This window comes from Lathamus discolor, chromosome 12 (assembly GCF_037157495.1).
Source record: "Lathamus discolor isolate bLatDis1 chromosome 12, bLatDis1.hap1, whole genome shotgun sequence".
NCBI lineage: Eukaryota > Metazoa > Chordata > Aves > Psittaciformes > Psittacidae > Lathamus > Lathamus discolor.
The window spans coordinates 5,242,441-5,523,261 of record NC_088895.1 but is presented as its reverse complement, the minus strand read 5'-3'; the positions used below and the strand labels follow the sequence as shown (position 1 = coordinate 5,523,261).

Below are 280,821 nucleotides of genomic sequence, written 5' to 3'. Positions count from 1 at the left end.
ATCTCAAGGGACTGGGGGTTTGAGAAGTCATGTGCCTCTTAATCATCTGAGGGAGAGGTGAAACTTGTCTTCTAGCTGATGAAAGCCAGGGCAGTTCTTTCAGCTGCCTGCTCTGTGCAAAACAAGGAGAGCCTGCAAGCCCAGTGTAAGGGGCAGGAATGGAAGTAGACAGGTAACTGGTGGTTGTGGAATTTTCAGGGGGGATAGCAAGATGTGATGATTCCTGCCTCTGTACTGAGTGTTTCTAGTGGCAGCACACAGCAGCTCATAGCCAGAGTTTTGCCTGAAAGACCCGAGTGGTGGCACAGGTTCTCTCATACACCAACCGATGTATACGGGGAGGCACCTTTTCCAAAAGAAGGCGTACCTGTGGATACTACTGCCAGGGACCTGGACACCTGCAGAGAGAGTGTCTTGTTCTACTGCGAATCCTGCAGCACTTCAGTCTTTCTGCCAGCACCATCATCCTCTTAATCAGAAAATAACAGGGGAGGAAGAGCTGCCTTTCTTTGGAGGCTGGGAGATGGGGAGGAGTTTTTCAGTTTATCTCTGATTCTTTGCTAAGGAAATGTGGTATCTGAGCTGGCTTGCAGTTATGTGCATGAGGCCAGCTTTCCTACCCCCACTTAATTCTAGTGGGTGTTCAGTGTTAAGCACAGTAAATGAGGTTGAGACCATGCCATCAAGTCAGAAAAGCCAGTTAGGGTCTAGCATTTAGCCTGGAATGTGTAGCAGTCTGGAGCCGAGATGAAATTCCTGGGTTTGAGTGTTGCTTAGTGGACATAAGCAGTACTGGAAGTGGATTTGACTTGAGCTTCCTCCCAGGATCAGATACCAAAGGCTCTGGATTAATTTTTCATTGTAGCACTGCTTTGAAGAGTTGTTATTCCAGATGAATAGCTTTGATGCAGAGGCTGATGTTCCCATGACGATTAGCATTTGAGTCCCTTCCTGGGGGAAGGAAAGGGCTGCTCATGAGTACTGAAACCCTGTGCAGGGGGGCAGGTCCCTGGGGAGGGGTCTGGATGTGTGCACACACCTGCGGAGTGCTCCTCTCACACACACACTTTGCTGCTCAGGCTGAGCTGCTTTCTAGAATTCAAAGCAAACATTTACATTCTGAGGCTCTTCTATATTTATGCTGGGCTTCTGGCCCCACTGTCAATGTTTGGGAAGCTACTCCTGGTCAGTTCCTGTTGACTTTTACTGAAAAGCCACTGGTGAGGCAGTAAATATTTTTGTGCATGTGATAATGCAGCTGGTCAGGGCACAGATCTGTCTGAGGACAGATCTTGTGATCTGGGACAAAGCCTGGTGTTTCATTCCATGCACAGGGAGTAGCCACAGCATCTGGTTGCAACAGCAGGTCCTGAAACACTACCCTCTCCATGGCAATTGGGAGAACAGTGTGTGTTCCACTATCAGGCTCCCAGAAAGCCAGACTTGTGTCAGGGAAGAGCTGTCAGAGGTGTGCTAGGCAGACTGCAGCTAGGAAGCCAGAGTTGAAGAGCAGCAAAGCTAGACAAAGAGTGAGCCCTGCTACCAGTCTCTGCTCAGCTGCTGTTCTAGGTGCAGTGCCTCCAGCACTAATAAACTGGTATGAACTTTGCCTGTTAGGTTTGAACACCGTCAGCCATTTATAGCATCGCCTTTGTAGGAGAGAACTGCATCAGCTGTGGCTGTTTGACAGACTCATCTATGGTGGTGAAAGGAGATGGTTATAGTTGGTCTTTCAGAAGCTTTGGGCTCCACAAGATCACAACCATCAGTCCCTGGTGTACTCCAGCAACTGGACTGTCCTAAGAACAGCTAAGAATGAAACACTGTAAATGATGCTCTGTTGTCGTTGTGTCTTGCCTCTGGGCTCATAACCCAGAGGAGTGCGCTGGGACCACTGACAAATGTTGCTTTGCTGCCTTCTTTACTGCCATGTAGTGAGAACCCTTTGCCGACTGTGGAAATTGCTATTCGCAACACGGGGGATGCTGACCAGTGGTGCCCTCTCCTGGAAACCCTCACAGATGCCGAGATGGAGAAGAAGATCAGAGACCAGGACAGAAATACAAGGTGCTGCCACTCGCTCAGACAGTTCTCCCTCTGCCTTTCTCTGAGACAGAAATTAAGCTTTGATGTTTGTCTTTCTCTACTGAGAGCCAGTTGGCAGGATTTCAAACTTGCACACCACAGAAACTCATATCCCTTTAGCTTCAGGATATTAAAACTCTTATCACCTTGCTTCACAAATATTTAAATCTCTACTTTAACCATCTCCTGCTTGAAGCTAAATTTCATTTTGTCTTTTTTTTTACCTTTCCCTGGGCTCTCTGCTCATGCAGGGGGATTTGTTTCTATAGGAAGGCATTCATAAAGAATATTGGATTCTCATGCGCTGTTATGCTACCTAGAATCCTTCCACAAGGCTTCCTTTTATGTAGGGTAGAGTGCTGTTTGATGCAGGAATGGCAGATTCCAGCTCCAGCACTATTGTGATTCTAGGAGGGGCTCTGCCCACCAGAGACCTAAGCAATATTTGACAAGCAGTCGAGAGCACTTGCTCCTACTTGGTGAAACTGCTCCTGACAGATATAAGTAAGTGAATTGCTAGAATCTCTCCAAAAGATACAGTGTGGGAACAGTAAATATGCTGGCTCAGCAGTTTACCAGGAATTTGGTTTTTGTGTTGTTTTTTATTTTACTGCTGATTAACAGTGTCATTATTATTTTGCTACTTAGCTATGGTTGCTGAATAGTTTTTAATAGCAATCAGTTCAAGCAAAGTGCCCTAAAAGCTGTTACTGAACATAGTGTCTTAGCCCTGTTAACAGGTACAGCCTCAGGTGGCCAAGAAAGGTGCTTGTGCAGGGAATAAACTTGGCTACAGAGCTCAGAAAGTTGTGGCAGCCTCCCCAAAAGTGTTGGTGTTTGTAAGACTTCCCATGCCTGTAAACAGCACTCACTCTATCTCTTTCTCTCTCTTGTAGGCGCATGAGACGTCTGGCAAATACTGCCCCAGCCTGGTAATCTTCCTATTGTGACACTGGTGCTCTTCCTACAGACTTTATCCCTACTCCTCTCCCCAAATGGATCTAGGATTGGCAGGGGTCTTTGTCCCTGAAGGGGACACACATTCCACTTGCCAAGAGTTCCCAGTACTGCTGACTTCTGCCCCCACCCCCTCCACCTAAATGCCACGTACCAAGAACGCTGTGTTAGCACATGATCTAGTTGAGACCTGTGGCAGCTCTTGGAGCCCTTACATACCTGTGTGTGGACAGTGTAAAGATTCTTTTGTATAGGTGCAACACGCACTATTAGGACAACTTTTTAAATAAAAGGAATGCAAACTACTTTGAGTTCAGTAAGTCTGAATGATTGAAATCTCACCATGGTTTTGTGCTGTTCTGGTAACTGAGCAGGCTTGGGGCCTAATATTAATGCTTTTGGGTATAACACTGAACACTTGAATGCATTCAGTTTTCTCAGAGATTGGCGGAAACTGAGTACTTCCAACAGATAAAACCAGGGAAAGGTGAGAATGAGACTTAAAACCAGAAGGAGCAAACAACTCAAGGACTGGTCTGTTGCTACACTTTGTACAGTCTGTGATGAAGTGAGATGTTCAGGTGGCTTACTTGACCAGGGTAGAACAGGTTAACTGAAGTTATAAACTTAACACTGCTTTCTAGCAGATGTCAGCCTGGAGTGTGATGAATCGTTTTTTTCTGTGGAGGCCACATATGGAAGACAGCAGTCTCTGAACTGGTACAAAAGTTAAAGCATGCAATTAATGAGCCTGCAACTTCAGCAGGTGGCTCTGCTGTGGTCATTGTCAGCACCTACAGCTGCCAGTTACAGAGCACCCAAAGCAAAAGTATTTGTCTAAGTACCCTTAGCACTGCAGTGGAAAGATTTTGCAATCCTAGAAACAACCCATCTTTCCTTGGGGAGTTTAAAAACAGAAACCCATTGAAGTGAGATTAGAAAAGTCAAGCTTACTTAAGAACCTAATTAGAATGTACCCTGCTGTTGAGGTACGCCAGCTCTTTGATAAGAGTTCCTACCCTTCACTGCCAGTACTGATGAGTGTTGCAAGCAGGGCAGATTTTGCTGACAGCCCAAGAGTTACTACATTCAGGCCTTTATGATAAAGCCAATAGGGTTTACAATCCTTGCTGATCCACCCACACTGCTAACACAGTCAAAAAACACTCTCCAGTCTTAACTTATCATATTTAGACTTGAGGAATAGCAGAGCCAGTTCTGATTCCTGGGTGGGAGGGAACTGTTTCCAGATGTTAAGTCTGCAGAAACCAAAAATTTGGCAATAATATTGCAGCGTTATCCTGGGTTCCTGTGCCAGAGTGGTACTCCATTTTTCCTTACTAGAAAGGTTGAAAAGTTGTTTCAGCAAGTTAAACAAAACTTGGGGCTTGTGCTATGTATGTCAGCCTCCCATGTAGAACACCTATTTTGCCTTACGGATATAACACTTCCTAAGGACACTTCAGCCTCTCTTTGTTATAATCCAGTACTTCTGGGAGCAGCCTCTTCAGGAAATTTGATCAAAACAAGCACAAACCTTCTATACCCTTAAACTAGCACATGCAGTGCAATTTCTGAATTGCTGTGAACCTTGTGGGTACCCATCCTGAAGCTCACAACCAGGTACAGACACACAGGGACTGCAGCTTCTGTAGTGGGCTTACAAGTACTTTGCTCTCCTGAAGCCCTAGAGAAGCTGCAGGGATTGTCCCTCCAGGCAGCCGGGGGCAAAGCAGGACAGTCCAGAGGGGCAAGTCCCAGGAAGATGAGAATTTAAACCAGCTTTTTCTATGTATTGGGACTACTAGGGAACAGCTGTGAGTGGCTTTCCTGCTCTGCAAATAAATCCTGAGATTAATGTAGTACCCTAGCTGAAAGTTTAGCCTGGCTTCTGCATTCCAAAAATCCCATCCCAGAAACATTTAAAACAGAATGCCTGCAGACTTTAAAGGCAAACTTTTACCAGGATTGAAACAGCTGTGCTACTAGGTCATGAGCAAAGCACACAGCAAGTACCTGTCAAGTCTGAGGCTGCTTAGCCCTTAGTACCACCATGTGTTTTAGAACAAGACTGCTATCTGTACAGATCTCTCATCCTGCAGAGATAAGTGTGAGTGCACCTTGGTCAAATGAAGTCTGATTCTTTCATTAAAAAGATGTTTCATGGGAAACTCGCAGGGGGAGGGGGGGGGGCTTTGGTTCTTTCTTGCAGAAGACTCCTGTATCATTCTATTTAATTGGATTACAGCTGCTCACAGTTGAGTAGCTTTAGTGGTGGTTTCAAGTGTGTCTAGCTGAGCAGACAGCAACATTACCAAAGAAGCTATCCTAGGAAACAACCTTTACAAATCTACTCCAAAGGTTTTAAGGTTTGGTACAAGCAGAGAGGCGCACTGCATTAGCATGAATGATCAAATCCATTTCATACAGCTGTTCATGGTAGGGACTAACTTTTGCCTTCTCTTAAATTTCAGATGTTGAGGTTTTTTTGTTCTGAAACTTAAACGAGAGTGGAATTAAACTGCACGTGCAGACAGTCTTTATTACCAGTGTCAAATGCTACTTCCAGTCACTGCATGGATAAAGCATCCAGCTCTGTCCCCTGTCCTTTCCCCAAGCATCCCTTTATCTAAAATACACCTCCACAGACACCCCTCATGCTCTGTAGTCCTGATGACAAAGGAGGGTAAGGACATCTTCCAGCTAGCCTGAACTTTGCTTCCACCAAAAAAAGAAAAGCCCAAGCAAGCAACTTGGCAGCTGTGATCCAAGTCCTGATGAGAACTGGTGAATTGCTGCCTCTGCCCCTGGCAGAAATGGACACACTACTGAAAAATAAAGACTTTAATGTAAAGACTCTTTGGAAACAAAAACCAAAAAGGAGTGGGGGACTGAGAGGCAAGGAAGAGGCTGAGCTGCATTCTACCATGATCGAGTTGGGAATACCACCTCATTGAAAGCCCACAACCAGGAGAGCCAGGAGCATTCTACAGAGGGCAACAGTGACCTGGCATGCATCAAATCAAACAGCAAGAGAAGGAGCAACTGGTTTAACACCCCCCATTTGATACTTACTCCCCAGTAACTGAGGAGCCATCACAGCTTCCAGTCCCTGTCCCTAGAACACCTCCATGAGCATTTATCAGTTCTTACGTGCAAAGCTCTTTGGAACCACTTAGTACAAGGGGAAAATGGGTTACCCATACAAACAGTGAGACATGACACATCAGAATGTCAACTGGTGTTATTCCAGTAGGATCTCTGGGCCACAGCATCGGTCCATCCAGAAAAGAGGAATCTGGCCACATAGAAGAGTCCCACGTGTTACTGTGGATGCTGGTTCTGGTCCTGGTCTCCAGGCTGGTCTTCTGGATGGTCTTCAGGGAGAGGGTTATAGTTGGGATCCTCCTCCGGTGTGTCAAATACCATCTTCCTGGCAAGGGACATGCCATCCCACCAAGCAGGCAGGTTAGGAGAATGAGCTGAGGACGCAGCTCCCAGCCCTCCAAGGAACATCCCAGCCTTTCCCAGGGCTTGGCTGTCTGCCTCAGCCACCTGCCCTCTGCACCAGCACTACCTGTTCCGTAGCACAGATCAGTATCTAACAATGACAGTACCTGCTTCCTTGATCTCTAGGTCAGTTTTGATCCTCAGCATGAAGCAGAAAGTATTCCGCTTTCTTAAAGTACAGAAAGATACCAGAAAACAATCCTACTTGCATCTAGCATTTCCACAAGCAGCAAGAGCGCTCCAGTTCAACTAGCAAAGTTTAAGGTACCAGCAGCTGCTTTACAGACCTTGTGTACATACACAGATAACGTGCAACGTGCCAGTGCTTTCTGCAGCAGAGGCACAAACTGTTGAGCTGAGGTGCTAACAGCATGCAATTGCATCCTACACTCACCCCACACTGTGACAGTCTGCTGAAGGTTGAGAAACAACACAAAGCCCAGAATTAGCTTTACTTACAGGAAGCCAGGAGTTAACAGCAACTTCTTTCCTCCAGGCTGGTTGGGAAAAACATCTTCCAAGAAATAATAGATGTGACCCACAGCAATCCCTGTGGAAGAGATGTGACCAAGGTCAGCCCCAGCTGCGACTCCGTTGCCAGCTGAACCAGAGCCCCTGGGAGCTTAAGCAGGATGAATCTACAAGAATCGCTCAGCTGTGTACCCATGTCCCAGCTCCCACCAGTGCTGCAGTTCCACAGGGCCAGGCTGTTTGCAGCAATGAGCACACAAGCCTGTCAGACTCTGCCAGCAGAGCTCACTGTATCCAACTTCAGCCCCTGGGGAAGACACAGCAAGAGCTGAGGCACAAGGCTAGCCACCCAGCAACCTCAGCCAGCTCACTTTAGGAAACCCACCATCTTAAATAAGATGAAAGTAAGAGACAGTGCTAGTGCCCCAGGAGCATCTGAGATTTGAGCATGATGTGGCTGCAAAATGCCCTTGTCCCCAGCACCCACCAGCTTTGACTTACCCAGTAAGTCAATGATGATGGAGTTGCCCAGGAGCAGAGAGAATCCCATCAGGACCCAGGGCAAAAAGGGGGCCTGGAAGTTAAGAAGGCCGAAGAAGTTCATGCGGATATAAGGGTTCCTGCGACTCCACACATACACCAGCATGATGGTGAAAGCCTGGCCCAGGAAAAACAGGCTGGCAAAGAGTCCAAATAGCTAGGAACTACCGAGTCAAGGAAAGGCCTACCCACCCTGTGCACCTTCTCCAGGCAGCACAGGGTGCCTTGTGACTAGGAAACCCAGAACTACAGGCAGCTAATCAGCTAATATAGGCATCTCCACAAAGTTACCATCAAAAGTCACCTTTAAAGAAGGGCCTTCACATTCTTACAGCCCTTGGGACATTCAGCACGTATTAGCAACTAGCTCACATCCATCATTTGCCTTCTACAGGTGAAGTTCAGCAGTGAGATGCTCTTGACATTCACAACCCTCTTCTCCAGAGCACAAGCAGATGGACAAAGGCAAAATATTCCCTTGCCCTTATTGCAGTTGGACTCCAAATCCACCTATGGCCATGAGTGTGGCTGCTGTGGGCTCCTGGACACTGACAAACACCCAGCAATGGCCAACACCCATGAGAGCAAATAAAGCTTCATGCAGAGCTCTGTGGGGAGAGCAGTGCTGAGCCATTTGCATAAGACAGCAGCAAAACATTCAGAAAAGGTTTTATGGTTGGGAAGGAGTTATTTCTTCCTAGACTATTTTGTCCTACAATAAGAGAAGTTGAGATGTAGGACAGTATCTCCTGGCAGGTTGCAGGGATAGAGTGCTGAGCTCATGCTGCCTGACATGCTGACAGCAGACACCTCCCTCCTTGTCCTTACAGCTGTGTTCTTCCCCTCAGCTGCAGCTTTGAGCAGCCTCATGCCAATGGTAGCAGTGCTCCAGAGTGCTCCTCACCAGAGCTCAGACACAGCTGCCTGGCCACAGCTGGATGGTTCCTCACACAGTGTAACAAGAGGCTTCCTGCAAGGCTGAGATTCCCCTGCACACTGCCACATGTCCTCTTCTGGGATCAGGCAGCCCATCGCCTTGCCAGGTGCATCAGCACTTCTGCAGGCAGCAACACAAGTACAGGCAGCTTTTCCAGTATGTGCTTCTGCTCTAAGGACTGGGAGGCGGCACAGGTCAGGAGACAAGGGTGGGCAAGGCAAGGAACATGAGCTGTGCCGTACAGGCAGAGTACTCTCCACTGTATGCTCTCCCAAGCCTCAGGGCACAAGCCTGGCAAGCCTGGGGCACAAGAATAAGGTTCATAAGTCAGCTGTCCTGCTCGACAGGCAGGTACATGCTACTAACCACACAACGCAGCTGCAATTCGAAAAGTTAGCAGTTAAGACCCATGCTATCCACAGCTCAGAACACCAAAGAGGCTCAGCCAACTCAAAAGGATACTGTCATGAGAAACCCTCCAAAGAGGAACATGAAAACAAAGTCAGCTGTCCTTCCACGGAAGGAGCCTTCTTCTAGCATGCGGCAGTACCTGTACCTGAGAGCAGGAGAGAAAGGAGGGGTTGCAGTATAGGAAATTAACAGCTGGCCACCCTGTGTCCCCACAGCACAAACCACTGCAAGCTATTTCATCACAGGAGCTGTCAGCCCCAGAGCAGAACAGTGCAAACATCACTTCATACCACTGACCCCAGGGAAACAAAGAGGCAACTGCTGTGCTCCAGCCAGAGCTCAGCCCAGGAATGGGCACTGCTCTCCAGCATGAGCCACAGCAGTGCTGATGGCTTCTCCAGCCTTTTGGCAGGGGCTGCCCTGCAGCAAGCAGAGATGGAGCTGCAGGAGGTGGTCACAGTTGTTGGGGGACTGGCTTCAATTTAGACCAAAAGAGCCATAGCCCTAGACCATTACCAAGACAAGTTAGCCTAGGGAGGAAGGTGGATGGGGTGAAATCACATCTAAGCCAAAATGAAGCAGAGAGTTTCACTGAGACCAAAGGATACAGAAATATCATGTTGAAAAAGAAACTGAATCCCAGTGGCCCAAAAAAGAGGAAGTTGGTGATCAGCCTCCATATCTGAAAGAGAAGAGAGAGCAAAGGAGACGGACAGACAGGTCTCGCACCATTACACGTACACCGGCTATCACTCACCCCCTGGGGATGCCCAATCACACCCCTGTACACTCAGAAGTACCCCAGGACAACAGACAGCTCCACCACCTTCACATGGGACTCCCCTTCATCGCCCATGTCAGAGTATCCTGCCCCTCCAGGTGTGGGAAAGGTTTCTCAGCTTTTCAGGAAGGGACAAACAGCCACAGTTCAGCACCCAGAGCCAAAGTAAATCAGTGCTCACGCTCCTCTACAATAACCCCTTCCCCACCCAGCCTGACATCAGCAGGTCAAACACCTCGGTGTCACAGGAAAAGAAGAGACGGGTTTTACACAGAATAATAAAGGAAATGACAAGATGATGCACGGCAGGGAAGGGCTGTGTGTCTGTGACAGGAGGGGACACCATGTTGGCAACACAGCTCCTGCCAATCTGAGCGGGTTGGAGCGATGGGGAAGAAGCCCGTTTGGCTCATACAGCATTCCCCGAGCACCCTACCAAGCGGAACACGCAGGGCCCAGCCTGTCACACCCACCCCTCGCCGAGAAAGGGGCAAGAGGGGCCCCCAAGCCCGGTCAAGGCCTCACCTGGAACTTCCTGAAGATGAGGTCAGGGTTGAAGTACAGCTGGAAGGGGGTGATGAACTCCAGCTGCTGTGGGAGACAGGCAGAGCACTGCCATCCGCTGCCGGGCACCCCCTGCCCGCAGCCAGCCCCCTGGCTGCCCCACCACAGCACCCCCTCCGGGACCCTGACCGCCCCACCACAGCCTCCCCCCGCGAGGACCGCTCTCGGCCTCACCACGGCGGCGGTGGTGAGCACGCAGGCGGTGGTGTAGGCCCGCGTGACGGCCGGCATGCCCAGGTACTCCTGCGCGAAGCCCTGGTAGGCCATGGCGCACAGCGACAGCGCCCGCCCGCGCCGCGGGCCCTTTAACACCCCCCCCCCGCACGCCGCGCACGGCCAATCCCGACGCGACAGGCGGCACGAGCTGGCCAATCGGAGCGCGCTTCATGCCCTCGGCCTCCACCCGCCGCCAACCCAGCGCGGACCCGCCGCGGCAGGTAACGGGCTGGGAGGGGCAGAGCCGCTGGCGGGGGCCTCCTCCCGGGGGCGGGGCGAGCCGCCACAGCCAATGGCAAAGGAGTATCCCCGTGACAGGCGGCGGAGGGCGGGACACGTTACGTGCCTCCCAGGAGTCGGCCAATCAGCAAGAGAGAAGGGTGATGCGTGGAGGGCGGGGCGGGGCGGGGTCAGGGCCGCGGTGCCGTTGCCGTTGCCGTTGCCGTTGCCGTTGCCGTTGCCGTTGCCGTTGCCGTTGCCGTTGCCGTTGCCGTTGCCGTTGCCGTTGCCGTTGCCGCTGCCGCTGCCGGTGCCGGTGCCGCAGCATTTGCGGTTAACTCTGGAGGAGAGAGCGGAACATTTGTTCTCCCCACGTAACTGTGTCCAGCATCCTGCAAAGCACTCTGGAGGGATGCTCTGATAAAGATCTGCCTAAACCTCACCCTCTGTGCTGATCCTGCTTCCGGAGCTGCCCGTGTGCTCAGGGGTCGCATCATCACGACAGCCGCACCAGCCTGGTGCTGGGTTTATGCAGGAGATGGTGAAGCTGTCAACAGAGCCTTAAATGAGCCTTGAGATCTCCCTTTAAACCTCCAGTTAATGGGAAATTAGATCACCAGTGGGGAGGGAGTCAGTGTTCCATCACCTCTGCCCTGGCTGCCCTCTGATGAAGAACAAAACCTAGCTGGAAGATGAAAGGGGTGTTAAAGCACATCGGGGGGACAATGGGCTGCAGGCACTGTGGTGCTGAGAAATGGCTGCTCCTGGGGGAGCACAGACAGCTCAGGGGCAGAGCCGCACTGAGGCACAGTGCAGAGCTTACAGCCGAGCAGGAGGGGCAGCTGAGTCCAAGAACTGAGAGCAAATAAATGAATAATGGATGAAATAAATGGGTAATTATCCTGCTCCTCTGGATGTGGGATTAGAGGTTTCCTATCTGCTTTTGCTGCCTGTGGGTAATGCCAGCCCGAAGCTGGATTCAAGTCCTGTGATTCTTTCCTTCCTTCCTTGTTTGAACCAAGTATGGAGATGAACACTGGGAGTATCTCTGCTGGAAGGAGGTCATTGTTCCGGAGCTCAGCCTCACTTAGCTCCACAGAGACGGGAATCCAAATGATCAATCCCACAAACTCTGTGTGGAGGCCTATGTGCTGATCAGACATTGCATGGAACCTAATAAAAGCCATTAGTTTCTCATTTTTCTTCTTTTCCTTTGTTTGCCAGCCAAAACTGGAGAACTCTACTTGCTTCTACTTAAGGCCTTCTTTTGTAAGATTCATGGGGGGAAGGGGCAGAAGCTATGGAACGCATCGGGAAGTTCACTGTCTCACACTGGAATAGGCCAAACAAACCTCACTGACACCCCCAGTTCCCAGGCTGCTTCCTGCCCATGATCTCACTGCCTTCGGAGCTCAGCCAAGCTGACTTCATGCACTAAAGAACACCCAGGGGCAGCTTGAGTCTTTGCTACAATCCCTGTCACATTTTATGGGTTTGGGGAGTTATGTCTTTCCACAACATCACAACAGTCAGCCGCCTAGCTGAGCTCACATGATGCACCTTTGTGAGGATGCCAACATGCTCCCTTCTATAAAATCACGGAATCTAATTAAAAGCCCCCCCAAAACCAAACCCAGATTCTTTGTCTCAGCTGCGAGGAGGAATGAGGGACTGCCAGAAGAAAAACACGCAGAAATCTTTGCTGATTTCCTCCTTGTGCTGTTCTCCTGCCCAGGGCCCCAGGGCAGATGTGAGCGCAGGTCTGAGCAGGGCTGATGTACAGCTGCTGCCTGCCGTCTCCTGGGTTCCCCTTCCTTTTGGAAGCAGTTGAATTCATGTCAATGTGCAGCATCGCTTTCAAAACCCAAGACAACAGAAACTCAGTTTCCATAAAACAGGCCTGATGCCCAGACTTCACTCCATTTTGGGTGGCCTTTAGAAAAGGTGTCTATCTGTAGGCACTTGGAGCTGACCAAGGGACTAACTGGAAGAACTTTCATCTTTACCCTTAGCTCAGGTCTCTCACAGGAAGAACTGAAACACAATGGCACAGGAGGCAACTCTCTTTTCCAGACAGTATTTACCCATTCTGCATCTGCAGGCTCAGTCATAGTAACCTGTTGTACTGTAAACATTTACAATCCACAAACCACCTCACAAGAAAATATGCCTGGAGAAGAAGAACTAGAGTGTGTTGCACACTCACCACTGTGCATTCATTTAGCTTTGATTTAAGAACATATTTATTTCCTGAAAAGGAATGGCTTTGCACATAGACAGTGACTGCTACTAGACTATCCTATTGCCTCTGTTCTGTTTTCTCTATTTCTGGAGTGATTTTAAGGAACATGCAAGCGTTTGCCTGGAGTTGCAGGTAAACTTAACAGAAACTCAACATCTTCCTGTCTCAGTTTCTGCAAACCAAAATAGCAAAGAGTTAGAAAACAAAGAAAAAAGCTATTAATTCTCCCCACAAGTTAACCAGCACATAAACCTCAAGAAGGCACATAAGCAAAGATAAATGGGCTGTTGCAGCATTCATCTCTTTTGTTTGTAGTGAATTATTGTGTGTAATTCATGTTTCCTGTCCATAAAAGCCAGAGGAACTTGAAGACATGGAATCCATTCTGATTTAGTAAAGACAAAAACAACTCCTTTTGAGCCCATCTGGAACTTGTTTTTATCGTAACTGTTTTGGGCTCGGTAACGAGTTCAAGATCTAACTGCTGTCACTGATTGTTTCAAGAACAAACAGATGCTTGCTTTGAAGGCAGCAGCTCTCATTTTGCCCATCGCAGCACTCTCCGGAGTCACAGGATGAAAGGAGCGGAGCCCTGGCAGCACAGACCTTAAAAAGCACTGGTGTCCTCTCCAGGGGTGCTCACTCAGTCCCAGCCACATGCTCGATGAGTGTCCGGCCAGTGACACGTGCCCTCTGCTCTTTAACACCGTTGGCTTCTTGTTTTATGACCTTTTGCAAACGTGTCCTGCCTGCTGTGACACGTCACACCTGGTCTAAAGACACAGGCACCTCCTCCAGCTGGGCTATAGGACACTCCATGGAAAGCGTTTATTCCCGGGCCACCTTGGCTGGAGCAATACTCCATACCTGTGCAGTAGAGCCCCAGTCCTTCTATTCATTTGAAAACAAAAACATCCTCTGCCCCCTGCCAACTCTCAGACTCCCTGCACCAAGATACGAGACTATACAAGTTCTGTATGAGGTCTCATCCACCCTAGTGCTCCCCACACCATGCCACTTCTGACATCTCAGTTAGCTCTGGTGTAGAAGATGTCGCTGCATGCCTGGCACACTGGCACTAGGAACAGATTCAGAAAGAGCATCATTGAGCTTCCCTACAAATGAGCCCAACAGCCAGAGGGACCTTTCTGGAAGGTTCTTTCAGCTCTTGGACTCAGTCCTCGGTGGTATGGGCAGCAGGTGCCAAAAGCTCCAGATCCACCTCAGAGTAGTTGCTAAGTGTTTCTGCTCCAGCTTTGGAAACAGGGCTCCATGAGCCTGCTGTGCATAGATAAGCTGTGTAATCATAACCTGAAATGTTTACTTTGCGATGTTTAATGGCCATATATAAGTTCTTTCTCCTTCATTGAAGAATTTCCTGTCCCAGATCAGCTACCTCTACACTGTGATGGCTAAAGTCAGGAGAAAGTGAATCACAGAGAATTGGATGGGGGGGGGGAAGTGTTGTTTGTTTGTTCACAAGAAACTAAAGATAGCACTTAGAGTTCATTCCTTCAAGGACATGTGGTTTGCGCAGGGTTTGCTGTAAATCAAAGTTTATGTTATTTTTACTTCCTATGTTTTTTAGTTCAAAAATACCGTTTGGCATCTGGCATATCCTAAGAAGATCTTGCCTAAATTTTCTTGAGCAGAGCCTGATCACATATCCAAATAAAGCACCTCTTCCAAAACAGCTTCTGATCATGAGTTGAGGACATCAAGCAAGAAAATGTCTGTCTCTGCACAGATTTTGGTTTTTTTTCCAGTGCTTAATCATTCTTGTTAAATTCTTCTGCCTTGTGATCTGTCATTTGCACCATAGGTCACCTCCCACAGCTGCCAGCAGGGAATATCCTTCAAGGACCTTCATTTTGTAACATCCATTTCATAAGTGCTGTGGCCAAATCAACGGAAGAACCAGGAAACAATGCTTGTTCATTATAAAAAGAGGTCTATGTTCAGCTCACAACAGCAGCACATACAACTGAGCATGCTGTCAGCCCTTGAAGGCCCCTACAAGGAGTCAGAAATGATATTTGTACTTTGGCTTTCATCAGAGGCAGGACTCAGGTGCCTCTCAATAGGCCAGGGGACAGGTCTAATTGAAAGCTCTATTTGAAGTAAGCATTAAATAAGAAATCAGGATGAGTTTGACACTCTGACACTGCTGCACTTATTTTCCTCTTCTCTGACAGGAACATTCAGTGACATTTACTGCCATTTGGCAGAGTGTAAACACTCTTCTCTTGCATGCAAGAACAGAGATTTTGTTCAGCTAAGCAGTTTGTGCTCTCTGGCCTTCAGGTCACCCAGTTTCAACCAACTGCTTGCATCAGCGTCTGATAGAAAGAAGGGAGGAAAGGGAATAGTTCAGCCACACATGACCTACAGCTCACAATGGACTGAGAAAATGGAGAGAAGTGTATTTCAATTATCTTTAGTATTCAGTTTTCCCAGAGAAGCTCTACTGCTTATCAGGAGGATGTAAATGCACACTACTGATCCAATGCACAGAACATTGAGCTGTTCTTCTGACACCCAAAAATCCTGGCAAGGAAAAGCAGCTAGTTCCCTAGGCTGTATCTGTCCTTGTGTCCTCAGAGGACTCAGCTCCCATGTATCTCCTCTGGTCTGGAAGGCATCCAGTGAGTCTGTGTGGTAGCAGAAGCTCTGTCAGCATTGGGTCCCTGCCCTGAGAAACTTCTGCAATGAAGCCCATTTCCTGAAGTTCTTATACGGTGTCTTGAACTTAGATAAATCATGGGTTTTTTTCTAAGGACTGTTAGTGAACTGCTGGAACTGAGAATAATGGTGTCACAGCCGGGCATTCCTTTCCTACAAAGAAAATCCCTTTTAACAGCTAAGTTCCATAAACACTGCTTTCACCATAAAAACAGCAGACCTGCAGGATGTTTCTTGAGAAAGCTGCTTGTTTGTTTGTGCTATTTGTCTTCCATATTTGAGTGAATCCTGCAAGAGTCAGGACAAGCAGACAGGTATTTTGTATTTCACTGTGATGGTCCTTACAGGAAAGAGATAAGGATTTACAGGAATAGCCAGACTAGAGCCTGGGAGATAGCCTACAACCAGCCAGGGAGCAGCTCCAGATCTCTTCTGTGATTGACAGTGTAGCATTTGTAGGGAGAATTCATCCTGTAGATTCAAGCCTCTTCTCCTCTTGCAGTACAATTACAGTTGGTCCAGACAATCCTGGGATAAAGACACTCTAAAACATAGGCACCTCTCAGTGCATGGCACATCAAAAACCATGCATTGATGGTCCTTCCTAATGGTAGGATTATTATTTATTAGTGCAGACAGATAATTACAGGCAGAGACTGCCATCACATTCTCCAAATAACTACTCTCCATGCTCATGGCATCATATTCCACCTTGATTATAACAGACTTGAGTTCAGTGAAAAAGTATTTCAGGGAAGAGGATGGTCAGTCCCCACAGTGGTGCTGGAAACCTGCTGTGTTCATGTGACTGTTTCCAAAGCCAGGAGTTTGAGTAACTGCAGTGCAATGGTTATACCCTGGTGACAGACCTCGAGACTGAAGACTTCTCATCCACACCAACTCACCCTAAGGCTGAACACCGGGAATGCTGGTTTTTTAAGTTGCAGAGGAAGTCAGTTAGAAACACAACCACAGTGAACACCTGTCAGCACAAAACCTCAAGTCATACAGATGTTACGTAGGAGAAAAAAATCCATCCATCCATCCACTCCTCATCAAGGCAGCTGTTACTAGAAAAGACAGAGGACAACTCCGGGAGCTCCCACCTCAGCTGCAGACACAGCTGTAGTCACAGCAACAGCCAATTTATGCCCCTTCTGGAAGAGAGAGCCTTGTGAGCAGCGTGTGCCACAGTCCAAGGCGCCTCACTGCCTCCCTGCGGTACTTCACCCATCGCTCGTTGCTGCCGTAAGCTCACCTGCTATTTCCCTTCTCTGACCTGAGACTGCCACAGGCAGTTGCTTTACTTCATTGCACAGATTGCAAGCTCTCTGGTTTAACCCCCACATACAAGCACTGGGAATGGGTTTTGAAAAGAGAGAATGTATCTCTGCACAGTTGAGGGAAGGTAGAGGTGAAACAAGGAGAAGCTTGAGGCAAGCCAAGTGAGAGGCCCAAAGGGAGATACAAACACATCCCCTGACCGCACCTGCCCTTGTGCATTGGTGTCCAGAGCCTCTAGGATTACCTTTGGGCTGTGATGAACACTGCTTTCACCTGTTAAATAGAAGAGTGTGCACATATTTACCTGGGAAAAATAAGACAATGCAATGGTCTAAGCAGGCAGTTCTTGCCCAGGTCATTGCACACAGATACATTTTTATGTTTGGCTGCAACAGAAATGAGACAGATGGAGCAGATTCATGGTACTCAGGCCCAGGTGTGAGCCGCATTCCCTAGCCTCTTACCCAACTAGATACATGCTTTGACGTGTTGGCCTCTGCCTAAGGAGCTAGAAATGGAATAATCCCCATCTATCTCAAAGGCTCCCATGACACAGCTCAGTGACTAGCACAACCAGGGACATTCCATCTGGTAGCCACAGGCTGAAACTCCTGTACGCCATCACCTGAGGGGACAAAGATTCGCGCTAGGCAGTGCCTACTTATAAGATGCTAGGGAAGAGGAGAAAGCTCTTGCCTAATTCAGAAGATGTGGTTTTATTCCTGGAAGACATCTATCCAAACCTGATCTCATTCAGAATAGGCAGCAGGAAGAAACTAGAGTTGTCCTTTTCCAATGTATTACTGTTGTTGATACATGCTTCCCAAACAGTGCGTCAGCAGCTGTTAACTTGTACAAGTTACATACAGTCATCATTTGGAAAGCTGCTAAAAGGAATCCTCTGATCCCTGCCAGATACCACAGGCAGCAAACTGCTGGCACGTTGGTCAGAGCCTAACGCAGGAAATGTTGTACTTCTCCTGCCACCTAGTGGCTGCAGCTGATGCAGCACCGCATCCCTGCCGATACCTGTAAGATTCGGCGATGCAGAATGGGTTCCTATTTCTGTTCAAGTGTAGTAAAACCTGAGTAGGGACAAAGAGACATTTAGAAAAAAAAATAATCTCTTTTGAAAAGTTGGAAATCTGTCCGGCCCCTCACAAACTGCACTCTGCAGGATGAAAGAATGTTAAAGTACCAGGATGAGTCCTAAAGGCCAGATACTTTGTGAAGCAGCAGCTTTGCTGTTGTTGCTGGCAATGCAATACGCCTCTGTCTCCAGTAGATCCCATCTCTAGGATTCACGAGGATACACCATTTCCCACTGCCAGGGTGTGCCTTTCTGTTCTACAGAAAGAGGCAAACCTATCATTGCCATTTGTGCTGCCTTGCTGTCTTCTCTAGCTTACATGGAAAAGGGAACCATTTCACAGGCATTGGTTTGACTAGTAGTTTCTTTCTTTCTGTTTCTTCTCAAAGTCCTAATCAAGCCATCTCCTTTCTTTTGGCTTTGTTTGTATGATAATCACAGCAGTGCTGACGGCTGCAGCAGAGAAGCCCACGTATGTTTCCAAAATAAGTAGTTAAAGTTTCTTTCAGTATATTTTTAAACTACGTGTTTTAAAAATACAGCATTTTTGAATGACAGGACTGTAAACGCTTCTGGAGTGTGTGACTGTCGTGCTGGGCATTAGTGGAGCGGCACAGCTACTTCCCAGAAAAGGATCTGTGCAAGAACTATTTTTTGCCACCTAAGGCTTATAATAGAGGAAAAATTAAACTTTGGTTCATTTGTGGTTGCTGCTGTTTTAGAAGTAATTCATATACAGACACGGCCAAGAGCAGGTATCTCTGCTGTCGGACAACACTGAGATTTTGAAATAGCAGGATTTTGAGACAAGACAAACAATAGCAGGACTCCATGGAGCTGCGAACTGCAGAGGTACTTCTCATTTCTATAGTTTGGAGAGAGCAGTGAGGGGCAGATGGAAAGAGCAGAACACCCAGTCAAAGCAAAAAAGTGCTGCTGCCATCACGATGGTATCAAAATAGTGTGTCATTCCTTTGGTGAAGATTAGAAAAAATACAGGAAAGGGAAGTGAAGCGAAGAAAACAAGGCAGTAGAGAAGACATAGGTCAGAAAGCAGGGGATGAACTGAAGAGACTGCCTGGGCAGAGGGAGAGGCCTGGGAAACACTGCTGGGAGCCACAGGGCAGGGAAGAACTGGTTAAAACTGGGAGAAGTCCTCCAGTGTCCAGAGGTCCTCACCTTGGCCACCTTTGTGCCTACTCCCATGAGTCAGAACTGTGCCTTTCCCAGAGCCCTGGCAGGACAGGGGCTGCATGTGGCAGTATGAAGCACGCCTCACTTTCAGAAATGATACACATTCACTCGGCTGCCTGAGTTTCAGAGCCAGTCCTGCAAGTGCATGTGTCAGGAAACACTAATTCCAACTTCAAGCATTTTTTCTGACTATGGCCCAAAGTCAGGTGTCTTTACACTGGGGAAGCAAAGACAGCCAGTGGTTACATTTTAACTGAAGCGTTTAACAAGTTGGTTAACTTTTACTGAATTAAAACACTTTCAACTGAAAAAAGATGACACTTTGGTCGGGTCAATTTTCTTACCATGTGAAGTGTTAGGCAAAAACATAACTTGAAATATAGTCCTCAGGGGCTCATAGTTCACACTAGTGTTTACAGATTAAAGAACCATGCACTGTTGTATTGATTAAAAACCATCAGCATCTGAGAAAAATAGTTACTACTGTTACCACAGACAATGCTCCTCTGCACAAGCCACCTCTCACTTCTAATCCAGCTGGGGTTGGGGTTCTTTCGGACACCAAAGACAAGAAGCACCCCAGCCTGGGGAACCATCTAATGCAGCCTCTCACTAGGAGAGGGAATTTCCCCCTAAGCTGTTTGAATAACCTGAAAAAAAACCCTTTTACCAGAGCCATCGTGGAGACTGCCAGATAAAGATGCCCTTTGAGAATTATGGATAAAAGTAGAGATGCAGTTTATTTATTTTACAGTCAGGATTTAAAACTGAGATTCAACTTTCCTAGCATCTGCCATATATTATAGGGATACAGACTTGAACTTTAGGCAATGACCATTACTCTTGAAGTGTTACCTGACCCCATAATTCAAGAGTTGAACAGACAGTCTTAGTCAGCCTTGCCCAAGTCAGGCTTCAGAAGGCTTTGCTGCATTGAAGTTCAATGTAGCAGTCAGGAACTTTTCCTTTAAATGAGATAACTGATTACCCAACCCATGACTTGGGCAGTCCAAGCCAGTCCACTCTAGTTTAAGCCAGTCCCTGGACTTTGGCTTCCATCAGTGCCTTTTTTATGGTCCTTTACTCATCTCCTGCAGCTCTAGTTGCCTGTTAGTTGCTGCTGGAGCTTCTCTTCCCTAGTGACCTGGAGTGAATCCCCAGCATGCCGAAACCATCTGCAGTTTCATCAGTAACCAATTCAACAATGACAAATCAAATAGCAAGAACTTCATGACAAGCTAAATGGAGTGTAAACACCAAAAAAGAATGAAATGACATGTTGAAATATTATCTCAGGCTCCTCTTTCTCTGTGTACAGAGTGACTTTTTCCAAAGTAACCAAAGAAAGTGTTAGGAAAGACCTAGGCTGTAAGCAGAAAAGACTACCTTTGCATGCAAATTGGTGTATGGTTATCTTCTGTTTCTTTTGCCAAATAGTATGTATTTTTTTCCTTGCTGCTATTCTAAAAGACCTGTTGCATAAATTGAGTACAGAAAGAAAAATAAATCTGAATCAGATGTGGTTCAAATAATAGCACAAGGTCATATCTGAAAGATACCAAATGTCTTGCAAGGAATTGTTTTTTTTAAAGCAAAGAAAACTGGATTTAAAAGCACATTCCTACTTAATGCTCGATACATAACAGGGAGTTCAAACAAACCAAGGTTGTTCAGAGCACAGCAGCCAAAAAAAAAAAAAATACATGATTTGGTAGATGGAGGAGGGTTGAAAGACTGAAAAAGTCCTCCATAATGAAAGAGTTATGAGTGGGAGGGATGGGGTATGCATGTATCACAGAACTGTATTGTATTCTATGCATTTTGTATACAATTCTATTGTATTGTATTCTAAGCCTCCTATCAGATATAGTTCTAAGAAAGGTTGAATAAACTATTAAACCAGGAATGCCCTTCAATCCCCAAATCTTTGTCTAGTCTCAGCCAAGTCACTGAACAAAATATTCATTTGGGTGAGACAACAATTGGAGAAGGAGGAAGGACAAGTAGATAGAAATCATGCACATTGCACCATCTCCCACTAGAAGTTACTCTATGATAGTGCAGATTAAGGCAGCCAAAACTGGAGACAGAAGCACTGAAGTGTGTAACTGGATTCTGGGAGGCAGCTACAAGCTTTGTCTCTCCTCAGAATCTCACTGTCCTGTGCTTTAATAGCTCTGGTCTTCTATTTCACTCTGCACTGGCTCCTTGGTGTCAGAGGACACAGGTGTGTGGCATTGCTCAGGCTGTTGGAGTTGTGGAGGTGAACAGGACAGTGAGGACATGCCTGAATAGCTGTGCCAGCTTTGTTTGCTGCTTTTATTTTCTGCCAGAAAATGAGCTCCAATCTCTTCCTCCTGGCTTTTGTCCTGGGTATTGGTGGAGGTTTCCAATATGGGTTGCAGATCTCCATTATCAATTCTCCCACTGAGGTAAGCATGGACAGCTCATGGATTAGAGTTACCAGCATGGATTTCAATGTTCTTATGTGTTCCTGCCTCTATATGCAAGCACTAACAACTTCTTCATTTCTGCTCTCAAAACTAACTGTGGTTTCTTGGTTCTAAGACTGGCTGCTATTGCTCTTGTGTTTCATGGGGTTTTAACATCTGTCTGGTGTGACAGAACTGAGAAAGAGAAGGATTAGTGATATTTATAGTCAGCCATTTTCCCCTTACTGAACTGGGCTGCTCACAGGACATTCTCCTCTTTCCAGTGCTCAGGTTGTCCTTTGTACCATTTGCTTGGCCACACAAAGTTTATGTGACTGTCTGCAAGGTGAAAAAGGACAGGGATGGACTGTAGCTCTAGAACTGAGGTCAGCTCTAATATCTGCAGCTGGAAAAGCAAAATTAGGGGAGGTATTTTTCATCCTGAATGGTGCCAAGAGCACTATCTTAGTGACACTCACAGTTGATATATTTATATATTTATTCATTGCACCCTGTTGCTAAAACATTAACACATGGGATGTTAGTGGCAGAATTCCCTTAGATTTCATTTGGGCTAAAATTACAACTAAGCTGTTGTAAGAAATGGATCAAGAAGACCAGTAAGTAGGTAAGAGAAGTAAAAAAAGTGGTGCAGTTATGCAAAAGTGACTGAGTCCATTGTTTTCTGTTCTTATATTAAAGTACATCAAAAGTTTCATTCGTGAGACCTGTCTGAGGAGATACGGCTCTTCTCCCAGTGAAGAGATGATTACTTTGATGTGGTCCTTCATTGTGTCCATTTACAGCATTGGTGGGCTTCTGGGGTCCTTGTCTGCCGGATATTTGTCTGTTAGATTTGGAAGGTAGGAATAATGATTACATTAGTCTTTCTGTTTGCAGCCACAACTGTCATGGGAGAAACATTGCTTGTGAAGTGCTACAAGCGTGAGCAGCCCAGAGCTGCTTCAGATGAAGAAACAGAATGGCAAAATCTGCCAATGACCACAAAGAAAATTGTACCCTCTCCCTTATAAATTCCAAAGCAAATCCATTCCAGAGAAGTCACATGAGGAGTAAATGCATTTTAAAGTGAATTTCACAGACAACCTCTCACAAAGCTTGCTCCTCAGTGCAGATACCGGCTCCACTAGAGGCATCAAACTAGCTTATTGGTCCACAACAAAGTTTTCCCATTCCCATTTCCCATTTCATTGCAGCTAATGTCAAAAGCCAGTACAGAGTCTTCAACTTGGTACACTTTATACAACTTCTGTAAGGCTGCATATGACACAGGGACACTATTTATGCTCATATGAATTTAAATGAATTCCAGGAAGAAGGCCATGCTTTTTGCGGATATCCCTTCCCTGCTGAGTGCAGCTCTGATGGGATTCAGCCAGCTGTGTGGATCCTTTGAGATGATCATCGCTGGAAGATTATTTGCTGGAGTGTGTGGAGGTAAATCAGCATTCCTATCTATGGCATTAAACAGTTGGGAGAGCAGTGACTGAGGGACACAAGGATTTACCAGTCTGAGTATACACATCACAGATTTTCACTAACTCTGCAGAGGGTCTGCTTTCTGAATGCATTTTTAACGAAATAATAAAACACCAATGTCATTAAATTAATCAGGTGTGACACCTCCATTCCTCATTCTTTTATCTTTATATCCAAACCAGACAGAAAGTACGGCCAACCTGTGAAAAACCCAAAGCATGCAACATTTCAGGGGAGCATGCTCAGTCAGTAGAAAGCTGACCTCTTGTTTCTGTGGCTGCTTGTTGTGGCTGATACTGTCTTCCATATTACAAACACAGAGATGATTTTCAGTCTGGGCAATTCTAATTTCCAGATGCCTCAGAAGGTTACATTGTGTCTGCGTTTTCAATTCCTGAGCAGCTGGATATAGATAATACTAACCAGCAAAAATAATAGAGAAATGATAATTCATTCACTGAGCAAATGGAATATAGAGCATTTCTTCACTTGCTGGTTTGAAGCACAAATTAAGACACATAGCATCCTGAGTAGGCACTGAAATACACAATTTCAGACTAAAGGGAGCAACAGCAATGCTCTCCATGTGGCTGTAGGAGACGACCAGCCTGCTGAAGAACAGATTTCCCCAAGGGAACATACTTGCTTAGTGAAAGATTTAGGAAAGGCACAAAGGCCACTGTATCAGGAACATGCTTCATGTCATGCAGAATGCTCAGCGCGGCAGAAAGTTATCCTGGAGCCTCACCCTATACGCTTTAGCCATAATGGTCCACTCCAGAACACCAGACCTTTGGGAGTTCGAATTGCCCTGACAAACACTTGTGATTGCAGGTTTAGCTCTCAACATCCATCTCATGTATGCCGGGGAATGTGCCCCACGGAAGCTCCGTGGGCTGGTTGCTGTAACTGCTTCTACTGCCATCGCCACTGGAAAATTTGTAGGATTTGCTCTGGGTCTCAGGTAAGGCGGTCTGAGACCTATTTCATTTCTTTTGTTATTAAAATACATGCATATGTTAATGCAAGCCTATGGATAGGCTAATTAGCAACTATTTTTCGACATGTTTTCAGGGTACCCTGTGCAGCCAGACTGAATTAGCTCAGTCTGAATTTCTGACCTAAGTCAGTAAGAAACAGAAGTCATACAAAACATTTAATCCTGAACAATGATGTTTCTTCCTAGCAAAGAGAGATAAAAATACTGGTAATAAAACCTTTCCCAGATTCAAATGGGTTTTGAAAGAAATCCATCTTTTGTAAGAAATGACATCTACTTTTAATTTTTTTTAGAAGGAGCAGGGAATATCAGATCCATCCCAACTTAATTGAAAATACATACAAGCCAGCACACCCATGAAACCAGGAAACTGTTGTGGATTCATTCCCCCTTGCACAGGCTCCTCTGCCTGTCCTGTGCCAAAGATGGTCTGTCCTGTTCCCCTGGCATGTGTCTTTCTGGCCACAGCATTCTCAACAAAACCAGGAAACCCAGCAGCTGCTACACGGGGCAGTCAGTAGCAGGCTGATAACCCGTGGATCCTGTCTTGTAACTTGAGGCTCTTGGGATCAGTAGCAGGCGGATAACCCAGGGCAGGTTCCTTCAGTGCTTGTGCTAGGACACGGTACACCGTCGTGGGCTCCAGCTGTGCAGGAGGGTGCAGCCAGCGGTGCTGCCCTCACCACTGTGCAACAGGGGGCAACACTGTGTAACTGGTGTGCTGGGGGCAGCAGCACCCTGCTCTCCCGTTCCACCTCCCACTGAGGTTTTCATGGGCTGATAAATGCTGGAGACTGCTGGCTGAGGGCTGCCCGGACACCCGCAGCAGCGCCAAGGGACCGTGCTGTGTCCGTGTTCTCATGTGGTTGCTGAGCTCCTCTCATTCTGCTGGCTCTGTTTCAGAGAAGTTCTTGGAGTAGATGCTCTCTGGCCAATTCTCATGGCAGTCAATGCGCTTCCTGCCCTCGTTCACCTTCTTACCCTCCCCTTCTTCCCAGACTCACCCCGCTACCTTCTCATTGACAAAAAGGACAAGGAGGGGTGCATCAAAGGTAAGGAAATGGGGCACAAAGCATTCATTTCAACAAAAAGTGGAGAACACAGTAAAGCCCCACATGAGCCTGGAAAAGAGTACAGTCGGGAAAAAGACTCTTGGTCTTTTGGCCCTGAAACCACCTTCAGCTTTAATGAAAGACGGCCTCCTCTGGTTTGGTATTAGTACTCTCTTGTCATTAGTATTTCCCTTACTTTCTGCCAGGATCCTCTGAGGGATGTGATCACACAGAGCTTGTATTTCCATCAATACAGATTCTGCCCTGAACTGTTAGGCTGCAGATATGGTACCTTCTGGCTCTGTGTAAGAAAGTGATGCTCTTTACTGAAATGCCTTATCTGTAAGCATTTCAGTTCTTCAATAACCTTAACACCAACTACTGACCTAAACAGAGGAACAACCACTGGGGGTATTTAAGTGTTGAAAGAGAGAACTCTTGGATGTAGACTTATATTTTAATGTAGGAGTCACTTTTCTGTGTTTTGGTGTATACCCTAGAATTGCACCTTTAGCAGGTTTATTCAGGGGAGGATTGGTATGTGATTTATGCTGAAACACAGTAAGCAGCTATTGGCCAAAGGTGAGGTTGTGATTAAGACTTATGGGTAAAAATAGACAGAAATGAACTGGAGCTGTGTCTAATCTGAACTCAGATCTCTAGAAAGGTCATACAAGCAAAGAGCCTGCAGCTCAACTACGACACTCTGCAAGGCAGGAAGTAACCCTCTGAATTAATGTCTGCATTGGTGAGCTTGGTCCAGGAGTCATCTCTCTTCCTCTCCTTGTAGCTGTGAAGTGGCTCTGGGGAGATGGTGACCATATGGCTGAAATAGATGACATGATGGCAGAGCAAGAAGCCATCCGTGAGGAGCAAGCTAAGAGCATGTGTGATCTTTTTCGTGACAGACCTGTCCGCTGGCAGTTCATCACTCTTTTCCTTGTCTCTTCATGCATGCAGCTAATTGGCAACAATGTGGTATGTGTGCTACTTTTCTCTGCTTTTACTGCTTATTATAGTATTTTGCCATGAAAGTCTGGGATAAGTTGAGAACTTTCTTTTAGCAACTGTCATCTGAAGACATCTCTATGAATTACCCTGTTATGATAAGAGAATGGAAGGGGATAAAATAAAATCTCAAATACCAAACAAGTAAAGAACAGCATAAGCCTCTCTGTATCTCTCAACTCCAGAAGGCACTGCCCAAAATTGTTCAGCCATCTCAGTACAAACTGAGTCAGGCTGACAGAGCATTTCCATGTTCCTAAATCTTTGGGTTTCTTTCTAAATCCTTTAACTTTGAACTTATTTTTGAGTATAGACAATTACAACATCCCAGTAACATGTTTAACAGTTACTAATATATATTCTGTTATACCTTTTTTTTTCTGGAAATATATCTAGCTATGTTTCGTATCTCTGAGCATGGGAATAGTTATTGTATAAAATGAGCTTATAGTGAAAGCATAAAAGTTTCAAAATCCAGGTGAATTTTGCAAATTCAGAAAAACTTCAAGATTAGTAAGACTTCTTTCTACCCTCACTAGTGATGCAGTAACTATACCATAGAGGACCAGTAGAAGCTGAGTACATTAACAGTGGAATTTAATACGCTTTATGAGTACTTATGTCTATCAAAATCTTCAAGATTATGTAGAAAGAGAATTAAACCATTTGCTTATGTATTGCCCACATTTCTGTATGCTCCTCATCCAAAGTACACAAAACAGTACAACATGTGAAAGATGTCAGATAGATAGAATTATAACCTGTAAGATAAGACAAAGGTAGTGCTAAAAGCAAAAAGAGAAGAAGAAGGTTGCATTTGTTACTGAGTTCAAGACAGAGGTGCTTGTGAAAGCTGTTCTGCACAAGTAAGCTTCATGGAAACACTGAGGATTAGTTACTGAAATGAAGATTTTCTCTTTTGTTCGCATCTGATTAGTTATTTTCTGTCAAAAAAGACAGAAGCTACTGTAAACATGAGCACATGAGTACAGCCTTCACATCTTTCTGTTCTTTCCAGGTTTACTTTTATGCATACAGTGTCTTTATAAATGCTGGAATCCCCCTTGCTCAAACCCACTATGTCTCCCTTGGAGTTGGGATCACGGAGATCCTCACCACACTGATGTGTGTAAGTGGCCCTTCAGCTGAATTTAATTCTGCTATAAAGCATGGTTCACTTCAATCTTTATAACTATTGTAAACGGAGATTCAAGGATCAAATGTTCTGCAACAAATCAACTGTAGTATTTGCACTGATCACATAAATCCTCTCCACACACCCTGCAAACATGGGCATATGCAATTTATGGGAGGAAAGGATATTCTCTCAAAATCATGACCCAGCCTGAGCCATCTTTGGGAGTTCCAGTTCCCCCCTATAGGAAAGGCAGATGACAGTCCCTGTGTCTACTTGCTGGTAGGACACTGTGTCTGCTTGCTGGGAGGCTGCAGGATTTGTGGTAATTAACACTGCAAGCATTTCCACTTTGCTGAGCTCCCCAGCTGTCCTTTGCCACCAGAATGCCACCTCAGATCTCTTCTTCCCAGGCAATGCTCCCTACAGCTCTGCACCTCTCCACCTTCCCCACTCCCGTGCCTGCAGTTCCTGGTCCTGCTCAATCCCCCCAGACACCTTCACTCACCCTCCCAGACGAGGTACTACGTAGCAGTTTCTTCAGAGATTCTGTGCCTGCCTGGTGAAAACAGCTCACAAGTGCTGTGTCCTGTGGAGCTGATAGCATGTCCTTCTGGTTGCAGATTTTCCTAATTGAGCGTGCAGGAAGGAAGACACTGCTGTGGAAAAGCTACACTGTTATGGCCTTAGCTTTAGGGTTGCTCACAGTCACGCTTTCACTACAGGTAAGACCCCACTTACTCATTACAGAGCTGTGTCAGGTCTTGATGTTTTATTTTACGGCAGATATCATCACCATTTCCATCCACCCAAGTAACTTTTTAGTCAGAGTAGAAGTATTTTTGAGGCTAATCATCATTCTAAAAGGGCTGTTCCCATTCATGTACATGCAGATTAAAGCCAATGGCTTTATACTACCATGATCACTGCCAAGATTATCTCTTTGTGAAGCTTCTGGAAGTAGAGGAAAGAGATGTATATGTAACATAGACATAGTTAGCAGTGATGAATGTTTCTAATGGAGCTGAATAAATACAATGTTAATTTCTGATATTATTTGCTTTTCATTTCCTACCATAGGATGCCTTTTCCTGGGTACCATACTGCTCTGTTGCGCTCATCTTTATTTTCATCATGAGCTTTGGCATTGGGCCAGGTTGGTATTTTCTACTGGAATGGTTTCATATACTCATTCCTTCCTCACTTCAGCCTTTAGGAGAGGTTCCAGGTGTAGCTGTTCCACAGTTAGTGTGAATCCCTACTACTGGTTCAGCGCAGGGGTAGATATTCCCCTCCACACTGTGGTAGGAGGTAACACTTCATTTCATATTGCATTCGTACATGCCTTCCTCCTGAAGAGCCAAGCAGCACCTCAAACACCTCCAGGTCAGTTAAAACCATTAACTTATGTGGCAATACATGAAGTGTGAGTTGCAGAAGCGTCTTCCAAAATTTCTAAACTTCCTTTTTTCTCCAATATGGTTATTTATTTTTCAGCTGGAGTATTATGCTCCTTGCCCACAGAAATATTCATTCAGTCATACAGACCAGCCGCTTATGTTTTTAATGGCACTATAAACTGGATCCAACTTTTCATCCTTGGACTTTTGTTCCCTTTCATTGTGGTAAGTGAAGTAGCGTGTTTTGTCCCAGTTCAGAGGAGATTAAACCTTTCTTGAATCCAGAGCATACTTCTCTTTTTCAACACTTCACACACAGGACAGCTCAAACTAATTGCAGTTCTGATGCCCCTTTCTTCTTACCCAGATATATAGTGAAAGTGCTAGATAAACTCTAGATGCTATTAACACTATCTACACAGTTAGAGTGTGACACTGACAAACACTGAAGCAATGACAGAGGCACTAACAACTATCCAAGTCATTTGAATGTCATGAGGGGTTCCCTTCTTTCCCCCCCCTCCCCCCCCCCCCCCCCCCCCGTGTGTTCCTCTCCTTTGGGGTTAATTTGGAAAATGGGCAGTTTCAGAGATCTCTCACTGCACTTGTACATAGCAGGAAACAAAAGCCTTTGCAGTTTTGGGCTGTGCAAGGAGGGACAGAACTAACATGCTAGCTACCTTATCCAGTCTAGCACAGACTAAGAGCCTTATCCAGTCTAGCACAGACAGAGCAGGCAGAAGAGTAACTGAAGCTCAGCACTTCTCTAGATTGTCAAGCAATTACATTCAATTTCTGCTGAGCATAGAGCTTTCCTCCTTAAAACAGGAAAGGAGAATTAGTTCATTTTACCACTCCATGCCATTTCCCAGGTGGCAGCAAGCAGGATTAACATTGAGTCCCTGAACAAGTTTTTTAATAAACAGAAAACCAGAAACTCCGTATCATAAGAGAAAGAGATCTAGTTCAATGTATGTGAACACATTTTGTGTCTTTCTTTTCCTATAGGAAGGTCTTGGTAGTTTCTGTTTCATCATTTTCTTGACATACTGTCTGTCCATGGCTATCTTTGTCTTCCTGGTGATGCCAGAGACCAAAGGAAAGACCATACTGCAGGTCATGGAGGAGTTCAACCGCCTGAACTACCGTGGAAAGAAGAAACAGACAATCCTAGAGCAGAGTAACTGCTCAGTGGTGACTGTTACTAGACTTTAATAACAAGCTCTCCACTCTTATTACTGTAGTGCCCAGAAGCCACACTAAACAAGACAGAATCCATCTCTCCACAAACACCAAAAAAGTGTATTTTAAAAATAATCATTTGCAGTGCAGGATGAATTTGGTGTCTCTCTCCAACTGCCGGAATATGAGCTGAATTCAATCCTCTGCAGAAAAAAATTACACACAGTCTAGAAAGAAATAAGATCTCTGTCAGTTCCTGCATGTTAGCAGCTGTGTAACTGAGAACACAGGATCTCCTACTTTCCTTACCAAAACCAGGACTCCACAGCTACTGGAGGAACTGGGTGTGGAAGGTTCAGATGTACAGCATGCTTGTGAAACAGAGAAAAAGAAGACAGCTTTCACATTGAAATTATCTGCTCCTAAGAACAAGCCAGTGCTGCTGAGCTCTCCCAGAGAAGGAGCTTCAGTCCACATGAAAAGAAGTGTTTAGCTCTTTAATCCAGTGGAATAAGAGTACCCTGCCTGTCAGTAGGCAGAACTGGTATGCAATGTTTCCCCTTCTTACAGTTAGACTTGAGAGCAAGTACAAGGTATGAGGGCAACTATGACTTTCTTGAGGAGCTTATGAGCACACTTCTGTGACTTGCAGCATGGTCTTCATCCCTTTTGATTTTATTTATTTTGAGGAGGGGGAAAGTCATTGCTATGTCTGAAAAAGAAGGTGTGAAGGAGATAAAAGGTCCTGGTGTAAAGGAGACACTATGCTAGAGCAGTATCCAAGCATAACCTGCTGCCTCAAGTCAAACCTCTTGCTTGGTAATCAGGTACATTGCCTAAATTTTGGAGATTCTCCTATTGGGACAAACAGCAATTTGACAGCACTGGAAGAAAGCAAGACATAAAGACAGTATTGCTGCAGAAAATCATGTGTGGGCTAATCCAGACTGGGCAAGTTCTCCTTCATTCTCAATAACTATGTAGCACGTCTTCAGCCTGGAGCTATTTCACGTCAGAGAGGAGGAACACTGGGTTTCAATGGAATTGCAAGAGTACCTGGTACTAATGAGACAAAAAAGAGTAGTGCTCCTCCAGTAGAACCCAGACTGCATGTCTGAGTGTTTGCTTCCCTCTCCAGTCCTCTGAATACTCCACATTTTAATGACAAACATGGTAACAAGGGCTTCACTTTTTGTATTCATTGCTATAGGATGTGACACATTCTTGCTCTTCATGCTTTACAGTTTACGGGTAAGGAAATAAAAAAGCAATGGGTAAGAAAACACATCATACTGATCATACCTGGATTTGGTTTTCCTTGACTGAAGAGTCAGGGACACAGAGCCCATCCTCTGGGACTGTATTGTTGGGTTCAAGGAATACTGTGTCTTTCTTGTTCTGGAAATGAGATTTCCACTACTGAATGTTGCAGATACTGCACAATAAAATTTGCAAAAGGACCTGACTATTGAGTGGTAGTTTCTTTCACAGCCCTAAGTCTGTGCAGATAAAACTGCTATTTTATCTTCACATCAGTATTGTAGCAGTGCCAAGAGGTAATGCCAAGAGCAGTAGACATCACCAACACAGCTATCCTTCCTATGACAATCATCGTATTACAGAAGAAAGCTAGACAAAGCTTATAGTTTCAAGGTCAGAGAACATGGATTGAACAACACCATGGCAGAGCTGACCCACATTCCTGCTTCTGGGCAAAAATGCTGAGGGAAAGAAGGAAAAAAAAAAAAAGGAGAGAGAGAAGGAAAGGATTAGGTAAGACCTTGATTTTTTTAAAGTCTTTATATGCTCTGGTCTTTCTCAACCATACTGGTTGCCAGCGAGGAAGTTTTTAGTGTCTTACAAGACACTAAAGGGGTCAGAAGCAGGAAAGTGCAGTAAATCATTAACACTGCCATCAACTAGCACGGATTGGGAATAAAGGTTAGAGAGGTACTTGTGAATCTGCAGCATATCTGTCTGATTTCCAGGATCACACAAATGCAACGCATGACATCTTTGAAACCAAAAGCCCTCCAAGCTAAGGGTATTGGGTGAGTTAAGCACTGGATCTGGAATAAGTACATTTCCTGTAAAGTTCAAATCCTAGGCAAAAAGACTCTTCTGTCCTCTTCTGTAGGAAAATAAATAAGAACTGTATTATGCACTTAAGTCTTGTTTTTCCCGTAGTACAGCACTGAATAAAGGGTGAAGCCAGACAGAAATGAGACAGCAGTGTGAATATTCTGGAAGAAATACAGGCAGGAGGAACAGCACTCTGCAGGGACTGTTTGATCAACCAGATCCTAAAATCTGGCCACACAGTGGTTCAAAACTCCTTCAGAAAGAACAAGAGCTGCCATATGTGTCTTTCCCTCCAGCAGCCATGCTTCCCATCCTCAGCTCAAAGAACAATCCTCCTTTCCTCTCTAGCTCATTCAGGCTCCCTGTTCATGACCCCACTCTAAGGTGCTTGAGCCAGGCTATCTGAGTCTAGCAAAGTGGTTTGCTGTTAGATTGGCAGAGCCCCTCTAAAAAGGGAAAAGAAAAATAAAGACAGACTTGCATGAGACAGTGCAGCATGAAAAGATCTGGAAACAGAGATCTGACACTCAATTTTGATACAGGAAACAGAAGTTAAAAGGAAAAAATACAGAGAAATGGCGAAAGAGACAGTTAACTATTTCAAAAGTAGCTTTTAGTGTGTGCTGACAGAAAGCAAAAAGTAACACTGGATTGTTCAAGTATCTCATTTCATCTTTCTGCCCTGGGAGTTGGAACAACAGAAGTTTACAAGAGTTCAAAGAGGATCTCAGTAACTGGGTGTAGGGAGCAAATATAAAGAAATCATCCTGACCAGCAAAGTCCTTGTGTTGCTCGTCACTGGGGCCTGCTGCTCTTTTGCTTTTGCCTAACACTATTATTTGCAAGTGACAGCTCTGGGATATTCTGCTGGACACAGTTCTGGTCTGACCCCTGAGGATAAAGTGAGTGGTGGTGGTAAGAGAGGACAGGGGATAGCTGTACAATCTGGCTGCAGTCTTCCCTTTGACAGTGAAACCTTTAGCTGTGGAGGGGGCAGTGGCCAGTGTTGAAGTGACTGGAAACTGAGAGGAGGAATTTGTAAGAAACAAGAAAAAAGGTAAATAAAGACAGGGATTTTTGCAGTAGTAATTAAAGAGGAAGATAGATCCTGGGGTGTTTTAGAAGAGGAAGTGATAGCATTTGAGAAGTCTGTGCCAAGAAGTGAAGGAATGAAATACATGACCACACCTGATGCAGAGGTAATGAGGATTTCAGGAATGATGAAAATGGAATAGGTGAAAAGATGAATTCCACTTGAATTATTTCACTGTACTGATGTGCGGCGAGACACCCAAGCAGAGGGTTTGGAGAGAGCATTACTGGGACATGCAGCAGGAGAAAGGTCAAGGCATGACTCAGCAAGCTTGCCCTGTGCTGCAGGGCACACGGCCCAGAGGACAGCATGAGGCTGTTGTCAGTCACTGTAATGTGACAAGCAAACTGTAGGAGGAATGTCAGTGCTTCCACTGTGCTCCTTGAGCAAAGCTTCTGTGGCTTTCAGAGCCACATCCCCACCTTCCCACTGCCCCTTTCAGCACTAACCACAGTTAAATCTTTGTAGTGCAGAGTGAGCTACATTGTATTCAGTGTAGTACAAAATCTTACATGTAATACATAGAAGTCTGAAGGAAGCAAGAAGTGGCTTACACACTGCGAATAGTCAAGTCTTTGGCTGATTAAAAATAATTTTCTTAAGGTGGAAAGAACTTCTAAATATCAGTTCTCCAGCCAGACCAGAATGAGCATCCCAGTCTGGCACACAGTAGCCACCTCTGTTGTTACAGAGGCAAGAGCGAGGCTTCTGAGTGGTTCTGGAAACAGTAACCCTGACTAAAGAACGGGGTATTCACAAAGACCCAATATGCCAATATTCAGAGATTCATCAGTCCTGCAACTGGAAAATCATTCAAATCATTTCAAGCAATTGAAAATGTTACAGCATGCGAGAAGAAGCCTTGCAGCTCAGCTACTAATACTCGTGGCTCATCTCTGTAGTAGACTCCAGAAACAGAAAAACACTGAGCCTAAGCTGTATGTCAGAGAGGTGAAGAGGAACTCTGCTATCCTGAAGGAAAGATAGGAACACCATCTGACTCCTCAGAGGAACATGCAGTTGCTTTGGCAGTACAAGTGAGGGGGAGCACTCCCAAAAGAAGGATAAACATTTACCAGTGTTGCAACCAGCCTGGCATATCTGGGTCTTGGAATAATTAAACCAGCAAAAAGGGGCCTTGGTCACTGCTGGAGGAGGACACAATTCACTAAAAGCCACAGGGTTAGAATTTAACTTCTGTGACATGATCCCCACTTCTTAGAATCTACGCATAGAAAACATACCTCTCATCTGACAGACTTGACAAGGGCTCTCAGAGCAGGCAGGTTTCAACGCAAATGGCTGTTTTCTTCTCAGACCTGGTGAGTATCTAACTTCTTGTCTTCTAGCCCTACTCACTGACAAGCAGTATGATTGAAAAATTCAAAATGGGTGTTTGCATTTTACAGTAAATCATAGAAATGTGAAGACAGAACACCTCAGCAACTGTCTCCTGGTATAAAGCCAGGAGGTATCAGGAACTTATGGTGTGTTTCCTCACCTTTGGCAGGTTCAATACCGAAAGCTACTGCTAATGATTATGGTGCTAGGGATTGGGGGAACCCACCTATCTGGTTTTCAAATGTCTGTCATCAACTACACATCTCCGGTAAGCAAAGCCTTCGCAAGATCACATCTGTAACTGTTCGTCATCGCCTTACTCTTTGAAGGTGCTCTAAAAAATCTGACAGGTGTTGCTACGTGGGTTTATTCCCAGCTCTTTCCAATGCCATACTGTCCACTGTCAAAGGACAAAAGGACTTTGCATGATTTTTAGGAGCTGTCTCCAAAGACAACTTCCCACAGAACTGTGTGGGAACAACATATTGAAACACTGTCCTCAAAGATTATGCCATGGAGGAAAAAGATTAACAACTAGCTGATTGACTCTCAACCTTCAGTTCAGCCCTTTTCTCTTTATAACCGCTACCTGCAATAGGAGCAATTGCCCTTCACTAGAGTCAATAAAAGGTCCCACTATTTTGGTGTAGGAGTGCCAGGGTTCAACAGACCAAAACGTATAATTGCGTTTTGAAAGATTATCTCACACTATTAGTCTGTATGGGAGGAAATGTCAATTCTAATTTGCAAACAAATGTCTCATAGTCATGCTTTCAAGAATGATTATTATTCACCTGTTTTACAGTTATAAACATTATGAAGAACTATTGCTTGTGAAAGTCTCTTTTTCTGTCCCAGTACATTCAGAAGTTTATCAACGAAACTTGGCTGGAGCGATACGGGTCTGTGCTGCAACAGGAGACACTCACATTATTGTGGTCCTTCATCGTGTCTATGTATTGTGTAGGTGGAATGATAGGCTGTCTGTGCAGTGGGTTCCTAACAGCAAAATATGGAAAGTAAGTATATTTCCCAATAGCTAACAGAGGCTGCAACAAGGGAAGCAATTAAATGTCACTCACCTGATATAATGGATGTCAGAATTCTCACTGCCCCCTTCTGATGCAGAATTTGCTCCACTCTCTGTGTATAACTGCCCCTAGGTACATTAGAGAGACAGGAATATGCAACCATTTCTGATTCCCTCGTCACAGTTTTGGTGCCATACAATTCCTGTATTTTCACTGACATTCAGTAAAAAAATAAATCTCTGAAAGGTCTTTATTGGGCAATAATGCCCTCTGGAGCCCAACACCACTGCAGTAACTCAATAGAGGATACATATTCTGTAGGCAAAAGTTTTTCTTTCCTTTTTATGGATCACAGCCTTTTAAAAAAATGTGCAGGTTCATTCCTCTGTAAGAATAATAAGAGTTTCAGCAAAGATAAGCAGAAGTCCCTCAGGCCCCATTCAGAACCCTCTCTTTGAGGGTGGCCATAAAGCACAAAGCCAGAACTCTCTACCTTGAGGTGGATGGAGAGTGAAGCATGTTCTCCATGAAGCTGACTTTGCCCTGTTCTCGGGTCAGGCGCAGTGTTAGACATGGGAACTTTATCCACACTAAGGAAGAGAGAAAGACCATTCCTTATCAATATTTATCCTGCAGGAATTTTCTTCATCCTCATGGTGTGCTCACATAGTGTTAGCATGGAAAAGAGGAACCTGTTTTCTCCCTTTTCATTTCCCTGAAAAGATATTACGACTTTCCTAATTGGAAAACTTGGTTTAAACTTGGTCTGTAAATCCAGAGGAGAACAGGCAGACATTAGTCAAAGATGAGAAAGTAAAACATGGATCACACCCACATGTTGTTTGCTGTTGCAGGAAGAAATGTCTGCTGTTCAATGATGTGGTCCTCATAATAGCCACACTGAATACTGGCTTCAGTAGGAGAGCCAAATCTTTTGAGATGATCCTGATTGGGCGCTTCCTTGAGGGCATCGGTGCTGGTAGGACTCCCCACTACTCCATGTTAATGTGACTACTTTGGGGTAGATACAGAAATCTTCCTGCTGGGAGTATGCAGGCATGCACAGTAACCCCAGTGGAACAAGGAACAGATTGGTAAAAGCTATGATGAACTGTCCTTTGCCTTCAAGAGGTCTTGAGAGAGAGATCTGGTGCATTAGCTAACCGTCTTGCTTAAAGGAAAAGGTACATTTTTAGCCTATTATTGTGGAGGATATAGAGCAAACAGTTCAGAAGAGAAAGGAGAGAGCTACCGTTAGATGAAGGAAAAAATGAAATGGGATCCTCTCTCTTGCTTTCTATAGCTTTAGCTCTTTTGTGTCTTCTTCATTTCAGGAATACACTTGAGTGCCCACATTCAATATGCTGGAGAGATCTCACCGAAGAGGTTGCGTGGGTTTGTAAATGTGAGCTCCTCTGTGTTTCTTGCATTAGGAAAAGCTGTAGCAAGAATTCTTGGATTAAGGTACTTGTGCTACTCATTCTCATCCTGTTTTCTATTTATTTGTCTTCTGTACGGTAGGGAAGTGTTGTTCTCCCAGTCTTAGAAATGGATATGCACTAAAGGTGGGCTTTTACTTTGCTTAAATACAGCTGTAATAAAGGATGCGTTTACCTCATACCAGTCACTGAGGTTTCTGTGTCACTGGGGAGAGAAAGGCCTTTCTCTTGAGAAAGAATGAATCCATCTCTGGAGGTGCGGTCTCTCTGCTGAAGTTAATAAGAAAAGATTGTATGTAAACACTCTCAGTTTTGGGATCTAAAATCCTGCTGATTACTTGATGCCCTCACTCAGAATTGCAGTATTGCTTCAGAAGGCTGTTGTAGGATATTCACACTCCACTGCTCTTTACAAAATAGATTACAACAAAAATCTCAGTCCTGCAGTAGAAAGTATGAGTCTGTTTTCCTTTCCCAGCCTAAGCATCTTCTATTTCAATTGATCTTCCCAAGATACGTATGTACATTGTGTCTCTTCAACTAATACAGGATCTAGGAAAATACCAAACTAGTTATGGATTGTAATTTTACTGGACTATAAATACACTCTAACATGCTTTCATAGAGATCTTTTAGGAACTGAAGACATGTGGAATGTGCTATTGTCCTTCTCTGGGTTAGTGGCATTGATTCAACTGGTCTTTTTGCCATTCTTTCCTGAGTCCCCTCCGTATCTCTTGCTGCAAAAAGGAGACAAACCTGGTTGCTTGAAAGGTAACATAAAACTTTAGATCCTTAATTTGCTAAAGCATAACTCTCAGTAAAGTGAAACTAACAGAGGGGGTCAGCTTTTCTAATAGCCAACTACAGATTTATTAATGATTATATTATTAAATTCCTCCAGACTAAGTGCAGTCATCAGAAATATTTAAGATCTACCCCTAAATACTACAGTGAGTTAAAAGCCATTTCCAGGGAAGTCTCAGCATGTTCCAGCAAGCACTATTCTAGTCCTTTGCTCAGGGACTGATGAAGCAAAACCCAGACTGAACTGCAAATGTTTAATGTTATTAAAGGTTGAAAAATACAGAACTCTGAGTGTTTCAGATGATGGAGAGTTTACTTCATTCTGTCTCTTCTTTAGCCATGAAGCAACTCTGGGGAGAAGGGAATTATCTCACCGAATTTGATGACATGATGAAGGAAAAGGCTATAACAAAAGGCACCAAAATCATGAATGTCCTAGAGATGCTGAAAGAACCATCTGTGTATCCACAGCTGGGCACCATGCTCCTCATTTTACTGAGTCTGCAGCTCTGTGGCTTGAGTGCAGTTGAGTATACACTATTTCCATGCTTAGATCTACTACTAAGTAACTGAAGCAGCACAATTCTAGCTTCTCATTTTCTTCCGAATCTACTTTATTCCCCCTCACACAGAACCCACTGTCTGTGAAGATCTGTGGTATCATCACTAGTATTCTTCACATTTCCAGGGAGCTTCTCAGGTGGGAGTACAAGAGATCCAACTCAGCATAAATTCCTGCAAGGGCACTGTTGTGCTCATTCCCTTGGTGATATTACCAAAGGTTCTGTAGAAGGGATTATAAATACCCTAAGGCTTGCTACAACCCAGAGATCTGTTTATCTATACTTCCAGCTCCACTTTCTGACCTCTGCTGTAGTAGATGGTCAGCTATTGCTATTCGGTTGTCATTCCATTTGATAAAGGAGATTTATCCTTTAAGTAATTTCCTTTCAGTTGTTTCCACATAAAGGTGGCTGTGCCCAGTACAGCCCAAGCTAAGAGTCGTTCCCCTGCCTGTCATTTTTATCACTCACCTATGGGTCTTTCTCCAGAAACACTGCACTCTGCTGGAGCTTGTTCATTACAGTTGCCAGCACTGTGGGCAGAGGAGGCACCTCTGGGTTGGTTGGGTTTTTTTCCCCCCTGACCTTTCAAATACCTTTTCTTCACCTCCATTACCTTTTTGATTTCTCACATCTCAGGCAAGTATGCTCCCTCCACTAAGCCCCAACAATGTATTGTTGCTTTTGCAGTGATGACAAGTCTTGTACTAAATGATGCTGGGTAAGCACATATATCTATTGACTATGCTTCATTTTGGAATTGTTTCTTATTTCCCAGATCACATTTTACACCTCAGAAATTTTTCAGACAGCCAACCTGCAGGACAGCATAATCCCATATGTATCTCTAGGAGTTTCAGCTTCTGAGCTCATCTCTCTCATCTTCTGTGTAAGTCAGACCTCTAGGGGGTTTAAGAGTTAAAGTACATGTGAGTTGACTCTATTCTTCCTTAGAGAAAATGAATCTTCTTATGAACTAAAGAATTTTTCTGTGATACTGCATAAACCAGTGATTGTTACCATTCACTCCAAATTTCGTCCTACCTTTTACATATTTCTTTCCGTCTTCATTCTCCATCATCTCTTTTTCATTCAGATATAAATGAAATACAATTCAAACATAAATATGTGTACTTGTTTCCATATATTTGTGTATATCTATCTATTTGAACGGAGTCATGCTTCCACTGAATACAGTATTTATGAAGATGTAACTGCAGTGCTGGGCAGCAATGGTAATTCATAGCATTAGAGAGGCTGGAAGGAATTCAATAAAATAACAAACATTGTATCAATAAGATTTGTGTTCTCTAAAGTAAAAAGGAACTCAGGAAGAATGCTTGAGTTGTTGGATGCCTGACAGCTGGATTTTGCCATACTGCCAGTGAGATGCAAGTTTTTTCTACTCCTCAGAGCTCCATTATCGATCGCTTTGGACGCCGGATACTCCTCTGGGGTGGTTATTTGCTGATGGCACTGATACTCACACTGCTTGAAATAAGCCTTTTACTGAGCGTAAGTAAACGTCTCTCTGGGAGTGGAGCTGTGTCAGAACTCTTTGTGCAGGGTGGCAGCCTTAGCTTTCACGAAAAAAATAGTAGGTCAGGATATCTTCTGAATACAAACTCAGCCTCTCTGCAAGGGTTTCGTGGACCTGCATTGTAGTTCATCTTTTTTAATCAGGCTTTCAGTCAGTGAGAAACATTTTGTAAAGCCATTGGCCTGGCAGAGCTTTCCTCCAGCTCTGATCTCTCCAAATCTCTCATGTCTTGTTCTGCTGTCTTTTAAATTCCTAGGGGAGCATCCATGCTACCACCTTTCCCATTTGCTATCCCATGCCTCCTGCAGCAGAAGCAACATGCACTGACACTTCCAAAACCCCCCAATTTCCACCCTTGATACAAGTGATCCTGCTACATATTGCAGCTTACTAGCTACTTCTAGTTGGAATGGTGGAAAGTAATGAGGAACCCAGTGTCATGGCTCCAGTAGTGCCAGTGCTCACACAGCACTGCAGTTGTGGTCTCAGCCCATATACTTCCAGCTTCTTTCTGCTTCACAGATATCTTATGGTTCACAAGAGACTTAAACATTTCTCTGAGGTTGTCTAATTCAGTAAGAAAATCAGGTTAAATCAGTAACAATTCTCCCCATATTATAATTAGCTTGGAATTTGTTACTTGTTTTTCAGACCAGGGTGCAGTGCAGCTCACCTCTGTAGGTAGGACACTGCAGGCTACTTCCGGCCTTCCACTGCATTCAGTACAGAAAGATAAGTAGTTCTAGTGAGCACCTACTACAGAGCTCAATGTCATGGGCTCTTACATAAATAATTGCTTCTCCTGTACATTTGGATCAGCCATGCTACAGCTATAATATTAATTTTCATTCACTTCCATCTTTTTGCCTTTGTCTAGGATCAGTTCCTCTGGATGCGGTACTGCAGTGTTATTCTTATCTTTTTATTCATCATTGCCTATGGGTTAGGACCAGGTGAGTACAACAATAAAAGCAACAACCTTGGACCACATGGATAAGCACAAGCCATGAATGCATGGAAGCAGAACTAGACTGTGTGAATATACCTTTGAAAATCAACAGCTTAGTTTGCACTGCAATGGTGGGAGTCCCCATTTTTGATGAATTTATAACCCAAGAAACAATTTTCTTAACAAATTATTTTAAATTATTCAGACCCTGATGGATCAGAACCCTGTTTCCTCTCATTGAATTACAGGTTCAAGCCAAAATAACCCCTTGTTGATCAATTCACTAAGACTTGTGTTGGAGGGTGTCAATGCTGTTCAGTGCACACAGGCTCAACTGCTCCATCCTCTGTCTTTGCCTGTGGCAGAGATAGCCCCTTCTAAAGAATCAGAGTTTTCTCAACTTACCTGTAAAATTCTACTTTATTAAAGAATGACACCTGATAGCACACAAAGTCTCTCTGTTAGCATTGCTCAGTCCTTTCTCATTCCCTCTTAATGCCACTCTGAACCACATACATCAGTATGGGCCAGATTCAAACTTACAGCTTTCTACTAGGACCTCACTCACATAAAACCAGTACCTGCTCTGAAACGGCCCTGAATAAACACAACTTTAAGTTATTTCAGTCTCCAAATTCAAACAGCAGCCTTTATTATTAAAAAAATAACCTTTTAATTAAGCCTTTATTATTATTAAGACTTTATTATTATTGTATTATTATCTATGAGGACCATGAACATCTTGAAAACCTAGCAGAATTCCCATGGTGGCAGAACCCAGGTGTTTCTTACAGGCAGTGGAGAGAATAGGCCATTCAGGCTATTCATCTCTATATTTTAGACACGTTAGGTGGATAGAAACTGCACTTGAGGGGTACCTGTCTCTCTCCATGGACCACCAGAGAAGTCTGTAGGTGAATTCAGATAGAGATGGCTGTACTGCCCAAATGTAGACGATCTCACAGTAGTCTGACTTACTGGGGCTGTGTTTGACCAGTGACACCAGCTCATTCACTTTGAGGAAAATGGTTAAATGCAACAATGTTTCTACTGCTTTTTTATGTTTTTTCCTCAGCTGGAGCCATCACATCTGTCATGAATGAAATCTTCACCCTTTCGACAAGGTCCTCTGCTTTTGTAATTGGTGGAATCATCATCTGGCTAGGCCTCGCTTTCACAGGAATGATTTTCCCCTTTGCTGTCGTATGTAATTTAATTCAAATATTCTCATTGACTCTATCAATTTAAACTGTTTTTCTAGGCTGCTCTGGACAGGGAGTAGGATGAAATGCCTTGTAGATGATCAAAGTTGTGAATCTCTTATTCCTACTGGTATAAGGAGGCCATCTATGTAAAACAATTCCCTCAACTTCAGACATCATCTGCTGCCTCAAGACTAGATTAAAAAGATAAATAGATACTCCTTTTGTAAAACCAACTTATTCCTCATTTCACAAGGGCAAATCAACAGTGTTTGAGAATCTTTAGAGGCAAAGTGTTGTCAGGGAAATCACTCATCTTGTTCTATTTTTATCTCTAGATGTTCCTTGGTCATTTTTGCTTCCTCATCTTTATTGCTGTCCTCGTCATTTCAGCGGCTCTCATCTACCTGTTCCTCCCAGAAACAAAAGGGAAATCAACCTCTGAAATCACAGAGGAATTCAAAACGTGCCAGGTTAAGAAAAAATGTCATCAGATTGTGGAGAAGAATGCTACTGAAGAGAAGACATTCTGCACCAAGCTCTGATAGGTCACCAAGCAACTCCCACTGACAAAAAGCCCTGTCTCAAAATCAAACTGAAAACTAAACCTTAACATGGACTTTTCTCAATAAAATGTAATGCAAAATGTAATCCAGAGATAGCTTGTCATTTATCCAAGTAGTCCTATTTTACATTTATCTTTATCTTTGCTTTTCATGGTTAGAGACAATGGCTCCTTCCTAGAACAGCTACGAATGGGCAGGAAGACATTAATAACTACAGACACTTCTCAGAACTGGCACGTGGAAAACATTTTCAAGTGTAACACATCACTTTTATTTCAAGTCTTTCTCCTATGCTGTCATTTTAAAAGAGAGGATTTGTCTCTGTCTTATTTTGTAAGAAAGCCCTGCTCAGGATTAGGAGTGGCATGAAAAAAAGATGAAACATAAACATAGTTCTTGAAAATTATTTTCATGTGATCTCCTTATGATATCACACTGTAAAGGACCTTGATCATGAACACTGCACATGAACAAATACCAGGTAGAATAACAAAGAAAACTCAATTTTGTTCTATTTTCTTGAGCTGACATCAAGTAACTGTATGTCCTGATTGTCTCTATAATGACTGGCAGACATCAGCCCTGATCCCTGGGTTGGTACCAAAGAACTCTCACCTGCATCCTCTGGAGCAAATTGACTGCACTTTCCATGCATATCAGTTGTAGCAAAATCTGGAGGAAGTTTTTGTAGTGTAAGCAGTGCTCTCAGCCTTATTCTGGGTACCTGACAAACGGCACAAGTTTAACAAACATACAGGCAGTGCTGAGAGCTAGAGCCCTGGAGTGAAACAGGAAGTGAGACACTTTCAGAGAGTAGACACTTTGGAAATTCAGTCCATCTTATAAATAATTAACTGCTAAAACAAATAAATAAAGCAGAAGCTCTGACAAGCAATGTGTTCTGGCTGTGTAATGGCCTAGGACACATTGCACTCCACCAGTGTCACATCAGCTTACAATACTACACTTTTACCATTGCTATGCTCCACAGCACCCATGTACTGATGCTTTTCAAGAGCTGTCAACCCTGCTGACCACTGCGCCATTTAGTCACTTCCCTCCCAAAACTCTTCTACCTTTGTATATGTGTGCCTGCCAGGGCACAACATCTCTTTGTTGTTTTTCCATTTCCCAACACAGTTACAAATGCTATATCATGCCTCCTGTTTAGTAGGACTGTAAGTTCTATCTTTCTGCAGTTTAACCATTCATATTGATTAACTTTGTGGTGGAGCACTGAAACAGGATAAGGTTTTAGGGATTTTTCTATTTAAAAAAGTTAAATAATGTGCTTGCTTCTTCTAAAGAAATAGCCACAGAAGAAGCTCTGATATTAAAATGCCAGTGTGTGTCCAGCAGCCGGAACCTGGGTTCATTTTATATTCGATCTAGTTTCACTCTCTATCAAAATATGGAGCACTCATACTACCCAGTGTTTCCATTCAGAGACCTCTCCCGTTGAGTCATTGAAATATTTAATCCATCCATTCTAAGCACTGACCAATTGCTGCAAAAACCATAAATCAATAGAAATCATACGAAGTAAACATTAACCTCAGAGCCAGATGGTTACTTAAGCAGAAGGTGCAGGAAAGTCATGAGATTTTCTCCTGGCCATCAACTGGCTGCTGATTTCTCTTTGGATTTTTTTGCCTGCCCATCTACCACTCTTTATTTGGAAAACTGATGCTCACTATCTATCTACCTAACAGAGAAAGAGAGAGCTTCCTGAGCTGACAAAGTGCTGTGTAAATGCATCATGTTATTAAAGAAGTTCTGAATTATGGACATCTATTCTGCAATAACACAATGCTGGAACAGACTGGCTTGTATATCTTGTTGACCTGCCTACAACAGCTCCTGTGCCTCCCCCATATATTTGATTCCAAAATGACTACCAAGGTGCTGCCTCTATATAGGATGAAATCTTATGCTTTTTGTTGCCAACATGCCCTCTTCCCCCATCCCCTCTGTAGCAGTGCTGCCATGCAGCTTGCAGCTTCCCTGACAATGTTGTGAAAGGGAATTTCTAATGCCTGAGTTGCCTGTTTGAAAATAAGACCAGCATGAGACCGAACAGAACGCAAATAAAACATTTCTCTTCTTCCATGTTGTTCTTTCCCAGTTGGCACAAATTTCACAAGATGGTGCACTTGCAAGTGGTAGTACTTCTCAACTGTGCTGAACAGACATTAAAGCCATGGAGCTTTAGCTAAGTAAATAGACATATGGAAAAACAGGATCAGTGTTCACTATCGGTACTGTACCAGATCAATAGTGTGTTCTGTTGTGGTAACGTCCACTTTCACTTGTCAGTTCCTTCTCTCTGATTTTACTTTCCTCTTTCTCTTTTTCATATCTTCTTATCAGGAGTCCCAGCCTTTCTGCACATACAGAAGAGAGAACTTTCTCTTGTAACGTTGGTCAGTGTTCCTTTGCTGGTGCTTTTGAAGGAACTGATCTCAGCAGAAGCACAGATGGAACTTTGCAGAGGGACTATTCATCCCTGCCACCCAGCACCATGTCAGGTTTAAAAGCACAAGCCTTGGATCCCTCTGTCTCTCTCTTAGGAAGTCCAGCCATGCTGCCTCTGATACAGCTCCAGTGTCTCCTGGAAGAAGTCAGTCCTTCGCAGGTAGTCTTGCTGGGCACCTTCACTCCTTCATGGCTTTAACAAACCTTTCCATCTCAAGCATTCATCTTCCTAGGCTGCACAAATCCAATAAGCCAAACAACAAAAGGCCTGTTCTCCCAAATGCTGCATCTCTTACAGGTACTGATAAACCAGAGAGTATAAGATTAACCTGACACTATTAAGGTTTGCACATTGTTTTAACCCCATGCCAAGGCCTCTCTCATACTTCTCCAAGCAAGATTTCAAATTTCTTTGGCTACTCACCCTCCCTATCTTTTACTCAAAAGGAGAGATAAAACAACTAAACGAAGCTTTTTTCTTTCAGCTTTCTCATCTTTGTACTACTACTTCAGTGTCATTGCTGTGACTGACATCTTTAAAAAGAAGTTGGAAATTCAGGTGCCATGCGGCCTCACTTATTTCAGTACAGGCCAAACTCACTGCAGGATGAGGCTGCAATAGAACTGAATATAAACAGTGGCATTACCATTAGTGTGTCAGAGTTATGCTTGTACCTGCCTAAAGGAGGTTATGTTCTGTAAATATTATGGCTTTGGTAGCTGCTGTCAGGCGAGCTAATAAAATTGGCTAGAAGGCATCTCATCCCATACTTTTGTCTCTTTTCTTGGGCCTGCCTGGACACAGTGAGGATAAAATAGCTCTAGAAATAGTGAAAGAGAAAGGAAAAAGCTTCATGTGAAGTCCCTCATCTCCCTCAGGAAATTCACCAGCATGAACACCTCTATTTTCACTTCTATAGGTCCAATACTAAATGATGATGAAAGGTGTACCTCTTCTTTTTCTGGACCAAAGATAACTTGCATGAGATGATATCCAGGATGGAAATTAAAATGATAGCAGCTTCTTGCTGTTAAAAGCATGTGAAAAGCTTTTAAAAGGACAGTTTCTATTTCAAACCCATTCTTAAAAAGAAGCATTTTCTCAGCAATCACTAAACAGGACAAGTCACTCGTAAAAATGTACCCCAGCTGCTTGCTAACCAGTGCTTCTATTAGAGGTGGTATCACACATGCAGTCCATTGTTTCCAATGCAAGTTTTTTGTCCCATTGTGTTTTCTGACATAACCCTCATAATCTGAGAAAAAATATATAGTAAAAAGGGATCATTAACATTTTGAAACAGTAAATGGTTGATAATTATGCTATTGACTAATTTTTGTGCAATCCAACTGTTAATCACTGGCGTTAAAGAGAAAATACAAAAATGCCAAATCATTCTAAATGCTATTGCGAGCCAGGATAAACAGCAGTTGCTATGCAGTTATATAGGCAATAGTTGGAATTACACAAGCCACCAAGGTTTTATTATTAACACGATTTTTTCCTCATTTCTTTAGACTCATAGTATTTGCAGTAAACCCTCTGTAAATAATTGCATTCTGTGTTACAAGAACTGAAGGTACAAGAACTGAAGATACAAGTCCTGAGGATGAGCTTGAGCATTTACTGATGGCTTCAGTACAACCCCATTGCCCCATCTGCTCTGCCTCCAAGCCTCGGGGGCAGACGAAAGTCCTCTGGCATGAGTAAGAGCAAGCAGAAGCCTCTGAAAGCAAGAACAGCTCAGAGCATCAACCACACATGAGAGCTCTGGGCAAATCTCTTTCTTTCAAGTGCTGTCTCTCGCAGAAGCCATGTAGAGCTACAGTTAGAGCTTCACTTCACAAGAGAGGAACCACTGGGAACCAAATGTGACTTTTTCAGACACTGATTTTGGAGTTATTCTCTCTTATTAGTGTGAAAGCTGAAACCTGAGGGATTAAGATCCCAGCTGTCCCATCCTAACTCATTAAGGAATTTTTACCTTCTTTGATTACTGTCAAGAGTACATAGGTCTGAGTTACTGCCTGATCCAAGCAGAGCCTTCAGGACCAGGTGTTTATTCCAAAAGCCCCTGCCAGGGCACAATATCTCTTACTGCCTTTTCACCACACCTGCCTGACAAACATCCACATACACACCAGAGAAGAAACACCCTTCCTTAATTCAGTCTATCTGGTACAGAAAGCCATAACAGCAGAATTAGGCTATGAAATTTGCCTCATTTTCATCTAATAAATTACATTTACTATACTAATTAATCTGAAATGGAACATCACATATTTTACTTAATAAGAAATAGCAATACCTAAACCTTGTGCTGTTGCTTTTTGCATTGTGCAGGTTATAGCAGATACACTCATTGGTCTGCATCATAGAAGTAGAGCCTTTTACTGTTCCTGGAAAACAGTTTCAATTTTTTTGCCTGAAGTGTTCTCCTTTCCCTTTCCAAAAACCTCACTACTCCCCAGCTGCAAACTTCCTGCCTTTCGAAACTTTACCCCTAGTTGGACTAGATACAGCTATGTCCCAGAATGTTTAATCCATCAGTGTTAACTTTGGCCAGTTGAAGTAAAAGTAAGTGACTGAAGAGGAAATAGTAAAAATTTAACTCTGGTCCCTGAAGCCAAATGCCCACTGCCACACCAGCAGGCAGGAGGCAGACGAAGCTTGCGATGACAAAGACACATCACACACTGGACAACCAGCCCCTAGACAGAGATGACCGGCTTCCTATCAGACCTGGTAAGTGCTTGATGGGGTATTTACAAATACACAAAAATGTGGGACATTTTTGTACGCTATGGGTGTCTCAAAGAAAACAAAATCAGTATTTCAGTAAAAACAACATGGCTCCTATTCACTAAAATCATCTTGGAAGAGGTTCTGACCACTGTTTTGAGGTATTAATGCATTCCATATGCTCTGCCATCCATCTTTGCCACATTTCATCAACATGTTAATGTTTCTTAAATGTTTTCATTCACTGGAAAATCTTTGCTTACCTTCAAACATATTTTGCTTTGCTTACCTGCTGAAAAAAGAATTTTGTAAGATACAGCATGAATTTAGCCCAGGAGATGGCAGGCAGAGGTTTTGAAAAGCAGGAAACTGGACAGGATATCAGCAGTTGGGACATCTTAACAGGGATGTCTGTGGGAGTCTGCAACATTTATACCCTGGCTGTGGCTGAGTCTTGAACTAGTTGCTGCCTCATACATCAGTGAGGCACTTTCAAGTAGGACAAAGTCTCTCTGAGAAATAGCTCTCAGCTCTTGCTGGGGCACACTTAACCTCTCATGCAGGAAAGAGGAATATAGCACCTCTGAAAGGCAGACCATTTTTCATTCATTCACAGCATATTCACTCTGTGCTGCTGTAAAGGCTGCTGTAGGATAAACCTAAGAGCAGTACTGGTTGTGTATTCTCAGATCCGTAATCAACCAGAAAAAGAAAACTAAAGTGGGACGCCTGTTCTTAAAGCTTCCAAAAGATTAACATGACCATGTGGCTTGAGACAGGCAGGTGGGGCAAGAGTTCAGAACTGAGGACAGCTTTAACACAAAACTTGAATAGAGGAAACACTGCCCACAATTCAAGGGCCTGAAAAGTATCTGGCACAGCAGCTACTGTCTCAGGTAAGGCAGAAAGGGTCTGGGTACAGATGGCTCGGTCACTGCTGTGGGCACAGGTAGCCTGGCCACTATTCAGATAGCATAGAGGAAATAAGACTTCACTCCCCAAAAGCACTCTCATGTGTATTAGCCCTGAAGTGTGGAATGACCTTGCTACTCTGTTGACTAATGATAGAGGAGGGGAGGGAAATGTAATGGTTTCCACAGCTAAAGGCTGTGTTTCCTTGAATTGGATGTTGGGAAATCACAGAGGGATGTATGCCTCACACCAGGACAAGCAGAGGGAACTTTCTTACCTGCAAGCCCCTTGAGCAAATGAGATACTGCTGGAGAGTGAAAGACACATTGCAAGAACAGTCTGACATAGCTACAAGCTTAAAATTGTGTTCTACCTCTGCAGGTACAGTACCAGGGATTCTTTCAGATGCTCACCATCCTCGGGATTGGGGGGACATTCCAAATTGGCTTTCAAATTTCTACAATCACCTATGTGTCTCAGGTAGGCAAAAAAGCATATGGCACACTGGTTAACAGCAGCTCTGAGTCTACATTTCTGTTTGAGGATGCTTCTCTCTGGCACTCAGCAAGGGTTTAATCATAGTATTCTCCTCTCATGCTTCATTCCCATTGCTATGCTATTGTGTAAAGCAGAATATATCAAACTGCTGAAGACAGGAAAAAAGAGAGACAACTGCAAGTTGCTGTTAATACAACTATTCCTCAGAAGACACACACTGACTGAGGTGGCATCTGTCTTCCCTACAAACCTATAGCACATCTGTATTTTACATGTAGGTATAAACCTACTTCAGTGGTTCCACTTGATAATGTTTCAGTCACCCATCTTCACAGACAAATAGAACAGATTAAGTGAACCATGTTCTAGAAAAGTGTCTGCTTCTCTCCACTGAACACAGGTAGAACTTCCATTTGAGATACCCAGGTCTAGAGGGAAGACATTATTATGTTGTAGAGATCACCTTATGGGAAAAGTGCCATATTCAGGCTTCAGAACACTAAATTCAGACTGAGAAAGTATTTAGAAACTGCACTGAACAGTCACTGTGTAACCTGGTACTATTGGCACATATGTGAGAGCAAGCCCATTATACATCTGCAGAATTTACAGGGCTGTTCACACTGTTCTTCAGTACAAGTCTGTGCCTCAGCTTGTCAGATTTCAAGGACAAAAACACCCAAAGAATTAACTTCTTTTCATGGCAAAATTAACACAGCCTACTCCATTACGCTATGTCTATTAGCTATGCTTTTAGAGTCTATATGAAAAGTTACTTAAGATGAAGCAACAAATTTGTGTTCTAAATATAATCCATGAACTGGAGTCACAGGTATTGTTAATGAAAATTCTTTTTTGTGCCTCAGCATGTTAAGGCTTTCATTAATGAAACTTGGCTGGAGCGATACGGCTACCCCATCCATCAGGATAATCTCTTGTTCCTGTGGTCTATCACCGTGTCCATCTACGGTATAGGAGGTCTCTTGGGCTCTTCAGGAACTAGATACCTGATGGTCAAATATGGCAAGTATGTATGTTTAAAGACAATTTGTCAGTTGAATCTTGCTTAAGGAAATTACAGTTGAGGTTTTAAACATGAGGCAGACTGTTGGGCTTAGACATGCCTGTAGACATGCAGCAGCTTTAGCAGTGGTGTCAACAGACTTTGATGTTTCTTGCCCTTGTCCTGTGGCACAGGCTAATCAACTGTGCTGCCAGCCTGTCACACCAGACACAGTTACTCAGGTTGGGTTAGTCTCTGCACAGAGGAAAGGCAGCCCTCTGGCTGAAGATAGAACATAGAGCAGCATTGAGATGCTCCTAAGTGCTATATAAATGTGTTCCATGACAGATTTTCATGTGCAGAAAAGCTTTAAGACTTTTCTCAGTTACGAAACCTAGAAGCATTCACAAACTCCTAGGTCTAGCCATGTGCCAAGGCACACAGTGAGTCCACAGTATCTAGTGCCAACAGTGAGTCCACAGTATCTAGTGCCAATAGTGTGGATGGGATTATTTTGTCCTGGACCACACATGCCACAAAACTAGCAAGCCAAATTCACCCAAGACATCCTATATGCCAGGACCTTAAGTGCCATTTCCCTTCTGATTTATGAAAACTCTTTTTTCTTTCTTGCACTTACAGAAAGAAATGTCTCCTGTGCACCAATGTACTCATGATAACGTCAGCATCTATCATGGGCTGCAGTAAAACAGCCCAGTCCTTTGAGATGATTCTGATTGGACGCTTCCTGTGTGGAGTAAGTGCAGGTAAGTGATTTCTCCCACAGGTCAGCAGGATCTCACCACATTTTACATCTTTATTGAGAGTAAATAATAACCCTGCACTAAGAAAATAAAATATTAAAAGCAGTGACCCCTTGGCAGAAGATCTTCTATAATACACAGCAATGAATAGCATGATTAACTTCACTAATACTAAATGAAATTCAGCTTTGCCAAGTGTATAAATATTCAGAGCTACCTGGAATGTTTTCGTACAACATGAAACAAAGGGTTTTTTTACTGATGGAGAAATATGTATAATATTATCTGAAGTTTAATTAACAGTCCTGAATTACATGGTATATGGTTTAAATCTGGTATTCCCATAAGACTCCAGAGAATCAGCCTGTTCAAGGCTACAGCCATTCAGTTTTGAGTCTAACATATATCAGGAATGCTCTGCAAGGGTATTCAACCTGCTTCAAAGCAGTAATTCCTTGGGGTTAGTACAAAAAGCTGAGCATAATCAGGCAAAATAACTCCTGCCAAGAATTAACTCCACGTACAGCAAAACCACCCTGTGCTGGTGTCAGTATGCCTTGTATTTGTCTCCTACACAAAAAGATACTTTCCCATTCAGTTTGGATATTAACAGCGGTGCCTATTTTAACCTATTTCAGTAGAAATTGATGTCTGTTTTCCAAATAACCACATTTTGTGTATTGTTTCTCTGACATACAGTTGTATTGAAGGACTACAGTTGTATTTTGAGAGCTACTCACCCACAGGGGCCCTGCTATGGTCTAGAACATGTATGATGCCTTGTGCAAAAACCTTATTTTTGTTAAAGAGATTGGAGATCTGCATTGCTTTACTATGAGATAAAGCCAAGAGTACATGCTGCTTTCAAAATAGATAAAAGGGGCTGTGGCCACCATATCAGGAAAAAGCTCTTGTTCCGAGACTAGTTTTCAGCATGTCTGAGTTATTAAGTACTTCACATATAGCTGGAAACACCAACTCTGTCTGAAATCATCAAAATTATTGCTGGACAGTAGGAAAGGAATACTTGAGTTTCCCCTAAATCATGTACAAATCAATGTAGAGTATAGCACTGTGTATTTTAATCTGCTATGGATCTACCTTACAACTATTCTACAGCATTATGTCAGAAAAGGTTGAGATGATGTGGGTTAACAACAAGCATATTAAATATTACTACAGGGTGTTTAGCTATTTAGCACTTGCATACTCTGCCCTCCTTAAAATACACTGAGTGTTACAAGAGATACTATGCTGATAGTTTACCCTAAAAGGAAAACTGTCTATTTCTTCAGATCAGAAATCTACTCTATGCAAAGAGGACCAAATACTTCTGCAGAAAGGGTTAGAAAATCTAGTACTGAAAATCTCCTATGTGGGTTGAGGTATGAGAAACACCTCAGTGCATGCGGCAGCTGTATTCTGTCCTGCTTCATTATTTATATGCAATTTTGTTTCCAGTGGTTGTGAACGTCTTCTTTCTTCTCTCCCACAATTCTCTCCTCACCCCAAGGTCTTTGTGTTCCTCTACATCATCAATATGTTGGAGAAATTTCCCCTAAGAAGCTACGTGGATTTGCAAACTCTACTTCCTCTTTCTTTTGGTCTCTGGGAAAAGCCATAGGGCAGATTTCAGGACAAAGGTAGAATACAATTGATTTTGTACCCACTTAATTTCTGGATCCCCTCTACCTTTTGCTTCTTTGTCTGCTTTTCCATCCATTCCTTTCCTCAAAACCAATGCAATGAACTTACATTCCCACCAGGGAGCTACTAGGCAGCCAGTACCTATGGCCTTTGCTGATGGCCTCCTGTGGATTTCCAGCACTGGTCCAGTTGGTCACTCTGCCGTTCTTCCCTGAGTCCCCAGCATATCTCCTCATGCATAAAGGAGACCAGGAAGGCTGCAAAAAAGGTAAACAAGGGCTCCAGTTCACCACTTGACTTTCAGTTGTTTCGTGATGCTTGCTCTCCCCATACGGAAAAAAATATACAGGACAAAGTTTCTCCCTGCTCATTTCCAAGACAACTCTGTGGACACCTACTAAGTGTATTTTTGTTATAGTCCCCACACAGAACATGAAACTACTTCCTTCTACAGTTCTGTATTACAAAACCTTTGGCATTCAGCTGACACCACCTGTGCTTCAGCCTGATGACAAATTATGATAAATGATACATGGCTGTTTGCACTGAAGGCCTCCGCAGAGCACCCCTTAGCTCTGGTTGTTTGCTGTGTACCCTGTTCATACCCTGAGAGAAAGAGGAAGGGAGAAAACTGGACCCCTGGCCAGGGAGGGAGTCATTGTGCACCTCACTAGGCCCCTCTGTCACAACAGGTCCCTCTGTGCAGGAGGGGATCAGGGCTCTGGAAGACCCTATAGGACATTTCTGCTTCGCACCACAGCCACAGCCCATGCATTCTGTGCTGCCAGACACTTGAATCACCTCCTCAGCAAACAGAGACGAATTAACATGGCAGATCTCGCTCTCCTTCTCCTCCACAGCCATAAGGCAGCTTTGGGGTGAAGGCCATCACCATGCAGAGATTGATGACTTCATGAAAGAGAAGGCAACAATGAAAAACACCAAGATCTTGAGTGTCCTGGAGCTAATGAAAGAACCAGCTTTCCGTTGGCAGCTGTACATGATAGTTGTTCTGACCGCCACAGTTCAGCTATGTGGCATCAATGCAGTTGAGTGTATTTCCCCCTTAAAGTCTCAAAACACCTATTGACCTAAAGGAAACATCAGGCTCCTCACGACTCCATAACCCACACTCCTCTTCTTGAGAATATCCTACAGTTATGGTTTTGGATGGGCTCCAGAAGAGATGATATACCTGGCTGCTTCTGAAAGCTCCTAAAGGAAGACTCTGCAAACCTAAGTACTTTGCAGCAGCTGCAGGTCCTTCTAGCCCAGCATTTCATCTTTATTAAATGAATTAATGAATTTAATTTTGAATGGCTTTATCCACCAATAAAGTGAATACTATCAAAAAGACTGCAGAACTCTACATCCAGAGTGCAGAGATTTAGATGCCAAAGTGGAGCTGCATGCTGCTTGGTTAGCAGTTCCTGTCCATGCAGTGTCACACAGGTATGGGTAAGAAATCAATTAATTTCTTCTCTTACTGTTTTATGGGGTTTTCTTCCAGATTTATTTTTATACTTTTGAAGTCCTCCAGGCAGCTGGCTTTGATGAAAGAATGATTTCCTATATGACCCTCTCTGTTGGACTCTCTGAACTCGTAGCTACTGCAGTCTGTGTAAGTCACATTACTCTGGGAATGGGTCTCAAGTTGCTCTTCTGGTACTGATGCCAGTGTGATTCTGTCCTTCAGAGCTCCATCATTGAGCGACTGGGCAGGAAAGTGCTTTTAAGAGGAGGTTATTTTATCATGGGCTCATTGCTAGCTGTTATCACCGTGACTCTCTCACTACAGGTAAGGAAACTCTTCTCATGGCAGATTATTCTATTTCTAACTTCTGCTCACAGGCAGACTGTGCTACTGAGAAAGCAAAGCGAGGCTTAGAAGTGCCAAAATAACTTCCGTGTTAACAGCTTACCCTCTGAGAGGGGAATATCCTAAAAATCAAGCTTGTCTATAAGATCAAACCATCTTTCAGCAAGTACTCTCTTGTACTCCTGCCTTCCAGTGTGATCTCACAAGTGCAGCGAAGAGCACATAAAACACTGGGAAACTAGCACGGATTACTGAATTCATTGGCCTGCAAGTGTCAAACACTGGCCAGCACAGAGCAAAAGACAGTCCTAGGAAAATGGCCCTTTCTAGTAACACAGTTTCTAATGAGTAACAACAAAATCCCAAGCTCTTTGCACCAGTTAATCTGAAATTTAACTTTGCTGCAGAATATATGAGGATGCACATATCTGTTCACAGACTTGAAACTGGTTCACCTCTGTAACACTGTCATTGCTGTATCTTCTTTGTAAGAAAATCTCCTGGGTTACCAAGTATTCATCCAAGAGCTACTCTATAGCTAGTACTGTAAAACTAGCCTTGAAGCAAGGTGGCAGCAGACTTCCATTTTTGTTTCGTTCATAACGGATCTCAAACACAGGAGAGCGAAATATTTTTTCCTGAAGCACTGAGGTTTCACATATTGAAGCCTAAGATCCAGTAAAGTTCCTTTTCAGTACTAGTTACTGGACCTATCATTAACAAAAGTGAAGAAAGATATGATTTGGCCTTCCCATATCTCAAAGGCTTGGGAAAAGCACTGTGGGGTCAAGAAGAAAGGAAGACAGGGTGGAAAAGTACTATTCAGACTTAGATGAAAGCTTCCAAGCTTAACAGCTGCTCTGCACTAGCAAACCTGATTCTCTGCTCACCTAACAAAAACCTCACTGCTCCATCCACAGGAAAAAGCACTCACATTTCTCTGCCAATTCCCACACATTGTATGTTTTCTCTTGTGGTTACAGTGTTGGAAAACAAGCAGCATTTCTCACCTATTAACAGATTTCACTCAGAACTTTGTTATGTATTGGATTTTTTCCCCAGGACTGGTATTTCTGGATGCCATACTGCAGCCTTTGTCTGATTATCTTGTTCGCAGTTGTCTTTGGAGTTGGGCCAGGTAAGTGCTCATTCAGAAGAAATAAAGGAATACGAGTCATGGGAGTTATTAATATGGCTAGGAAAATCTTGCATAATATTGCATAATGTTTAGCATAAGTAAATTAATTTAACCTCATCTTATAGTCATTTAAACACTATGGGTCCAATTATTGGCCATAAATTTCAATGCCATCAGTTCTGGGTTTTGCTAACAAAAGGAAAAGAACACAGCAGAAAGTACTCACTGGAAAAATACAGTGAAAACAGAGCAAAAGCAGATGTGCTTGCTTGGGGTTTTCTAATACTCAGAAAAAAGAAAGAGAAAAAGAAAAGCAAGAGTTCTTTAAAATCCAGTGTCCCATAATATCGCAACTTGTCCCACATATTCAGCAGTGCAGTACCTGCTCCTCTTTAAAAATACTATTAAAAGCCTATTCATTTTCAAAATATTTGCCTTCCCGTATGGCAGGATTGAATTCTTTTCTTAACTGAAAGCTGCCAATGTCCTGTGACTGCAAAACATGACTGAAATAACCAGGAAGTGAATCCGGGAAGATCACTCATTGGTGATCTAGCAGTATTATCCTAGGAATTCTTGTTAGAAATAATAGTAATTCCACCCTTACACAGCTTCTTTCACAAGAATGTGTCAGACTTTCTCAAGTGTTAACTACTTCATTCTTGAATCTCCACAAGAAATGTATTTGAATATTGGACCACTTTACAAACCTGATGTGTAGCAGCTTATAAGATGACACAAACATTTTCTTTTCTAAAACAGAGCAATATACATCATTCTTATTGTGCTTTGTCTTTCAGCTGGTGCCACAGTTTCTGTTAGGGTTGAAATTTTCAAGTTCTCATGCAGACCATCTGCCTTTGTGATCGGCGCCATTCTCAACTGGTTGGGTGTCTTTGTGATTGGAACAACCTTCCCCTTCATTGTGGTGAGTCACCTTCCCTGGGACACTTCCAATGGGCACTAAGTTTGAGTTGGCCCCAGGCATGAGAAGAGCAGTATGAAATGCCAGTGCCATGTCAGTCTAGAGTGGTCTTGGCATCTGCTCTCCCACATCCACTTCTTCAATGGAAGTGCTCTGATTTGCCCAAGATACTTATTCAGACTGAAATATTTGTCAAAGGTCAAAGGGCAAAGAGCTCCTTGTCCAATTAAAAGTACTTTGGGACCCACATACAAACACTGTGCAAAGAAAGTGCAATAGAAAAGACATGCTGATATTGCTTTCTTTCTTACTTTGCTTTTCCTTGCAGGAAAAACTCAAGCACTTCTGCTTCCTCATCTTTATGGTAGTAATTTTCACTTCAGGGACAATTGTTCACCTGTTCCTTCCAGAAACAAAAGGGAAATCAATTGTGGAAATCACAGAAGAATTCGATAAGTTAAACTTTGGAAAGAAGTATATTCCAACAACTCCGAACCATGCCACAGAGGACTACACCTTCTGCACCAGGCTCTAACCAGCTGTTATAGGCAGTCAGGTTATCTTAAAAGGAAGGGGAAAACCAGACAATTGTTTTCTGACTAGAAGCTGGTTTAAGTGGACTGTCACCTTTTGCATCTGTCACTTATAAGGCTCCCATTTTGCCCAACCAGCACCTTTCTCAAGCACTCCATCCTGGGCAGCTTAGAAAAATGATGATGGCTGATATTAACAGGATAGACTCACATGGATCACAAGCATTTTGGCTTAACATGCTGATGTGTAAATCTCTTCTTAAGACAGCAACTCATACACACTGAAAGTACATGTAGAATTGATAAACACTCTGTTGACCACAGAGAAAGGGAATACCTGTGATCCCCAGTCTCTCCCTCTGATTTCTGTGGGTTTATCACCCTGAAATCAGAATAGTGATATTCTTGGCTTGTCATCTCTAACTAAGGTACAGATTCAAGAAAAAGCTCAGTGAAATAGGAAAGAAATCCTTTGTTTCTCTGCACTCAACTGGGCAATCAAACTGTGCCAGGTTTCCATGCATAATGCCATGTTGTCTTTGATTTGCACATAGCCTGACAAACTTCAGCCCTTTGGACTGAAGTTTTCCATATCAACAGCCACCCCTTCTTCAACTTAAATTTAGGTTTTCTGCACAGATACTCTGTGTTATTTTGCCCATCACCACCATCATCTTGAATCTGTAGCTCCTCTTCCAGGATAAGAGTTCCCACAGATACCTCATGAGCTGAGAATCCCAGAGTAATTATACACTACTTTGCTTTGTGTGACTTCCAGCTAGCTGAGCCCAAATTCTCCCAGAACTGCCTCAGGCTGAACGTCCTGATGTAACGGAATACCTGCTGCTTTACAGTTTTTCCTAAAAACATCTGTACAATTGCTGCAACGTACGTATAGCACACTGTCAGCAAAAGCTCAGTGATGTCCTCCAGCTCCTGGATCCATGCAGGGCTCCTGTTAAGGGTGTATTTCTCTATCATAATTAAGAAATGATTACACATAATCCTGTTTCAGGGATGTGCAATCAGGACAGACTCTTCAGTTATTCTCACTGCAAGTGTAGGTGCTGACTGGCAGCTGTAGAGATGACTCTAATCATTTTATGCCTTGAATATTTTGTTGTACTCATGGCTTTACAAGATTTACAGTAAAAGTGGAAAAAGTTGTTCTAATGTATGAACTTCTAAGGCGCTCACTTAAGCATTTCCAACAATTTATGGTCCAATTTACAGTCTCTCATAGGAGTTTTGGCAATTTTTAGAAGCACATAGTGTGCACAAAGATAAGGAAACAAAGTGAGAAAATATTACAACATACCATATGCAAGTTTTCTAACTTCACAGTTTAGTGTGATATACCATTCCTGGTGATCTCTGTTGTAGGAATGGATGCAATACAATTTTCTACACTGATCTATAACCAACATCTGTGCTTGAGTTCACATACTGCAGGCTTTCAAACTGAATAATCTGCAACGCTATCTGATAGCGAGCTCCTAATTCTTCTTCTTGCTATACATAGTTCAAGGCAAAAGAGTTTGTAGGCCTTACAGGATAGTGTGACCTTCTAAAGTACCACACGGATTCATTTCACATGATTTATTTTTTTACGTATTCAAACTCATGGGACTTTTCTTTATAAAGTGTCTAATACTGCACGCATTTCCTTCACACAGTCCCAGCAGCAAAGCAATACTATTAGGAAGAACATGAACAAAACAAAGGCTCACAGTGGAGCACACTAAACAATTTAAAATCTATGGTATTGCTTTGACTGGCACATTTACTTCAACTCCAATAAAGTAATTCAAAATGTGAATTCAATTATTCATCATAACTGCTGCTTATTTTTAACTGGAAATGTTAAACACAATAAAGATGGCACATTGCCTTGTGATAAAACTTCCGGCCTCCATAAATATTTAATTCCTAACATCAGGATCTCCCTTAGGGACATCCAACTACTAAAAAGTTATTGGTGTGCTTACTCTCCCATGATCAGGGTTTTTCATTATTCCTTTGTCTTTAGGATTGAGGGGCACTTACGACTTCTCACTACAAGATAACCTATGAAACATAAAGTGTCCTTAAAGTCAGAAAAGCTCAATAATTTTGTAGTGTTCCATATACATATAACATGATAAAGACATGAGAGTCATTTGGAGACAATTGATAATAACAAAAGGAAATCTCAACAATTGCAGAATAGAATTCTCTTTTCCTAACCAGTCATGCTGAAAACAGCCTTCATTTCATTACAACAGCACCTGAATTCTTTGGAAATGTAAGCAGAGTGCTATTGTATAGCATTGCTGGAGTGACTCTAGTGAGCTACTTCTCTGATCTCAGTTATTCATTAGATGTTATTAAGAAAGCCTTTCCCATAAGATCTTCACAAGAAGCGAGCAGATGCCCTATGGAACATTAATGTGACAACAAAGCGGAACAGCTATTTGGAGCACAGGTCAGCCTTCGTCTGTGCTCAGTGGAGCAAGAACTGTATTCTGGTAACTGCCTGATCAAGGAATGAAACAGCAAAAAGGTAGAGTTCAACTATACATGGGAGGTGATAGAGTACAGCCATACAGGAGCTTTGGGAACACTACATGGACATTTTCTTCCAGAGATATTAGCTGATAAGTAAGATATGTCTCAAATACTGGCTCTAACTGGGGCAAATATAAACACTTACAAACTGGATCTGCTGTCAGCTACACACAAAAACCATACACCTGGTCTAGCCAGCCTGTATTAAGGAAGGATTAGCACAGCTTTGCACGTGTGTTACATGTGACCGTAAAACTGCAAGGTAAATTACCTGACGTTGTGAGATTTCCTAACCTTATCACAATTATAACTAAAAGGTATCTATAAGATATCTGCTAATAACTTGTTAGCACTGACTATGAAATTGCATATCTAACGAAGGTGGCCTCAGCACAGTGCAAGTAATAAGAGCACAGAAGCAGCACAGTAACCAATCAACACAAATGTAAAAGACATTAGGCATGAAGAGCATTACAGGAGGAAGACTCTTAACCTACCAAAATAGGAATCCTAAGTTAAGGTACAAGAACAAAGAATAGAAGTAACTATATGCATAAAGTATACTGAATAGAAGTGGGTGAAGTAGAACTTAAGAAAATATGTATAAGAGGTAGCATTTTTTGAAGGAATGACCCACACTTGTACCTACATATTATTGCTTGCTTCCGTCTTTCCCCAATATCATCCAAGCAAGGCAGATACTAGCAGCTAACATGGCATTTCCTTCCTTTGTCAGATGCACATTTGGTTGTTTCAATTTTGTATGACTTTACAGAAAAGGAAATTAATTCTTAGCATCAAAGGGACAGTCTACAGTCTTGTTTGTTGAAGAAGAAGAACCAAATCTGCTGAAGAACCAAATCTGGAAAAAGAAAATGCTATGAACTCTCAGCACACACTAACAAAGTCAGCTTCATGGTAAAGACCACATAATGATGGGACAAGTGGTCAGATGGTGCTACCTGCTACACTCCAGACATTAGCTACAGAATACTTTGCATGTCATGTATTTTCTCTCAACTACAATTGCTGGCATCCAATAAGCTCTTTATGATTTCTTTATCCTTTTCTTCAAGTGAAGCGCAAATGGCAAATGATCAATAAGCCATTTACCAACTTAATACATACACCCCCCCCCCTAATTCTGCAATAAATGAAATTAAAGCTTGGGAATTTTCTGTCTGAAGGGAGAGACATCAATCCAGCTACATAGGTTAAAGGACAGTTTCAATGCATTTCTTTTTTTTCTTCACAGACACTGGCTAACAGAAATGCCAGACAAAACCCCATGAGGTTGAATCTTTCTCTCCTAGCAAACGAAAATCAGCTACTATTAAATATGTAGCTGCTCAAGCCTGGTGTGCCACTGTGTAATTTTTCATATTGCATCTCACTCCAAAATGATGGAGCATTTCAATTCCTTTAAGTAATGATTAAGTTACCATGTGCTCCAGTTGCCGTCACATGAAGGGAGAATAGCTCTTTCCTATTATATGTCAAAGTCCTATAGTTCACTGTTCAAGCCCCATCTAAATTCCCAACAGATAACTTTGCCTTTATGCTTCTCAGCTTATACTGAAAACTAAGAAAGTTATGATCATGATCATTGGAATTCTGTTTAGAATTGGTGTTTCAGTTCCCTGGCCCCTAGCACGTGACAGAGTTCATAAAATATATGGGTTCCCCACAAGGGAAACCATCATGTTTACTGGGCTGAACACAACCATTGGTTGAAATATTTAATCCAACAATTCTAAACTTTGTACAACAGCTGAAATATGTATCATTAACTCAAAAACCTCTGAAGTAAAATTTAACTTCAATAACATGGGACTAGTTCACTGACACTGCTATTGCATAATGTGAACATTCAGTTCTTTTAGCAGGTCGTAGTAAGCAGCAGGAATCAGCTTTTTCATAGGAGATGGCCACCTTTTTCTCTGAGCTGGTGAGTATCTGCTCACTTTTTCTCAGTGCTCTGACTTACAAAAGACAAAACTAACATCATACTAAAAATCCAGATTACTGAAAGATTGTAAGCTCTTTTGGTACAGAGAACATCTTTCTCTTCTCAGGGTTTAAACATCAACAAGAACAATGCGGCTTGGGGCCATGAAAATCATGTTGCATGGTCTGTTTCATGCAACAACATAAAATAAAATAAAATAAAATAAAATAAAATAAAATAAAATAAAATAAAATAAAATAAAATAAAATAAAATAAAATAAAATAAAATAAAACAAAACGAAACAAAAGCTGGCAGTTGCAGCACTCACAATGCTATTTTACTGTTGTCTTGTGAATTACTGAAAACAATACTAATTATTAAGTGCTCTGATAACTTCCCAATGTAAGGACTGCAAAAGACTAAGAAATCATGACATACGCATTAACATAATTGACTTCCCTCATTTCGTACAAAGATACTTAATATCATTCATGAAGTCTTAAAAAGGGAAGAAGTGACAAGTATTTCTTGCTCTATTTCACAACTGCCAGCAAGAAACTAGTTTACTTTCCTTTTTAAATATCAAAATTGTTAATCTGTAAGTCTACTATAAAAAATAGAAAATGAAGAGTAAGAGGGTGAGTTCTTAATTTGTTTGATGCTTTTGCCAATTAGGAAATCCATTGCATTTGGGACAGCACCTGTAAGGAAATTCAGAGTCTTCTGGCCACAGCTTCTTGATTCTTGTCATGTGATAACTTTTGGAATCCAGATGTGGACTAATTAAGTCACAGGCTCTTGAAATATGGACCTAAGAACAACTTAAGGAGTGTTCTCCTAGTATCTCCCAGTCCAGCACTATTCACATTTGCATTACTTTATTCTTGATTGATTGCATTTTTTACCAGCTCCTCTTCATCCAGGCACTGATCTCCAAAAAGCCGTGAGCTCATGAAGTTAGTATGTGACATGAAAAGAACGCAGAACACACTCTCCTCTCTACAGAGATGATGTTATTGACCTGGCCTGTGATGTGCTGAATAAAAAGGAAGAGACAGTTAAACCCTGAAGAACCCTGCACAGATCCTGATGGGGCTAAAATCACAATTGTCCTGGGTTTGGTTTGCTAGGTACAGTCTTAACTGCTCAAGGATAACTACACCTAGCCTTGCAGGCACTTGGAAACAGGATGGATGACCAGTGGTATCAGATACCTCAAGAAAACTAATGAGAAGCTGATGAAGCATTTCATTTTTGCTTCGCAGGTTCAGTTCCAGGGACTAGTTCAAATGGTCTTGGTGTTGGGAATTGGTGGTAGTTTCCCATATGGATTTCACATTTCTGTCATCAATTATCCTTCTGTGGTAAGTAGCCATCTCCCTACATTTGAAAACACAAAACGAAAAGCCTGAGCTCTTCAGGCTCCCACAAATCCCAAATTTACTGAGCATTCAGCAGATGCATTGATATCAATGCCTTTTCATTGGCTAACAGTAACACCAAATGTGTAGAGAACTTTTTCTTCTTAAAGCATTTTCTGTTTTAAATACCTTCTTACCATGTAGCATAGAAGCCTCCAAAGGAAGGCAGCAAATGTGCTTTTAGCACACTTCCCAGGAAGCTTCCTTACTGATACAAACTTGAGGTTTTGCACTGTGATCTCAGCTAACTTGTTTTACTAAGAAAGTTAGTCTCAAAATAAGCTCAATATGAGAAGCACAGGCTAACCTGAAGTACAACAGCCAAATAAGACTAACAATGGGATTTTATACCCATAATCTGGTCATATTTCATTTTCTTTTTCAGCACATCAGGAAGTTTATTAATGAAACCTGGATAGACCGACATGGCTCTCCCCTCCATCCTGAGACAATCATGCTGTTGTGGTCCTTCATTGTGTCTGTTTATGGGATTGGAGGACTCCTGGGGAGCCTCTGCTGTGGCTACCTGACTACAAGATACAGGAAGTAAGTGCTTCCTGTACAGCCCAATAGCCAGCAGGTACAGGGAAATACGAAGGCAAACATATAAAACTGTTCTTTTTGGTTGAAGCAGCCTGACGGAAGGCAACCGATTGGGCTTGTTAGCACACCCACCTCTTTCAAGTAGCAAGCAGTCTTGCTTCTGCATCTGCCTCCCCAGTGAACTGTGTTTCTGTAAAGGCTGCATTCATCATCACATCACTGGATCAGTGCTTCTGGGAGTAGCAGAATAGTGTACCTGCCTCATGTTCTCTTTAAGATCCCCTATGACTCAACATCTCTCAAGCTTTACAAACCCCCAAAAAAGAGCTGTGTGTCTTGTTTTGCAACACATAATGCACAGTTACTCTAGCCACCTGGAAATCACTGTGTGGAAGATATCCTTAAGTGTTGAAGAAAAGCCAGATTTCCATTTAAATACACTCATTTTGGGGTGATGGAATTATATTAATTATTCAGATCTAATCTGATGAAAATGCGAAGAGAATAGGAAAAAATAAATTGCCTGGAACTATGCTGTAAAGATACAATTGGCGCCAACATACATTCTCCAAGAGAATTTCTCTCTGTTCTTGGCAGTCCATTTTGTTGAAAGTCAGTTCCAAACTATCTTTCCCACTGGATGGAGAAAGGATTCCTACCAGTCTACTCTGTTCTCAGTGCTTTGTGTGTAACACCACTAATTTCATTTGCAGAGAAATTGGCAAACATATCTACTTGGTGTGACCCACTTAAAGATGTGCTCCACAACCCACTGATCCAGAGGCCCCTCATGGGTCTCAACAAACCATCTTAGCCTGCCTGCAATTGTGTTCTTTCCTATCAGGTAAGTGCCCCCAAGAAATTTCTTGTGGGACACTGCCTCATCCCACACTCAGAGGGTCTCCCAAGACTGGAAACAAAATCATGCACTTCTACCACAGGTTATTTAACACCTGGTAACCTAATTGCTTAATCACAGTCTTCCAAACACAGGATCTCTGTGAATCCTTAATGTGTGAAAGAGGACTCTTGCCTAGAAAGCATCATGGCAAAACAAGTGAGTGCAAAAGACTTTGAGTCTGATACATCAGTGCTGTGAACATCCCAGCCCACGATTCACACAGAGTGCCTTTTGAAATATGTCTCTAAAAATACCTTCTATCACTTCCATTTAGACAAGAGTGTCTTTAATATGAGCCATTCCAGAATGGGAGCCACTGACTCAGGCTATTTCTGGGGAACAACTTGGCATTTTATAAGGAGTTCCAGCCATTTAATAATCTTGGTGACAGGCCAGGCCAATTCTTTGATCTCTTTCCCCACTCATACTGTGGAAATGCTGATGAAGTGTTCCAAATGTTTAAATTCTAAGCTAAAAAAATATGAATGAATTCAAATCTAAAGGACCCAGAAATTTTAAAGAACCATTTTGACTACTCAAAGTCAAAATTATTTCAGCCATTGCTCAAACCAGCAACAGCTGTACTATGCTTCCTCTCACAGCAACATCAGTCAAAAGAGAACAAGGGGTTCTCATTTCAAACTAATTTCTCATGGGCTTCTTTTGTTTTTTTTCCCCAGAAAAAAGTGCCAAATGTGCACCAACCTGATCATGCTGATAGCTGCACTTTTCATGGCCTTCAGTAAAACAGCCAAATCATTTGAGATGATTCTGGTTGGACGTTTTCTTTATGGCATTGGTACAGGTATGTGCTCGTGCCACTGTGGACTGCAAGCATCCTTGCTGTCCCAGGATTGTCTCTACAGATGTTACCATTGTTGGAGAATGATCTTTAAAGCAAATACACTAGACACTTAATAGAAACTAACGGCACAATTCTTTTTGCAAGAAATTGTAATCCAAATGTTAGAGTGAATGGGAACAGTGTAAGAGAGGATGGAGTCAGAAAGTTAAGCTTTTCTAAATCTTTTAACAGTCATTTATCTTCTTCTGTGCTTAAGGTTTTTCTCTCAATATACATCCTCAGTATGTAGGAGAGATTTCACCCAAGAAGCTGCGTGGATTTACCAACTCCACAGTTGCTGTTTTTCTGACACTGGGAAAATTCATGGGACAGGTTATTGGACTACGGTAAATTCTCCAATCTTTCTCTCAGGTTGAACTAAAAGTAATAGAAGTTTTTCTGTAACTCCACCCTCTAACTAACTTAATCTGTGCCTAAGAAACGCTCTCACCTTCCCCAAAACAGGCCTTAGCTTATGTCAGAGGAAAGGTTTTGATCATATTTGATGCAAACATGAAGTTTTACATACAGGAGACAGAAAATTAATTACTCAGAATCTGATTTCTTCTTATCTCCACATCTTTTCAACTAGGGGACTTTTCCTTCAAAATGTACTACATTTACATTAAAAGTCTTAGCAAGATGTTCTGGTCTTGTGCTTAAACAGGGGTCAAATATGTCTCAGAAGCTCTCTAGATGTTCCATTGGATCTTAATGATATTGAGCAAGTTTTTTTAAATGCCAGATAATTCCTTTAAGATTGTCAGAAATAAAAAATAGCCACATTTGTGAAATTTGCCAAATTATCAATTTCTAGTTTTGCTCCGCTGCACCCTCAAATGGAATCTAAGCAGCAATCTTCATCACTCGGAAAAACTTCCTGAACATTTATTCCATTATATCTGCATAATTTTGTCTCACATACACTTTTCAGGGAGATTTTAGGAAGTGAAGCTTTGTGGCCGTGGTTGTTAGCATCTAGTGGAATTTCAGCATTGGTTCAACTGGCTACCCTCCCATTTTTCCCTGATTCACCATCCTACCTCCTGATACAGAAGGGTAATGAGGAAGCCTGCAGGAAAGGTAGAGTGTCTGCTTTCCACACTTAGTTCACTTCATTTGATATGTTAGAATGACAGCCTCTGCAGAAGACAAGAAAGAAGGGCAGAGATGTACAGCACAGTGCAGTGCAATGGAGTAATAGCAGAGGCAACTCTAAATAAAACAGCTGACATACCTATGGCAATACACTGTATTAACCTGCGGCCTCATTCAGGCTGATTGAATCAGTTAAGACAGGAAAAATAGGAATGTACTGGCATGTTTAACATGTCACACTTTAGCGGGCACTACTTTGGGTTTTTTTAAAGGAAAAGGTTTAGACAGCTCTTTTAAATAAAACGTACTTAAATGTTTACTTAGTTTATAATTATGTCTCCTGATTTTGGCTGGGATAGATTTAATTGTTTTTAGTAGCTGGTATAATGGTATTTTTCATGTAGTCTGAGAATAATGTTGATAACACTGATGTTTTAGCTTGCTGAGCAGTGTTTACTCCAAATCAAAAACTTTTCAGTTTCCCATGCTCTGCCAGTGAGCAGATGTACAAGAAGCTGGGAGGGAGCACAGCCAGGACAGCTGACCCAAGTTAGCCAAAGGGATATTCTATATCACACTTAGTATATAAACTGAGGGGAGCTGCCTGGGAGCCACAGATCACGGCTTGAGGATGGGCTGGGCATCACACAGTGGGTGGTGAGCAATTGTATTGTGTGTCACTTGTGTTTCTTGTGGTTTATTCCTCTTATTCAAAACCCCCCCCCCCTTATTATCCTCATCATTATATTTTACTATATTTCAAATATTAATCTGTTCTTTTCTCAGCCCATGGGTTTTACCTTTCTCTGATTCTCCTTCCCATCCAACTGGGGAGCAGGGAGTAAGTGAGCAGATAGATGGTACTTTGTTGCAGCTGGGGTTAAACCACACATGAAGTCAACTCAAATTAGAAAGATATGTTACACCAAAACCCAGTGAAACAAAATTCTTCCTTCTGCCTACTTCCCCAGGAGCAGACAGTACCAACCCACCACCTATGCCAACAGACAGGCAGATTAAAGTGTTTAATGTAACCACTTGCGATGGAGCTATACTGGTAGAATAATTCACTCCCCTTTTTCTCCTCAACAGCCATAAGGAAGCTCTGGGGGGAAGGAGACCATCAAGCAGAAATTGATGACATTATGAAGGAGAAGGTTGCAATGACAAGCACAAAAACCTTGCGTGTCCTCGAATTAATAAAAGAGCAGTCTTTGCGCTGGCAACTCTACGTTTTGATTATTGTCATGACGACCTTGCAGCTCTGTGGAATCAATGCAGTTGAGTGCTCTTTTTATCCCCAGAGCAAGCGACAACACTAGGCAGTGTTACAAACCCCTCCAAATCCATGTTATTATGCCAGCTTAGAACTGCATCACAATTGCAACACTTTTTTCACAGGTGCATTTCTTCTCTGCATTTTTCAGATATACTTCTATTCTTTCGAAGTATTTCACACAGCCAAATTTGAAGAATACCTTATCCCATACGTGTCCCTGGGAGTTGGATTGTGTGAATGCTTATCCTCTATACTGTGTGTAAGTCTTTTCAGACTTGAGTTTGATGGAAAAATTTCACTTAGTCAACAATTGTACTTTCCTTACTTATAACTGTGCTCAGGGCAGATTTGCATAACCTAACACACATCTTCCTGCTTCTGTAAAACCACATGCAGGATAAGAGGGAGCTCTTTCCCCAGGTTATTGCATGACTGCATGTCTTTAGACTCATTTTTATTCTGGAAATAATTTTCTGATACTCTGGACTAGATCTGTGCAGGAACGACTTCATTTGAGAACTGGGATTTATGACCTGTGTTTTCTGCTTTTCAGAGCACCCTCATTGACCGATTTGGCAGGAAAGTGCTGCTATGGGGAGGATACACACTGATGTGCTCTGTGCTAGCACTCCTCACCATGACCCTGTCACTGCAGGTAAAGAAGCAACAGCCTTCTGCCTACTTACTCAGCATCAGCCCACCTTTCTGGTCTTGCCTCACAGGATACGTAGAAAAACTTGAGTGAATGGCAGAAAATACAGAGCTCTGGTTTTCCGACATTTATCTAATGGTTTGATATCACTGGTTTCTCACTTTTAGCACCAGTTTTTCTGGATGCATTACTTCAGTGTTATCTTGATCTTCCTATTCGTTACCTTCTATGGAATTGGACCATGTGAGTATATCAACAGCAACACTGGGAGGAAATTTTCTATCCTATTGGTTAGTGACACAACTGGCAGAGGAAGAACAGATTAGTCCCACAGTAAAAAATTCTGGAAATTAAGGAAGAAAGGGCAGACCTGTAAAAGTGGGGGACAGGAAATGGATACAGACACCTCAAATGTTATTGCTGATCATAGGATTAAATAACTCAAAATACAGTATCATCTTCTCCAGAGGGTTTGAGAAATTTCTGACCCTTTTTTAAAATACTCATCTAAACCCAGGATTCTAGGCATTGCCATGTGTATTATAGTAATCATCCTCATTAACTTAGTAAGTTCAGCTTTATGCCTACCAACATGCTTAAGGTGGAACTGACCACAGGAGCCAAAAGGGAAGCTCATTTTACAAATTACTGTACCAATAATTGCTACCAGTGCAATACAGAACTGCACAGATCCACTGGCACCAGAAAAAGGATTCCAGTATGTACAAGAGAAAATTGAATAAGTAGCTGTAGTCCCTTTCCAGAATCAAGGTCTTTCACCCTCATAGCAAAGGCCACTTGCCACCAGGCCACCTATTCTGCCTGTCTGTCATTTTCTACCACTGCCATTGTGAGGGGCTTTGGCAGCAACAAAGAAACAAGTATACCTGTTTTGTGTTTTGCTTTTCCTTTTCAGCTGGAGCTACTGTATCTGTCATGGTTGAAATCTTCAGCCAGTCCTTCAGACCATCAGCCTTCCTGATTGTTGGCTGCATCAACTGGATGGGACTGTTTGTACTTGGGATGATTTTTCCACTGATTGTTGTAAGTAGCTCTAACTGGATCCCTCCCTCCCAGCTAATCCACTCCTGAGTGCTGACAGAGAGCAAATTAATAGCAATAAATTGCAATGACATGCAAAGCTTAGAGCTCTGTCCAAATACCAAACCTGCTGAGGAATCCCCCAGGCCTGTCAGAGGAGCAGAAATTGGACTCAGGTCAGATGTGGCCTGTGGAAACTCCTGCTTTGACACCCACCACGGACTCTGTATTAAGCACACCTTTGAATTTTAATTAGTTGGACACAGACTTGCACTCAAGGGCAGGGAAACAGAAATGAGATTCTTATTTTCCTTACAGTGTCTCCCATTTCTGCTTGCAGGATAACCTTGGACCCTTCTGCTTCCTTATCTTTTTGGGAATCCTTGCTTTCTCAGCAATTTTCATCTACCTGTATCTCCCTGAGACCAAGGGGAAATCCATCATGGAAATAAAAGCAGAGTTCAACAAGCTGAACTTTGGAAAAAAAGAAATCTCAGTCATTGATAATAACTTTCCTAAGGAACAGTGGTCCAGCACCAAGCTCTGAATGTGCAGCTGAGAAATGTGTGTCTCCTAGAAAAGACAGGAAACACTGTTGCAATAGAACTAAAAAAGAAACATTAAACCCAGTCTGCAGCTCTTCTGTGTTTTACTCCTTTTTTCTCTGTTTCTTTTTATGAAATTTATTTTGCTAGAGTTTTATTTCTTGATAATATCTAAACATTTTCACAGGAAATTTCACCACTTGGTTTTAAGACCTGCAAGATATAAGAAAATTTTTTCTAAAAAAAAAAAAAAACAAAAAAAAACCAACCCCAAAAACAAACCCAAAAAAACAAAACAAAACAAAAAACCCAAAGCCCAAGCAAACATCCCCTCCAAAAACAAACCAAAACAAACCAAAACAAACCAAACCAAACCAAAACAAAACAAAAAAACCCCAATAAAACCAAACTTTTCTGATAGTCTACCTTGCAAAGTTTAAAAACACTTTGCTAACAGTCCATAGGGCCCAAATCCTGCCAGAAGAACATACATACAGGCTCTCCTCACAGCCCTGCACCCACGTTGGTCTCATACATGAGTACTGCCCAATGCCACAGACAGAACAGTTTGTTATTGAGCTTTTCTGAATGAGACTTCTCTGGCTCTAATCACCTCGCAATCAGGAAACGGATGAAAAATAGCTCAGAGGAGAATATCAGAAATACAAGGATCGAGTAAAACAATTTAAGAAGACAAATGAGGGGAAAGCAGGATTAAGAAGGTTACATGATTATCAGCCGTGAGGCTGGGGAAACATGGAGTCGCAGACTGATAGAGGAAAAGTTAAGATATGTGGTTTCTGCTGACCTGAGCGGATATGGATTCAAAACTTAGCACAGTAAATTAGGAAAAACGGTTCCAGCCATAACAAAAGAAAAAAAAATACTGAAAGTGAAATTGTGTAGTGCAACAGTCCTTCTGGAGATGTAATGGAAATCTCGGTGGAGAACATCCTAGTAACTCTAGGCAGGGAAAAGGACCTTCCAAATAGAGATATTATTCTATGCAAAAGAAGCAAAATGGCTGCCATAAAATAAAGCACACTCATAAGAGCATCTGTGGTGTCTCAGGATCTGATTTCCAACGTGGTACATCAGCTTCTGGGAATTACATCAGATGTTTTGAGAGAAGAAAGAGTTTGGTTTGGAAATGTTTTTCTTGTTATGTAAGCAAGCTGCGAATAACCAGTGATTATTTGTACCCAGCAGAAAAAATAGGTTGTGAAGTTCATTGGAAATACAGTCTAAGTTTTTCCTAGTTACCACTAACAAGTATAGTAAGATCTGTGACTAAATGCTTTGGATCATGCCACCTGCTTTCAACTGATCACTAAAGAAAAGGTTCATCAATATTACAAAAAAGAGTTCCCCTCCTTACAGATGGAGCTATCCCTTGAGTTTGTTTTTAATGCTTTGACATAGGAAACATGCCCTGGAAAGGCTGTTTGTACAGATTTTATTTCAGGATTTTTTTCAGGATTTTCATTATTTTCAGAATGCTTTGGGTACAGGAGATGCAATCCACTAACTTGGGCTATAGCTGAACGCTGGCACATAGTAACTCATCTCCTGACTTTTTATTTCCTGGCTTTTTACAGCAAGGGTTCTACAGTGAAGAAACTGACTTAAAATCAACATAAACCACACAATCAACTTAAACACGTCCATGCAAAGGTTTTCACCATTTAAAAGTATTTGTTTAAATTATACCATTGCAGTACAAGCATTTAGCACAAGCTATAGAAAGCTCTCCCTCTTTTCCTCAGTCTGGGGAATGGAGTGAATAGAAAAGCCCTTAAATCACAGCAACCTTCATGGTGGAGAGATTAACAAACCATTCATTTTATCCCCATCAGCATTTTCAACCTGCTTCCCCACACATATCTCACTGCAAACACCCCTCCACCAAACACCATATGACCCCCCTAAATCACTTCTCTCATGTAAGACTCTACCCAGCTCTGCCACATCTTCTGAATAAAAACTGCTTATTTTAGAAAGCCTGTGGATTTCCTATCTCCCAGGAGATCCTGTTGACTGTTATGGGACTATTTGCACAACAAAGGAGCAAGTTGAAAACAAGCCTCCTCTGACTTTTTAGAATCCAGTGCTCAACACAGTGGAAAATCAAGATGCTAATTTTAAGACATCTTTGTCATGACTTAGTCACAGTTCAGGAAAGATCTCCACAACATGTGCTCCTGGGGTTATGGTTTATTCCACAGAAAAAATTCCAGACCTCACAATTGAGGCATCCATCTAAATTTTTTAAATAAGACTTGCATAAGGAGGTACATTATAACTCTCAGTCTCTGAAACACTTGCAATAGCTGATTAGTAAGTCAAACTGCACAAAAGACAAAGAATATTTCATTAAAGAGCAAACAATTTGAGGAGCTGTTAGGGGCTACAACACAAGTTAAGAGTTAAGACAATGCTTGGGAGTAGGGTAATTTCACTTGTGTTGTGTACAAGAAAGAAGTAAGCCTCAGCAGGAGTACTCTGTCCAGCCTCAGAACCTCTACTTTGAGAAAGAGGCAGATTAGAGATGCACCAAACAAAAAAGGCTAAAGAAATAACAGACTATAAGAACTAACAGCATTCTGGCCCTCCTAGAAGAGAAGGCTGAAGAGGGAGGCTGGTATGGAAGAGATGGGATTTTTATTTCTTTCCTTCCTCAGTGGCATAAGGCAGGAAGCAACATCTTAACCTGCAGCAAGATTACATCTAGTTCTTGAAGGAAAATGTTAGAAGTTCTTGGAGCTTCCAATCAGGTTCTGCATTGTACTTGTACCAGAGATCCCACCAGTGGTGCGAGGTTAATAGTACTGACATTTCTTCAACCAATTAGAAATTCTTGGTTCAGCACTAATAATTAGAATATTTATAGTTGTTGTATGGCTACAGACTTTAAAAGACAGCTGTACATGGTTAGATGTTCTAATCAAATTGATTTGATATCAAGTTAAAAATCCCATTGACCTGGAGAAGCCTGGTTCTACTGTGTCTCTTACAGGCAGATTGGAGGTCCCTCTTTCTCCCCAGGAACAGCAATGGAGCTCCATGCAATCACTAGTCTCTTGAAACAGGAAATCAATCTCTGCCACATTTGATCAAAATTAGCTATCTTGGGAACAGTCAGAAGCATGTTTCAGGTATGTATAAGCCTTGTCGCACAGAAAGCAGGCTTAAGTGTAAATGGGAGTAAGGTGCTTTTTTTCCAACACATCCAGTAATATAATTAAATTCCATGTAAAACTGATGTGTTCTATTCCCCTTCAAAAACAAACATCCCACTTTTTACCAGTCTAGCAAGTACTTGCTGTTGGGAGGGGGGGGTGTGTGTGTCAGCTGGTGGTTCTTGCATAACAGCTCCTGAATATAAAGCTAGAGACCAGGGCTGGGATGCAGCTGGAACAGGCTTGTGCAGCTGTGTGGAAGGAATATGTAATGTGACTGAGAAATATACAGGGAACAACAAAGAGATTTTTTTGAAAAGGACATTCAACCTCTTCGTGACAAAGGAGGTAATAGGAAAGGGACAGTCTCTTAGTTATAACACAGAAAGATGGAAAAGATTAGGATGGGCTGGAATGCAGAGCTTTCCTCTTGCAGGAAATGGTACCATTTGAAAAAAAATACTGAATTTTGATCAAATAGGTTTTCTTCTACTGGAAAAAAACCCGTTTCAAACACTTTCAAATGATTCTAAGAAAATAATGCCAATTAACACTTCAACTTGTTCGTTTTTTTTTAAATAACAATCTGCTTCTGGGATAGATGTAGGTACACATATGTCTCCAACACTTGACATAAAGTTGAGAGCACAGGGTGTCCAGGCAAGGAAGAACAGGGCCAAGCAACTGATATCTCATCAGGATCTCCTTAGCTTATCCTGTACTGCTGTGGTCTGACACATCTTGCACCCAAACAAGGTGCAAATAATGGCCAAGACCCATTACCCAGACAACTCCTGGTACTCAGGCTTGCTTGTTTTACCAAGAGCGTTACTTGCTGCTGAGTTCCAATGATGCGCTGCTAATAAACGTGGGTAAGATCAGAACAGAAGCCAAATGGATGCCAAAGGAACTGATCCCTGGATTCCCCAGTGTGTGAATCTGACACTGTGCATTAGCAGCAAGGAAAATTGCAGGCTGGTCATTAATATTAACATAGATACTTTCTTCTGTTTTTCTTGCTATCAAGAACAATAGTAGGATTAGGCTGTATTTTGTTTAATGAGAGGGATGTTGATCTAGACCTCCACTGTGTCAGTTCACATTTACCTCAGCAGGCAAGACTGCAGCATGAGCCAGTGAGGTGCAAAATCCCCCTGGAACGTAGGGCGGCAGCAATACAGTTGCACACCCCTCACTCACCCTGACCTCCCTGCACAGGCAGGGAGAGCCCAGTGGCTCAGAGGAAGCTCTGGAGGTGTTGCAGATCCTTGAGCTCTTGGAGCACCTGAACTTTCTATCTAAAATTCGAAGTTGGTAAAGATGTTACTGCAGGATTCACCTTCCAACAGTGTACCTGGGCTGAGCATTCAGGGCTCATCTTTCAGTAGGTAATTGGGCACACTGGAGTTGAAGGTTGCAGTTCTCTAGTGCATGGCATTCTCTGCAAGACCAACATTTCAGACACTGAGCATTTCTGTGGTTCCTTCCTTTAGAGCAACACCCATGCATGCCTCTTGGCCTGTTCTGAATGTTTCACCAGAGTCTGTCCACACAGTGGACTCCAGACTGCCATCTGCTCTTGCCTTAGGCTTCGTGCACATTTGGGTACAAAAGAAGAGTATTACTGCTGTCTAGTCAGAGGCAGCTTCTCAAGCCTGGAAGTGAGCAGCCCAGCACACACGATGCAGCTGTGTTTATCACTGAAGAAACTGCCCTTGGCCAGCCAGAGCAATTATCAAGAACTACGACTACCAAGCCTAAATAGTATTATGACTGTACTGCCCTTGACACAGCTTTAAATGTCTTGGAGTAAAACACAAATCTATAGTAAGATGTCAACACATGAAAGCCTTGCATGTGGCAAGCAATGTGTGGAGGAAAGTCTTTAAGAAGACAGCAGGCAAGGAAGAATCTGTGCTGTGGGGTAACTTAACAAGAGTGAAACTATCTGTGTGTTAGTGAAAAGTATCCCTGAGTGCCTGGGACTGCTTTTCTTATTTTGTGCTGCTACTGCTATTAGTTAAGAATACAGCCATTCTGCAGTAGATGAAAGCATTGTGATGGCACTGCCTGCTCCCAAATGGTGTGTCATGAGAACAGCGGTTGTATTTCATACCTTCTCATTTTTGTGACCTGCAGGAAAATATTTAGGAAGCCTGGAAGTGAAATGAAGAACATGCAGGAGAATTTCAAAAGCATAACTGATTGGCATGCACCCAATTTCACTGCAGTTTAGGTACACAAATACCATCCTGGCTTTTCAAAACTTTTCTTAATATGGTAAAGGAAAATAATATTCCTTTTCTTCTTCCAACACTATCTAGCAATACAGATATCTCCTGATCAGGTGATGTCCTTTGGTGGTTCCACAGACCCCTGTGCTATGTACTTTCTCAACATCATTGGCAGGATACGGGAGCAAGAGAACAAGGTCTACTCCAAATTGCTTTGTGACCTGCTGAACAAACAGCTGAAAATACCATCTGACAGGTGAGCTCGTGCAGCAACTTGTCTGCCATGACTTTCCACAAACTGTTAAAACTATTAATCCCAAACTTGTCCTTTGGTGTTCTTATACACTGCTTGAAGAGGATAAATGTGAAGTCAGTAAACCAACTCTCTGATTAAAAAGAGGAAAGGAGCAATTGCATGAGCTGCAGTGCCAGTGCCCAGAAGCTGTAGAATTTTAGTTAAAACAGTGGAGGCTCAGGCACATAAGATTCCTTCTTATTTAAAAGGGATGGGTTGCAGGCAAGATCCTCCCTAGCTCTCTTACTCCATGGACATCTAACTGCTCAGCAGATAAACTTGTGCTGTGAGTCTCCCAGGGCTCAGCATAGGCAGAGGGAGTAAGTGGAAAAACCCACTGCTCACTGTTCTGCCCTCCCCTTTTCATCCACTGAACAATTTCCAGTGACAGTGAAGATCAGAGCACAGCACAAAAAGGAGCAGAGGCACAGTTAGCCATTCCCAGAGGCCAAAGTGATAAATTAATTATGAAAGGAAGATTTAGATATAAATTATTTATTATTCAAACTCTGGATCATATATGATCATTTGCTTCCAAAGTTGGGATAACAAGCATTTTGAAAGCTGCCTTGGTGAATCAAAGCAGCACAGCCAATATAGCAATGTGCTACTTAGCATCTAAACACAATATATCTTATTATATCTCTGCCTTGCAGCACTGCTTATTGAGGGAGGAAGACATGACATGAGGTAGGTATTCTTTCAGCAGAAAACCTATGAAGCCCCTAAGCAGCAGGACTTTCTGTGGGGAGCAGTTTCCTTCTCCAAAAATCAATCTGCCTTCTTCATAGAGACACTCATTCTGCCTGATCTTGGAGTCACAGCACCAGTATTCCTGATGTTCTCCTGCTGCCTCCTCCCTGGTCCAATTGCTCTGTGCTCGGATGCAGCTGGGTATGTGTCGTGGTTTAAAACCGATCCACACAGCTCGTCCACTCACCACCCCCACCCACCCCCCCCCCGAAAACGTAAGCACATTGTCAGCACAGAGTAAGTGTCTCTCTGTTACTAAGAAGGAGCAAAACGGCTCCTGGTAAACCCAGGACAGTATGTACAACTGCCACCCACGAATGCCCCAGCCTGGCTATTTGCAGCCAGCCTGCCCCGTGTATCTTCTGAAGCCTTTCTCTGCTACATGTTTTCAGAGTTATTCTTGGAGCATTCAGACACTGAAACATGTGTTCCTAAGGTACCTCACCGCACAAGTATAATTAAGACCATCTCCACTTGCTAACAATTTTCATATTCTGTAATAGAGACCATAAGAGCTACCTTTGCCTGTGTCTCTGGCACATTATTAGAATGCTCTTTGGTATATTTCTGTGCAACATTTTACGTTTAAGGTTGTTTTTTTTTTTTTTTTGTTTTAGATGCATTTATTCACAATTCTTATCTTAATCACAGGCAATTGTGTTTTAAAACAGATGCTGTGCATCTGAAAATGTATTATGAATGCATGAGTGGAGCAATCGTTTGAGGAAGGGGTGTGCGCCAAGTAAAATAGTATTTGGTTAACTTCTAAAAATGCATCTTTAGAAGCTATGAAAATAGCTTCTTCCTTAGTCAAGGAGGCAAAGGAGAATGAAACTGTGGGTTTCTCTCCATTTTGTGCCAGCATGACCAGGGTCTGCCACTTTGAGCCTGGCTGTCCACAGAGTAAGTACACTGTTGGTGATGATGCTCTCAAGTTTTTCTCCCTGCACTGACAGAATTCCCACTGCACCTCCATGCAACAAATCTGGGAGGAATAAGTGGCACTACGCAATGGCAGGGAACTGAGGCATCAAAGGGAAGAAGCGTATCTTCAGCTCTTAGTAGCACTGTTAAACACGAAAAAAAAGTTCTCCAGTACCCAGCATTATAGCCTGCGCCACTCCAAAGCACTCACATCTAATACCCAGGCTAATTGTCCAGGGCTATGTGTGTTCACATGTGTAACATGTATGCATGGTCAAATTTTCTGGCAGCAGCAGTGCAGGGACTGTTTCACAAATTAACACGTGCTCTATTCCTCTGTGTAAATGCCTTTGTGGAGAGGGCTCTGGGCCTAGATCCTCTTTAGCCTTCCTATGAGTCATTTCAAGCAGTACAGCGGAGCTGCGCTGCAGTGTAAGAGGCTGGGTGGGGAGTCGGGTCCTCCGCAGCCTACGTGCATCACATCACACAGCCCAGGCAGGACTCATTTCTCAGGCTGCCTCTCACCTCCGAATAGACACGCACCCTTTCTAAGCAGAAATAAGTCACTTCTGCCTTTTTCCAGTACAAATAATATGATGGGAAAGTGGGGATACCGAGGAGTAATAGATCACTTCGAATTTGACTGGAAAAAGTTAGAAAATAATTAACGTGCCAACAAAGTCAGGCGTTTCTGCTTACATCGTGTTAAAGCTATACACACAGTTAAAACAAAAAAAGTACAGATGTGCCTTTATTTTGCAAAAGAAAAATATTAAATCCCATCGGAGCCAGGGCAAGTATCCCCTTTGCAACTGCCAGGCTAAAGCCTCTGGCCCTTTTTGGCCCTGATCCTGCAGGAGCCCGCGGGCGTGCTACAGCAGGAGTACCACATGCGCCGATACCAGGTTATGTATGAACTCCCGAGCGCGGCGGGACTCGGTGCTAGGGAAGGAGCCTAGAACATAGCCTCCAAAACCGCTGCATGGTAGTAACCGAGGGAACGAATAACGGCGGAAAACGGGGAGAATTCTGGCCGGGACGCTGCCGCGGGCGGGAAGCCGTAAGCCGCATCGAGGGCAGCAGACTGGGGAGACAGTTGTTCGTCGTGTCGTCCCCCCCCAATTTCCTCCTCTCCCCACCGGGCGTGGCCCCTTTAAGGCCGGCTCGGCCCCTTTAAGGCCGGCGCAGCCCCGTGCACGCTAAAAGCTCCGCCGCCTTCGCCTCCCGCTACTCTGCTGCCGCCGGTCTTGCCGTACCGCTCCGCTACCGGCCTCGCCGCCCACCACCTCCGCCACCATGCCGATGTTCGCCATCCAGACCAATGTCTGCAAGGACGCCGTCCCCGAGAGCCTGTTGGGTGACCTCACTCAGCAGCTGGCCAAGGCCACCGGCAAGCCCGCGCAGGTGAGGGCGGGCGGTGGGGCCGATGACTGCCGGAGGCAGAGAGCTGCGGGGCTGCACCCGCTCCCTCGCTCACTGAGGCGGAGGGGCTGCGGCCGCCGCGGGTGCGTCTACGGGCAGGACGTGGTTCTGGTCCCCGCTGCTCAGGGGAGAGGGCTTGTACCGGCCCCGGCGGCCTTCCGCGGGGCCGAGGCAGCCGCGCTGCAGCAGTGGACTTAGCGCTGCGCTGGTTGCCTGTGCCTAGGCCCAGCGGCTCCTGAAGGCCAGCGGCCTGGCCACCCGGAGCCGAGGGAATTCGGTGCTCGCATGGCTACAGCGCTGGAGGCTTGGCTGCGCCGTGATGGGAGTCGGGATTTCAGCCACATGTCTGGGGGAAGGCGCTAGACCCGCCAGGCCGGCGAGACTCGGGCAAAACGAAGTAATCGATACCAAGCTCTGGTGTGTTTTCTCCCGGTTACCCCGGGATCTGACATGGCCCCTCTTGGGCCAGAGCACTGCACCCTGAGAAATCAAAGCGGAGCTGAATGCAGCGCGGTGGCTCAGGCTGTGATTGAGGGTGTGAGTTCTGGCACGCACACACAGTTTTAAAGCCTTGATCTCCGGCCGTATGTTCTTTGCCCCGTGTAGCGGCAGGCGGGAGGACCCCTCTCGTCTGCGGGTTTCTCCAAACACAACCTTCACTCCTAAAGCGGAGAGCCAGGCCGAGGGGATCCCCGCAGCCTGGGGGCCACTACCGTGCCACCCTAGTGGGCTGCGGCGCCTGAGCCCTTACTGCTTCCTGCAAGGCCAGGAAGGGCCCAGAGGGCAGCGCTGGTGAGCTGCCCGGGCTGTAACACAGCACATCACTGTGGTGCCTAACGTGGGTACACAAAGCAAGTTTGCATCGCGATAGGGAACGTCAGACCGGCTGTAACCGTTTGTTCCGTTCCCGCAGTACATAGCTGTGCACATCATACCTGATCAGATGATGTCCTTCGGGGGCTCCACTGATCCCTGCGCGCTCTGCAGCCTTTACAGCATCGGCAAGATAGGAGGGCAGCAGAACAAGACTTACACCAAGCTCCTGTGTGATCTGATCTCCAAGCACTTGCATGTATCTGCAGACAGGTAAGGCTGGGACATGGTTTTAGCCTTGTTTATCTGGCTTTCTGAAATTGCTTTGACGATTTTATTTCAAAATACAGAAAGCCAAGAATTAAGTCCATGTGGTTGAGAAAATACCAAATTATCATTTACAGTGTTTTCATGTCCAGTGAGTTTGATGCCTTTCCCTTTAGAGTCCCCTGTTAAACAGCATCTTTTTCTTGGAGCAGGGAAAAATACCAGAGGACTGACAAGTTGTACAGCGTGTCTTTTGCCTCTGAGGTGTTGTGTCTTGTCCTCTGGTGATGGATGGCTGAAAGCACAAAGCAGGAGCAGTAACAGGCTGGGTCTGAAAGACACAGTAGAAACCAGAAGGCTGTGACAGCCCCCTCACAGGCTGTGGAGCCTTCGGACAGTGTCTGTGTGCTGTGCAAAGGATGGGAAGTGGGGTTAGAAGGGAGAAGCCCGGAGCTGGCCCTGAGGGCCTGCTTGGCTTTTGTAAGGCTGCCTCTTTGACATGTATGAAGGACTGCAGCGTTTGAGGCCAGAAGGTTTTGATCTCTGGAAATCCTTGACAGGCTGCTAGCCAAAAGCTGGGGGTGTCTGGACAGTTGTTGACTGAAGAATTTGTATTTTAGAAGAAGTAATGCAGTTCCAGGGACTGTGAGGAACATTTCGAGTTTGGAGGCTTTACCTAGATTTTGGTAAAAACAAAGCCTTGGCATTTTTCTGAGGAATAGGAAGCTTTGCTCCTGTCCCGTTGCCCTGTCTCCCTTATTTAGATAAATGAGGTAATAAGGTTGTTTGTGTCTTCCTGTGCCTCTTCTGCAGGGTGTACATCAACTACTTTGACATGAACGCTGCCAACGTAGGCTGGAATGGCTCCACCTTTGCATAGAGCACTCCCGACACCTGAAGAGGCTGCTCCTGGACCTGCTCTCACCCTGCCCCTTTAGCAGAGACCACCGCACAAATGGCCCTCTGTTGCGTTTTGTGCACTCTGAGATCGACGGCTCCTTGTTAGTGTGTTCAAGTATTGCTGCTTCAACATTCCTGTTTTTTCTGTGTAGAAAACAAATAAAGATTTAGAAGTAAGCTGTCTGGTGTTGGCTGTGGCAGGTTGGGGATGGACTCGGGCAGTTGGCAACATCTGCTTCACCCTGCTAAAGCAAAGGAATGCTTTAGGTTCGACTGTTTCTCAGACATGGCATTTCACAGCATGGTTTGACAGAGGGGCAGGTGCCTGGCGGCACTCCAGAGTGACTTCACCTTGCTGGGCTCCAGGGCCCCTTCAGTGCTTCTTGTCGCTCTTGAGGCTTTTCGCTGTGGCCTCCATTGCCACAGCAGCAGCAGTCTTTGGGCCAGCCCTTTACCTGCTGCTGCAGGAAGATTCCCCCGGTGCCGGCGCAAGGCAGGAGCGCTGCGGCGCGGCTCGGTGCCGGCAGGCTGTCCCCACAGTGCTGCCGTGCTACCGGCCGGGGCCCCGCCATGCTGCGGCCCGCTCCCCCTCGCCGCCTTCCCGCCTTTTCTCCTCAGCCGCGCTACCCCGTCCTCGCCCCCGCCTTCCGCAGCTTCCCGTCGCCGCCATGCGCGCTCCGCTGACGTCATTTCCGCGCGCCCGCGCCGCTCGGCCATGGCGCTGTTCTGCATCAGGAGGTAAGGCTGGGCCCGGCCTGCCCGCGGGCCGTGCGCCGGGCCTGGAGGGGGCGGTGGGGCTGTGCCGGGGGCTGAGGGGCTGTGTCTGGGCTCTTCCAGGTACGGCGGGGAAGAGGAGCGGGAGGAGGGGCCTGAAGCACAGGGCCGGGCTCGGGTCCTGCTGGAGCGGCTGCAGCAGCAGGCACGGGCCCGGCAGCTGAGGAAGCAGAAGGAAGCGCAGCCCGAGTTGTGCCCGGGGGGAGCGGGGCTGAGCCCCGCGGGTGACCCCGGGCGAGGGAGAAGGAAAAGCGAGAGCGAAGAGCAGCCCCGTGCGCCGGGGCAGAAGCGGCTGAAGAAGAAACGGGCTCGCAGCCCGTCCGAGGACCGGTGGGGCGCTGAGGGGTCAGCAGATGGCAGCACTCCCTCGAAGAAGAAGAAAGAAAATAGGCGAAAATCGAAAGTGCCGCAAGAGAGGCCTGGAGCGGGTAAGGATAAACTGGGGCTGTAGGGTCTGGGTTCATCGCGGTTGACAGCGCTCAGCAGAAGAGTAGACATCATTTGCCTTTTGAGCAGTTTACCTGAGGGTGAATTTTGCTTCTCTCTGCGTAATGTGTTCCCCAAGTAATTCCTTTTTTAGGGGAAAGACCCATATTGCAGCCTTTGAGGGTGAGTTGAGCATAAGGAAAGGAGGGGAGCATGTCACCTCAGTCTTCAATCGCCTCCAGGCTAAGAAAGAAGTGTTTGGCTTTTGCGCTTAGATTTAGGAAGAAAGAGGAGCTTGCAAGTTGTTGCTTAAGTCGTGCATTGGAAAACGTTTTCCTTTTTCTGTAGCATGTTCTAACCTGTAGCTGTGCATTCCTGTTACCCAAATTCCAGATTCTGAAGCAGACATCAAACAACATGAAAACAGAAGCAACTTTAAAAGTAAGTCTTCTAGAAAGAAGAAGAGGGATGAGGAAACAGAGGGAGCTGAAACAAGGGAGGAGGAGAACAATGAAGGAGCTGAAGGAAATCAAAGCGCAAAGGAGGAGCTGGCCTTAGCAGCCTCAGAGGAAGAGGCAAAACCTCCACCCTCCAGTTTGATGGTTCTTGGAGACTATGACAAAAAGCCAGTGCAGAAGGTAAGTAGCCTGACTGAATTTTGAGGATGGTCAGGAAGGAACATGCATCTTAACCCCTTATTTAACATATGGTATTGCAGGTTTATGATAAAAATGCTTTTTAATTCTCCTTTACCCCACCTTAGGTTCAGCCCTTCTTACCACACTGGCTTGCTCAACCCAAGTTAGTGCAAAAGTGTATCAAAGATAATCAGTTTCCCATTGGAGATGTCCCAGGACTTCATCCTCGACTATTGAAAAAGCTGCAAGTGAATGGGATAGAGTCCTTCTTTCCAGGTACCTTGATACTGCTTTTGTTTCTTTCTAAACTGAGTTATGTTGTTTATGCAGTCTGTTGCTGTCTATTTTGTGCAGTCAGTGAAGTAAAATACAAAACAAATTCAAGTTTAGTGCATCAAGTGATTGCACTAGTTTTAACCCTTCATGTTCAAAGCTTGTATAGGCTGAGTGATTGAAGTCTGTTATCAAGTCATAAGTGCAGCTCCACAAAATATGGTGGTTTGAAGTAATGGCTCACAGCTGCCAAAAGAGGGGAGGTGTTACTTGTGTCTTCCCATTTTTATCTCCTTTTTTTTCAGGCATGTGCTTTTAGTTCCTTACCTTCCACCATCTCTGCTGCTAGTGGTCCTCTCTGGGACCCCAAACAACTTATTAAAGCAGCAGAAAACAACTCAAGAAAAATAAAAAATACATTTTCCATTATTTTGCCAGTTTTGCAAGTCCATTTAAGTGTCAGCTCCTAAGTAGAAAGCATGGCTGGAAGCAGGGCCAAGGAGAGGAGGCAGTGAGAGAGGAGAGAAGGTGGGATCTCTGACTTTCAGTCAGTTACTGTGTCTGTCTGAGCCTGGAGGCTTAGAGTCTATCAGAGACCCATTAGTGTTATATTGGAAAGCCAGCATGTATCTTCTCTTTTAGGGTATGCTGTCATATAATGTTTTAATGTAAATGCTATTGCTTATTTTGTCCTGGGAGATCTTAACAGGTTGCTGATAGCAGCAGCTTGTGTTTTCTCATAACTCTAGTCCAGCTTCTGTCACTTCATAGTAGATGAATCAAGCAGTGTCATGCTGTCTGGTAAAGATGGTGTTCACTGAAGTTGTATGCATTGTGGAGTATGCTCTTGTCACCGACCTAGATCCCCTGCTAAATCTCATGGATAAACCAAAGTTGGCCAATTTGTCAGGGCTTGTCATGGGGCAGGGAAGGGAATGAATTCATGCATGACAGCCAAAGCTGTTTGCTTCAGTCCTTGTATATTTTGCAGCAGACTTACTCCAAAGGCTACAGCAGTTGTGCATTTTGCTGCTTGGCGGATGAGGCTGCATTGCCTTGTTGCATATTTTGTGTTTATATGAAGAGTAGTTTGTACTTCAGTGAAAGAATGCTTACACACATATGTTCACAAGTTTTAAATCTGCCCAGTGCCATCCTAACATGAGAACAAGATGACATATGAGTTGAAAACAATATTTAACACAGTAGCATCCTAGATGAGCACTAGAAATAGTTGAATCCTTGGAGGGATATCTCTGTATTCAGTACTGAGCTGCCATGAGTGAAAAAGGTCTAGGTAACAGCATCTGTGGTAAGAGGTGGTTTTGATTTCTTCGTCTGTTATCTCTGTAGCAACAACAGCATGTGGAAATGGATTAATTGTATCTAATTGCTTTTCTGGATACCTTAACTCTGTAGTTTGCTTGTTTCCATTTTTGTTCAGTTCAGGCAGAGGTGATTCCTGCTATTCTACAGAGTGCATCCAATGGGTACTTGCTGGGGCAGGGAGGATACCGCCCCAGAGACATCTGTGTCTCTGCACCTACTGGCAGTGGTAAAACCCTGGCCTTCGTCATACCCATAGTCCAGGTGAGTTTACCCCTAGCAAAATGTCTGCAGGGAAAAATAGTGGGGTTGCTTTTGTTCAAGTGAAATCTGAACTTGGGAGTAGGTCAAAAAGCCAAGGAATTTGGGGTTGCAAAGCAGCAGATACTTAGCTCAGAGCTGTTTGAGGGAACTGTATAAGTTTGCTTTGTCCTAGTAACTCACTCCTTTTCTCAGCAGACAAAGAATGAGGAGTTGGGAGGGTGAGAGTAAAATGGAAATACAAAACTCCGTGTGGATGTGTCAAGCCCATCTCTTCCCACTAGGTTAGATACGAAACTCCCCATTGCTTTCACAGACTTAATTTGGCCTTTGTTCTGGCAGGTTCTGCTAGATCGGGTAGTTTGTCAAGTACGAGCTTTGGTGGTTCTGCCCACCAAAGAACTGGCACAACAGGTATGTGTCACTCTTCACCTTCTCTCTGAGCAGAACTGGGTGAGGGAAAGGCTGGTACAGTCGATACTTTGCTGTTCTGTGAAGCAGGTTGAAGTCCTGTCAGTGGGTTTAGTGTTGTTAGTATAATGGGAAGTATTACTTTGATTTTGTTGTGGCTGACAAAGCTCATCTCTTTGCAGGTGAGTAAAGTGTTCAACATTTACACTGATGGAACAGGTCTGAAGGTTGTTTTGATTACTGGCCAGAAATCGTTTGCAAAGGAGCAAGAGATGCTTGTCCAGAAAAAGTAGGTTAAAAGGTTTTTGATAAGGTTTATAGAGACTGTAAACTGCTTAATAAGCAGAGGTCAAAATACAGGCTATTACATCACACCATCTGATTTTGGATAGTGGGTTTATAAGGTAAACTGGTTGTTCTGTCTTTGTCAAAGTGCCTGATACTGCCCCTTTTCTGCAATGATACTTTACTAGATTTGTGAAGTTCTGCCAGCTGAGTAGAATGAAGACATTAACCTTGTACCCACAGGTACAAATGATTGTTATGGGATTTTGTTGCAATTAAGTTTTTTAAAGAGCAGTGCTTTCTGTTGGAAATGAGGCAGTACAATGGAGATCAGAGTTTAGTGTCCAGCGCAGCCTGTGTGTACTCTCTGAAGTAAAGTGCATATTGGAGTGTTATTATTTCTCTGCTAATTAAATAGTTGGAAAATCTTGTAGCCTGCTGACCAGGGATCTCTATTACATATTCTGTAGTGTAGGGAGAAACTTACTAATGACTGCTTGTTCTTTCAGAGTGACAGGCTACTGCAGCCTGGCTGATATTATTGTGGCTACACCAGGGCGGCTCACAGATCACATCAGCCAGACCCCAGGGTTCAACCTGACACAGCTTCGCTTCCTGGTGAGTCAGCTCCACAGGTCTCCCATCTTAGTGCAGTGTCTTGTTACATAGAATCATAGAATCAAAGAATAGTTAGGGTTGGAAAGGACCTCAAGATTATCTAGTCCCAACCCCCCTGCCATGGGCAGGGACACCTCACACTAAACCATCCCACCCAAGGCTTCATCCAACCTGGCCTTGAACACTGCCAGGGATGGAGCACTCACAACCTCTCTGGGCAACCCATTCCAGTGCCTCACCACCCTAACAGGAAAGAATTTCCTCCTTATATCCAATCTAAACTTCCCCTGTTTGAGTTTGAACCTGTTACCCCTTGTCCTGTCACTACAGTCCCTGATGAAGAGTCCCTCCCCAGCATCCCTATAGGCCCCCTTCAGGTACTGGAAGGCTGCTATGAGGTCTCCATGCAGCCTTCTCTTCTCCAGGCTGAACAGCCCCAACTTTCTCAGCCTATCTTCATTCAGCCTATCTTCATTACATCTGTAATTCCTGCTTTGTTCTTGCATGATACATAAATACTTCTCTGTTGGAGCTGTTGAGTGGGTCTGGTCTGCGCTTGATTGCTTAGGAAGCAGTCTTAAGATAAAATGTTTTATTCCAACTCGTGAGACTGAAGTGTCTGCCCGCTTCCCTTTCTCTCTTAGCCTCTTGCAAACACAAACTCAGAGTAAAGACTTACTGGTGGTCGAAGTCGAGGTAAACTATAAGCCTGTTGTAGCGTCCACCATATGGGAGTCTGTGCAGAAACATAGGTACGATATTGTTTAGGAGATGGAGATTTTTCTCTCTTACTCAGAGACATGGATTTATGCACAAATGAACTTGTGTTTATTTTTGAGTGTCAGGCTAGCTAGGAGCTTCCATTATCTTACATTCTGGCTCACTTGTTATAGATACAAAAGGAAAGTAAAAGCTCCCTAGTGCTAGACAGTCTTAACAAGTAGTGCTTTTCATCCTCGTGAATTCAGATCATAGATGAAGCTGACCGTATGATCGATGATATGCACCAGAACTGTCTGAACCAAATTGTCAAAGCTGCATTCCGAGTAGAAAATGACTCTGGCTCCAACATGCTTTTTCAGAGGACCAGACCAGGGCCTGTAACAGCAGCCAGGTGAGTTGCAGAATGCATTTCTTTGAACTGCTAGCATGGACACCAGCACTTGTTACTGTGTGCTTCACACTACTTTCTCACAGACATTCCCAAAGCTTCCTTACTCTGAGAAACGCCTGCCAAAGTAAGGCAGCTGCTTTTTCAAAGCAGCTTTGGAAAAGCAGGCATTGAACAGCTGATGTTAGAGGATGTTTTAGACTGACGCCTAAGTATTGTATTCTCCAAGCTTTCCGTAACTAGACTAAAGGAACATCAAAAGAATGCGCGAATACTGCAAGTGTGTGATCCATTTGCACAGTAACTATAATGATGCCCTCTGGCAAGCTGAGTAATGGCTTTGGAAGAAAATTCTTTATCTGCAGCTGCTGTTTTCATACAGCATGGTAGAAGTGTGTCAGAAACTGCGATCAGTGACCAAGGAAGGAGGCAACTAGAACAAGGACATGGATAGCTAGAACGCAAGGATGTGTCCAGGGGCAACAAGTTGTGCAGTTGGTTGACAGTGCAGATCAGTTCTGTCTGTGAACTCCACCATAAAACAAGGGTGCAAAAGATCTACAGGAAAGGCCCAGGTCAGGAAAACAGTTAGTTGCTTTCTTCAGAGCACCACATGAAGGCAATTGTGGAGGAACTCCTTTGTCCCATCCTTAAAGCTCAGTTTCCATGTGCTGTTTATTTCAGCTCCTGCTATCCTCAGATACCCTTACAGAAACTGCTGTTTTCAGCCACACTGACCCAGGACCCAGAGAAACTGCAGCAGTTGGACTTATTCCAGCCTCGCCTCTTCACATCTGTCTATTCTGAGAAAAAAACACTTGGAGATGGAGCAGAGACTGATCAAGATACTAATAAGAAATACACACTCCCTGAAGGGCTCTCGGTATGACATTAATTCTCATGAATAAATTATACTCCCAGATTTGTTTAGCTCTGGAGTATATAGTTATTTTTTTACCCTATGGTTCCTTCCCTTACAGAGGTGCTGGCTGAAATATTTTGGGAATATGTATGACCCAGAGAGCTCTGCCTTTGCACATTTGTTTTCTCATTAGTTTGTGTTAATTTAGTGAAGACTGGATTGATTGGTGTGGTTTTTTTTGGGGGGGGTTTAAACTCTTATCATGCAGAATTAAATTTACCAGCAACAGGGAGTGGAGAGATGAAGTAGTAATAATGTAGTAGCACTTAGCAGCAGTCCATAAGTATAACACATATTTCAAAGCATGTAGGTCACCTTGTAGGCAGGATGGCAGTGAATGTTGTTACTTCCTGTGAGAGGTCAGAATATTAGAGCAGCACAGATCTCCCATCTCCACCTTGTGTTGTATCCTGTAACTATGACTTACTCTAAAGGGGTTGGTACTGTGGGGGCTGTTTTGCTGCTGCTAGTCAGTTGTAAAACATCCAGGCCTACATAGGTCACAGACAGATAGTGGGTTTCAGAGAAGATTGCCTTGACAAGAAGTAATTTAACTTCTTCCTTCTTGACTGCAGCAATGTTATGTGCCGTGTGACCTGAATTCCAAGCCTTTGCTCCTCTTGCATTTCATGCTGACAATGAAATTTACCCGTGTGTTGTGCTTTACCAACTCCAGGGAAGCTTCTCACAGGTGAATATATTGAGATCACTATAGTGGGTATCTGCCAAGTAGTGTTACAGTGGTAAAGAAGTGACTGTTTGATCCCATTTACCTACAGATTATTCCTGCTGGTTCGAGCCTTTGGTGGAGTCCCTGTAGCTGAATTTTCTTCTCTGCTACCTCCAAATGAGAGACAGAGAACCATAAAGGAGTTTGAACAAGGAAAAATACAACTGTGAGCATCTTAAATGAGGGGGGGTTTGCACATCTTATGACATAGGCTACTTCTGGTATGGAAAGCTAGGTAGAACCAAGAGCACAATTAAATGGGGTTCTCTGTATTCAAAGTCTGCAGGAACCAATTTATGGCATGGGTGTGAGACTTGAACTTGTGACTTCTAAATTGCTTGCCCTGCATGTAACTTGGCCTGTTCTAATCTGGCCTCAATCTGAATTTCTCTGTGTTATTTTGTAACAAGCAGTAAATGCAACTGCTTATTCATGTAGTTGCCCAGAACACACACAATGCTGAAAATCTCAAGTTATTGTGTGCTTGGCATCTGGCACTTGTTGGAAAAATATGAATGTTGTTGGTACTCCCTACCAAAGAAATGCCTGATAAGACTGGCGTACAGATTTACTTCTCTCCATGTGTTTGACTTGCTTTGTGACTTCGGTAGCTATATGGGATTGAATCTGTGGAATGTCTCTGAGAAGAAGAGTAAATATTTATTTTCTTGATTTTTCTGTTTATCAAAGCCTGGTGTTTAAATTCCTCCTTGGCGGCTGGAATTTAGCACCTCGCTGTCTGAGTTCAGTGCCTTTATGGAATGTTCAGATAGCTTGCAGGTTTGTGACTTCTAATGTGGTGGGAGCCACCTGGCTTAGTGTGACATGCTTGGAAAACCTGGAAACACCCAGTAACTTCTAAGGCACAACAGTAGGTGATAAGCCTGCAGTGATGCTTTGGTGTCTGCAGGCGTCTAATAGTGCCAGTGACACTAACGAATGACTTTCCATTCAGATCTGCTCAGAGGTCAGGGGCTGGCTGCCCACTTTGAACAGAGATTAGCAAGAGTTGTGCTGTGCTCACCTGTGTTACTCTTGTGTGTGCAGTGCAGGAGATGTGACTTGAAAATAACTTGTTATACGTTTAAAAACAGGTTAATCAGCACAGATGCCACTGCACGAGGGATTGACGTTAAAGCAGTGAATTATGTCATAAACTACGATGCGCCGCAGTTCATCAGGACATATATTCACCGGTAAGATAACCAGGAACACAAGGAAGATGTCTGAACTTGGTTTACTTTGGAATACTTGGCAAGGTGACATGCACTGAAAAGGGGTTTTAGCTTTGGATTTTTTATTTTTTACTTTAATAAGCAAATAGCTTTGTAATGAAAATTAAGCCTGTAGCATCACCAGAGTAAGGCAGTGTTGACGCAGAGAACTAGCAGCCTATTACAGAAAATGTATTTTACAGGAGCTAGAAATCCTGTCCTGGGCAGCACTGAGTATTGGGTTTCTAGATGATCAGAAAACTGCAGTGGCTCAGCAGCTGTGAACAACCACTGGAAATGATCATCCTTTGTAACATAGGGCTACTCCTGCTGCGTTAACCTCAAAAAACCATCACATTTAAGTAAGTGATTCTGGAGAATTTCAGAATCAGACTCTTGGAGCTGATAATGGCAGTGACTGTATGGCTAAACTGACTTGATACTACCTTTTCCATTTGCAGAGTTGGAAGAACAGCTCGTGCAGGGAAAGTGGGTGTTGCTTTCAGCTTGGTCCTTAGAATTCAGGTAGGTTGGTGGTGTGGGATTTCATTTGATAAGGACACGTGTAGGGGCATAAGGAAGATAAAGATTCATGCTACTGCCTCCCTTTTCCAGTCAGCTGAGCATTGTACATGGAAACTTCAATTATTTTCTAACTAGGCAGCATATTGCAAAATGTGCTTGTTTTCTAGGTGATAGGCAGTGGGGTGTCTCATCTCCTGTGTCTGTTTTGTTATGCAGGAACGTAGGTTTCTGCGGATGTTGAAGGATGCTGGCATCCAAGATATCAAGAAGCACCCAGTGAAGGGCAATTCATTAAAGCCATTGGTACAGCGATATGAGGAAGCTCTGTGTAACCTTGAGAAGACAGTCAAGGTAATGGAAACGGGGAAGGAAACTGCAGATCATGAGTAGGACAAGTGTCAGTGTCCGGTCCCCTTTAACTGGGACATTTCCATTTCATTGCAAAGTCAGCATTTGTGGCTGCATCGTTAAGAAATACTCTGAAAGGGTGAGGGGGCCGAGAAAGAGGAAATGTTAAAGGAAAGATAGGCAACATCCATGGAGGTATTTAAAATGTGGCACTTCAGGGACATGGTTTAGTGCTAGATTTTGCAATGTTAGGTTTGTGGTTAACTCTTATCTCAAAGGTCTTTTCCAACCTAAATGATTCTATGATTCTTGGTGTTTCTTTTTCTGTTCTGCCTTTCCCTTTACCTCTGGAGCTGGGATTTTGGTAACTACCCAGAGGAAGGCAAACAAAAGGCAGAGATTAAGCCTTTTGTCATACAGAGTTTTAAGGCTGCAGATTACATCCATGCTGACTAGAAGTTGGGTATTCCAAACCAGGGAAGTATTTTGCGCAGGCCCTCCCTATAAACAAGTGGGAAGGTTTATAAACAAGCTCTCAGATAAAAGCAGAGTAGCATTTAACTTGCCAGATGGGTAAACTGGGGATCCGTAATGGACTTTCTTCGCTGTGTGATTTGGATGAGTGTTCTGTGCTCCAATTTGAGGGCTCCTGGTAAACATCTGTCCTTGAAAAATGATGATTTTGAGTTGTAGGATGGAGAATTAGGGCAAAAAGGATTATTAAATTGTCCCATTGCTCCCCAAAGCCCCTTCTGTGTTGCTCTGAGCCAGGGGCATCTTCAGTCACCTTCTCAACTTTAATTTTGAACAGAATGAGCGAGCACAGAAGCGAGCCTGAGTGAGTGGATGCTGAGGAGGCTGTTTCATGGCACAGAAGCTGCTGAATGGGACAGGTCATGGACTATTACTCAGCACAGCAGAAATTAAACAAAGTTGCTGAATGGTTGGCTCCTCAACCTTATCATTGCTGAAGTCATCTGTTACAGGCCTGGTTCCCCTTTCAAGGTCACTGTGAATAAAGTTCAGCTTCTGGTTTAAAAAAGAAAATAATGATTTTGAGATACAGTTATCTTGGAGAGGACTTTGCATCAACTCCTACGGCGTGTATGAAACTGCCACCAGTAAAGAGGAGCCATTACACAGCTCTTGAATGTGGGCCTGATGGAACTGCTGGCCTCGGCTCTGACCGGGGACAGCAAATGGTTCTGGCTTACTGCACATGCAGCTGCCACCACACAAACACCTACATGGTGCCTGGAGCAGAGACGTGTCTGAAGAGCTGCTCTAGGCTGAAGTGACTGTAATAATTAGTTTTAAATAAATACAGTGTATATTTAAAACTGTCTGATAACATTTCCTGGGTGTGTGCAAGGATGGAGGCAGTGGTGAAAGGGTTTTCCGTGCCTTTCTTGCAGTTCTCTTGTCTGCATTCTTTCTTCCACCATTCAGTACTAGCGGTAGCAGCAGGTATTAGTGAGTGTTGGATTGATGTTAATGCAGACTGAACTGTCTGATGTCTAAAATGAATATGCATACTGGAGTCAGCTGGTATCACCACAAGCCCTAACTCTGTATTTGACACATGCCACTGGTATTTTTAGCTGCTCCTGGCAGAAGGCTTAGAGCTACCCCATAGCTGCAGCCTGCAACTACCCTGCAAGGCCTTCAGGAGAAAACAGCGAGGCTCTGACTTACTATATAGTGAAGCACAATGAATGTACGCCAGCATTGGCTGGTGTATGTCACTGGACTGAAACGGAGGGCTGGGAATCTTGAGGGATGGGGGTCAGAGAGGGTGGTTGTATCCTCCGAGCAATGTGGGGCTGTTTTGTAGCCGTGAAGTTGCGTGGCTGCGCTCTGTGGCTGCTTTCTCGAGTGGTTTCTGCGCAGCACGGGGGTCCCGGGCAAGTGTCAGAGTAGCGGAAGCATAAGGGCGAGAGCTGTGAGTTCCTATGAGCAGAACAAGGTTCCACCGCCTCTCTTACCGCAGCCGTTCGGGGCAGCCCGTTAAAACGAGCCCTGTGCAAGGGTGACTCAGCAGCGCCTGGTCCGAGCTTCGCCTTGGGGCAGCGCCATCGCCCCTGCCCTTTGGCACTAGGGGCACAGCCCTGCCCGCGGGCAGTCACGCTACGAGGAGCGGCCCTTGGCTGAGGACCCCGGTCCGGGCAGCAGCCGGTACCGCGGAGGGGGGGAGCTCCGGTGGGGGCTGCGCTCCGCCCCTGCGGGAGGGACCGGGCTGCTCCGCCCCGGCCGGGAGCATAGGGCTGGCGGGACGGGACGGGACGGGCCGGGACGGGCGGCAGCGCAAGCACCAGCAGCAGCACCAGCAGCAGGAGCAGGCTCAGGATGGGGCTGGAGCTGTACCTGGACCTGCTCTCGCAGCCCTGCCGAGCGCTCTACATCTTCGCTCGCAGCAACAACATCCCCTTCGAGTTCAAGCAGGTGGAGCTGATGAAGGGTGAGCGGGGCTGGGGGGTGGCCGGGGCCCCGGCTCCCTGGACAGAGCTGCGGTGCGGATGGGAGCTGGGGGCTCAGTCCTGCCCCTTGGTGCTATGGGAGGGAGCCTCTGCAACAAGTACAACCGTGCGGAGGTGCCTGGTGGTGTGGTATCCCTGAAATCAGCCCCGCCCCGCCAGAAAATGGCTCTCCAAAAAACCTGACCGCGTTTCTGAGAAGGGCTCTGGATGCGAGGCCATTCCCCGTTCAGGTGGGAAGCAGAGCAAAAGCCGCAGAGATGGGATGCTCACGCGCGGGGAGCACAGCCGAGGTGGGCAGTGCTCGCTGGTTCAGCTGCCTTACCAGACTTCGCACTCTGCTGAGCAGCGGCGGTTGCTGCTGAGCAGCTTTTGTCCTCTTGGCAGGGGCTGGCAGCCCCTTGGGAAGGGTCCTCATGCCCAGCGCTCGCAGGTGGCTCCCCATGTGCGGTAGGGCAGGACAGGCTGACACCCCTCCGGGTGTTCATCGGGCCAAGCTGTTTGTGGTCATCCTGTTTCGAGAGGGCTGAGGACAGGCTTGCAGAGACAGTGAAGGCAGCAGAGCAAGACTGCCAGCGGCCTGAACGCTGAGGAGTGGAGAGGAGAAGGTGGTTTAGTTTGTATGAAAACCAACTGATCATTGGTAGGAGCCTGCCTTGGGAGCCTGCCCAAGAGGTATCGCGTATTTTCACCGAAGGATGCCCAAAGATCGGTATCTTCTTTGTAACCGAAGCCGGTAAAAGCAATCTCTGAACCTTTCCAGAGCCCCTGGATTTGAAATGAAGGTAATGTACCAGGTGCAAAAATACCTTGGTAAGTGATGCTGAAACCCAGCGGAAGAGGAGAAGGCTCCGGCAGAAGTTGATAGGAGAACAAAAGAACCTCCAGTTTGTGACTCAAAGAAACCTCAGGCCTGCTGTGGTTCAGTCTCTGGGCGTTCCCCTGCGCTCCTGATCCCCTGTGCATCGACTGCGCGTTAACTGCAGCTTTCCTCCCACCCATCCTGCCAGAAAGGACGTTCCTGTTTGTAGCTGGGGGCAGGCTCCTTTGCTGTCCTTCCCCTTCTTCCCAATACGTGAACTTGTGGTGGGGCACTGGTGCCGAGGAGATGAGACTGGCAGGCAAGCAAGAATGGAACAGCTGAAATACTGAGACTGGGACTGAGAGGAAGGAAAATTGAGTGGTCTGTGCCCCATGGCATCAGTGCTTGCTTTTGGTCGATGGATTTGAGGTGGGTAATTTGGACTACAGGAATGCTAGGGGCACATCCCGTTCCTGCAGCTGTGGGGAAGCGCTCCCGGCACCCACAGCTGGGGTAGGTCCATAACCAGCTGCTGGACACACAACTATGGGCGCACCAGCCCCCAGTGAGTGCTTGCTCAGGAGTACAGTGCGGTGGCCTCACTACACCGTAAGGACCGGGGTGGGGAACGTACACGCAGCTCTGAGGCAGTGGGTTAAATGTGTCCGGCCCAGCAGGTCTCGGAAACGGGTAGCAAGAGCAAGAACAGACAGAAATTGTGGCACCGGAGGGACACCTGAGGACGGGCACAGCTCCTGGAGGAAGCCGCAGCGGCTGTGTGGAGGGGGCTTCTCTGCTTCGGGAGCTTCGGGAGCATCTCTGCTGGCACAGATCCTCAGGCGACGCGCGCAGCAGGACGTGGCGCAGGGTCAGATGTTAGGGAAGCTTGAACACGGAGGTACACACGTGGGACGGAAGCCTGCGGCTGGCAAAGGCTGGCATGAACGAGTCACATAAAACAAGGCTTCTGGGACGGGGTTCAAATGTAACGGAGCACACTGAGACCTCCGACCAGCAAAGCACCTCCTCCTGCCAGGCTCCCTCTGCCTAAAAGCAAAAGTCAGAGCTGATTGATAGATCTGTAATGAAGTACCCATGGCTTTATATGGAATCATAGCCATTTATTCTCATCTGAGGACTAAAAATCGAGTTGAATGTAAATTACATTTATACATTCCTTTATAAATCACATTTACTGGAGAAACCCTCCCCAAACAACAAAGCCGGCTGCTCCCTCACTGTCCGCGTGGTTCGCAGTTCTGACGCCAGGTTCCCTTTCCTGCAAGGTGCTCGGTGTTTGCACTGGGTTTGCACGGGACAGGTACGTCCAGGCACGAGTGCAGAGCTGATAGAGCCCAGAGCTGCCAAGTGCTGTTGGTATGAAAGGACTTGGAGCCATCCTGACCCTTGTTGAGAGGCGGTTCTGGGGCGCAGGCAATAAGCGCGCAAGCTGACATCACAGGGCCCGCTCCCTGTCCACCCCGCGGCACGTTCCGATTGCTTGTGAACTTAAACCAGATTGTGTTTGCGCAATCACAACCAGGAACGTGAGGCCCATGGTGCCCACGGACTCCTCAGGTGTTTGCAGACGGGCCTCGAGCATCACTGTCAAGTAAGATCTCGTTTCCCTCCTCAGGGGAGCACAAGACAGAGGAGTTCCAGAAGGTGAACCTGCTGATGAAGGTGCCCGCCATGAGGGATGGTTCTTTCACCTTAGCAGAGAGGTGAGGTTCAAATAAGCTCAACTCCCTGCTGCACTGTTGCTTACCCTAATGCTTAGGCTCTGCCAGTGCGCTGTGTGTTCGCTGGTCAAGCCAGCGCAAGCTCATGTGCTGTGCCCCACTAGCATTTGTGTGTCCTGCACTTCTACCCGGCTCGGATCGGGTTTGCAGTGCTGCTGGTCCAGCAGCACACACCCTGGGGGGGGAAGAAAGGAGGAAGTGTTTTAGACCTGCATTATCGGCTCACGGCTGTGTCTTGCTCACTGGGCAGCATCGCAATCCTCCTGTACATGGTGCGGAAATTCAAGACTCCTGACCACTGGTACCCATCTGACCTGCAGAAAAGGGCTAGGGTCGATGAGTACCTGTCCTGGCAGCACGTCAACATCCGCGGGAAGGGCAGCAAGCTGTTCCTAATGAAGGTAAGACATCATATACCGAAACCTAAGGGCTCCGAGTGCAATGGCCCTTCTGTGCGCAGGGCCCTTCGGAGCAAATACACCAGCCAGGAGCAAAACCAGATCTTGAGCTGACTTGGCTGCTCGGCCGAGCCGAACTGAAGCGGCTCAAATCCCTCTTGGTGCAGCCACAGCTCTGTGAGGTGCAGGGCAAACCCGTGCCGGGTGAGCAGCTGTCCCCGGGCACAGCTCACTGCCCAGCGCCGTGGCAAGGACAAAGCTCACAGCGGAAAGCAAGAGGCAGCTGCTTCAGATGATGCAGCCCTGCCTTGGGAGGAGACTCGTGGCTGAGATTTCAGACTGTCTAGGGACAGGCAGGGCGTGATGGCAGGCGTTAACGTTAACCTGCGGAGGAGATCCGTGGTACCGGTTATCCCAGCGCGGCTGCTGGGGGCTCCTCGGAAGGGGCAGTGAGAGGGTGTGGGTGAGGTCTGCAGGGAAACCTGTGAGGAGCAGCTCGTTTCTCCTCTCTCCAGGTGCTGCTGCCCCTCCTCACAGGCCAGCCGCTTCCTCCAGAGAAACTGGAGGGTGCCACCGAAGAGCTGAACGTTGTCCTGAAGCAGTTTGAGGACAAGTTCCTGCAGGACAAGCCCTTCATCGCAGGCAGCGAGATCTCCCTGGCCGACCTCGTAGCACTGGTGGAGCTCATGCAGGTGAGCGCTGCCGGTTGTGCACAAGGGGCTGTGGGCAGGCCAGGCACCACCTCTTCAACGCAGATCTTTCTCTCTGCAGTTAACTCTTTAGTGGAGTTAAACCTCGTTCCTTTCTAACTTCGACCACCATGTGCCAGGGAACATCTGCTTTGACAGGGCAGTGCTCTCTGTAGGAGTATGGACAGGGTTCCCCAGGAAGAGCGATCACAAACAGAAGTACAGGTATTTGAAGGAGCCATGCTGACCTCTGTTCCACGTTAGGCAGTTCCTGGGTTAGCTCTTTCACTGCATGTCCCAGGGGACAGCAGCTGCTGCAGATGACGCCTCCGGTTTCCTATGAGCTAAGAACCAGAGCTGAGCTCCACCCGCTGCTGCCTTGAGCGGCTGGCATCCTGCTTCATTCCGGTCCCATCCCTGTCAGTGGCTGTTTGACTCACTCCCGGCTTCTCTTGCTGTCTCTCTGCAGCCTGTGTGTTCTGGCTACGACCTCTTCGAGGAGAGGCCGAAGCTGGCAGCGTGGCGCAGGCGGGTGGAAGAGGCGGTGGGGACGCAGCTCTTCCAGGAAGCACACGAAGGGATCTTGAACGCCAAGAACTTGACCGCTGATAAGATTGCACCTGAACTGATGGAGAATTTCAAGCAGCAGCTCCTAAAGCAGACAGCCTGAATCAGGGGTTATGCGCTCAGTAAAACGGATGGCTCAGTGCAGACTATTGTAGTATTTCAGCATTTCCAAGCAATCATCCAGAAACACCATTCCGCACAGTGCATTTCCGTCACAGCCTTCCTGCAGCTTCGAACAGCTCAGGCTGCAGTGAGCTTTCTCCTCTTGACCGCTGCAGGCTTTTCTTTCAGGCTCCAGCACCACTGGATCTGCTCGAGGACAGAGGCGATTCAGTCTGCTGGGAACTGGGGCCAGGCAGAACTGCCCTTTCCATTCCTGCCCTTTCCATTCCTGCCCTTTCCATTCCTGCCCTTTCCATTCCTGCTTTGAGTTTTCCAGGCCACAGCAGCATAGAAAGGGCGAGGGTTTCCTGGGGCTATGGCAGAACAGATCTGTCTGAAACAAGAAAAATAACGAGAAAATGGCTTCCACTTTGCCACGCACTCAGCTGCAAGGTGTTTGCTCTTTTAAAGAGGCAGGTCAGGACCTGGCCTTTGATGGGGACCCTGCCAGAGGTCCTGGAGCCAGCAGAGACTGCAGTGTCACCCGTGGGAGCAAAGGGCCTCAGCACCTCGGCTGTGCAGGTACCCAAGTGAGGCTCCAGCTTCCGGGAATGAGGGGGTTGGTCCTGTAAATAGAGATGCTCAGCCACAGACTCCTGCAGTACTTTGCAAAGAACAGCCTGCACAGCTGAGAGAAGCTGCTGCCGAGCACAGTCCCCCTGCGCAAGCCGTACCAAGTGCTCTGTCCTTTCCCCACAGCGGCTTTGTCACCCCAGTAGATGCCATGTAAGCCAGGCTCTCTCCACTGACAAGTGCCAGCACTGGTGGCAGAGGGAGCTGCGCTGGCCAGCCCCAGGGTGAGCGGAGTGCCCAGTGCAGGAGCTGAGTTGCTCCCCTGTCAAGTCAGGTTCTCAGTGAAGCTGATGGTTACACTCGCCGCACGTCGTAGCTGGATTTGTGATCAGGATTGGGAAGGAAGCACCCACTGAGTCATCCTCCCCACCTGGGCAGCCTCTCGCCTTTGCGTGTCCCTTTGTACCCTTCTGCCTTCCTGTCCTCCTGTCCCTGTGACCTTCCATTTCCAGGTACGAGCCACGAGGGTTCCAGCTTGCAGAGCCGGGGTTGGTTTAAGCTCTGTTGTTGTTAAGCTCTGGTTGTACCTGGAAGTCCCTTTGTCCCTGCTGGCTGGTTACACCACCCACAGAAGTGCCTGTGTACTACACTGGGTGCGAGATGTCAGTCTTCTTAATGCAAGCCCGTGTGGCTGCTTTAGCAGCTGTAGGCAGGCATTGCAAGCTGAGGCTCATGGTGCCTGTTTACGTTGTACTTTCAACCACCACTTCCTCTGTAACTGCAGCTTACCGCAGCCACCAGCTGGGCTGCTGCCCCACCGGGATAACAGCGGTCCCTCCTCTGCCTCAGCCAAGCTGCCGAGCCCCGCTGCACTCTGCTGTTGGCCGAACCGCATTCCTGACCTCCAGCTTTTCCCAGTCTTGCTGAGAGCAAACTTCCTGCCAGCAGAATGAGTGCCTCGTGCAGCTGGGCGAGTAGGAGCAGAGAAATCATCTGAGCCTAATTCACAGCGTGCCAATCTTGGCAAACCTCAAACTGGGCTCGGTAGCAGAGCCTTTCTCGATACACATCTCCCTCCAGAATCTTGATAGAGCTGCTGTGCGTGCAAAAGCACTGCATGAGCCAAAGCACATAGAATGCCTTTTTCCTTCCCTATGATGCTTGTAGCACAAGAGCTCCACGTAAGAGAAGGTTGAGCCAATTTTCTGCTTGAGTAATGAGGCATGAGTTCTTTAAACATCACCCACTGCCTGCAGGCGCCATGAACACCGCGTTCTGAGCTCAGGGTCTGGTGCTTCTCTGCTGCCAGTGTCCCAGAGGATAAACACCTCGCTCCGGCGGGGTCACGGTGGCAGGAGCAGATTTTAAACTGCTTTTCCTGTGGTGGTCCCTGTCTGCTCCAAGCGCACCCGAGCTGTAGGCTCACCCTCCCGATGAAGCCGTGTGCGGTGACCGGTGCCATTTTGGGCCCTGCTCTGCACGCAGTACATTGCATCCCCAGATTAACTCTGTGGATGGCAATAGAATTGGACACAAATCTGCCTTGCTGCCTTTTTCACTGTAAATCATGAAGCTAAAGCATCTTCCCCTTTGCCTTTTGCCAACCCTCCACCTCCTTCCTTGTATTCATTTGTGTCATTTGTTCTTGGCTGTTTCCAGCTCCTATAGACTGGAAGCCCCAAGAGCTCCCTGCCAAAACCCAATGAGCTGTGCAGGAGTTCTGCCTTGCCTCAGTGCAATGCCTGTTTGGTGTCCACTCCCTTTCACTTGAGTATGGAGAGTCACCCATTCAGTGTGCTGTTCTGATTCAATTGCTCCCATTCCGGCCAGGAGCTCTTTGGAAAGGGGCGAGAGTCTGTGCTTCCTCGAATAAAATGCAGCTGGGATACACAAAATGGGAGGAATGTTTAAAACACCAGATACGAAGTCTGTGACCTTTTCCAAATGATTACAATAAACTGCAAAGCTTACTGTATTGTTTCCTGTGTTCCTGTTTCCAAAAAGCTGACAAAGAAAGTAAAGGCCGGAGAAACAGCCTTTGATGAAAATAGATGACAACAGAGCGCTAGAAGCACTAGCCTAGAGCCAGGAATAACGCGGTCAAATGCTGTGTAACGTGACCAGGTGAAAACACCTCTTTGGCTGTGTGGGCTGTGCAGTGCAGACACCAAACGGGAGGAAAACCTGAGGAAGGAACATCGCCATGAGGGCCATGAGGAGACCTTGAAGTCCAGGCAGGACCGGTGGATCAACTGAACCATGAGCACGGCAGCAAAGCGAACCCACAGCTGCCACTCTTGCTGCCACCTGAGCTCGCCAGACTCTTCCCGGTGATGCACAGGGACTCGTGGCCATTCTGAAGCACAAAGGCTTCTCAGGCCGTTCCCTGCGCAGAGCCACATTCCCGCTCCCTTTCTCCGTTCCCTTGCCATCTGGGATCTCTTTGCACTGAAGCAGCACATGCCACAGCGCAAGCCTTCACCTCCGGCGTGTTGGTGCTTGCCGGGGAGCTCTAGAGGGTGAGCTGCAGAGGGAAGTGAGGGGTACACGGCCCCGCTCTTGTTCCGGCCAAGGAACTCTTGTCACACCGCTCTGACTCTGAGCGATGACCCTGAAAACGGGTGTGCGGTGCAGCGGGTCCAATGCTTCATGTCGAGACACAGCTTGTTCACCAGGCTCTGGCTGACTGAACACTACCACACTAAACCCCATTCCTAAGGAGGTCTCAGAGCTGAAGTCTTGGCCAAGTGGCATAAAAGGAAGCACCTGAAAGCGTTTGTTTGTAACGTACCAGCCAACAAGCTCCGGGCTCGGTACCCAAGCCTTTTCGCCGCCCCCTCTAATGAACCTCTAAAAGAGCACCTGATCCCCCCGTTCCCTCTCCCCGAGGTTCCTGGGGCTCTTTCCAAGGCTTTGTTCCTGACGCACCAGCTCTCAGGCCCGGCGCTGATAACGAGGTGTCGGCTGAGCCGAGGCGGGTTTGACTTTGCTCTGAGTGGTTCAGCCACTTCCAGAGCCCCCGGCGTCCCTGTGCTCAGCCACTGTCACCCTCCGCAGGTCACGCAGCTCTGAAGCGCTGTGGGCTCTGTGGAAGGGGTTGAATTCAGTCTGCGCTGCTTCGCTTCTCGTCCGTTTGCGTGGAAATCTGAAATGGCAAACACCTGGGAGAGAGGAACTGCACTGCCTGTGCGCAGGGCGATGCCCACGGGGGCGTCCTTCAGCGGCACTTTGCAGCACTGGGCAGAGACTGCGTCCCAAGGAATTACCTTCTGAGCTGCAAACCATGCTGAGATCTAGGGAGCGAGATGAACGCTGGCTTAGAGGGCGCTGCGCAAGGGCCCTGTTAGCAGTGTGAGACATCCCCGCAGGACCGCGTTAGAAAGCAAGCATTTACCCTGCGAGAGCCGTGGTGAGACGCTGTGGGCGAGAATGGGCTCCTGACCCCTGTGTCATCAGCCAAGGCTGGGGAGGGCAATGACAGCCCCTCTCCCTCAGCGGTTAGCACCAGCCTCTTCTTTGAGGCTGGTACCCTTCCATCACTTGTAAGTTACCATTCCAACTGTTACCTGCTCCTGAAGCACACGGCCCCAGCTCTAGGGGCTGCCCAGTGCCGCGGCGAAGGGAGCCCTCTGTGTGCTCCCCACTCCTGCCGTGCCTCGCCGACGCTGCCCCAGCCGGGAGCACTCTCCCGGACTCCCCCGGCATCTCCCCCCGGTGGGCGCCTCCCCCCGCCTGCCCATGCGGGGCCGCCCCCGGCGGCCGTGACGGAGCCGCTGCCGCCTCCCCGCTTGCCGGGCCGGGCGGCGCGATGGGGCTGGAGCTGTACCTGGACCTGCTCTCGCAGCCCTGCCGCTCCATCTACATCTTCGCCCGCAGCAACAACATCCCCTTCGAGTTCAAGCAGGTGGAGCTCTTCAAAGGTGGGCCGGGCACGGGGCCGGGGCGGGCTGCAGCGCGCCGGGGGCCGCAGCTCAGGGCCCCTCTCTTGGCTCTTGGCAGACTCGGTGCTGGGGAAGAAGCCGGCGGCGGGGAGCGGCGCGGAGCAGCCCCATGCAGGTGAGGGGAGGGACGAATCGGGCTCCCCCCGCGCGTCCGGTCCGCTCCCGGCCCGCGGGGAGAGCCGGCACCCGGCGCCGCACCGCGACCTTGGGGCCGGGGCCGGGCTGAGCCCCGGGCTCTGGGCTCCCGACACCTTGGTCAGAAGCGGCCATCGCTGCGGCCCCGGACGGCGCAGGCCGCCGGGAGCGGGGGTTATGTTTTGCTTCCACGGCCCCGTCGCCCCTCCGGGTGAGGAGCAGAAGCTCCCCTAAAGCATCTCGGCCCCTGCCGCGGCTCCGCGCGGAGCTGAGGAGCTGTCGAGCCCGGGAGTGCTCCGTTCGGTCCGGGCCCCACAAGCAGCGATGCTGGGGGCCCTGTCCCTGCTGAGGAGGTGTCAGCCTTGTTTGGGAGGCTCGGTCTGAGCCGGAGGAGGGAGCGCTGGGGCCCCGGGAGGCAGCGCAGTGCTGGAGCTCGTGGAAGCCGGAGATCACCCACGAATGAGGGATGCGGACGTGCAGAGCTCAGGGGCTAAGCTCAGATCACCTGCGGTCCCACCCTGGTGGCCTCTCAAGACAGAGACCCTCTTGCCTGGGGAGGGTGAAACAGGCTAAGCCTGCCCAGGCTCACTCAGAGCTGGGAGCGATGCTCGGCCGGCTGGGAGGGAGGCACGGTCCAGCTCCTCAGCTTAACCGAGGGGTTCTGAACACTCGCTCTCCGGAGGGGCTGCAAGGGTCTGACACGCAGCTCATTCCCAGAGCAGCCTCATGGCTGTGCTGCACCTATTTTTGTGGATCCCCAAGGAATGTTCCTCCAGCCATTTCTAGCAAATTAGTCACAGCGGCAGCCAAGGAGGAGCGCTCTGGGAATGCTGTCCTCGAGAGGAACACTCAGCTGTTCGGGCTTGTCCAACTGTGTGACTATTGCACACTTACCCACTGCACTTTCCTTGTCAATCGCTACTCTTTTGGCTAAGGCAAAGCACAGTACTTGGAAAACCTTAGCTGAGGAGATGAGTAGCCAGGGACATGACTGGCAAATAGTCTGGTTTGGTTGTTCCTTTTTACCCTTTCTACTTCTGTCAAACCTTGTCCACTGCTCTTTTTACCCACCAGTCAATCTCCTTCTCTGCGCTATGACTTACACCTCAGAATTCCTCTTGTGTGCAGCCTGCCTTGCTTTCTGACAGTGTATGCTTATTAAAGTTACAGTGTGTGTATATACATATATGTATTATATATATATGTATCTCCTTGGGGGACATCAGGAAATTACACCAGACCCAAGTGATGTTAAAGAGCATCCTAAGTGGGGTCAACATCACAGGAGTGACAAACAAGTGTCAGTCACTTCATACGACTAAACAAAAGGGCTGGCTCTGGATGCTGGAAGAGAGGTAAAAGCTTAAACTCTGCTAAATGGCAAATACAGATTGGTCTCAGTCGGTCAAATGAAGCAACCTGGAGTTATTGTTCAAACCAAGGCTTTTATCAGTTTGCAGCTCAGTCACGCACAGGTCTTTTATGTCTCTACGCAAAGACCCTGTATGAGATAAAGCAAACAAGGTGCCATTGCTGGGCTGCGGTGCAGTCTAACAGACACTGACCTACCGCCCAACCCGCTGTAACGACATGAGGCCCATCAGGGGACTGATATGTTCAGTATTCCTGCTAGGAGTGCTGCACGACGAAACCAGGCTGAAATCCGATTCAGGCTGCCTTCACCCACTGCTTACATCTCACCCTTGTCTCTTGGCTACCTTGGGTAATAAACACAGCAGAACAACCAGGCAGCAGGGTCTGAGAGCTGAGTGCTCGCTAGCTGTGGGCATCAGTGACCTGCCACATTCTGCTGCGTGTTTCCAAGGACCGCTTGAACTTAGAGATCTCACCAGAGCTGGGTGTGTGATGACCGCTGGCCTGCTAAAAGCAGAGGACCAAGCACAGGGCCAAGCACCCTCCCAGAGCAGCTCCTTGCCTCATAGTAGAATCACATACATCCGCCTCACTGTTTTTGTCATAAAAACCACGGGTGCAAGGCACCTTGTCCTTCTTTGCCGACTGGCTTGATTTTGGGGGGTTGTTTTATGTATCTATTTTTAATATTTGAGTTTCTCAATTTCTCAATTATTAGGCTAAACTTGCACTTTCTGTCTGGCTCCTATTGTTAAGAAGCCATTTCTTCCCACCTCTCCTCACAGCTCTGCCTGGCTCTGCTGTGCACTTGGAACCTCCTACCCAGCTAAGCCGGATGGAGGCCTCCATCACCACAGGTAGCCAGAGGCATTTCGCAGTGAGATGGAGGACATGGGTTTGAATCCCTTCAGGCAGCAGAAGGATGTGAACCTTGGTCTCCAATGAAGCTGCTTACACTGGAATTACAAAAAGCATTTCTCAAAGAAGAAACAAGTAGAGGGTAGTCAGCTAGAAAGGAGAACAGGGTGGTAATGCTGGCTGGGCTTGAGTTGTCTCATGCGAAATCAATATTGGGAAAGTAGTCTGTAATCCGTAATGCAGCAACCTTCCTTCCTCCCACCCCTTCCCAAAGCTGGCTGCAGATAAACTCGATAGTCCAAAGGCTGGTTTTGTTCTATGGAGACTATTCCCTGCTGCATGTTTGTCCAGTAAAGCAGATGCTGATGCTGCCTCCTGAATGGGGCAGAGAGTTCTTGGGGCTGCAGATCACTGCCTGTCAGTTGACGGCCCTTTTGAACAAAGAGAGTTTTGTAGCAGACCTCCTGCTGCCCAGGCCCATTCCGTCGGGATCTGCACTGTAGGTGTGATGTCTCCTTCTGGTGAGCACTTCAAACAAGCGAAACAAACTCCTCACACCTTTTCTTAGGCATTCCTGGGCTTTCCTACGGTTCCCTGGCATGTGACCGCTGGCTGTCAAGTCCAGTGTCTGCAGCAGGAAACTGAAAACCTGATGAGGCAGTCAGCTGTCAACGCCTCCAAGGGACTGTGGATGGTGTCTTCCTCCTGTGTTTTCCTGACGGAGGCAGGTTGACCTGCAGAGTGAGGAGTAACGCAGAGCCAGGAGTAATGCAGGGCAGAGGTGCCTGAGCTTTCCTGCCCCTACCCGTTGTCCACTGTGGCAGAATGAGTTATTTCACGACTTGTATTGCTGGCATTCATGTTTTTCCCCATCCCAGCAAAAACTCAGGGAATATCCTCAGCTGTGTCTGCTGAGTGCTCAGCTCTGCTGACAGCATTTACTTTCTTTGTAGATGCTCAATTCCCTCTGCTCTTTAGAGGCAAACAAACAGGAAGATTTTGCTCCTGTGCCATAAGCCAGCTGAGTTGTCTGATTAATGAGCCACTGCAGCGATCTCTGTGGGCACAAGGGCTTTTCAGTCACTCTCCATCCCAACTCCATCCCAGCTGGAGTCAATCACAAACTACAGGAAAATTACTTTGTTTTGGTGCTGCCTGTGGGAACAGGAGCAGGAGCTGCAGCCATCTGCCCTTGTTAGGATGCTCTGCATGCAAACCCAACCTTTCCAGACCTGGCTTCCTTGGCAAATACTGTGTTTTGTAGGTGCTCAGTGGTCTTCATCCTGACTTCTGTCTTTTTCCTCCCTGTCTCTAAAGCTGTAGGGTACTGCTCAAGTCAGCTGTTCCCGGTTATCTGCAATAGTGTTTTCCACATCAGTACCTTCATTCTGGTATCTTAATGCCTCTCAGGGAGTGATATTTTTCAGGAAGTTTTGTGAGTATGACTGAGTCAAGCAACAGAATTCCTGTATGGGAATGTGAACTACGCCATACCGTGTGCCTGCCCTCTGCAGGTAGCTTTTACACTGACTGCCCAATTGCACTATCTTTTAGTTGTGAAATTTGACCACATCAGGACACTTTTTGATATGGAAAACTTAACACAGTTCACTGGCTGGGAGTTGGCTACAGGCATTTCCTTTATCATTCACTAGCAGAAACACTTCTAACCTCTGACTTCGTGCTCATAGGGCCGTCAAATAGCGAAGGAGCTGGCAAAGTCAGCCTCTTGAAGAAGGTACCAGCACTAAAGGATGGAGACTTTACCCTAGCAGAATGGTAAGAACTCAGTCCTTAGACCTCTTTGGTTACCAGTAACCTGTGCAGCATTTAGGAGACATCATTCCTGCTGAATGGTTAAGGATCACGGAATTGACGAACATGTTGGTTATTTTCAATAGGATAACCTCATTTGCTCTGTTTCCATTTTCCATTTGAGTTGTGTTTCAGAATGCAAACAAACCAGCTGCAAACAAATCACTTCTTGGTCTTACCCTGAATGCACTTACCTCAAAACGGGATTATGAACATTCCTGGGAAATGTTTACAGCCTATAAAAATGCCTTTTACCCTGGGAAAAAAATCCTGTTTATCTGAACTAGTCACAATGGCCAAGTAAACAGAGACAAAAAATAGGGTTTACATTGTAAGATTCATGTGGAGACTGCTTAATGGTATCAGGATACTGAAATAATGGAACTGCAGCGGTATCAGCATAGCAGCAGGACCTGCATCTTCCATTTTGTCAGCACAAGATTTTCTGCAGCATCTCTCTTGCAGTAACAGCCTGCAGATTGCTGCAGGTGACCGGAGTATTTTTCCATGTGATCTCTCCTTCCAATCAATGAAAGTATAAACATCTGGATACACAAGCAAAGGTTCTGTAGGCTTCTCTTGCTGGGACTTGCACTGATTTCACTGGAAGCTGCAGGCTAGAGACAGATCTGATGGAAAGGCATCATAACCCCTTAGAGAGTTTCATTTCATACACAGGCATATAAACATGCAGAGGTCTCAGAGAGCTGGGTCAGAACAGTTGGGGAACAAGTGGGATCAGCAGTGGGGATGGATGATTATTGAGGTTTATTGTTTGTTCACCCCAGTACTACCTGGCAGTACTCTGCATGGAACAGTGCTGTGGTTTTCCAGCAGGTTGAAGTTTTCATGGGAACGAAGGTGATGGGTTAAGGTGATTAAGGGCATTCATGGGAACAAAGTGCTGCCTGATAACCATGGGAATTAGGTGCTCATCTGTGGTCCCTAGACCCCATCAGAAATCCTGATCTGAATGCTTTTTAGTGGAGGAAGCAAGTTCAGAAGGGGCAGGAGAGGGAGTATTGTGTGCAGTTCTGGTGTCCTCAACATAAAAAGGACATGGAACTGTTGGAACAAGTCCAGAGGAGGCCACGAGGATGATCAGGGATGGGAGCACCTCCTGTACGAAGACAGGCTGAGAAAGTTGGGGCTGTTCAGCCTGGAGAAGAGAAGGCTGAATGGGGACCTCATAGCAGCCTTCTAGTACCTGAAGGGGGCCTATAGGGATGCTGGGGAGGGACTCTTCATCAGGGACTGTAGTTACAGGACAAGGGGTAACGGGTTCAAACTTAAACAGGGGAAGTTCAGATTGGATATAAGGAGGAAGTTCTTTACTGTAAGGGTGGTGAGGCACTGGAATGGGTTGCCCAGAGAGGTTGTGAGTGCTCCATCCCTGGCAGTGTTCAAGGCCAGGTTGGACGTAGCCTTGGGTGAGATGGTTTAGTGTGAGGTGTCCCTGCCCATGGCAGGGGGGTTGGAACTGGATGATCTTAAGGTCCTTTCCAACCCGAACTATTCTATGATTCTGTGATTCTGCATTGTAACTCCCTGCCCCTTTCTTGTCTCTTGTTACTGTCTGAGCAGCACCGCCATTCTGCTGTATCTGAGTCGAAAGTACAACACACCTGACCACTGGTACCCATCAGACATACAGAAACGGGCCCAGGTAGATGAATACCTCTCGTGGCATCATGCTAACATCCGGGCTAACGCTCCTAAGACCATGTGGATCAAGGTAAAGAGAGGGAATGTTAAAATGTGTGTAAAGCCATGCTTTCCTGGCAGAATACTGAGCATTTGAACAGTCCCAATTTGAAGAGAGTTCATCATGCCGAAATAGCAAACCTAGGCCATTGCTAGCTGAGTGGGGCTGTCAGAGAGGCAGCTGTGCCCAATTGCTCAACATCAAGATCTGGCAAAAGCAGCTTCAGCCATTCTGCGACAGGTCTGGTACAGAAGGTCTCAAAGCCCAACAGACTTCCATTGCCTGGATTTGAGAACAAATATGTAACAGATTGGATATTGCCTCCAAGGACCTCTCCCTCCCTGCACAGCTGTGCAGAGCGTGCACATAGGCAGAAGTTTTGCTTCTTTGGCGAGCATGAGCTCAGCTGCTGGAAGCAGCCAGGGTTGTGTTCTTCATACACGTCCCTGCAGCCTCATCTGGGTGGAAACCCAGAAGGAGCCTTCTTCTTCCAGCACACTTGGGTACTGCTCTGAAATAGAAATAGAACAGAGACACAGACAGAACGGCAGCATCTCTTTATTCAGTGCAGTCAGATGAATCTACACTTAGGCAAAGTCAGAAGAATCACCCTGAGGTAGAAAATCACTCAGTGTCAGATGATGTTGCTGGGCATTTATTTCCAGCCACCTCACCAGACAGTTAATGCGAATATCCTTGGAGAGACCCGTGTGCAAATACAGCCCTTCCAGTGCAGCTGTGGTATGGAATTTCAGGTGAAACCAGGGTTGTCAGTAAACAGGTAAGTACTTCACCTTTCCTGTGTAAAGTTTGCCCTTGTTTGTGCCTAACAAAGTGTATCAGGACTAGCCTCTTGGTTTATTGACACTTGAATTTTTGGCTAGAAAGCACAGAGAAGCAATTCAGATATGAGTCAGATTCATACAAGAAGCAGTTTCTTCCAGTCTTTGCAGGCTGTTATTGGGAAACAGAAAGAAATCCAACCAGTTGCTGTTGCTGTTTAGATAATCCAGATACAGAAAAGATCCTCAGAATAATGAAACATATAAAGCCACCATGTAACAGAAGGCATATTAGGTAGACATGGGAGAAGATGGACTGCTCTGAGATACGGAAAAGGAAGAAGATGCTGTTTCAAGTGATTATATCTGGAGATCCCATCATGCCTAATTGGAATCACTCAGGAAGAGAGCTGGCCATGAATTTTCTGGTGAAATAGATTCCACATGTATTTGGCAAAAATCCTGGCTTGGATTAAGCAATCCCAACTTGAATTGTTGAAAATACCAGCAGTAAGTAGAAATAGAGTCCACTCCCACCAGTGGAAATCTGTATTCATTCTTCTTCTCTAAACAAGCTATGTTCCTTCAGATGTGGTAGGTGGAGGCACATTGCTGTTAAACACTGCAGGCTCCGAAGGTCTGTGCACCTCCGCAAAGGGTGGAAAATCTCATGGAAAGGCAACCACCCCCTGTGCTAGCAAGCCTGTGGAGACAATGACCACCCTTTCCGTAACTGCTCTGGAAAAACTTGGAGTGGTTTAGAGAATGATGCCTGGGAGGCCACAGAAGGGCTGGTGTAAAAATGGTGCTTACCCATTCCCAGCCTCGCTGGCTGCTGTCACGCAGGGGAAGCTATTTCCTGCATCACCAGCCAGTGCTGATGCACTCCAGTGCCTCCCACACTCCCCACCACAGCCACCGCCGTGCCCTCCTTCCCAGCACCCTGTCACCAGCACCCGGCCACACAGCAGGGTGGATACAGGCTGAGCTGGGGTGCAGGCAGCCTGCTGAAACACAGGACAGAGCAGAGATGTGTCTTCCCTGGAGCTGTTGCTCTTTTGTCACCCATCCAGGTGGGGTGGGAGGGCACAACTGCCAGGAACAAAATTGGTTTTGTTCTGCATATTGCTGCCCATTAGCTGGAGGTTATTGTCACAGCAGATCAGCTGCTCAGGACTGCTTGTGTGCTTTCTGTCCATGAGCTACTCACACGTGCAGCAGTCCATGAAGCTCTAGCATCATCCCATCCTGCAGATCACTGACCATGGTGAGTTCATGGCGTGTAACTTAAGTGACCACCACCAGATCCATCAGAAAATGGCTGGCTGTACTCTGCAGTTCCTTTTCTCCTCAGGTGCTGATTCCCCTCTTCACAGGGCAGCCACTGCCCTCTGAGAAACTCCAGGAGGTTATGGAGGGGCTTTCCGCTTCCCTGAAGCAGTTTGAGGAGAGGTTTCTGCAGGACAAGGCTTTTATCATCGGGAGTGAGATCTCTCTGGCAGATCTTGTGGCCGTGGTGGAGCTGATGCAGGTGAGTGCTGGAGTGTGGTAAGGAAGGCCCAGTGCAATAGGAAGCAGATGCTGCCGGGCAGGGAGGGATGCAGCATGTGGAGAGAGGAGTGAGGGCTTATCTCAACACAGCTAAGACAATGGGGAGAATATGGGTGTGGGTTCAGAAAACTAGTTTGGAAAAAGAGAGAAAAAAAAAAGCCGGTTGCAACAGATCTCTTCTGTTTCTCTCCTCTAACAATCCTTCTTCATCCTTTATCCTGATGTTATTTTCACCCTCCAGAGAAGGAGTTGAGAAACAACAGCAAACAGGTCTGATGAAATAAGAAAATGATATAGCCATATTCTACTTCAGATGGCACTTGCCCATGCGACGTTTGGAAGATGCAAAACTGATTCTCAGACACAGGAATCAAGTCTATTCTAAACTAGGTGTTCTCTGCCAGAGCAGCAGGGTCTGATTCCTTCTGTGTCCCAAAGACTGAACAAAGTCCCAAAGACAGTTCTGCTTCTCTGCAGCTTTGTGTTTCAGAGAGTGCCACAGGCAGAAAGCAGAAGTGAGGTAGATGATGTCAGCTAAGACATAAGTTCAGTCAAATACTTAGTGTTCTGCGCTGGCGTCTTCCTATATAATACAGCACTCCCTAAGGCGAACCGTGCAGCTGGCCCTGGGACTGTCAGCCCACCACTGCTGTAGCTGAAAATCACAATGAGTTGTAGGCATCTTTGCTGCTTGTAGCAGCTGTTCTGGAACTCAGGAAGTTACTTGTAAATGCCCTTAAAAACACAGGCTAGCTCCTCTGTCCTCCACATAGACACACCCAACCAAAGAATTCCCTCCTTCCTACTGCTCCACTACAGGCTCCTCTCAATTTTTTTCCCCTACCTGTACCTGCAGGCACACTTTTGATGCCTGTGCCCAGCACTTCACTGTTGCTCTCTCCCCATTCCTGCAGCCTGTGGGAGTTGGTTGTGACATCTTTGAAGACAGACCTCGGCTGATGGAGTGGCGCAGGCGGGTGGAGGATGCTGTGGGGAAAGAGCTTTTCCTTCAAGCCCATGAGATGATCTTCAGCATCAAAGAACTGAGCAACATTCAAATTCATCCGCAGCTGAAGGAGCATCTGGCACCTGTGTTGATGAAGATATTGAAATGAATTAACCTATCTTACCATTTTTCATGCCACTTTTGTTTTAACCTCTTCTCTGACCCCCAGTTCTACATGTAACTGGAAAGAGCATTGTAATTCTAACACAGGAACTGCAGAGTGTTTCTCCCCCCACCAGACCTTTCTTGTATCTTTGTGCATGGAAGCTGGGGAAGGCTTAAGACTTGAATCATTAAATTCATCCAGAAGGCTGAGGCCCTACGGGTCACGTAATGTGTGCATCTGGGTTTTATTTCAGCGTCACTCTTTAAAGAGATGGTACTGACATGAATGGTATTTCCTGACAAAAACCGAGCCAGCCTACAAACTGGGGACACTGGGGAACTGCAAAGGATGGGGATCATTGTTTTCATGTGATTTCAACATTTGCAGCTCCTTCTCAAGTGGCAAGCACTGCAGGCGTGTTTGGTCCTCACCTTCCTTCCCAGCACAGACAGCACAAAACTACAGGAGGTCACAAAGTGAAAAAATAAATGGAATAAATTTAATTTTATTTTACTTTATTTTATTTTATTTTATTTTATTTTATTTTACTTTACTTTACTTTATTTTATTTTATTTTATTTTATTTTATTTTATTTTATTTTATTTTATTTTATTTTATTTTATTTTATTTTATATTTTATAGTGTCTCACTGTTGAGGCCCTGTTGCTTGGCTCTCCATGCACACCCCACCCTTCCATTTACCTTTAGGTTCCTGTAAGAAGTTTCCTCATCTACAACTGTGAATCTTCCCAAAGCTTTGGTTATGCCACTGCTCCCCATTTCTGGAAGCCCGGGTTTCTTTGCTGCTTGGTTTGCCCGTACGCATGATAGGGGCTGTTCTGGGAGATCCATTCAGTAAAGACTGAGCCACTTGAAAAGGCTGATGGTGGCCACAGCCTTTGCTTAACTGCCTAACTAAAATACTCTTGCTATTATATAGGGAATACAACGAGAGGATGAATTCACAGTGATCGCTTGGAAGATAATATAATAGCAAGCAGATTGGTTTTGTCTGTGGTAATGCTGCAATAGCAATCCACATTTCTCCCAGAAAATGCAGAGGGGGAGTAAATCTAGACATGGTCTTCTGAGACTGTTTTGGATGGAAGTTTACCAAGTAAGTAAGTGACCCTGCACAGCTGAGGGAATAAGAGGTTTTGTGGCATTGAGCAACAGACATCTCACAATAAAAGGACAGAGAGTTGTTTTGGAGCTTTGGGGCTCTTTTTCTTGGCAAATGCAGAACCCTTTTGTGCTGCAGTACAATTTATGAGGTAAAACTGAGAGGATCCGACCATTTCTAGTTTTTTCAGTTGAAAATAGCAAATCGTAAAGGATGCAGTAACTGGTGGAATATGTATCTCTGCGTATTTCCATTCATAAGTGGTTGCTGCCCTTGAACCTTACCCTGAAACCCTTGCCTAAGAACTCTTCCTTTAGAGAACAGGACAAAATGAGTAAATAATCCAGGAATTGCTTCTCTCACTAATCAAATAACTCGTTTTCTCTCCAGTACCACCATGTCTTGGCTGGTGATGTTTCTGCTGGTAAGCTCTATAAAACCTGATGTGTTCTGGTGATGTTTTTCCCTAATGTTTCAGTTCTAGATACCACCAATTTAGTCGAGAGCCTGGGAGATCTTTAAATTCCCTGTCTGAAAAGAGAATTCCATGACATACTGCAGCTTCCATGAGCCGGAAATTTTGTCTTGTGATTGTGTTCTCTATAAGGACAAGAGACCTGACTCAACGCCCTCTCTTTCCATGCTCCAAAATATTAGAAATAGGCACATGATTATTCCCACCCTTTCCTTTCTTCCCAAGCTGAATTGTATGTTTTTATGGATGTTTATTCACAAAATATTGTCTACAACTGAGTTAAATTTTAAATGGGAAATGGTGGGTGGGGGGTTATATGTATGTAAGTTTGAGAGTGGAATTTCCAAGTGGATGATGGCACAGGCAAATGTCTGCAGAAGGGGAAAAACTGCCATGATTTTCCAAAGGCTGAACAGGTTTGAGACTACTTGCTGCTGTGCTGTCCTGTCTTGGTCATACGTTCATAGAATCATACAATAGTTCGGGTTGGAAAGGACCTTAAGATCACCCAGTTCCAACGCCCCTGCCATGGGCAGGGACACCTCACACTAAACCATGTCACCAAAGACTACACCATGCTACCCAAGGCATCTCCCTACAAGCATTTTAATTGCCAGCTCCAAGACAGAAACAATAAACCAAATGTCTTTTGTCTAACAAAAACTCTGGGAGGCTGTGAACAATCTGCCATTCACATGGTGAGCCATCGAGAGCGAAGGAAAACATGTATCAATAAAGATGTTTGTGACAGTCCCATGTTCTGTTCTAATTGCTGACATCTGATGACTTGAATCTTTTATTTTCCCTTTGGAGGCTTTCTGCTACGCTGGTTTCTTGCCATGTGGGGTGTTTTTGTTTTTTTTTTTGGCCTTGGAATTGGAAGAGATTTTTAGTGTTTAAGAGAATGAAAAACAGAAAATGGATGCTAAACAGCATCTTACTTGGAGGTAGTGACTCCCAGGGATCCGGCAGTGGTGGGCTTGCACCTGGGGGTTGCAGGGTGGGTGAATACCCCCACTGCTTTTGTTTCAGTTGCAAACTGGGGATCATCTATTTACAAGATTTTATCTTTCTGTGAATTTACCCTGGAATCTAATGGTCTTCCTGGGTTATTTTTTCTGCTGCTTTCCTGGATTTGAAGGCAGTGTCTGTGTTATGGCTTACCACCACAGGCAGCCACCCCCTGCCTGCCTGCCTGCCTGCCTGCCGTGCCCTATCCCTTCTCTCTTCACAATCCCTGTCCTAGAAATCTTTTTCCAGCCTTCGTGCTGGCTGGTTTACCCACAGAGCTCCTCATGCCAGTATTGTCTTCATTAGCAGCAGTAAAGGCCAAGAAATTTCTCCAGCAAAACAAATGGTCAATTCCATCAGTTTTCATTAGGATTGCCTAGAACTGGAGAAAACCCAACAGGTCACATCATAAAGGGCTGATTTCCACAACAGGGCACAGCCCCTTTAGTCTAGCTAGTTCATAACCTTTTGCTGTAAAAGAGCATGTGTAATGCTCACAGGACAGTAGCTGAGCTTCTGAGAAAGCTCTGATGTCTACCTTAGACACCTCTGATCTGTAGATGAGACTGTCCCTATGAGGCAGCCTGCAGGGTCTTTTATCCACTTGGGAGCTCAAAGTCCTGATTGCACAAGCTTGTTTGGTAATACATTGGATAAAAAAAGAAACCTCTCTGCTTGCCTTTTACTTTCTTGCAGTGCTGCTTGTTCTGAGACATCACTACTCTGCCATTCTTAACCCTCCCTGCGCAGAGGTGTCCGTTCCGGTGACCAGAAATGTCTTCCCATCGGCATTAAGACCTGTCACAAAACTCGTTCAACCCATCCCTCAGTGAGACGGGAGTTCCTGGCTCCCACCGTCCCTAAATCACATCCCAGCAAAGCACGGTGTCCAAACCGAAAGGCCCCAGCCCCAGCTGGGGTACCACACGGAACACCGGGAGCCCGTGGCGGCGGAAGTGCAGGGTGCCCCCGCCTTGCTGCAGCAGCCCCGGGAGCCGCGAGAGTGCCCGGTTCCGGGGCTCGGGCCGCGCTGGGGGCGGAGCGGGGGCCGGGCTGGGCGGTGGCGGTGCGGTCGCGCCGTGCCGTAGTGCGGGGCCATGCCGTTCCTGGAGCTCGACACCAACCTGCCGGCCGGGCGGCTGCCGCCGGCGCTGGCCCAGGACCTGTGCGCGGCCGCCGCAGACATCTTGGGCAAGCCGGCGGAGGTGAGCGAGGGGCCGGGGCAGCGGCGGCGGCGGCGGGGAGGTGGGGGGGAAGCCGGGGCCTGACGGTGGCTGTGTCCGCAGCGGGTGAGCGTGACGGTGCGGAGCGGGCTGCCCATGGTGGTGGCGGGCTCGGCCGAGCCCTGCGCGCAGCTGCTCGTCTCCTCCATCGGCGTGGTGGGCTCGGCGGAGCAGAACCAGCGGCACAGCGCCCGCTTCTTCGATGTCCTGACGGCGCAGCTGGGCCTCGGCCCCGAGCGGTGAGTGCGGGCGGGCCGGGGGTTCCGTCGCCCCGAGGGGAGAGGCACCGTGCGGCCCCCGGGGGGCAGAGCGAGCGCCTCTGCTCTGTGCTTTATGAATGTGTGAAACACAGCAAACAATACAGGAAGGTGCGCAAAGTAATGAGGAGGTGGGTTCCCATGTCCTCTGTGAGGTTAGAGTGTAACACAGAGCCCAGACTAGCCTAGCAAACAGAAACTCATGAATGCCAAATCCCAGACGTGGTTTGGGTCCAGGTAAAACTATGGACCGGTTTGCAGTCGTTGCATAGCCTGGGAGTTACTGTTCTCTGAAGATGAGTAGTTCCAGTTGCTGTAACTGGTGCAAAACCCCATGGGAACAGGTCGCTGTGCCAATTGGCTGTCCTGAAGGTAGGCCATGTCCCTCTCTGCCCTCTTCCCTGTCTCCCTGAGGTGAGTAATAGCATTTCCCTGTGCTTGTCAGGGTAAATACCTGACAAATTAAGAGCTGCATGGGTCCTTGTGAAGTGAACAAGTATCTTGTACAAACAGTGTTGAAATTCAATCTGCTTTTTGGTTTGTGTGGATGAGGTCTGGCATCTGTTTGTACCCTGCCCGCATATGGCTTATTTTTGCTTCTGTTAAATGAACACTGTGAGTGTGAGACAGTGAGAACATCATGCAGATTTCCTACCTTGTTGCAAACTGGGCAGGGATAATATCTAACTGTAAAATAATGTTTCTTGTCCACTGCATTTTTGCTTTTGTACCCAAAAAGGATTGTCATCCGCTTTTACCCACTGGAGCCCTGGCAGATTGGCAAGAACAGAACAGTCATGACATTCCTGTGATCCCGTGAGCAGCCAATGGAACAAAGCAATGATGAAGATAACCTAGAGATTACGAGCTCCATCTATCCAATTGTTTCCTCTTACGATCAAATCTGTGTAGCTCTGCACTTCACCTGTGTAATTCACTTTTGTCTTTGCATCCTGTGCACACAAAGCTGAAGAGTGGGACGATTAGTGGGACGATCAGCTGTATTAATGTTACTAAAATAATTCAGGGTCTTAGTCTCAAGCCTGTCTCATATCCCAGAGGCTCTCCTGGTGCGGAGTTTTGGGATGATACAGCATCTCGCTGTCTTCCGTGGCTGGTGTTTTCAGCTCACTGTCCCTGTGAGGAAGCGTTTTAGGTTTTTAGGACCCGTATGCTCCCTCACTTTGTAACTGGAATACACGGGGCATTTTAGTAGAACAAAAGCACAGTATTTTTTATGTATAATGTCATCTCCGTCTTCCACTGATAATGGGAACACTTCTCAGTGTTTTCGGCCCCCTATCAGCCACTTTGTGACTTGGTCAGGTCGCAGACAGGGAGCTCAGAGGAACTGAGAGCACGCCCTTGAAACATGAAAGTGGCCAAGGGAACACAAGGCTGCTCCTGTGCCGCTCTGCCATTCTGATTGCGGTTTTATTTGAGACTTGAGGACTTGAGCTAGTTGAAAGTATTCCTTCTAATTACCATTTGCAGTTAGTTGTTCCCTATGCAGCGTAAACACCTATGTTTGCAAAAGTCAGGAATATAACACCAAAAACCAGTTTGTGTGTCAGGCGGGGGGGGATGTTAAACCCGATCTAGTTAATAAAATGTATAAAAGCCTCTTCTGGTAAGTGTCAGTTTATTGGCTTCCAACATTGGATGGGGTCTGCTTACCATCTGCATTTAACATCTCCCAGGTATGGTCGATCTGTATGGTACTGTTGTACAGACTCTAACTTCCCAGGCTTAACCTCCTCAGGTTAACCAGGATTTCTGCTTCCAGAAATGACCTCTGTTGTTTGAGGACTCTGTGTGGGCCTATTTGCAAATTCAAAGGTAAAGAGCCACTTTTGAAAGTGGTTTAACCATTTTCTAGCTTCCAGCCTTTGAACTGCAGGTCTTTCTGTGTATGTACATGAGCACGCTGAAGGGCACCACTGACAGACATGTATTACAGAATCATGATGGCTTCAGAGGTTATTCTGCAGGTGCAACAGTGTGATGCTGCTGTTCACGGCAACACTGCCTGTACTTTGCCACAACAGAAAGACGGGGGCATTGTTTTCACCCACAGACGGACCCTGGAATTCATCCTTACAGCAGTAAATGCTGGGTCAGTGAAACACTTGAGCACAAGCTGAACTTCATCAGTGTGATGTGACTCGTCACAACAAGAGGGGCCTTCAAAGCTGTGGCTGTACCCTGCAGATCATAGAATCAGAATAGTTAGAGTTGGAAAGGACCTCAAGATCATCTAGTTCCAACCCTCCTGCCATGGGCAGGGACACCTCACACTAAACCATCCCACACAAGGCTTCATCCAACCTGGCCTTGAACACCGCCAGGGATGGAGCACTCACAACCTCCTTGGGCAACCCATTCCAACGCCTCACCACCCTAACAGGAAAGAATCTCCTCCTTATACCCAATCTAAACTTCAAGGCCTGGGTGTGCTGTGTCTGCTCAGGGCTTGCGCTGACATTGTGCCTGCACCAGGACTCGGACAGGGCTGCGGCTGTCACACCTTGTCTTTCAAGCTCGCTGCAATGCGATCACCTCACATTTAAGTACAATTGTACAAGGAGCTGGTTTGCAGTCACGGTCTGGCTCGAGTCACTGCTCACACTGTCCTGCCGCCACCACGCAAACACCTCCTTCACCTCCCTGGGGCAAAAAAGCACCTTCCCATCCCCAGGCACAGCAAGTTTTAGGGACAAACCAGTAGTTCCAGGCTGAGTTCCGAGCCCATCGCAGACGGCACCCCAGCCCTGCGCCACACCGCCACAAACAGCGCCCTCAGCCGCGGCCCGCTCCAGCTCCAGCCGCGACCCGCCCCTCCCCGCCTTCCTGTTCCCCGCGTTCCCATTGGCTGCCAAGGAGCGGCTGCTCTGCCAATGCGCAGCCTTTTTGTTGGCGCGCGGGTCTCCGGGGCTCCGGCGGGGGTTGCCGTGGAGACCGCCGGTGGGGCTGTGTCTCCGGGGAGCCGCCGCTCGCCTGAGGGAGCCGCGCCGGGAGCCCCTCGGCGGCCGCACCCCGCCCTGCGCCGCCATCCCGGGGCGGCCCTGCGAGGTGAGTGTCCCGTCCGCCGCAGCACGGTGGAGGGGCTTCAGGGCTGCCGGGGCTTTGGCCCTTCCCCTGCTGCGAGAGCCCGGCGCGGCGGGGTCGGGCCTCGCCTCCATGGAGCCCCGGTGAGGCGCGAACGTGGGTTCGCTCCCTCCCTCGCCTCCTCCCGGCCTTTTGTGCCGCCCGCTGGGAAGTGGAGCCTGGCAGGCGGCGTGCGAGGCGTCCCCGCTCCTCTTTGCGGAAAACGACCGTGTTTCGGTAAAAGCGGCTTTTGCTAAAGTGCGGCGGAGGGGATTTTGGCCACGTTAAAAACAAAACCCGAAACGCAAATCGAATGGTTTATTTTTAAACAAATGTCTGTTTGCAGTGTGCGGATCCCAAGTGTGGCAACAACAACAAAAGCCAGGAAAGCCCAAGTCGCTCCCTTTGTTTCATATCTTGAAGCTGGGACTCACACAAGCTCTGGAAACAAGAGCTGAGTCTAAATTTTTAATGACGTTTTAAAATACTGAGGTAAAAAGAGACAAGATTTTGAATGCAAAAGGTTTTAAATAGGTATTGTTGCCTTTTGAGGATGTGCCCACCTGTCATAGCCACAGATTGATAAGCTGAGCCCCTCCTGTAGCTGAAAAAAGTTCAACCCATTTTATAATACTCTATATTAAAGACTAATTATTTTCTTTTCCTGCTTAACTGATGTAGCTTCTTTCCTCTGCAAGTGCTTGTAGTGACGTGCTTTATTCCTAGATGTTATGGTACTGTGGCAACTCAGTCCACAGTTAGGTTTGCAGCCGTGGACAGTGTAAAAAAAGAGATGAAACAACTCCCCACCTGCCTGACACACAGGTACAAAAGCTGTGTGGAGGCAATGTCCTTGCCCTGTTTCTCAAAAGCGTGACACTGTTCTGTTTGGTTATGCTCTCTCAACTTGTGAACTCCAGAGAGGAAAGGTACTAAATACTTGTTACAAACTCTCTGTAGAAATATAAAGTGGAATTAAAACTGTTCCCCCACCTTTTCTGTTGCTGCAGTTTCACTGGCAGTCTAACCACAGAATTAAACTCCTGACTGCAGTCTCTGTGCTGTTGAGTTCCTCTGCTGCTTTGAGCAAGATTATGTGGATTCAGCAAAAGACTTGAGTGGTTTCTGAATATAGGTGTATCTGTAAGTGAACTTAAAACCACTCAGGTTAAATATGTAGTTGATTTGGGATCATACAGTCTCATTTATTTAGATGTGATAAGCATCTGTGCTTCCTGTCAACACCTGGGGTGTTCAATATTTCTGAAGGACATAGCCGTTAATCTCTGTGCATGTATTTTCTCCATATGCAAAGCAGACCAGGAATCCTTGTCTTGAAAGAGATTTGAGGTTTTATTAATGTTTATTTACTCAAGGAGAAAAATGTTTTATTGCTGTGCAGTTGTCAGTCTGTTTAGCTGCAAGTGAGGAAAGTAAGTGGTGCATGGGCAAGCAAAATACCATTGCTGAGTGGATGAGATCCTGTCAAAGCATTATTTCCTCTACATGCAGAACTAATCATGATGATGTATGTGCTAATTCAGCTTACAGTTCAAAACTCCCACTGCTTCCTGCTGTGGTTAATTCTGGACTTACTCTTCTATTAATGTGGCCTCCAATATTAAAGACTGTTTTTAGCCTGTCTCATGCATGTCATATTTTTGAGTTGATGGGAAGGTTTTATGATGTAGCAGTGAAGCTTTTCTTAAAAAGCAGCACAGAACTCTCATATTTTTTTGCCTTTACTGACATAAGGTTTCAGTTATGGGTTTAGTTATGAGGAAAAATGATAGATTCTAAATGTGTATTTTAACCTTTAAACTTTTCGTCAGTGGTAAAAAGACTGGAAATACTGTCCTTCAGAATGAGGAAATACTAGGTAGTAAAAGTTCAGTTTCTTTTGTTTGCATAAATCTCAAGAGTGTCTAAGAATTTGCTTTTGCCTTAGAAGGTGGTCAGCATACTCAGAAGAGACACCTGGTTCTGTTCTAGCAGGGATAGCAGTGATACAAATATTTTTACTCAGAGGAATTTCCAGGCACAGGCAGTATTTTGAGCAGTGGGTTGACCAGCCACTCTACCCTGCTGCAAAGTCAGTCCAACACAGATAACCTTCTATTTTTTCACTCCTGTTTTGTAAATATCCATAAATGCAAGGTTTTTTTCCAGGCATGATAGAGCACTCAAGTTTGTGCTATAGGTAAAAGGTGCAGGAAGGATTCTAATTTTATTTTTTTAATGTAACTTAAGATAAACTCATAAGCAACAATGGTTCATGCTCAGAAAATGTCAGAAGCTTTTTTGGTTTTACCTTTGTCATTAAAAGGATTCATGTTGTAATGTTAATATAATGTATGTTCATCAAGTATTTTTCAGTAACTGGATAATCTTACAGGCATGATTACATTGCAGATACTTCCACTCCCCCCTCACCACCAGGACTAGAGTCTTGAAAGTCATCCTGAAGTAATGCATGTGTTTAACTTTGTATTTTACTCTCTGTCTCTATTAAAATTCGCTTTAATATTGTTCCTGCATTATAGGGCAATTTATCCCTTGGCATGGGGGGGTGGTGGTGACATAGGGCAGTTAATTGGTTGTTGATTAAAGTATTCCCAGCCTGTCTTTTATTTTTGAAAGCTTCCTTTATGGGCAAAATAAATATTCTAATCCTGTTTGCTTTCCAGACCTGTTTGTGTTAGGCCTTTTGTCCTGATCCTGGAGAAAGACAGTGAGAACAGCTGAGAACATGGTAAGGGCTTATTGAGATGGTTTTTGAGATATTTTGGTAGAAATAAAATTGAAATTTTCCTCTTTCCACAGGACTAAGACTAAATTGGCATATTAAGAACATTGGGTTTGCAGTGATTGTGGTTATTGGTAAATTAAAGAATTTGAAAACAGTTTGTTGTAATTGTTTGTTCTAGGCAAGCTGTTACTTGCAAGACCTTTGAAATTTTGGGGTTTTTTTCAGCTGATTTAATGGGGGAAAGAATTTTGAAGTTTTCATTATTTGCAATGAGTGATGACCTTACAGTTCTTGTAACTTTATGTAGAGATCTCTCAGTATTGTCCATTTACCAAATAAAGTAAAAATAGAGAAAACTTGACATTGCAAGGGCACACTTGTAGCTGTAACGTTTCTTGTTGCATCTCAACTGTCATTCTAGATCCGAATTGCAGCATTGAATGCGAGCTCCACAATTGAGGATGACTACGAAGGAACCTTTAAGAGTCATAAGACACAGACAAAAGAAGCCCAAGTAAGTAAACTCACAATTTTCTTAATTATATTTAATAAAGTTGCCCTACAAAATAGGTTCTATTTTTTTTAACTACAGGAAGCAGAAGCTTTTGCTTTGTACCACAAAGCTTTGGACCTTCAGAAACATGACCGATTTGAAGAGTCTGCAAAAGCTTATCATGAGCTGCTTGAGATTCGTCTTCTGCGAGAGGTCAGTGACCTTTAGAGAACGAAACTCTAGAAACTGTTTTTTTTTTTTCTGTTATTTCATTTGTTTCTGGCTAGTTGAGAGATGTCAGTGTTATCAATTGGCAGATAGTTTGCTGTTCTTTTTACTTGTGTAATGTCTAATTCCTGATGCCCACGTTGCATTTATTGTATCATTTCTAGGCAGTTCTTTCTGGTGATGAGAAAGAAGGACTGAAACATCCAGGCTTGATGTTAAAATATTCCACCTACAAAAACCTAGCACAGCTGGCAGCACAACGGGATGACTTAGAGACAGCCATGGAGTTTTATTTGGAGGTACGGTACAGCTGAAATAAAACACTGGAGCCTCAGTGTCTGCAAATACTTGCCAAAAAATAGATGTACGCCTTTCAGCATACATCATTTGAATATATGTCTGAATTCTGTGTAGTTTATGACATCATATGTGATAACTGGTCTACCAGTCACTTCCCAAATCAGCAGCAAGCCTGCTGAAAACTAAAGTCCCTATAGACAAGTGAATATGCATGTCTGAAATGTGAATAATGGTGTTTGTTATGCTTTCTAGGCTGTGATGCTAGACTCTACTGATGTCAACCTATGGTATAAAATTGGCCATGTGGCAATCAAACTAATCCGTCTGCCTTTGGCTCGTCATGCTTTTGAAGAAGGTCTTAGGTGTAACCCTGATCACTGGCCTTGTTTGGATAATCTTATCACAATCTTGTACACACTCAGTGACTACACAAGTAAGTACAGTACACAAAAAAAAGCTGTCAAGATAATGTAATTTTTACATATCAGTAAAAACCTGTAATGATGCAGTCGTGTAGGAGAAGGTGTGTCTTGTGTAAGCAGTACATTAGATTATGATAATGACTTCATGATAGAGATTTTTTTAATTTCATGATTAAGTATGATGGTTTGTATCAATTCTGGCTACCCTAAAAATAAATGCTTGTGGCCTCTTAGATCAGAGTCTTTGCAGGAAGTTTCTCTGTAGACTGTTCTCTTGCATATATATTGATTTTGGTTTTGTAGGCATTTCCAGCTACATAATTCTAGGATTTGGTTATAAAACTGCAATCTACTTCACAGCCTAGTATGATTAATTGTAGATAGAGCAGTTGATACAAGAGACAACAAGATTTTACATTTGAGTAGCATCTAGTGGATGAACTGATTCAAAAGAAGTTTGAGAGAGAAGCTGTAAGATGGCAGAAACGCTGAATCTGATCCCTTAGGTTCAGCCCTCTGGAGTAGTCCTAAATCTCTTAACTTGATTGCCCATGCAGGCAGAAAACTGGTGGGATATATTGCTTGTTACACTAACGGAATCTGCAGTTCAGACATTTGGTAACATGAGAATGGTAAATGACTAGGATTCTGCTTTATGATTCTAATTTCTTTCGTACAGGAACAGAGTCCTGAAAGTAAATAAAAGATATACTGCAAACATTGTTTAAACAAAATTAATGATACCCTTCTTCTGGATGTAATACTTGGGAAGACATAGTAGGTTATTTTAGCTGTATGCATGTAGTCATTTGACATGTTTCAAAGCTATTGGTCTAATTTATGTGAATGTCATATTTAGCTGGAATTCTGTGGTGTACATGAAGCCCAGAAATGGGAGCTTTTGAATGAATCAAAGCAGCCACTGACTATTCAATTTCTATTTCTCTGTCAGCATGTTTGTACTTTATCTGCAAAGCTCTGGAGAAAGACTGTCTATATAGCAAAGGATTGGTTCTGAAAGAGAAGATCTTTGAGGAGCAGCCTTGCCTTCGGAAAGATTCCTTAAGGATGTTCCTCAAATGGTGAATGTCATTCTATAGTAGATACAGCATTTGGAGTGTAAATTTTGAGTTTGGGTTAGTTCAGGAAAGCTGTTGAGATAGAAAGCTTTAAGCTACAACAATGTCTTGCTGACCTGTCTTCTAAATGATAAATCAATGTTAACTGTTGGGGTTGCTGACAGAATGTTCTTCAGCAATTACTTTTGGAGGGAGGTAGAAAGAGACAAAAAGTCAATTTGCTATTGCTCACTTATTTTCATACCCAGATCTCTTGTAATCATCTTCCTTTGTTTTGTTTTGCTTATTTGCAGCTGATATCTGCAGTATTCATTTTAGTTTTTCTTTTCTAATTAAAAAAACCCAAACCAACCAACCCAAACCCCATACACATTACTGCTTTTCCAAGCAATTACAAATTTGGAACTTAATAGTTTTCTAATTTCAGTATGTTCAGGAAGTATTACTGATTTTTATTGACAAACAAATACAGTCAGAAGACTTTCTATGCTTCATTAGTGCCAAGATGCAGGAATTCTTAGTTATTAAGCTTTCAGACCACTGCAACTCTGAAAACATTTTGCAATATTATATTTGAGATATTAGTCCTTTATTATTACTTTTTTATTGCAGTACATAAAACTTTCATTAAAAGTTTGGGTTAATGTAGCTCTGCTAAGTAGAGTGTCTCTGTTTGATTTGGTAGTAGGAGTTGGTGGGAGGAAGGTAGGAGAAGAAAGTAGAGGCCTGTAAATTGTACAGGATCTAAGTTAACTTGATAATTGAGCATCAGAGCTGCTTCTGATACTGTAATACGTTGCTGTGATGGTCAACAGAATTCAAGAGAAGTTAAGTTTTTAATTTAATCATGATTCAGTCTCACTGAATATAATGTCATTGCATGTGCAGCTAACATCAGTACACTGTATAAATTGTATGTTCCACTTAACCACGTACATCCTAGTGTGCATCCTTCAGTTATGCAATAAATCAATCAAAACCAGTAATACTTTAGACTAAAACAATATCTAAAATGTGAAAATACAGAGTATTTAGAAGACAGGGAAGAGAAAGGATAACAAATTTTAAGGCTCTAGGATTCTATATAGCAGTGGACCTTTGATAGGAAGCCCTCTTTAGTTACAGAGATCCTGATTTATCAAGCTGCCTTAGGTCTGGCTCTAAAAATGAGTTGCGTGGTTTTAGCCACTTGGTTTTTGTATCTGGCTTGAGATTTCTGAAAAAAGTGGATTATTCTTCACTTTCAAAAATTAATTTCTAGACTCAGACTGTACAAGACAATTTTCAACTCCAAATTTTATTTGTGATGACGCGAATTTCTCAGAATAATACTTTGGAATGAAAGGAATTTCTCAGCCATACAATCTTTTTTTCTGAACCAAAAACTTCTTTCCCAGAAAGAAAATAAAACCTCCTACTTCTCCTGCATTTCTTAGTGTTTGGAAAATGGGACAGAACAATCTCCCTTTATTTTTTAATCTTTAAGACAGAGCAAAGATTTTTGGAGGGTACATGCCTCTATATGCATGCTATAAAGCTTGTAAGATAGTTATTTGAATGCTAGTTTTAACACTGTCATTTTTGTTCCAGTATAGAAAGATACCAAATTAATCTTCTCAGGCTTAAAAAACCTCAATGGACTCAAACAACAAAAGCACAACCAGCAAACAAAAACTTTAACCAGTCTTCATTTCTTACTATTTTTTAGTGACATGTCTATCCATAATGTAAATTTGAGTGCAGCTGAAACAGGAAGAATCATAGATGAAGCACTGGAACTACGAAAGAAAAGACAAGCTTTGCTAGTACGTGACAGAGAACCAGACCTCAGACTGGTCCAGCCAATTCCCTTTTTCACGTATGTCTTTGTTTTCTCTTTTTAAAAGCTTCCTCTGAAGCCACTTACACTGGAAACTGTGTTGAGGTTCACATTTCTTCAGAACCCTTTTTTCTTGTAAAAACAATCCCCCCTGTGTTTTCATGTTTTACGAGTTTATAGGTTGGTTTGCCGAACCCAGGACACTGTGCTTATGATTTAAGCATAAACCCCATATCTATCACTTTTCAACCTGTGAATTAAAACCAGCGATGTAAAAACCAAACAAATGTTAGTGAAGAATGGTTTGGCAGCCATTACAACTGTACTATTGGATTTTTCATATATGACTAGTTTGTATTGAACTTTAAAGTAAGTTTAGCTTTTTAAAAAATGGCTATACTATTGGGATAGTGGAAATTCAGAAAAATACAGTTCTTTATTTGCAGCAAAACGTAAGGATGTTACTAAGTTGCTATATATGTCTTTATTAAGACATGAAAGATTGGGCTTTGTTTTGGTTTTTTAATTGCACGTATTTCTGGAATGTTAATGGGCTCTGCACATAGGTCCTGTTGCAGAAAAATTGCTTCTACTTATGGATAAGGGTGAGATTTTTTTGTTGTTGCTGACTGAATGCAGAGCCTGAAAATTGTTCCTTTGACACTGCTTTTTTTAGGGTTCAGTATAATTTGCTCAGCAACTACTTCACAGACCTTCTTTTGTTAGAGCCATTTTTTTGAGATTAGACACATTATTGACTCACATTTTCTTTGTACTGCAATGAACTCGCCAGTTTCCTCTGAAAAACTTTTGCCTGCTGTCCCATTTTGTTCTTGTTTTTCTAAGTAGTGTGTTCTAGAATGAAAGCTCCTAAGAGCCTCTGTTCCAGGCTTGAAACTGTTAATGGTCCATATGACGGGAAACGTACAAAGATACTCTCCAGTTTTTCAGTCACAGGACAGATTTTGACACTCAGATATGTTCCTCTCCCACTGAAAAGCTGCTCTTGCTAATTTAGAAAATAATTTGGCAAGAATTCATGAAGTTGTGATGCCGTTTTTGTTTCCACATGCAGGTGGAAGTGTTTAGGAGAAGCTTTACTTGCCATGTATCACCACCTCACAACGTGTGACCCTCCTCGACCCAGTCTGGGAAAGAGAATTGACCTCTCAGAATACCGAGATCCAGTTCAACATGTGATGCTTTCTCCTACGTCTACTCCTGTCAGTGTTATTCAGCCAACTCCTGTCAACACTAATCCAGTAATGACAATACCAGATCCTGTGTTACCTTATACACCAACAACACCCAACTTTCCAAGTCACAGTCAGAGTTTATTAGAACCAGGAACTACTGTAGGTGAGCAAGGTACTTCAGTCTAAGATTCAAGATATTTTTCCTACTTATCTGGGTATTAAAAGCACTACAGAATTTATTGGGTAATACTGTCTTTAAACCGCATGTTGGTGGATTCCGAATCTTTTCAGCGTATGGTAGGAAAAGTGAAGTTGAACTCTGTAAAATTAAGTTCTGTTAACCCCTCACATTAGAAAAGGAAGGCCATCTAAACTGCCTGAAAATCATTGATTCCTGACTAAGACATAGGACCAGTGTTCAAGACGGTGGTCTTGCTTCCTTGTCTGATGGAATTGAGAGTCAGGTTGATTCGTTTTCCTCAATTGTTACAGATTATAAGTCTAACTTCTTCTGGTTTTGTGCTATGGAGACTCACGCTTCAGTTTTTCAGTCCTTAAGATTAGAAGAACCATGACTCCATCCCAGCAGTGATGCATATCAAGCTTTTAATGTTATGAAGATTCCTGAGCACTTCAGAATGAATGAGCCATTGTAGAAGATGACTAGATTATTCTGCTCATGTGTAACATTAAGAACCTAAAAGAAGCAAGCTGTCAGCTATATTGATTTGAAATCTGTAGCAAGAGGCTTGAATATTTTACGCTGTAGCTGTATTTACATATCTGAAATTGCCAAGGAGTTACCAGTATTTGGTTTATATTCATGGGAATTTACAGGTGTTTCTGGAGTTAAAGGCAGGCTCCTCTGATTCCCAGTTCAGAAACTTCTTGAAGACTAAATAATGAATTCTAATGAATAATGAAATGCAGAATTTTCAGTAAGTCTGCTTCTTGCCTCAGAGCAGCATGTTTATGGAAAATGCCGCAGCCAGTTCATCTTAAATGATTAAAGAAAATTATTTTAAGATTTTGGCACTGTCTTTGGAAGGAAACCAACAAATCTCAGGTGTTGTTGGAGAATAAAATAAATGGCCAGCCACTAATAATTACTTGTTTTCAATTCTGTTTCTAGGTGACATCTCTGCAGGTGATAAATCTAAGAAAGGTGTGAAGCGAAGGAGAATTACAGAAGATAGTGGTGAAACAGCGAAGAGGAGATCTGCTAGAGTCCGGAACACCAAGTGTAAAAAAGAGGAGAAGGTTGACTTTCAAGAGCTGTTGGTGAAATTCCTTCCTTCCAGGTACTGTACAGCAATAACTTCATTATGAGAATATGAGGAGCTAAGTAGAGAAAGCTGTTTGGGGTTTTGTTTGATTGGTATGCCCCAACATTAAAACCATTAGACCCAGGTTATTTTTTTAAGCAGATGTGATTCATTGTCTTCTCATAAATTTAATAAAATTGTTGTAAGTGAAAATAACTAAAAATCAATTGATAAATAAGATGGCTTTTGTCAGTAGGGAGCTGATGTAGAGGACAATGTGGATGTTAAAATGGCTAAGATAAACAAGATAATATTGGTTTCGACAAAATTGGGGAGCTGGATATAAATCTCTAAATTTGCTTCAGTTAATGTAGTTTCAGTGTTAAAAAATGCACAACGCGCCATGTTTAAGTTTCACTTACCAGTGAAAGCAAGAATGAGGATTTTATTGATACTGTGTGTTTTATTCCCCTTTCATACAGATTAAGGAAGTTAGATCCAGAGGAGGAGGAAGATGCTTTCAATAACTATGAGGTGCAGTCAGAGATCAAAGAAGAGAATTTGCAGCACGTTGGACCACATAGAATGTCATTTGATTCTACAACATTTATGGAATCTGGTAAGGATTTTGTTGTAACTCCCACTCTTTCTCTGTTGTTTCTTCCACAGTGTATGCTTTATGTTCTGTATTTTGCTATCACATCTAAAAGATACAGAAATATGTTATTTTACAAAGAATAAAAATATCTCAGTTGGTGACAGGTGTGATTTTTTTTTTTTTTTTTAAGCCTAGGGGACTGCTTAATTACTGTGTGTGAGAGCTCTATTGTGTGAGGTTTCCCATTTGAACAGATTGGAATGCAAAACTCAGTAACACAGGAGAACTGCTGCAATATTAGTGCATAAAACGTTGTTGAAACTTATTTGTCTCAAATTGTTGGTTGTCTTGACCTCAGACACGTATGACTTTGTGTTTATCTGCTTTCCAGAAAAACAGGATGTTCATGAATTCCTGCTGGATAACCTGAATAATGGTGGGATCTTGGAGCTAATGATGAGATATCTGAAAGTCATCAGCCAGAAGTTTCTAGTGAAGTGGCCTCCTGGCTTATGTGAGGTGGTCCTTAGTATCTATAATAGCTGGAGAAAGCATAGTAGTAGTCTTCCTAATCCCTTACTGAGGGACTCAAGTAATCAGCATATCAAGGTATGAAACACTTTTCCTTGTACTTCTCTGCTGCTGTGTTGCTCTCTGTGTACCAGAAGTACCTAACTTAAACCCAGTAGCTAGATGCAGGTTTTGCTTGGCTCAGTCTGGGGAGCTGCTCATCCAAGCTTTATAAACTATGGTTTGCTGCAGCTTGCATAACAGTTTGTTCCTCATCTCCTGAATACGCATGGGTAATGTTATATGCAACTATACCTTATATGTAATATATGTGTATATATACACATACACACACAGGTATAGATGTAATATAAACTCTACAGATGTAAATATATTTTAGTCCTTTACTCTGTTGTTGCTCTTTTATTTTTCACTTCCCTCCCTTTAGTTCTGATAGGACATAAAGGTTGGTTTTGTCACCAGACTGAGATGCTGTATGACTGCAGTTTGAAATACTCTGTTTTTCAGATCAAGAGTTTCTACTTCTTTTGTAAATAAACTGAATTATGGAAACTGTGTTCCATTGACTTAATTTACAAAACAAACAAAAGCATCCCTGCGTAGCAAATGTTACATCTCTTATACATCCTGTGACTTTTGTGTTTCTGTATACTTTCCATAAATATATCCTCTTTGTTAAACAAATATAAATATATATATAAAATAAATATTAATATTAATAAATATTAAATCTAAATATATTTATGAATGTATTTCCTTGGTTCTCATTATGGCTGCATAACTGCTCACTTGTATGAATGATCTAGAAAGTCAAGGTTTTGTAGCTGTAGTGTTAAAAATCACTGTCCTCATGCTTGTCTGTTCTTTTTCGTCCTTGAATTTATTTTAAACTTTATCTGCAAGCTATCCTAAGTGTAAGAAATTGATGCTTTTAGGATTGTAAAGGACTATTCTGGTAATGTGTATAGACTTTGAACTTTTCCATAGGCACCTTTTTTTAACAGCTGGACCTGTAGCCCTTATTCCTGTGTATTTAATCAGAAAATAATATATTCTTCACTACACAGGTCTACCTGGCAGAGATCCATGGTGATGTGATTTTCTAATATGCTCCTGAACTTTATCCAGCAAGCATTAATAAGCTGATAAGACTAGAGTATATACGCAGTCTCATGGAGATAAATACTGAAAAAAATTACAGTATATAGTCTTTTTATTTCTGAAGTATCAATACTTCTGCTATATTCTGGAAACATGCTTTTAGCATGATTTAGCAATTGAATACAAATTCACATAAATAAATACAAACACAGTTATTTTAGGCAGACAAAAAAACAGGGATGTCATTTTTTCCTTAACCTCAGACAATGCTATTTGACTGCCTTGTTTTATCAGCTGAGATTTTAATTTTTTTATGTTTCTTCTAAGTATTGGTTTGTTTTGTACTTGTTGATCTGTAAATGTTATTATACACCTTTAGACAGAGGAAGAAATAGTTATAGCTTGGGGATAGAAATCCCAAGACAATAAGATGAAGGTTTTCTTTGAAGTAAATTTTAAATCCATTGGTGTTCTTTACTCCTCTTTTAATGTGTTTCTTCCTGTATACTCTTTTTTGCCGTCTCCATACTTTTTCTGAAGGATATGATGTTGATGAGCCTTTCTTGCATGGAACTGCAGTTAGATCAGTGGCTGCTAACAAAAGGGAAGAGCTCTACAGGTAAGAACTGAATATTACGTTCTTCAGTCTCTGAAAACACTTAAGTTATATGAAGAAGTGTTTCCAGGAATTCATTGGATTTTGGACCTATTTTTTCTTAATCTCTTTCAGATCTGTATTTTATTGGTCTATGATTTCTTGTTTTAAAGCAGAGAAATACTTTTGAAATACTGGGATGTGGGACTCCTTTCATGGGATGCTAGTAAGTTTATGATAAAATGTAATGAATTGATTTGCAGTTTCTCCACGAAATTGCCCTGCTGCCTCTGTGAATGGAAAGTTTGGCCCTGACTTCCCAGGAACTCATTTCTTGGGAGACCTGTTGCAGCTGTCATTTGCATCCTCACAGAAGGATTTATTTGAGGAAGGCTGGATGGAGTTTGTCACTCGGGTGTACTGGCTGAAAGCTCGCTTTCTAGCACTGCAGGTTGGTTTTTCTTTTGATCTAACGAATGAAACTTTTCCCAAATTAAAATCATACCAGCTACAGATGATTTGGGAAGCTCAGCTCATTTGAACATGTGGATAAAATCAGCTGAAAACTCAGTGACTACTTAGATTCTACTTTTTAATATAATGAACTATCCCTAAGGGTATAGGTAGAAATGAAGTAGAAGGTCTCATGTGCAAAGCTACTATTTGGATATGCTTAAGATCTAGTACTTGCTTAAACTAGCTTGTGTTCAGCCTAAAAACTATATTTGGACCAAAGTTATTTGGAGTAGTATTGTGTAGTTGCAGAACATGGATTTTTTTGGGGGACCTGAACTAGTGAATGCTATCAAAATTCCGGACAGTTGAAAATGCAGTTTTTAACTGAAGCAGACTCTATGTTAAATTACTGTCCACTCTGGTTTTTCAAGGTAGCATGATTCTTCTTTTAGAGATGTTTAATTTAATATGCAGATTTTGAAACAGAGGGTTTTAAACCTGAGGGAATACTTTGAAAGATATGTTATTTGATCCCAAACTTTTTCCTCTCCAAGTGTTGCTCTCTCAGGACATCAAAGAGTTTTTCTATGCATCAATTATGATTAAGTCAATCATCAACTAAAAATGGGAATCAGCCTCAAAGTGTGAACTAACCAGTTCCATCCGTTTTTATTTTTGCACCTAAGGATTCTTTTCTGATGCATCTGAGGAAAAATGAGAGTTCCTGTATGGCTACTGCCATTTTTCCTTTAGATGTAGAGTTATATTTTGCCCACGCAGTTGCATTCCCCTCCTGACCACTCAACTCTTAGTTGGAAAGAGCGAGTAGAATGCGTTCCCTTTGCATAATATAACAATGCTTGCTGACTCGGTGTTTCTATTTGCACAAATGGAAGAGTTATTTGTACTGTTTTACTCCTCCATGTTTTTAAAGGAAAGGGAATTTAGCAATCCAAATTAATAATTCAGTTTTGTGCAAGCTGAATTCTATTTCCCTGATTTGTTTTACCTGTAGCTAAAGTCACTGGTAAGATACGCAGTTTCTGGTTGTTTTTTAATTTGAGATTGTCAGTTGGATTTGTTTTTTATTTGGGAGGATGTGCAGTGGCAGTGCCTGCATTGAATTGGAACATTTTCTTTCTATATGCTTTAGAAACCCTTGTTGCAGGTAGAACTCTAGGGTTTTTTGTTTGTTTTCTTCTGTACTGTTTCTGTAGGGAGACATGGAACAGGCACTTGAAAACTATGATATCTGCACTGAAATGCTACAGAGCTCCACTACAATGCAAGCTAAAGCTGGCAATGAATGCAGCATCATAATACGGTTACCTAACCTACATGTTGATTCTGTTGTCTCTTTAGAAGAGGTAAGAATTAATTTGCAGGTGTGTTCTCCCCACTCCATCCTTTCCCAGTTCCAAAAGTCATCTGTGAATTAGCACATTTGTGATGAACTTTACCACATCTGTTGTAGAATTTTTCAAAGAGTGAAAGGACAGGTTCATAGTTCAATGATAATGTCAGGGCCACTGTAATGCTTTCAAAAAGACACCTTTTGGTTCTGTTGGTCCCGTACAACTTAAAATTGCTTTTATGCAAAGTAAAAACATTAGAACAGCTACATGTAGAACAGTAGAATATAAGATTAATGTTCTGTTTTCTGTTACTAAACATATATTTCACCTTTGCCTAAATAAGCTCCTTACTTCAGCAGTGTTTTCCACGTTACAATATACATGTACTTTTAAACAAAGGGATATCCGTCTTCTATTCTTTCTATTGATGTTTTGGGGGATGAACTCCCAACACAGGAGATACCGTCTTGTCTTTCAAGTCTATTTGATGGATGTGTTCTTGCAGTGTAGAAATGTGTGAATTGGGGATTTGAGGCAAAAAAGTTCAAAATAATTATAGCACTAAAGTCATATACTGCATAATAATTACAAATCTGTGGAATGGGTGACATATTACATGGTAGGTGTTTTCTTCCTGGTATATTCCTGTATGTAGCTGTGGAGTTCACACAGCTTTACTGCTAGGAGAAATGTCAGTAGTCAAATGTATGTGAAGACAAATGAAAGTTGAATTATGCCATCTGTGATGTTTGCAGATTGAAAAGAATCTAAAATCTCTGGAGAGATGCCAGTCTTTGGAAGAGATCCAGCGACTGTATGAGGCAGGGGATTATAATGCAGTGGTGCATCTACTTCGTCCAACATTGTGCTTTAATGGCTATGGCAGAGCAAAACATCTGGAATTTGTAACTTCCATACCAGAGAGACCAGCACAGCTGCTTCTCCTACAGGTTTGTTTTGCTTCTTCAAGGATGTTTTTATTAAGGAGTTAAGATACGTTCCTGAAAGCTGGATGAAAGGATTTCTTGAGTGGGTCTTAATGTTTTGTAAATAAGACTCATTAACCAGAACATGGAACCAGGCTTTTAATTTGAACAGCTTTAGCAATATGCCAGCTTTTGCTAACTGAGAATGTGGTTAAAGTTACTAAAATGTCTGAGGCCTCTGTGGAATGTCCAGAAAAACTGTACATTCAAATAAACTTGAATCATTTGCAGAGGCATCTTATGGATGGATTCATGCTATCTGCCTCTGCTGTGAATGCTTTTGCTGATGTTGATGGTGTGGTGATTTGCAACTGGTTTGAAACTTTAAATTTACCTAACCTATGAATGATTTAGTGAGTTTATGATGTATTGTATCTGTCTTGCATGAATGACAAACTATTGATAGACACATCCAGTGTGATTGCTATAAATTTAGTCCATTTGACAGTATGAAAATAAGTGTATAAATGAGCTCAGCTGTCAGAACAATTTTGGGGTGGATGGGGGAAGGTTGCACAAAAAAGTCTGCTCTTTTAACTGGGTTGAACCAAACCCTACAACCTCCATGCCATCTTGTGACCTGAACTTGGCAGAATACAAAGAAGCAGGAGGATGTTGCTATAATGTTAGCCGTACAGTTGCTGTATTGTTATTTATGAAATAATAAAGTGGTAGCACAAGATCATAAAGATCCAAACCCTGTTTCTGTAGGGGCCTCTATTCAACTGCATATTGTTAGAATGTTAGACCTACAGCCATCCCTTTCCTGCTTTTTTTTTTTTAACTTTTTTCCCCTTGCATCTCTTACTAAAGCAGAAAGATTCAGTGATTATTTTTTTGAACTTTAGATCCTGCTTGTATATTTGTTATCCAGAGTCCATGCACATCCTGTTGTCCTTTTTTAATGTCATATTTAAAGGTGTTCTCTTGTCATTTCATTAAAGTAACCACATTAACTGTATATATTGCTTTGCCCTGCTGTGCATTCATGGTTTAAAATAAGCCCTTCATCCTTATAATAGATTTTTTTCATATTTACATTCCCTAGGAGTCCCTGCTCAAACTGCAAGATTACAAGCAATGCTTTGAATGCTCAGAAGTTGCCTTGAATGAAGCAATTCAGCAGATGATTAATATGACAACAGCCTCTGCTAAAGAAGAGTGGGTTGCTACGGTAACACAGCTGCTCACAGGAATAGATACTTCATTATCATCAGTCAACAGCATCCTGAAAGACTCTTCTGTAACACCAAGCCTCGTTCGATTAACAAACAACCTGATTCAGGTAACCTGTTCACTTGCACTAGGAAAGAGGTATTGTGTGGTGCAGACCTTCAGACACAAAACAGCTGTTGTCTGAATTGCCACCTACTTGCAGTGATGGTTTGGGTGACGGTTTTGTTAGGGGAAGGTTGGGGGAGGATAAGAATTATCTTCATAGTCTTCATTTCAGTATGTTAGAAATGAGCTACATACTGAGCACCCTTGTGCTAGGATCAGTAACAGCAGGTACCACCAAGCTGCCTGGCATGAACAAAGAATGTGGTAATAAGATAATCTAAGGAAAACAATGTTTTCTAATGGGATTTGAAATGGTGGTAATTTGAAGACTGGTTTTGCTGGCTGGGTGCAGTTTGTAAGTTTGTAAGGGCTAGAAGACAAGATCCCGTAAGTCTTAGGAGCATGGTAGAGTTGCTTGCAAGTGCTGGCCAAGGTATGGGTTTTTGCAGTAAAAACAAAAAGGATGGTGACAAGAGGGCAAGGGAAAAACTTATGTGTGGACTTTCCTATCACTGTTTCTGTCTCTGTTTCTATCAGTATGAATACAGCTAACTTTAGCCTGTAAACAAAGTACTTTCAAACCTTAAAACCCAAAAATGAATGTCTTTCATTCCAGAAAATGGTGGACTCTCAGTTCCATTAAGGAGCAAGTCTAGTTAATGTCAAGATTCAATGTGATTGCAACTCTCAAATCTCCATTTATTTCAGTAAAAGCAAAGGACCTCAAAATCATACTCTCATTGTATAAAGTTGTATGTGTGTCAGTATGTTATGGAATGTAATGGAATTTATTATTCATTATAGTATCCTAAATGGTTTCTACAATAAAAATAAATATGATTCTTTATCTGCATAAATAATAATAGAAAAACTGTTGTATGTGTGGAAAAATGAGAGAAAAACATAGGACTTCTGAAATTCCTGGTCCTGAAGCAGTAAAATGAACAGTTGTCCATGAGAAATGTTAGGGCACCGGTTCCATGACACAGCGTTGTGTTGCTCAAAATTTATTCAGTTAGATCATTTATATAGCATCTGTTAATGATTCTGATTGGTCTTTAACAGTTGTTGTAAGACCCAGTAAAGAATTCAGGAATTCTTATAGCTAAGTATGTTCCTCTTCCTTGCTGGGGTGCAGATAAATTTCTTGTATAGTAATGGGGCTTACTAACACTTAAGAATTCATACTTTGCATTTGCTTAGTTTGAAATGTTTGTGTATGGCATTAATGGAGAAATAACTTGTTGGAAAATAATGATGCAAGAGGAATGTTAGGGAAGGGGAAATGATCTTCTACTTTTTCCTGTACCAGGATAATCTTATTTATAGGATTTATACTGCCTGCGAGAAGCTCAGACTCAACTTTAGATTATTTCCTTAGGATAAAGGAAGTTTCCTTAGCAACTTTGGGTTGTTTGGAAAAGATTCACACCTGACCTTTATTTCATGTCACTTTATCTGTATAATATCTGTTCCTTTATTAGATCATAGACTGCAGCATGGCAGTCCAGGAAGAACCAAAAGAGCCATATGTCTCCTCAGTGCTTCCATGGATAATCCTGCACAGAATCATCCAGCAGGAGGAAGATGCTTTTCAATCCCTTTGCTGCCAGCAGCAGCAGAACCAGGGAGAAGAAGGTGAATTAGTTATTCAGTTTTACATATTGAAGCTAAGCTCCTTACTGTCTGGCAATATCAACAAGAAAATAATTGTTTGTCATCTTACCTTGTTTACTGAAGGAAGTAGAGGGGTATGCAAACATCACTTTCTTATCACAGAGGAAACTTCTTTTGCCAGGTGAAGCATTGGCTAGTTTGATTTAACTCGGTTCTGTGCTACTTAAATATTTACCATCTTCTTTCTTCCAGTGAGTCCTGATACCCCTATGTTGCCTTCTTCACTGATGCTGCTGAACACTGCTCATGAGTATTTGGGAAGAAGATCCTGGTGTTGCAATTCAGATGGTGCTCTTCTCAAGTTCTATGTAAGTGTTAGCGTCATAGAGTAATTTAGGTTGGAAGGGACCTCTGAAAGTCATCTGGCCAAGCCCCATCTCAAAGCAGGGAACAACTTCAAACTTCCATTAGGTTGTTCATTGCCTTGTCTTCATGTTTAAAATGCTCTTTTAAATCTACTTTCCTTCTTCTCCCATGCATGAACGTTTCAGTCAGTTAATTTTGAATAGCAAAGGCTTGTTATTCCAGACCCCTGTCCAAAGGTATGTTTTCTAAACAGGACTCTTCATCAGACAAGAAATGTCTTTGGATAAGTAACTCTGTACTGTAAAAACATCTTGGACAGGATGTGTAAAGTAAATGATTTACCTTGCCTTGGAAGAGAAAGCACTGAAGAAGTTTCAAGTGATTATTCTGAGTACTTAGGAGAAATGTGGGCCTTTATCAGTCACTGATCCTGGTAAAACTTCAGTTGAATGACTTGAATTTTGTGATGCTTAGCTCAGAAGAGAACATTTCTACTCTTTAAAAATAAACAGATATAATGTTTGAAACCTAATAAAAATTTCTAGTGCTTACCAGCATTCATCCAGATGACTGGTAACATCGGGCTTTATTTTTGCTGATGAACATATAAAACTGCTTGTGACCTGTGGGAAGGGAATACCTGAATACTGAATCTGTTTCCAGTTTTGTCTTCTCCTTCAGCCACACCCCTACCCTGCTTGCAGCAACGTTTTACACAGTTCATGCGGTGTTACCTGAATTTTGTCCTGAAGCTGTGATGTATTTGGCTGTTCTGCTGATAAATTTTTGACTTGTTTGATTACACCTGCCTTGGTTTTATACCACAGACTGAAAAAAATAGTACTTCTGTTGTTTTCGTGTAACTAAATGTAACTTCAGATACACAATTCCTAAATGTAACTTCAGGTATTGAACAACGGGTGAAGAGAATGAAGGATTACTCTGGTCCTGTGTCTGAAGGCTGTTCTTTGCTCTGTTGCTCAGATGGGCATGTTAGAAGATCTAATATGCTCCAGAAATGGGTGTCTGGACAGTAGTGCTGTAGCATTATTAGATGAAAACAGTTACCCATTTGTTATTGACCTTTTAAAGATTATTCCTTGATGTCTAGTTCTTACACCAGAAATTTCCCATGGTTGAAGGAGGATACTTCTGTGTGTATTGCTGTTTCCTCACCTTACCCTTAGCTTAGAAACCGAAGTGCAGTCAGCTTTTCCCTGTGCAGAGTGCTGACAGTCTGTTGGCAAAACTTGGCTGTTGGCAAAACCCCAGCTAATTTGGTATTGTGGCAGTTAACTGGGCAGTACTCTACAGGGATATTACGGTGGCACTTCACAGATTCAGCTTGACTTCATTGAGGTTTATTAGCTTCAGCCAAGAGAAAATCATGATTAGTTTAATTTCCCTTCTCAGCACTCCCTGGAGCTTATTAGCTTCAGCTCAGTGCCAGACCCCATCTGCCTCTGCATTTGAGCAGCAGTGTGTCTAGGACAGTAATTTAGACAGCTGGGAAGGATGGCGCGGAGAGCCTGAGGGGTTCTGCAGGAGTCAGCTCACCCTGGTAGGGCTGGAGCTAATGAACAGTGTTTGAACTGAGGCTGACTCAGTGTAGGGCTATTAGATTACCTCTGCATCCTGCTCTCCTCAGTCTCACTGGTATTAGGAGCATAATGCTGATACACCTGAGTCACTTCTGCATGGATCTGCCTTGGGTCCAGAGGGTGGATTAGCTTAGATACTGTGCTTCAAGAAAATAGATAGCCTGTCTCCACACCTGAGCTTGCACTCAGGTGAAGTGCTCCTGAGTGATGAATCTACATTGTGTTTGTGTAGTGTGCCTATATCCACAGCCTGGGGAGTCAGAGTATGCCCGGTGAACCAGGATAAATTGCAGATAATTGAGAACTGTGAATGCATTTACAGCTAGATCTTTGCAAATGTCATCAAGTACTTTGGAAAAAATCTTCCATTTTCAGCTGCAGAATTGTGCATTTAAACTAAAATATTGCATTGTATTATTGAGCCCAAGAATTTAGTTTTCAGGAACAAGCAGATGTTGGAAAGGTAAGGAAAGATAAAGATAAAATAGGATTAATCATTTGAAGAGAAAGACAGCTTCAAGAATATTAGAAGTGTCATCATGTAATACTAGTCTATAAACCTTCTCTAGGTGACCTATCTGCTCAAGCACATTGTATTACTTGTGGCTGAAGGTTGTGTGCAAGAGATTAATACATAGTTAAGTCCTTTAAGAGTAGTCAAAGTTTGAATTATGAAGACCACTTCTGGGTTATTGCCAAGACTTTAAAAGCTAATGAAGAACACAGGAGGTTGTTTTGCATACTGTTCAAGTGAGAGTTCTGTTAGTGGTGTTAGATGTGATTTTGTGTGCAGCAGCAGGAATACCGTGCTTTTAGAGTATCCTGTGATTCTTGCATCTTCCTTTTGACTTATTTATCTACACTTTCTATAAATTTCAAACTTTGTTCATAAATTTGTACAGGAAAAGTAGTGGAAATGAGGTGTCTGCTGTGACTCAAAGATGATTGCTGTGACTCAAAATGTCATTGAAATGCCTTCTAAGAATTGTCTTTACTCTTATTGTTCAGGGGTTTGGCTCTTAATAAATGGTACTTTGTTCTTAGCACAGATCTTTTAAGCAGAAGAGAGTTAACATCTAATAGTTAATCCCAGCACTTACAAACAAGTTTCTTATATGAAGAGTGACAGAATTTTGCCTTGTGATGATGTGCAGTGTTTTTAGTGTCAGGAAAGCCAATCATGATGAGAAATTTCTTGTACCATGCATTGTATGCATAAACAATAGAATTTACAATCCTAGGTGTTGAAAAAGGAGCAGGTAGCTAAAGTAAAAGTAAGATGATAAGCTTTTACACAAATTGCAAATAGGTGAATGATTTGCATTTTTGTCCTGGGTTTACCAGGAGCCATTTTGCTCCTTCTTAGTAACTGGTGCAAGCTCTGTGTTTTGACTTCCAGCCTGGGCAGAGAGCTGATAACACCGATTGTTTTTAATTGTTGCTAAGTAATGTTTATTCTGGCCAAGGACTCTGTGAGTCTCATGCTCTGCCAGGGATGAGGGGAGGCCGGGAGGAAGCAGAGACAGGACACCTGACCCAAACTAGCCAAAGAGGTATTCCACACCACAGCACGTCATGCCCAGGGAGGTAACTGGGAGTTACCCGGAAGGGCACGCTCTCTCTCTTCGGGGGGGTCGAAATCGTTCGGCGGTGGTATCGTATTCTCTTGCTATTTTCTCTTATCAATATTATCATTGGCGGTAGCAGCAGTGGTTTGTGTTATACCTTAGTTACTGGGCTGTTCTTATCTCAACCCATGGTAGTTACATTCTCCTGATTCTCCTCCCCATCCCTCCGGGAGTGGGGAGGGTCGGGGGGGGTGGTGAGTGGACGACCTGTGTGGATTGGTTTAAACCACGACAATTTTCCATTTATAACTGCAAAATTTCAGTTGAGGAAACTCAAGTTAACAAGTGTGCTGAGGAACAGGTGTTGCTGGCTGGGAGAAGTCGGTCTTACTAAAGTTGAATACATGAAAGTGGATGCTTTTTATCTGAGGAAAATGTGTAAAGGAAATGACTTACCAGTTAATAGAACTCCCCTGGTAGTATACAGCTTCCTAAAATTTTAGAGGCAGATCACAGTGAAGAACTTGGTATTTTTCTGTACCCTTCAGTCTCCCAAATGAGATTTACAGCAGCAGCACTTCTACCACCTCAAGTGAATTTTCTTTAGACATAACTGATGTGCTTTGATGCTGGGGATGCACACACAACATATTGCGGTTGGATGTTTAAGGTAAAATGAATGTCATTGCTACCTACACATTTCATTTTTTCATTTAAATTTCATAGTGGAATGTGTTAAAACTGATTCTTAAACATCAGTAATTAAGTGTGGGTTTTGTTTTGGTTTTGAAATGAAGATCCAGAATCCCACTACACAGATTATTCTTGGTGAATATGTTTTTATTGACTTTGAGATGTCTTCCTGGAATGTGCTCTTTTTTGGTTTGCTTTTTGAGGACAGAATTGTCTTTGGCATTCAGTTGCAGGGCTTTTTAATGAATGTTTTAGAGTAAAAGCATCTTCCAAAATGTGTTACGGATGGTATTTTTTCTTGTAATGTTGAAGTTAAAGATAGCAACTTGCTACAGTGTTTAGTAATTTGGGATCAACCCAGCCACTCTCCTTGATGTGTAGCCATCTGTATGATACTGTTCATACTGTGCAATTCTCTATCCATTTCAGTCAGATTTTCATTAGCTGTCCTTTCTTTTTCCACAAAGTCCTCTCCATTACTCTTTTTCCATGCAGAGGAAATGAATGTTTGTGAATTAGGGTAGAAATTCTTTGGTGCCTTTTTCTTATTCACAGGGGTGACAAAAGGAACTTGGTGTGCAGTGGAAAGCTTTGAATTATTTTCAGTCTGAAACATTAAGCTGATATCTAATCACATTGATTAAAGACAAGAGTTCATAAATTAACATAGGAAGATAAAAAATGAAACCATTTCTTTGCCATTCCAGTGCCATTGAAAATACTTGTGTGAGATGGGTTTACAGAAATATGGGTAATATTGGGTTGTAATTTGGGAAGAATACATGTAGTGCCTTAATGTTGTTTTCATCATTAGCCTTCCGACAGCTAGGTATAACTTCATGCAATCTTCAGCTTCCAGATATTTTTCATTGGTATTTGTGATGTTATAGGTTCAAGTACTACAAAAAGAACTTGCAGCATCCACTTCTGAAGACACTCACCCGTACAAAGAAGAGCTGGAAACAGCCTTGGAACAGTGTTTTTATTGTTTATATGGTTTCCCTAGCAAAAAAAGCAAAGCAAGGTACCTAGAAGAACATTCAGTACAGCAGGTAAGATATGTGTTATGTAATGTTAGTGGAATATCCTGAAGTGATGGAAGATACACCTTTGTTTGGTTTGAATGCCAAATATTATATTTTGGAGAAAGATTACTTTTATTTCCTTGTAAAATTCATGTATTTTACATATTGCAGAAAATAATTTAAAAACATGTGGAAGCCTTTGTGAATGTAAAGATATTTAAAGTGAAATGCTAGTGTAGTCTTAGTCATAGTAGTGTGCCATTTTGAAGCTATTCACAAATCAATCTCATTGAGCCATGACTTTCCTGTTTTCAACAGACAAGACGTTCGAGTTTGAGGAAAATTAGAAAGGAAAAAAAGTCAGCTTGAGAGAAGAAAACTTTAGCAGCCAGCCCTGCAGTTTATGAAAGTGAAAAATGTCACTGTTAAAAATTATGCAAGTAAATTATATTATAGCTTATTTTGAAATCCATCTGGTAGCCTTTTATCAGAAATGTGTGAAATTCAGTTGAGTTTGGGAGAACATCTACAGAGTGCCTTGGGAAGAGCACTGAAGTAATAAGAAAGGGACAGAAAAAGCAGGTCAGCAACCCTCTGCCTTGAAACAGCACTGGTTTTGTTCAGAAATCTCAGATGATTTTTGCATTTACCAAATGCAAATGATCATAGAATTAGAAATTAAAAGCAGTTTCATACAAGTAAAATAATTGTCCAGCTTCGTTGAACTGACATTTTAAAATACACAAATACTATTATGTTATTCATTGAATATTTGTGAATTCAGTCTGTTAAGCTTATCTGTTAGAAAAGAAAGATCATGAGAACATGGGAATAACAAAGAAAAAGGGTTGTGTAAGATTACCCTCTGCCCCCAGAATCCTAAAATAAATGTTTACATTTGGGCAATTCTGGATGAGAAAGTTCTTATTGAAGTCACTGATAAATTGATGTTTAGTAATGTGACTTCCCCATTTTGAGCACAGAAGCTAAGTTTACTGTAAGGAGTAAGATGAACAATAAAAAGAGAAAACCAGTCTAACAAAGGAAAGTATAATTTTTTTTTTCTTTTTTTTTTTGGTTACTGTTATCAAGAAAGAAAAGTGAAAGGAAAATGTGAAATAAATTCTTAAATTAGAGAGTTTGAAGATTTTTTGTGTCTTAGAATTTTGTCTGATTCTCATTTCATTTATTCTAACTGGAGTTTGACATTGAAGGTGTAGAGCTTTTCTTATCCGTATCTTACTCAAGATCTGTGTTGCTCAGTATATTTGCAGATGATTCTTGCTTAGAAACAACTTCTGAGCAAGCAGAATGACTATTTTTTTCAGTTGCACACACTGAATTACAGTCCAAATACCTTAGGCTTTTAAATCAGTGAGCTGTATGTTATATTTGTGAGCAGCATAAATTAATGGTGCCTTTAGTTGTTTTGTTCTTGGGAGGTTTAATTGGTTTCTTGCTAGAGTAATGTGTATATTCGCATGAACTAGAATAGTCATAGAAATTCATCAATAGACTTCTGATTGTGGAATTTGAGATTTTTTAATTTTTTTTCTCCTCCCTCTTCAGGTTGATCTAACATGGGAAGATGCTTTGTTCATGTTTGAATATTTTAAGCCTAAAGCTCTTCCAGAATTTGACAGTTATAAAACCAGTACTGTGTCTGCTGATTTGGCCAACCTTTTGAAGAAGACTGCTACGATCGTTCCTCGAACAGACAAGCCTATGTTGAGCCTAGATACTGTATCTGCCTATATTGAAGGAACTTGCAGCAAGGTATAATTAATTGCTTTTAAAAAATATTCAGAGGAGTAAAAAATGTTATTTTTTACGTTGACTTTGAGATAGTTTTGGGAATTATTTATTCCATGATGTTGGATTTCCTCAGATAATTTAATTTAAATTAAATGACACCACCAAAGTTTAGTCTTGGAATGGCAAGAGGTAATATTGATTAATATGCTGGCAGTATGAGTTGTTCATTAGTGTTTGTAAGTGCTCTGTGAATCTGTGGAATGCTGTCACTGTCTTCAGATTCCGCCTTCATATTCTGTGATGAAAAGGCTACATTCACTACAAGGAAGAAGCAAGTGTGCAGCTCCTTTAATGCGACTGTTTCATTTAACATGAACCTTTACTTTTTTTTTATTCTCAGGTACCATCTCTCCCGGATGGTGCAGACTATTCTCCACCAGTGGTGACTGAGTTGTACTATCTTCTGGCAGACTATCATTTCAAGAATAAAGAACAGTCTAAGGCCATTAAATTTTACATGCACGACATTTGTATTTGTCCGAACAGGTCAGTATTATTGATTCCTGCTGCACATCATTCATTCTTCTCACTTCTTTCAGTACTGAAAAGCAGACAACAAAAGATATTTATTTTAGTTTCATGAGTTTAAAAGCCCCAAACTAGAATGCCTGCAATCCATTATTATAGGTTTATTGTATAATTAAGTGCATCGGTAAAATAACCTAACAAACAAAAGACAAAACAAAACCTTAAGTATTTGATTGTTCTGAAATTATAGCTGATAAATGATAAAATCAAGAATATCTGGCAAGGGCAAGGACCAAGTAATATTTCTCTTTTGCACCTTTTGTTCTTTGTCATATTCACATGTGACAAGGAATGAAAAATGTCACTGTTAGTAGCATAGCTATAGCACAAATAGTGTTCTGTAGATGATTAACTGCTTAGGCTGATACCTTTCTAAAAGTATTGATCTCGCTGCAAGTGAACTACTTGAATACAAATTCAAGTAAAATATTTCAGTGATACTTAAACATCTTATTTCTTTATAATTTACAACTTACTGAAATACCACCAAGATTAAGCTCTGCCATCTTAAAAATAAAACATATTTTGAATAAAAGTCTTCTCAAATGAAATTAAATAATCTTTAATTTAACCGAAGGGTTTGCATATTAGATGTTAGCTTTCATTTTAGTTCTCCTTGAAGTTGAGAGCTCAGGGTCAGTGACAAACCCCTAGTTTGATAGATTTGAGACAGGAAAACTACTTCTAAATCCAGTCACATATCAGAGACAAAAGGGAAGGTGAAGGCACAAAGCAATTTCACATGTGAAATCTACAGAGGAAATAGCTGTAATTTAGTGTTAATGAATCTTCTTGTCTGGGACCTCTGATTAGCAGGTTGCTAAAACTTCTTTTTGAAGCTTGATAAAGAAATTGCCACCCCCCATTTTTCTGTAGCTTTGATACTTTTATACCTAAACGCATAAATAAATGAGTGGAATGCATTTCACTGTGTGATGTTTTGTTGCTCAGAAGATGCTTTATGTGGTAGCATAGTATTTTTATCTTAGTCATATGAGATACTACATCTTCACATGTCTAGTACAGTTCTCCTTCCAGTCCCTTCAGGAATCTGACTATTGAGGTCACTTGACCCAGAAATAGGTTTTCAATTGAAATCAGCAAGTAATTAAAAGCAAAAAAGTTAGAACATTATGATTATTGCTTTGCTGTTAGAATTATAGTAAAATTGAAAAATTCCAGGGCTGATGACCCCAGATGTCAGGTGTGATTGTGGAATACAGAAACTACTCTTCAGACTATATCGTCAACTATCTCATAAACACAGGACTAGATCCTGAACAGTCCCCTCAGTAAACAGTCTTCATCGTTCATCAGAATTTTCCTACATGCATGCATTTTAGGTTTTGTGATTTTATGATGGAAAATCATGATGAGGATAAAGATCATTCACAGTTCAGTCTAACAGTACAAAAGACCATGATGGCTGTCTGCTGGCCTACAGAAATGAAGGGTGACAGTGTTTGGACAGGACAGGGTGGTTACTGAGAAAATAAACCAATGGGAATGCTGCCATTAGAAGTACAGAAATGCTATTTTTGCATGGCAGATAAACCTTGTTTTATTTGACTTTCATGTGTGACATGACATTTGGCACAGTGCTTTAGTAGGAAACCATATTTAATAAAATCTGTTTGATTTAGGCTATACTGCCTCTGTTTCACTGTGAAGGGAGGAGGAGATGCAGAGATTTTTTTTTTTAAGAGACAGTACAATGGAAGGAAAAGATAGAACAAAATGAATCTTGTCTGTGCCACTCAATGTACTGTTTAGGAGGGAAATGGTTTATGTGTTATGCTCTTGCTTGCATAGGTTTGATTCATGGGCTGGCATGGCTCTGGCTCGAGCAAGTCGTATTCAGGACAAGTTGAACTCTAACGAGTTGAAAAGCGATGGCCCAATCTGGAAGCACTCTACTCCTGTCTTGAATTGCTTCAAGCGAGCCCTGGAGATTGACAGCTCTAATCTCTCCTTGTGGATAGAATATGGCACCATTTCTTATGCCCTACATTCTTTTGCATCTCGACAGCTTAAGCAGTGGAAATCAGAACTCCCCCCTGAAGTTGTGCAGCAGGTGGGATCTGAGTGCACTGAAGTTTTAACTATTTAAAATTATATTTTCTAACATAGTAACTGTTAAATATTTACATGCTTTATACCAGATATTAGACTATATGGCTACTTAGTAATGTTGGAAATTCTAATACTCATTCATATAATCTGCTGGTATCAGCAGTATTTAAAGGCTTTTTCTTTTTCCTGCGTAAAATTAGTTTGAGCCTGATCTTTGAATTAACTTTTGTAACATTCTGGATAGGGGAATTAGAATTACCTTATCTTTCTGTAAATGTCATACAGTGTTTCCAGGAAAAGGTGAAATGCATACATATTCATATAGTGAAAAGATCAGGAATTACTCTGATATCTGTGTCATATGTCATCTCCTATATCTAAAGACATCCTTCACCCTTTTCTATGTTTTGGAACTATTTACTTAAACAAAAGATCAAAATGAGGAGATAGATAGAATTTTCATAGAAAAAGTTACAAATTCATTAGTTCTTTTTGCATGACAGTGCTGAAAAAGTTGAAGTTTATTGCTAAGACAAAGCGAACAATTCTGAATCCTCTTTGACAGGGATAAAAGTTGCTAGAGGAAATGTTTTGTCTGTCTTTTTTGACCAGTAAACTCTATTTCTGCTCTAACTATTCTCACTTAAAAATATTATGTAGTCCACAACTGGAAGCAGAGTGAAAAAAAGAAGTGCTGCTCCTGGGTGTCTGCTGTAAGTTGTAAAAAACTTTGAGGGTTTGAACTGTAGAGAAGTGATACTGGGAATGTCCTTTGTTTCCAAGAGAACGTATTTACAGCAAGGTGATGTGTCTTGCATCGGAGCATTGAATTTCCCATAGACACTTACATAGTATTTGACCCTCTAAAGACGAAAGATGATGTAAGCGTGCGTATTAAAGGAGAACGTGGTTTATTAAGTAGTATATTTGAAATGACAGCTATCAACAAGGGTTTCTTTCTGAGGGTTATTACATCCAAGAGCTCCAAAACTAACTATTCAGAAAATTACTACATTTTAATGCATCTGATCTGTCAAAACTCTGGTGTTACTGTTTTCGGCCTCTTGGCTACGAGGGACTTGCTGAAGAATTCCAGGGTTAGTGCTGGAGTTATTTCATATTATCAGATAAAAGGTACAGTACAGAACAGCTATCTTAAGTTGTGGATGAAATTAGAATGTTTATTTAGGACTACTTGACTCTTCCATTTGAATATATTAAATCCACATATTTACTAAGAAAAGCTCTATTATAATAAAGATAAATTGGAGCAATATAATCTCCATTCATCAGTAATGTGTTTCTCATACATAAAATCTTTATTATTCTCTTCTCATTACAAAATATTTAGGAAAGGAAAGGTTGTGTTACAGTTTCTGAAGTGCAACAAGTGCTGAGGTTACTGTTATAACCCAAGAATTTATCAATTTCTTTTTCAGAGAGAGAAAGTGATGTGTATGCATCTTTTGATGTAGTTTTTTAGGTGACTTTACTGGCAGTTTAATTCATGCTGCTGGTTTTAATTTCTTTGAGACATGGGAGGAGGGTATTCTTGCTATATTCAGCTCTAAATTATATGCACTGCGAGACGGATAAAATACATTTCTTCACAAATGATAATGGTCTGTAGTGGTTCTGGCAGACTTTAGCTGCAGAACAAAAGTGTCTTTTATTCTTTGAAGAGTTAACATAATTACAGCTCTGAAAAAGTGGAAAAAATTTTGTAGACATATATATTGGTTTGATATTTTTCAGATGTATGTGCATATTCTTACACTATTGTCTTACTGTTTTGTTCTGGTTATTTGTGTCAGCAGTTACTGAAATGAACAAAAACCTATCCATATACACATTTTGTGTGTTGTCAGGGTATATTTGATCACTTGGACATGTTCAGGTTGGAAGTGTTTTAAATTATATACCTTGTTTATGCAATTTTATACGCAGGAATATATTTCTAGAACCTTTCATCCCAGCACAGTGAATTCATGTGTTCTCAACACTTTGCTCAATCACAGATGGAAGAGCGTCGGGACAGTATGTTGGAGACAGCCAAGTTGTGTTTTACATCAGCATCTCGCTGTGAGGGAGATGGTGATGAAGAGGAGTGGCTTATTCACTACATGCTGGGAAAGATTGCAGAGAAGCAGAAACAGCCTCCTGTTGTCTATCTGCTGCATTACAAACAGGCAGGCCATTACTTGCATGAGGAGGCTGCCCGATATCCAAAGAAAATTCACTACCATAATCCACCAGAACTTGCCATGGAAGCGTTGGAGGTAAAAGAAAGTTAAATATGTAGGTTTGAAAACCTTGTTCTCTACAGATAACAGAATACCAGTTATTATTAGTTCATATTATTAGGCATAAGTACATGGTGCTCTGCACCTGGGAACATTTACGGGAGTGACTGAAGAATAAAATGGATCGTGTTAGGCCGGTTTTGTTTAAAAGACAGTTTATGTATACAGTCTCAGTATTGGACAGGCATACAAAAATCCCACTTCTGGATTTTGCTGTACTCAGTTCATTAGTCAGCTTTTATCAAAATCAAATGTGTAGGTTTCAGAAGCATCTCATATCTATAAAACCAGAAGTTCATGTAGGAGTTGGAATAGTAATCATGCCTTTGCTTTTATTGTGTTGGCTGGTAAAAATAGTGGGTCTGGAACATAATCAGTGGTGCTTTTGCCTCCAAGCAGACCAGGTCTGCTATCATTGTTATATTCCATAGGTTGCATAAAATTTTTAGTTTTCACTGTCTTGTAATCTATAAGCAACTTTCAAAGGCAAGAAAAGTCCTACTCAGGTAAGTTTAGGTAACAGATGACTGACTTTACTAAGTCCTGTGGTCTCTTCAGAGGAGAGCCTATTTGTACTAGGTTGCGGAGTTATGAATTTTCTACTGACCAAATGGACTTTGGTGTTTTCTAGGTATACTTTCGACTTCATGCTTCTATTTTGAAACTTGTGGGGAAACCAGACTCTGGAGTAGATGCAGAGATACTAGTTAGTTTCATGAAGGAAGCTTCTGAGGGACCATTTGCCAGGGGTGAGGAGAAGAACACCCCAAAAGTTGCAGAAAAGTGAGTGTTAATTTCCAGGAATATCCTCTGAAAGCATACTGATAAATACTGTATAATAAACTACTAAAATGAAGCTGAATGAAATGTGAGCAAAGCAACATGATTAGAATTAATTCTAATACTTGTAGTTTTCGGGTATCACGAACAGTATGATTATGTTCTGTGTTGAGATGTTCTCAATAATTGGCCCAGTGCAGATGAGAAAGGAACAAAAGAGAACAATTTTGATCTTGTGACCCATTTTGAAGCCACTGGTTTTATTTATTAATAAAAATATTTTTTTAATCGACTAATAAGAATGCAAAAGCAAATGGCCTTTGTTTTAAAGGGTAAGAGACTTTAGTCCTCATAATTTGTCTCATTAACAACTACAAAGTAAGGAATGTTTTACTATTGACCAGTGGAAATGCAGAAATATAACCTGTACTAAAAATTCATCACTTACAGTTTGTTAGTAAGATTTGACGACTGTATTGAGAACATCGTAAGAACACATAGTCTCCTTTCGTTCTTTGTGTGTGTCCCTAGTATGTTAACACTATTCTTTTTCTTGCCTGCCCCAGGGAAAAAACTTGCATGATTGATGAAGACTCTCACTCTTCAGCTGGAACAGTGCCAGGCCCTGGGACTTCCCTCCCCTCCTCCTGCGGTCCAGGTCTGACTTCCCCACCTTACACAGCCACTCCAGTTGACCACGATTACGTCAAATGTAAAAAACCCCGTCAGCAGGCAACGCCGGACGGTACAGTCCCTGTTCTCAATACTGGCAGCACAGGGAGGTGCTCTAATCATGGGGGGTTTGAGCAGGAATGATCAAACTGCTCATTTTAAGGAGGGTGATGGGTCTGTGGTAACACGGGCAATATTGAAGCTTATAACCTTTATAAATACAGTGCTTTAAATACAGTCAGAGCTTTAAGTATAAAATTCAGAGTTGTCACCTGCCACCATTGGCACCTATCACTTCAGAGGAGTGTTGATAGGAGCTTGCAGCTCATTGAGTTTTCAGTGATTTTTTTTTTTTTTTATTCTTAAATTATTTTTTTTCTTCAGAGCTGAATGTCCGTTTGCTCTCATAAAGAAAGATGTGGGTTTAGTCTTTGAAGACTGGACACCGTTTCAGTGCCTGTGTGAAATGACCATGTGAAAACTGGAACTGACTGAAACAAGACAAATTGTTAAAAAGGCAAACCAAAACAATGTTATCCTGTTTTTGAAGGAGGCAGGTGGCAACTATTTTGAGTATATTGTGTATCAGCACGAAGTGATTTGCATGACAGTGCAGTAGATTTCATCTTTTAGTTTTTCTTTATCATTTACAATGACTGGTTAGCAGCTCATCTCTATAGAATTTGAAGTTATACAATAAATTATTGGCTTATAAATGCAGAAGGTAGGGTGGTATCACAGTGTTATTGAAGATTTTGCAATATACATGTATAGTAAAAGTTAAGTTACTATTTAAGTAACCTGACATTATTATTTGGCTAGGAATTTTATTCTGATTCTGCTTTTCTAGCCATTTGTTTATCCATCTGGATCTCTATAAGTATGAGCACTCAAAGAGGAGTAAAGTATCTGCAATATGTACCTTAGTGTTGGTAGAATGTGTCAGGCACCACAGAAAAGCTCTGCTTGATATGAATTTATTTCTGGAGGGTGGGCTGCTTCCTACTGTCATTTTCTGAAGAATGGTGATTTTTAATAACTTTGACATAGTTTGGAGGCAAATGTTCCTCTGCCTGGAAACTCTGCAAGGTGAATTTCTGTAGCAAATAATTCTTGGTGAAACTCACAGATCCTTCATTACTTTCACTAACAAGAGAAATGTTCATTTTGTTTATTCTTATATTTTAATCAGGAATAATTCATTGGACTGTTTTGATATCACATGTAGTGTGTTAGTGTGAATGGGTTATGTAGAGACCAGGCTCTTATATTAGCCTTTTGACATTTTTTGGCACAGCAAACACAGAAGGGAGCAAATATTTAAATATTCTCTAAGTAACATTCTCTGTGAGAAGCAATTCTGCTTAAGACTACATCTGCTTAGGTCCTGATGACTGTTGAAATGTTCCCAGGAGATACATAAGCTAGATAAATATTCCAGTACATGTCATTAGTACATTCACTCAAAGTAAGATACTACAGACTGTGACATGCTAATTGCCTGATGGCAGCAAAGTTGGCTCCTTAGCAAAGCCTGAAGGTGTGAGCCAAGGAATGTCTACCTCTGCTGGGACTGAAGTAGCAGTTCTTGAGTCTGCTAGCTTAGCCTAACTGGGACTGAGCTTTGCTGCTGTCAAGTAATTAAAATTGTGAGCCACTGAAAGAAGCAGAGTTAGGGGGGTCATTACAAAGGCTGTGTGCAGCCATGACAAGTAAAATTGCAAAGTACTGCATCATTCATGTTTTGTAAGTTGCTGGCACAACTAAATTCTGGATAGAACGTATTGGAGAGCCCCAGGAAACTGAAATACTTGCTTTGAGGCAGTTACAGATGGAAGGAGAGCTAACAGGCTGAACCACACTCAGAAGTCTTTTCACTTTTATATTATTACATATACTGTGCTCCTCTGCCTGCATTTGCATTTTACTTGTGTTAAAATCTATACCTTTAAAGTAAAATGCTCTTGACAGCTTACACTTACATCACTGAAGAAAACTGGTGTCTGTGTTCCCGTTGTGCTGTTCCTGAAAACAGCAAGAAAATACCCATCATTTGACTACCCCTTAGAGGTTCTTTTTAAACCATTCCTACAACTAAACTGTCCGTATTGTTGTTCACAGAAGAAATAATTTGGCCTAAATTCAGTCTAAATGTTTCTTCTTTCTGAGGCCTGGCAATACTCTTATTTACTCTTAACTCTGGTATCAATATTGTTCATCATCTATGCCATAAATTAAGAGCATTGTATGAGTCTTGTCTACAAAGTCCTCTTCTTATGTTACAACATGCAGAACATGCTAGTTGGGATCGCTGTCATTGCTGACCTAGGAGAATCTTTTGACCATTTTTGTGTGCTATGCTTCAAGGAAACATGTCCTGTGAGGAGGGAGAGAAGGAACTGGGAGGGTTTGTTGAAGGAGGAGAATACCACTGTAACCTAAATAGTTTTGAAGGCTGTACAAAGAGTTAGAGGCAAAACCCCAGGATTTCCTTCTCCATGGGAGACAGAACAGGTGTTAGACTTAAATTGCATTTTCAGTCTGCACTATTAGATTCAGTATTTCAGTCAAGATTCAGATTTCAGTCTGGACTAACACTATGAGAAAGGAGTGTTAAAGTAGTATTAGGAAATACTATTTAGAAAAAAAAGAAGTTAAAACACTGTAATATGTTCCTGGGGATAGTACAACACTGCAACACTTCAGCACTGGAAGCCTTTGAAAAGTGACACTACATCTGCCAGGGATGATGGAGTTGCAATTTATCTTGATGGAGAAAGGAATGGATTAGATGAGCTCTTGTGGTTCCTTTTGAGCCCTATTTTTTTCTGTTAATGTTATGTTTTGGCGGTGGTGTTTGGTTTTTGTTGGTTTTGGTGTAGGGTATTTTTTAAACAAGATACCCAGCAATGTGCTTTCTGGTGCAGCAAATTATCTTATTACAAGCAGGAGAGAATTACTGTACCACCAGACATTTTTTCTTGAAAATAATGGGACTCTGATCTTCGAGCGTTCATCTGTAGACAGGTAAAGCTGTGAGGGCAGGCTTATTTCAGATACATTATATTCAAATGAATTGTTATAGTTCTGTAGTTCTCCATCACGTTTTCCTGGTGAAAAAAGAAGGCTGGGATATGCAGAAATCCCTGTTAAAGCTGAGAGTATATATATAAGCTTTATATCCAGTGAATGCTAGTAGTACTAATTTTAAGTCATATATTTGATTAAAATGGGAGAAGGGAACCGATAAATACAGCTTGTAAATAACTAAACTCCTTTTTCAAGGAGATAGAAGTATTGCTGAGTGGCAGCTGTTATTTGCTGGCTGACTGCTGCTGTCATGTGTGTAAAGTAGACAGCTTCCTTTCTCTTTTCTTGTCCTTCCACTCAGCAACATCTTTTCCTTCCTTCTGTTAATCCTGTCTTTCCTGTCATCACCCCTGCCTGTTGCTGTTTCATAACTCTCCAAATTGAAAACTGGTATTTGATAGTAGAAGCCTGAGGATTAAATTCTCTTTATTTTCCAAGAGCAAAGTAGGAAACAAGAAAAAACAGGAATTCAGAGAGGACCAAGACTATAATTATCTGGGATGTCACCATATTTGCACTGCTAAATGGCCAGCATTATATACCAAACCAGATATGCTCATTGTCCTCCTTTATACAGGCTGGATGTATGTAGTCAGTAAAAACCAATTGCAGTACAGACTTCAAACAGTTTAAATGTACCTAAATTTTGTGCTCAGAAAGCAGTAAAAGTATTTATATTAAAAAAAAAAAAAACCCACAAAAAAAAAAAAAAAAAAAAAAAAAACAAAACACAAAAAACCACAACCCAACCCTGAATGAGAAATTTGTTTCCCAAAATGTGGGCTGGGAGATCGTTGTGAGGTCTTTTTTGCTGTAATATGCCTTCATTGTGTTGATACCCAGTTCCATATTGTGGTGGTATTGCAGGTGATGTATTCAGTATCATTGTTATTGCAGTGTTAAAATGTTGTGTTGTTGAAGTCTTCATCCATGTCATGTAGTATGTTGTGTGTAGTTAGATGTAATTGTCCTTTTTTGTGTTTGTCTTTGCCTGATTGCTTTTTGCAACCAATATTGCCCGTGCTGCCTCTAACCTTTATACAAATCTCTGTTCCCCAGGCATCCTCTTCCTGCTTTTACCTGTCACGGCTTGCTTTTAATAATTGGCTAAACCTGCATGATACACTCACTGAGAAAGGCTACTTGCTTCATGCTGTGGGAGAAGTCTCTCTTCATAGTTTGTTGGTCTGTAACCCTGCAAATGTTATGAAGATGCACATTTTTTTGTAAACGGGGGTTCTCAACATCGTGATGAGACAAAGGTGATCTCTGAGAAACTATATGCACCAGGTTGTCACTCACACCAAGCTAAATAAGCTTCTAAGATGGAGTGGGTATTTCTGTCCTTAAAAACAACCTCCACATTATATATTGGAGCATTAAAACCTTACCCTTCAAAATTCTCTCTCACCAGCAGTTTAAAATGAAATCTTTTGGTCCGCACTACATACATACCCTTTTCTGGCACATGGTACTGGATGTTCATGGGGATTGCACACTGGACCACACTGAATAATGAATCGCATCCAGTTTATTGCAGTATTCTCCTTTTTTACCTTTCCCCAATTTAATCTCTCTTTGATTAGTAAAAATATCCCACTGGTATTTAGGATGAGATTATGTAAAAAGGATTTCACTAAATAAATGGAACATTGATGAGATACTCTGTTGCTCTGCACTTGAAGACAGAAGAACACAATATAAGACTGCAGGTTACAGAAACATGTTCAGTGCTCAGTGCAGCCAGACAAAATGTAGACTCTCATCTTTGACTCATAAGAGAATCCCTTTAAGCATTCAGAGGACTTGCTGCCCTCAAGAAATTAATCTGCTCCCATGCAAATCTCTGCATTTCTTTTGTTTTTAATTATGTGCAAAGTGCCTTTGATACAGCGCTGAATGTTGCCTTCTGTTATGGGTGGAATCTGTTTCAAGAATGAGAAGCGTGTGATACGTCATGTTTCTGACTACGGACCAATAAAGAAAAATGCTCATACATATAAGTGAAGAGAAAAGGGGAGCTATGGTGCCAGGCAGGGAGGACAAATAGAGAGTGTGTACATCCACAGCCTGTGAACAACCCACCTTCATTGCATGAGATCTACTGCATAGATATTTTTTTTTTATCTATGTTATGCAGAGTTAGGATGTGACTTGGTGCAGTTGCCATGAGTTCTGCATTACATACTGCAGGATTTAGGTATGAACAGAGCTTTTTTATTCCATTAAGAAGCATCTTGGGTAGCCTAATAAGTGATAGCTGTTTGAAAACCTCCAGTGATTCTGTAGGTTCTCTGTGCAATTTTTAACTGTATGTAAGAGTTAAACTAAAGATTAAGGGGGAATTAAACCCCATTGCCTCTTGCTCTGTACTTAGTGACTATGAAGAGCAGTTACTGTATTTTTATTTTGGTTAATTGTATATACTTGGAAATTCTCCTTATCTTTTTGAAGTCCAGTTCTCCCAATGTTTTTATTATATGCCATCTCATTTTTTTTCTCCTCACCTCTGAATTCATTCTAGTTACTCAATGTATTTTTTTTAAATCTGAGTCCCAAATAATTAAGACACCATAATTAAGCTTAATTTTCATTAGTGCTCAGTAGAACAGGAAGATTCTCATGTATTTTTTCTATTGAAGTTACTGATTATACATTCAAGTGTGCTAGTTTGCTGGATTGCTTTTACATTAGCATGACTTTTTGGCCATTTCTAGTTTGAGAATCACTAATTCTCTACAGGCACATGTGAATATATGTGCTGGGATACATACATACACTTTCTATTGCTGATCTTGTTATCTTTTAGGTACTTAGAGATGGATTTAGTTATGCTCAGATAATTCTGTGGAAAATGAAGGCCAGCTGGCTAACAGCTTTGACCTTTTATCCTTTGTAGAGTTAGGTACTATACTTCATTTTCTATTCCCTGGAACTTTACCCATCCTCTGTGACTTCTGAGAAATTAATACTAACTGCTGGCTGCTGCTAATTTCTGAAATACTCCACTGATTTTGTCAAGCCCACTTAGTCTGAAAGCAACTTGCATTCAAGAGGTCTCTAAAATAATAGGAGGTTGTCTCAGAAGTAGAGTTTTTTCAGTTATTAGAGTCCAATGTTAGTATCATGAAGGTTATTTTTTTATATAGTTAACATATTGAAAGAAATGGAGAATGAACCTGCATATCTAGACCTACCCTTCTTTTAGTAGAAACTTAAAATAGCTAGCTAATTGTCAGGAGGTATTTCCATTTGTTCCCCACAGGGAAAAGCTTCCCTGTCATGCATACATTTGAAATTTAACGTGCTAAATCATTGTCTGTTTTTGCATGCTGAGAAGTTAGCGTAATTTCCTAGTGATCTGACAAAACCGTCGCATATTGGTCTAGCAGTTCTTGATTTACATTCTAATGCTTCATCTGTCATAACCCACACATCAGAACTGACCTCCAGGCTTATGGCAACATTTGGAAATGGGCAATTTTATTTTTTTTCCCTAGATGAGTAATTCGGCTTCTTTGCCACAGATGCCGAAACTTTCCTTACAAAAGTCAAGGGAACTACTGTCAATCTTTTTCCTGATGTCAACTGGGAGTTCAATAGTGTCCATTTGTACCACGGAAGGTTATTAAAGCTTTATAAATGAGTCATTTAAAGCTTGACTGGCCTCTTTTCAGAAGCCTTCTCTTCCCATTCTTTATAATTATATTCTTTCTATATAAAACTTGTCATTATTAACCAACTATATAACTTCCAATTAAGAAGCAAATGCTGTTCCCCTGTTCTTTTTCAAGAGAGTTTTATTAAGGTCTGTTCGCTGAAAGGGAAGGTTTTCTTTGTGTGGTGGTGAAAAGCCTATGGAGTGCATCAAATCTGGTTTAATTTTGTTGGAATCCTAATAAGCAGAACCTGATTTGCAAATTGAAGGTTTGCAGAGGGATTTTTTTCTTGATAAAATAAATTCATAGGAGGCCCTTATCTCTCTCCTGAACAAGTGCAATTCAGATGGAACAGAAGAAATTTAATTAAATTATCAGCTCATCTCAAAGTAAGGGCTTTTGCTTTTTTAAGATTTTCTTTTTTGATCTTATCAAGAAAAGGAATGACTAAGAATGCAGTGGGACTCCCTAGACAATAGAGGTAACATGCCTCTTGGTTAAGCTATTCCTGTATCTTCAGCAGAAACTGGATATTAATCCTTTGGGCTGCAGAATTGGAGACAATTGCCTAGATCAGAATTTTCTGTTGGACACTGAATTATGTTGGCACAATATTACAGAAAATGCCAGTTTCCCATCTCACTGGGAATATGCATGCATCTTCCTGTTGGAGACAAGAAGCTGTGGTTTTTGGGCATGCAGGGCTGCCTCTTGATGTAAAAGAACTTGGGTTATATCAGGCAGGTTCCAGACATGGGTGGAAGTTTTTCACATGGCTGTTTGTTCTGAAGTGTGAATTTTATCCCCCGTGATAAAGTCCTGATAAGGTACCACTGTAACGTAGTCAGCAGCCAGTGTACACTACTCCAGTTTGTCAAGGCAAAGTCACTTCTGTTCTTCTGTCTACTGCCTTGACGTCCAAGAGTTTTCCTGTCGACTAGACCTAGTTTTTTGATGGACTGTTTATTTGCCATATCAGATCACCTTTCAGAACATTTGGTGAACAGCATCTAACACCTGCAGGATAGATGGCATCAGTGATCACTCCTGTAAGTCTTTGCCCTCTAATGATACCGATTTTTCTGTCCTTCATGAGTAATTTTTACCAGTATTGTTGTTCATGGCTTTCTCTTGTCACTTGAGCTTTGCTTGCGTCAGACTCAAAATTATACTGGGTGCTTTTCAAGGGAAATGGCACAGTAAACCCAGGAAATTTTAAAGTCCCTGCTAGATGAAATATTGGGTCCTTAGTCAAAATGGTTTTGAAAGTTGAGCATTATTTCTTTTGAATCAGATTCCAGGGTAATATTCTAGGAAGAAATGTGGTGGGGCAGGGAGCTCTCTATTGCATTACTGTTAAATAATACCTAGGGAAAGAAGACTGGGGTTTTAATTTCTTAGCACAAAGAGGTGAGATGAAAATGATTAGTAGACAAAAGAAAATACCTTTTAGACGACAGAATTGGTGGTTGTTAAGGATCCTGTGTTGCATTTGTCAGGGGTTTGCAGAGTGGTTGCAGTTCGATGGTGCTGTTACCAAGATGCAAGTAACAGCTTGATGAGTGTGAAGTGGTGCATTCCTTCTTTTATCTCTTTTGCAGAGAGGAGTCAGGATAGCACTGCAGCGGTGCTGTCTGACTCCAGTTCCACACAGGATATGTTTAATGAGCCTGCCAGTTCTCAAGACAGCCTGAGGAAGACTTACACAGAGAAGAGGATTTCTACTACCTGTGCTGATGCTGTGATACCCAGCAAAGACACCCTGGGATCTACAGAGGAAAAGAGTATGCCTGATTTAATAGATAATATCAGCTGGTATATTATCATTAAAATGTTTCTTCTGGCATGCAGAAGCACTGAAATATGCTGCAGTGAGACTGAGGATTTTAAGTGGGCGTTACTGCTGCATGTATGTGTAGCTTAAAATAGGAACTGTGCTTTGCTTCTGTGACCATCATCCCAGTTTGTACTACCTGTTAAACCTTATAAAGACAAGAATAATGATAAACTGATGTCTGTGGTGGCCCTTTGACTGGCTCGCCTTCTTCTAGGTTTTTATTTACTCCTTTTCTCAATGTTTCCAATCTCTAAATAATTTAAGGGGCAGTCATTAGAAGCTAATTTCAAACAAAACAATTTTTCTTTTCCCTAGGTGTAGGTGCCCTTTCTGTTCTAGTCAGTAGCAGCTTGATATTCAGTACATAGCAGAGCACAATTAGTGAAATTAGATGTTTTATTCCGTTGGATACTTTATTTCAGTGGAGAAGTGGAATTGCTGTCTACCAGTTTTCTCCATATATAATAGCACTAAGTGTTCTGTATTCCACTGGAAAATTTGTTTCGATATCCATTAACTGGAATTTTCCTTTGTCTGATGTTTGCACAGTTGGATGTGGCAGTGGATAAAGAGGCTGGATTTCAGTAGGAAAGACAAACAAGCCCAGAGTATGAATTTTGCCCACCTTTCCGTGCTGTGCCTGTTTGAGGCCTGTTAAGTCTTTTTTGTCAGTTCATGAAGTTTAAAAAAACTCATCTGCATGTAGCAGGCATGTGTTCAGCAATAATGAAATGTGGAAGCTCCAACTGCAACGGGTGTTTTATGAAGTAAGATTTGGTATCTTCTAAGAAAAGATGAACTGAAATACCATAGATGGAACTGTAGGTACTACATTGTCCAGAAGACCAGGTTAGCTGCTCTAATCAGTCTGTCCAAGCCTAAGTTATGTTCTGGAATTGTGTTCTTCTAGGTAAATCATTAAGAAAAATATTTCACTTGGCAGGATGACTTTAATTTTCTGTTCTTTTCTCCTTTCTTTACAGTAGAATTTTACTGAATGACACCTTTATTTTGTTGTTTTCTCCCCTCCTCCTCCATCTTCCAACAATATATAAAATCCTGCATTGTGTAAGGTGTGCTCAGGGGAAAACCTAAAAAAGACAATGGAGAGATCAGTCTGTGGATCTGTTAATGAGCTGAAGATTGCTTACTCATTGAACATCAGGAATAGTCATAATTTTTCTCAGGAGCCTCTCGATATGTCTGTCTGTGCTTTCATAAAGAGAAGGATTACCATTTGTTGCATTTAATTTTTGTTGTTTTGTATATTTTGTTTGCCAGTTTGTAATTTTCATGGGCACTTTTGTCTTCTCTTAATGTTCCAGTTGCAGGAAAGTCAGAAGAGCTGCTGGAGATCTCGGAATCTTACCACCCTGCTGAGCCTACAGGCCAAAAGATTCTGGTGGAGTCTCAGACTGCTGCTGGCAATCCCATCAAAGCTACAATCGCCACACCCTCACAGTGGGACTACAAAAAGAAAGCTGAACCTAGTGGAGATACATCTGAATTCCCTCATGGCCTTCCAGCAGACCTTGAGGAACAGCGAAAGTTCCTGACAGAGCAGTGCATTGCCTCCTTCTGTCTGTGCCTCAGCCGCTTTCCCCAGCACTACAAGAGCCTCTACAGACTGGCTTATCTGTACACATACAGCAAAACACACAAGGTGAGCAGGCCACTGGCACAAGAGCTGACTAGCTGTGTTTGTTGCCTGAGTAAGCAAACTGTATTGTCATTCATGCTAATTCAGAAGTCTCAGTGTTAAAATACAGCAGGTAAGTTTGTTTTGCAGTTTGGATTGGAACTGTGCTTTGGATTGGAGCAGCTTCTAGATTGTCTGATTCATATGTGTGAGGCCAGTTGAGTTGAAAGCTTCTTTTTTTATTACTGAAGTAGGTAATTTTTTTCATTCGGCAGAGAATTACCTTTTAGATATGTTACATAAACTAGGATGTTCTCACAATAATGGTAGCAATTATTTTACTGAATAAGTGGACTGAAAAGTGACTTGGAAGCAGCAATTTGTTAGTATTGGTGTAAACACAGCATGTGACACAGACTTTCTGGGTATCTTGGGTCTTTGTAGAATGGAAGTTTTCCTGCTGTCAGAGAATAGAGGTTATCTTGAGTAAGAATTATTTACAGCTTAGAAATCACTAAGTGAAAGTCAGAGATCCTGCTGTTTGTGAGCTGGAGATTTTGGATTATCAGGAATAACAATGATTTGGTGACTGTCATAGTATCAGTTCTTGTTTGAGGGGGGAAAAAATAACGTGCTTCCTCCAGCATCACCCTTCTTCATAACAAAATTAATTTTGAAAGCATTCTGTTACAAATTATCATTGGTTTGGTTTTAGAATTATGTCTTTTACTTCTGCATATTTCAGTTAATATAATCATTTGTCCTTCTGAAGTATCAGTAAATTGTGTATGAACAGTAGGTGGAAATTATCGGAGTTATTTCTCTAATTGCCATAATGAAGGTCTGAACTCACACATGTTGTATTTGGAAGTCTTGTGTTATGTCATATGCTGCACTGCATGGCTTCCTGAATTCTCTCCTCACCGGTACTGAAGCTTGTGTGAATAACAGGGAAGGGAAGGGAATGGAAACAAATCATACCCCTTGCCTCATAGTAGAAAACATAGCAAGAGCACTGCTGCGAATTGAACAGTAGCATGTCTTACTGATCTACTGAAAGGCGATGAATGTTCCATTTGGCTGTACAATGATTATCCAGAAAAATACTACCATTTTGTTAAAGATAGTTTGTTTTGAAAACATTCTTATGCCGTTTGTATGTGGCAGTTGTTATTTTATCCATGGAACTAATCATTAATAGGAGCTGTAGATTCCTGCGATCTGTCATTACTGTTGTTGACAAATGATTTTTTTTTTTTTGTATCAACATGCAATGAAAAAGGCTGCCTGTTTTCAATTTATTGGTTCAAATACCATGTCCTTGCCTGAGGAACTACTTGCAAAATATTTTCTTCCTTTATTTTTCTTTTTTTTTTTTCCTGTTTTATCATTTCCTGGTGCAGCCTTTTCTGTTTGTTTTCTCATCTCCCTCCCTATATACGTAACAACTTAGTGATTTGTAATGGTTTTCTGGTTGCATTACACGTTGTTGTCTAAATCCACCTCCTCTTGGAATTCAGAAAAATTGAATCCTGCCTGTTTGAGCCCAGTAATTCAACTAGGGCACTGTTGGCTTTTACTGTCCTGTTTTATGACAAACAACTACTTAACACTGCAAAAAAAAAAATCTTCCCACTGATATATGTACACTGCAGCCTTTCATGAGGTTGTAATTTTCTTTCTTTGATGACTCATTCAGGCTTTTGTAGAGCAATGTCAAATGTCTGTGTTTTAGTGGTACACTAATATCTCTTCAGTAGGAGTTACACTCTTGAACAAAGTTAAACCACAAAATGCAACTATGCATTTTCAGCAGTAAGTGGAGTAAGAAGTATGCTTAGAAATAATGTTGATAAGCCTGATTTCCAAAAATAAGATAAATTACATCAGGTGGAGTTGCTGTGGGGGCAGAGGGGATTACTGGTGGGTTTTAGAAAGCTGAAATTGATTTTTAAATGCATATAACCATCTTGAAAAATCCAGCATTTAAGCACTAGTGCCAGGAATTTGTATGAAGAATTTAGACTGATGGCCAAACTTCATGGTTGGCTGGGAAAGGAAAGGATTGGCAGGTCTCCATAGCGCATAGAAAAACAAGTTTTCATATGCAATCTGTTTTCTCCCATTTTACAGTATTACTGGTTCTGCTGTTGCAAGATTAGTAAAAATAGTTGTTGAGTGGTTTTTTTTTAACATCTTTTCAAAATCTTTCAACATTTTGTTTGGTTTTCCCCTACTTACTATTTGGAGGCTAGTTCTCTTTGTTTTATCTTGTTATCAGAGCAAATTTGTACATAGCTGTTTTTTGTTGGAATATATGTGCAGGAAAGTAAGGATGAAATGTCAGAAGTGACTTCACTGCCAGCTTGGGCAGTAGTTTCAGTTTCCCATTCACCTTGTCTCTGTCTTGAAGTAAAGTCTTTATCCTTTGTGATTTTTACCTCCAGAATGAGTGTTGGCACAGTTTGGAAGGAGAAGACAGGACTTGGCAAGATGCTGTTTGTCAATATAACTAACAAGTTTTGTGAGAAGCGTTTGCCTTATGGTCTGTCAGGATCAGTGTGTACAACTGGTCTCATACTCTGCAACCAGCAGGTTGTCAGGAAATAAAAATATTTACTTAGGTGCTTTTTTTATCTCAAAATCAAAAATACTCTGCAAGTCCTGGAAGAAACCACTCACAAATACTGTTTGTATGACTTAGGGGTTTTTTTAAGCTTGCATTTTCTATTATGTTCATTATTAACAGAGCCCTTAATGGGGAAATAAATGTCAGGTATAACATAATGTCAGTAGCATGGCAATTTAGTCTAACTAGGCATAATACATGCGTGTAAAAATGCATGTGAAAAGATTATATTTAAGATATACATAGAAGACAGGCATAATCTGTCAGCATAATGGATGTAAGCAATTCAAGTTGCAACAGTGTGGTAATAACAGTTCATTCAAAAGGCTACCCTTCAAGGTCAATAGTCTTTTTGAGTTTGCTTTTATTTGATGCAGTAGCACCAAGTATTTTTTGAAACAAAGCCTTCTAACAGACTACAAAAGACAACAGAGGGAAAGATAAAGGTATAGTAGGTTATTTTTTACACCTCTCAGCAACACTTCGTGGAGTTTCCGATTTAGGTAAAAGTGTCTTCTGGCACCATTCCATTGAGGTGTATCCATCTCCAGTGACTCAGATTTCCACTTGGTTGACCATAAGAGATTTTGCTCTTCAACTTCAACAATGCTGGTAAATTTTTTTGCAAGTTACTGCACCCTGCCAGTCATCTTGTCATTGAATTTTGGGGTGATAAAGATGTGGGAGGCAGCAGCTGAACTGGAAAGAGTAGTTCATAATTGCCCTGAGTCAGACAGCCAAATCCAGCATTTCAGACTAGCAAGCAGCATGCCAAGAAGAATAAATCCTTTTTGCTATGTCCTGGATCCCTTCACCCACTCCTAATAACTTCATCAGCAAAAAGCTAAGGAGACCAGACTCAGTGAAATCTAATGAGTTGAGACCTGTTCAGGCGTATGCACTGGGAATAACTGATCATGTTGATTTAAGGAGAAGGGTAGTGGAAAATCTGTAACTACATCTTTTATTCCTATTAGTTTTGATTGTGTGAAGTTACCGTGTAATTGGCCCATTTGTCCGAATGATCTTTTTTTCTTCCTAGCTAGGTTACTGTCATCATTTTGTTCAATAAAATCCTCTGAATTATAGGTACCAGATGCATGCCTAAGGATGGTCAGTGTAACATGCACAGGAGATCACCAGAGCATGACACGACACTTAATGGTCTCTTAACATTTTCATCATAAAACTTAGATTCAGGAATACATCCACAGCTAAAATTTTAGGCTGGGATTTTATATTTAAGCTTTGTGGTGGTGCCTTGCTTAAGGTGTTTGGTTTTAAGTTTCAGGTGATATTTTAACTGGAAGATTCAGATTGCCACACATTAGGCAATTTTTTAGTTTGTTTGCACACTTGAAATTTACTTAGTTTCCTGATGACTGCCATAAAATACCCCATTTACATGCTGGATCTTAGATGTTATGATAGTCTTATTTTTGCTGGATTCTCTTTGCTGGATTTTATTCAAAATAGGATGACTTTCATGGAAGACCAGGTTTCTGTAGGGAGTCTTTTCTGTATCATATTTTCTTCTGTATGTATTTCAAAGTATTTTGCAGGCTTAGGTTAATAGGATTACAGAAATACGTATTACAAAAGAAGTACCATAGGAAGAAGTTAGTCTGCAGTTAAGTTTACATACTTTGCTTTCTTCAGTCTTAATTAAATTTGATACTGAGTGATGATAATTAAATTTTCTGGGTCCTCTGCCTAGCAGGAAAGTACCTTGTGATGTTTATGAGTGTACCTGTATTTGTTCCACACCAAAAGAAATCTCTGCAAATCCCCTTGACTGTTGTATGCCATAATCATGAAGGGCCTGTATAAGTACCTATATCAGCTCTCTGAATGAAGGATTTTTGACATCCATAAATATCTGGTTAGGATTTCTAGTGTGCAACCCTCTTGCACTTAAATCCACGATCAGCAATTTGCTGGAGGGGATGCTCCAATTCTGGTAAGACATTGGAGATTTCTGCGTGATTACTGTCATTAGGACAAAAGCACTTATGTTTGAGCAGGGGTTTTACTGTTTCATGAAAGCCTTGCAAAGAAAATAATCTGGAAGACAGGATAAGAACTTTGATAATAACCCACCCACCCCCCCCCAGATTAAAAAAAAGGAAAGTTTTGACTGGAATATACTTTGTTGGATATGATTTAATCGAATTTATGATTCACAAAAGTGTATTTCCAGCCCACAGAACACAAGTTCTTCCTGATGTTAACACAAATCAGAATTCAACATTTTCCTTTGTTTCTGTGAACCACACATCTTCCTCTTCTTTTTTTATCTGCTCTGTACTGAAGTTGTCTCTAAAAAAGCCGGTCTAATGCGACTTGAATGCTAATTTCTAGTACTGAAATAAGAAATTACTTAAAGCAAAACTTCCATCAGTGAAACCTTACAATTAATAATTGTCCCATCTGTTACTAATGTTTTGCCTGGAGCCAACAGCTGTCTCTAGTTCTCAACTACACAAGAGATGTTCATGTATTGAACTCTTAGAGGCGTAGTGCTTCTATAAATTTTTGGTTGTTGTCTGACATTTCGTCTCCTGTTGATATGTTCTTGTTAACTCACTAAGCAGTATTAACCAAATTTGATGACAGGCATGGAATTTTCCAGAGAGGTTAAATGAAATTACATGGAGGGCAATGGCTGGTAGGGGTAGGGCTTGAATTCTCCTCCTCACTCAAAGACTGCAGTTTAAGCCTAAAGCTCTTCTGTTAGGTCTGGACTAATGCCTTGCAGGTCGTTAGCCCTAGGGAAGAGCTGGGGGGCATCTTCCAGAGCGTGTGTGTAGGAAAACAAGGGGCTTGTTTTCCTGGGGGCCTGGTCTGTGGAGGAAGGCTGCAGAATACCCAGGACAGAAAGTTCCACTATTTACTGAGAAACTTTATACTTTTATATGTAAGTTACTTTGTACTGAGCATTAAAATTCAGCTTTAAAAAAAAAATAAAAATTAAGGTGTTCTAAATATACTTATAGTTCATGTTTCTGTAGGTGATAGCAGCTGGAGGGTGCATCTCAATGAAATGGAGACAGGTTAAAAACAAAACAAGAAAACAGAACTTGATCGTATGAGGCTGGATTCAGCAGCTGTGGGGGAACTGGCTAGTGTGCTGGGGCTGATCACCCTGGATGCTTGCTACGAGAAGTAAGCTGGCTTCTCTCTGCTGAGGGATGTCTTCTCCAAATCACATGCCTCCACAAATACTGTTGTAACAGTGACTGTGTGGAAAATGAGAAATGACAACGCATTAATGAATAAAAGCAAGTGAATGCTTTGAAATTCTACCTCTGGTGGCATTTCTGTCCTCTGCCTGCAACTCACCTGCCCCTCTTTGTCCACAGAACCTGCAGTGGGCCCGCGATGTGCTGCTGGGCAGTGGCGTCCCCTGGCAGCAGCTGAAGCACATGCCTGCACAGGGCCTCTTCTGCGAGAGGAACAAGACCAATTTCTTCAATGTAAGTTTACAGAGCTCATAAACACACCCCTACTTTCTCAGCCATCATTTTAACACCTGCTTCTCACTTGGAAGGTTTGCAAAGGAGCAGTAATGTGAAATTCAGCAAAGGAGCATTAAACAAGCCATGAGAGGCTAAAGAAAAGGCAGAATTGTATCATAGAGAGATTTACTGTGATTTTCCTCTCTTGAAGGGAACCACATTAGAAGGATTATTTCTGATGAGCTTGAGTTATGCATCATTTACCATGCACTTGATGGTTGAGCCGTCTATAAAAATTCTAATTCCATTCATCTTAATTATCCTCCTGTTTACTGAGTCTCAACTAGACTTGCACTTCTCATGTCAAAAAATAGTGCTTGTTGCTCTAAGAAATCTCTGGGGTTGGAAAGAGCTTTTTGTGTTACGCTTTTGTAGTGTGGCTCAGCAGAAAGTATTTCCAAGTCCCCCTACCACACATTGAGTGTGATAGCAGCACTGTCATATAGATTGTCTCTGTGTCTCCAATACCTTCTCGTCCACAGGGGTGTCTGTGCCTCTCAGTGACATGGGACGCAGAATACTTCCCAGGTTTACGTGAACATTTATCTATTAGATTCCCTACTGTGATTGCCATTTAACACATTGCTGCTATCCTCAGTATCCCTGGCTTTTCTGTGGTATATTCTAGGTTTCTGTGCCCTTCTGTTCTTCATGATAGATAGGACTCTGTAGCTGGTTTGTGGCCTGTGATGTGTGGCGAGAACCTGGAGATATTCTGTCTTTCTGGACAATGTATCTGTTACATGGTTGCCTGTGATTTGCAGTGAGAGAATTTTGTCTCTGCTTTCTCATCCAGTGCTTCTGATTTAGTATTTTAATTGTGAAATTTATTTCTATTTTATATCTGTTGACATCGATCTTCATTATCTCTGTATATTGTGTTAATTAGCACTTCTGTGAAAACTTCCATTCAGTATAAGGTAAGTGCTCGTCTCTCATTATAATCCCTCAGTGGGTTGAACAACTAAGGAATACTGACAGTGGTTCAAATTGTACCATGGATCAGTTTGCAAAAGGAGCTTGTATATCATTCCATCTTCTGGATAGAATTTGTGATTAACAAATACTGCCAGCCTGATAAGGTATAGACTAAACAGTTGGGACCTGATTGATGACTGCATGGCTTTGTTGTGGTTATTTCCCTGCAGTATGTGCCTGCTATCCCTTTAAGGGTCCTGCAGTGTGATAAACTCATCAATCGGGTGAATACTTTGGCTCAGATCTGGATAACACAAGTATTCGTGTGGAAGTTAAGGAAATTACTCAACATGCTTGAGTCAGGCGTGAAGTCTGTGTGATTGAGCCTGACTTGTTCACCATTGCAGGGTTAAAGTGCAAGTATCTTGTGTTTTTATGTATGAGGAAGATGAGCAGTAGGAAATTGAGCTGTGAATATAAGGGAGCAGCATTTCTACTTGAAAATGTGAATTCCCAGGGTGAGATCACTGGTTGAAATAAATTGTGTCTGGGTTATAAATGCTAATGTTAAATAATTTAATTTAAAGATAGATTCCATTGTATCCCTATGTGGATGTTTCTAGCATTATTTCAACAAACAATCATTACTTATTCTACATATTGATCTTTTTATACTCTGAAGGATGAAAAGTGCTGGTAGAGGTATTAGACAGCTGTATAATAGTTCTGTTTTCTAAATCAACAAGAATTTCATTCCCATCATTTAATATTATTACAAAAAATAAATACACTCTGAAATAAAAGATGACCTTCAAGAAAATCTATATGCTAGCCCAGTGCAATATATGGCAATACAGTTAGAAAAGAGAGAAGATGTGTGAAAATGATGTTCTCAGCTTGAACTTGGGTCTGCCAACAGATGAAGATAATGTTAGTCAGGAGGGCTCCTTGTAGATTGCTGCCTCCAGACTTTAGAAATTGCAGTTTGGGGACTCAAGTCTGGTGTGCCTCACCTACGGTGATAGTATAACCAGCACATGGAGTGCCTCAGATAGCAAAACAACTTGTTGAGGCCTTTGTGAATCAGTGTAGCATCTCAGCTTACTTCTGTATGCGTGTAGGTTAGTCTTCTTGTTAACAAGTACAGTGTACATTATGAGTTTAGCATGACAAAATATTTTGGTCGTCTCATTTTTTACTCAGCTGTATTTTCAAAATGCTCTTCAAACACAACCCTGTGTGGAACATGTGGCAGTAATCCAGTGCAGATGACACAGACAAAGCACAGTGAGAAAATCCAGATCCAAGAGAAGGGGCTGCAAGTGCCCTTGGAAAAAAAAGCTATTAATGTCATCTGACATTCCAGAATTGGGCAAACCTAAATTTGTGAACAACTTGAGAGGATAAATATCTTAACACTGTGTTGACTTTGTCTTGGTTAAACCTTAGTTAGTTTGGTCTCATGCAAAGCTCCTAACCAGGCAGTGGGTGAGCAAATGTACTGCGCCCTATGGGTCAGTGCTCAGATACAGACTTGTCATCCACTGAATACATGTGGTGTTACATGTGTATGCAATGTCCCTGCTAGTGTCTTGACAGGTGATAAAACAGAAATTGTAGAGCTCTATGAAAGTAAGTAGTTGCATCTAATCTTAAATGGCCAACCTTAAGATTTCCTACGATTATGTCCTCCAGGGTTATTTTCAACAGAAACACTTTGCCTGAAGCATATATTTAGTTCCATGGAATGCATTTGGTTTTATTTTTGAGAACTCTTTAGCCTTTCTGGTACAAAAGAGTTAAATGAATGTCTAAGTGGCTTTCTGTAGATAATTTACTATTGAAATGCCTTTTTCTTCTGGAGCAAGTAGCACTCTTGTTTTTAATCTCTTGTACAGAAGATTCAGGGTTACTGAAATGACAGCTGACTCAATTTTACAAGTACAAACAACAGGGTGCAAGAGGGAAAGCTGCTCAAAGAGGGAAAGCTGCTGCTCAAAGGCAAGTAGGGACTGTGCCAGCCTGCTCCTCCCAGACGTTTTATAAATCATGCATACTCCTAGTAGAATTATTTATGAAATGTTTATGACAGCACTGTATGAAAAGAAGTAAACCTGGGTAAAGCTGTCTGCTGTTAAATTTTACTGCAGAACTGCTGGTCTGAATCTGTGTGTCATGGTCTCTTGTCTAATTTGTTACCTGTCACTCAGCTGCAACTGAAATCTGTTTGGATTAATTTTTTACTGTCTTCAGAATGAGCAAAAAAAGCATTTTCACTTAGCCCTGACTTCTTCTCATTTGACATACTAAAGTAATGTCAGGATGCCCGGAACTTCCCTTTTTCAGTTCTAAGAAAGAAAATGCTTACTTCATCCCTGGCCATGTTCAAGGCCAGGTTGGACAGAGCCTTGAGCAACACAGTCTAGTGTGAGGTGTTCCTGCCTGTGGCAGGAGGTTGGAACTAGATGATCTTAAGGTCCATTCCAACCCCAACCATTCTATGATTATTTTATCTATTTGTTTCCCAGTCAGAAAAGAAAGGCTCTGATTATCTAGGAGCAGAGGTTTTGGTTGTTCATGGCCCTGCTAGTGATGGCAATCATTGTATGAATAATTATTGCAGTTGGACTTAAGAGTTTAGTTGTGTTCCCATAAATTAATACCCAGTGGTTTTTGTTTGTCCAGTTACAAAATTCTCTATAACCTGCATGTACAGGTATACTCCAGCTTTTCTCCTCTTCTTTACCTGCGTCTGTGTGTGTGTGTGTGTGTGTGTGTGTGTAAATATATATTGAGACTTGGGGTTTTTTGGTTTCAGGATAGTTTCTATGGTAACTAAATTTGAAATTAATTCATCAGGAGGAAAAAAAGTCCCAAAACATTGCTTTATATAGTAGGGCATTTTTTAATATATTCAGATTTCATGCCACCATTAATAAAACAAAGTTAAACTTTGTGCACAGATGATGGGTATTCATCAGTCTGTGGGTGGTGATTGTGGAAGAAGTGTTTTGATGGTTGAGCTCAGTGTACCAGTAACTTCTCCATATGGTTTAATATACAGTATTTGTATTTTCCTGGCACATAATCTGTGACAATAATGATCTGCTGTAATAAAGATTCTGATGTCCATCTTTGGTAACTGTTCCCCACATATGAAAGCTGTGCATGCACACAATATACTACAATGCAGACATTCATGCAAGTCTTGCTGCAAGCTGTTAAGGATAATTGTTCTATTTTTAATTCTAAAAGAAACAGTGTGTGTTTATTCTCTGCTGTATTCCTGAAGTTCTTCATTCTGTGGTCTGAGCAAGCAGGGGCAGATTAAGGTAGCAGCATCCGCCGGGAGCCAGAAGCTGAGAGATAGCAGTGGTTTCACTTGAATTTGCCATTGTTCATAGCAGGTGTTACTGGGCCCTGGCAGGAGACCTCTGCTGTGCAGAACTGCAAGTTCTGGACACAGAGCACTTGAAGAATAAAGTTTGGTGCTGAAAGTTTCTAGAGGTGGTTCTTGCTATAGCGTGGTGATAATCAGTAGGTGCTTTCTCTGATGCACTCTCCCTGTATAGCAGGTTCTTTCCCTAGTTGTGTTCAGGTTGAGAGTTATGTCTTTGTGTCTTACCAGAGGAAAGTTGATTCTGAAAAGGGGAGTAAGGTTCAAGGACTGACTCTATTTTGGGATTCTGCACAACCAGAGCCATACATCTCTTTTCTGAGATGTAGAAACGCTAATATGAAGTACGTAACATAGGGGACTATCAAGGCCGGGGGGGGGGGCACACACGGATGGACAACAACATGCCTCAGCTCTCCTGGAAACTGCAGTTATATCAAGGAAGTTCCATTATATGCCTCAATTGTTTTTATACCTTCTCTTAGACATACAGTACTGGTCACTGTCAGAAATATGGCACTGAGTCAATATATGCAATTTTCTTTTGATCTCATACAAGCTTCTTTTGTTTCTTTCCCAGCTCCTGAAGTGTAATCTCCGCATTAATGATTCCCATGACTTGAATGAAAATAAAACATTTGTTACAGAATTTAATATCTCTGTTAGAAGTAACTGGCTGTCTATCATCTAAGCAAAGAGGGGAATACATCAGGGTGGTCTGAATCTGTTCTGGACATGTGTTCTGCTGAGTCTGAGGTTGCTGCTAATGTTGACCTGAGGAACCCCCAAATACCACACAAGGCCAAAGGCAGATCGTCAAGGCTGATTGTGGCAACTTGACTGAAGCTTCAGGGTCACTGTTTCCTACTGTGGTACAGGAAAAGCCTGAAACTGCAGGCAAAGCACACTAAAATCACTTAACTAGAACTTCTACTGCTCTTCTTTGCTTCCTGTCCTTGCCTAGTGATAGATCTCAGTTACTCTCCTGCTCATAGCTGGTGTGTGTCTCTTCAGCTGGCAAGTGTGCTTCCAGCTCCTAGATGTCTCCTGTGTGGAACATGAGCCTTTGAGAAAAATAGTACCGTTTGAATCAGATTGGGGGAAAAGGGAAAGAACTCAAAGAAAGTCTTTGTGCATCCATGTGAGTTGAGATTGTGTCTCAGCGTGGTTAGGGTTTGAGTCTGATCATGTATGGGGGCTCTCAGAGAATTAATGGCTGTATTTTAGCTTGACCATGACTGTTTGTGACTTTCTGAAAAGAAGTTGGTCTTTTTGGTGTTTCTAATACTTTATGTGAATGTGAGTGTGAGAGGTTGCTAACTCAAGTTTAAAAAAACCCATTAAAAACTCACTAGTGACATCAGAAACCACAAGGATTTAGTTATTCAGTTTTACCTTTCTTGCTTTGGAGTGTTTTGGATGCTATCTTTATGCAATCACAAGAAAAAAGAAACCATAAAGGAATCATTAAAAAGAACAAAAACACAACAACATCAAAACAAAAGGGGGGGGGGGGGGGGAGGTAGGAAACCAACAAAAAAAGCCCTCCAAACCTTTTCAGTTCCAGCAACTAGGTAACACTTGGAACAAGTTATCAGACTTAGTACCATTTAGTAGGTGGTATACAAAAAAGTGTCTAGAAAAGGTGACCTCCACCATTAACACTGACCTTCTGTCTAGTTGCATAAAAAGAAATAATGATAGGATAATGACACCACATATTAAGTCTGTTTTTATGCTTTTTTCCTTTTTGTGCTTATGGTAATCAGGGGCATCTGGTTAGATGACAGGTAAATCCCTATCTACTTTAACAGAATTGTCTTTAATCTTTTCAGGAGGTGGCCATATTTTAGCCACGAAATACCTGTTTTTTCACTGTGCAGGAAATAGGCCCTGAAAGAGCAAACTTTTGTAAAGTGCTGTTTGGCAAGTGCAGATTCTTATTGCCAGCTTTCTACTGGCTGTGAAGTATTCAGATTTTAAGAAAAGACACCTCCCTGCTACATACTTGCTTCTTGTGCTAGGAAGAGCAAGCTACTTCATGAAATTATTTGGCAATTTAGAAACTACGACTGTCAGCAGTGTGCTGGTGTGCTGTTAGGAGGCACTATGCTGCAGGGAGCTTTTGCTGCAGAGGTGCTTCTGTCAGCTGGGGCTGTATGGGTCACCCAGTGCCTCTCCTTAAGAGAAGGTAACAAGAGACCTTGCTCCACTGGAGACACATACTGCATTGGAGAGCTGTTTGAGTTAACATGCTGCCTGCCTGGCCTGTCTCCTTAGTAATTTTAATAAGTATTTCGTCACTTTTCCTACATTCCTGAATAATGTCATTATAAAGCTATTGTTCTTCATCTGTGTGAAAAAACCATTTCTGTTGTGGTGAAGAAATACTTGGGTGGAAAGCTGCTGAGGAATAAATAAAAAACCCTGCAGGAGTCCCTTCTGAGTCAAATGATTGTATAACCCAGTGCCTTAATTTGTAAATAGAGTCAGCAGTGTAAATGGCGGTTATTTTATGGTTACAGTATAAACCAAAGTTTGCAAGACCGAAGAGTGAAACCAAATCAGTGCCTTCCCATCCTCTGTTCCTTGTTTTTCTTCCTTTTTGGTCTTTGCCAATTTTCTCAGTTTCCCTTCACTGTATCTTCTGTGGAATAACACCATGTCAGAGGTGCAGTGCTCCCAGCACCCATCATTGAATACCCATTGAGCCACAGGGTAGAGGAACTCACCTGCCTGCAGATTCAGGAAGGCACAATTGTGTTGATTAAATGTAGTTCATGTATACAAGGTTATTTTTGCATAAAGTCTAGAAACTTTCTTTTAGTGAATGCTTAAGTTTTGACGAAGTTGATTCATTAAAATACATAATGAGGTGATAGCCTGGCCCTTCTCTCAAACCATGACTGAAAATCAGTTTTATAAAAGTGCATGTGTGGAAGAGAATCAGTGTTTGCTTTGACTCCATTAAATTTAGTTATATTCATGGCTGTGTTAGAAACGGGCAGACCTTTTCTATGTGGAAAAGGTAGCTTTTTGAGAATCCACATATTTTAGTCAAGCAAACAGATTAATTTTCATTGTTTTTATTGTCTACCATGGCAAATGGCTTCCCCTGGGGGAAGGCAAAGCAGGAAATTGTGATTCTAGTTGCCCCCACAATAAGAGTTAAAATTTAATGACTATTTTTCCCTGACTTTCCCCTTGATAGTCATTCCTTTGCCAGTAGCAAGTGTTTTCCTTCTTTGCCTCCTTTTTTTACTTGTAAACTTAATGTAATTCTACTCATAAACCTCCTGACTAGATTTTTCTAATGTTTTAATTGGAAGAATGCTTTTAGTAGTTGCAAAGGAGTTAGTTCTGTCATTCCCTCTTGCTTGCTCTTATAAAATCTTAACGCCAGCTCTGAAAATAAAGGTAAGCAAGGAGTTAACTGTGCAAGTGAAACTTTCATAGTGATTGGATTAAGACCAGAAACCCAGTAAGCAATGAAGTCTTAAAGTTGCCTATAAAAAGCTAGATAACTTTTCAACCTCTGCCCAACATGTTATTTACAGTTCTTCACTCCATCCTCTTGGAAAAACAGAACTCATCAGTGAAAAATGTCCGTCGTTCACAGAGTTTTTTGTCTCAATATATACACGCTGTTCTTTCTGGCCAACTCTGCAGGCTTCCAAGACACAGCTAGTAAAGATGCCAGTAAATCTAAATCCCTAGAGATACAAGCATGGGGTTTTGACCTGTCGTTTGTGCCAGTGGTTATTAAACAGCTATTTTTTTCCATTCGGTTTCCCTAGGAAAAGTTTCTTCTTTTGTTGAGTACGTTAATATCTAGACAAAGGTAAGCTAGGGAACAAATGACCCTGAAAGAAACGAAGATATGGCTTTGTAGAAGAGAGACTGTAATGAAGCTTGTAGTGTGTCACAGGACATAAAGCAGTTAGTTTTAAAGCTGGATCATAAAACATCAACAGCAACTGTTTAACCCACTCTAAATAGTATTTGAAAGGTGCAGACTTTCTGGAATACTGTGTGATGAATGTCCTTTTACCAATGTGTAATGAATAAATCCATTTGGTTTTTTTCACCTGCCAGCTCTGTATCTGATACAGAGAGAAGAGACTTAATAGGCTTAGTTTTAAACTTAGGTTCTTTGCTTTAACAAAAATATCTAAATGGGATTTTTAAAAAGCTGAATAGATTTTTAGAAAACTGAGCAAATGAATAGTGACATTAACTTCATTAAAGCAGCGTATTTAATGAGAAATATTCTTGGAACTGCAGTTCTCAGCAGAAGGATCGAAATATTTTTTGTGGATACACATTGCCTTAGTGTAAAAATGAAACCAGAAGAACGTGGGCTGAGAGCAGCATGACAGGAGTCTGTGTGTACATCTGTGCAAGTGGATAGCATTTACAGATAAATATTTTTAATTTAATGGCTACAGCAAGATGTAATTGTCCAAATTAAAGAGGTTAAGCTGGAGAAGGTAACATGGTAGATGATGATAGGTAAGAACATAGCTGTTGCTGTGCAGTAGCTAGTGTGTGATTAATGGTTTGCTAACTGACTGCAGCATCATTGTGTGGAGCTTAGATAAAGATACTGAGGCAGGAGTTCTCTGAGTAACAGTACTCCATCTTTGGCAAAAATCCTAAAGTTAGAGGAGTAAAAATGTTGAATATTGTATAGTAGTATTGTTCCAGACTGTTTGGCTCCTGTGGAGGAGGTAGGATTTCCTGGCTTAATATGAATACTTTTGGAGTTTGTGTGATAGCTACTATGTGAAACAGCCGGGGTGACCATGTAAGCAAGGTGACTTTCTCAGTCTCCTGACAGGAATTCAAACAAAAAGATGACTGAGTGGGTGAGCAACAGGCATGAAGTCCACAGCGGTCAGTATTTTAGCTTGCTCCTCTGAACACTCAAAGGTATGACCGTGATCCAACAAGGAAAGTCCTAGAAGAGCTTGAGGAAAGAACTGCAAGAGCTTTATGACTTTAGTTCGTTTCAGTTGGCTGAACTTCACCTCCACCAGTTTGCTTCCTTACCTCCTCTCAATAAACAGTTTTATAAATTTGGCTTACATGAAGTTGTTTTTCTGTAGGTTAGAGAAAGCAAAATCAGAAAAAACACAGACCTTTCCCTTGAAGCACTTCCTAAGAGTTACTCGGAATGAATTACTGATTTTGCTGGCTATTTGGTTTGCTGACATAAAGTAAAAATCGGAATTTAAAACACCTACCAGGTCATTTTCTGGTTAAATGTTCAGCTGCTCCCTGTGTGTATATTCAGAGTCTATCAGCACTTGTACTGTGATCTGCTTACCAGACTGGAACTAGTGTTAAGTCATTAATATAATGGCCTTACATATACTCCCTATACATATACATATACTCCAGTACTGACTCCAAAGTGACTTAAAGTATTTCCAGTGGGAAAAATTTGGACAAACCTGAAGATAGGCCTGGCTTTTTTATGTCTGTGTAACTCATCCATGGAGAAGTGTGTAACCATCCCAAATCCTGTGGCACTTTAACACTGTCTTCTATCATGACTGATCTGCTTAATACAGAGTACATAATTTATGTTTATAATCTAGCTTTGTGTCACAGCTAATGGCAGATTTAGGGTTGAAAGACATTAACAGAATCATAAACGAGATTTTAAAAAGAAGTAGGGATTACAGACTGGTTTAGTTCTATAATGGAGGTGGGACTTTCCATTTGAATGCAGTGCAATAATTTCAAAAGCATTTTCTTTGTAGTGCAAGAGAAAATACTCCTAATAGGAGTGTGTTAAAATGCACATTCCACTTACTTTGTAAGCTGAAATACTGACAATGGGATAAACTTTAACAATTGTTTGGTGGCACATAAAGGTTATGTCTTCATGCCTATAATGAAGTAGTTGTTCCAGCAGGGTCCAAAGAAAAACATCTGGCTGTTTGCCCTTAATCTGACAGGTCTGTACTGAAGGTCTTACTGAAAATTATTTCCTAACAGATTTATGTCAGGATATTTTCCTTATAATTTTCTTTGCAATAAAACAAAAAAAAGCAGAAGTGTTTTTCTGCATTAATTATACTAAAATGAATGTTGCTTTCAGGACCACAAAACATTATGTTTTAGCATTTCAAGTAAAATGCACGACTACATATACAGCCTAATGTTTTAAGAGTTAAAACTAATCCAAAACAAAGACTGAGATTTTGAAGCTTAAGCTTTTACCATTTTTATTGTTTTTAAGAACTTTTAAAATGTTTAAATTCCAACAGCAAATAAGCAATGCTCCATATAGTTTGTAAATAAACCACTAAGGTATAGAAGTATTAGAAACTGATGAAAATTGAAATTAGCAACAGCTAGGTTTGGTTTTATATCAGAGATTATGAGAATGAAAACCTAAACAAATAGTGTCTGATTGGCATGTTCATTCCTTATTAGTTCTTCCTTTGCACAAATCTTGAAATAAACACGCTGGCTGCATCTACTCCGTATCTTCTATAATGAGATGCTCTTGCTGCTTTGCAAGTACAGCAAAGCTAGAAGAAACAGTTTTGAATAGCTTTTTTCACTTAAAAGTAAATGAGAAGTCGCTGGTTAATGCCATATCCAGGAGTTACTCTTCAGGCTTTGCCCCCCATAGCTCTTGTGGCCATTGTTCTATGAAGGGTTGTTTTTTTTCATCTTAACCTTTTAACAGTAACTACCCAAAACAATTGTATAGAAAGAAACAAGAAAATGTTCACCATTTCGTAACTGGTCTTCAGTCCTTACAGCACAATGGGTCCACATATGTATCCCGGAAAGGAAATACAGTTTTCTCCAGAGGGGGCAGGGAACAACACACAGCAAAATGAGTCCTGAATGCTTTGTCAGCAGTAAAATGGGATCTGCAGGCAGTAAATTCTTGTCTTGCAGGGATAAAACATGAGCAACAGTAAAAGGACTTCAGTTTTACACTGTGTGTGCACGTGTGTGTGTTTATGTGTATTTTAGGAGAAAGACCAGTTAAATATTGAAGAACAAAGATTTTTTTAAGGCAGGATAAAAATGAAAGAAGTATTACTTTAAAATATGTTAGACAATAAAATTAATTTTAATAGAAAATAAATGTGATCTTTAACAGTGGCTAACTGGCTAGAGGACTTAGTCCTGCTCCTGTGACTGAATTCCAAACCTGAGATACTGGTGAGAAGATTGCAGCACAATGAGATACTAATGCACTCTCTTCAAGTGTCTTGTTAGCTTATTCAAATATCCTGTAGAAGTATGGAAGGTAAAAAGAATGAAATAATACTTCTGAGTCCAGTTGCAGCTATTTCCAATCACAGAGTGGAAATTAGCTTCAAGTTGCATTCACTGTACTTGACTGACGAGGGACTGTGCAGTGAGTGCTTTCAAACTGAAGGAAGTCTGATGGCTCTCGATGACGAAATGTGCTTGGATTCTCAGCACTGCTAGGTTGCTTACAGAATTTCAGCGGAAGACATTTACACAATCCAGTCTTGAACTGCTTTGGAGATTGTCAGTACCTGGATGAGGCACTTGGGAAGCACAAGATGTGAATTAGGGGGAAAAAAAAGAGGAGACAGACAGACAGGACTTAACTGCTTTACACATTTCATGCCCAGAGAGTTCTCAGTTTAGGATTTAGCCATTCAGTCAATGTGACCCTGCTGACAAAGTGTGGGAGAAAAAGGAAGAATAATTTTAAGCAGAAAGGGGGGGTTTCTTTTTTGTAAATCAGTACTGCAGAGAGTATTGCTCTCTTTCTGAAATTGTTGCTAGAAATTGTAGACGGTGTGTTCTGGGCCCAGCATTACTGTGACAACGTAGGCAGGTAAACCATTCACATGTAGGCCTATTTTGTGGGTTATGTTGTCACTGTCTTTTCAATATGTCACTTTTCTTCCTTTAAAATCTGACAAGTCCCTGCTTGCTTTTTCTGAATAATTGAGCCAGAATAAAATTTCCTGCCTCTGTATGTTCTCAAATCAGTAAGGTAAAGCAAAGCAAAGTGTCTTTCTTCCTGAAAACTTCTGTCTGAGAGCTGTCTCCGGCAGCAGACTGAAGCTGACAAAATGAAAGGCCCACCAGGAGATGAGTCTGAATTTGATGTCTTTTAAGTATGTGGGCAGCAAGGGGAAGACAGCAAGATGGTATACACAGATTTCTGTTCCAAATCTCCTTTCAGTTTCTTGTATTCCTATTGCTACCTTTTGACATATTCCTCTCCTATTTTTTCATTTGCATTTATTCTTTCTTTTTCCATTTGCCCTTTAAAGAACAGCAGTTCACATGTACTGCGAGGACAAATAATTAGGTATTATTTTACATTTGTTTGTCTCTAGACAAGGGCAGCATATGTTCCATATGAAATTCCCCAGATAATAGCTTTATCCGTAGAAACTCCTGTTTTTAAGAGGAGTAAGTTTGTCTGGTGTAAAATTATATTAAATTGGTTAAAATATTCTTTTAGAATCAAAGTTGTAGTTTGCAAGCAAACCAGTAATTGTCAGAGGGGACTGAATTACCCTTATATGTTGAATATTGAAGAGTGACAGGTTTTGAAAAGCTTCAAGTCCTCTGAAGGTCCAGATTTGATGCTTGCTGGTTTATGTTTCTCTTTGAAATTCAGAAGGAATAAAATCACCTCTTAATAAACAAGAAATACAAACCTGTATAAAGCCGGGATAGCATCTTGACAATAAAATGGGTAAATTCATGAAATGTGAAATATATTTTTCTCTCCTCCCTCCTCTTCGTTCTCCTTAACCTCTGTGTGTCACCTACTGACCACCGTGTGGGTTTAACTCAAGTGCAGGTATGCTGTTGGGTTTGGTCATTGGTAGCAGCCAGTTCTGCTGCCCAGCATTAGTGATTTCCTTACCGCAGTTGCCTGGAAAACATAAGACCACAAAATTTGCTACTCAGGATTAGGCTGGGTTTTCTAGGCAAATATTCCGATCTGGTAGCTATTGTTATCTGCCTGTTTGCAAGAAGATTAAAAATATCTGAGTTAAAGGAAGCAAATGCTGCTCCTGAAGGAAGAATACTTTCTAGTTCCTGTTAAGACTTCCATTGCACTGGAAACTTGGGATTACTCTTATCTCTATAGGGGGAAGAGAAAAAAAAAAGCCACCTACAAGTGAAAACAATGTCCCACTTCCTTAAAAACAAAAGATGAGATCTCTCTTCCTAAGTGGAAATCAGGTTCATGCTAGGATTTACAGTGCATATCCTCTGAAGAAAATAATTTGAAAATGGAACAGAATTTCAAATACATTGACATTAACAAACTCATATGCTGTGTTTGCAAGGAAAGCTGCACCCTTATCTCGACAGGGCAGAGAGGTCTGCAATCTTTCTGAACATTCGCTATTCACCCTGGAACATTCCATCGAGAAATCCCAGTGTGCAAAAGTTAAAAACGCTTGAAAGTGTAAATTCACTTCCATCTGACTCCTGGGATTTATTGTGGCACTGGAGAGCGTGTGGTAGAGCTCACATCCCATAGGTGATTCTGGCTGAGACATTCCTCAAACTGCCTCTGGTTGTTAATGATTTAAAGATACAGAAGATTGAAGGTGGAGGGGAGAGGAATGTGAAGAAATGCAACTCTTAAAGAAAGAAACATGGGGTGAAATACAAACTTGCTCCTTTTTAACGGTCTGGAATTCTGCTTTGCCCTCCTTTTTTCCCATCATAAATAATTGCAAAAGAAGTATAGGACATGGTCTTTGAGGATTAACAGTTGCATCTAGGACAGTTGTTCTTTCTCAGAGATGGTTTGCTGAACTGAAACTATTCATTACCAGTATTTATTTTTAAAGGGATAAATGTTAGGTCATCTTGTTGACTCTGGGCATATTTCAAGTTCCCTGTAATTGTTCTGTCAGTCTTTTTCCCATCCATCCTTTCTTGCCAAAATGCATAAAGTCTCATTGTTTTGTTCCTGTATCACCTAAATTAAACTTAAAAAAGGAGCAGATGTTAGCTAAAGCCTTCATTTGCAGTGTCTTCAACTAATAAGCTAAGAAAATACTGTATCGTCTTTTATCCCTAATCAGCCAGAAGCCTTGAATAGTGTCCCAAATACTGCCCTGTGTAAAAATAATTAATGAAAAGGCCTTTGCTATTACATAGTGTTATGTCTGAATACAGGTGTAATGGTGCCAGCCATCCTCTGCAGCAGGCATTTCACCAGCAAGCCTGGAGCGGGGGCAGTGGGATTACGGCTAGCTAAGCCAGAGGTGTGTCTGAAAAGTGTGTGTATAGGTGCATGTGAGTAACTCAAGGTTATTTCTGACATGAGCACGTTTGCTCCCTTTCTGTGATCACCAAGTACACAGTTTTATCCACTTTTTGCTCCAACCTTACTGAGCTTTGAGTGTCTTTATAATGCATCTCCCATATCCAGAATGTGGAAGCCCCATAATCTGTGTCTGGTTCCCACAGGTACAGGGGATGCCACGTACACTTCTCTGGGCGCCTGGTTTTTACCTTAGGTAACCTGATTGGAATTTTTTTGCTCAGTAGCACCATAAGTTACGAGCACCTGCATGTGCAAATACTGCAAAATGCATTCTGCTTGTGAGGGTTCAGACAACTGATAATAAACCTTTGGAATTGGCTAGAATCAAAGATAATCTGTGGTGAAAAACATATCCTTTTAAACTCTAAAGAGACAAATTTGTTTTGTTAATTTAAATTGGTAATGGACCGTTGCCAAATAATGTTTCTATACAAAAGCAACAATGAATCAGACATGTATTAAATATTCCAATTGGTGATATTTTAAAAATCTGCTTGTTTGTAAAGCAGTTTGAAATCTAGTAACTAAGTATTATTATAATTATTGTTTACCTTTCATCATCATTTAAAGATGTCTCTGTTCTTGCTGGTTTTTATGGTACCATGACTGCAGCATCTAAAAGGTATTAATTAGAAAACAAAATCCTTACGTTGCCATGCTTATGGCTTAAAGGTGTTTAATTGTGCAGAACTTTTCTATAACATAATTTCCAATCTAATGAACACCCAGTCCTTGGGCTATTAACTTCAGACATTTCACCATGTATTTAATCCAGGGACAACAGCCACTTAATTTGCATAAATAAATGACGGTGCATAGGAAGAAAACCCCAGTGCAATAGAGGAAATAAGAGCTTGGCTGTTAACAGGGACTAAATGAGCGGATGAATAAGGACAGGTCAAGAAGGACCCTATTTGCATGAACACATGGAAAGGAAGTATTCATTTCAGTTCTGTATTTAAAACATAAATCCATGTTATACAGTCAAAAGAGTAAAGGTTAATGGATTTTTGAAGTGGTAGTGCCCAAACTGCATTCTTTATCTGTATAGAATGGGTTAGTGCTGCCTTTGGTAGTAAGATGGAAGGGGCGATGAAGACGTGGGTTATTTTAAAGAGTGGTAATGCCCACAGTGAAGTCTTAGCTTTAAAACCAAAAGCTGACTCTTACAGTTTAAGTGGAGAGACACAGGGTACTGTTGATGAATTAATGTTATAACTAGGAGAGCTAAATTATTCTTCAGCCTTTTTTTCATGATGCTGTTAAACATAAATGTATATATATGAAGTATGCAAATAAGTGGGAAGGGCCAAGCTATACGGAGCTTTCAGTGTCAGGAGCCTAGAATCGATGTGTTTAGGAAAGAGGAACATCCACAAATTAAAAAACGGGTAAAAAGTGGCTAAAATAATGGGAAAGAAAGATGACCTCAGTTACTGACTTCTGCATTAGCATGCAGGGACTGTCGCCGTTGTGGAGCAGGCTATTAAACCTGAGGTGTCAGTAGGCAGGATAGATTTTGAGCACTTCAGAATAATCCTAGCACATGGGAGGAGAAAAAAAGAACCCAAACAGAACAACCCCCTGCAATGTTTGGACAGGCAAGGGGGAAGGAAGTCGAAGCAACTGCCCTGCTTGCAAAGCTGAGAGAAAGGAACAAGTAAAGGAACACGTAAATGTTTAAACTGTTGTGTGAAGGTAAATCAGGAGCAGAGCCCAGATGAGCGGTGGGGAAAAGAAGATGAGTTTAGCTGCGCTGTGATTAGGTTGAGAAAGATCAGGTTGCAAGGCAGCATTCGATGGACTGAGGCTGCCAGTGGACTAGCACACGGTCTGGGTCTCTTGTGGGACTGACTGAAATGGAGAGGGAAGTATGGGGGGAAAGGACAAGGGCTGGCCTTTGTCTTCACCTTCAAATAGTTTGAGAAAGGGAGAAAGATGGAATGAAAGCGGTTGCAAAGGACTCTGGTGACAGACATGCGATAGCAGGAGCCGGAGCTCAGTTAAACACTCCGGGGGGGCACGATACGACCCTACACATAAAAGGAAGGGGTGTGAGAGGGGTGTCGAGCGTGCTGTGAAGGGTGTCCGGTGGCGCGGGCCGCAGCGGTGGATGCACGGCGGTGCCCGGGCGAGCGGCGCAGGCCCCGCGCACCGAGCGGCCATGGCTGCAGCCGCTGAGAGAGGCCGCGGCCTCTCCCCGCACGCTCCGGGCGTGCGGGCGGGCTGCGGGGACAGGAGGGGACCGGCCGCGCTCGGCAGGAAGAGGTCACGATTCGTGTGCCGGCGAAGTGAAGGGGCCGTGCAGCGGCAGCGGCGGGGTTAGGCTGGGTCAGGCAGGTGGGAGCAGGGAGCCTTTGTTAGTAATGCCTGCGGACGGGCAGGCGCAGCTGTTTACTCACTCGCCCTAAGTGCGATGGCTCCGAGCCAGGCTCGGCAGTAACGGGGACCAAACATCCGATGTCAAACAAAACCGGCCTCCGCTGGGGGAGCGAGCAAACAGCCCCGGCCCTGCGCCCCCGCCCCCCGGCTGCGCAGAGAAAAGGGGTGAAAACCCCCAGATTCGGGTAAACCCGTGCGGGACCCCGCGCTGCGCGCTCCGGTACCACAGGAAGCGCGCGCAGCCCGCGGGGCCCGTCAGGTGGGGGCGCGGGGGCGGGCGCTCGGGCTCCGCGGGCCGCCGGGGAACTCCGGTGGAGCGATCGCGCCGCCCCGGTAATGGGGCGGTGAGGGCCGGGCGCTGGGGCTGGAGTAAGTTTGCTTCCTCCCGGGCAGCGGGCGGGCGTTCCTCGGGGCGGCTGCGTGCGCCCCGGCCCGCGGGTGTTAGAGCTGGGGCCGCCGTGGGGAATCCCTTGCTCGGGGCCAGGCTGAGGCGCTGCGGCCGCCGGCGGGCGGGAGCTGTGTGCGCTCCGCTGACATTTGCCGTCGTGCTTGGGACATAGTTGTTCCGTTAGTTCGGTTCGCCTGCGGTCAGACGCCGTGACAGATCTGCGGAGGAAAACCCCGAGAGCGATGGGAGACGGAGGAGTCGAGAGAAGTTTGGAAGGGGGGACGAACGGGTGAGGGATTTTTGTTGTCTTTGGTCTGTATTGTTTGGGTTTTCTCGGTCTCCTTCCTCCACCCCCTTAGTGGGATGAATTATTTAGCACCTCGCTTTAAATTCATCCCTAAAGCTCGCAAGGGGAGGCTTTCATGTCTAGAGGAAGAAAGGAGACGGTAGGTCTGTAGAAATCATGTCTGTCACAGAGCAACCCAGCTGTGATCTCTGCTGTGCACTCTGCCGTTCTACCTACGACAGCCGGGCTCACGCTGGAGATTCCCCTTCTTACCGGTGACCTAACAGCAAAGCCTGTTGTTCAGCGTCTATTTTGCATGAGCTACTATGCTGTAGCAGTTGCTGCTTCATTCAGCTGGAGAGGGAGGATAAGAGGATTCCAGTTTAATTAGCAGTTTGTTAAAACCAGTCAGCTTTGGTCACACGTGTATAATTTTAGAACGTATGTCTTAATTGCAGTGAATTCTGGTGGTGTGCATAGAGCGGTGCCACATGCTGTTTGCAGCATTGGCTGGGGCAGCTTCGTGTTTCTGGTGTTTTAATTTACTGCAGCATGTGTTTACTTGTGCAGCGGCAGATTTGCTGTGTGCTGGGGGTATTCTGCATGAAGCAGATCGAGGAATCAGGGCATATGCTGTGGAGGTTTTTATTGCCCAGAGAGCTGCAAGATGTGGCTTTTTTTATTGGAGCACATTCAGGTTGACATCTTGAATACCCAGATACTGTTCTGCTTGTGTTCAATAATAGGGCTTCTGTGTGGTTTTAGCATTCTTACTGGAGTCTGAAATACTCTAAGTGTTGGGGCCTTCCTCTCTGCTCCTCCCCCTCGCTAATTACTCTGGTTGTTCTCAAACAAATAATTCCTATCTCTCAATATCCCTGAAATCAAACACCAGCAGGCTGTACCCTGTCTTCTGCTTAGCTCAGTGAGTCACTGCCATGCCTTGTGGTAGATTAAGCTGTTGTAGTCTTGCTGCTGGTTGAATATTGAAGATCCCCTGTGTATACTGTGATTTACATTACTGTAAGTAGGGTAATTGAATTACAGCTTCTCTGCAAAGTCTTGTTCCTCTGGTGTTATCAAAGATCAGCCAACTTTAGTTGGGGTGCTAGGCAGGCTGCTGCCTGAATGTTGGCTGGAATTAGACATTTCCACTAGCTCTTATAATTGGATAAAGAACTACTTTTGTTTATTGGTTTTAAACCCTGTATTGCTGAGGAAGCCTGGGGAGTCTCTGAAAGCAAGACATCATTAGGTGTTGACTCCCCCTCCAAGGTAAAATACTTGAATAACAAAGTTAATGACATTCTTTTTTGTGCAGGAATTCCTGTATCAGAGGCGAAAAGATATTCTGAGGTTAGCCATGGGGTGTGTAACAGTAAGAGATTTTTTTGCCTTTTATAGCAGTCAGGATTCATTCAGGGCCTCCACTTGCTGGACAGAGGAGGGAAGTGTTCTATGGATGCTGCTGCTGTAGTGGGGGGAGAAGAGAGAATGAAATGAGTTATCTGTCAGCTCCTAATGACTTTAATTTGAGGATCTTAATTGGTGAGGATGAAATGTGCAAACTCACACAGAGCTTTAGTTGAGATGAGTATGTCTTCTCCATGGCTTGACTCCTTTTTACTGCTGCGTATGTCTTTTTCTGGTTGATAGCTGCTAATATTTGTTTCTCGCTACCTGTTTTAAATAAGGTGTTTCCTGCCCTCAACTTCAGCTGACAAGCAGTTTGAAATCTAGGATGTGTATTTCTGTCATTCCTAAGCCAGTATGAGCCCTCAGATAGAACTGTGACCTTCAAATAGGAACTAAATCATGCACTTGCAAACACATGTCTTTATAAAACTGGCATTAAGAAAAGGGAATAGGGAGCCCTAGTGAGATCTTAAGGGTTTCTGACTCAAGAGTAACAGGCTTTTCCACTGGCTCCTGCTGTCATTTTACCTCTGTCAGGACACTAGAGGAGTTTAAAGTTTTGTCCAGTTCTCTGTGCCTTGTGTTCTTCGCAACATTGATGAAAGATGCAGGTAATTCTCTACACTTCCAGATTGTGTGCACGTACCGAAATACCAGCCAGTGATAGAATATGTGCCATTCTTGTTGCTTTGCAAGAGGCTTTTGGGATTTGATGGCCAATAGTGAAGAGTTGAGTATGTATGGCACTTCATATTTTCTCTTGGTAGTACTTGTTTATATTCATGCTTTTAAAAATACTGACAGTTCTTCATTACATCTGGATCTGCAGCTCTCCTAATTTTTGTGAATAACTTCACAGTTTATTTAGTGGAACTTACTAGCTTTTTCCACAATAGGTTCCTAAATAAGCTGCAAAATCCCCTGCCTATGTGTATTTCGAAGGTTGTGGCTCATAAGCTACTAAACATGAGTCTGAGGTCTAACAGCTCCAACAAGAATTTGATGTAACTTTGCTAATACCCAACCAGAGCTGGTTGGAACGACCACATATTGATACGTCACTTCCTAATGACAACATGGGTCTCTTCTTACAAAGTTGCAATGTGTACGGTGCTCAAAATTGTTGGGGTATTCTTGTGGCATTATCTTGAACCTACTTACTTTTTCATACTTAGCAGGTCGGTTGAGACGCTGTGCCTAACAGATTGCTGAGGAAAAATGTCCTCTTGAGAAGTCCTTTTGTGTGCCCTCAGAGTTAAATGATGTGGCTGCCATGATCACTCACAATGCTCTGAGATAAGAGAAACTCTTGTATCTGAAGGCTGCATCTTAGCCAAAAGGTATCATAACAACAGTATTTCTAGGTAATTTTATATGAAGATGAAATTAAGCTGAAGGGTATTCCCTAGTAGTTTTAAAGATTATCACTGGGTTGCATTTTATGAGCTGCCATGTGAGGCTGATTTAGAAGGTTTTCTCTTTTCAAAGCTGTGATGGATGCTAGTAGCAAGTGTTTTCTAGACCTTCTGGACCTTTTTTATTTATGTTCCTTCAGGCTCAAAGATCTCTTTCAGCAGGATCTCCTAATGCCATGTGTTCTAGTGATCTGGTGCTGACAGAAAGAACACCGAGTGCTTGGTCAGTGCTGTTTTCTGAAATGATACCGTTTTCCTCTGCACTGCTGATCCAACCTGAGACCCTCCAGCTTTTGGTATTTTCTGAGATTCTGAGTCAAACCTGGTGATATATTTGTAAAACACACAGGTGGATGATGGTACTTTTTCAAAGCATTATATGAGTATGCTGAAGTATTTTGCAAACACTGGGATTCTATAGCTTCTCATCTTGATGTTTTAGTGTGGGTGTCATTATGTAGAAGAGAGTCTGAAAGATGAAAGACACTCCATGCTGTCAGTGCAGGAAAGCTGGATGTCAGCTGTGGGGCGGGAGTGGGCAGTTCAGCATTTTGTTTGCTGAAAAGTAAGGGGTGTAGGATTAAAGAGCAGGTTTTGTTGGCATTAAAAATTGAGTATTTTGGTAAAAGTGCTTTTTAGCACTCTGACAGCTTAGTTTAAAGAACTCAAAATCAGTTGAGTATGTATTGGTAATTGGTAATTTACATCTGGAACTTGCATATTTAAGTATGTGAAAATGTTCCTTCAAATACTGTGAAATCCTCGAAGCCTACTGAAATAGTAGAAGTTGTCATGTATGAGGAGACCCTTACTGCAGTGTTTCAGCATGAAGACTCTCCAGACAACGAATTATATAAACAGTGTGCTACGTCTCAACAATTATCACGCCTTTTAATGTTACAAAGTTCTTGTCCTCCTTTTCTTTCTAATATCATATACTGCACTAGGTAAGGAGGTGAATCAGCATAAGCTGTTTGGAGATAGACAGCTTTAGGTTCCTGTGAGGCAGGTAGGTAGGATTTGGCATTTTTCCTTTGCTGCACTCACCCACCCAACTTGAAAATTAGCTGTTCTTGTGAGAAAGCTGTCATCTTTTTCTTGTAGCAGCTGCCTTGCCCTTGGCCCATTTGGACATTCCACAGGTTGTATCATTTTCCACATCCTTTTGAACATCTGTCTTATGTTTAACTTCTCCATTTAAGCATTGTCCTGTTGTTATTCCCAGAGGAGTGGAAAAGCTACCCTTTGGAGAGTGAGACATTTATCTCCAGACTTTAACTCTTCTGCCCCTGCATTAGATTGCTAGGTATCTCTAATCTCTCTTCTTCAGACCCAGGCTTTGTTATGCTTTGCTACTCTCGTATTGTTTTAAGGCAGGAGTGTTGTCAGGATACCATTAGTAATACAATGTGCCAGATTGACTGGTTTTGCGTATTACCAGATGTAGGCAGAGATGATAGCTGGTAGTTCTGTATTCTGAAGTAGTTTTTTTATTTTATTGCATTAAGGTTGAATTAACCCTCCCTCCATCAGATAGAATCTAATACCAGATAAAGTGCCTCTGTGTACACCACTAGCTGCTTAATTTGTAACCCTTGCGGAGATGGGGACAGTCACTCTAGTGACACAAGTGTAGGGGTCTAGGTAAAAAAATCCTGTCAATCCTGAAACTTGCCCTTCTCTGGCAACCAATGGCTTCTCCCAGCTGTGTTAGTCCCAGTTCTCTTTGTGGTTCCGCAGCACCTCCTTTAGGAATGAGTAGTGGGGCTCAGCCTTGGTATGCCACTGACAGAAACCAGAACCGCCTTGCAGACTTGCCAGTTGGCATTTGTCCCACAGCTGTATCTTCAAATCCATCTCTGCTCTGGCACCCCAGACTTGCAGAGTAGAGAAATGGGGAGCTAGTCAAGAGGAAATCTAAGGATTGTTTCTTAGAGTGCTCAGGGGAAGGGTACTCCAGTGGTGCTGTGGGTGTTAACCTGGAAATGTAGTGCAGGGAACAGTCCTAATCATCAAAGGGGTGTTGTGTTTTGCCCACACCTCCTTGTGTTTCCTGTTTTTTTCAAGCGGATAATGCCTGCCTGAGGCACATATCGCAAGCTCCAGAGGCAATGGAACTGTGTCGTTGTTTGAACAGGATGGCACCTTAAAAACAGGTTTTAAGAGAATGCCTGTCTCTCCTCACTTTTCTTTCTTTCCTTTGCAGCCATGGAGTAGAATGGATTCTTTACTGCTTTTTATTGATTTGTTTTTGTACTGTCTATTTAGCCATTTCCCTTTAAAAAGAGATGATGTGACTTTTGTTGACATTGTTGTGAAATCACATGGTACGTGGGAACCATCTGAGTAAAAACTCTTCAAGCCTCCTGACCCAGTGAACAAACCCCTCCAGATTCAGCCTGGCAAATGTCCAAACCCAGTGTTCTGCGAACGCTCTGTAGACCTCAGTTTCTGTTTCACTAATTCCACCTGAACTTGTAACTCATCATCTTAATGAGGCATTTCTGGCTTTATATAATTGCTTATTGCTGATGCAGCAAGGAAATGACTCCCTTTCCTTGCCTCGTGTGTGTCCACCTGACTCATGCTCACACATAATAGTCTCCCCAGGTGGGTATGGCTTGCGTGTTCTTTTCATAGGGTTAAGACCAATTCTGTGCCAAGTCAACTGTAAAATGATTGTTCTAGAAATAGAAAAATCTGAAAATTAAGACTCTGAAAAGATGTTGTATTTTGATGGGACAAACGAGGTGAAAATGGCCCATTACGTTTCTTTATCAATGATATGATAATGGGAGCATGTGGAGCATTTTCGTTTGTCAGCATTTTTCATGCTGCTCTCTTGCTTAAATAATGTTGCAGAATTCCAGTTTTTCCAGAAAGCATGCATGCTCTTTATTCACTTCCAAGTGTGTGTGTGTATTTAAAAAAGAAGAAAAAAATACATTTACCTTAGGCACTGTAATCCTGCTTAGTTCTGACTTACTGAAAGGAAATTGCTGCAGTTTTGCCTTATTTCTGTTTCCTTTTCCAGGCTGATAAAATATCATTTAGTTATTATCACACCATTGTTTTACATTCTGTTACTGGAGTATGAGAACAAGACTAACAACAGGCAGGAGGAGTGCTGCTTAAATACTCTGGAAAAGTTCGTAAGATATTTCTATAATTGGCTAAGTTACTCACAAAAAGTAGGGGCTGCCTTTTTTCCTTGATAACACAAATCCCTACAGCTAATAATTTTACTATTTGGAATATGGGTGCTTTCATTTCTTAGTGCTTTTGTGCTTGCTCACATTCCTGTTCACAAAGGTGGAATTGTTCCACTGCATGATGGAAGGCAGTAAGTAAGGAATTGAGAAAGAAAAATAACAGGATTGTCTGTAGAAAAGAAGAAAAACCAAAACCAGGTGACAGAGTAAAATACTGAGATATGGGAGCACTTTAAGATTGGATGAGAAAAGGTGGTTTATTAATTTACTACATGGAGGAAGGAGCAGCAGTTTTGATGGTTACACGCAAACTAGCAGGAAGCCACGAGTTAAGCAAACACATGCCTGCCGGCTTGAACCTAAATAGAGCAGTGCTTACACAGGGGAGCAGGGGTATTCAAGGTTCTGTGCTATACTTTCTTAGATGGAAAGAGTGGGGTTTCAGCTCATGTGTGCTGAAACTGTTCAGCTTGAACCATGTTTGTTTTCCTTTTCAGGCCCCCAGTGCAGAATAGTATGTTGACCTAAGTAACAGAGAAGAGAGGACACAAGTCAAACTACAAGTGCTTCAGGATGTTGTGTGTAACCCTGTATTAAAACAGACTTGAACAAAAAAGAGTTTAGCAAGGTGTGAGCTTTCCAGGGATTATGAGATCATGCTTAGTTCCATTTCTGATTCCAGAATACCGTGTAGGTTGTTGCATTATTAATCAGTGGTTTCCCTGCACAACTTCATTAGTTGGTTTGTCAGTTTTGTCATGTTTCCTGACAATGTTAATATTTATATTAATTTTGTGTTTTCTAAGAGCTCTTAGTAGGATATTACTGAGACTGGCAAATGAAGAAGTGTGTTTTTGCTTTGGTCGCTTGAAGGCAGCAGTGGAATTGAGTTTGTTTTATGTGGTGTAACTTGCACTTCTGGGACCCCTTGGAAAAAAAGAGGGAATTGAGTCGTAAGTAACTGGAGGTCCATATTTGTAGCAGTAGTCTTTTTATGTGTTTGCTTGTTGTATGTGAATTGGATCATCTGAAGTGTGACTAGCATTTCTCCATTTTGTGAAGAAGAGAAACCATGGAGCACTCGGTAGGGTTTGATCTCTGCTTAGAAAATGGCTTACTCTGAAGCTCTGCAGCATCAGCAGCAGCCATCCCCAGAGAAGTTTGGGTTTTGCTGAGAACTGTCAGCCTTCCCTCCTCAGAGAGGCATTCCTAAACCCCAGGGAATCCCCTCCCGTAAAGTTCTGGAGTAAGCAGCAAGGAGGAATAATAAGTACTTCCTTCCTTTCTATTTTCAGTGGCTGAACTAGAAAGTATCCACTAATACTGTAGCTCGTGCTCACAAAACCCAGCGTAGTACGGGCCTCTTTTCCTCACCCTCCTCCCCAAGTCTTCAGTTTTTCTGCAAGGAGAGGTTGTGCAGCAAGTTTTAAGCTGAAAAAAGGTAATTAAAAGTGTCACCAGGAATATGGTTGACTGACTTCATTGTCCAGTTTCATATTTAGTGTAAAACTCAGAAGTTTGCTGCAGAATTTTCATGTGCTCCGGATTTATACTTTCTTCCAGCAGTGCGTATCAGGCTGGCTTCCCCCACCCCCAGCTCTCACAGACCGTGTGTATAGCTAGAAAGGCATGGAGAGCAGCTTGATGTTTTGGATCTTGGGAGGCGTTTTGGAGTTTTTGGAAGTGCCTCACTCCTAGTTTCATGTAAACAGCTTTGCTGGCTGTTGCAGAGGGAGGAACCTTTCAGCTGTGGGAATGGTGGCCAGCAGACAGGAGCAGTGTGTTGGATATAAAATCCTTTTCGTGGCCAGAGCCAAAGACATTTTGTCAAGTGTCCTGAGTGGGGATAATCAGTAACAAAACCTTTCAAAGAACTGCAGATGTTTTTCACAAGGACCTGCACTCCTCTCCGTGTGTACTGTCAAAGAGGTACTTGCTAACAAATCTGGATTTTCAAATGATCATCTGAAAACTGTAATTTTAGTCAAACTGAATAACTTTTTCCAGTCTCCTCCTCAGTTATTTCATTGCAAGCTTTGTATTTCTGGCTTTTGTAAGTTTTGTTAAAAAAAAAAAAAACAAACCAAAAAAACACTAACATTCAGCTTTTTGAAAAGGTTGCAGCGTATGATCTGAATTCAGAAATATTCTTATTGAAGGTTATTGATATTTAGGAAGGAAAAACTGGTGCCTGATGGGCTCAGATAAACTTCTCTTTGGGAGGAGTTTGAATGAGACTGTGCCTTTAGTCTCTGACTCAACTTGAAGTCTTAAAAAGAATTCAGTATCACTCATAAATTCTGATAAACTCATTTTAACATCAGTGTTTTGTATATTGCTTAATAAAGTCACAGTGGGTGGAATGAAGATTCTGCCATCTGACTCCTGATGGCAGGTTTCTTTCTGCTTTTGGCTTGAGGCTGCATGTGAAACAGGTGGGTATGTAACAGGACAGTAATCTTACTTGTTGCAAGTCAACACATCAAAACATACTGATGTCCCTTATAAAATCAAACCTTTATTAAGGTAAAACTTAATATGTAAACTTAAATGCCCTTAATGTGGGTTTTAATTTAAGCTCTTCCAATGTGTCCTGTTGAAGAACGACAGAAGAGCAGCATTTCTCATAATATGCACCTTAGCCTTTATCAAATGGACTTGGTCACTTTCACAGCTTTGTAGCTGCAGTTAGCAGAATCTGTCATTGCACATGGTTTTACTGCATTATTGTAATCTCTGGAGTAGTAGTAAAATGTATACATGGGACATGTGAGAGCAGCAGGATTGTTTCAGCTGGTTCCAGATAAGGTAACTGAAGGCTCCCTCCAATGATCTCCTAATTCAAATGAAGGATGAGATAATGCTGAAAAAGACCAGGAACTTACATGTTGGCTGTCTTCCATTCCTACACAATGTATCTAAGTTGACTGTAAATTGTTTTGTATCCTCAAATTGGCTAAGTAGGTTGTTGCAGTGTGGTGCCATGATGAGGCATTCAGTTGTTTTAGGATTTGGCAGAGACCCAGTTTATGTACGTGCAGAGAAGCAAAAAATGTCAGCTCCAGAATGTGTTTTATCTGTGGCCTGAAAAGAAAGTCATTGTATAGGTTGGGTAAAGACAAAGTTTCTCTTTTTAAATGAAGTATGTGCTGCTTTACGGAACTGTTACCTACAAGATCTGTATGTGCTTGAGCGCTGCTGAGCTACACGAGCAGATAAAATCTTTGCCACCAAGCCACAAAAAGTACTTGTGGAGGTTGGTAGTTGGGGATAGGAGGAAGCAACGGTTGTGCCTCGGCGGTCAGTCATGGTAGGGGTATAGGTACTTCCTGGGAAAGGAAAGCTGCAAAAAAAGATTTGAAAGAGAGATACAGGGAGCAAAGAGGAAAAGTGGCTTTGTCTGTGATCATCAGGGTGTGAGAGTAGGGAGCACGAGGAAAAGCAAGAGTAAGAAAATTTGGCAGGACAGGCTGTGCATTATATCTAGTTGAAGTCATTGTTTCCTATTTAAAAACACCGATATTTGTTGTTTTTTTCCTAAGTTCCTATACATCCTATGGAGTAGATCTGCAGATTCTCTGAACACATGCAGGGGGAGGGTCTGTTGTAGAGAAGTCGGTTATGCATCTGCTTCTTTTGTGGTCAGATGTCATCTATGATTGCAGTAATCATCTTCTTTGCTTCCACTTTGCATTAAGTTTTGAAGAATTTTGCTCATACTGAAAGCAAAGCTAAAAATAGAAAAGCAAGACCTTTAAACAAGGATACAAGAGTAAATATTTGTATATCCTGCTTTCTAAACAGGTTTGGAAAGCAAAACTGATTTTCAGGCAGGTCTCCTATCAATGGGACTATTCTTTCCTGCATTGTCACAAAATGGTTTACACAACCAGAGGATTTTAATCTGAAAGAGCTGCTATAGGAAAAGCTTCAGGACTGAATAAAGCACAAGGGAGGGGTTTGCCGTAATGTAACAGCAGCTTTTGTGAATGGTCATAATTGGTAGTTGGGTGTAGGAGGCGTTGCGTTTTTCCTTCTCCTTTGACTTACTACAAATGGCAGAAATGGAGCTGACGAGCCATAATGAAATCATTATTTTTATCAGACTCCAGCCTTGCTCCCCAAAGATTCCCTTGTCCCAGAAATTTAATTAGAAGGGTCAGGATGTATGCACAAGTATTTGAATCTGCCACTGGAAAATGGATACTGCTGAGGAATCCGATTCTTCCTATCAGACTGGTTAGTGCCGTGGTGAGCACTGATGATACCAAGGCAGTAACCAAGTTCCTGAGACGTTTAGTAACAGATGATTTGAAGATAGAAACTTGCTGTGGCTGCAGAAGAAAAGCAGCCTTCAGGCCAGAAGAATTTATTTTAAGTTACTCCTTGTTTTTTATGGTAGTTGATCTTTAGCTTGGGAAGGCATGTTCACAGACGTGTAAGAAAAATGCACAATATAATTTAGGCTTTGCTTGCTTTTATTCTGGGAGTAGTGCAGAAGCATATTTAGAAGGTGTGCTGTGGCTTCTGCAAGCCTCCCTCTTTTGCTGCTGGCAGGAATCAGTTGACTCGGATCTTCCTGCCTGAAGGATCACAGTGTTTGTCTGTCCATTATTTCCCTGACCGTCAGTGAAATTCAGTATCCTGCGGAATCCCACCCATATCTGAAGATTTCAGTTGAATCCTTCTGTCCTTTTCTGTTGGATCCCTCTTGAGGTTTCCTCTTTTTCTTTCTCTGCAGGGAATCTGGCGCATCCCCGTGGATGAGATCGACCGCCCGGGCAGTTTTGCATCTCATATGAACCGCTCTATTGTCTTACTGCTAAATGTACTCTCACAGCTAAAGGATTACAACACCTTGCTGAAAGTCTCATCTATGCTACAGAGGACCCCTGATCAGGGAAAGTATGGTCTATTTATTTTAATCCATCACTTTGTGAAGCTTTGAATATATTTTGTTCACTGTGTAACTATTTTATTTAGTTTAGGAAAAGTCTTTAGACATATTCCTCAGGAATATAGAGGAACGATAGTTAATTTTTCTCAGGATTACGATTCCATAATAGAATCTAGAATTTCTCTTGAAACTCAGAGCAGCCATAGAGCTGCCTTGATAGATTTGCAGAGGCTTTCTGTTGTGTGGAGGGATTCACTTGTGGAACAGAGCATCATGACTTCTGCACCCTTCTGCTGGCCTCTTGCATAAGAGCTGTGTCCAGTGAGGGAGGTCACGGCCCAGGCATCCTGCCTTCCTGTAATCCTTGACAACCTGAACAATGGTTATGTGCCTGTTGGCAGCTGATGCTATTTAAAAAGCTTATCCTATTCATGGGTGATCTAATTTTAATTGCATTAACCTTATTTAAGAAAAAAGAAGACATTCAATGTGAGCTATATACAGATTCATATCAGTTGAAAGACCAAAATAAACATCTAAGGAAAACATTGAAGCAATTGAGGTATAATTCTGGTAGCTTGCCAAGTGGGAAATGTTGAAATCAATCTCTGGCAAATGCTAAGGAAGTTGAACTGGATGATTGATGGCAGTAAGTTGGAGGCATTGAAGGTTTCTGCATGTGTTTTTGAGTGTGAGGGCATGTGAATTTGCATAGGTTGTAGTATGTCTGGGAATGTCACCACATGTTCAGCAAACTTGAAGCCAAAAATACTTTGACTTTTAGCATATCTGAAGTACTGAACCATAGAAGGTTTAAATTCTGTCCTAAGCAAGCCCATAGTTGTACTAAAAATATTATGTTATTTGTAAGTCTAGACTGAATTTAACAAACAAGTAATTTGACATGTTGGATTGGCCAGTGCCAGCTATGGTGAACTTATAAATGCAAACATTTTGGGTGTGTCTGGTATATGCCCGTAACAGCCCTATTTTTAAAAACAGGGACTTTTTAGCTGAACTGTAGTTATTACTGGACTAATGAGGAGTCAGGGTTTTGTATCTTTTGTCTGAAAAGCAAACCCTAAAATTTTAATTACCAGTCTAATGTAATATTGTAGAGAGAAAATGTGTATTAAAAATGTTGGCTTTTTGACTGAAATAGTACCCTTCAAAATTTACTTGATTTTTAGCTCTCTCAGTAAAAGCAGCTAATTCTGAAATAGAAATTCAGTTTTCCTCAAACTCAGGCAGGATTGATGGCTGGAAATATTTTCCTTGAAAGTGGACTAAAGCATTTCGTCAGAATACACTGAAGTTACAGTGCTGTTGTAAATTAAATGAAGCTATAGGATGAGTAAGTTTTACACATACAAGTTTTATATTTTCTAAATAATACTAAATAGGAAAAAAGGTATTAGTATCCAGAACATGAAAATCCCATCAGTTCGAGATAGCTTTGTGTGACTGATGGGCCTTTTCAAGAAGAAGTTTGATTAAAAAGCTGGTGTTTGAGGGTCACAGAAGGGCTGATGTAAGGAAACTGTAATTCTGGTTGTCTGTTTTGCTCTGGGTTTGGTTTGTTGAGGTTTTTTATCCTTTCCCCTTCCCTCTGTTTTTAGTTCCTGCTATCTTTTGCTTCATGCATGTCATCTTTGATGGTTATGCTGAGGGGAGAAGTGGAGCGAAATGTAGCTGAAGTGTTAGATTTCAATATGCAACCATTCGTGGTGTTTGCTTTCTTGTAACTTGCTTTAAAATTGTTCTGTTGAGTTTTCGGGGGGGGGGGTTGGTTTATTTGTTGGGGGGTTTTGTTTTCTTTCCGGCGTCCTGGTTCTTGCTTTTAAAGTTCTTTAAGCTTTGGGCAGGTAGCTTAATTTCTGTTACCTTACTGTGGCACAGGAAGTACTTGCGTGATGCAGATCGCCAAGTTTTGGCCCAACAAGCCTTTGTGCTTACAGTGAAAGTGTTGGAGGACATTCTCAACGATCTGACACAGGTAAATGTGTTTAATGGTCCTTGATTTAGTAACTAGTTTTTTCTAGGTTTAGTTTGCTGACCTTAGATCTCCTGAGACTGAAGTGCTGCATTATTATCCCTTATTTTTAATACCTTTTGTTTATATGCAACTACATATTAAACTTCCTTCCAGCTTTGTTGTCTTTTGTTTTTGAAATCCAGTAACAAATAACAGTTGTTGAGAACCGATTGCAGTAAGTTTGGTTTGACTGTCCCTAATATTTCAAATGATGGTCGTTTTGTAGAGTATAAGAACAGCTACATTTACAGGTGGGGTCTATTGGAAATTTCCTTTTCAAATGAACTAATATTCCTCTTGCAAACTAAAACCACACAACTAGATATTATGTACTGTTTCTTGACAGCACCACATCTTTTATTACATGTAATTGTAATTTAGATGAAATTTTAAGAAGTCAGGTAGAGACTAATCAGTTTTCAGGTGAAGATAACTGGAACTTGGAGGTTTATTTAATAAATGCATTCAAGGAATTGTTTGTTCCTAAGGGTTTTCCAAGTTTACAAGAGTATAGTAAATGAAAGCTTCCTTAAGAACACTGGAACTCTGTCTGAAATAGTTTGCTCGTGAATCTGGGTGGAAGGATTCTATCAATAGCAGGTTTTGAAAGAAGAGATGATGTAGCGAGGTTTTCTACCTTTGGACCATCACCAAAGAAAAAAGTGCAGAAATTAAAGTACTCCAGCAGAGGTTAACATACTTCTTGATCTACTAACAAGAAGGTTAGGTAAGAGCAACCAAGGGGAAGGTTCTTAAATTTGAGGTTAATTTGCAGCTGCCAAAAGGAACAGATTCAGTTTTGCTTTCAGTATATTACAAGAAAATTTAAAGTTATTAAAACCTTGCATTTCATTTAGTTGGATCACATAGTATAGACTGAAGTAGTTTGGGGGGGGGGGAGCATTTCAGCTTCGGTTCAGCCTGTGCTGTTGATTTCTCTGTGGTGTTTTTACTGATTAAAATACTTTAATTATAAGACTTGTGGCATGGATTAATTAATATTCAGGAGCAAACAAGTGTGAACGTAGAATAAATGCATTTTCTTCAGCAGAAGCAGTAACGTAAAGGTACTTGCTGTCAGTTTTCATGGTAGTCATAGCTGTGCTAAAATGCTTTCTGATTTCATTAATAACAGAGAAGAATGATCTCTTGTATTAAGGTTTCAGAAGATCAGAGTTCCAAGTCTTCTAACCTTGCTTCAGGAAGGATGACAACAGATGTCTCTAATAAAACTAGTGCTGAAGAGGGGAAAGATGTTCTTCCCAAAAAGCCAGTTTTATCGGATGGAGTAATACATAATACTGAAAATGGAGTAAAGGAGGTGACCCAGGGGCAAATTCCCAATGCCATGGACATATTGGAACAAGAGGACAAGAATGACAAGGAAATTAAAGAGCTCCCGGGCCCTGGTTCAGTTGAGCCTATGGATCTTGATGGATATTCCAAGGACCCTGAAAAAATTGATTCTTCATGTAAACGCAGTGAGCCAGAACGTCTTCAGTCTGGCAGGAACTCCAAGGAGAGAGCTTCAGAGAGCCGGACTCCAGAACTTTCTTTGGAAGAGCTAAGTATTAGCTCAAAACATCAGCAGCAGGCAGCTAAAGGAATAGTTCAAGCAGTACCTACAGAAGAACCTGTGCAGAGATCAAGCAGGAAGAGGAAATTACTTGAGGATGTGGAGTCTGGAAAAACACTTCTGCTCGATGCGTATAGAGTGTGGCAGCAAGGTCAGAAAGTTATGGCCTATGACCTGGGTAAAATCGAGAAGATCATGTCTGAAACGTACATGCTGATTAAACAGGTATTTTATCATTAATTGTAATTTCTCTGTGTCACCTCAAACATCATTGTTGAATAGCAGTAATTGCCAAACCAGGCGGTATAAAATTTGCCCTGTATCTGTTAAAAAGTTAGGGAGAGAAATATCCCCCGAAGAACCATTCTCTTGACAAGACTACTGCTGGGGAGGGGTGGGGAGTAGGACCCTCCATGTTTTGGAACTAAATTTAAATATAAATAATTTAAGAGCTACAATGCAAATTATATGGGGTTTGTTCATGGTAAATGTTAGTTTGAATTGAGATACTTGTGTATCTTTGAATATATGTTCCTGAATAACTTAAGATCACTGTTCTGCCATAGAAATGCTGCTTCTCGCCCTTACTCCCATACTCTACATCCCCATTTCATGTGAATTTAATTAAATTTGTAGATGAGCTATGTATGACTTAATTAGTTGTGATTCTGTGTTCAGGTGGATGAAGAAGCAGCACTTGAACAGGCAGTCAAGTTTTGCCAGGTGCATATGGGAGCATCAGCACAGAAACAGGTAAGCTCTGTGAAGTCCCTGTCTGCTTATAATGAGCTTTTATTACTTAGTCTGTACAATCAAGTCTGTCACTGAGTGTTTGCAGCAGTTGGAAATACCTACTTTCCTTGTATTGTCATCTAAGACAAGTTGGGCCACATCAGTGCAGGGAGCTCATCCCTGTTTATGTCAGGCTTGAAGGACAATTTGTGTGCCCAAAAGCTTTTGGGAAAACCTCAATCAGTCTTCAAATTGAAATATTTATGGCACACTACAATCTTCTCAATGACCACATCATTCCTTAGCATTTCATAGATAGTAATTACTTCTCTGATCCCTAAGGGCTAACAACCTCATAAGCTTTTCTCTTGCTAACATTGCACTGATCTGGAGATCCCAAATATCTTTTCTCTCAACTTGAATGGTTGAAAATCTGATTTTAACTCTCTTATATTATTCGTGGGTTTTTTAGTTTGTAGTTTCTGGGTTTATCCAGCAAACAATTAAATAGCTGTAAAGGGTTGGCTATTTAACAGTCCTTAATGTGAAATGAAAGCGAAGAGGAAAACTGGATGAATGACATGTTTAATGGTCATTCATTTTGCCAGCAAGTTGTTGGTTGAAAGCCCTAGAGTATTTTGTACTCTCTGTGGTTTTTGCCATCAGCACACAAGGAAGCAGTTTTTGACTGGAAGATAAAATATGTTTTGAAGAAAATCTATGTTCCTAGTTCATAGCCTGTGGTTTAATACTGTGTGGGGCTTTGTGCATGCTTTATGCTATGGAAACATAGCCTGTGTTATTGACTGTTAGCTCTCAAAAAGTAATTAAAATAGTATTTGTCTAAAAGTATTTGAAAAAATCTGTTGGAGTGCAATTTATAAGCCTGTTGTCTTTGAGTGTTTCACCGGTGCTTGTCTGTATCATGCTTAAGTTTGTAAAACAGGAAGTGTCTCTTTTCTGCACAAGAAAGGTAGACAACTATATGAATATGTTGAGTCATGTTCCATGCTTATTTAAAGTAGAGCTCTTTCAGGAAAGTCTTGAACAAACTTGCTTTATGAACTGCAGAAATTTATTCTGGTTTTTGCAGGTTGTCTCTTCTGTCCCTCATGTATTTCTTCTATTATTTCATCTTCCTGTTATCTCCTGTAACTTCATCTACTTGTCATGTGCCTTACTTAGCAGAGGCGTACAAGGAGAAGTGTAGCCTCTGACTAGTCTAGAGATATCCGCACAACGCATTCCAGCTTGCCAGTTACCAGAAAAAAGTATTATGGTAGCAGGGAGGGGGAGAATTGCTGGATTTTCAGTCACCTTGCCTAGGCATGGACTTCCATAAGAATGGAAGGATGGACAGTAAAAGCTTTTCAGAATTTCTTGTCATCCTCCAAATTTGGATGAGGCTTTTCTTCTGTAAAATACACCTGTCTCTGCTTTGCAAAAGCATAAGCTTTTAAGGAGGTACATCTCTGATGTTAGCAAGTTAAATGCTGTCTTAATGTGAAAAGGGTTTGAATACCTATCTTGCCTGGTTTTCAAAATAAATGTGTTTCTGGAGCCTTCAGATAATTCTTCTGGTTTCTGAAGCAAATCTGGTTTCTCTCTCTGGAACACTGCCTCTGTGCTTTAGATCTTTTCAGTCTAACTTCAAATAATGCACGTTGCCTGGTCCTCCCTTCAGTGTGTTAATGTACATGACAAATGCTTTTCAGAACTAAAGCGCAGCTGTTAGAGATGCTGGTTAATAGACAGAAGAACTTCCAAGGTGAACTTTCTGTATTATATAGAGTCAAGAGGGCTTCCTTTCAAGTTTTTCTGCCTAGTGCAGCTGAAGAAAATTGAGGCTGTACGTCAACCCCTGTAACGAGGGTTAGTGCTGTCTGCTCTGCAACTTCAGGAAAAGCAGGTTTTTCTGTGTCTTTTGTGAAAGGTTCCAGATGTTATTCTTGTTTGCATTTAAGGTATGTGCCTTCCAGTGGAGTTTGAACCTTGTGTTTTCATGCTCTTGAATCTATGGGTACTTGTTCTCATATCATTTTGGTGGATATTGTTTTACTGGTGATTATTGCCTTGTCCAGGAGGGCAGAGGAGAATCACAGAATCAGAGAATAAACTACATTGGAAAAGACTTTTTAAGATCATCAAGTCCAACCATTAACCTCAGGACTGCCAAGGCCACCACTAAACCATGTTACTGAGAACCTCATTTACACGGTTTTTGAGCACTTCGAGGGGCAGTGACTGCACCACTGCCCTGAGCAGCCTGTTCCAATGCCCTGATTACCCTCAGGGCAGGCTCTGTTATACAGCATTTGTCCTAGACAACTTCACCTTCACACTATATTTCTTCTTGAAATGGTGTTAGTACTCGTTGTAAGGAGGCATGCCAACCTAGGTTTTTCCCTGTGCTGTGTGGAAGGTCTGAGTCTGGAGTGTCCATGAAGGTCTGCAGTTACTAATACTGAGATAAAAGTTACCGGACAGTATGTTTAGTTACAATGTGCATTTGTATGGTGCCTCTCTAGCAGAGCAAAAGGAAAGGATATACCAGTAAAGAGAGTGTTTCCTCATTGGGTTTTCATGGAAGTAACTTTCTCCAAGTTGTGCCCCTCCGGAAGTCAGTAACATTTTCCTCTTGAGCTACAGAAATGAACAGAAATGTCAAGGCAGGTATTCTAGTAAAATCATAGTCTGGTATTTCAGATCTTTATTTATTTATCTATTTATTTTTTAATAAACCTTGACATATTAAGGTGGGTGGGGTTTTTTTTTGGTTGTTTTTTTGTTGTTGTTTTTTGGGGTTTTTTTTTTTTGGTTTTTGTTTTGTTTTGTTTTGTTTTTTAATTTATCTTGGGGGGAAAAATAGGTGTTGTCACGTTGTGATTTATGACTTCAGAATCAAAGGAATTAGCTAATAAGCGTCTTTTAAAAGTAATGTTACTGTTTGCTTTCTGGATGCAGTCACCTTTTTAAACCCCACTCAAGCAACTCACATGTATCAGCCAAGTTCCTTGCTGGGCTTTCTTGAAAGTTCAGGGTATGCAATTGCTATGGCAACTTTTCCAGCAAGGTCAACAGTTACTCAGGCATGCGGCAAAGCATGAGAATGGTGAACTTTTCTAAGTCACTTCCCCAGGTATTTAGTTGACTTTGTAGAAGAAGATGCTGGAGTCTCACTGGCTCAATACATCTCAACATCGCATCAGTCATGAGGACTACAGAGGACTTCTAAAATCAAGTGGAAGGGTCACAGTATTGCCAAGCTATTAAAAAGATTAGATCTCATCACAAAAGCATGATAACCCACTTTGTCAGTTTCTGTTTACTGACTGCTGTATTGTTTCCTCCTTATGCCTGAAGAGGCATATAAAAAATTCAATAGTTGTTAAATATTTAAGTTAAAAACTCTGGAAGGAAGTGAAAAAGCCATAATTCAAATGATTCCTCATTCTAGTAGCAAGTGAAAACTTTCATAAAGAAACCATATACTTCCTGGAACTGTACAATAGAACAGCCAGCAGAAAAAGACATTTATCAAGGTAGATTTTGTGTTCACTTGGGGTTTTTTGGTGGGGTTTTTGGACTGTCAATTTCCTGGGATAAGTGACTTAAGAACCACAGGCCCTGTAAACCTGCTCAAACTATCCAGTAACAGAGCGCTTCTCTGGGCTGCCACAGCTCTATACGTGACATCATTTGTTTACAGAAAGCAAATACTTGCCAATTCTAAATAAAACAGGGCTCAGTCTGTGGAAAACAGACAGAGTCTACAAGAGTGTCTCCACACTAATTCATAGTGTTATAGTAGCAGTAGGGCAGCTTCGCACAGCCTAAAGGATCCTGCTAGAAATGGACTAAAAGGAAACTGCAGCATGTAATAATCTCATTTAGCTGGGAGTGCTTCCTTAAAGGGAATGTTTGCAAGCTTCAGAGTGCATCCCATTAAGAGGTATGTTTTATTTCAAGTGATTTAACAGGAAATCTTGTCACTTCCAGTGCAGTCAAATACTAGCTCATCTGCAGTATACAGTTTCAAGGTTAGTTTATGTGCAGGTTTTTCACCATTCTCATGTTTTGCCACATGCCTGAGTAACTGTTGACCTTGCTGGAAAAGCTGCCATAGCAATTGCATACCCTGAACCTTCAAGAAAGCCCAGCAAGAAACTTGGCGGATACATATGAGTTGCTTGAGTAGGGTTTAAAGAGGTGACTGCATACTCAGAGTTAAGAGGACAAGGGCAATATTGTCTGATCAGTTTTCAGTGATACGGAAGATTGCCCAGTGAACACTTTGAAAATAAATACCATTTGATTTGTTACAGCAGTATAATCATCAGCTCTTCAGAGAATTTTGTTGTGCTGCTTCTTGCAGATATAACTGCTCTTGTTGAAGTCAAGAGTTGGTCATATGACTAAACTAATGTAGACTTGAGGATTTAACAAAATATCTTCTCAAATATTCACATTCTCTAGTATAGCCTATTGACCCTTCAGCCTATTGCACTGTTTAAAAGCAAGAGACTGGAGTTCCAGAGACTACTTAAATTTAGTTCAGAATATAGCAGCTTCCAAAGAAGGCTGTATGACCACCAGTAATGAGTGCGGTTGTGACTTCAAAGGCAATTGCTTATGCTAGGATTTCAAGTCATGAAATGAGTAGTCCTGCAGCTGGAAAAGGTGGGAGAACAGTAGCCCATCTCATCCGATGGGCTTTTTGTAACTGAGGGAGGAAAGTAAGGAGTTCAAGTTGAACGTATGAGTTGTGATGGTGTTGGAGTTTTCGGAATTGTTTTGTCGTTGTTCAAAGTAATACCTCTAGAAGACATGACAGTGAGTCATAGCGTAAGAACATAGCATAGTTAAATCAGCATTTTCAAGTGAGAACTGCTGCTGGAAGTAAGCCTGCTTCCTTGGTGGCTGCTCTTCCTCTGCCATGGTATACATTCCTCTGTACTGGCCCAGGTATTTGAATGGCTGTGCAGTACACCAGACTGGAGAATAGGTGTGGCTGAAAGTCATTCTTCCTCTTTGTGTTCTTTTCCATCGTAGGTGTGACCCACATTTTTGATACATACCTGTTTAATAGGCTGCGACTGCTATCCATTAATGGTCACTATGTTAATAGTAGTTAAGTACTGAAGTTATACTAGAGATAATTCACTTTGTGGTCAAGCAGCATTTTGAAGGATGCTTATTCTTCTCTTCGATTTTCTGAGAATGTTATCAAAAAGATCTGCAGAGATCCTGAAAGCAGTCAGCTATTGCTCTGAGTTATAAGATATATTTTTAGTCTTGCCAGCTATGATTTTCATGCGAAATTAATGGCCCCTGGAAATGGAATACCAAGAGCTTGTTGAGGGAGAATGAAAGATTAAGAGGCAGACTAGTTTGACCTTGATGTGGCATTATACTTAAATCTGTAGTCCTAAGGACTAAGGAGGGGGTGTGCTGGCAGAAAGCAGTTGTGAGGCTGCTAGATAATTGGAGAATTTCTAATACGTCTTTTCTCTGGCTGCCTAAAATTGGTCACATTAAAGTCTTCATTTTATACATAATGATGATGTCTGTGATACTGTTAAGGACGTGTCACCATGAGAAAGTTACTGCAGCACAAGCTAGGATGAAGCTTTATAGTGCACAGAGCATTCTATTAATGCATGTGGAGATACTTCAGACTGAAACGCATCTGTCTTTCTTTTCTTGACTTGCAATTCAAAAAGGTATTTTTATTACTGGGGACTTGGTTTTGTGTGCATTAATACTAAAATTACAGCTTTCACCAGTATTGAAACTGTCATGACAGGTAGCTTAAAGAGGACAGGTAAAACTTTGTGGTTGTGTTAGGCTATATTGTGGATTGCCAATCCTGAGAACTGAATAGAACAAATAGCTTAAAACATTGCAGACATCAACATTGTACACAGGGCTGGACTTAACATCTCTGAAAATACAAGAGTGTTCAAGGGCAAAGTTCCAGAATGCCATTAAGTCTCTAGTCCTGTGTTGACCCTTGAGAATATGGGACTGTATGTAGAAAGTACTCATAATATAGGTAGTGTTGTAGCAGCTGAAATTCCTATTGGCTCCTCACAGTATAGTATATCATCTAAATGTCATGTGAAGGGGCTATTTCAACATTGCTGAGTTATTTAAGACTCACTGTTGCATTAGCCAAAAAAACCCTTGCTCTGGGACCACTTCCATCCCTGAAGAGTGAGAGAGAAATTTTCAACCACCCTTTCCTGATCCAGCTGCCAAACCTCAAGCTCTCCCTGCACCATTCGGACTGATCATATCCTCCCTTTCACCCTTGGCTTGAACTCACCTCTTCCAAAGTATCACCTCCTTGATCACCTTCTCCCACTGGCTGGTGCGAAATTCCGAGTGCTCTCCTCCTTTCCCTTTCTAAATCTGCAGTCAAAACTCTTCAGCAGCTTTCAGTGCTGGATCTAACTAAATGTGATGTTTCCTGAAGAAGCTGCCACCAGAATCAACACAAGTACATTTTGTTATAAACACAAAGGCACAACCGGGCTATGCAGATCAGCTGTGCCTTTCAGGCTTCTGGCAGGATCCTTGAGTTTATGAAGCTTGCTACTTCTATAATATAAAAGCTGTATTTGTTGAGGAAAGGTGGTGCTTTAGTGCTGCTGTTTTCTTGTCCTTCTCTAGTTTCAAAACAGGTGACTGAGGTCTTGGTTTCTCCTTTCATCAGTGTTTAGTTGTTCCCAGCATTGGTGATGTCTTAAAGTCTAAAATGTCTTGAAGCCTTAAACCACAGCCTCATACTGAAGAAATTAAGGGAATGATGCCATAGATGATGGGTTTGCTGTATGGGGTCTGCAGCTGGAACCACACACAACCTCAGAAGTACTCAGATTGATTCTGGAGCATCAGTCTAGTGATGTTACCATCTCTATGTTGGACCTTACAGTGATTGTGACATTTTATTTGGAACAGGAAAAATTGTCTCTGTGAGTGAAGCTAGAGGGCACTTCAGTGAGTGTTTCCCCTTCTGCTGTGGAATGCAGTCAGCACTGCAGTGACATGCTCTTCAAGTAGAAAACTTGAGTGACTTGTTTGAATTGCCTTGAATGTCTAGAGCAGTTTTGTCTCTAATTCCCACTTAAATAAACCAACCCAACCAAACCACACAAAAACAAACCACCAAGCTGTTCTCTTCAAGAAACTGCTAAAAGCCTTTTGCAAAGGCACTTTCCTGGGGATGGGAGGAGTTAAGTAAAATATTAAACTATTAGAAAATAATCAGCTCTATTTCTACCTCATGTGTTTTTTCCCCTCCTTTTTGTTCCACCCACATGCTGCTAATTTTCATCTTTTCTTCCTGCACATCAAGACGTCAGAGGCTGCTTACAGAAAAAGTTGTTTTTCCTGAGTTGTCTGTATGCTTTATTAATGCAGCAAAGATGACAAGAAAAGAGGGGAAGGAGGAGGTGGGGGTAGGGGGGGACAAAAGGATGAGCTCTTTCATGGTCTCCTACCATAGGGTGACCATTTTGTTCACTGTTGCATTTGCCAGTTGCCATGGCATCCCCCTCTCACTCTATCCTGGAGGTGTATTATTGATATAATTAACAGCTCTCCTCCTTCTGTCTCCTGCAGAAAGCAATCATTAAGTGAACATGAAGGGAAGAAAAGTCACTTTTTATCTTATACTTTGTCTGACAGTGGTTTTCATCCTGCTGCCTTATCTCTTTTGGTCAATAATGATGTTTTTGTGTATGGAGCATTGCTGGAATACAGCTGCTTGCATAGAGCAGGACATTGCGCTCCTGCATTCATTTGTGTAAATGGAGGATTTTGTTGGGTTAAAGTGCGGTTCAATCAGATGTATCTAAACCTTAGTTATTTTCTATATATAAAACTGGAATCTTAGGAAATAAAACTGTAATCTGGGGAAATACAAGTTTTGTTAGAATCGGGATCATGAATATTGCTGCTAGTTCTAATGAACCTTGAAGAAAACTTCCAAATGAGATTTCTTTCAAATATTGCTGCAGAGAGATTGGGGAAAAAATAAGAATAGGGATAGTTTAATTGAAACGCTCGATTGAACAGAAGTTGAGGGGCCAGTATTGTGGCAAGTGGACAGTGTGTTGTTCAGCCACTTTGTGTGACAGCTTCAAGGCTTTGTGGTGATGCTCCGGTATTCTTTTAAAAGGCATATCCTTTTGTTAGGTGGATTCTGACTTCAGTCCCACAGAATGCCAAACTGAGACACGGGAATAAATTAAAAAGCCAAGAATAAGTTACGTAGCAGGTGTACTTCTAGCATCTTTCATCAAGAAACTTGTGTTGGGAAGACCATCACTATCCCTTTCTGTGGAACATCTGATTGTTACTTCTTCCCACAGCCCCCGAGCAGTGAGCTGTTCTAGGAGCAGTATCAGAAGGTCCCTGTAGGATTTGTTTGTTGTGTTTTGAAAGCAACAATAAGTATGGTAATGTCATGGTTTAACCTTAACCAGCAGCTAAGCCCCACACAGCCGCTCACTCACTTCCCCTGGTGGGATGGGGGAGAGAATCAGAAAGCTGAAAGTGAGAAGATTCGTGGGTTGAGATAAAGACAGTTTAATAGGTAAAGTGAAAGCCGCGTGTGCAAGCAAAGCAAACCAAAGAATTGGTTCACTGCTTCCCATGGCCAGGCAGGTGTTCAGACATCTCCAGGAAAGCAAGGCTCTGTCACACGTAACGGTGACTTGGGAAGAAAAATGGCATCACTCCCAATGTCCCCCTTCCTTACTACTTCGTCCCGCAGCTTCCATTGAAGGGGTTGTCCATAGCTTCCGAGAAGCTGAATGAACTCTTTGAGGAGTATACAGAAATAGTCAATGTTTTAACAAATAATGAGTCTGATCTTGTCACCTGCATAGGTCAGATGTAGTCGCCATTCAAACAAACACGCATGCCAGTTATTCATTTGAATTTTAGCTTTATAGAGACTTCATAATGAAGAACATTTTTACTAAGTTTTGTAAAGAAGAGCAAATAGGATAGCAGGTATTTATGGAACTAATGGACTGTTTTACTTGTCTTCTGTGACATGTCATTTGGTTATGAATAAGCCTTATATGTTAGTTCCATCCACTTTGGTAGTATGGTAGTCAAGACAGAAGTAGCACTGCATAATCTTCAGTACCTTGTCTTGTTTTAAAGCATGCAGAAGGAAGTCCAATCCTGACTAGATGAACCTGTAATCACAATGAAAGATAAGAAGGCGGCAGATAAGAGTTTTCATCTGATTTCAGTTATATGCACTTGTTCTCTAAGTAGCATCCTCATCAGTTTAAGAAAAGATTCCTTTCCTCTTGGTGACTAAAGCCGCTTTGTAATAAGGCCACCATCTTTTAAACATACTGGTGGTTAACAGACACTTAACACAGTGCAGTGAATTAAAGAGGGGCAAGGAGAATTGCTGTACTTTTGACTTAGTGCCACAACAAAATAGAAACTTAAAAAAAAACTCTCTCCTAATGAGAAACCACATAAAATGCTGGTAAAGGATTATTGTCACTGCTGCTCAGTTCCCTACTGTATCTTTGAGGAAAATAATCTTTATTATGCCTTGCTGCTGATACAGCAGTAGAAATAGATGAACATAAAGTGCTTCTGGCAAAGCCAAGACTCCCTGTAATGAGTTTTTCTGGGATTATTTCTCGCATGCAGTGTTATAAAGCCTTGTGTTTTCCTGGAGGCAGGATGATGAAATGTGGCCCCATAAGTCTTGAGTAGTATAGTTAGTGACTTTGCCCTGAACGGTAATTCTTGCCCCTACACTAAAACCAAAATCTCTGAAAGAAAACAACGTGTGCCTTGCTGTGGTGCTCATCTTAATTTTCTGCTTACAGCTTTTGGGTGCTCTTCAGTTTCTGGGGGCAGTAAAACATACAAAGAAGGTTTAAATCCCCTTTTTTATGGCTGTATGAGCTACAGAATACATAGTAGCAAAAGCTGGGGGTTTTTTTTATGCTTTGACTCTTATTTTAAAGACAGGCATTTCTCTTTTTTTCTTCCACCCCCTTTTTTGACAAATCATTGAGAGGGGTTAGGGTTGGGGTTTTTTCTTCTTTCAAGGTCTCTGTTTCATTGGGCTGAAAGAACTTGTCTCTTTACAGAAGTCTTAGACAACCCTTCACCTGATCGCGGGTAGAAGGTTTCCTTTAAAGCCATAAATAAGGAAACCTTTGGTTGCCATTCTTTGGTGTAAAGCTGCACTTCTTGACTATGCATTACAATTTTTAGTCATGATTTTACTGAGACAGAACCGTCATGTTAGTTTCAGCTTCATTCTTTTGAGCAAATAAAATGTTACTCTCTTCAGGTTGGTTCTCTGCAAAAAAAAAAAACCCGAGATATTTTGCCCAAGCCACAGCTTCACCTGGAGGAACCAGTTCCAAATAAAACCTAATTTTTCTTGTCCCTGGAACAGCATCTTCACTTTGAGAAACATTAAATAGAAGTTTGGTTTCATCTGTGTATACCAGTAAGGGGTAACTTTAGTCTCAACCTTTTCTCTCTATGTGCTTGATCACATACAACTTGCAAGGTGGCCTTCTTTATTTCAGTGCTTGTCCATTGCCTCCACTGCCTGTCTAAACACGTGTTGGCCACCCACTGGGGTTCTACCTGGCAGCCAGTTCCCAGTGACATTCCTCAAACTTATGCTGGGGCATCATTCTCTCTGATGCTTTGGATGATGGGATGGAGTGAACCCTTAGTGAGTTTACCTGACACCAGCTTGGAGGGCATGGTCAGTGTGCTGGAACTTGGGTATGACTGGAAGAATGCTGAAGGTTCAACGTTGAGAAATTCAGAATCCTGCGCCTGGGGCAGAGTGATCCCTGTGCAACATAGCTGGCTGGGGAACAGCTCTGCCAAAAGAGATTTGGAACTGTGGACAAAGAAGTTGAACACAGGTCAGCAGTGTGCCTTTACGGCAGTGAAGTCATAGAGAGATGGGTTTCTTCGTCCTAGAGAACAGGAGACTAACGGAGGGTGTGGGTATGGAATTGTCATCTTCAGCAGGGAGGAAGGAACCAGATGAGAAGTGCCATTTAAAGTTGCAGCAAAAGAAATTTGGATGAAATGATAGGAAAAAAATGTTCCCTGTGAAGGTGGTAAAGCACTACAACAGGGGCCCAGGGAGGTTGTGGAATCTCTATCTGTCGTGGTTTGCTACAGCTGAACCCAGGACACCATCCTTGGTGACATTTGGAACAGGGCTGGACACGGGCCCTCAGTAAGCTGATCTGACTGAAGTCAGCTCTGCTTTGAGCAGAAACTAGACTACAAACATGCAGAGGTCCCTTCCAGCAGAAGGAGTGTTGCTGTACTCCTCCTCTCACTAATCATTTTTCTTCTGAGTACCATTCAAATATTTGCTGAGTTGCTTTCCAAGAGTCCTTTTTCTGTCTCTGGAAATAGCTGTGCATTTTTATAGAAATACAGTTTGAGAAGCAGTTATATTTTTAACAAGTATGTACCTAACTAGTAGTACCTTCATGTGTTTCTGATGAAAAAAAAACCCAAACCTGGATATAATACAAGCATGGAAATGTCAGGTTCTACATAATGTATTATGTAAGTTAATGAAGTGCTTGGGTGTGAAGGGTTTTCCCTCTAAATCACAGCTGAAGACATTTCCTCTAGTGATCTCACTTCTGGCTTAAGGCTTTCTTCTGCACTTTCCCTCAAGCTTGTATGATCCCATTTGTGAGTCTTGAGACCTTTAGTTCTGGAACTGATGGTTTAAACATCAGAAACCTGCTTTCAGAGGCAGAATAGACATTTTTTTGCTCTAACGTGGTAATAGTTGTGAATATAGCTGCTACGTTTTATTTTTTGTGTGCACATAGCATCTGGCAGGTTTTAATCAAATGCTTTTTGCAGATTGATTAATCAAGTTCAGGAACTTCAAAAATACATTCCACCAATTATTTAAAAAAAGCTGTACTTGTGTGTTTTCCACCTTTGAATTTTAAACGTGTTTTTTCCAGCTGCGATTTACTCTGTTCTCTCAGTGAAATTCTGCTGACTCTTCTGACAGTGTAAAAAACCTTTGGTCATCTAGGCCATTAGAGCCTAATTTAATTTTGCATTGGACAGCAGAACTCTGTTTTCTATTTCAAACACTCATACTCTAGCACCATGGTTAAAACGAGGTTTTTTTCACAGTAGAGGTATGAGATGGGAGTTAAATAGCTGAAGATTCCATTCAACTGTATCTTTTACAGTCCAGTAAGTCTTTATTGAATGAAAACCATAAAGAGCATTAAATAAATGTGTTCTCTGGCCTCACAGGCAAGCAGATTTGATTGCTGATAAAAAATACAGAGAAGATACTCGATTTATGGGTACTTCTGTTCCCTTCTTCAGTGAATTTATGTCACCCTTCTACCTTCTGTCTTTATAATCAATGATACTGCATTAAATTCTTAGCTCTGGCTTCAGAGCGTCACTTTTGGTGCCACTGTTACTTCTGCAAAGGCAACAGATCTTCCAGAACATTATTCCAAGTTGGACACCAATGTTATTCAGTTCTGCAGTTATTGGGAATTTATGATTTGAGGTTAAGATGATCACTTATTTTGCAAGCAAATAGGTTTTTCTCTTTTCTCTATTTCTTCTGACATCATTCACTAAGAATTATGTCTTCTAATAATTTGCAAATGCTCTTAAAGCACTGCAGATCTGTTTGTTCAGGTCAGAAGTTTGTCAATATGAATGTGAAGAAATCATCAGGTGCTGCTTTGCTAAATAGACTGTAAAGAACAGAAAAATAATCCATGAAGACAAAATATTTCTTTATAATAGTTATTGTTTTTATATTCACTTTAGAGACAGTGTTTTCTATCTACAGAAAGTTGTACTGCTCATAGTTGTCACTGAAGCAGGTGACATATGCAGAATTACTGACATGTATTTTCTCACTGTCTCTGCCTGCCCTTTTTTGTTTTGTGTAGGCCACAGGAGAAGCACCCACGACTCCAAAGCATACAAAGGACAACAGAGAGAGCTTCTTCCCAGTAACAGCAACCACACTGCATCCTACCCCAGTGAATCCAGACACTGCAGCTCCTGAAAATCTCCTGAGACTGAATGATCTGCATTCCAAATCCAAACCAGCCTCTTCCTCTTCTTCCTCCTCCTCCTCAGCATCTTCAGTACCTCCATCCCAGGAGTCACACAGGGACACTGAGCATCTGCGGAGTCAAAATGCAGAGACTGCTCCCAGCACAAGTGATCTTGCACATGGTAAGTCTCAGGGACACAGAATGTTTTGACGCTCTCTAATCGGTTTGCCAAGGCCACACCATGCATCCGTGCCTCAGTTCTGATTCTCTCCTTTTTTCTGATCACCAGACCACACTTAAAAGGCTACAGAGATTTTTGTCTTGGTCCTGAATTGGGCACATTTACATAATGCATATTTTAGTTACTAGGATTGACTAAAAGAGTGACCACTGCCACATACTTGCATATGTAATGAAAGTTGCATACTTGCATGTGAAATCATGGAATAGCAACCAAAAAATAATCGTATGTTTTTAATAGCGAATTTTAGTCTCTAGTAGCATAAAAAATACCCATTTCTGCTTTATTTAAAGAGGTGAGGATCTGGTTCTTTAAAATACCTTAAATCTTTAAAAATGTTAGAAGTGATTGCAATTGAAATAAACTGGTGGACAGCCTGCATCTGACTCGGCAGTGCCCCATTAACATAATTAGATGCACAGCTATCACTGCCCTGCATGTGTGTGTGGAGATACAGAACATTGTGAAAATTGCAATATTCTACATGGTTCATAAAGTTAGTGTTTCATCACTGTTAATTTTCACATTTGAGAAGAGAAGCATCTGGTGGGACTGGAATGTTGGGAATATATTATTTATAGCTCTTGTATGGTGGTATGCAAGGTTAGACTACAGAGAAGGGTTGAAGAAACCGAACAAGTGTTAGTTGTTCTGTAGCACAATCGTGTGGCTTGTTCAGGTCTGTGTTTTGTACTTGGTCTTATACAGTTTGTATAGATTAGGAAAGAAGTAAATGAGAATGCTCTTTTTCTTTACTGCTGTCATGGCAGGCTGGCTTGTTAGCAGTAGCCAGAGTCACTGTGCAGGGCAGTACTGATCCATTTTGGGGAATGAAGTAAGATTAGACCCAATTTCAGACTTGCCTTCGGTACCTAGAAGAGATGGTTGTGCTTATTTGTAGGACACTGTGCATGGTAAGGTGTCAGAGCACCTGCTATATAGCTTGTACTTTCTTGCAACCTTAGCAGGAACACTGTCTGAAATGGTGTCTGCTGCTGCCTGTGCTCACTCCCATCTGTTCACAAGCTTGGGGCCTAACAGTACTCACAAAATGTCATAGACAAATCCATAGAAGCCCAGATAAAGTTATGAATGAACCATATATATAATAGGTATGGTGAAAAGTGGCAGATTGGAGATAGTGCCCAGGTTTGTGAGACTTAATGGTGCATAAAGTTCGTTAATAATGAATAGACTCTGATCTAGTCTGGATGTTCTGTGACTTTTTGAAATTTTTATCCGTTCTGCCTGTGGTATTTCGTTTCTTTCCATATGAAATTAGCCTCAGCATCTGATTGCACATCATCTGCTGAATTTGTCAGCAGTGAAGAGCAAATTAGGGAGAAATCACTTTTCCCAATTTGCTAATTCCTGAGAACAGATTGGAATTTAACATCCAATATTAGCGGTTGCTTTATAACGATAGAATTTTTCTTTTTCACAAATCCGGGAAGATTGTCTTGGGATAGGAAGAAAGGAAAAGGGAGTGATGAGGAAAGGAATGGCTTAATCAATGTGTAAACCATGTTTGTTATTGTCCTTGTGAAGCTAAAGAATGGAGTTGCATAGTGTCATAAGATGTCTTGGCAAGCTTGTTCAACAGGGAGTAATTTGGGTTTGTGCCTAGACAATGGGAGAAAAGAAATGAATCCTCTGAGAAGCTGCTGTATGCTTACTAAAGAGACCAACGGTAGGAATGACAATGCAGATAAGAACTGGCGTGTTCTTTTGGTTTTCAAACAGAACTCGGGAGCATTTTTGCCATGCTGTCCTCTCTGCAAATTCCCACACTGTAGTGACTGAAGGTTTGTTTTAATCTTTTGATGGCCTAGTTTTTGTTAGGATTGTAAAGTTACATATCTTTCATTGTTCTTTCGTGCTAGCTATACATTGCCTTGGTAGAGAGAGATGGGAGAATTAGCTGCCAGAATTACACTCATGAGAGCCAAGAGGCTCTCTCTGCAGAGCTCTCATTCCAGTGCTGAACGCATGTGTTGGATCTGGCTTTCTGGCTCTCAGACCTACCTGACAGGTCGTTTCTCTAGCTGAGAGACCAATTACTGCTGTGTCCTTTCTTTTTCTTTTTAATTCTCCTACCTCTGAATCCACCTCCTCTAAAAAGAATTACTTCTGGTTCTGCTGCATCCCTTTTTCTTCTGCCTTCCATTAGCTCTGTTTCTATAAAAACTCCTCCCATTTTTAGAGTAATCCGTTTTCATCTTTTTTGTCTCGTCGCTTCCTCCTGTATCTTTTTGTTCATGTGCAAGTATTTCACATCAAAGAGTATTAATTATTACCATTTTCTGTGACATCACCCAGAAAAAGGAATAGCTTTCCAGGCAATGTTGATTCTATGCCACTCATTTCTTATGCAAATATTTTTGTGATACTTTGTGTAGTACATGACTAACTGGTACAGAATACAGCATGAGGAAGTCCAGCAGGAAAGTGGTGATGGTGATTTCAGCATGAGAGCTTCCTACATTGAGGTATAAATGTACATGGGACAGTTACATTTGTGGCTCAGCCTAAAATTTTCTCTGGGAAGTAAAATAGGACAATTAAGATAAACCCTCTCCAGCCTGTCACACTCCTCCAGCATTTACTGTTGTAGATTGCTGACAAATCTTGACATCATCTTCTTCTTTGCTCTCCTTACTCTAATAATGATTCTATAAGAAATGAACAGGAAAACATTCACATCTGAGTTTCGATATCAAGAGAAGTTTTTATACTTGGAATTAAAGTGATGTGTTTTGCTTAAAGCCAGCTATTTACCAAATTGGAATATAAAATCAGAGTAGAAAAGTAACACTTCTTCCTCCCCTACATTCAGTTTTTGTCCATTAAGGCTAAGCATTTCAATATAAAGCCAAGGTCATGATAGAGCTGTCCAAATTCAGAGCAAAGGAAGACAATTATCCTGTATTGTGCAGGATAGTCGCACTCCAATAAGTCATGTCAATACCCTGCTTTGATTTCAAATGTTTGTTAGCTAGGTGCAACAGGGCAAGTAGTGGTGTAAATGTATTGCAACTTGCACAATTTCTAGACTTTCAGAAGCACAATAAATGAATGCAAGTGAGGACAATTGCGTGGAAAAGTAAGTACAACTGTTGTGGTGAGCAATGAAGTTAAATTGTTTATGTAGGCAGCAGCAGACTCCCTAAAAGGCAGATGTTCAAAATAAAGAGGGTTTTGAAGCAGGAAGTCCTAAGAATTCAGTTACAGCATTGTAATCTGGTAGGCTTTTAACTGGCATCAGAGTTGTAAGAGTACTTCTAGGTGTACAGAGCATCTTTTCACAGAAGTCTGCAGCTTAGTTTATTTTAACAACTGGTTCATCACATGAAGTTGATATTGGCAGAAGACTGAGGCAATTCACACAAGGGACAGGGAAGTACTACAAAGAATGCCAGCTCTATAATTTTGCACTGACAGTGTCTATCTTCATATTATAAGTACGTGGCACAGGGGTTCAGTGTGATTCCTCACAGTTCTAGATATCCAGACATGAGTGGACATCCACAATCCCTGTTTCCAAGTGAAATAATGGAGATTGTAGGTTGTCATCATTAGTTGAGGTTAGCCAAATACTGATCTCTGTGTCTTCTGTGTTTGATTGTCATAAATTTCTAAAGACAAACATGGATTTTTAGAGCCTGTAATTCAGAGGGACTGAAAACTTCCTGCTTACACGAAACGTCCAAAATACTTGGCCCTGTTGGTAATGCATTACTTTAACTGTGGATTTCGGTTCAAGCTTTTGGATACTTTTAAAATGACTGGAAGTGGTAACATTCAGCCCTCTTAATTGCAATCAGTGTTTTACCATATTTTTTCTGCTGAATACAAAGCCATGCTTTAGAGAGTTGTTCTCAACTGATGGCTCAAAAACCCCTGAAACACAGAAAAGATTAGACTGGCCAAGCACCTGTGGCCTCATATGAGTCCTCATCATGTAGCAGTCACCTAGCATGAGGATTGTCTCTTCAGTGCACATGTTCTACTCTTTTTTCTCTTGTTACTTGGATGCAACTTTCATCACTTTCTCCTTCATTTCCCCTGTTGACTTATGCTGGGTTTTGGCAGCTGTTTTCCTCAGTTCCCAAGGTTGAATTCCTGCAAGGCTTTAAAAACTCTTATTGAAATACTTGTAACCCCATGCCTTTGGGTAGGGTAGAAACTCCTATCCACCTATTAATAACTGCAGAGTCACTAATAGAAATCAACTGGGCTGCCTTTAGCTAGCTCTGCATTTGCTGTCTCTGTGTCTCTGATCTCGTGCTGCTTCAGCCTCCTTGGCATTGGTATTCTCACTTCCCTTTGTCTGATGCTTGCTTTTCATGAAGCTTTTCATTTTTCACAATGGGTACCCTCTGAAAACAACTTCACTGCTGAAAGTCAGCAGCGGTTTCCTGTTTGTGAATGACTTCTTAATTCTTTTTTGCATAGTGCTCAGTACCAGTCAGTCCTGTCTTTTCCTCTTCCCTTTGGATGAAGTATGCTCATTTGCTTTGCTGTCACAACAAATTAATGCCAGAAGAGGGTTTTAGTAAACTTAATGTCGATTTCTGAGCTTTACCTTTCAGATTCCTTAAGTATTTGTTCAATCCAGTGCTGTGCAGAAGATCCTTTTAAATTAAAACTGAGATTGTTTTTTATGTACCAATGTTAGATCAGTAAGAGCAAATAGGACAGCCGTGGCAGCTTCCCAGCTGTAGCCTGTGAGGTGTTGGTGTTTACTGCAGCCTGGGCAGGTTTGTGGTCCAAGAGGCTCTCTAGCCACATGCACCCTTAGATCCCCCAGAAGATCTCAGACAATCACTGGCCTGTGCATATCTTACACTAAAGGAGTACGGGTTATGGAGACCTTTTGTAAAAGAACATGGTAATGATGCTGTACTATTACAGTATGTTTCCATTTCACTAGTTTTAAATCACTGCCAGCAGCATAAAATTTACATATATTCCTTCACAAATGAAGGCTGAAGAGAGATGTAGTTGTAAGCCTACTGCACAGGTATTATGTTACCTACAAAGTTCTTAGCAAATTGTGAGGTGTCATTGTATTGTTTTAAGAGATGTTTCTGACAGCTGCTTTTGCTAACTGCATTGTGCTTAGCTGGCTATCAGGTCAAAGGAGGATAGAATCCTGACAGAGAAGAAGTCTTACAGCTTCCATTAGGTAATGAGTACACAGCATTCAGAAATAGTAGACTGCAAATGAGTGACTGGTACTATCCAAGGGTGCTACTAGGTGATGCTCTTCAAATAATGTGTGCTTGCTCAGTCAGATATTAAAACACAACTATCAGGTACCTGTAATTTTATAGTGCCATTTGAACGTTCATGTAGTTGAATATCAAACTGTTGTCTTTTTGACCTAGGCCCATACTTTTTTTTTTTATTGATGTTCTGCTTTGTTTTAAGAAGAGTTAGTATTGATTTCAGAGCTCTTTTTTGTTTGTTTACCAACAGGCACACCCACTTTCTGCACCTCTAGGAAGCTTGGTAGTGCAGGAAGTCTTTTTGGACATAGGTACTTCACTCTCTGCTGTTAGGCTGGCCCCAGCATGGCTGTTAACAGGGATCTGGTATGGCCCATACTAATTAGGAATTAGTATGGGCCAGGGACTATTTCCAGGAAGCACTTTCAGAGCAGCCACCTGCTTTAGTCGCATTCATGTTGTTCTGTGACAGCTGACCTCGGCATTAGGAAGCATTTTGGGGTATGTCTCACATAGTTGTACAGTAGGCTCTCTGTTCAGGACCCCAGTGATAAATATAGCAATGTGCCATGCTATTATGGTGCGAACTTCTGTTCACCAGGCTGCTTGAATTTCTTTCATTTCAGGGGCAATAGAACTTGTGTTCTGCAGCTTTTCACCTCCAAAATTACTCTGGCACTTAATTTTTAACACATGGCTCTGTGTGTCAGCTTTGAATGTAATTTCCTGAATTTGGCATTTCAAGTCAAATACTTATTTCTACAGCTATGACTTGGTAGTGGGTTTTTAGAGGAAAAAAAAAAAAGTCCTGACAGGATATTTGGAATGAATTTAGAGAAAGTAAACATGTAAGGAAGGGCTAGCACCTATACCTACCACATCTGTGATGACCTAAGCTGTCTCACTGCCTGCTGTGGTGCAGTAGCTCATGGCAGATACAGCTTGAGGGCCGATGCACCCTTATTTCTTGGGTCAGCATCCTTAAACAAACTGTGTTCAGCTGAACCAACCTATGTTCCAGTGCAGCCTTTCCGTTGACATAGTAGCACAGTGTATGAGGAAACTCTGAGTTCCTTCAAATTCAAGCTTTCCATGGCCTTTGCAGCTGCTGTGTGGGGGAAAAAAGTTGTATTAATTCCCAGCTCTCTGGAGGGTGAGGCAGATGGAGTACAGAAGATTAATTGTTTTCACATTAGCACTATTTGGAAATGTGGTAAGATTACTGTGTCAGGGAGCAAAGATCAGATCACTTTCCATCACTATGAAAAAAATAAGATCTACCTTGAACGTAAATGAGTAACAGTTCTGTGAACAATTACATGTGCTTTGGATGGCCATAAAAACACAAACCAGTTGTTACTGGGACCAGTTAAATGAGTATTTCCTAATGTCTGTAGGCACACAGAATTCAATCCTCACTCTTTTGGAGTTGCTGGAAAACAAGGTAGTACAGATTTGCTAAATCATAGTAATGTATTTTCAGGCTTTTTGTCTTGACACAGAACTGCCGGGGAAGGTATTTGGTAGAGGGATGAAGGCAAGTGGTGCAAGTGCTTTTTTTAAGCACTTAAAACTGTTGCTTGTTCATTTCTCCAAGCATTTGCTTTTGAAATTATGTTAGTATTCTGTTCTGGAGTTCAAAGCTCAGCTCCTTCCTTTTTCCTATAATGAAATGGTGTTTTGTGCATGCAGGGTGAGGTTTTTTTTTGTATCCTTTAACATATCAGTGCTATAATATTTCAAACTGCTTTTGTCAGAAACTGGAAAACGTTTTTCTCCAGGTGCTAGTCACATTTTCTGGGCTTGTCTTTCAGTTGTCATCTAATTGGTTTAGTGCATGACTAAAGGATTTCTTTGAAATTCCACCTAACATTACAGCATTACAAAACATTTTAATGTCTCTTATACCTGGCAACATGAGGAAATCAAATGCTTAAGCATGCAGTGCAGTGCAGAGGGAGCAGAACAAATGTTTACTGGTTACAGAACTACTGCTTTTAAACTTTCTCCACATGTGCAAATTGCCACGTGAATATTTTCAACGGTGTTATTTTTCACTTTATACGCGTCAGAATAGCAATGTACATTGTCTCGGTATAAAAATGGTTGCAGGGGTTGCATAATCTGTACCTTCAGAACGTGTGGATTTATGTTTATAGTGTATTCTCTGTATAAAGAGAGACCGAGAGAGAGAATATTAACTGTGATGAAGTCATGAACCCAGGCGCCCGCTATAGGCATCTGCAAACACTGGTTACCCTGGCAACAAGTGGAAAGAGGTTGGAGAGGAAAGCTGGAGTAGGTTGTTGCATTGAATTGTTTTCAGCTTGTTTCTTCCTCACTAAAGCAGGGAGATGTTGAAAGGTATGATGTCCCTCTTTCTATGTGTGTACGATTTTATATGTATTTAGACAGTTGTTGGGAATGGGAAGGCTAAAAATACCCCATACTTATCATTCAGCTCAATTGGAGACAGACTTTTCAATATAAATAATAATATGCATTGCAAATCTGTGGGGTTTTTTTCTCTGTGCTTGATTTCTGTGTGGTGCGTTGTAAGGTGAGAGTGCTAAATGGGTCTCCAGAGTACAGTACCTGTTCCATCTTCAGCCTGGAGACAAGTGACTGTTGCGTATTATACCTTCAGAAACCGATTTTATTTTAAACTGGGTTTGTAAAGCTTACATTTGAAAGCCTGCCAGGACAGTACAAATACTGGGTATTATCAAAAGATTTGTTAACTGATCCTCAATCTGAGCTTCTGAACTTCTTCAGAATGTGCTGTGCTTATATTCTTGTGCTCTTGCACTTGTGCAGAATATTGTGGCTCATGAGTTAGTGGAGTCTTTACCTCCCTGGGGAAAGTTTTTATTAGAAAAACTAGGACATTATGTTCAGGGCTGTAACAGCACCTTCCACAAACAAATATCAAGATAGTCTCTTCAGAAATCTGTTTTAGACAAATAATGGGAGATCCTACCGTGTATTTCTTCTTGATTACCATTCTCTCTTTGACCCTTTCCTTCTGAAAAAAGATACAATAAAATATCCATGCACTGTATTAAAGTATAAATAGTATAAATGATACACACCAGAAACAACCAATTCTTGTAATTTTCAAGAATAAAGAAAAATATTTTGTTCATTAACTTTAACTTGGGAATAATGCCACACATAAAAATTGCACAGAATAAAGTGTATGTCCCAGTCAGGGAATAGAAGCCAGTCACTGTGCATTTAACACCTCTGAGAGGAAGGGATTGATTAACAGACAGTGATTCTTGATTTCTCATATACTGAAAGACGCCGCCTAATAGAATATTAACAAGTGTTGTTTCCAGAAGTGCAGTGATAGAAACACACACTTGGTGTGCCAGACTCCTGCCCTTTCATTTTGAGCCACTTCTACATGAAAAAGGGCTGACACATAATTTTATTCAAATTAAATCTAGTTTTACTATACTATAAAACTGAATCTTTAAAACTTAACAAAAACAAGTACGTGTGCTGATTGCTCCTAAAAGAACATAGCCTGGTATTAGTCTTGTAGCATCGTCCTAGAAATAGGCTGCCCAAAACAGCTTTTGTCAGTGGGATGTAATTTAGTTAAAGCACAGCAAATCACCTTAAACAATGATGCATCTTACAATTAAACAGATTGTCAGAGCTCTTACTCTGGATGGTGAACTAGTAAGTAATTCAGTAGTTGAGTGCATACAAAACTGTTCTCAGCAGTATAGCTGAGGCTGTAGGGTTTGCAGATTATTTGCATAGTATTGTATCTGCTAAATTAATTACTGTTTTGTATTCTTGATTAATAAGTGGATAAGAAAGATTCTGTTAGTACTTACCCTAGATACTTAAAACTGTGATTCTGGAGCATTGGAGTAAGTTAAAAAGGAGTTGACTTCTTAGCTGTCTTGCAGGGTGATCTTCTGAAGTCATCATTTTTAGCTTGCTTTTCTTCAAATGTTGATGTAATGTCTCTTCCTATCTTTCGATCAAGTGTCTTCTAGCAATTCAGTGTGTGTGTCTTCTGGGTTTAGAATATAGCTTCAGATGCTAGCAATGTAATGGATACGTGTATATTGGCTTTGGGTCACGCTAGGGCTGATCCTTCTTTGTATGGTCTCTTGTACTTTGTCAGCATGTGGTTAAATCATACGTGTATCTGGTATAAAGGGCAGGCAGATACAGAAAATGAGCCTTCAGCCTTCCTCTGCTTCGTAAACAAGGAAATAGTGAATTATGATTTTCCTAGTTGAGATTCCTGTAGTTAAGTACTTCCTCCTGTGTTATTTTTAAGCTCATTTGGTCTATTAATACAATGCATGTATAGATGCAACTATTACTTTTCTACTTCTAATGCTGTATTTTGAAGTATCCACAGAGAAATGTGCAAAAGAGTGCTGAGAATAAGAACTACATTCTTCTGCATTAGATGTTTCCATTTTGTGCTTGATAGTGAGTGAACATCACAGAACAGAAGCTGCCTGTGATTTGTGCTGTAGTGTGTGACCTTTCCTTTTCGGGAGCTGTTGGAGAATTCTCTACAAGCAAACTCATTTATCCTAAGGCTTATATTGGCTATCAGCTACAAGTTTAGATGATGGGTTCTTTTCTTTACCAATGAAAATTAGTGGATGAAAGAATTTACAGCCTGCTTTGGTAAGCCTTTTCTTGTACAGATTATTCAGGAACCCTAGAAAATCTAATCCTTTTAAAAATGTTGCATCTTTCAAACTGCATTGATCTGACTTTACCAAGCTGTTAAGCTGCAATGTTGTCTTAAGCATTTTCTACAAGTGAAACTCTTGTTCAGGAGAATCTTACTGTGGTAAATTCCAAGTTCTTAATCTACACTGGTGAAGACGGTGAAGCGTTTTCAGCACCTTGAGGGGGTTGGAGTAGTTTAGCAATGAGGAAAAGTTGAAATGTATATTCCTTTGTAAGACCTCACACTGTCAAAATCCTAAATAAATGTAGAATGATGATGTAATGAACGTATAAAGAATTTTAGACCAAGTTAGACTGTGAATATGCATTGTATCTGCTGGTCCATGATAGCTGCCTGTGCACACCTTAGGCTGTGAGAACACGAGGTGATTCAAATTAGACTGGACAGGCCTTTGTTTTTGAAGGATATCTTCATTTTTATCAGAGTGAGAGCTTGTTTGTGTGTCCATAGCCTTGAGTGGTTTGCTGCTGATTCAGTCTGCCCTTCCCAGAAAGGGCACCAGTAGCTCTCAGCAGTTCAGTGAATTTACTCCTGTTCTGTACAGTATGCATCTCAGTGTGTAAGAAAACTGTTTTAACACTGCATTAATTGAAAAGCAGATACAGCTGGTGTGTAATAAAGAGATTCTACGCACACATACATGGATTCTGAGTTACAAGCATCCCAGGTTCTGGAATAGCAGAAGGTGGGAATTTTAGACTAATGTATTTATAGAGATACAGTGGACTTACCAGTGAGAAGTGGGAATTAAGTGTAATTTGATATTGATTTCATAAAAACCAGATTTGGCTCTGATGCCGGATACGTGCAGTGATCGATCTTCCTTACCAGTAAGGTGCACTTCAGTGTAGCATGTATGTGTGGTTGCAGATCAGAGGGACCATTGAGCACAGGTGGCTCATCATTAAGGGTGATGGATTTTGCTCTGCATGTGTGCCAGGTGTTTCAACCTTCACATATCCAAAGGGGAATGGTCAGTTGCATGTGGTTTTGTTGCAGATGTTCAGAGATCACAAAGCGTCATACACAGGAATTTTTTTCTTCTGCATTTTAAATGACATTTACTAGCATTTACTTGCTTTAAGAGTTTCAATTGATGGCAGAGTATGACAAAGTTGGTAATGTCATCTTAGCTTGCCAGTACTTAATTTCACTCAGTCATGTTACAGAAATAGAGCAAGGGTTAAAAAAAATCCTACCAGTTGGTTAGACAGCAGAAGGATTAAGGCTTGGGAGAGAGATCAGGATGCCTCTTAATATCTGTGAATTGTGTTTCATTACTAAAGAGGAAGAAGAGCTTGAAGTGCCTTTGGAGGGGCTTGGATTTCAGCAGCAGGAGTCACGGCTTTGTCAGCAGATGAAAATGGCAACTGTTGCGCCCTCACCAGAGCCTGTCTGCTGGCAAGTGGAATCAGTGACCAGCACAAATTTGGGACATGTTTGTACCCAAGGTAGGAGCTTTTCAAAGAATTCTGAAAATGCGTGGTTATATGCAGATCTAGGGATTGGTTGATTGGGTAGCTGCGATTCATATTCCTCAGTTTCCTTGCCTACCTTCCAGTCAGCTATTGGAGTTTAGAGGCATTTCTGACAGTGTCCCAGCTTCCTGGGAAAGTGGCTTGTCGTCCCTTAATGGTTATTCTTTTTGATGCATGACTCACACGCTAAATACCATGGCATCAGAGCCAAATCAAAAAGCTCACAGTACCAGGCCATCATGCTTTGTAGTTTGTGCATCCTTTAAAGTAGAATTTTTCTTTTAATTGGAGTCTTCTGTGGGGCAAGATGACAACACTTCAGATGACACTGTTTGAATTTTGAGCTGAAGGAAATTATTTTGTTTCTCCCTTGTGTTTACTCAGTTTGAGTAAACATAAACCCAACATTTCTGCAGTAAATGCTTTCTACCCCTCCTCTGCGTGCTTCCCAAGAGAAACAGGAGTTGGTGTTTTAATTGAGAAAGTGTAAACTTGGTATTTCAGGCAGGCATAATCTAGATATTTATGTTTAGGGTATCTCATTTTTCCTTATTTGTTGAAAGGGAGATTATCCTGTGTCTGATTACTGCAGCATATTTGGTGCTCTGAAATGATTGGCTGCCCACGGAAATGGGTCACTGACCTTGATGGAAAGCCATACCTCATCTGCTGTGGCAGTTCTTACATTCTTGTGCCCACCTGAAAATGCACAATTCAATTTTACATCCCTTAGTAGACAGTTCAACTGCTGGTGGGTTTTCAGGATAGCATCAAGAAGCTGGCATTTTATTTTGTTGTGTTTATGAATACCTGTTATTATCAGTCTGAGATAGACTGGCGTTTTCATTCACATAACTTCATATGAAGTAGCATTACTAGTAAGAAATGGAGAAATCTCTTTTAACAAATTCTCAGTTTTAATGTGAAAGCTGGTTATTGTTGTGTATATATTGTTGTGTAATGTGATAGTGGCTAGAGAAGGGCTGGATCCCTCCTCACTTCATGAAATGAGCCCTGTCTGAGCAAGCTTCTATGAGCCCTGTCTGAGCAAGCTTCTATCACAAACTGAGACGCTTGAGAAATATGCGGAAATGATGCTAACTAGTGTGGGAGACAGTGGCATGGGCACCTCAAGGAGGAATTTTGGCAGGATTTGAAGAGGGTAATGAGGAAATTTTATTGGGTGTTAACATATATTTTTATTAAATTGTTGTGGAGTTGCTATCTCCATAATTAAGCAACACTATGGTGGAAGAAATTAAGACTCATAAGTAAAGCTAAGTAGCTTTATTTGTTGCATTAGAGAATGGAGAGGCAGTTAGAGAATGCAAAGATAAGATAATTATATCTGAAACAAGAAGTGGGAAAATGATGTTTGCAGTAGCCTTCTACATGTGGCTGGGTCAGTGCTACACTGCCACTTGTCATGCTTGATCAGATTGAGTTTCTGCTGTCCATGAAGATTATTTTTTAGAATTATGTCTGGTTTCCAGTTGTCATGATAGAATTTTGAGGCACTTTGTTCTTCTGTTTCTGAGCCTTAATTAATGCAATGCTTCAAGAAAGGCCTTTTGAGCCAGCCACGTCTAGCAATGAACCGTTCCCTCTTCTTTGTGAAATCCTAGATAGCTTCCTAACACGTTTTTCTTTACTATTTTCTGTTTAGCCTCAGGTTCCAAGCCTGAACTCAGCTCCAGTTCACAGACTTTGGGAAGTCAGCAGAACAAGACAGATGGCACCCGAGTAAAAACTCGCATTCTGCCCAACATGCCAAAGCTTTTCATACCTTCATCTGTCACCAAATTTCCACCTGAGATCACTGTCACTCCACCCACTCCCACCCTCCTTTCTCCAAAGGGCAGCATTTCAGAAGAGACCAAGCAAAAGTTAAAGGTAATAAAAGGGAAACAGTAATTTTTTAGACTGTTTTTATCATAATTCTGCCCTTAATAAAATACTTGTATGAAAGGAGCAACAGTTCCTGACCCAGTTCATAACCACAGATAGTATTAGTAGTGGAAGATGATGCTAGCTGTTAGCAGGAGCCAGTTTTTAAGGACTGGTGAAATACTGGCCATGGGTGAAATCATAGCTGTCCTAATCCTTATGCTTATTCTGAGGGAATTGGAAAGAACTACAAAAATGGGTGAGTGAGCTAGTGTAACCATTGCAATTCTTAGGCTAGTAGAAGTTACCAGAATATTGACTGTGGGGAAGCCTACTGGTAAATGTTACGCTGTTTCACATTAGGATGCCATATCTTTAATTAGAAGTCAGAGAGCTACTGAATGTGAAGGGATAGCAAACCAGTGGGCTTTTATCCCTGTGATCATGGGTTTATCCTGACCATTTAGCAATATATTCTCTCTCTCTCTTTTTGGGATCAGTCTGCTATTTTGTCTGCTCAGTCTGCAGCGAATGTAAAGAAGGAGAGCCTTTGTCAGCCAGCTTTGGAAATCTTAGAGACCTCAAGCCAGGAGTCCTCACTGGAAAGTGATACTGATGAAGATGATGACTACATGGACATATGAATGAATTTTGGCCATCATCAACACCAACCATATAACCATTCTTGTTGCCAGCATCTCTGGCAGTTGAAACATCTTCGTTGGCATTACTCTCCATTTAATTGGCATCATTGTGTTCTTCGCTTTCATTACCTTTTTATCACCACTACCACTTGTATTGCCTTCAAAATCTTCGCCATTCTCCTCATCATGGTGCTTGATGGAAAGAACAATTGTTTACCAGGCAGTTAATTCATTTGGACCACACTCTCACCTCTACCTTCAGCAACACAAGGATGTTTTGTGCTGCAGTTCACATCTCTGCTGTTCCTGCTGCTTCAAACCAGAGCCTTGGAAGTCACTCCAGTAGCTCTTCTCTATAGCATTTTCTTCCATTTAATTGTCTGTTTGCATTTTGCCCACTAGTTAAGTTTTTCTCCCAGTAATTCAGCAACCTGTTGTCTGTCCAGCCATGCCATGATTAGTCCAACAGCTCTCTTTAAGGCGAATGGAGGAGGAAAAATTTGCTGAGCTGGTGGATGTTTTAAGTGTATCAAGAAAGTCTGTGGCTTTGTTGTGAGGCCAGAAAGGTGAGCTGAGAGTCTGTCAGGTCCTTGGCACTGCTGGGTGCTTTGTTGGAATTTGACTGTGGCAATAGGCAAAGAACCATCTTTTCCAGGCAGACAGAGAGGTTGGCCTCCTGTTTGTACTCATTTCACAACAATGTACCTGAGTGTTGGCTTGAGGAACTGATTTTTCCAGAATTGTCTTACAGTCCTTTCTCTTCTGATGCCTTGGACAAGCATTTTGAATTGGGGGCCAGATGATATTTTTATGGAGGTATTGAAAAAACTTGAAAGCTTTCAATACCATTTCAGTAGTGTCTGTTTTTTACAGAATGACACGAAAAGGTGTTTTTTATCTATCTGCAGAGGGACTGCTCACAGTTATTTATATGAGAAAATAATGGTAACAAAGATCCTTGGGGTTTTTTTTCTACTGAATGTTAACTTTGTAAAATAATGACCGCAAACCATGCAAAAAAATGTCACACACTATATATACACAGGCGTGCGCCCACACACATATATATATGTGTATGTACATACATGTATGTATATGGAAAAAGAAAATGCATACAGCTTGCAATGTCGGATTTCTTTGTGTTTGGGGGAGGTGGTTTTCTGTAAAATGCAGAGCTTTGTATAAACTTTTGGTTTTTTTCTAATAAAGTTGAAATGTACTGTTGTCTCTGTTCCTCTGAGAGGGCAAGGTACCATGGTGCTGGAAAAGGTACTATTTCTCCCTTTTGTTTCTTGGGTAAGAAAGTAGTGGAGGAAGGAGGCACAGGGAGTAGAAGCCTCTTCCTTTTCTGAAGACTGCCAGAGCTCTGCAAATGGGTTTGGTCTTGTGTGATCCAGAACCCGGGTCAGCCGGTGCTGCCAAGATTGCCTGCAGTGGGTTCACTTCCCCAGTAAGACATGGTCTGAGTTCTTTTTCACCTATGTGAGTATCTTTGAATTCTAATGAACAATATAAGGGCAAAGACAGCATGTGGTTAATGAGATCACATAAAGTATTTGGCTCTACAAATTAGCATTTAATCTACTGTTAACAGTGATCACTCTCATTCACTGTAAGAATGGTAAATAGACCATGGATCACACTTTGTATTGCAAGTTTATTCTCATAGTCTGGGTTGTTTGTTCAAAACAAAATGTAATTTATAAGCAAGTCAGCATGTCCGTATGTCTGTAACTTGTGATAGGTGAGCTGAATGCAGCTGATGTGGAAAAGAGCAGGTAACTGAATGGTAAAAGGAAGTGGGTGTTTTCAACAGGAATATGTTTTCAGTGTTGCTCTTTAATTTGGGGTAAGTTATTATAAATGCAGTGTCTAGTTCATTGATTGCTAATAGGCTAAGGTAGCTGTAGATAATAATCTTTATTTTTTTAGAAGATGGCACAGGAAAAAAGAAATTGGCTTCTTACTGAGAAATGGAGCACAGCTCAGAGGATGTAGTTCTCAGCAGGGCTTTTTCACCCGGGTAGAACAGACTACGAAGGCTTTTTGGCTAATGTATATTCTTAAATGTATGGCTAACTTTAACATCACATTTAAATTCTCAGGTCTGTACTTCTGTTTTGGTCTGATGTATGAAGACAAAGCATTTAATTTTCTTAATTGAATCTGGTCACTGAAAATGATTGTTATCCTTTTTAAAGATTCCTTGGCATTAGGCGTTTTGCCTGGTTTTGTTGGGGTTTTTTTATCCAGAGCTTGCTAGAATGCCTTTTTGAGAAGAATTTAATTTTTTGCTGGTTAAGGAGCAAAAACAGTAAGTGAAACTGTTCCTGTCAGTCAAGAAAGCTAAACTTTGCTGATCTGTCCTAAACTCATTTTAATCTTCAAACTATGCAACTTGTTTTATCCTATATTCAAAACTCTTTTCTTTTTTTCCTTTTTTATCTATGATCTTGTATTCCCATTATGCTCTTGGGTAGCTCAAGGATTTTTTTCTCAAGCTCAAGAAATTACTGAGATCAAATTGCACAGGTCACCTCCTTCAAATTCTGCCCTTCTGATAATGACTAAATAGTGTGTTGCTCAGCTGTGGGCCATCTTCCACAGTGGCTGAAGCAGCTGTTCTTCATATAATATATTCTTCTGTGAAAGCATCTCTCTTTACAGTTTATGTAGTTCTTCAGTTCAAGAAGACATATTCTGGAGTGAAGATGCCAAGATCGCTGGATGTGTCGACATACAATATTTGTCTGAGGCACCATCCCTAAAGATACTTGGAGCAAGAACTTCGAATCCTTACAGACAGAAGTATTCATTAATTTGTCATCTCTTGAAGCGTGGCAGTTTAATTTTGTGGAGTTTTCAGGGGGGAAAAAAAGCATTAATGTAAAAGTGCAGCTAGCTATGTGTTTACTTGAAGTAATTTCCTTGATTTCAGTCTAGTCCTAGTTGTAATACTTGAAATCCAAGTATAGGCAAGGTCCAAGTTCAGCATATCAAATGAAATGTAACATCTGCTTCAAGGTTTACAGGATAACCATTGCATTTGAAATCTCAGTGTTCCCAGGTTTCTTGCTCACGTGCCAGACAAATAAATGGCACCTGCTGAAGTGTATTGCTTTTGTATTTGTTCAGTTTGGTTGGGTTTTTCCTTGTGAAGCTATGGGGAGAGGAATGTAAGGTCTGAGGTCTGTGCCGAAGTGGGGTGAGAAGGAAGCTTTTACTCTCCCCCCATTTCACCCCTTTTTTTTTTCTTCCTGTAATTAACTAAAAAGCAAATCCTTTTTGGCTGCTGAAAAGCCAAACTGTTGGAACTTGCAGGCAAATAGCAAAAAAGGTTTTGTTCCAAAGCAAATGGAAGAAGAAAATATTTTTAGTTGGATGTTGAGAATAATTTGTAGATAGCTGATAGACTTTCTGTGCCATTGCTGGGCATCATTTTTACACATGGTGAGAGATCTTACACTGATCACCATTGCTAAGGTATATAGTACTGGGAGTAGGCTGTGCTTAATGCAGTTGCATTTCCTGGCACAAGGTTTATATAATTCATGTAATAGTTAAGACCATCAAGAATTTATGTCTCTGAGGCAAGCACTAATGTTTTACTAAGAATAAATTTTGATGGGCTCAGCTGTCATTAGTAGCTTCTGCCCACTGTCTGCAAAATGCTGTTCGTTTCGTTTCACAACCAAAACATCGAATCAAGGAAGAAACGAAGTAATCTTCCTCAGTTTTATTTCATGCTAGAGTTTTTTCTCTCTGTTGTCTCTTGGTGGTTTTGGGTTTTTTTTTTTTTGTTTGGTTTAGGATTTTTTTGAGAGGTTTTTGTTTGTTTGTTTAATTAGAATTAGGTGTCCTTATGAATAATGACATCAATGCCTTTTCCAGCCAAAATATACCATATGGTCAGGGAGCAAGTGACCAGGAAAAGATGAGGAAGGTATGGGAGCCAAAGCTGATTAGGACACAAAATGAACAGAGTGGAAACAGAGGGGCCAGGTGAGAACAGACTAAGCCTTACCATCGAGGGTGGGGTCACACCACTGTTAAATTTAATACTCTGGTTTTGGCAGTACTGATACTCCAAGTGGTACTGATATTCCAAGTAAGGTGAAAGAATCCATGGTGTACGTAGTTTATATGCACAGTAACCCTACCAAGCAGAGACCATTTCTTTTCCTGCAGGTGCTTGTCATATTTTTTAAGGAAAAAAAGGTGGCAGGCTAAATTAGTTGAGATGCTCAGAAGAAAATGCAGCAGGCATAGATTTTGTCATCTCTTACTTAGTCATGCAAAGCTGGGATGAAGAAGCTTTGTTCTTGAAGGTGAAGATGATGGCAGGAGCTTCAGTGTAGGTGTTGAGTGTTAATTGCTGTCTTTCCCTTTCTTCTAGCTGATGACTAGGAATCCACTAATGTTAAGCTTTGAAGCATGCGTCAGGATTTTAGGAGTAACCTTGGGATACTGTATATAGCACAGGCTGTACGAGCCCAAGTTACGCCTTTGTGAGAACTCCCTGTGGGACTCTGAGCTGTTGTTGCAGAGCACAGTGCAACAGGTAGCATTGCAAAGGGTGACAGACCAGCATGTGAGGTTTGTTGGCTTCTGGAGGACAACTTCCCTTCACTTGAATGGCTCTTTTGTATTAATACTTAACAACTCCAGGTAAATCTCACCAGATTGTTAAATGACACGTCTCCTTGAATTGTCATCTTTTGTTCTGCTGTTGTTTGTCTAATGCTTGTATGAGGATGATGCCCCGTAAGCAGGTGCTTGTTAGCCAACTCCAGAGCCCCTGTTCCATTCTCTTCAGAGCTGTCTTATCTGCACCGAGGTTGAAGAGCTTTTTGTTCACGTCATGTGAGTATCTTACTGCCTGTGGATTTCTTTTGGCCACAGCTGACCCTTAGAAAAGAGTTGGGGCCTTAGAGACTATATATGGAACATGAATGTTTGTTTGATTTCCCTCCCCACTACCCACAGGGCACCTCTACCAAGAGCATGCGGATCAATCCTTGCGGAGGTTGTGATGCAGGCTCAGATTGCAACCTTGCAATGCTCGCATGAAACAGCACAGTAACTATGGATGTCAAGGAGCTTTTCTGTATATTATCTCAAAAATTTCTTCCATCCTGTGGATGAGTTTATCCCTAATAAAATGACATCTGTGAATAAGAAGGCGGCATGCGGTGGGTCTGGCTGGAGTGCAATCTCAAGGCTGTGATCACACCTCGATATAGCCGTATGTTCGAAGTTCATCCTGTCGGTTTGAGAGCTACACTATCTGCTCTGGTAGCACTAGAGGGGGCCCTAGCACAGAGAAGAAAAAGGGAAAATAAAAAAGCCGGGGGGAAGAAGGGTTAAAAACAGCCCCCACCGCAAACCTGAAGATGGATGACCAGGACCTGTCTTTAAACTTATAAAATACTAAATTACATTGCTAGTTTTGACCTCACTTACTTTTAAGGGCCTTCTGCTACTGTACCATATGTCCTTTTCATAATGTATAGTCTGGTTCAAAGCAGAGGGAATGAGAATCCTCATAGTCTGTTTACAAGATTCTGGCCATGTTCCTGGCCATAGCAAAAAACCCCGAACCCAAAACCTCACTGTTTCCATCCTACAATTTAGCAGGAGCACAGCTCCACTAAATACTTGCTTTTCACATGAAATCTGTTGCCACCATAATGGTGTTTTTCCTTTATTTTTTTTCCCTATAAAAAGCCTCCTGGGTATTTTCCATTTTCTCAATATGCAGCAAATTATAATGGGGGAGAGAAAGAGCATCTTTTGGCACTTAATCTTGTGTAGAAGGACCCAAATAATGCTTTCAGCTTTGTCAGCGTAAATCCTGCTTAATTCAATCCTAGTCCATCACAGTGGCATGCAGTTCGTACAAGCATTACTGGGCCCAAGAATAGTGACAAAAATGTAACCCAGGGATCTGTGAAGTGTTTTGAGAGAGTTCTGTTAAAGTAAAATTCTACTTAGGGACAAAAATGTATATGAAAATGATGGAAGAAATGTATAGCTCTCAAGCTTGGAAAAAACCTTATATACAGTCTCTGTTGTCTAAAGTACCCAGGAGAAAAGATCAACTACTGTAGTCATCTGACAGAAATGCACATGAAATGGGATGGGGAAATGGAGCTGAGGCTACAAACTGACTGCAGAATCACAAAAACAAAGTAATTTCTACGAAGGGGAAAAGTAAAATCACACTTTTGTCTGCATTTAAGATTTATCTGCGCAATTAAATGATCATGTACATAGCTGGGTACAAAAGCATTAAATTATATAATCCCAGTGGGAGGAACACTTTACAGTCTCTCTGAGTATGTTGTCTTATTAAAGGAACCTGCGTATCTAAAACCAAGTCAACATATGTGGTAAAAAGTAGGTTTTGCCCTCAGAGCAGACATGGGTATCTTCCTCTCAATTTTTTTCAGCTAGTTTTGTCTTCTTTTTCAGAGACCCTGCAAACAAGAGTGAATTCCAGTATAAATGGAATATAAACAAACTTCACATAAGGTATAAACATATGAGAACCACAGTGGAATGGTATTCATGTAATTTTAGTTAGAGTGGTGTTATTCTAACTGGGAGTGAAAGGCCATGTAGCAGACAAAGGTATTTTAGACTTAATGCTTCCTGTGTTAATGCTTAATTGTTCTGTATAACTACAGTTAGCTTAAGAACCTGTCCTACTTATTCACACTCTCTGAGGTATTTACTCTCTGAGGTATTTGGCAGATAAATAGGGTTGTTGACAAGAAATAATAAGCAACTGAGTTTTATTTGCAAATACGCATTGCATGAACTATTATCTAATACAGCACTGAACACATACTGTTCAGTAATAATTAGAAAAGGATGTGGTATGAGCAAAAAAAAGCTTTATACTTTAGAAGTGTTCTTTGATTCCTTGTAATGTAAGTCACACCAGAGATTTAATTCCCTTAAGTTACACACTAAAATGTATGAAGAGTCACATTTTCTCTTCTAAATGCATGGGTATATATAAAATGTAATTTCTTCAGCATGATTGCAGTGATAATTTTCTTTTCCCCTTACGAGATGGCATTAGATATATTCTCAAAGAATACCTTAACTTGTTAATTGAACCGCCATTTAAAACCACCATCCTATGTGAATGTCAAAAAGCAGTAGTTTTGAGTGTGGAAATTGTCACTTAGGAATGTCTAGACTGTATATTAGATTTCCATTAAGTCAAAGTGTGTTAGAAAAAAAGGTTTAGAAATTCATAGTGGAAATTATTGAGCTTGCATCAATTTGCAGCACTACACCCTCAAGTAATCAGTGCAAGTTCCAACAAATAACAGTGCTGCTGTGACTTTCCCAGTAGACAGCACTGCTGGAAATGCTTCCTATACTTAATAAGTAAATGGGCTTTCCTGGGAGCAAAACAAGGAGTCTGACGTGTTGTCTCACAGTAAAGAGCACTGGTACAAGATGATTTTCAGCTTGGCTTTCTTGAACATAACAGCTTGGGATTGCACATTGTAAACTACTGCTGCAAAAGTGCAGGGGTTTCTGGTTGATAACCTGGATCCATTGATCCCCTTGCTTTGCTAGTGTAAAGAAGCCTCTGAATCTGCTCGTGCAGTTAGAAGTAGGCATTAGCATCTAGGCAGAGCTGTCAGTTCACACTTTAGTTGTGAGAAGACAGACATAGGTCTTTCTTCAGAAGCTGAATAAGATGAGTGAATGTACAGGGACACGCTTGCATGCACCCTGATGCTTTTCATTGTCTCTAAAGTCAATCTTCAGATGAACTGAGCAAAGATTCTCCTACAATGGCAAGTTCTGCCAGGCCTGTACTTTTCTTTAGGAGTTCTTCGTTCCAAAGCCGGTTTTCTACATGTGAGAAGGAAAATGAGAAAGCAGTGCAGGGTCAGAGTTGTTTTAATTCCTTGATGTCCTCCACTGCCTCCACCTCGGCCACAAGGATGTCCCTGTTCTACTGGGGTGGCAGGTGCTGAGCCTGGGCTAAGCCCTGCAGCCCTTCATCTGCAGGAGCAGAACACTCCCCATGCTGAGCTCCTTGGACATGTGTATTGGCAGCTGTTAAGGGGCAGACACAAGGTCCTTTAACAACTGCACATAATTCAGATGACTGCTCTGGAAATGCTAATGTATAAATGAATGAGTTCACTTTTAGACAATTGATAATTCAATTAAAATGTAAGAGAGAGTAAATAGTATGTGCTTATACGCACTCCTTGCACTTGCTTTCTTAATAAGATGAACTTCTTGCCATTTCAGTGAAACTCAAATACTTATATTAACATTCTGATGCCTGGTTTGTGTGTATGATCACATTTCAGTAATGACAAAGCGCAGTGTAGCAACTGTCATGTTATCTAGTACTATGCAGACAAGTAGCTGTAAAGAATATGAAAATAGGGAAATGTTATTCTCAAGTGCAGAGTGTGCTGGGGAAGAGGGAGAGAGGAGAAGGATGATATTTCATCTAAAATACCTGCCTGGTTCAACAAGGCACCTAAATATAAATACAAAACACTACTACTGATTTCAGTGAAGATAGCAAAGGGCATCATCAGCTCTATTTCACCTTAGGCTTACACTGTATACAGTTTCTCTAGTGACCTAAAATATTTCTACAGCTAAAATTTCCATTGAAAATGTGTGCTTTAAAATAAATACATTTAGCTTCCTTAGTACTCATAAACGCAAAATTTCATAGTTAACCACTGAAAAATGCAAAAGGCCAAAGAAAGGTTGAAGTATCTCCACTGGTCAGCCCAGATTAAATCTGGGGGAAACTGAGTGACTAAGAAGAATAGGCTTGGGTAAGATAGGGTGTACAAACAAAATGACAATGTAATGTGAGGTTTTGACAACAAGTCAATCAGAAAAATCAGGAACAACCCATCGTTTTCGAGCCGTGCTGTGTTAATTTGAGAGCAGTACTAAGGAAATCAAAATTCACCAATTGACTCTCCCTGAAGTGGTGATGGCTAGGACATATAGATGAACAACTAGAGAGCAACTGGTGTTACCTACCTAAGTTCCAGGAAGGGAGATCATAAAATGAAGTTCTGTTTGGTGATACTCGCCTTACCCTGGGGCAGGGTATTAGCAATACCATTTTCTTTAACACCTTTTCTTCCCCATCCTCAGTGATTCATACTGTTCCAGCTGGTGGTTTGCAGAATAATAGCAGCAGAACTCATGATAGTAATTGAATATGATGGACTAGAAGCTGGCTCATTTTTGGTGACTTCTGTATCTGGGCTTCACTTCCCACACCTATTTCGTAATAACACCATTGATCTATTGGTCAAAAGAACTGAATTCTGCATCAGAGCTTTCCCACTACCTGGTAAGTTTTTTAATTACCCTTTATCTTCCATTTTCTGTTTCCATAAAATGGAAGCCACATGTCCAAGCTCCCACCCCACCCCAAATGGCCACTGAATTTGAAGCAAAGAGGGTTTTATATATCTGAAATTGCTTATCATTTTACCTTCTGACCAATTTTAGTTAAAACCAGGGATTTTTTCATTCTGAGTTGAATGAATATTAATAGCCTCTCAGAACAGATTCCATAGTTGAGTTGAAAAATAGCAATACAGAAAGTCACCTGAGTTTTTGTCATGATGAGTAACATAGAGATTCCCTTGAGCAGAATTCTGCAGAAGACTGACATCTCTTCTCAGTTAAGTGTAGAATATGCTTAGTTTTCTGGAGATTCCTTGGCTCTGATTGCTGAGAAACTGTGACAATTCAGTGCAGCAAAAATAAGTCCTTTTTTCTGATCAAGACTTACTTGTATTTTTCAGGTTTTTCCTATTCCCTAGTTGAAATTTCCTGTGTCTTGTAGCCATTTAACAATATGTTACTAACCATCCATTATGTCCTGCTTTATTCTCTTTTAGATGAAAGAGCCATGTAAAAAAGAGAATTCACCAACCCCTGTGACTGAATTTGAGCGATAATGTCAATGGAATTAACACATTGCCATTGTTGAATGGTCTCCTGTGGCTATATAAACATCAAGGTAACACATTTCCAAAGCAGAAGACATTACTGCTGTGGTACTGCTGTTCTGTTGTTTTGAGAATATTTCCTTACTGATGTAGATTTCCTACTGATGTAGAGCTGCCATTTTGCCTGGTGGAGGATGATGTTGGGAGAAAAAAAACAGAAAAAAGGTTGATTTTTTTGCTGAGTTTTTATTTGCTAAAGAAAATCTATTAACACTGTTTGGCTAAACATGGAATGAGAGCACAAGTACACAAAGGTTTATTTAAGATGGCCTCTTATTGGCAAATATGTTTAAATGACAGCACTCTTAAGGACCTAGTTCCATTTCTGAAGAAGGCCTTCTGGAAAAGCTGGACAGAACTGCCTTCAGGAAACCCAGGGTTCTTCAGCCTGAGCAGAGTTAACTCAAGAATAATTGCCTCCCATACTAGCTTCAGCCATTAGCATAACTTTTATCTCTGAGAATAGGAATAGACTGAGGCTTAAATACCTTCGGTATGTTGCTGAGTAAAATGTTAGTAAGATGCAAGTTTCAGTTTTAACTTCGAGGCTGGCAAACAAATTGTGAGGCCAGGCTAGTCAGAAAACTTTTAACTGTAATAATTCCATTCTAGGCTCATTGTCACTGTCTCACCTAATGCAGGAGACAAGTAGCTGATGTGGATGTTGCATAAGAACTGTAATTTCTTGTGTCACAAAACCACTGACAATGGCTGCATTACAGAAGCCAGAGCTGGTCAGTTAGGACATGCAGGTAACAGTAATGATTTTGTTTATTATGAGTTTCCTGCTCCTGGTTGCAAATGGGAAAAGAACCTGTATTTCTGCAAGTATATTTTCATTTGTCTTCAGGCAAGAAAAATCTCAGGCAGTAAGTGCTTAACCAGAACCGAACCTGACAAGTTCCCTTCCTAAATACCCCGTTACGTGAATTTTGCTTCTCTCCAATCCTTTAATCAACTGGTCAGTGGGTTTGCTGCATTTCCATGAATCAGAGACCATAATATAGGTTTCAAAAGGTGGGAAAGTCATTCTAAAGGTTGACCTCACCACGCAAAGACAGGCGTATCCCTCTCCAGAATCCATTAGACATACCCACTGCCTCTAGCAGACCTGGAAAAAAAGGCAGTTTTCAGAGCTGAATTTGGCACTTCCGTGAACATTAGGGCTGAAACAAAAGAGAGGGAGGTATTGTCCATCCCCAGAGCAGCACTGGGTTGAATTCCTCAAAGAAGACTTTTCAGTACAGGGAATGTTCCGTTTCTGCACTGCTCTTGAGTAACAAGAGGTAGAAAAGAAAGTTGTGATGGAAGGAGAGAGGAGCTTCCTGTGACAGGAATTGCCAGGACATGGAAGATGACTTGGTGAATTGTGAACACTGTGCATGAGTTAAACTAAGTGGACAGAGTTTGTGTACATTGTAGTTGTTTTCAGTCCCTCGAGAGCTGTTTGAAGCTCTCTAAAAGCAGAGAAGAGAGCAGCTACTAAACTTTGTGCTTTAGAATGCAAGAGAAATTGCTTTTTATCCATGGATCAATCTTTTGTCAGCCCGTACACAATGGCTGATGGCTCTAGTGTGTTTTCATTGTCACTCAAAGGCTTTTCTTGGGACATGAAACCCAATGGCTCAATAACTTGTCACCTTTCCCATGACTCTTGCCTAGGCCTAGGAGAGGGGAAGAGGAATGCTCTGCCAGGCTCAGCAACATTCAGGTTGCTGTCACACCTCCCTTGGGAGTCTTTTGTGAATTATGATGTGTAGAAATGCAGGATTTTATTTCTGTAGATCCTCAGCTAGGTACAAAAGCTGATGTCAGGCCCCCTGAGCCCAGCAAAAAGATGTCAATGGCAAAAGCATGCACAACCTGTTACTTCTCTCCCCGCCCCCCTTTCACTGTGTCTTACCTTTCATTTTTACCTTCTTTCTTTCTACCCTCATTTTACAGACACTTTTCCCCCCACATACCCACTTCCTTTTTTAATCTTTTGGCAAGAACAGCGGGTCTCCTGAACCAGTAAGAGACAGCTCTTCAGAAGAGCGGGAGTTATGGAGCCCTTCTGCATTTCTGCTCTAGGGGTCTTCAGGAAACCTGGCTGCAGATGGCTCACAGTTCTAGTGCCAAAACGGTCCCGAGCCTTGCGACAGCTGCAGCTGTGGCCAACAGCAGGAGACACCAGTTACAGTGCCAGGTAGGAGAAAGTGGTCCATCTTCTGAGTCACCTAATATGCTCATAATTTTATCACCTCGGACTGTAGTAAAGTAGTTGTATATATGCTATGAGATCTAAGCATCTAGCAGATAATCTTGTGGGGAAAATCCAGCATGATTGCCCTAGTTTATTTCCTGTTATTAGACACTAGCTCTCCATCATCAAGATTCTGAATGAAAGGCAGGCCTAACCACTACTAAGGGTTGTTAAGGTTCAAACTTGAGCATGAAAGATTCTTGCTTTTCGCATTTCACTTGATTTCCACTCTGACTCCTTTCGGATGATCAGTGTTTTAGCTCTGAAGCACACTTAAATTTAGGCAGCTTTGAAATGTATTGATGAACAGGTTAAGCAAATAATCTCAGAGGAGCAGCAGAGCTACTGTTTCAAGACACAAATGAGGATGAACGCAGTGGGTAGAGGGGAAAACTGTGTGCTGTGTTCATGTCCAGCATGTTCTGTTGGCAGTTGCACTTTTTTGCTTCTAGTGGAGCACTAGGTAAGTGTCACCTAAAGTGACAACACCCAATTCTGCTCTCTTCTGCTGTGCAGACACATTCCCTCCTTGCAGCTGTAGCTTCAGGCCTGGACCTTTACTCTGCCTCCCCAGTGCTGATGAACATCATATCTTAGACAATGCCCAGTACAAGTGAGAAACTGTTGCGAAGGCTCATCCCCTTTTCCCCAGACACTTCATCCAGATTCTCCAGCTCTTAGGAGTCACTGAAGAGAGAAACAGTCTCCTTACAGAAAATTCAAATCACCAATAAAGCTCTGAAGCAGTATGATCATGTAAGAGAAGCCTGGACATTTTCCTCTTCTTGAATCTGTGTTGAATGTGTAGTGCTGTAATCCACAGTACATAACTAAGCCCTGGTTACATTGTCCTGGGAAGCAGTCTGTTCATATGCCAGTAGAGCATACATTCTTCTTTGTGGTCCTATAGTTCATTTAGTATCTGTTTGAAGAATCATAGGAATAAGAGATAAGCAGGTATCTCAGAGCCTTCTTTGCTGCTCATGTGAAGGCAAGATTGTTCTCTGCAATACCACTGGTTTGTGCAAAAAATCATTTAAAAGTCTAATACAATAAGGGTTTTGCCTGTTAATTCTGTGAACAGTCTGCCCTTGCACAGCTGGTATGGTTTTTTCCTGGATTCTCAAATTGCTTCTATCTCATTTTCATCCCCACTAATGAAGATAATTATATCCTTTTGTAGCATATTAATTCCTCTGTCATGTGTATGTTTACACCCTGCAGACATGTTCATTTCTTCTTTGTGCACAGAACCATCAGTCAAGAAAGCTTTATTTAACAACTCTTCTAATCTTTTCTGATGTTCAGTTCATCCAGTCTCCCTCCAGTTCCCCAGCAGCTCTGATAATGAGGTGATAAGAATTACATGTAGTTTTACCAGTTTGTTTTATAGCAGACTAACAAAGAAGCCCTGCCACTTTCCTGCTTAACTGTATGCTATTTATCCATATGCATCCTGTGGTTATATTTGGCTGCTTTTGTTTCCTTGTTGAAAACAAAAACATCACACTTACTGCAGAAAACCATCTGAACTATCTCTATATTGTGCCCTCTTTAATATTACCCTGGTTTTTTATAGGTGGATATGGCCGAACATTACTGTTCAAAAGAAAAGATTAAATTATTCCAATAAACCTAGAGGTGCTGGCAGGGAACCACAGAAGTCAGCAATTCCTCCCTTGAGCAGCTCCTTGGCAATAAGATGTGAGGGGAGGAAAATGAGTGGTTCCATCCTGGAGAGGAAATAAAAGACAAAGAAGTCAGAAAGACAGAATGGGGGACCATGAATGGGTTTAGATTTCAGATTTTTGCCTCAGGTTTCTGGTAATCTGAACCAGTCCTCCCAAAGTGCTGTCATAGCTTCTTTACCCTGTCCTGGAGAGCACAAGTGCTCTTTACATCTGGCAGGCTCCCTCTGGTCCATGATCAGTTACTTGAAAATGAAGTACAATACAAGCAACTTCTCTAAAGCTGTAAGTGACTACAGGGATGCAAGCAGGGTTGATGCCATTGTCTGGTCCTCCTGACTGCTTGTGTTGTCTTTGGCCCCAGATAATTTTGCAGTTGGTGCACAAGTACCAAGCCAGGTTCCATGTGGTGCTGACCAGCATGGATGCCTACACCTTACCCTGGAGCACTGTAGCCGCCTTTACATTTCTAGAAGAGATTTTTGTGGCCGTGACAGCCTATCACAATTCCAAGGTGACCTTGTTAATCTCCTGGTTTTTTCACTCCATACGTTTTTTACTTTGCCCGCATCAAAGGAACATCTCTCAATGCAAAATGTTCATAAGCAGGGAGAGAGAGATGGGCAAAGTTTAGACTCTAAGACCATTAAGTTAGAGTGTGTACAATTTAAGTTAGAATACATACACAATTAGTGTAATTGATTATTTTTCCTACTTTAGACGTAATAAAACCCCCTAGAATTTTGCCACAGCTTTGTCCAGTAGAAGCCTTTGAAACCTCAGACCACTGTAGTGGGATATTCCCCGCAGTACAGTGAGTATTCTCAACCTTTATTCTTTTGAGATTGCTTCAGGTTAGCTCTTGATCACCCAGAATTCATACATCAGGAACATTGTGAAGAGGCAGGAAAATTAAATGCTGAATTGTCCTGTCATAAGCAGTCCGTAACAAGTATATGTGAAATGTATCTAAAGACTTTCTTGATCTTATCTTGCTGCCTGTTTCTCTCTACTAATAAATTTTTAACCCAGTCTCCTGATTTCAGCCCAACTGGGCAGAAGTACGGAAGTCACACAGATGAGTTAAGTCCTATGGGTTTCTTGAAAATGCTCTGTCTGAGGGAATGGCTGCAATGTGAGTTAACGTAATAGTAAACAACAGGGAATCCAAACAGGAAAACTCCTTTTTAAATGCCTTAATTGTGAGAAAAGCATCAGTGGGAGCTCAGGATGGGCCACAGGTGCGTGTTGTAGTAAATGCACAAGTGTGAGGGTTCCTTGTGCCCTGTGATAACCTGGCTGGGTTAGGTTTTTACTTTGTATTAAGAGGAAGGAGCTGAGCAGCACCAAGCAGTGAAGCAAGATCGCAGTGAGGAGTGCTGTGAGCTCCCTGGTGGTGAGTCCAGGCCTGCATTGCAGGCAGGCTTAACTCTCACTGAATCCTACCCCAGCAGTAGCTCCCTGCAGAAGCTTAAACCAGTAACTGCGGGATTAGAGGGTGGCAAAAGCAGTGACTTCATTATTGATAACCATCGAAGCCGTGCTCAGAAGGAATGCTTGCTCTCAGATGTGACTTGGATTTCCTCCTGCACACTGCACTGCACCCTTAGCAGAATTTGAATATCTCTGTTGAATTTACATTGTATTGCTGTTGGTATCTACATTTGGTTGGCAAGCATAGCTTAGGTTATAAAGTACCAGTCATTTAAAAACGGTTTTGCCATCACAAAAGCAAAGACTGTGTTTTTAAGAATGGTACCTATTCTGTGAATGATCACTAGGTGAGAGAGGAGAAGAAATCAAAGTCTTTTGTGCCTAAGTAGATGAAATCCAGTATTTTAAGTATAATGCAGTCATTGCATACCTCTGTTGTCCTCAGTCCCTGTGGAACTGCCTAACCGTTCAGATAGCTTGAAACTGTGTGTCCTCCCTTGGTTTCTTAAGGAGTTGCATCTGATGTATTTAAATTATTCAAGTGCCTGATGTTCTTAACAACTAAGAAGCATTTGTCCACTATAGTAGGGCTAATTTTTAATTTATTTTTCTAAACACGTCTATCCAAAATGATGGTAGGCTTTTATATTCACAGCAGGGAGCATTGTGAGGTTTAAATATCCCTTTAATCACTAAGGATGTAATAAAAACAAGAAGAGTTCTTTGAGCTGCAGAGTGTTACCCAGGGAAAAATCTACTCTAGAGCTTACAAATGTGGGCTGAAGAGACAAACTGGGCAATAAAATCCACAACTATGGACCAAACCGGCTAAAAGTTGGTCTGTAGCTGCCCATCAGGAGTTGAGACTTGGAGGGGGGAAAAGGCCATTCAGCACCTCTACAGCCATAAGAGCCAGGTCATAAACATTTCACTGGGTAGGGGGAGGGAGCCGTGGGTTTGTGATCCTGCCTGGAGCTTGTACCCTAGCCTGTGACTGCAACAAAGAATGAGTATGAGTAATTTGCCTATGTAAGAAGAATGGGGAGGTAAAAAATCTGGGCAGATTAGTTAGGGATTACAGGGAAAAGTGGTGGCTGTGATTGATGATGTCAGTTCAGGTACATGTGCATATGAGTGTGTGCACATGTGTATAAATATCGAAGTACTTCTGTATGGATGTTAAGGCAGAGCTATTTGCTGCCTGTTTTCTAAGGCTGGTCCTTTCTGGCTCCTGATGGAGAACGGTGGGTTCTGGCAGGGTTGCTCTCTCCCCAGGTGCGGGGAGGAAGAGAGCCTTCCCCATGCAGGAGAGGAAAGGCAAAACTTACTTACACAGTGCTGCTTGGTGGCCCTTTCCTGTGCTGTGTGGCTCTTGCTGCTGTAAAGTCCTTTCAGTATGTATTTTTTGTGGATTTGAGTGGGACGGTGCTGAGCCCTGTCTGGGAAACACAATGAGCTGACAGGAAAACAGTGCACCTAACATCAGGAGTCTGTGAGAACTTGAAAGAGCTCTAGACAGAAATATTTTGCATTTGACTCTGGACTGTAGTCTTTGAGGCCAGACTCAGTCTTCAGTGTTAAGTGGCTGCTAAGTATTTCCCTTCTTGTCCTAATGCTAACTGACTGCTGGGAGAAGGGTGCATATTCCAGCAGGGCTGTAGGAGGGCGGATATGATAAAGGAGAGACAGAAGAGTGTCCTCTTTGGTTCAGGAGCACAGCTTTGTGGCCAGGTACTTCAGTCCACAAGAGGAAAAACCTTGCGTTAAACTCATAATGTACAACTTTTCATTTATATGAGACACTTTCACACATTCTCTTCCAGAACAGACCCCTCACTGCCGAAATGCAGCCTCCTTGGAGCAGGCAGAGGCATGTGGCCGGTCGCTGCAGCACACTGTGCCTGGGGCCGGGGATCCTGTGGTGAATTAGCGTTGAGCTGCTACCAAGAGGCCCTCTCCAACCGTTTTGTTTTGCCAAATGTGATTTTTGCTTTTTAAGAGCACAGGGCAGATTTGAGGGTGATACAGTTTGGGGCTCAGCATGGGGTTTTCATCCTTACTGAGGTCTGTCTACTGCATGTTCCCAGGGTAGGAACATCTGCATGGCAATGCACATGGAACATGCCTGAAGACACCAGACAACTTTTCCCAGATTAAAAGCTGTCAGAGACAACCCTAAAGAGAAGGGGAAAAGGTGCCATTTCCCACCATCAGAAGAAAATGCTGTGTTGTGCTGTAAGGAACTGGGTAGGAACTGTTCCTTATGCTATCACATGATGGGCAATTGCATGTACTACTACTTCTTCAGAGGATCTCAAAACACTCTGTAGGCTTTAATCATTCCTGTAGTCACCCATAGAGACTTACTTATAAAGCTGCTCAAATTCAGGCTGTGCCCATGCTGCCAGAGCTTAGCTGCTCTGTCCTGACCAAACCTGCTCCACTCCCTTGGTCAGCTCCATGGTGTCTGAGGAGCTGCACTTTGATTCCCTTTTCTTCTGTGTGAGATGTTGGTCACTTACAAGCAGTCCCATGCTTCAAGGCTGGCACGGCTCTAGGAGCAATAGTTTCATCAGGCCTTTTCTCTGGAAAACACAGCTTTTCCCCATGGCCCTGTGTGTGTAATCAGGCCCTGTTTACTCTGCAGCAAGCTGACATTGTATTAAAGGGGCAGGTTGGTGGATTCTGAAGCCGCCTGGAGAGTTTGAGGTTGCTTCATGTTTTTAAGTATAAAAGTAAGTAGCTATAGTGTAGGGCTATCGACTTCATTTCATTCTGTTAATGACATGCTGTCTTTCCACATTTTCAGTATTTGTCATGTTGCAGATGGCAGAGTATCCTTCATAAAGGGTTGCCAAGATTCTCTGGGACTGTGGCCTGTGTGTGCCAGGTGGGAATCTGCTAAATGAGTCACATTTAAATGGCAGTAAGGCTATCCTTATGTTTGAAGGGGAGTTTATCTTCAGTGCAGTTTGCACTTCTCCATGTTACTTTCTCTTGCTTGTGCAAACTCAGGCAAAGAACACTGCTTCATTTAATCATAGTTTTATTAAAGCTGACATAGAAATGCTTCCTCACAACCCTGTGCTCAGAGGGAAGCTGCAGGGGCTGGATTACTGGCTCCTGCACCAAGTGCTGGTATACATGAGCAATAATCCAAGACTGTTTCTTTCCAAAGACTATTCTTGCATTTCAGCAGTCTCACAATAGCTTCATGCCTCACACCTGAGCTTGCTCTCAGGGCAGAATGTCCTGGAATTGTCCTGGAATTATCCGGGAATTTCTGCTGGACAGAGGTGGTGGGGCGTCCTGTGCAGACACTTGCAGACTCAGATCCTGAGCCTCCTGCTAGCTGACACGTTATCTGTTCTGGGTCCGAGAGCCCCAGACACCAGCCAGAGATGGTGAGATCATCACCCAGAGCTAGGGGGATATGTGCGCAGACCAGTTCTCTATAGGGTCCTGTTGAGAGTTAAGGGTTAAAGCTTCACTTAAGGTGAGAAAAGTGCCAGAAAACATTTGCCCGACTACAAAACCCAGAGGGGAATGTTTCTTTCCAATCACCTCCTCAAAGAGATGTAAAGCAAAACTTCTTGGCCTCTGCTTTTGTCATCACACATCCCCTCCCTTCTGCGCTGCTCTACTTCTTCCCCTTCAGCACGGGGGAGAGCCTACTGTTAGAGCTAGGCACAGCAGGATTTTTACCTGCTGCTGTAAATGAGCTTGGAGCAGACCTGTGTATGTCACTGACTTACACATGTCAGATCCACTATCTCTCCCATCCCTTTCCACACCCCCAGCCTCCAATTTGCCAGTGAATTGTTAGACACCAGCACATTCACCTCTGGCTTCCCAGCAAACTGCCTGAGGGCACTCCATGGACAGACCGACAAGGGAGTAATGTGCTAATTCCCCCTTTGCTAGTGATTAATTTCATGGGGATTGCTCCTGTTAGCCACGCTTTCCAGCAGGAGTAACAAATTCACTTTTTTTTTTTGTCTTCACTTTTAAAACCTTTCCAGCGCAACTGGAATGGCCGGGAGAAAGCTAGTTGTTAACTGGTCATGGGTAATTAATGATTCCACCTTCCCCAGCAATCAGCTGGGGAAAGCCAAAAGGATTTGAGTACTTGCAGCAAATGTGTGTTCTCTAGACATGCTGATAGGCAGCGTGCAAATGAAGTAGCAGCAGGAGACCATCTCATACCTTTTCCTGGAAGAAGCAGTATGTCATGATACACATCCCACACTCTTGTCAGGTGAAGAGTCTGAAATTGCCAGCACTGCTGCTGTTGTGCAGTTTCTAACTGTGTGGGATGTTGATCCATCGCTGCTAGCGTGATTCTGACCCAATTTTTGTTCTAGTTTTTCTTCTCAGATTCTGATCATGGTTGTCTTTTTGACATTCTACAATTAAAATACTAGCATTAGAAAAGCAGGACATGGGGCAGATTTGATGCTGGCTTTCCCTTTGTGGCAGAGCAGAAAAGTATTTCTGCATCCTGTTTTGTTTTCATGTGGTAGTAGCAGTGCAAGTACAAGCAGAGGAGATTTGACCTTTATACCGTGTTCAGCTCATCTTGCCCTTTCCTATATACATTTCCACAATGTAATAAAGTATCTCCTCTTGAGCTATAGGTTGATGTTCTTCCAACACATGATAGTTCTCTACTCAGTGGTGCTGAGGCTCCCTGGCTCTGGATGACCCTAAGTTAGCTGAAAGAGAAGAGCCTGTGGTCTTCTGTATTACCCCGTAGTTTTAAAAGGATGTCAGAGAGGCTGGATGTGGTTCTTCACAGGTGCCAGGAGCTGAGGGACCATCTCCTGCTATAAAATCCTCCTCAGGACTTCTCAAACTCTAACCTATTTTTTTTTTACGTGTTCTTCCTTGCCACCCTGAGCACTGGCTTTTCTCTCTCTGCTCGCACTGTGATGCCTGGAATTCAGTATACTACTGAAAGAGAGCCAGTGCCTCTTCTGATTGAGCTCCTTTGTCCTCTTTGCGTGTCCTTGCATTGCCTGCTCCAAAACGCAGTAAAAACAGAATGAAAGGGATGTTGCTTGAGTACAGGATCTGACTAAATAAATTTAGAATATGTTTTACATGTCACTGACAAAAAATGTTTATTGGAAGCAAAACTAGAGGGAATCAGCTGCAGCCTTACAGCAAGTTCCTGAATTTGCTGTGCAGGATCCAACACTGGCCCATTGAGACTGATATCCTGCTTTTGACTGCCAGCTTTTGAACATCATCGACCTGTAAATGTTAGTATAGCCATTTCTGTATGTGAATGCATAGAACATGGTCTTAACCCAGGTGTAGTGGCTGTTTTGTGCCCTGAAGCAGGAGACTTGATTGCTGTCTCTTAGCACTTGTAAGTACTTATAAGTACAAAAGCTAATGGTCACACTTGCAGAATAAACTAATTAAGGGAAAACGTTCAAGTCCTTCAGTTTCTGCTCAGCCTTCCTTCAGTAAGAGCAATGCCTTGAACAAGGCCTAAAACCAGTGCCTGACCCACGGCGAGACTTTTGCATTGTGCATTAGCCCTGAAAGGTGCCAGCCGGAGGAGCTGGGTGCCAGTAAAATGATACCCTAGCAGGGCTCACCTGAAAAGTTACTGCATATAGAGCAGCCTCACTCCTGAGGTTCAGAACAGATGTGGTCAATGCCCTGCTGTAGAAAAACAGTGCAGTAGGAAAACTAACTGTGCAGTCAGGGGCTGTGAATGCAGAGATTGGGTAGGTAAGTAATGTTGTATCATCAGACGAGTTTGTGTTAGTGGAGAGGGCATCTGTTGGTGAGTGAAGGTGTTGCTGCAGCATCCCAGTTGTGAGAGCAAACTTTACCACCGACTTAATCACCCACTTGGGAAGGAACAAGCTCAATACAGTCCTGACTGATACCAGAAATCAAGAGTTATTCTGTGCTTTGGCAATGAAATTTATATTAAATCCATGGAATAGCCAGAAGGAATTTTTTTCCTGCTTGCTGCTTAAGGGATTATTTTTTTTTTTTTTTCATTTTGTAGATAAGTCTTCAACTGATGGTTTTGGTCTTGTCTCTATTTGTTTAAAAGTGCGTTAGCTGTAAATCAAAGTGCATTTCCCCTGTAGGGTTTCCTGTATGTCAAAGCCATGTTAATTCTCTTTGATTTTCTTCCCTTAGCCCCAGCCATTGCTGCAGATCCTTCCTCTCTTTGTCCCTTTGGACATCAAAGGATTGCAAGGGGACAGCCCTGGCCAGAAGCTCCTCCCTGCTCATTAGCCTCCATAAAACAGGAACTCACCTTGGCTAGCTGTGCTTGGAGTCCCATCCTCATCCTGGTCACTCTTGACACTGGATCTCAGAAGGAAGGGCTTTTGCTTGGTTCAGGAAATCAGACCTGCTTTTGAACTGGACTATTTTGGCACCCTTTGTAAGAACTTTGGTGGCTCTCCTGGCCGTGCAAGCTCCTAGACTCCACAGTACATGGCAAAATGCAAGCTTTACCAGGTAAGTAAAGGACTCCATCCTTTTCCTTATTATGTGGAAAGATCCTAGACTTATGCCAAGTGTGCACAGTCATTTTAGAAAGAGAACAAGTGCTCCTGAAGCGTTACCAGCATTTATCGTAGTGAGTGTGCAGCTGGAGTTGATTTATAAGATGGGTGGTTTTGGTAGGAATGGATGAGAAATTGTGGGGTTTAGTGTTATTTGTGAGCTTTGAAAGACCTCTCAGAAGGTAGTGAAGGTTTACTCACAGTTGTGCCCAAAACTCACTTGTCTGTGTCACAGTGATTGTTCACTGAAGGTTAGAGGTGTTATCTGTATGTTGTCTGCAAAGTACTTTGAGTTCCTTCAAGTTGAAGGCCATAGAAGGCTTGGAAATACTTGTTATAGTGCAAATAATGGTTGTGATACAAACTATTTGCTTTTTCTTTTGTTTTTTCTCTGCCCTTTGAAAGCAGGCATACCCTCCTCTGCCAGCTTAATGCCCAAACACAGGATTTTTCTGATTTCCTTAGGGTTTTCTTTATGTTTTTCTTCATCAGTCCATTTCATAACATGCTGTTAACCTCTTCTGTGTGTGGTATGATCAGACTGTGCACAGTGACAGATAGGCTTTGGGAAACAGCTATTTACCTAGATTGTATGCGTACGTTAGAGTTGGCTGGGTATTCTCAGCTTCATTTCTATACCTCTGCAAGGTGTTGTTTCAGTCCTAAGCAAAACGCATCAGATAATTTGCATCGTTACTGTTATTTTGGGGTTTTATAAAGCAGTCCACACTGCGTTGATCTGATTCCTCATGATTCCTGCCACTTCAAAAGAATTTTGAGTTGAAAAGCAAATAAGCAACAATGAAAAATATAAACTGTATTATGGTCTTTTACCATGTTAAAGATTGCAACTATTGCAGAAGTCACCTCATTTTCTTACTGAGTTGTTTCTGGTGTATGACCCCATAAGGCAGAAATATTCAAGGTGATGATTGGGTGCATTTGAGACGTGAAACAATTGTATTTGTAGAAGCACCATACTTTGATTACTGTCAAAATGCTTTCTGAGAAATGAGGTTCCCTCCAGAGGGTTGGGGTGTCCCTATTTATAAGATGAGAGAACATGGGGGTTTTTTTGGTTGTTGGCAAGATTAGTTTCTCAGGCAGCTTTATATCCTGATGTGCATTTCTTCCCTGTGGACACTGAATAGCTGTCAGTGACTTCCTCACTCAGAAGATAACAGCAACAAATGTAATAATAACTGGTTTTAGTGAAGGTAAGCAGCATACCTTTTGCCTTGTTGGAGTTTTCCCACTATTGCAAACCCCAACCCATATAGTTTTGGTAGGCTGCAACAAATTTTCTGATATAACATTGTCCCAGTTATTGACAATTAATTGAGGGGCTGCTTTAGGTGAGTGGATTGTACTCAAGCATCTCCTATCCAAAGATCTTATTCCGCCTGCAAGCATTGCCAAATTGTGTCTCATTTCTTTTTCTCTCCACCTCCAGGACAGGAAAGGGATATGCACAGCCTAGATGCAGAAACTGAAGGACAAGCTGCTCATATTTGCACAAGGACTTAAAATTAAGCATGGAAGAGATTGCTTAATTTTCAGTGTCTTTGTTACAGCAGCAGTCTTCTTTTTCAACCTCATCTTGGTATAAGGAATATGTTTTAAAGTGTGCCACATGCAGTGGCACCACAGTTATGATAATATAATGCTTTTAAAATAGATCTGATATTCTTGCAAAATATTTAAATCTCTTTCAAATAGTACTTAAAATAAAAGCTGAGTTACAGAGAAGAGGAAACAATAAAAGTACAGCTTTAACAAGTTCAGTTCAGTGCTTGGACACCCTGCCGCAAACCTTTTTTGCTGTAATTCCAACATACAGGCATCACTGTGGGGGAGATGTGTGAGTCTTGCCATTAGTTACATAGGCACAAAGTAGGAGTGAATTTGAAGTGCCTTGCAAGCCAGCTTCTGGCTGTGCAAAGAAAATCCAGAGTGGATCCTACAAATGGATCTGTCGCTGCAGAATCCTGCTGAAGCCAATTGCACATGAGTGTGTAGCCAGCTGTGTGGATCCATTAGCAAGCTCACACCACTGCTGGGGTCCAGATCCCATGCAAACTGTTAATGTCCTGTTTTTCAGCCTCAGACTGCACACAAAACCTGCAGGGCAAAAGACATTAACTGCATTTTAGAACCTTTGTTGCAGTGTTTATTGTATGTGCAGCTCTTTTCCCCTGTGTGCTGTAGTATTTCACTCATACAGGTGAATTGTGTATTCATTCTGGTAAAAAACAGTTTATAACATCTGCCTTTTGATTTTTAATTTCAGTATTGAACTCCTTTCACTTCAATTCCTCTTGATTTCATTGAAAATTTCCCCTCAATAAGGACTCATTTAATGGCATTGGAATTTGCTTACAAAAACTTAATGCTGAAATTCATTTGGTGAAAGAGCAAGCATCTGTCTAGCTAAGCAAAATCTGTTTGCATGTATCTGTGACTGGATGACTCCTGTGGGAAATCAGCCCAATTTTATTGTAACTCCTTTTGATACATGTGCTGCATTGAGCTACCGAATGCATCATCTCATGGCAGCTTTCATGTCTTTGCAAGAGGATATGGGGGAAGCGTTAGTAAGAAGATGTTAACAAGCTAATCTTGGTGAGCAAACTAGGTGTCACTTCTTAGCCAGTTCATTAATGTTGGATCAAAGCAGAAAAAAGGGTAGAGGGTATATTTTTTTAAATGCCTGAAGACCTTTACAAACTGACAAAATTACATTTAAATGGTTTTGGGTTTTTTTTTTTTTATTCCATCTTAAATACTTTTTTTACTTCTGAAAGAACCCCTTAGACTCACGCTGGGTTGTTTTTGTGGAAAGATACTGCTTCCTGAACAAAAGCTGATTTCTCTGGAAATAGTTGTCTACTTTTCATGCTTGTTCTTTTGAAGATGTTACTCAGAAAAGCTGTAACAAGGTGAAAATTCCCTCATTTCTGATGTGTTCTGAATAAGATCTCGTCAGGCTGAGAGGCAGAAAAGTGTCTCTCTTTTACACAAATAGCGGCGCATGGCTTTTAACACCTCACCCAGCATAACTGGCCTGCTAGCACTGCAGTGAGCACAGCACTGCTGCTCTGAGCGTCCCTGTGTCCAGCAGGCTTATCAGTACCTGGCTGGGACCGCAGGGCAGTGTTTGTGATGCCCTACTGGGTATGAAATCAGGCCATCAGTAGCTATACCAGGTCATGTTTTCGCCTAAAATTAAACTGTGGCAGCAGCAACCTTGTGTGTGTTACAATAGAGTTAAGAATGCCTATAGGAGGTTTTAGATCCAAACAGCTTTACAGAGGTGGAAGGTGACACCAGCACCAAAATGTTCCTCCAGAATAGTTTCCCTTCCTCTTTCCGAGGACCATAGTTAGTCCTCTGCCTGTAATAGAAAGTGCAGGCATATTGCAGGCAGCACCTCTGAAGTGCCGTGGTGTGTTACTGAAGAGGCACCTTCCACCACTGTCACAGGCTCCTCTGTGCTCTCCACCTCCAAGTCCAGTTCAGACCAGCTGTCCTCTTTTCAGAATGTTCCATGGTCTGGCTCTGTCACCTCCCTCTCTCCTTTCATTCACTTAGATTTGGGTCTCCTGTCTCTCTCTTCTTTGTCCTCTAGAGAGATTTTTCACCTCTGCTACCACCTACCTGTCGTTTTCTCCCGTTACCCACTGGTACACTTAAAATCTTCAATCCTTTCATCATTCATTCTGTTCTCTTGGTAATGTGTTTTGTGTAGCCCTGATCAGGAATGAAAGTGGATTACGGCTCCCTGCCAGTGTGAGTTTTGGAACAAAGTAAGTCAGGTTGAGTTTGTGAAACACATAAATCTTTACAAAATAATTTATCTAATTATAGATATATTAACTAAACCCAAACCTGCTGGAGAAGCCTTTTTGCCTTCTGAACCTGCTAAATAACAAAAAGGCTTTGATAAAATAGAATGGCTTTCCTGTAAGAGGTTTGTTGTGGTGCAGACTCTCTACTTCTCTGCAGCACCTGGGACCTTCATGGGTAAAATCATGGCATTCAGCTCCCTGAGCTGAACCAGTGTGGTACACTGTACAGTAGTTTGGGGTTGAGATGTACTGTGGCCAGACAAGAGGAGTGATGGACAGATGCACAGATGCCATCTTACAACTGTGTGTGAAATTCAGGGAGCTGGCACTGGGGGATACTGGGAGGGCTGATGTGGGTGTTGTGTCTCAGGGCCCTGTCCCTGAGCAGAAGCTGTTTTGTGTCATCTCTCCTTGTGCCCGTCTGAAGTTACTGTTTTCTCCCTCTCTTGGTAGACATGAAAGTGCCATGTGAGGCGCTTCCTTCCCCCAGCCTGGAGCACTACCCACAGAGCTCCATTGTGGTCACCCTTGAGGACATGGATCTCTGGATGAAGTTCCATCAGATAGGAACTGAGATGATCATCACCAAATCGGGCAGGTGAGGGGAGCAGAACACACCACAGCTCTCCAGGCTGTTGTCAAAATCCCATGTTTTGAATGGTGGCCCTTTGACTAGTTTTGTAGCTAACTGTCCACATCTCCCTGCCCCTGACAGAGGAATTGTGCTTTCAGGATGTCATAGAAGTCCAAACTGTGAAGTACAAAAGGTCACTGTGTGGCTGATGTGCTGAGAAAACTTCTGTACTCTTATCTCGCCACTTAACACTGATGTTCTTCCTGTCCCTAGGAGGTTGCTCAGGATGGTGCCCTGGGCTTCTTTTGCCTCAGTCACAGGCAGCAGGAGTTGGGCAGTAAATACCTGTGTTTGAGGCTGCATTTGCAGACAAGAACATGGTGTAGAATAGTAATGATCTGTGCGTGCAGGCTCTTCTGAAATTCAAATGAGTCATGCATTGTGGAGCTTGCAGTGAAAGAATATGAAGTTGTGAGATTGTAATGTAGTATGTCAAAGCTGCTGTGAGCTAAAATAATCCCTTTGGATAGGAAGGTAGGTGTCAAAGCTTTTTTGCAGAGTCAGAAGATGAAAGTGGTGGCAGGGAGTACTGGAACCGAAAGCTAGATGTGCTCTTATATGAGAGCACGTTTTCTACCCGCACTAGAAAATGCTCTAATCTATCCTCCAGGTCTGTGATAGCTGCAGAAGGCTTGGAACTAGGTGCAAATTCCAAATATTTTAAGTTTCCCACTGTTGTGTTATAGGAATCAGAAGAACAAAAGCAGCAACAGTGTCAGGCCTTCAGTGACTGCTGCCCTGTCAGTGCTTATTCTACCTAAACCCATAGGACTAGACAGAAAAATGTTCGGTAGGTGGCCTATAGAATTATGGCTACCAGAACTTTGCACAGTAGTGAGTAAACATGACATGCTTCTTGATCATGAGACAGTAGTCACTTTATAGAGAAATCCTTATACTGTCCATTTCATTTCTCCTTCAGACGAATGTTTCCACAATGCAAAATCAAAGTCTCTGGCTTAATCCCTTATGCCAAGTACCTCATGCTGGTAGATTTTGTGCCAATGGACAACTTCAGGTACAAGGTGAGTGCTTTAAATAATAGCATTTATGCTATCCTTCCATCTTTGTTAGAAGCAGATTAATCTTTATGCTTCACTGGACAGGCTGATAAATTGTCTTTGGACAAAGTGCAGAAGTAATTGATGGATCTTATCCCTCTCTTGAGTTTATTTGTCAATTTTGCTGGGGGAGCAGCTGGAAACGTAACTGTGGTACAATTTTAATCATGATTAATATCAGACTTCTCTGGCAGCTGCTGGGAGATAGGGGGGAAGAATGAGGCCTAAAATGGGAGCTCTTTTGGTAACAGGATGATAGCTCTTAAGAGAGAATCTGCTACTTGTGCTTCAGAGGAGGCCACTAAATTGACAGTGAAGTAAAGCTGCTGGGGTTTCCCTGTAATGAAAGAAGGTTTTTGTTTTAAGCTCTAGATTTCTGTCTTTCCCTTCACAGTGGAATAAAGATCAGTGGGAAGTTGCTGGAAAAGCAGAGCCCCAGCTCCCTTGTCGCACCTATGTCCACCCAGATTCCCCAGCTCCTGGCAGCCACTGGATGAAAGAACCCGTCTCCTTCCAAAAACTGAAGCTCACCAACAACACTCTGGATCAACATGGGCACGTAGGTTGTAGCTGGCCTTTGTGTTGTGCTGTCTTGGAATTCATTACAGATGGATGTTACAGGGCATAAGTGAGATTTGTGAGAAATCAGATCATGTGGAAATCTAAATATATGCAAGTGCCCTTGTGCCCTCTTAACTACCTGTTAGGGAAGGCTTTAGTCTGTGCTGTTACTGTGCGGTAAAGGCATGGTGGAGACAGGCAAGCAGTCCCAGGCAGGCATCCCTGGTTTGAAACGAATGTCTTGGGAGCCCCCACAGAAGACTTTGCACAGTGTGTTGGCAGTGATTGCTCATAGAATCTTTCTCCTATATCTCCAGATCATCCTGCACTCCATGCACCGTTACAAGCCTCGCTTCCACATTGTGCAGGCAGATGACCTCTTCAGTGTCCGCTGGAGCATCTTCCAGGTCTTCAGCTTCCCTGAGACTGTCTTCACTTCTGTTACTGCCTACCAGAATGAGCAGGTACAGCCTGCAAGTACTGCTTTTGGACAAGTTGCTAAACACTATCCTTAGAAATCTTGTGGAGGGAGGTGTCTCTTTCCAAGCTACTCACCCTGGCTGGCTACGATGGACAGTGGGAAGAAACAGGCACATTATGGTTCCTGTGGAAAACATCTATTCTGTGATGAGATGAATCATGCACCTTAATTAAGTATTAAGTGTGCTGTCAGTGATTAACAGAACCCTAAATGAAATAAAAAGTATGGGCAAAAGTCCAGATACAGATACTGACCCTATACATATCTCTAGTCAGGTGAATCTCACCCAAATCGCTGCTGGCCCTGTCAGAAAGTAATTCATCTCTGTATGTCAGTTCCTACCAAATAATGGGAGCTGCTGGGAGAGCTCAGGTACTGTGGCAAGGGTCCTCGGACAAGCTCTTGTGATAGATAATGATGTGAAGGTCTTGAAACAGTAAATAATCCAACCAGTCACCATGAAACTGAATCTTTTTCCTTTTATTTTAAGATTACAAAGCTCAAGATTGACAACAACCCATTTGCTAAAGGTTTCCGTGAGCATGGGAAGAACACTCGAAGGTAAATTGTTTTTTCATCTTTATAACTGGACTTCATTTGTGAATTTTACCCAAGACCATTGAGCAAACTAGACCACCTATCTCTGCAGAGCCTGCTGGGTTGTGCACACTGCGCTTGCCTGTATCTGGGAATGATGTCCTCCTGTGCAGCCTCCTCCCAAGAGACTTAGGGTGTGGGAGAAGATACAGGATTTCCTACAGAAATGTGGGAGGTGTGACAAATATATGAGACCTGCATTCCCTTGCAAATTGGAGCTAGGCTGGGTCTGACATGTGAATAGCAGTGATAACAGGAGTCTGCAGCAAATCATTAAGTCTGTTTAAGATCAGCTTGATTCTGACATTTGAACGTCCCTCATCTCCTTTCCCTGTGTGTGGAAAAGTATCTCTTCCAACAGGAGATTTTGTCTGCAAGAGAGAAAATGGATACCAGTACCAGTGAGATCTTCTGTCTGGTCTGAGGGCAGCCAGTGGATGAGATGAGCAAAAAAAAAGCTTCAATGCAACCATAGATTGGCAACAGAGAAGGAAAAAACTGTTTTTTTCCAAGCAGAAAATGTTACAAAAATATCTTAGATTCTGTTTTGTATTACTTTATGCCTGAAAAATATCTCATTTCCTGATGAAAAAGGCCAAAACTGAGTCTTTTTTACTTAAATTGTGAAAATGTCATGGAGTTCTTTCCTCCTCTAATAGGATCATTTCTGACTAAGCTTAGACTCATTTTACAGTTAGGGAAAAGCTGCTCTCAAGCAGAAGACCCACCCTACTTTACTTGTACCTATGTGCATAGCATGTATATCCAGCATCGGACTATACTTCCAAACAGTGCCAAAAGCTCTGGTGCTGAGTTTCCACGTTGATTGTGCCTTTTGTACAAACATGAAGCAGGGAGCTCCTTCACCAACATGTCCCCAGAACTCTGCAGGGTGAGGGCTCTTGATGGCAGGCAGTATGGCTAACCCTGTAATTCCACTATGGTAAGTGTATTCCCCATGGGCCTGTCAGGGTGCTTTGCTAGGAGAGGTGTAACACACAGAGTCAGAGAGGTTCACCCCATTTTTGTCTTCCAGGGCTTGTCCAGCATCCCTTGCATATTTGTCTAGGCAAACAGCTTACACACGAGCTACCCCCATGTCTTGTTTCTTTCCAGGGAAGGACGAGCCAAATGCCAGAAGCCTAGTCCAGCCAAGGGCCAGAAGAGGAAGCTACCTGAGGAAAAGGAGTCCGGTGCTGAGAAACGTGGTAATATTGATCACAACAAACCCAGAGAATGATTTCCAGCAGTGCCTGGGCCGCAGGAAGGAAAAGAAACAGCAATGTAGGCCCCTCTGTGGGGAGAGTGGCCTGTACGGAGTCCCTAAAGAGTGCTGTGTATGGCTTTGAGCCTCTGACTCTCATTCTGGGGCTGATCCACAGGAGACTCCTCACAAGTCACTTGTCATTACTGACTCCTCATCAGCTCTCTCACCAGCCTCCCAGCCTGGCTGTGCTTTGTGACCGTGTATGATAGCGGGCTGTGCTTTCATAACATTTCAATAGTGACATGAGATTGCAGTATCACCCATTGCTTTCTTGGTTCTCCTCAGTGTGCCAGCAGTCCTGTTTGTGCAGCTAGGTTGGGATGCAGATGTGGGAACTGATACTGTTAAAAAAAAACCCCAAAACCAAAAAACAACCAAAACAAAACCCCAACAAAACCCAACATGACTGTTAGTTTGCTTTTAGGCTTGATCGTTCCTTGCTCTAGTTCACAGTGCTGCTTGCAGTAGCATAACCGAGGAGAGAGGACAGAGCAGGATGGAATACAGTATGAGGAAAGAAGGAAGCTGGAAAGTGCTAAGACAATCACTTAAGACAGTATGACTGCAGAAGAGGCATTAGTGCATTTTCTTCCACCATCCTGCGATCGGTGCAGCTGCCAACAGACCATTGTGAGCGCTGGCTTTCTCTTCCCCCTTCTCATTTTTCTTTCCATTCTTTCTTTTCCCTGCTGTGAGTCAGATTTTGAGAAAGATGAGAATGTGGATGTGAAGGAAGAGAGTAACCCCGTGGTGGTCAGCAGTGGATACCCCTTCTGGGTCTCAGAGCAGAACAGCAGCCATGCCTTTCCTGCAGCATCCCCAGTGCCTGCTGACCAGAGGGAGGGTCTGGCCAGAGAGCAGCAAGTGCCTACGCCATCCTACCAGACATATCGGTGAGTCCCACCTCCTGGTGCTCATGTCTAAAGCATCACTTCAACTGATGGGATTCCTCCTTTTCTACTGAGTATTCCCTAAGAAAAACAGCCAATGGGAGGAGGGAAGGATGTCTTTCTGTTGGGCAGCATACCTGGGTGATAGGTGCTAAATTAGCATGGAGGTAGCTCCACAACAAAGCCTTTCTGTGTTACTTCAAACCCACTGATTCTGGGCATACTCATGTCTTTGTAATGCATTTTATTTCCTTGTCCTGAAATGCTCTCCCAGCCAGTTCTGTACTGCAGAGCTTGCGTGTCCTTTGGAGGAAGTGTGTTGGAGGAGTGGCAGGACTCCAGTGATTTTTCCCTCCTCCTTATCATTGCAAATTCAGGCATGAGTTATAGTGAGCCCAGTCTAGAACTGAGCCAGAACTCACCTACTCTGGGCTTACCTCCTCTGGCATTAAGATTTTCTGTGTGAGTGACATTGAGGCTTGGACTAAAATCCACACTACCAGTGAGATGAAGCAGTAAGCAAGGGGAAGAAGGCGTGCTAAAATCTTGCCCTGCCTTTCCCCAGGGGATCTGTGTGGGTTTTCAGTGGTTTCCCACTGCGGTAGGTTTGACTCAGTCTTCTCTCTGCCTTCGGGGCTCAGGTTCCATGAAGCTGGGGACAGCCAGCAGCTTCCCACCCGCGATGCCGCAACCTTGAATGACTTCCGGGCAAGGTGCCAAGCCTTGGATCTCTCCACAGTGCCTGAGCACGACTCCAAACAGCTCCCAGAGGGCTTCACCAACCTGCCGCCTCTCCCCCCGCCTCTGCCTCCTCCCCAGGACTACACGGGAGTGGTGAACATGGCTCTAGACTCTGTTGGGAAACCCGGGGCCCGAGCGCCCATGTACAGTCCCTACGGCACTGAGCAAGGCCTTGGCCAGTGGATGGTGCCTTCCCACAGCCAGTACAGGGCAATGAGCTACTCGGCCTTCTCCACAGAGTACAATACACAGGGGGCTCCGGGACATGCCCATGGGACCATGGCAGAGTGGAGCCAGTACCCTCTGTTCCCCTATGCCTGCTGGTGAACTGGGAGGACCCTTCCCAATGAAAAAACTGAAAGAAAACTGTAAATGAGATCAAATCTGCTCTGGGGTGTTGACCTTTTGAAGCCTTGCGTACACAAGGCAAAGAGGTATTGCTGCAAGCAGTAGCATGGGACACCTTCACTTCCTTGTTGCCTTGCACAACAACCCTCACTATGTTTCACAAGCAGCAGCTAAACTGATGGCTACCTGACCGTGGCACTGTGGGTCTGGCTGAATAAATGTGTTCTGCAATGTTGGGGTTTTTTTTCAGCAGGAGTAGGAAACTGCAGGAGCTCCAGAGCAGTATTTAAAGAGCTGATGAGCTCTCAGACCCAGCCTGTTTGCATCTCACATTTGGCTGATTCCAAAATCTCTTCCTCCCAGGACTTGCATGCAAGGAGATAGAGGCTGAAGAGTTTCAGTAAACTGTCCACGTGGCCAAAAAGCTGTAGAGAATTATTGCAGAGATGAACAAAAGAAGCAATCTTGGTGTCCCCTTGAGTAGTTTCCTCTCTTAGTGTAGTCAAACTAGAGTCTTGCCTTTCTTCCAGCAGCATACAAGAGTATAATGCACAGCAACACCTGTGTGTCTGGAGTGCAGCAGTGGCTCATGCAGGCAGGAAAGAGTTTGTCCCGTTCAGGAGAAGCAGCAGCAAGGCTGTGTGTTGTGTCTGCATGTCCCCCGTGCCCTCTTCTGTCACCCCTAGATTCGAGGTTAGTGAAACACTTCTCTTTCTGCTGGTGGTGGAGGGAGGTTGTTCAGAGTTGGGGGGGCTGCTCTGGGGGGTTACAAAGGCCTGTGCTGGTCAGAAACAGGGCCACGAACAGCACTGCTGGCTGTGTCTCTCAATCTCTTTCTTTCAAGGGAAAGGAAATCTTTCACTGTGAACTTTTCATCCTTCTTTCACCCCCTGCAGCCCCACGAGAATATAATTTATAGTTGTTGTTGTTGTGCTACACTCTGAGCGAGTTTTGTCAACAGGCAGTTCTCACCAGCCTGGCATTGCTCATCAGGAATATACTTCAATTAATACCCTGTAGGCACTGAGCTATGTGCTGCATTGCTGGTCAGCAAAGTCATCTTTCGCTGTCTGGGAGTCTGTAGGGATCTTCTTTCAGGTTCAGTTATTAGAGGAGTTTCAGCTCTCTCACCTCCGAGGCCCCATCGTGAGGAGGAGCTGTTCTGCCACTGAGCAGCCTGTATGCTGCCTTGCAAAGAGGATTTCTTTTCATCTTCATGTTAGAAGAGGGGAGCATCCCTCTTTGTCCAAGTTAGAATGGCCCTGGCAATGGGGTCTTGTTTGAGACAGGCTCTTTGCTTCTCAGGGAGAATAGATGTGCTCCTAGGTGTTATTTAGGGAATGTTTTCTTGTAACACTTTAAATAAACTGCTCTGTGGCCTGTAGCCATCAGTAGGCAGTGAGGTGTGTCATTTATCATGTATGCCAGATGGTTTTCTCTCTGTGTGTGCAGCAAGATGTTGTCTATGAGCAGTCCTGCGTGGGTTTGTGACCAGTGCATCAGGACTGGTGTGCGGGTACACCGGGAATGGCTGTGTCTGTTCGGGTGCCGGGTCAGCAGTGTGCATGTGCATAGCATAGAGGTGTTGAGCCATGTTTATTATTGTTAAAATGACTTTGAAAAGTAGCCCTACAAATGTGTGAAACTCAACTACAGTTACTGCTTTGTTATTTAAATTATACATTGATAACTGCTTTTGTAGCACAATTATGAGACGTACAGATCAGCCAAATACTTCCCCTCGGCTTCACAGGATGTGAAGATGTGCAGCCTTTGAATAAAGGTCAGGCTTCACCACAGTATATGTATGTAATACACTATTAGCCTCTCCTTTGGTAGCACCCTGGCCAGTAGTGATTTATACCTGCTGTGCATGACACGTGTGGATAGGAGCAACTAGCTAAAAAGAAATCTGGTTGGGGGAAAAAGTGCAGAGGAGATTGTTTGTAACCCTAGGATGTTGTGATTTGCTGCTGTGCAAATGCCAGCTGTGTGAAGGCAGCTCAGCTGTAAAAGGCTGTCCTCTATGGGCGAGAAGAATATTCTGTCTTTGACCATTAGTGGTTCATTTTGCCATTACTGTTTTGCACATCTTGGAAACCAGATGAAGAGGTGGCTGGGGAGTTTGGTGCTTTGAGTCCCATGTGCAGGGGTGGTACTTTCTGCAAGGCAGTTCCGGTACCCTGCTGTGACTGCTGCAAGTGCCATGCTGACAAGAAAAGAGAGAGTAATACATCCCCCCTGGTTAGATCTGTTTCTTTATCTTTGAAGTTGGGTTGTATTTCCCTTTGTCACAGGGTGCTGATAGGGGTGAAAACCACACTGTGGTAAGAGTAACTGAGGAGAACTGGGCAGCACAGGGAAACTCCTGTGCAAATATGAGTGTCATCTTCTTGTCAAACCTTCAGAGCATCCTTGCGAGTGCTGCTGCCCCATGGGCCTGTTGGTAGAGCTGGTTTGGCAAATGGCTCTGCACCTGGGTAAAAGACTCATCCTTGCGCCTAGGACAAGCTATTAGTTATTCATCAGCCTTCTGTTGCAACAGGACTCCTTGCCCTTCTTTAGTGAATCATCTGGCTCATTAGAAAAGTACCTTTGCTTTCCTCACTCGCCTGTCTCTGGTTAGAGACTGTGGCTTGGCTGCTTTGTGAAGCCGTTGGAAATCTTGCCCGTAGGTGTGTGCTCTGGACTCTGCTGCCGCCTCCTCTCTCTGCAGTTCCCACTCTCTTGTTGTCTTCAGCTGTGGCATTTAAAACTCTGCATGAGCTCGACTGAAACGCTGGTTTTGCACGCATGTGAGATAATGTAATGCCTCTGACAGCTCCAATAAAAGGAAATGAGACACGCGGAAGGCAGACCATTAAGAGCAATAAAATGAACTCCAAAGTGTGTTTTCTGTGCATCTTTTCCGAGCACACCAGTGGCTCCCCTTTAGTCATGCTACCTGAGGCCAGTTTGTACATGCATGACATGCTGTTGATCTCAGTGTTCATTGTTCTCAGCGTATTCAGTGAGCCCCAGGTTATCTGCTTGCATCGCTAGATGTGACTCAGACTCTTGCACTAATTCTTCGCAGCAAATTGTTTATTTTCTCTGTGTTTTCTGCTCCTCTCCTGCAGAGGAGTTACATAAGGATGAGGGCAAATGAACTATAAATGGGATCTAGGTAAACTTCCTATGGGATATAAAGATGCTGATTTATTTCTGTTTTTCCTACTGGTTTTTGCAGCTTTAAGCCTTGTCTGACACTGCTTCCATGCAGATGGGAATGGCAGGAAAATGCTCTTTGCCATTGCTGCAGTTCTTCCACAGACAGCCACATCCCAAAGAGCAGCTGCAGGCTCAGGAGAGGCACCTGTGATGCTGTTCCCCTGCAGCACAGCAAAGCACCCACCTTTCCCTGTGCTTAAAAGATATGGCAAATCCTCTTGGGGGTCAGGAGCCCTCTGGCCTGGCCCAGGATGTGGTCTCTGCTCTGGTACCCACGGGGTCATCCTCTGGTTCTGCTAGAGAAGCCACCAGCTGGTTTCAGTAAGAGCTTATCTGTTTTCTAGGTGCTGGGATGTGCTCAGCTGGTGAAAGCCAAACTCACTGCCTGGTGCCATCAGAGCAGTCTGGGAGGGAGCTCCGCTCTCTGGCACCTTCTGCAGCGCCTGGTGTCAGCAGCAAAAGTGCTCATGTGTGTGGTGTGGGGCAGGGTCTGCTTGTCCCCACGGGAGCTCAGTGGGGCCCTGGGAAGCTGCTTGCCTGCAGAGAGGGGTGAGGATGTGCTGGAGAGCAGTGTTTCCAGGCCCAGGTGGGCTGGGGCACTTGAATTGCCTTGTAGCTGGACAGCCAGGCCGAGCTGGACTCATTGCTTCCTTTGGATTGACTTGACTGCCCAGCATGGGGGTGCCTGTTGTTTGGTCCTTGGTGAGCCTCCCAGGAGACTCCTGCAGTGCATTTCCTTGGCTAACATATGTACTGGATCATCTGAAGCAAATCCAAGCAAGCAGTGCAAACCCCCTTCCAGGAATAACAACATTCTTCGGGTCAAATGGGTTTTTATTGCAGAGCTTAAAAGCCACTTAATTCCTGAGCCCCAGGTTGGGGATCCCATACGGAGCCTCTTAGCAGGGGGGATGCAGCATTTGGCTGACAACAGCAAAGAGCAGCCTCCTGCCGTGTGGGGCTGGACCAGCATGAAGCCAAATACCTCCTGCCTGGGAGCTGCAGCAGCTGCCAGCCCCTCTCCTCGCCCATCAGCAGCCAAATGTGTGGGGTGCAGGTGGCTTCACTGACCTGCTTCCCCCCCCCAGCCTCTATTTGCCTTGTAAACGGCCAAGAGCAAAGAGAGAAGAGGTGAGACTGTGGGGCCAGCTGGGGAAGGGGGACAAAGGGTTTGCCCCAGAGTGTGGGGATGGGGGTGCTCTGTTGCACTTTCCCCCTGTGCCCCAGGTGATGCCGCCCAAAGCCCACCCAGAGGCTGGCTCCTGCGGTGCTGCGGGTTTGTTGTGACTGTGCCTGTTTGTTTCTCCAGGGCTCCTGGTTCGCCTGGCTGTGAGGAGCAGGTGTGCTGATGGCCAGCGTCCCGGCGGCTCCAGGTAAGCTGCTCTCACTGTCATGCTTTGCAGGGATGTGCTAGGGTTTATGTGTGGCTTCGAGACATGGCAGCAAACCTGAGCAAGAGGAGCCCCAGGAGGGTAACACAGCTGCTTGCAGGCTCAGAGGATGGAGTGAAGAGAGTGGGGAAAGCATTTCTCCTCTGCAGCCCGTGCTCCTCCCAGCACATGGCGTGAGCTGCCCAGGCTCCAGGTCTCTGGATTTGCCCAGTGTCAGACAACATTTTAGCCAGGGCTGCAGCAATCCTTCAGTGCAGGGGTGAGGAGAGGAGCTGCAGCTGTGAGGAGCAGGCTTGCTGCTCAGCTTGGGTTAGCGCTGTTCCTTTCTTGTTTCTCCAAGTCCTGTGCGTGTGGTTCATGGCATGAAGTGCTTTGCTGTAGGGGGCTGGGTTGCCTCTGACACTTCTGTAATACTCCATTTGTTTCCTTGGAAGTGCAGGTGTACAACCACAGTGTTCCTGCCCAGACAGCGCCCTGCTTGGTGAGTGTAATGGATGGATTTCATTTCCATCTCCTGCAGTTCTTTGGGGACATGCTGAGATTTTCATTTCTTCCTCTCCTGTTTTTATTGAAGAGGGAAAATTTTGTGCCTCCACAAAGGCAAATGGGAGTAGGTGGCTCGCGCTACGGGGCAGGCACACCATCGGTCGTGCAGCCAGGCATAAAGCATTGCTCAGTTTTGGTATCTCTGCCTCCCATTGGACAATAAGGCTGTACATGTAAAACGCAGCAGCTGGCGTGTGGGCTCTCTCTGCGTAACATCCTTGCTGGGAGATGGTGCATTAAGGGTAGATCTGTGTGGAAATGGTGGTGCAGAGTAGAAGGGGATGAATCAGGCCTGATTCCTGTCACACCATGGGGTCTGTTCATGCTGGACAGGCAGCCCTCTGCCCGCCCACAATCTGGTTTTGGCTCTGTTTTACCATCTAGAAGCAGCCCCGTGGAGACAGAGCTGTCCAGAGCAGCGCAGGCACTGCCCAGCAGCATTCAGGTGAAAGGGAAGTGAGGATTGCTGCAGACCGGGTGAGTGTAAATCTGCCCTCCTGCATCCTTCTGGGCATCCCCAGTCAGTGAACAATTGAGCAGTGGAGGGGATGTGTTCAAAACTGCCCTGTTTACCAGGGCACTGGTAATGCTGAGCACTTTGCTGAGCACTGCCCTGGCACAGGGTGAGTGACACCAGTGTGCTCCCTGTAGAGCCCCTGGGGACGCAAGGGCATTTTGAAAATCATGGATGACAAAGCTAGGCCAGGACAGGAGTTTCTCAACTCCTCAGGCTGGGCTGGCAGTCCCATGTGGAGCCCTGCCGCATGGTTCTCATCCCTCTCCTGCCCGTATGTCTGTTAATGGCCCTGTCCTGCCTCCATCCTCAGGGACTAATTGCTTCACACTTGAGCAAATGTGCTTGCTGTTTAAAAAGAGTCTATCGATTTGTGCGTATTCCTGAAAGCCTCTCAGGGCCCTGCTTCCTTTGAAGTGTAAAAGCATCTGTCTGCCTCTGCTTCTCCAGCAGTCTCCTGCTCCATTTGCATCCCCTCTCAGGGGCAGTAGGGGGGGGAATCCAGCCCTGACCCCATGCAGCGCTCTGGTTTCAGGCTGCTGAGGGGGCTCCCTGCACGGGGGACCAGACTGGGAGACAAAGGTGCAAAGCTTCAGTCTAGGCAGGGGTTTGAGCTTAGCATGCTCAGGATGGAGCCATTTCTGAAGGGCAGTTTCCAGTACTCCAGACTTCGGGAGTGCTTTTGCTGCACACTTATCTGTGGTGGGTGCATTGATTAGGAAGGAGAGGAAATAGCCCCTGGCTTCTTCCCACCACCGTACTTGGCCAGACAGCACTGGCTGATAAGGGAGTAAGATCAGACCTGGGCTGCTTTGGCTAATCCGCTGCCCAGGAGCTGAACCGCATGGGGTGACCAGAACCCGGGATAATTCTGTTGTACATTTGAACAAATACTGTTGAAATGCAAGTGTCTGCTTGGACAAGTTGCCCTGTGATTCTCCCCATCCCACCTCCCCTGGGCAGTGGGACTGGCCCTGGACAGGCTGCTTGTCCCCACCAGAGCGTTTGCACAACCTTGCAGGAGTGACTCTTTCTGGAGCCAGGACTAAAAGCTCTGTCACTCCTTGGTTGTCGCTGGGGTGGTGGTGAAAGGACAGTGCAGACAAATCCAGGCCTGAATTGCAGGGGCTGCCTGAGCCGCTGCCATCCAGCACCTCCCCAGTGGTGCGCTGGGTTTCCTGTTTCAATGGGGCCTCAGTGGAGCAGCCGTGGCACCTCGCTGTTGGAGGCAGTAAATGGGCTCCCATCTGGTTTTAATGATCAGTAGCACTTCAGTGCTTGTTTATTCCCATGGTTTATGCTTCAGCAATAAAATACTGCTTCAGTTTGTTCAATCCATCCTGGCGCTGGATGGAGATGAGTTCACAGCCTCTGACAAAGAGGTCCCAGTGGCACGCAGGATGTTGGGGTTTTCAGACAGCTGGGCAGGATCAGATGATGGAGCGGCAATTAGTCTGAGACACCAACACCAGTGGGCAGTATAGAAGGTAGGGAGGGCAGCTTATCATGTGCCTAGCAAAGAAATCTTGTCCTTGGATTAAAGGAGGAGACTTTTGGCTTTGGAACTGGAACGACAGTCCAGTCCTTCCTTCTGTCCCCCACGAGGCAGCACGGAGCTCTGATGTGGAGTCCAAATGAAGTTAGTCCCAACTTTAAAACCAGGTACTTGAGGAAACGTTAGCCCTAAGATGCTGCCATGGTGGTCAGTCAGCTGCAGGGCTGTGTTTAACCCTCGCACCCTGTGAGATCACTGAAGTGGTGGTGGAGATGGCAGAAGTGCTGGCAGGACCACGTCTCACCATGGGCACAGCCGGGCTCTCTGCCAGTTACCAGTGCTGCAGTGCCTGGGGCAGCTGCGGCAGTGCTGGGAGTTGCTTTATGGAATTATCTGGAGTGAATACGGTCTGATATCGAATGAATCTGAGGAGGAACCTGTTTGTGAGGAGCTGGGGGCATTTCTGGTGTCGCTGCCCTTGACCAGCACATTGATGTTACCTGCCCGGCGTGCCCGGCAGCGCAGAGCCCATGTGCCAGCCGTTCGGGCACTGGTAGGATCATCATCCTTCATCCGAAGGGGTGCGCAGTAACATGGCATGGCTCTGGCAGTCGGTGTCTGGGGATCCTGAGTTATTTCACAAACGGCAGTTAAGCGTTTCAGCACGTCTGGACGTGACTCTGTCCCGCGGGGTAGGTGGGGACACTAAGGCAGAGAGAGATGAAAGACAATAAACCTCGGAAGGGAGAAATGGGCTCTTTGTCTCCTTTCCGACTTTTATGGAGACCTGGAAACATTTTGCTTTCCCATCTCCCATTTGTCTTCTGCCCTAATGGTAGAGGAACAGCCTCCTCCGTTTTATTTCCCAACACTATACTCCTTGGAGGATCTTTAGCTCTCACCTCTAAAGAGCATTGATTTTCAGCAGAGATTCTTTTTCCCAGCTGTTTGTCAAGGCTCGGAGCTATAGGTGGCAGCTGAAGAGAGAAGGATTTCAGCAAACAAATCACCCCCTTCTGAGTCATGCGGGGTCCATTCCCTTGGTGCCACTGATGTTGCATTTGTGCTAATTTCCCCTGGAAGGTCTAATGTGTAGGGGGAGCGATTAAAGGAAACTTTCGGGCTGCTTTCACACACCTGGAAGCAGGCAGGTAGGCGGCTGCTGCTTCCTTTGCCTATTGCTTTCCTCAAGGTCATCCACCCAGCCGGGGCTGGAGCCAGGACCCCTTTGGAGTGTACCGCTGCGATCTGTCTGCTCCTGGCAACGTGAGGCAAAACCAGCCCCTCAGACCCGCCAGGCACCCTCCAGAATGGGGCTCTGGGTTACACCAGATGTGCCGCCTCCAGCGTCCCAAGCAAACGCGGTGTGTGTGGATGTGGAGCGGAGGGGCTTGTGCAGAGCGGAGCGGGTGTTGCCATCATGGTGTCAAGAAGGGCCGACTGCTCCTCGGAGCCTGAGCCTGGCCTTTGCCTTTCAATTGTAAATGAAGCAAATGGCAAAGTGTCGACGACAAAGAAGTGGAGCTGGGTCCAGTGACTTGGCCCTTGGGTCACCCTGGTGATGTAGAAGCTCCTGGCATCAGTGCTGTGTCGTGGTGCCTTAAAAGCTCTCAGAATCAGGGCAGAGCTGTCACAGTGCCCTGGAAAGAAGCAACCCTGATCCCTATGGATGCTCCTACCAGCCTTGTGCTACTGGAGCCAAGAGGGGCTCTGGGTGACAGGAGACAAGCAAAGGCAGACTGGTATCAGGGCATTGTCCTCATCCTCACACTGCTCCCAGCCCAAAAGTGGGGACAGGGGGGAGAAACAGTGCTGTGATTCCTGGGATTTGGGGTGGGGACAGCCTGTGAGTTGCAGCATGAACTCCTCGAGTCCAGACTATAAAGTACTTCACGGGGCCATCCCAATTGCCTGGCCTATTAGTTTTATGGAGGGGCATGTTGTAAAGGTGCAGTTGATCTCCTTTTACCACGGTAATGAAAACACAACCGTAGTGGGGAAGGAGAGCTGTGAGGGGGGGCAGCGAGACCCCCTGCTTGGGCACCGGGGTCACCTCCCCACGGGGCCCTGGGGTCCCCGGGCATCCATCCCTAATCCATGGCTGAGCTGGGTGCGCTCCGGGGGGGAGAGGCCTCGCGGGGGTTCCTCCCGGCACCCCGAGGAGGAGGAGGATGGAGCCGGGCGCTGCACAGGCAGTGGCACAGTGCCACCCAGTGACTGCGTGTGGCCTGCGAGGGGCCAGCTGCGGCAGCCCGCGGGGGCTCTGCTGCCGAGGGTTTGCGGCCTGGAAGTGGCCGGGGGGGTGTCCCAAAGTGATGGAGAATGCGGGAAAAGCCCGGGCTCGGCCGCGCCGCGGTTAACGTGGGCGAGGGGCGCAGCTCCCGCGGCGTGTCTGGAGCCGGGCTCTGCGGGATCGGTCCTGCCCGGGTGCTGACGGAGGCCGCGTCCGGGGCAAGTCAGGGCTGAAGCCGTTCGTGCCTGCGGAGCGAGCGCAGGAGGACGGGGTTACCCAGTGCGAGCCGCGGGGAGGCTGCGTCTGCGCTGGAACGCGCAAGAGGGCTCGTGGGGCCCGGGGGCAGTCCCGGGGAGATGGGGCTGCCTTGGGGCTGCGCAGCCTCTGCCAGGCTGCAGCTGGACCGGAAGGGACCCCCTGTGTCGAGGTGTCCCGGCGTTAGGCGGCAGCCGCGTGTGGTGCCTTTCCAACCTGCCCCCAGGTTAAGGCAGGACCTTTCCTCCTGGCTGCCCAGCCCCTGCCTACGGTCCTCGCCGGGTCGATACCTGTGTCAGGTTCTCAGGCTGTAGCAAGCATCAACAGGTAGCTTGAACGGTGGAGAAAGGGAAAGGAGCCAGGTACAGTGGGGTGCGGTGTCAGCAGCTCCCGAGGTGGGTGCCTCTCTGTAAATCACTGCCGCAGCCCTGCCCTGACACGTTTCCAGGACTGTCTCTTGGAGGAGGCACAGGCCGTGGTTCTATTTCAGGTGATGACTACAGAGCCCACAGAGCATTCGGCAGCAGGGAGGGGTGTTAAATCAGCCTGTTCTTCTCCAGGTGCATCACCTCCTCCCTCCCCTTTGTTCTCTGGCTGTTTCAGTGCTGCGCTGCCACTGGGCTGCAGGACTGCAGTGTGCAGCTGAAATCAGAGCAGTGCAGTGAGCGAGGCCTGATGGATGAAAGCCCCACATCCCTACTGCCCTGCGCACACTTCCTGTTCCTAGGTTGCTCTCCAATGTGTCGTTATTTTTGCCTGTTCAAATTTAGGCCAGCATTGATGCCACAGATGTTACTGTGGAGAACTGTGGCTACCATTGCTGCACAGCACAAACTGTGGCTAGAAACCCAGGACTGGTTGGAGAGCTGTTGCCATCCCATCACCTTACCTCTGCCTCTATTAGATGGTCACTAGTGACGGTTAAGGTGGGTCACTCATACAGGCAGGAGCTGCTGCGGGGTACTGGAAGCAACCTTTTTGTTGCTACTGGGATACATCCTGTAGTTTGGGATGATTTTGGTCAGAGTTTCAAATAGTGCTGGTACCCTGCGGCGTTGGTCAGGCCTGTGTTAGCCCATTCAGCAGAATCCCAATTTTAGCCTTTCCATTTCAGGCTCACGCTGATGTGCCTTATGTCCAAGCCAAGATGCTATTTCTTGCAAGGAAATTATCTTTGTTAATTTTAGATCTCATTCCCCAAAGTGCTGTAACCACAGCTATTCCAGGTAGTCATGGACAGCGGGAGGTATTTGATCTTTGAGGGATATGGCTCTTTCCTACATTAAGATGACCACGTCTGATGGATTACATTTCCTTTGTCCTGTGCAGGGCCTTAGGCTGGGTGCTCAGCAGGAAGCCAGCCCCGTGCTGTGTGGGTATCAGCCATCACTGCAGACTCGGAGCCAGGTCACCAGCTACGATACCTGGAAAGAGGAAAGGTGTTTCTCTTCAAGGTCAGTGGATTAATGGTATCACTGGTCACAGCATGAGGGCAAAAAGTAGCCAGTCCAAGATTACAGAAATGGATTCAGGATGTAGAATTCTCAGCAAGTCCCTGAACTACATCATAATCCAGATCACGTTAGTAAAGTAACATAAAATGTATTCTATAGAGTGGCATTAGAGTCTAGAAGCACACGGGGCTGTTACTTCCCAGTAATGAAAAATGGGCAAGTTTTATTCTTATGTTTCCAATGGCAAGTTCAGGAGAGTGCCAGTGTGCTCTGAGACCTGGCTGGCTGTGTCGCTTGTGTCAGGAGCAATCCCGGGGCCTTGGTGCCTGGTTCGGCTGCTGGGTGGTGATGGGCTGAGCAGGAGTCAAGAGCTGCAAACCAGCTCCTGTTGTTCACTGATGTCAGTCCCTTCTGCCCTTTCAAAGAGCATCCTCTCCTCTGCCTCAGCGCTCCCTTCAGTCGGTTGGCTCTCCGGTGCAGGGTCAGCCAGGGAAGGCAAAGTAGCAGGTCCAGTGCTGCCTTCCTGCCCCACCACCCTCTGCCATGGCAGCAAGAGCTCTTTTTGCCTCCGGGCCTGGAGAGGATTCATTAGATAGCGCGGGCTGGGAAGCACAGTGCAGTGGAGGGGTGTTAACAGTGCCTGTGATCCACGCTTTTCTCTTGGGCTTTAATGCTTCATTCCTAGACCCAACGCAAGAGCACAAGTGAAGGATTTTTCAGCGCTGACTTTCAGCTGCCCTTGTTGGACCAGCCAGGACGTACAGAGCAGGAGTCGGTTCCCTGCGGACACCCCCGATTTAGCTCTGATCCCGATTGTCTGGTGCGCCAGCAGCGGGTTAGACTAATAACTCGTGCAGGGGGGTTCTGGTTACAAAATGCCTGGAATGAAGCAAGCAGGCGCGGGGAAGGTTATCTGAGGAGAGCACTGCCTTCGTTCTCTGTGTCTCTCGTTCCCCTGCCTGCCTTGGGAGCAGCATGGAGGGCATCTTCTGCAGGTGAGGCTGTCTGGCACTTGAGGGCTGCTGTCTCCTCCTGGTGAGTGGCCATCACACCACCGAGCAGGGGCTTTTAGCTCCCAAAGGTGATGCCAGTCTGAGGCAGGAGCCCCTGCGAAACGGAGGTGTCCAAGTCACAGGGGTGGGTGCTGGGTTGCCTGCCTGCTCCAGTGCAGGGTGGTCTATTGGGAGCAGGGTGTTGATAACCTGACTCCAGGTGGGCCCACAACAGTCTCTTGGTGACTTACAATAACTGGTGCAGCTTTGGCTGTGTGCAAGCTCTTGGAGCTCAAGTTTCGGAGCAGGAGGCTCACTCTGGGACAGCTGTGATGGTTTCTTCCCTGCTGCCTGCCAGTCCCTGGTGCATTCAGTCCTGCTGCAGGAGGGCTCAGCTGTTTGCACAGTGATGCCACAGTTCGCAGCTTGGGGTATTAAAGGTAACCTGAAATTGGAACTGCTTCACCTTACCACTCTGCGCGGTGACGTGTGGCTTAACAGCTGCTGCAGAGCAGCTGATCTGCCCTCTAAAAAAAGGCAGAGGGGACAGTGTAGGGGGCAGAACCCGCTGCAGCTGCCCCAAGGTGAGCCAGTGGGTACAAACCTGGAGCCTTCCTGCGTGCACAACTCACAACTGAGTACGATTTCCTCTATTTCCTCATGATTTCCTCTATTGTAAATCATGTCCAAAATCACAAGGAAATCTTTTGCTGTGGCAGCATTTATTTGAGTGTATTTAAGCCTATTTCCTACTGGTATAAGCTCAAACAGGGATACCTCTGGTTGAATCTAAAGGGGTGGTTGTTATTGCGCTGGTTTAGAAATAAAACCTTTCAATTACGTGAGACAAACAGGTAAACCCAGCTGGGCCCAGGGGGAGGTAGAAATTAAGGCTTACGCTGCCTGTTGTTGGAGTGACGTAGCTGAACGAGTTCAGATTTAAATCAGTGAAAGCCTGTGTGCGGGTAAGCCAGGAACAAACCCAGCCCCAGAGCCCGCCTGCCGCTTGTTACCTTGGGCTTTTTGCTGACTAAACGTGGCTGTTGCTGAAGTACAAAACCCGACTCCTGGCTGCAGGGAGGGGAGAGCAGCGCCAGGGGAGAAAGTGAGTGTTGAGAGCAGTGGTCGCCAGCTGGGAAATTACCCGGAGCTCAGTGCCAGGGGAAGGAAGCTGGAGAGGGAGGATAGAGCCAGCGCCGGTGATGGAGGCCGTGCACTGCTGGGGCTCTGCAAGGGTGGGCAGCAGCTGCATGCTAAAATGCAGACAGCTCAGTGTCCCTGCAGCCCACTGCAGCTGGGGAATGTGGAATAATGGTAACTGCCGTGTGCCACGGTAAAGCACGTGAGCAGCCTGTCAAAGGAGTCATTGCTAAACTTGCAGTGAAATAAGGGAATGTAGATTGTTGCAGCCTCACATCAATGTGAAGCGGTGCAGCTCTGTTATTTGGTGACACCGGATGTATTTGGGGCACAAATAAGATTCTTCCATACAGAAGTATTTTAAACTCCCCCCAAGACCCTGGCTGTGAAATCACTGCATCCCCCACTGTGTGTAGGTTTAGTGTCTGAGAGGCCCGGGTGTTACTAGAACAAGTAATCTTGCCCCAGACAGAGGGCTGGTATTTCGCTGGCAGGAAGCATATGTCTGGTGTAGCTGTGGCCACCTGATTTTGCTGTCAACAGTAAAGCAGGAGCTACTATAGGCAGCATGAGAAGCAGCTGCAGCAGTGGGGTAGTGCTTCTGCTGGCAAGCTGAAGGTTTCCAGAGTACTCTGAAATGAGCACAAAGCCTCCTGCACACACCTTACCTGTTCTTGCTTAAGTATTTGAAATACTACTGGTTTCCTGAACTGTAACCTGACAACCGTGAGCATGTGATGATAAGACACTATGCAGAGTTGGCTGTGAACATTTATTAACATCCGATGGAAATCTGTGCTCCAGAGAAGACAAGCACCAGGCTGTGAACATACCTACAGAGTCCAGGGAAACCACACAAGCTTTTTAGACTTCCCCTTTGCAGCAGTTGAGCTTCTGATGTTCCTCTGAAGTTTCTCTGCTCCGTGAGATCAGCTCAAGTTTTAACACATTGTTAATGATTTAACTGAATACTCCCGAATACTTAAAAAACCCAAACCCCTTACATTCTGGTTAGTGCTGTTCTTGATCTGGATTGACTGTAAAAAGGCAAAATGACCTCCTGGTTTTTACCTGCAAAAGCAGGTATTTTTGACTTTTTATACTGCCACCTTTCACCAGTGGCTGCCATGCCAGCCATTCCCCCTCCAGAACTTGCACAGGTTACACCTTATTAAACAATAAGCTAGTTCAAACCATACACATAACAGGTTATTCTTACAAGCAGAGTCCAGGGTATCACAGTAGAAAGGTCGTGGTTTCTACAGAGACCTTTGGAAGCCTCAGCAAAACAGCAGCATTAAACAGAGTGAGAGGAGGAGCACTGAAGTGTCAGGCGTGAGAGAGGAAGAGCCAGCAGTAATCTGTATAACCAGAGATGCATCTCTTTCAGGTGAGCCTCCGGAGCAGAGCAGCATAGTCAAAGAGGCACGACGATGGAACCAGGAGAGCAGCATTCAGCCTGGCACCAGCCTTTCCTCCTGCTTAATTCTTCCTTTGCTTCTGGGAAACTTCTGTTGGCGCGCTCGTTCACACACCAAACAGGGCATCCTAGTGACAGAGTAAGGACCTGAACACTCTGCTGATATTGTCAAGGTTTTAAGACTAAAGACAACAAATAATACTGTAAGTGGAGGCAGATTTTATTTAGACTGTACAAACAGGGCACTGGGGGAAAAAACCCAAAACCAAAACAAAAAAACCCCCAAAAACCAAACAGTGGCTTAATGTTGGGACCAGTTCTATGAAATAAGTCGGGTAAGAAATTAAAAAGGCACTAATCTTAAGAAAAGACACTCCATATCTTCTAAGAATATAATTCATTTAATACTGTTAATCTTATAGCACAAAAAATAAAACACGCTATGATCCCCAAAATAAACTTTAAAAGCTTACACTTAATATTATTGCCTGAAGATCATGGTCTTTAATTTACATATTGTGTTTTAAAGTTTACACAGTGAAGACTGTCTCAAATACAAGGCCACCTTTCCCACTGCAGTAACTGTATCCTTGTCCCAAACCACACTTTCCTTTAACACAAGTAAACAGAAAATGACAGCTATACAAGAATGCTTCCACTGGTCCCAAAGGCAGTCTTTTAGGCAGGTCTCGCTTTCAAATGCGGGTATTGAGGAAAATGCTTGAAAACTTGACTAGAAAACAAAGGCAGCCCACTCGTTCCCAGGATGTTAATACAATATAAAAAATTACTTTACAGGCACATGAAATGGCACAAAGAATGCTGTTTTTCCCTTTACAAAAATAATGCTCAGGCTCTTCAGAGCCCCAGCCCAAACAGGATATTCCCTTCTGTTTATTCTTTCCCAATTTGTAAACAATCATGAATTAAATTAGCGCTTATCCAGTGATGGACACTGATTAAAACAGTTTCCATTTAAACTTTCAGACTGGTCAGAGACTTCAATGTCTATATACACATGTACACAACAGGAGGAAGTCAAACAGTAGGTCTTTCGTGAGAGTTAGCTACTGTGGCACCAGGTAATTAAACCAGCTCCTAGTTCAAAAGCAAGAACAACTTTAATGGTGCATAGATTGAAGCCATCACTTGTAGGCTCTCATGCTTCATATTATGTATACCTTACATGCCCGAGGAACATTTACACTGATAGTTATCACTCCAATTTAAGAGGCTTCATAAAGCAACAGACAGCACACGTGTAAGCAAGCAACGAGCAATTGAGAATCCAGAGTCCTTCAGAGAGAAACACACATTGATCAAATGCAGTCTTTATATGAAAATACTTGTCTTATCATAAAATAGCAAAGACACACTTTGAAGCAAGGTTACAATCAGCTTAGGGTGGTCCGTATGCTACATTTAAACCACATTTAACACACCTGAACCACACCGTTGCTACTCAGAGAAACGCTGTTCATCCCTGGCCTAAAACCAGGGTCACAAGACAGTTAAGAACTCTTGTCTTTGCATCAGATGCCACTACACACAAGTTTTGCATAGTTTTGAAGGCAAAATATTTTGCTTTTCCGCAGTATCAGAACATAATTAAACCTAAACCAATGCTTGTGTTCCAAGTGTATACCTTATTCAATGAGGGATGAGTTACAATGTTCATTTCAGTGAAAAAAAAATCAGGTTAAAAGCCGTGTTCAAGATCTCAAATCTCACAGTATTTATTTGCCATGCAAAGGAAGAATTCTACAATCAGTCTTCTGAAGAGCTGCCTGTAACTAGGTCAGGTCTGAAATAAGATTTCTCTGCAGCAGACTGAGTTTAGTGCAGTTTCTGAATTCAGAAGATGACTTTCAGTAGTACAATCTATGTAGTAAACTTACGGGTATAGCTGGGGCACAGGAAAAGCATGACCTTCTTTAGTTGAGAGAGCTGCATAGCTTTTCTTTGCAAGACAAAATGTCAATGCCTATTGTCAAGAATTACTCTTACAGCACCAAACACTTCAGTCAATGCTACTCTACTTCACAGTTAATCTGGTAGTAAGATGCTCTACAAGAACTTTTAGACTGTCAGCCACTTGATCAATACTACAGAAAACAGCTAATAAATGAACAGTGACCTCTTTAAAACCCCGACATTCCAAATGTCTTGTTGCAAATGCCATGTTTGTATTTCTTCAGTGCCTTCCAATTAGGGATCTCATGGCACTTTCACATGAAATAAGAACAACGTGCTTTTATTAGGATCAAGCGACACAAATCAACAAGAAAACATGCTGGAACTTAAGACAACAACTCTTATATAATTTGACATTTATAAGAACTGGGGGGATTCTGTGGGTGTCTGAAGTTTCTCATTTTGCTACAACTGACAGCCTTCAGGAGTTGAAAAATGGGGGCTGCTGTTTTCCTGTCAGCTGCCACAACAGCCACTTCTCCTTAACAAGGCTATCTGAAAGGCAGGTTCTGTAGTTGCACTCTTTGCAGATGTGTATTGTTAATTCAGTGTTCCATTATGTTTAAAAGATCATTCCAGTTCATCTACAAAACACAGTTAAAGGTGGCAGCACAGGCTACCACTGTACCTAAGCTTTCTTATCCTGTACACAGGCTAAGGACAACCTGCATGGCATGAATTGTACTTATTTTGCTATAGCCATATAGTTCCCTACTGTAAGTACAGTTACAGCAGTATAGCTTACATACAGAAAATGGGAAAGAAGCTATACCGGTAACAGACACCTCTGTGGCTTCCTCCAGCCTGAGCTTTAATTTAGCACATGGGGAACCCAGACAGCTGACTCCCATTAACCATTTTCTAGAGGATGCTGGGAGGGTAGGGATGTGGGGCATATATAAACCAGATCCAGCTCACTCAGAAAGGTAAAAAAAAAAAAAAAAAAAGAAGAAAAGATGGCAGCATGCAGAGGACCTGGGATATAAGCAAGGAAAAGAGGGAAGGAAAAAAAGATGATGGAAGCTGCCCTGGAAAAGAAGCACAGCAACATGGAGACACCCTAGGAGAAAAGGTATTGTGTTTGAAAAGGAGCTTTCCATAAGCTGGGGCTGGCATAGCTAGGAAACTTTGGAGAGAGAAGGGAGCCTGCAGAGAAATGGGTATAAAAGGTGTATGTTTAAATAAGAGGATTTTATCAGTATTTAGCAAGTTCTCCTGTCCCACTCCTCTCTTACCTCTCTCCACACTGTGGCAATCTAATCAATCTATCTACCAAATACAGCTTGGTGATAAGCACTTCTAGTAAGACTACACTTTCAACACTGCAGAAGAGCTGTATGTAGACCAGGTCAAAGTGTTTCCCTTTAAAGCTCACTTTCTACAGTTAGTGCTTGCAAAAATCAACAGAAATGCATTAAGTATGTCAAAACCAGCTACAAGTATCAACCCCTCCTAAGTTTCCTTATAAATAAATGCCTCAGCTTCAATGCAGCTCAACCAATGGTTATTTGCATTTAACACACACTGTTTCAGTAAGGTCAACAACAAGCTTAAGAGTTAACAGAAAAGAGCAGCTTCTAATACAACTGCTTAGAATACATAAGCTTCAATTATTGTCCTTGAAAGAGACCATCATTTAAAATGTACTACCTTAGGACAGGTTCTCTTAAAACTAAGTCTTCTTCAGTCCTAAAATTGCATTTTTGTTGTTGCTTTTTGTTGGACAGTAACACACAAGTTGTATGTTTGATCTAAGGTTAGGGCTCTTCCTACTCAGCAAGCCAGAAAAAGTCTATGGAAGTCTTAACAGGAAAAGTTTCCTTCCCATTCTTCTCTGCTATATACAGGTTCAGTCTTGTCCAGCTTAAGGCCCAACAGAGTTTTAAAAGTGAAACTAAATTCTGGATGACACAACTATGGTATGAAGGTCAGCAGTGACTTCAGTTGTATGGATTCCAAATGTATACTAAAAGAACTGTCAGACTGCAGCAAGCTGGAAAATGGGCAATGATAGCAATGTGCCATTAAGTCATCATCCCACCTTGAACAATGCTAATGATAGCCAGGAAATGAAACAGCAGTGTAAATGGGGCAGAGGGAATCATTCGTTCTCCTCGGGGTTTTGAGGGTCAAATATTTTGACATGAGTGAACGGGAAGAGCCCTTTTCGACCATTGACTTCTCCTTCCCACTGACCGTTTATGTTCATCCGTGTAACCTTCACAATGTCTCCAACCTGCAAAATTGAACAAAAGCAGTTATCACCCATGGGAATCTCACCGCTGATACAAATCAAATGAAGGGGGAAAAAAAACAAACACAAGCCCATCACAGGGGGAAAAGAATCCCACTCTCTTCTTGGCATAAGGTTCAGTTGGAAAGTTACTTTTACTTCACTAAAATACCAATGTTTTGCTGCTAGACATCATAGTGTCTGGACTCGCTTTCAGGCTCTAAATGTGTATTCACATATTCAGACAAACTACTGAACTACCCCTTTTCCTATAGGAAAGCTTCAACTTCATGCAACAATCTATTTAGCTTAGATATAAATTAAAATCACTAAAGCTTCCATCAGTAAAGAGATCCAACGTGCATTCAAAAGGGCACAGGGCTCATTTAGGATCAGGTTTAGCATCAGCTGGCTTGTTTCAAAGGAAAATTAGTTTTTCAAAGATTCTTATGGCAAAGAAACCATTAATGGAAGCTCTAGTTCTGGTTATCACAATCTAAGAAGCTTCTGTAATTTCTAAAATAATGGTACACTTCTGAAGCAGGCATCTCAAAGCTTCTTTTCTCTTAAGAATTACATGTACAGATTCTAACTTTATTTGTTGTTTTCACCTCTACTTCTTGCCGAAGAACTTGAAACACATCAGGCCTTTCCTACCATAACTATGCCTCTTCCTATTTGGCAGTGAAAGATGACAAAAGCTAAACTATGATCAAGCAAGAAACATCAGCCCCAATGATAGTAAGTTATACTTTTATCATTGTTCAATGCCTGCATTTAATTTGATTAAAATAATTTACAAAGGAAAACATCCAATTTGACAACAAGTAGCATTTAAGACCAGCTAAATGCTCATTTCTCCCACAGATGTTTCAGAATAGCTGAACATGTATGTGGTCTGTTGCAGCAGCTCTCTAACTTTACACCTCCCTTCCTGTTTACTTAATTTTACTCTATGTGGTAACTATAGTAAATATTAGAAAAGTGACATTAGCAGCTGAGAACCAATTTCACAAAATGTAGAACCAGCCTATGACCAAGAGCCAACAGTTCATCGGTTTCTTCCCCAAATTAGTATCAAGCTCTTTGTAGTTGAGTCTCGGCTTCAAGGCTACTTCTTGAAAATCCAAAGGTAACTAGCTTTGATCTTATTAAAGGAAAAGCTTGAATTTTGTCCCGATGCAGTATGTATAACTGTTTGTCTACATTATCTAACTACTATTAACATTTAGAACTGATGCAGACACTTTAAGAACCTTGCCCAAGGGCCTCAAGATTAAAACTCTTCAGGTTAGACCTCAGTATTTTTTTGTTAAAGGAAAACACCCTGAGTCTGAAAAAGTGTGCAAGTCATTAGCTGCTCTGAAGCCTGTTTAAACCAGTTATCATTACTTCAATAGATATTTTTTGAAGGTCATTCAGAAGCAAGAATCCTCAAGTGAAGTTTAAGATACTCTAATAAATTCCTTGTCAGTTGCTCAGTGTTACATCTCAAAACTTCTCAAACTTTGAAACACTTTAGAGTCTTAAATTAGACATTTAAGCAAAATGCGTTGCCCCTTGGTTTTTATCTACTACTTGGGTTGTCGGTGTCTCACCTGCCCCCCGAGATTCGAGACTGTCACACTCTGAACAACTGTAATCTTGTGCTTTTAAGAGAGGAGAAAACCCCCTGAACTCCCTTAAGTTCTTGGGATATAACTGAGACTATATTACTTGCTTAAATGGACATCTTTACTTATGTTGTTCCTAAACTCAAGCTGCAGCCAAAATATACTATTAAGTAGTAACAGGATGCCCATGATACTTAGCACATAAATAGAGCATTAATTTGACTTGTTCTCACCTCTTCACAGACTATTGAAGCCTTCTTTGTGTATTTCCTAAAAAAGCACAATTTGTCAGACTTTTCACTGAATAGAAAAGGTTGGAGAAAGCTTTAAATAGTATCAAGATGACCTAAACAGGAACCTAACAAATGTCTCTTTAGGAAAAGGCTGATAACATCTGTAAATACTCAGTGTTACACTGGTAGATTTAAATAAACCTTGAAGACAAATCTAAGTTCCCAGTTTTAAACCCAAATTCAAGAAGATGCAGCCAACATCACCACAGTTAAAACCTATTAAGAAACTGCATTTGCATCACGCAAAAATAATCCAGAAAACCCTGAACTGTTGTACTACATTGGATTGAAAACAGGGGCCTGTGTTTTCTGAGAATCCAACAATTTAATTGTGATCTAGAGATCAATCCATTAATAATTTTGAGGGTCTAGAAAAAAAGATACCCTTCAGTTTGATTGATTCCTATAACATGAATAGGTTCGGAATGCTTGCTGTAAGCCCAGTAAAAAAAAAACAAAACAAACTTACAATTTAAGTCTATTGCATTGCAATAAACTGCCATGCAGATTAACAGTGTAAAATATTCCTTGGACTGCTGGGTGGGCAAAGTTGCTGCAGATCAGAATGTGCCACTAAAGAGTGGTAGCTGACAAAAAGTTATGCAAAGGATATTTCCATAGGCAACTGTTGGAATAGTAAACTGATTTACAGTAACTATATTATGAGTGGTGTGAGTGGGTCTTTTATGAAAGCTTCTGAATATCCTCTTGTGCTATGTTTAAAAAAAAAAAAAGGCAGCTCCACATAGAAGATGAAATGAAACAAGATTTTTGGAGATGGCACCTTGATGTCATGATAAAATAATTCATGGATCTTATGTTAAAAACCTCCATTTTGACAATGTCTACAAGAATCTGGTCAAGTAGTCCCTTTATGCAACTTCTTCCCAAAGTACTAACTGAAAAGCAGTATTTGGTAGGTGCTTTTTAAAGCATCTATAATGTGGTCAGCTGAAGTGTGATCTCCCACTACAATTATTTAACATACTATTCGTAATTTTTCAGAGAATGCTTTAGGCCAGTCAGAAGGATTGTCTTATGGTTAGGCACAGGACAGGGTCAGGAGACCTGGTTCTATTCTCATCTCTGCCACAAACTTCGTGTATGACTCTGGATAGCTCATGGGCCTTACCTATAAATTAGGATAACACTTCCTGAAGTCTCAGCATCTCTCAGATAAGTTACTTCACTTGCAAAACATGCCAGCATTGCTGGATGGAAGTATCAACTTCTGAAATGAGTAATACTTCTGAAATGCAGCCATGTGGTTCCACCCAAATGATAAAAATCAAAACATA

At 42.9% G+C, this 280,821-nt stretch overlaps 14 protein-coding genes and 2 long non-coding RNA genes across 26 annotated transcripts in view; 12 read left to right on the top strand and 4 right to left on the bottom strand.

Annotated features, from left to right (window-relative positions):
- Positions 1-3,347, top strand: part of SMARCB1 (SWI/SNF related, matrix associated, actin dependent regulator of chromatin, subfamily b, member 1) — a 12,182-nt gene extending 8,835 nt beyond the window's left edge. The window contains exons 9-10 of the mRNA XM_065692681.1: positions 1,936-2,067; positions 2,982-3,347. Of these exons, the coding sequence (XP_065548753.1) occupies positions 1,936-2,067; positions 2,982-3,021 (172 nt within the window). The 3' untranslated portion in view covers positions 3,022-3,347. The remainder of the gene's footprint in view (positions 1-1,935; positions 2,068-2,981) is intronic.
- Positions 3,348-5,871: 2,524 nt separating this feature from the next.
- On the bottom strand, positions 5,872-10,673 carry DERL3 (derlin 3). 2 transcript variants are annotated; one of them, XM_065692700.1, is made up of 7 exons: positions 10,431-10,673; positions 10,218-10,280; positions 9,520-9,593; positions 8,963-9,056; positions 7,525-7,720; positions 7,012-7,102; positions 5,872-6,475 (listed from the first exon to the last, which is right to left on the bottom strand). In XM_065692700.1, exons 1-7 carry the CDS (start codon positions 10,521-10,523, stop codon positions 6,367-6,369), a joined length of 720 nt encoding a protein of 239 aa, XP_065548772.1. In that variant the 5' UTR covers positions 10,524-10,673; the 3' UTR covers positions 5,872-6,366. The 2 variants fall into 2 exon arrangements, with proteins under 2 accessions (XP_065548772.1, XP_065548771.1); XM_065692699.1 differs by having other exon boundaries at positions 10,218-10,283; positions 10,431-10,669.
- A 10,620-nt stretch (positions 10,674-21,293) lies between these two features.
- LOC136020977 (solute carrier family 2, facilitated glucose transporter member 11-like) lies at positions 21,294-31,357 on the top strand. 2 transcript variants are annotated; one of them, XM_065692672.1, is made up of 12 exons: positions 21,294-21,615; positions 22,318-22,478; positions 22,949-23,073; positions 23,950-24,079; positions 25,019-25,167; positions 25,958-26,145; positions 27,194-27,304; positions 27,724-27,831; positions 27,934-28,035; positions 28,391-28,466; positions 28,808-28,935; positions 29,719-31,357. In XM_065692672.1, exons 1-12 carry the CDS (start codon positions 21,520-21,522, stop codon positions 29,923-29,925), a joined length of 1,581 nt encoding a protein of 526 aa, XP_065548744.1. In that variant the 5' UTR covers positions 21,294-21,519; the 3' UTR covers positions 29,926-31,357. The 2 variants fall into 2 exon arrangements, with proteins under 2 accessions (XP_065548744.1, XP_065548745.1); XM_065692673.1 differs by lacking the exon at positions 27,724-27,831 and having other exon boundaries at positions 21,296-21,615.
- Positions 31,358-34,205: 2,848 nt separating this feature from the next.
- LOC136020980 (solute carrier family 2, facilitated glucose transporter member 11-like) lies at positions 34,206-42,590 on the top strand. 3 transcript variants are annotated; one of them, XM_065692678.1, is made up of 12 exons: positions 34,206-34,389; positions 34,578-34,676; positions 35,267-35,427; positions 36,294-36,418; positions 36,774-36,903; positions 37,504-37,652; positions 38,023-38,210; positions 39,027-39,137; positions 39,662-39,763; positions 40,666-40,741; positions 41,813-41,940; positions 42,333-42,590. In XM_065692678.1, the coding sequence occupies exons 1-12, from the start codon at positions 34,366-34,368 to the stop codon at positions 42,507-42,509; spliced, it is 1,470 nt and encodes a 489-aa protein (XP_065548750.1). In that variant the 5' UTR covers positions 34,206-34,365; the 3' UTR covers positions 42,510-42,590. The 3 variants fall into 3 exon arrangements, with proteins under 3 accessions (XP_065548750.1, XP_065548748.1, XP_065548751.1); XM_065692676.1 differs by having other exon boundaries at positions 42,278-42,590; XM_065692679.1 differs by lacking the exon at positions 36,294-36,418 and having other exon boundaries at positions 37,601-37,652; positions 42,278-42,590.
- LOC136020986 (uncharacterized) lies at positions 35,245-45,227 on the bottom strand. Its single transcript, XR_010615621.1, has 4 exons — positions 43,121-45,227; positions 37,054-37,148; positions 35,491-35,567; positions 35,245-35,407 (listed from the first exon to the last, which is right to left on the bottom strand). It is a non-coding gene; the product is annotated as an uncharacterized LOC136020986 (long non-coding RNA).
- Positions 45,228-47,581: 2,354 nt separating this feature from the next.
- On the top strand, positions 47,582-58,864 carry LOC136020981 (solute carrier family 2, facilitated glucose transporter member 11-like). Its single transcript, XM_065692680.1, has 12 exons — positions 47,582-47,726; positions 49,017-49,115; positions 50,000-50,160; positions 50,779-50,903; positions 52,414-52,543; positions 52,667-52,815; positions 53,408-53,595; positions 54,058-54,168; positions 54,244-54,345; positions 55,429-55,504; positions 56,305-56,432; positions 56,758-58,864. Exons 1-12 carry the CDS (start codon positions 47,703-47,705, stop codon positions 56,962-56,964), a joined length of 1,500 nt encoding a protein of 499 aa, XP_065548752.1. The 5' UTR covers positions 47,582-47,702; the 3' UTR covers positions 56,965-58,864.
- A 2,513-nt stretch (positions 58,865-61,377) lies between these two features.
- On the top strand, positions 61,378-69,889 carry LOC136021027 (solute carrier family 2, facilitated glucose transporter member 11-like). Of its 3 annotated transcripts, XM_065692789.1 has the most exons (12): positions 61,378-61,457; positions 62,724-62,822; positions 63,265-63,425; positions 65,004-65,128; positions 65,385-65,514; positions 66,102-66,250; positions 67,358-67,545; positions 67,693-67,803; positions 68,098-68,199; positions 68,364-68,439; positions 69,113-69,240; positions 69,578-69,889. In XM_065692789.1, the coding sequence occupies exons 1-12, from the start codon at positions 61,434-61,436 to the stop codon at positions 69,782-69,784; spliced, it is 1,500 nt and encodes a 499-aa protein (XP_065548861.1). In that variant the 5' UTR covers positions 61,378-61,433; the 3' UTR covers positions 69,785-69,889. The 3 variants fall into 3 exon arrangements, with proteins under 3 accessions (XP_065548861.1, XP_065548860.1, XP_065548862.1); XM_065692788.1 differs by lacking the exon at positions 61,378-61,457 and having other exon boundaries at positions 62,432-62,822; XM_065692790.1 differs by lacking the exons at positions 61,378-61,457; positions 62,724-62,822; positions 63,265-63,425 and adding an exon at positions 64,178-64,266.
- Positions 69,890-78,301: 8,412 nt separating this feature from the next.
- On the top strand, positions 78,302-80,746 carry MIF (macrophage migration inhibitory factor). The gene is made up of 3 exons (XM_065692805.1): positions 78,302-78,571; positions 79,503-79,675; positions 80,483-80,746. Exons 1-3 carry the CDS (start codon positions 78,464-78,466, stop codon positions 80,547-80,549), a joined length of 348 nt encoding a protein of 115 aa, XP_065548877.1. The 5' UTR covers positions 78,302-78,463; the 3' UTR covers positions 80,550-80,746.
- Positions 80,747-81,269: 523 nt separating this feature from the next.
- DDX51 (DEAD-box helicase 51) lies at positions 81,270-91,771 on the top strand. 2 transcript variants are annotated; one of them, XR_010615678.1, is made up of 16 exons: positions 81,270-81,307; positions 81,407-81,771; positions 82,163-82,407; positions 82,533-82,683; positions 84,125-84,270; positions 84,610-84,681; positions 84,861-84,967; positions 85,473-85,581; positions 86,550-86,695; positions 87,377-87,575; positions 88,190-88,305; positions 88,394-88,510; positions 89,439-89,540; positions 89,762-89,920; positions 90,020-90,083; positions 90,300-90,315. XR_010615678.1 is itself a non-coding variant. In XM_065693012.1 (16 exons), exons 1-16 carry the CDS (start codon positions 81,285-81,287, stop codon positions 91,267-91,269), a joined length of 2,124 nt encoding a protein of 707 aa, XP_065549084.1. In that variant the 5' UTR covers positions 81,270-81,284; the 3' UTR covers positions 91,270-91,771. The 2 variants fall into 2 exon arrangements, 1 of the variants encoding a protein (XP_065549084.1); XM_065693012.1 differs by lacking the exon at positions 89,762-89,920 and adding an exon at positions 91,243-91,771 and having other exon boundaries at positions 90,300-90,434.
- Positions 91,772-92,572: 801 nt separating this feature from the next.
- GSTT2B (glutathione S-transferase theta 2B) lies at positions 92,573-99,748 on the top strand. The gene is made up of 5 exons (XM_065693015.1): positions 92,573-92,889; positions 95,344-95,431; positions 95,700-95,850; positions 96,363-96,539; positions 97,006-99,748. The coding sequence occupies exons 1-5, from the start codon at positions 92,778-92,780 to the stop codon at positions 97,204-97,206; spliced, it is 729 nt and encodes a 242-aa protein (XP_065549087.1). The 5' UTR covers positions 92,573-92,777; the 3' UTR covers positions 97,207-99,748.
- A 1,509-nt stretch (positions 99,749-101,257) lies between these two features.
- On the top strand, positions 101,258-111,279 carry LOC136021127 (glutathione S-transferase theta-1). Of its 2 annotated transcripts, XM_065693013.1 has the most exons (6): positions 101,260-101,698; positions 101,778-101,834; positions 105,778-105,865; positions 107,486-107,636; positions 109,743-109,919; positions 110,854-111,279. In XM_065693013.1, the coding sequence occupies exons 1-6, from the start codon at positions 101,587-101,589 to the stop codon at positions 111,052-111,054; spliced, it is 786 nt and encodes a 261-aa protein (XP_065549085.1). In that variant the 5' UTR covers positions 101,260-101,586; the 3' UTR covers positions 111,055-111,279. The 2 variants fall into 2 exon arrangements, with proteins under 2 accessions (XP_065549086.1, XP_065549085.1); XM_065693014.1 differs by lacking the exon at positions 101,778-101,834 and having other exon boundaries at positions 101,258-101,698.
- A 3,396-nt stretch (positions 111,280-114,675) lies between these two features.
- On the top strand, positions 114,676-116,764 carry LOC136021054 (D-dopachrome decarboxylase). The gene is made up of 3 exons (XM_065692839.1): positions 114,676-114,866; positions 114,948-115,123; positions 115,881-116,764. The coding sequence occupies exons 1-3, from the start codon at positions 114,759-114,761 to the stop codon at positions 115,951-115,953; spliced, it is 357 nt and encodes a 118-aa protein (XP_065548911.1). The 5' UTR covers positions 114,676-114,758; the 3' UTR covers positions 115,954-116,764.
- Positions 116,765-118,075: 1,311 nt separating this feature from the next.
- Positions 118,076-227,605, top strand: CABIN1 (calcineurin binding protein 1). Of its 3 annotated transcripts, none has more exons than XM_065693034.1 (37): positions 118,076-118,213; positions 120,916-120,980; positions 121,399-121,491; positions 121,570-121,683; positions 121,863-121,997; positions 122,251-122,431; positions 123,373-123,502; positions 125,208-125,357; positions 126,394-126,677; positions 127,647-127,815; positions 128,262-128,398; positions 128,769-128,986; positions 130,550-130,628; positions 130,868-131,055; positions 132,278-132,427; positions 133,171-133,365; positions 134,450-134,686; positions 136,167-136,320; positions 136,552-136,667; positions 141,418-141,579; positions 143,122-143,328; positions 143,708-143,853; positions 145,708-145,969; positions 147,987-148,247; positions 148,903-149,054; positions 149,618-149,796; positions 158,074-158,256; positions 159,635-159,972; positions 165,940-166,053; positions 194,572-194,735; positions 196,627-196,723; positions 197,922-198,563; positions 199,017-199,091; positions 212,057-212,348; positions 223,664-223,828; positions 225,522-225,748; positions 226,243-227,605. In XM_065693034.1, the coding sequence occupies exons 2-37, from the start codon at positions 120,978-120,980 to the stop codon at positions 226,384-226,386; spliced, it is 6,543 nt and encodes a 2,180-aa protein (XP_065549106.1). In that variant the 5' UTR covers positions 118,076-118,213; positions 120,916-120,977; the 3' UTR covers positions 226,387-227,605. The 3 variants fall into 3 exon arrangements, with proteins under 3 accessions (XP_065549106.1, XP_065549105.1, XP_065549107.1); XM_065693033.1 differs by having other exon boundaries at positions 126,394-126,686; XM_065693035.1 differs by lacking the exon at positions 223,664-223,828 and having other exon boundaries at positions 126,394-126,686.
- LOC136021146 (uncharacterized) lies at positions 176,630-183,391 on the bottom strand. The gene is made up of 3 exons (XR_010615683.1): positions 183,134-183,391; positions 181,283-181,346; positions 176,630-179,315 (listed from the first exon to the last, which is right to left on the bottom strand). It is a non-coding gene; the product is annotated as an uncharacterized LOC136021146 (long non-coding RNA).
- An 8,778-nt stretch (positions 227,606-236,383) lies between the features above and the next one.
- LOC136020822 (T-box-containing protein TBX6L) lies at positions 236,384-261,619 on the top strand. Its single transcript, XM_065692361.1, has 10 exons — positions 236,384-236,434; positions 247,959-248,285; positions 252,634-252,778; positions 253,737-253,839; positions 254,270-254,434; positions 254,754-254,900; positions 255,408-255,478; positions 256,631-256,722; positions 257,482-257,674; positions 258,313-261,619. The coding sequence occupies exons 2-10, from the start codon at positions 248,270-248,272 to the stop codon at positions 258,737-258,739; spliced, it is 1,359 nt and encodes a 452-aa protein (XP_065548433.1). The 5' UTR covers positions 236,384-236,434; positions 247,959-248,269; the 3' UTR covers positions 258,740-261,619.
- Positions 261,620-272,748: 11,129 nt separating this feature from the next.
- The window catches only part of CRKL (CRK like proto-oncogene, adaptor protein), an 18,718-nt gene continuing 10,645 nt past the window's right edge, over positions 272,749-280,821 (bottom strand). The window contains exon 3 of the mRNA XM_065693054.1: positions 272,749-277,620. Coding sequence (XP_065549126.1) covers positions 277,486-277,620 — 135 coding nt within the window. The 3' untranslated portion in view covers positions 272,749-277,485. The remainder of the gene's footprint in view (positions 277,621-280,821) is intronic.

Excerpts from the sequence above, each read along its gene's own strand:
- DERL3 (XM_065692699.1), bottom strand. The coding sequence starts at position 10,523 with ATGGCCTACCAGGGCTTCGCGCAGGAGTACCTGGGCATGCCGGCCGTC. Across the intron at positions 9,594-10,217 it reads TCATCTTCAGGAAGTTCCAG|ATATGGAGGCTGATCACCAA; the intron begins GTGAGGCCTTGA and ends CTTCTCTTTCAG. Across the intron at positions 7,721-8,962 it reads TTGGAGGGTTTCTCATGACA|CTATTTGGACTCTTTGCCAG; the intron begins GTATCCTTTTGA and ends GGTAGTTCCTAG.
- LOC136020977 (XM_065692672.1), top strand. The coding sequence starts at position 21,520 with ATGAGCTCCAATCTCTTCCTCCTGGCTTTTGTCCTGGGTATTGGTGGA. Across the intron at positions 27,305-27,723 it reads TCCTCACCACACTGATGTGT|GCAATGCTCCCTACAGCTCT; the intron begins GTAAGTGGCCCT and ends TCTTCTTCCCAG. Across the intron at positions 28,467-28,807 it reads GAGCTTTGGCATTGGGCCAG|CTGGAGTATTATGCTCCTTG; the intron begins GTTGGTATTTTC and ends TTTATTTTTCAG.
- LOC136020980 (XM_065692676.1), top strand. The coding sequence starts at position 34,366 with ATGGCTGTTTTCTTCTCAGACCTG. Across the intron at positions 36,904-37,503 it reads GCAAGAATTCTTGGATTAAG|AGATCTTTTAGGAACTGAAG; the intron begins GTACTTGTGCTA and ends ATGCTTTCATAG. Across the intron at positions 41,941-42,277 it reads TGATTTTCCCCTTTGCTGTC|ATGTTCCTTGGTCATTTTTG; the intron begins GTATGTAATTTA and ends TTTTATCTCTAG.
- LOC136020981 (XM_065692680.1), top strand. The coding sequence starts at position 47,703 with ATGACCGGCTTCCTATCAGACCTG. Across the intron at positions 52,544-52,666 it reads GGGCAGATTTCAGGACAAAG|GGAGCTACTAGGCAGCCAGT; the intron begins GTAGAATACAAT and ends CATTCCCACCAG. Across the intron at positions 56,433-56,757 it reads CAACCTTCCCCTTCATTGTG|GAAAAACTCAAGCACTTCTG; the intron begins GTGAGTCACCTT and ends TTTTCCTTGCAG.
- LOC136021027 (XM_065692788.1), top strand. The coding sequence starts at position 62,652 with ATGACCAGTGGTATCAGATACCTCAAGAAAACTAATGAGAAGCTGATG. Across the intron at positions 65,129-65,384 it reads TCTTTATGGCATTGGTACAG|GTTTTTCTCTCAATATACAT; the intron begins GTATGTGCTCGT and ends TCTGTGCTTAAG. Across the intron at positions 69,241-69,577 it reads TGATTTTTCCACTGATTGTT|GATAACCTTGGACCCTTCTG; the intron begins GTAAGTAGCTCT and ends TTCTGCTTGCAG.
- MIF (XM_065692805.1), top strand. The coding sequence starts at position 78,464 with ATGCCGATGTTCGCCATCCAGACCAATGTCTGCAAGGACGCCGTCCCC. Across the intron at positions 78,572-79,502 it reads CCACCGGCAAGCCCGCGCAG|TACATAGCTGTGCACATCAT; the intron begins GTGAGGGCGGGC and ends CCGTTCCCGCAG. Across the intron at positions 79,676-80,482 it reads TTGCATGTATCTGCAGACAG|GGTGTACATCAACTACTTTG; the intron begins GTAAGGCTGGGA and ends CCTCTTCTGCAG.
- DDX51 (XM_065693012.1), top strand. The coding sequence starts at position 81,285 with ATGGCGCTGTTCTGCATCAGGAG. Across the intron at positions 88,511-89,438 it reads GAACAAGGAAAAATACAACT|GTTAATCAGCACAGATGCCA; the intron begins GTGAGCATCTTA and ends GTTTAAAAACAG. Across the intron at positions 89,541-90,019 it reads ATCAGGACATATATTCACCG|AGTTGGAAGAACAGCTCGTG; the intron begins GTAAGATAACCA and ends TTCCATTTGCAG.
- GSTT2B (XM_065693015.1), top strand. The coding sequence starts at position 92,778 with ATGGGGCTGGAGCTGTACCTGGACCTGCTCTCGCAGCCCTGCCGAGCG. Across the intron at positions 95,851-96,362 it reads GCAAGCTGTTCCTAATGAAG|GTGCTGCTGCCCCTCCTCAC; the intron begins GTAAGACATCAT and ends TCCTCTCTCCAG. Across the intron at positions 96,540-97,005 it reads CACTGGTGGAGCTCATGCAG|CCTGTGTGTTCTGGCTACGA; the intron begins GTGAGCGCTGCC and ends GTCTCTCTGCAG.
- LOC136021127 (XM_065693013.1), top strand. The coding sequence starts at position 101,587 with ATGGGGCTGGAGCTGTACCTGGACCTGCTCTCGCAGCCCTGCCGCTCC. Across the intron at positions 101,699-101,777 it reads GCAGGTGGAGCTCTTCAAAG|ACTCGGTGCTGGGGAAGAAG; the intron begins GTGGGCCGGGCA and ends GGCTCTTGGCAG. Across the intron at positions 109,920-110,853 it reads CCGTGGTGGAGCTGATGCAG|CCTGTGGGAGTTGGTTGTGA; the intron begins GTGAGTGCTGGA and ends CCATTCCTGCAG.
- LOC136021054 (XM_065692839.1), top strand. The coding sequence starts at position 114,759 with ATGCCGTTCCTGGAGCTCGACACCAACCTGCCGGCCGGGCGGCTGCCG. Across the intron at positions 114,867-114,947 it reads TCTTGGGCAAGCCGGCGGAG|CGGGTGAGCGTGACGGTGCG; the intron begins GTGAGCGAGGGG and ends CTGTGTCCGCAG. Across the intron at positions 115,124-115,880 it reads CTGGGCCTCGGCCCCGAGCG|GATTGTCATCCGCTTTTACC; the intron begins GTGAGTGCGGGC and ends GTACCCAAAAAG.
- CABIN1 (XM_065693033.1), top strand. Across the intron at positions 130,629-130,867 it reads AAAAGGGAAGAGCTCTACAG|TTTCTCCACGAAATTGCCCT; the intron begins GTAAGAACTGAA and ends ATTGATTTGCAG. Across the intron at positions 223,829-225,521 it reads GGGACATGTTTGTACCCAAG|CCTCAGGTTCCAAGCCTGAA; the intron begins GTAGGAGCTTTT and ends TTTTCTGTTTAG.
- LOC136020822 (XM_065692361.1), top strand. Across the intron at positions 254,901-255,407 it reads CTGCCTACCAGAATGAGCAG|ATTACAAAGCTCAAGATTGA; the intron begins GTACAGCCTGCA and ends TTTTATTTTAAG. Across the intron at positions 257,675-258,312 it reads CCATCCTACCAGACATATCG|GTTCCATGAAGCTGGGGACA; the intron begins GTGAGTCCCACC and ends TTCGGGGCTCAG.